This window comes from Mustela lutreola, chromosome 1 (assembly GCF_030435805.1).
Source record: "Mustela lutreola isolate mMusLut2 chromosome 1, mMusLut2.pri, whole genome shotgun sequence".
Taxonomy (NCBI): Eukaryota; Metazoa; Chordata; class Mammalia; order Carnivora; family Mustelidae; genus Mustela; species Mustela lutreola.
In genome coordinates this window covers 111,744,981-112,033,338 of record NC_081290.1, presented here as the reverse complement: position 1 = coordinate 112,033,338, position 288,358 = coordinate 111,744,981, and the positions used below count along the sequence as shown (strand labels likewise).

The 288,358-nt window shown below is 35.6% G+C and overlaps 1 protein-coding gene across 1 annotated transcript; it reads left to right on the top strand.

Annotated features, from left to right (window-relative positions):
- The first annotated feature begins 5,690 nt into the window (after nt 1–5,690).
- PDHA2 (pyruvate dehydrogenase E1 subunit alpha 2) lies at nt 5,691–7,112 on the top strand. The gene has a single exon (XM_059154902.1). The coding sequence runs from the start codon at nt 5,770–5,772 to the stop codon at nt 6,943–6,945; it is 1,176 nt and encodes a 391-aa protein (XP_059010885.1). The 5' UTR covers nt 5,691–5,769; the 3' UTR covers nt 6,946–7,112.
- Nucleotides 7,113–288,358: the final 281,246 nt, after the last annotated feature.

Below are 288,358 nucleotides of genomic sequence, written 5' to 3'. Positions count from 1 at the left end.
AGATTTACAGTGTTGGGTACTATGGAAATATCTTAGAATCTAGATGCACAGTGGGTCCGTGGGAACAGAAAGATTCTCACGCATAGAAAGCTCCATAAAACATCTACAGCATTGTCTTAGGTTGCTTGGAGAAACTGCATTCATATTCATAATGTATTGCATAATTATGAGATCCTGATTTTCATATTTCCCAGTGTGCCTTTTCAGCTCTGCTGTATTACCAAATTAAAGAAGACAACACAACTTTACAAAATTAGAGTGTTCTGTTTTGAATGTTGCAGTTTGACAGTACTCTATTTTTAATTTGTTCATCATTGATCCTAATAAAGACAAACTGTCATTGTAACCATTGCCTGGAATGCAATACATTAGTTTTATTGCCTCTTTAACAGCTGCTCATGTGTCGCTTCCTCTGTCATTCAATGATGATGTGTCCTTTTCTGTACCCAGTGCCAGAAAATCTGGGAAAGCTCACAGCACACTTTCATACGAACTGGGTTAAGTAGAGGGAAATCTAATTGTATGTCATTATTGTACTTCTACAACTTGCTACACAAAAGGAACATACATAAGGAAAGCACTTTATTATATGTGATGACTAAGTGAGGAATGAATATTACACTTTTTTTACTGGCTTTATAATTTTTCCCTTTCACTTAAACTCTCTGTGTCTCACTTTCTTCATACAGAAATTGAGAATGGTAGGTAGAAACTGTCTTTCTTTCTTGTCTCTATGAGGATCACATAAGCAAACTTTATATCCCCAGCAAAGATATGCAAGGCTATCACCTACCCATGTAATATTTACAACAGTGCCTTAAATCTCAAATTAATGCGTATGATAGCTTAAAATTTCACCTTTTTTTTTTTTTTAAATATTATTTTGCCAAGGAAATTTTGCTTGTTTATCTGTACCTATACATGGGGATCTCCTGAGAGAGAGCCATGGAATCTGTTGGGATCTAAGTTGGGGGCGTGATAGGCAGCACTGTGCCCAAGATTAGATAGGAACCCAACAAAGAAAACCAGTGATGTGGCCGACAAGAGGTTGTTAAAGTGGGGTGCGAGATTTGCCTTCTTCCTCAGAATGCTCTTTTTCCCACGATTCGCCTGTGATGGTTAAATGTGCTGCTTAAACTTCCTTCTAGGGGGCAGCAGTGCCCTGGAATTTTGCCAATATTCCTTTGTCTCTAAACTTAGTTCAGAGAGTCTTCAAAGGAGCAACGTGATAAGAAATAAATGTGCTAATTTTCTTTGCATACTGATATTAGAAAAAGGTAAAAGTGTATGCAACGTTGTTGGGAGGAAGGGTTCTCGGAGGTCATTTATAAAGAAAACATGAAAAACGGTACAGTAAGAGATAATAGATTACAAAAAACTATATAGAGGAGAGAATCACTCATTTCATTCTTGAACACAGAGTTTATTTTTTCTATCAAACTTAATATATACTTTAGTGCTATTAAAATTAAGGTTATTAGGGAAAATTTTTGTCTATTTAAATGTTAAAAAAATTTGGGACATAAGTTTTTAATCATGTGAGAATTAAAATCTTCTGGCTTTATAAACGTTTTCTGAACAAAACACTTCTCCAGAAAGTGCAAATAATACTTTTTGGGGGAAATTCAGATAGACCTAACTTTTAGGCCTTCTTGAATTAATTTGGTTTGTTAGAAGTATGTATTGAACCAATGATTTTTATTCTGAATGGGGACTATGATTTTTAAAACAACTCCAAGTACTGAGCAGAAGTGAGTTCACAACTTTGGGCACATTTTCTAATCCTTTACTGGTTAGACATTAAGCCATACTAAATCTTAACACCAGGTTGTACATGAATTTTTATTTCTTATCTCACCGGGCCATATTCAATTACACCTCTAATTATAGGAAGCTTGTTAAAAGTTTGAAAAGTTTTCTTTTATAGTTTTGTGTTGTGATCCCTTTTATAATTATCTTCTAGACTCTGATCCCAAATTTTTAGGATAGGGGGTTATGTACTGAGGGCATGACGATTCAGATGATTTTGCTCATCCAGCAGGAGAAAGACGGTGGCTTCATCAGCTATTAAAAATTAACCTACAATGTATTTCCTTTTTTAAAATCATTATTATCTGGATGGAATGAAGAGCTCTCTCACTTTACATCCTGTTTTAAATCAAATGTTCTCTTCATGATTTGTCCTGAATTTTTATTTAACAATACTTCAGAATTATCATGGGGGTGAGAAGAAAGAAAAAATACTGGTTGCCCAGGGCTCTATACTATCTGAAATAACTTCGCTTATTATAACATTAAATAAGAACTGCTTAATTGTCATTATTTTGCAGAATATATGGTACTGACATTTTCCCTTTTCTTCAAGGGAGATAAAGTAATAGTCCAAATGGGAAAAATTCTTCTCAGAGTTACATATAACACTTTTTTAACCAACTTCTTACTCATCACTCTTAATTGCCAAATCTTAGAGCTATGAAAAAAAATACATTGCCACTAATAATATCATGAAATCTGATATTATTTATCTAGAACATATTCACTTTTTAACAGTTTTCTTCACTTAACATTTGGCAAAAGAGAGCAATTATGCTGGAGAAATTTAAATATCCTTCAGATATACTGTCCTTTTTTTTACATTTCTTGTTACTTATTAAAAAATATTTTATATACTATTGATGCAATAGGGTGACACTTTTAAGATAAATTCAGAAATGCCCCTGGAGTATCAACCATTGGATATGAAATGTGAAATTCTATCACCCTGATATGAACGACTGCTACCATAATCACTGGCTGCTCTTTTATTAGGCTTTTTATTAATTAAATGTAAAGTCTACCATTGGCCTTATAAAAGTGCTCATCTGTTTTCCTTTAATTTCAAATAGATTAAAAGTAAGATTTGGTGTTAATTAAAACTTAGAATTTATGGGGATTTTAATTGCAAACAGCATTTCAGTGGTGAGCGTGTAGATGACTATTAGTTCTATTTGGTAATAAACATGGTATTGAACAATGACAGGATGGAAAATAAGTTATGGAAGAAAAGTACACCACCCTGGGTTCTGTTGTCCATGGGTAGCCTGAATCCCATCTAGGTGGGAGCAGATGACGTTCGGGAAACTCAGCAGCTCAGGATCTCCTTGGTGAGTTTTCCATTTTTATACTGCTATCTGCAAATACCACTTCTATTTTAAAAAAGTGGATGAGTTTAGGAACAACAACAACAAAATATCATCAGGATTAATCGGTTTAGCAGAAATACTTTGATATCATATTCTGTAAATATGATCACATCTGCCTATCTCTAAGTTGAAGCTAGGTTAATATTGGTTAACTATATATGATGTCCAAGAGGCCCTGGGAAGTTTTGCACTTTATTATTTATTATCCTAACCAGAGCCTGTTGCAAATAAATAAATGAATGGCTATCTTCCTGTGGCGACCTGTAGCAGAAGTATTTTCCAATTAACATCTTTGCATGTTCTCCTTTGGCATCACTTAGGTTTAGCTTTGTCACACTGGGCTTCTAAGGGGAGCTCTATCTTTGCAGCCCAGGCTACATATGACAAGATTAAACTGGCAAACTGTACGGTATAGCTCTTGTGTTCCTGGCAGTGCTAGCTGGGCGAATACCTCTGAGAGAAGACTCAGCTGTCACTCAGTGACCCATTAACACTACTGTTCCATCCTGCAGTGTCATTTTTCTCATTCTCATGGAGATAATGTTCCCTGGAGATGTCCCATACCTGCAGGAATGAAAGAGAACAGCAGAGAGAGGCTAACTATCAAAGAGTGAGCACATAACACAGCAAGACCATGAATTCCAACAGCAGAATTTTAAGCTGAACGGAAAGATGAGGCCCATTATAATGGCTGGGTTGGGAAGGTGGGAGGCGGGGATCAAGTTTTAAGGGAGATTGTAACTTTTTAACGAGCTATTTTCTACTTCCTGCCCGAATGTCAAAAGAAGTGTTCAAAATAACACTTGCAACCAGACATAGAGAAGCCAGCTGCTTTGAACATGTCATAGGGAAATTTGGGTAAGCTTTTATTTACCAACAGGGATTTTGTATTTTATTTGTATGTTTATTTATAAACAGGCAGTGAATATAAAACAGAGGATGCATTGAGGTAAATTGCCAGATCCCTGGATATGGGGGGCTTATTGGGATACAAAAATCACCTTCCCAGCAAAAGTAGGAAAGAGGAAAATGTTATGTGATCTTTGTAACCATAGCCTATGTAACCATAGGCCTTGGACTTCTTTTGTCCTATGACTGAACTGGTACCAGTGACTTAAGCAAATGCTATTGCTCTCTTTCAGGGCAAACTGTATTTTGTTTAGTGGATCACTTTATAAGAAGTTTCACTTTCCAATATTTACTATAATGAGGTATTATAAGAAAATGCTTCTCAATTTCCTGGACTAAAACTCACTCAATTTAGCAAAATGCAAAGCAAAATGCAAATCACCTGCATCTTGATGTTTTCTATGGAAACCTGTTGAGGACATTACAAGGAAAAGACAAAAGTAAATTAGAAGATAGGGGTAAAAAATGGGAAGGATTCAGGATTATAAAACAAGGAAAGGTGCCATATCAATTACTTATTGTTACCATCATCTGCATCTCAACCCTGCCGCCAATCTTACCATAATCAGCAAAACTTATTGGTTTGACTGTTATTCTCTGGCTGGGGTTTATGTATCATCACCTGCTTCTCCTCCTCCTACCCTCTGCAGGTGAAACAGGTGCTAGAAGCCATAGAATAAATGTGCCACATTATTTTGGAGCACCAGCTTTTCCATAAAAAGTGTGTATGTTTTTAAAAAATATGGGGTCGCCTGGGTGGTTCAGTGGGTTAAGCTTCTGTCTAGGTTCAGGTTATGATCTCAGGGTCCTGGTATTAAGTCCCAGCCCAGGCTGGGTGCTTAGCGGGAAGCCTGCTTGTCCCTCTCCCTCTGCCCCTCCTCATCACTTGTGCCTGTTCTCTCTCTCTCTCTCTCAAATAAATAAAATTTTAGAAAAAGTTAAATATGTAAATTACAAATAATTTGCATAAATTTATTTTTACATTAAAAATAAAGATGGTATATTATGGAATAGGATAAAATATTCATACATATTCTAAAAACTTTTTAAAAGACTTTTTAAAAATGATTTATTTGAAAGGGAGAGCAGAGTGAGAGAGAGAGAACATAAGTGGGGGTGGGGAGGGGGAGAAGAAGGAGAAGCAGACTCCCGGCAGAGCAGGAAGCCAGAGGCAGATTCCAACTGGATCCCAGGACCTTACAGACGCTTAACCAACTGAACCACGCAGGCATCCTATTTAAAAGACTTCAAATACTGTTAAGAATATCTTTTACCTAACCTGTCAGATCCTTTGTGTGCCTTAGGGACTGCCTTTGCTCCTCTGTTGAATTGTTAACAGGGTCAGGACCATTGCTATAGTGTTTAACGGGGAGAAGGGACCCCGGGTATTGTGTTTTAGCAATGAATATGGCACTACTTAGGATTGGGATGTTGTCCAACCAAGTCTTTCAGGAAACGAAGCGACCTTATTCTTAATTACAGTTGGAAGGCGCTGTAAAAATCATTCCGTCAGGGTTGGCCGCTCCGTGACTCGGCCTGGAGTGACGTGGCCTTTGTCACTGGCGCGGTCATTGTGTCGCGGAGAGCGTTCTGGCTTAGAAGGAGGCTCCGGAGGGGACGTGCGCAGCTTGGTGTCTGGGCAGCTGAGAGGCGCAGCCACCACCCTGGTCCACACTCCATGAAGAAGATGCTCACCGCCGCGGTCTCCCGCGTGTGGTCTGGGGTGGCCCAGAAGCCCGCTAGCAGAGTGCTCGTGGCATCCTGTAACTTTTCAAAAGATGCTACATTTGAAATTAAGAAATGTGACCTTTATCGATTAGAAGAGGGTCCCCCTGACACAACAGTGCTCACCCGGGAGGATGGGCTTAAATACTACAGGATGATGCAGACTATTCGCAGAATGGAATTGAAGGCTGATCAGCTGTATAAACAAAAGTTCATTCGTGGGTTCTGTCACTTGTGCGATGGTCAGGAAGCTTGCTGCGTGGGCCTGGAGGCTGGGATAAATCCCACGGATCATGTCATCACATCCTACAGGGCTCATGGCTTGTGCTATACTCGCGGACTTTCTGTCCGATCAATTCTCGCAGAGCTCACAGGACGGAAGGGAGGCTGTGCGAAAGGAAAGGGAGGGTCTATGCATATGTATGCAAAGAACTTCTATGGGGGCAACGGCATCGTTGGCGCCCAGGGACCCCTAGGAGCTGGTGTCGCCCTGGCCTGTAAATATAAGGGCAAAAATGAGGTCTGTTTGACTCTCTACGGGGATGGTGCTGCGAATCAGGGCCAGATAGCCGAAGCTTACAATATGGCCGCTTTGTGGAAATTACCTTGTGTTTTCATCTGTGAGAATAACCTTTATGGAATGGGCACCTCTGCCGAGAGAGCAGCAGCCAGCACTGATTACTACAAGAGAGGAAATTTTATCCCTGGACTAAGGGTGGATGGAATGGATGTTCTATGTGTTCGGGAGGCAACTAGGTTTGCAGCTGACTACTGCAGATCTGAAAAGGGGCCCATAGTGATGGAGCTGCTGACATACCGTTATCATGGACACAGCATGAGTGACCCTGGAGTGAGTTATCGTACACGACAAGAAATTCAGAATGTAAGAAGTAAGAGTGATCCTATTATGCTCCTCAAAAATAGAATGGTAGACAGTAAGCTTGCCACCATTGAAGAATTCAAGGAAATTGATGTGGAAGTGAGGAAAGAAATTGACGATGCAGTCCACTTTGCTACAACTGATCCTGAACCAGCTTTGGAGGAATTAGGTCATCACATCTACTGCGATAATCCACCTTTTGAAGTTCGTGGTACAAGTCAGTGGATCAAGTTTAAGTCTCTCCCTTAAAGGGAGACTTTATAAATTTATTTTTAGTCCTTCAAAGGAATGTTCATGGTCCACTCTGGGAAACTGCATGACTAATTTTGTTAAGCAGGAATAAAACCCATTAAATAAAAGTCCTGTAAACTTTTATTAAAATAGAGATCAGTAAGAGGTTATTAAAAGAGATTAAAAGAGAACATTGACAAATGTACATTCAATTACAAGGGATATTTCACTTGTACAGTATTGTGTTTAAAGAACTCAACAGTTAATCATTTACTGTTACTAAAAGGTAAACTGAGGCACATTAAAATTTTCAAGAGTTTGAGCATGCAGGGATTGGAATCAGGCAATGCCAAACCAAAGATGATTAGAAGTGCTCTGGCAACAGGAGCTAGGGAAGGCATTTTTATAGGGAAGCAAAGCCAGGAAATTATTTTGTTGGCTATAACTCTCAGCTGTTGCCAAGAAAACCTAACTACCTGTTTGTGATTGCTTTATTCTTATGTTTCATTTTCTCAATTTGAGTGCATTGACTCTTGCTTAGGTTTTGGTTTATTTACGCAAGATAACCTATAAGAGGCAGAAAGAGTTTCAAGCCACACCCAGCTATCAGGCTCCCTACTGCTATGCAATTTACTATAGTTTGCTTGAATTAGCCTACTATGGCCTACTATGATAGTGTGCCTGTACACACATATGCAAACATATTCAATATTGATACTGAAGCCAGCAAACACTATTTCCCAATGAAACATGATGTACAACAAGGTGAGGTGCAGGGTGGAGATTTCTTCATGTTGTACTTTAGTGCAATGTTTTTAGCATACCAATACAAAAGAAAAAAAAAAGAATCTAAGGGAAAACGCATTTTGCTTTACCCTTCAAGTTAAAGCTATTTATTTTTTAATCGTACTATCATGTGCTCCATATTTTAAAGAACTTGGTGAATTTCAGACTGGAAAATGAAGAGGTATGGTGATATCAAAAGGGATAAACCAAAGAAGTGATATGACTAAAAAGTTCAGTGCTTGCTTTGGTGGCACATATACTCAAATTAATAAAAAGTTGAAAGTAAAAGCTGCCTTGGCCAGAACTGAACATTCACAGATCATTTTTTCAAAGGAAAATCTAATCTGGATCATCCAGGTTTGCTTTTCTCTATAATCCAGTACCATGTCAATTAGCAAGATATGATTTTGTGAAAGCATTTTTACTTGGTTTGATTTGAGTAATGACCAAAAGTCCTATTGAATGTGATGTTCACTGTATCTTGTTTCTCTGAGATAGTCTTATTGAAATCAGATATCAGACTCTGCCTGTGATCTAAGAAATAGTTGGTAGAAAACATCAAAAGAATCAGCTATTCAAAGTTAAAACACATCAAAGAAAAAAAATAGCTATGCATCATGATAGGTGTTAAGTAGACTTATTGTGATGATCCTTTCATAATATATACATATATCCACTTTAGGGTACAGGTTGAAACGACACCTCCTCCTACTTCCCCGCCATCTTGTCTCTCCTATATACATATATCCAATCATTTATTGTATACCTGAAACTAATATCATCCTATATTTCAATTATATCTCAATTTGTAAAAAAGTTATTTTTTTTTTTTTACTGTACAACACCTACTTCTACAAATAAAAGCTAAATACTTTCTAAGAACTCTACAAGAAAATCAAAGCTTAGAGACCTTGAATGTATGAATATATGTACACATGTGTGCAGGCTTAATCTCCATGTTTAAACAAGACAACCTCAGAAAACCGAGAAGAGTGTTGGTTGGTTATAAATCAAGAATATTACCAACCAATATATTTTGTGTATGCTGCTTCAATTCAGAGGTACCTTGATTCGATCCTTTCCATTAAAAACAAGTATTTCATATTACCGTCAAAATAATCACATATTTTGTAAGACAAATCTTTCTTCTACTCTTTATTTACTTCAACATATTTGTTTCCATAAACTTATAAGTGGAAGATAAGTTCTTCAAAACATTCTCTCTATATACTATATAGAAATTTTAAAAGTTTGCTTATATTATGGATTATTTTAATACCAGTAAAAATTAAGCTGCAAATAATTGGTTAGAGATGCATCCATCACAAAACCAAGATACACAGGTAATTCATTTCAGGAAAAAAATCCAATCTTGCTATACTAAAATTATAAAGTACATTCGTCACAATATACATTATCAAATTCCATTAAAGCAGGGAATTTACAATGTTTTCTATATAAAAAAATCCCAAGCTTTTGTGTGTATATTTAGTAACTATAAGCTTATCACCGATTGTGCACAATCTTGGAATGATGTAAAAAAAAAAAAAATCCAAAATAACCCCCCAAAACCCAAGAATAAAAACAAAAATTCCTGTTGTTTTCAGTTAGGTCAAACAATAAATAATAGTAATTACTTATCAAGCTATAAATCAGAGAGGTGTAGAAATGCAGCAGCTAGATTTCATTTCCTATCTACAATATGACAAAACTTAGTCTATTTTTTTCACCCATTAGAAGGCCTAATAAGCCATGATGATCATAAGAAAAATTTTACTGTGGCAACAATACTAGAATACCTGGGAGAAGAAAGAATTCATAATATCTTCATCTTTATTATACTCTATAAAGGTAAAGGATTGTGTGAATATCTGTGGAGTAAAATGAGAAAGGAAGGAGGTTAAGAAAAACATATGAAGGGGTGTCTGGGTGGCTTAGTTGGTTAAGCATCTGGCTTCAGCTCAGGTCATAATACCAGGGTTCTGGAATCAAACCCTGAGTCAGGCTTCCTGGTCAGAGGACAGACTGCTTCTGCCTCTCCCACTGCCCTTCTCCCTGGTTGTGCTTTCTCTCGATCTGTCAAATAAATACATAAAAAATCTTAAAAGAAAAGAAAAGAAAATATATGAAGAGAATACTTTAGTACATAAGAACTGCATTTACTTAAGCATTTGATATTCCTGCCAATCTAGTGCACAAAAAAACAGAGAAGATATTAGTGAAACTCAGCCTGATAATTTATGTGTGGGAAAGAGGTAGCTTTTAAAAATTGAAATATAAGTTACATACCATCCATCTTTTAAAGGTATACAATCCAGTGATTTTAGAATGTTCACAAAATTATGTAACCATTATCACTACCTAATTCCAGAATATTTTCATCGTCCCAAGAAAAAACCCATACCCATTATCAGTTACTCCTCATTCCCTATCTCTTCATCCATTAGAAAGTAATAATCCACTTTTGGTGTCTGGACTTGGGTATTCTTCACGTTTTATATAAGTCATAAAATACATGCTCTTTTGTGTCTGCTTTCACTGAGCCTAAGGTTTTCCAATTGTTGCAATAGCATACATTGATACTCTTTTTTATGACTGAACAACATTCCATTTTATCGATCCATTCATCATTTGAAGGACATTTGGATTTTTTCCACTTTTCTGTTATGAATAATAAAAGCTCATGTTGATGAGAAAAAGTTCCGTCCTTTCCTTATAAAGACAAGTACAACAGAAATTTTAAACGCATTAGGCGAAGGCAACAGAATTCTTATGCTATAATCTCAATTAGAGAAAACAATTTGAAGACATATAACATTTTAAGCTTGAATATTTATCAACTTCTATAATCTATTCTTTTTTTTTTTGAGATTTTATTTATTTATTTGATAGACGGAGATCACAGAGAAGCAGGCAGAGAGAGAGGAGGAAGCAGGCTCCCTGCTGAGCAGAGAGCCCGATATGGGGCTCAATCCCAGGACCCTGGGATCATGACCTGTGCTGAAGGCAGAGGCTTTAACCCACTGAGCCACCCAGGTGCCCCTATAATCTATTCTAATTAGATATTGATTTAACAGACTTTAATTTTTAGAACAATTTTAGAGTTACAGAAAAATCGAGAACAATGTACCGATTTCCCATATGCCTTATACCTAGTTTCCCTTATTACTAGCATCTCCTAATACTATGTGGTAAAGAAAGGGTTATTTCAGTAGGCCTAAGTGTCTCAAAACCTTCTCTGGGATGTGCATACTCCTGAGAGATAACTTCTGAACCCCTGGAATATTCTGCCTGATAAGAATGTTTTTGTATGCTTAAGACCTTGGGCCATGCTGTACTAGTTTGTCCAGATAAGTTTATCTTAATAATATGTTCCCATGTTATTCCACTGAGACGAGATAACTGGAAGCTTATGCCTAGTTTCTCTTAGAATTTTCTCCATGTGTCTTTTACCTTTGGTGATTTAGATTTGTATCTTTTCACTGTCATAAACAATAGCCATAAGTATAACAAAAAAATCAAGTTTTTTTAATGATACATAATATAACCTTATATATAGAAGAGTAGTCTCAGAAATACTAGATTGCTAGTTCAGGATCACATAGCTATTGATCAGAGTTACTTTTTTTTTTTTTTGCTAGGCTGCTTTGGAGTGCAAGACAATATGCTTAGCGTTTTACGTATATTATCTCACTTAATGTTTGCAATATCCACACAATATAAGTATTTTAATCTTCACTTAGAGAAGAGGAAATTAAAACTCAAATTAAAATAAATTGCTCAATTTCACAATTTATATATGATGGAGACTGGATTCAAAACCAGGCAACAAAGTCCATATTTTGAAAAGTACATTTTTGTACTGCTTTTAAATCATTGCTTCTAATAATACTTAACCAAGCAATAGGTAAAAAACAACAAAACAAACAAACAAAAAACCCAACCAAACACATTAATAAGTGAATGAATGGAATTAAACTAAAACCAAGGGATTTTATCAATTACTTTAATATGAATTCAGATTTTTAGGCTTAGTATAGAAACACAAAAATAAAAATAGAGAGGGAAACAGATACAGAGAATAGAAATTAAGGCAGATTAAAGATAGTCACATAGGGCACCTGGGTGTCTCAGTCTGTTGAGTGTTGGACTAGGTTTTGGCTCAGGTCATGTTCTCAGGGTTGTGAGATCAAGCCCTACATTGGCCCCACACTTAGCATGAAGCCTGCTAAAGATTCTCTCTCTCCTTAAAAAAGAAAAGAAAAGAAAAAAGAGACCCATTCTCTCCCTCTCTCTCTGCCTCTCCCTCACTGCTTTCAGCGCTTTTTCTTTCTCTCTCAAAAAAAAAAAAAAAAAAAAAAAAAAAAAAAAGATTTTCACAAAGTCACAGATTCTGTGATATTCTTCTCATCCCATTGAGTAGGGGGTCTATTCCTTCCCCTTGGATATATCACTGCAGAGGTCCACAATTTAGAAGTAGCAAGAGGGGGAGAGATGTGTCTCCAATAGAAATAAGGCTAGAAACAAAATTGAAACTGTTCAGCATGTATTTTCCTACCATCTGTGGCTGGTTTTGAGATGAACTAAAGTAACTGCAATGTTGGATTTTGAAGAAGTCATAGTAAAACAACCACAGGTCAAGCAACACACTGAAGGGTATAGTTGTAATTTCACTGCCTGAGGCTTGTCTTGAATCCAGATGGAAGTTTTTCAGTTGATCAGTGAGTATCAGGCCTTGATGAGTCAAAACCAGCACTTGAAATGCCAAGGTAATGTGTGAACAAGTCGTTGGGAGTTCAAAGCTATTCATGTCTCCTCTATCCAAGTAGTAGAGAGAAATCCAAGCTGCTGGGGGCTCAGGATTATAGAACCTGAGATGCAAACCTGGAATGAGGTCAGGAACTGGGCCAAATCAGTAGATATAGAAATGGAGAGAGACAGAAGACTAAAGGGGAGGCCAGGGGATTGGGGTAGAAATATGTAACATATACAGACAAGGGAACTAGAAGCAATAAGTGTGCATATTGATGAACTCTGTATTATCATGGAAATTAACATCTATTGGATGAATTGAATCTGTAGCATCTCATGTACTGTTTAGAACCTAATGCATCTTATTTAGTATCACTGGGTCTTAAAGCAGCCCTGCCTTTATATGACATGGAAATAAATTATAGTGAGGACTTTTGTGTCATTGAAGTCTAGGTTCAAGTCATGGCCCAGCTGCTGATGAGAAATGGTACCTTGAGAAAGTGACTTAACTCTTTACCTCCACTTCCTCTGTAATACTACTGATCCATGTGACTTTTGTAAAGCTTAAATGAAGAACAGGAAATGAAGTAACATCTAACTAAGTTCCAGGTACACCTAAGATGATCAATAAATAAAATTTCTGAACCATAGGAAGAGAGAACTGTTCACTGAGAAAAAGGACAAAATTTTGAAGAGACTATCTCATCTGAAAGCAACAAAAAGTGTCATCAATTTTATCGAAGTAGCTAGGTGTAAAGATTGCAAAGCTAGTGACATGAGGATATATTTTCACAAATTCAGCCAGCCTTTGTTTTCTCGTAACCTTCTCTTAACTAGTAATCCTTGGGCAGCATTTGATACAAGAAGTAGTTTTGAAGTGCCAGCAAGGTTGGAAAGAAGATGATGATGTAGTAATGAAATTCCCCAGTTTGCTGCCAAATCGTGTTCAGGATCGGGGTCTTTGGGTATTCCAATTACACTAAAACATGTGGATATGGTGCAGATACTACTTTGTTAGACTTAGATCTGGGGAATTCAGACTTTTCCATTGTATTATAGATGACTATGGATATTCGCAGACTAGCAATTCCTTCAAAATTAGCCCCACTCTTTTTGTTGTAGATTCCTTTAAAGGAATGTTCCAAAATATTAATAATAACAATGATCTGATGAGGCCTGAAACAAAAATCCAGCCCAAACTCTCCATTCAATTAGTATTACAATTTTTTCTCATTGACTTCATTCATGTCTATTTGGTCCATGAGGCTGATTTATACAGCAAATAACAAAGAAGAGAGGTCTCCGTACTGGAATTTGAGAAAGAGAGATGGAAATTTTCTGCCAAGTTTATGCACAGAAAAGAACACAATCAAATTAGGAAATGCTGGAGAGCAACAGAGACAGTTCATACAATACTTTCCTTTTGACAGGCCAATAAATACTCAGGCTGAATAATTTACCAAAAGAAAAAGAGCCCACTCAAACCTCATGACCTTTTGAACAATGAGCAAGAGTTCAATTATCCACAAATGTTCTAGTAGAAGGCAGCTTTCCAGGCTGCAGTGTTATTTCAGCGGTCATACATTAGAATTAGTAGAAGGAGAATATTGCCTTTGTAGTTTCTGTGTCCTGCTATAGTTTCTGTTACCTTCTTCTACAAAACCTACGGCCACATGAAGTAACACTTTGCCAAAAAAATAACAAAAAAAAAGTAAGAGGAAGCAATTATTTTAATAATGTTTCTGGCGAGTGTGAGCTATTAGATTTCACTGGAACAGTTTATCTGCACATTACCAGAGTGATATTGTCACTTTAGAAAGTATATAATTTGCTTCCATTAGAGGCTGAGAGTCACTTGCCAACAGGGCCCAGAGAATTTCTCCACCACGGTCCATGTGGGCTGCCTGTTAAAGAGTGAGCAGCTCATCTCTTTCGTGGGATACACCAAGGTTCCTAGAATGGGAGAGCTTTTTCCATCACTGATATCTTATAAGATCCTACAGCTTCCCTTAGACAAAAGGCTGTAGAAGTCATATGGAATATCACATATTCTGCAACCAAAGCACTTAGAGCCTACTAGCAGTATGAAAGCGCATTATGAACTTAATTCTTGTGGAGGAGACATATTTATTGTGATTGAAATTTAAAGTCAAAAAGCCCTCCTCGGTTCTCTCATTTTTTTTTTTAATAATCTTGTTAACTCTTTATGTGTTTCCTGTATCTTTCTGAATTGTTATGATTAGAACCAAGATCCCTACAAAAATAAAACTGGCAGGTCTAATAATTGTAGATACACAGATTCTGTATTTTGACAGGGAGAGATTTCTTATTTACACACTAAATTGTGTTAACCAAGGAAAAAGAGCTGAATTCTTTTTTTTTTTTTTTTTTAAGATTTCATTTATTTATTGGACAGACAGAGATCACAAATCACAAGTATGCAGGGAGACAGGCAGAGAGAAAGGAGGAAGCAGGCTGTCCGCAGAACAGAGAGCCCAATGCGAGGCTCGATCCCAGGACCCTGGGATCACAACCCGAGCCGAAGGCAGAGGCTTCAACCCACTGATCCACCCAGGCACCCCAAGAGCCGAATTCTTATTAGAGCCGAATCAACTAGATTTTCAAACATTCCTGAGGTCTGATGCAACTGAAGTTGTGTTTTTGCTTGTTTTTGTTTTTCTGTCTGTGTGGTCTTGGAAGAGTTAAGTGCTTTCCAAATCATTTGTCACTAGTCTGTAAGAAGGGAAATATCAAATGTCACCATAAGGGTATAAAAAGTCGTAAGATTGACCTTCTGGTAGCACTGTGAGGATTCGAAATAGCACATAGGAAGTCCTTAGTGCTTGGCACACATGAGGTTCTCCAAACGGCAGTTATGTTTTCTCTTTCCCTTCCCTTCTCCTTCATCTCCTATTTTATATTACGTGCTGACTTTTCTTACATATCCTTACAGAGAAACACTCCTGTCTCTTCCCTTTCACAAATGTCATTTAGATTTTGAATCTATCATTCTAAAAGCTTCATCATGATTTTTTATTCAGTGATTCCAGAAACTCACCAAGCATTGGTCTTATTGAATTACACAGGTCATCAGTGGACAATTTAAATGTCACCTGGTCTATAAATTGAGTTTACTGCCTATGTAGTGTAGGCCATGAGTTGCTAGGAGTGTGGCTTGCCTACCTTCATTATCTAGACCATTTATCCACTTTGAGCTGTCCTAGTTTCTAAAAACCTTATCACATTCTCTCTTGTCAAATTTTAGTGCAAAGTGTAGCACTTGTCAGAAAGATGCTATTAGTATGTAACCTTCCAAATCTCTGTGAAATGCGATGAACCTTACATATATGAGCTAATTTAGAAAAAATTGTCATATGCACAATAAGCTTTACATGCACATCAATGTTTCCTTTGAGAATAAATTTGTTCTCCTTAAAAATTCCTTAATAAGGAATTTTTTAGTGCTAGTCAAACATATTAAGAAGCAGGTGGCAACATTCTGTCAAATTAAAGGAGCAGCAGTACAAACACTCTATTTATTAACATTATTCATAAAGTTTCTATTGTAAACAGCACTAAACTACTTACTAATCACCATAAGGGTATAAAAAGCGCATTGGAGCTTCAAAATCAATGACATGTTGCCCTCTGCCCAATGCTGCTCTTTGGCAAAGAGAGAAGAAGCTGTTTCTCAAACTCAGCATGCCATTTTTTAATTCACACTTAAATTTCCACTTGAGGAAGCAAGCCAAAACAAACCAGTCCTCCCTGAGATGCACCCTGGGAAGAAGTGCCCTCCCAACTTTAATAATTATCTGAGAAGAGTCTTTCTCCCACTCCCCTTTTCCATCTGAATAAGAGTTGCTTATTAGGACCTACTTGTTTTCTATTCTTCTATTTGCATAATGCACAGATGTCAATCTGCTGGCTCTATTCTTTCCCACAGAATTAGAGTCTTTGTTTGCTGAGTAAGTTGTTTTCTCTTTGCAGCTACAATTAGGGATACAATATATAAAAGTCGTAAGATTTAAACAACTATCAGCATTTATTGATTTTTTAAACAACTGTCAGCCCTTAGATTGAGAGATAGATATTATATTTCTGTTAATCAGATCTTGATTCAAGACTGCTTCTTCTTTTGTAAATTTACCTATGTGCATGACTGCAAAACACTATGCACATTTGGAAATCTCTATTTAAACATAGAATGACTTGAGGATATGTAAACAGCTGTTACTGTTGCCTGACTCATTACATGTCATCCTTTAAAGCATACTACTGTAAATAGAAATACGTCATTATTAGGTTACCAGAGCTGGGTAATAAAAATTAGAAACTATGGTTTTATAACTACTACAAATAACTTCTCAGTGATTATATGGATATTTAATTGGATTTATTTTCCCTTCTCCATCTGACATTCTGTATAATTCAACTTAATTCTTCAAATACCAAATCTATTTTGTATCATTAATTGTTTTGGCATTTCCTTTTCCTCAATTTCCAAGAAGGTATTTTTCAGAAGAGGATTGTACACAAGGCCGCAGCACTACAAGTGAAAGAGATACATGTTTGAATCACACAGAGTTCCAAAGACAACCAAATATAATTTTACTGCATGGATATAGTAGAATTGAGGAACAATACTTCTTATCAGGATATTCATCTAACAATAGTACTTTAGGAGGTAAAATATTTAGAAAACAAAATGTCCATAGCATGCAGTGAAAATTTATTCACAAGCATTTCTCTCAAATGGGATTTTTCTGGAGTTTTATTACATTTAAATTTTTCTCTGCTCTTTCAATTTGGGTTATATGTGGTGTAGATTCGTTCACCCAGCAGTTGATGATTAGTTTTTGAACAGTGAAGTGCATGCAAAATTTACTGCATTTGTTCATCTTTGTAACAATTTTGGACGAGGTTCTTGGAAATGTAAGTCAAAATTTACACCCATATGTCATAGCATGGTCTTGTAAATATAGTTAAATAATAGTGAACATAAATTCTTAAGTAAGGTGCATTTTTTTGGTCAAGATTTAGAACTTGTTTAATTCATTTTTAGAATAAATTTTATTTTAATGTCTAGAAAATATAACTTGAATTGTTACCTAAAGAAAAAAGAGGTCTCTGGTAGTAAACACATGCAATCACTTTTATGGTTTCCATTTTTCTGGAAGGTGGCAAATATATACAAGAAGCAAGCAAATAATAATGTTGCATCATCTTTCCACTTTTTATATATGTTAATCATTTATACACACAAATGATATAGAAATCTGGTTTGATAAGGCTCTATTATGATTAGGGAGTATTAGAACAGCTGTGTCTTACCAAGAAAATTCTCTTGATTTCTATCTTATGACTGATCAGTTATGATTTTCATGACCCTCCAAAGTCTTGAACTGAAAATTTCTAAGGCCTCTTGGAAGAGATGTAGTATTCAAACCAGTATAGGTAACATAACGGTAGTCACAGGATTAAAAAAAAAAAAAAAAAGTGGTAGGTTTGACTATATCCAATTTCTGCTTTCCTTTAACTATGAATAAACTAAAGTTAATTATAAGAAATATTATATAAGAACCAAGCAAAACAAGTGTATTTATTATCCTCAGCACAGAACACATGAGAGTAAATAAAGCAAATATATAGTTACAAGAGGAGGGAGAAAAATGGATTTGTAGATTAGAAAATGAAAAATTACTCTTAGGTAAAACCATCTTTCTCCACCTTACTTTCCCTAAAGAGTTCCATAGAGGAACTGAGAATAGATTTCTTTTTCTTCCTTTATTGATAAAGATACATATTGTTTAAAGATGAAAGAGAGAATCACAGAAAAGAATGCCTAAGGCTATTTTATTTTAACCATCATTAGTATGTAGTAGTACCAGAGGCAACTCAGCAAACCACATGCTAGAAAATCATGTATGGAAACTCATATTGTCTTTTTTGACATAAGGATTTTAAACTATTCTTCCTATTCAGTAATTATCATTGGTAGTAAATGTTATTGATTTAAATTAGACTTCCCTCCATACTGATATGAATAAATGTTTGAATAAGCAAAGAAATAAACAAACAATAAAGAATAGACACATCTTCCAAGCAGAAAAAGTATAAGTAATCTTCCGTAGGTGTCTACTTTCAAGTAGGTAGAGCAAAACTCCCAAATTCTTCAATACAGGTTATGCACAGTAACTTCTTTCAAAATAGTGGAGGGTGGAAATAAGGAAGTGTAGTAACTCAATAATGGAGAAACATGACAAATACCACCTAATTCAAGTGAACAAGGTCAACATCAACAATAATCAATCTTGTTGAGAGTATATGCCCCTGATATGCTGTGATGGAAATGGCTCTTCAACCTCATTGTCTTTTCCCCAAAACATGTAAGTCCAGTCTAATTATGAGAAAGGCATTAAATATCTATTGAGGGATGCTATACAAAATGTCTGATTAGTACTCCCCAAACCTATCAAAGTCATCCAAAACAAGGAATGTCAGAGAACCAACCAAGAGGAGATTACAGAAACAAGTTAATTAAAGCTTTACAGAAATTAATGCTTATTAATGCCAAAATCACTTGCTCATATCCCATCTTTTTTAGAAAGGAATTATGTTAATTTTGGATATAATGATAAATAATTCTAATACTTTGTATCAGTAGTTGATTCAAGCTAATTATGACTTACCATCCAACCTGATTTCACTTCTTTATTTGATTGGATGCAATAGTATGAATTTTGAATAAAGAAAAAATTAAACATTCAAAATATTTAATCTTTCATTTACTCTGCAAGACACATGTTACTCTTTCAGTCTAAGTATCAATATTGTAGGGAGTGCTCTCTTCTTAAATGCAAGTTTAATTATTTTAAATATTCTGGCCCAGTTAGCTCCTTAGTAGTCTGTGCTACTGCACTGATAAATACCACAAAGTGTGTAACTATCATTCCTGTGTGTTCAGATGATGGATTTGCTAAATTGAGTATTTTATTTTTATAAGAATTTTATATTGATAACATGTAGCATGGAATTTTTTAAAGTAAATTAACAGGATACATTTTAAGTGAAATGAGAATTTCATTCTCAGTGAAAACAGAGATGAAACTTATTTATGTTTTTAAAAGAAGCTGAGTAAATCATAGTCCAAAAAAGCAAATGGCATTAATATGACAGCCAATTTATTCATGTTCAGATCATGAACACAGAGGAGTATTGAACAAGGAACTATTAGAAAAATTTATATTTATATAAGTTTATATAAATATAAATATAATTACAGGTAATTAATCAAATATTCTGTAAAAACCATTTATCATATCTATCCAAAAAATAAAATTCTAGCTCCAGATCCTGGGCCAAAATTGATACCTGTGTTATTTATTTCTGTGTACCATCTCTTGATAAAGAAAAGAATCTGAGTAGCAGTATCTTATGTGCAATCCTGATCAGGGATGAGAAGAGAGGCCCTGACATTTGCAATACTTCAGTGGCAATTACAGCACAGTTAATATATCAATTTAATTAAATTTCTATAGTGATTCATGACATAAAATATCAAAATAAGTTAACTTGCACAGAAATAGACAAAAGATCAATGCAGTGGGCAGAGATACAATGAATTAAATTAAAGTATAATTGCCATCTACTGAAAAGATTGTGTGCATAAGTGAGTTTTTTTTTGTAAAGCAATCTCTTAGAAAGATATCATTTAGGGAGGTTAGATAAAATAGATCCCAGAAGGCTCTAAAGATTCCTGAAATCAGCTTTAAAACAATATCTAAATTATTTTTATCTTATTCTTAAAAGAGAAATCAAAGTACATTTGCACTAAAAATAAATTCTTATTTATTTCAACAAATTAAAAGTCTTACGTTTTACTATGTATAATACGAATTTTGCATTTTAAAATGTGGTTTTCCACGAAGTTTACAATGTTTTTAGATAAACTCATATTACTGAAACATCTTTATGACATAAAATAAATGCTATGTGGCAAAGGAAGAAAGTGTGTGTTAAAGAGAGAAGAGAGAACGTAACCTGGTTGGGGGAGTTTATCAAGTTCTCCATCTTCTCACTACCATTCTGAAGCAAGTATGATCACGGAGTTCTACAGCAATTTGGAAGAAAGGCTGAGGGCCTTCCTGCTAATAAAAGCAATAGGGTTTTCAGTAATTACATGAAGAAAGAAAGGAAATGCTATTCATTTATAGTATCCCAAGCTGATGAAGTGGGTATAACAAATGTGCTGCAAAATTAATAATACGCGCTTTTATATATCCCTGCTTTATAAATAATCAATTTAAAGTAAATTTTCCTTGTGGTGCTAAACACCTTTATCTATAAAGAAGAATGAATTGAATTGGATGCTCACTAAGACATCTTCTAATTCCAACACTTTATAGTTCAATGATGGGAAGATTTACCTAGCTCATTTCCTATGCTAGTAATCTTAATTTAGTTACTGATGGAGTAATTATAAATTTATAAACAAAAAGTATTTTGGCTTACTGAAACAAGTAAAACAAGGTTGTGTGTGTGTGTGTGTGCATGTGTGTGTACAAATTAGAGTGTGAGCTAGCCTTGTAATCTTCCAGCGAATAAAAAAAAAAAAAAATGTCAGTAGCTTTGTGTGGACATGTGCTATAGAAATAGGATTACTAAGGATATTTGGTAAGGAAACTTGATATGCCAACTTCAATAATGATCTACTATCTTGAAAAACTCCATTGGTAATGCTAAAGGAAAATCATTGACACTAGAAAAAGAGTAAGTATGTAGATAAAATAGAGTCCTATATGCCTAGCAGTTCTACTGAGTCAATTCTCAGTTAAAATTAGGTTCATTTATGAGTAACAGAAAATCTCAAATTGTGGTAGCTTTTTCAAGACAGAAATTTTTTCACTCTCACAAAGTTATTGGCAGACTATGACTAATACGATGGCTCTATTATTCATAGGGACCAAGCTCCTTCTGTGTTCTACCATCTGTAATGCGTGACTTCCCCTTGTTTTGCAAAATATCTCTTCCAGTTCTAGATATCACATCCACATTCTAGTCTTCGCAGTAGTTGTGTTAACCATCTTGATTACATTCCACTTGTCACATGTAGCTAAAGAAAAACATACCTTTGGCAGCTCATTTGCCCAGCTTAAATTCATGGGGTCTGTTACTGAGAAGAAGATGACAATAGATATTGGAAGACAAATGCTGACTTCTGCCACTAGTCTACCCTTTGGCACAATGTTCCTGCATGTGTAATATATTCACATCCCCTCTTAAGGTATCTTCTGATTGTAGTTTACCAACTAAAAGAGAAGATATCTTCTCTCAGTACGGAACTATGGAATTGGATTAGAATAGCCTCAGTTAAAAACTTCCACTGAGAAAAGGAAAGAATGTGAAATATCTTGAGGTTACTAGTTCATTCATAATTTTGTGTACTTACTCAAAGTGATTTTTTATTAGTAGATCTTCAAAGTCAGCAGTTTTCAAACATTTCTGGTATAAGGATCCCTTTACATTTTTAGAAGTTAGTGAGGGAAGAAATAAGTTTTTTAAAATATAGGTCATGTCAATCAATAGTTGCTGCTCTAAGAATTAGAACTGAGAAATTTTTAAAAAATACCCCAAAATTTTCAGAATATTTATTAGTTTATTTGAATTAATATCTAACAGATGCATGTTAACATATTTTTTATAAAAAATAAATATTTTCTGAAACAAAAAATAGTGAGAAGAGTGGCATCATTTAAGTATTTTTATATCTCTTTAATGTGTGACTTAATAGAAAGCAGCTGAACTCTGACATCTGCTTCAGCATTTGATGTAACCTTGGTGAAGTGGATAAAGAAAATTTTGCTTTGCATGCATGGGAAGTTAGAAAAGAGAGGACTATTTTAATAGCTTTTACAGAAAATTCTGGATATTCTTTTTTGATGCTACATGAAAACTTGACAAATGCAAGTTTCTTGAAGATTAGTTGCAATGTGTAATCCGAAACAAAGTTAATTTTTCATACTGTTACTTTAAAATCTATTTTCTGTTTTGCACTTTGAATGGAATTTTTAACCATGCATGGATCATTTTGAAAATATTGTTTCCCTAAGTTATTAAAAATTTTCAAGTGTTGACACATTTTGCTATATAATATGAAAAAGAAATCATGTTTGTTAGTATCACCATAAAAAACTCTTTAAGTTTTGGGAAGCTGTCAAATTCAGTGGTGCATATAATTTTTCAAAATTCTAATTTTTGCTTGAAAGCTCAGATTTTATCATTGGCAATGAGTAGTGCCAGGTCAGTTGCTTTCTCTGAAGTGACAGAATCACTTTGCTCATTTTAGAAAATGTATCTCTCAAATATTCAGGTCTGAATAACCATAGCTTGTCTGTCATTCATTTTTCTCTAGTGAAGATAATGTTCCATAGGATAAGATGCCAGTTCAACTAATACAAGAGCTTTTCCCTCAAGACAGCCATTGTACTTCAGTAGGCAACAGAGTGCTTAATGTGCACTTCATAGCTCATTATATAAAATATTGTAATAATCATAAGCTCAAGTAAAGTTTTAATAAAGTTATCAATTTTTAGTGCTTTATCAGGATATTATGGGTGAAACTATTATGTATGCATGATGGAGAGAAATAAAAACTGCTAATGTAGTTTGTTGCCACTGCCTTTATTCTGACAACAGTTTTGCCCATATTTGCTTTTAAATAACCAATGCAAATATTTACACAGTGAAATATTTATACAGGCAAATGATGTCTTAGTATAATGATGAAAAGCATCTTGGCCTCACAAATCCCCTGAAAGAAAATTGGGGACCTTGAACCACACATTGAGAATCACTGTGAGAGGTTAAATAATGTGCACATTTAAACTATGGGTGCCTCCTAGTTGTACAATTATTATTTCACCAAAGTTTTTGGTGTGGCCAGTTTGTCACTCTGACCAATATTAGTATTATTAAAAGTGTAAATCTAGGGGTGCCTGGGTGGCTCAGTGGGTTAAAGCCTCTGCTTTCAGCTCAGGTCATGATCCCAGGGTCCTGGGATCGAGCCCCACATCGGGCTCTCTGCTTAGCAGGGAGCCTGCTTCCTCCTCTCTCTCTTCCTGCTTCTCTGCCTACTTATAATCTCTGTCTGTCAAATAAATAAATAAAATCTTAAAAAAAAAAAGTAAGTCTATGTCTGATAAGCTTAGGAAAGCTCATTGTCACCTTAATTTCTTTTTACCATTAGTAAGGTTCAGAATAGTTTCATATATTTATTGGTCAATCTGATGTTGTTGCAAGCATAGATGGACTGTTCCATGGGACAGAAGAAAGAGTTTATAAAATGACCTAAATTCATTTGAGAATTCAATTTACAATCAAGGTTGTGTTTCCTTAACAGATAATCAGTTGGGAAAGAGTTAGAAACTTGAATAAGTGACACTGGGATTGGGATAATTGGCTAGCTGTTTGAGAAAATATTGATTTATAATTAATTTATATTTCATATAACAAATTCTGAATGGATAAAAGATCAAGATGTTTTTAAAAATTCAATTCACAAAGTGGAAGAAAAGATTGGATATCCTATTTTCATATTTTATTTTAAAACATCTGTTGGAATATAACACAGGAAAATTAGGCAAGTTAAAGAAAATAAATGATGTAGTGACTACATAAAATTATTTAAATTTCTAAATGGCAAAAGAGCACAAAATAGATAAGAGAAATAATGAAATAAGAAATAAATAGATTTAACATACTGCATAGAATAAATTCTACTTTTTAGTATATTAAGTGTTATTATAAACGTGTAAGGAAAAAAAAAACAGCCTCTTGGAAGAATAGGCAGAAGATATGAAGGTAAGATATTGAAGTAGATCACAGAAACAATTTTATAGCTATTGTATTCTAAGGAGTATTTGAAGTCAAATCTTCCAGCTCTCTCATTATAAATGAGAAAACTGAAGTCTAGGGAGCATAGATAAAAGTTAAATTTCTTTATTCTCTATTAGATCCTTTAACAACTATAACATACTTGTTCAGAAACAATCCCTTGTTTCTGCTAAGTTAGTAAATAACCCAAATTTGATTTGATTCAATTGCATATAAATTTAAATATATGTCACTCTGCAGCTACTCCATGAAAATGCAAATGGCATAGAATGACCTTTAGCTATTTGCAACTGATATATTTTTAAAAATAGATGAACATTAGTCTATTGAAATCAACACCATCTGCTCTTATTATATGGGACCAGATACAGTGGTTAAGAACTCAGGCTCTCAGAACTAACCACTCCTTGGGATCCTGGCTTTGTTAAATACTGCATAACCTAGACAATTTAATAAAACTCTATATACCTCAGTTCCTGATTTATATGTCATCCTGATTTCTAAGGTTATTATAAGATTAACTCATATTTATAAAGAGTTTATGATAATGCATGACATACAGTAAATGCCCAATAAGTGTTAGCTATTATTATTTTCATCATCATTTATAGGTGGGGAGGCACTTTGGGTGACCATTAACAGATTTCTCTTTGGCGTATTGTTGCACTGTGAATTAGAAGCATGTCTTATCTTGTTTTGTTATCACCACAAATGATGTGAATATAGAATTGATTTCTGTAAAAGTCTGTAACTCAGTTATTTTCATAATGTATTAGGTAACATGATGAATGAATACAGGTGTATATTGACAGTAAGAGGTTGGAAAAAAGGAGTTAGGGTCATTTAACGTAATGGAAATTGAGTGAACTTATTTGAATCTTTTGCACAAGGAATAATTTACAGAACCTAGTTCTAAAGCTGATTCAAGAGTGAGTAGAGGGAGTAAATAACAAGCAGGGGGATATAAATCAGCTGATTTCAAATTCAGATTATAACTACACATCCTTCTGTTTGTCCTGCTTATATTTCTCATTGTAAGGCTACTTTCAACTTGACCTTGCTGTTCACTGAAAACTCTTCTAGAAACATTACAAAAGCTGAAGGAATTTATCATAAAGCTAGATACGTAGTATTGTAATACAGCCTGGAAATCATCAATTGCATATAAATTGAGCTGGAAATCATCTATGCATATTATTAAGGCCAGTGCTTGTCCATTCTTAATGGATCACTGGTGGCTTTTCATAATGTGTTATAGATATAATACTGAACTTAGATAATGATTCTTAGGAGATAAAACGCTTTCATTTTTCAAGTTTTCTTCTCTTTGTCCTCTATGGTCCTGAACTCAATCAAATTGTCAGAGGCTACCTCCCATCACAAGGATGATGGAAATGGGAGTTTGGGTCTATTTATTTCTGAAAGCAAAGAGGCATGGGTATGAATACCTTACTACTCAGCATTTTATCAACATGGAATTCGCAAAAGCAATCAGAGTTTCCTTACATGAAATTCTTTTGTAAAATGCCATACACCAAATACCAAATGGACTTTCTTCTTAAGCCAAGTTGCTATTCGCATTTTGTCCTTCTTAGTGGCATATTTTCAGAATTTCTATATATACTCAATTGCAAATAATTTAAGTAACAAAATGTAATGAACTGGACTAACGGTGACCATATGAGTTTTCATGCTAAAAAATAGCTTGTGTTGTGCCACATTATTCATTATTCTTTAATTCAATTTATTTATTTTATTTTAATTGTATTTTATTTTATTTCTCTTTAGCGTTCCAGCATTCACTATTTATGCACCACACCCAGTTCTCCATGCAGTATGTGCCTTCCTTAATACCCACCACCAGGCTCACCCAACCCCCCATGCCCCTCCCCTCCAAAACCTTCAGTTTGTTTCTCAGAGTCCACAGTCTTTAATGGTTTGTCTCCCCACCATGATTTCCCCCAGCTCACTTCTCTCCATCTCCCAATGTCCTCCAGGTTATTCCTTATCTGCCACAAGTAAGTAAAACCATATGATAATTGACTCTCTCTGCTTGACTTATTTCACTCAGCACAATCTCTTCCAGTCCTGTCCATTTTGATACAAAAGTTGGGTATTCCTCCTTTCTGATGGAGGCATAATAGTCCATAGTATGTATGCATCTTCTTTATCCATTCATCTGTTGAAAGGCATCTTGGCTCTTACCACAGTTTGGCAACTGTGGCCATTGCTGCTATAAACATTGGGGTACAGATGGCCCTTCTTTTCACTACATCTTTATCTTTGGGGTAAATACTTAGTAGTGCAATTGCAGGGTCATAGAGTAGCTCTATTTTTATTTTTTTGAGGAATCTCCATACTGTTTTCCGAAGTGGCTGCACCAACTTGCATTCCCACCAACAGTGTAAGAGGGTTCCCCTTTCTGCACATTCTCTCTAACACATGTTGTTTACTGTCTTGTTAATTTTGGCCATTCTAACCTGTGTAAGGTGGTATCTCAATGTTTTGATTTGAATCTCTCTGATGACTAATGATGATGAACATTTTTTCATGTGTCTGTTAAGCCATTTGTATGTCTTCTTTGGAAAAGTGTCTGTTCATGTCTTCTAACCATTTTTTGACGTGATTATTTGTTTTGTGTGTGTTGAGTTTGAGGAGTTCTTTATAGATCTTGGATATTAGCCCTTTGTCTGTACTGTCATTTGTGAATATCTTCTCCCATTCTGTGGGTTGCCTCTTTGTTTTGTTGACTGTTTCCTTTGCTGTGCACAAGTTTTTGATCTTGATAAAGTCCCCAAAGTTCATTTTCACTTTTTGTTTCTTTTGCTTTTGGAGACATATCTTGAAAGAAGTTGCTGTGGCTGATGTTGAAGAGGTTACTTCCTATGTTCTCCTCTAGGATTTTGATAGATTTCCTTTCTCACATTTAGGTCTTCTATCCATTTCGAGGTTATCTTTCTGTATGGTGTAAGAGAATGTTTGAGTTTCATTATTCTACACATAGATGTCCAATTTTCCCAGCACCATTTATTGAAGATAAACAATTCAATTTTAAAAACAAATGCAGCATTTTAAAATTACTCCTCATTTTTTTTCTTTTTTGGGTTTTTTTTTTTTAAACAACATTATTGAGATATAACTCACCTAAAACCAAATTAAGCAATTTAAAGTGGCTAGTTCATTGATTTTTAGTGCATTCATAGACATAACAACCATCGGTACAATTTAATTTTAGGAAGTTTTCTTAATGTCTGCTCCCTCCAATTCTCCCTCCAAATCTCCATTTGCTTCCAGAAAACAAATTATCTATTCTCTACTTATAGATTTGACTATTCTGAACATTTTGTAAAAATGTAACCAGTATAATATATGCTCTCTTGTGATTGGATTCTTTCAATTAGGTTAATATTTTCAAGGCTTATCTATGTATACCATTCATCAGTAATTCATGCATTTTTATTTGTTGACTAATATTCCATTATGTGGATATACCACATATTGCTTATCCATTCCCCAATTGGTATTTATTTATTTTTTTCTTCCAGTTTCGGCTATCATGAGTAATGCTGATAGATAAAAAAAATCAACGCACTACTTTTTCTTTATTTTTTAAAAATTTTATTATTTTTATTAACAAATGATGTATTATTTGCCCCAGGGGTACAGGTCTGTGTTCATCAGGCTTACACATTTCACAGTACTCACCATAGCACATACCTTCCCCAATGTCCATAACCCAACCACCATCTCCCTACTGCTCCATCCCCCAGCAACCCTCAGATTGTTTCATGAGATTAAGCATCTCTTATTATTGGTCTCCCTCCTGATCCCATCTTGTTTCATTTTTTCCTTTCCTGCCCCCCAACCCTCCCTGAACTGCCTCTAAAATTCCTCAGATCAGAGAGATTTATCATAATTGTCTTTCTCTGATCGACTTTTTTCACTCAGCATAATATGCTCCAGTTCTACCCATGTTGTTGTAAATGGAAGATTTCATTTCTTTTGATGGATGGATCTATCTATCTATCTATCTAATCACATCTTCTTTATCCATTCATCTGTTGATGGACATCTAGGTCTTTTCCATAGTTTGGCTATTGGGCACATTGCTGCCATAAACATTTGGGTGGACGTGCCCCTTCCAATCACTACATTTGTCTCTTTAGGGTAAACACTCAGTAGTGCATTTGCTGGGTCATAGGGTAGATCTATTTTCAACTTTTTGAGGAAACTCCATGTTATTTTCCAGACTGGCTGAACCAGCTTGCATTCTCATCAATGGTGTAGGGGGGGTTCTCCTTTCTCCGCATCCCTGCTAAAAGCTATAATTTCCTAACTTGTTAATTTTAGCCATTCTGACTGATGTGAGATGGTATCTCTCTGTGGTTTTGATTTGTATTTCTCTGATGCCAAATGATGTGGAGCACTTTTCATGTGTCTGTTGGCCATCTGGATGTCTTCTTTGCAGACATATCTGTTCATGTCTTCTGCCCATTTCTTGATTAGATTATTTGTTCTTTGGGTGTTGAGTTTGCTAAGCTCTTTATAGATTTTGGATACTAGCCCTTTATCTGTTATGCCATTTCTGAGCATCTTCTCCCATTCTGTCAGTTGTCTTTTGGTTTTGTTAACTGTTCCTTTTGCTGTGCAAAAGCTTTTGATCTTGATGAAGTCCCAATAGTTCACTTTGTCCTTGTTTCCCTTGCCTTTAGGGATGTTTCTATGAAGAAGTTGCTGCAATTGAGGTCAAAGAGGTTGCTGCCTGTGTTCTCCTCAAGGATTTTGATGAATTCCTGTCTCACATTGATCCCTTTCATCCATTTTGAGTCTATTTTTGTGTGTGGTGTAAGGAAATCATCCAGTTTCATTCTTCTGCATGTGGCTGTCCAATTTCCCCAACACCATTTGTTGAAGAGACTCTCTTTTTTTCCATTGGATATTCTTTCCTGCTTCATCCAGGATTCGTTGACCATAGAGTTGAAGGTCTGTTTCTGGTCTCTCTATTCTGTTCCATTGATCTATGTGTCTGTTTTTGTCTCAGTATCATACTGTCTTGATGATGACAGCTTTGTAATAGAGCTTGGAGTCTAGAATTGTAATGCCACTAACTTTGGCTTTCTTTTTCAACATTCCTTTAGCTATTTGGGATCTTTTCTGGTTCCATATAAATTTTAGGATTATTTGTTCCATTTCTTTGAAAAAAATGGACAGTATTTTGATAGGGATCATGTTAAATGTGTAGATTGCTTTTGGTAGCATAGACATTTTTCACAATATTGTTCTTCCAGTCTATGAGCATGGAACATTTTCCATTTCTTTGTGTCTTCCTCAATTTCTTTCATGATTACTTTATGGATTTTCTGACTACTGATTCTTTGCCTCTTTGTTTAGGTTTATTCCAAGTATCTTACTGTTTTTGATGCAGGTGTAAGTGGGATTGACTCTTTAATATCTCTTCTGTGTTGCTGTTGGTATATAGAAATGCAACTAATATCTGTGCATTGTTTTTATATCCTGACACTTTACACTTTACTAAATTCCTCTATGAGTATTCGCAGTTTTGGAGTGATCTTTTGGGTTTTCCACATAAAGTATCATATCATCTGCAAAGAGTGAGAGTTTGACTTCTTCTTTGCCAGTTTGGATGCCTTTTATTTCTTTTTGTTCTCTGATTATTGAGGGTAGGACTTCTACTACTATGTTGAATAGCAGTGGTAATAGTGGACATCCCTGCCATGTTCCTGACTTTAGGGGAGAAGCTTTCAGTTTTCTGTGGGTTTTTCTTAGATGGCTTTGATGATATTGAGAAGTGTACCCTCTATCTCTACACTTTGAAGAGTTTTGATAAAAAAAAAAAAAAGGATGCTGTACTTTTTCAAATGCTTTTGAGCATCTATTGAAGGTATCATAGGGTTCTTGATTTTTTAAAATTTGTTTATACATTGTATCACATTGATTGATTTGCAGATGTTGAATGAACCTGTAGCCCAGGAATAAATCCCACTTAGTCATGGTGAATAATCCTTTTAATGCACTGTTAGATCCTATTGGCTAGTATTTTTCTGAGAATTTTGGCACTCTGTGTTCATCAAGGATATTGCTCTGTAATTCTCCTTTTTGGTGGGATCTTTGTCTGGTTTTGGGATTAAGGTAATGTTGGCTTCATAAAATGTGTTTGGAAGATTTCCTCCCATTTCTATTTTTTGGAACAGTTTCTGGAGAATAGGTATTAATTCTTTTTTAAAGGTATGGCCCTGGGCTCTTATTTTGGGATTTTTGATGACTGCTTCAATCTCCTTATGGGTTATGGGTCTGTTCAGGCTTTATATTTCTTCCTGCTTCAGTTTTGGTAGTTTATGTCTCTAGGAATGCATCCATTTCTTCCAGATTGTCAAGCTTGCTGGCATATAGTTGCTCATAATATATTCTTATAATTGTATTTCTTTGGTGTTAGTTGTGATCTCTCCTCTTTCACACATGATTTTATTTATTTAAGTCCTTTCTCTTTTCTTTTTGATAAGTCTGTCCATGGGTTTATCAATCTTGTTAATTCTTTCAAAGAACCAGCTCCTAGTTTCATTGATTTGTTCTACTGTTCTTTTGGTTTCTATGTCATTGATTTCTGCTCTAATCTTTATGATTTCTCTTCTCCTGCTGAGTTTAGACCTTTTTGCTTTTCTTTCTCCAGCTCCTTTAGGTGTAGGTTTAGTTTGTGTATTTGAGAACTTTCTTGTTTGTTGAGAAAGGCTTATACTGCTATATATTTTCCTTTCAGGAATGCCTTTGTGGTGTCCCAGATTTTGAAAAGTGGTGTTTTCTTTTTTTTTTTTTAATATTATTTATTTATTTATTTGACAGAGAGAGAGATCACAAGAAGGTAGAGAGGCAGGCAGAGAGAGAGGGGAAGCAGGCTCCCTGCGGAGCAGAGAGCCCGATGCGGGGCTCGATCCCAGGACCCTGAGATCATGACCCGAGCCGAAGGCAGCGGCTTAAGCCACTGAGCCACCCAGGTGCCCCGAAAAGTTGTGTTTTCATTTTCATTTGTTTCCATGAATTTTTTCAATTCTTCTTTAATTTCCTTGTTGACCCATTCATTCTTTGGTAGGATGCTCTTTAGATTCCATATATTTGAGTTCATTCCAACTTTTCTCTTGTGATTGAGTGCTAGCTTCAGAGCACTGTGGTCTGAAAATATGCAAATATCCCAATCTTTTGGTACCAGTGGAGACCTGATTTATGACTCAGGATGTAATCTATTCAGGAGAATGTTCCATGTGTGCTAGAGAATAATGTGTATTCTGCTTCTTTGGGAGGAATGTTCTGAATATATCCGTGATGTCCATGTGATCCATTGTGTTATTTAAAGCCTTTATATCCTTGTTGATCTTTTGCTTGGATGATGTGTCCATTTCAGTGAGAGGTTGTTAAAGTCCCCTACTATTATTGTATTATTGTCAATGTGTTTCTTTGATTTTGTTATTAATTGGTTTATATAATTGGATGCTCCCATGTTAAGGACATAGAGATTTAAAATTGTTACATCTTCTTGTTGGACAGACCCTTTGAGTATGATATAGTGTCCTTCCTCATCTCTTATTATAGTCTTTGACTTAATATCGAGTTTATCTGATATACAGATTGCCACCCCAGCCTTCTTTGATGTCCATTAGCATGGTAAATTGTTTTCCACCCCCTCACTTTAGATCTGGAGGTGACTTTGTGTCTAAAATGAGTTTCTTGTAGACTGCATATCGATGGGTCTTGTTTTTTTATCCATTCCGATACCCTGTGCCTTTTGATTGGGGCATTTAGCTCATTTACATCCAGGGTAACTACTGAAAGCTGCCTTCGTCTCAGGTCATTATTATCCCAGGTCCTGGGATCAAGTCCCACATTGGGCTCTCTGCTCAGCAGGGAGCCTGCTTCCTCTTCTCTCTCTGCCTGCCTCTCTGCCTACTTGTGATCTCTGTCTGTCAAATAAATAAATAAAATCTTAAAAAAAAAAGAAAAAAGAAAGATAAGAATTTGTTGTCATTGTATTGCCTGTAAGGTGACTGTTGCAGTATATTGTCTCTGTTCCTATCTGGTCTACTACTTTTAGGCCCTCTCTTTGTTTAGAAGACTCCTTTCAATATTTCCTGTAGGGTTGTTTTGGTGTTTGTAAATTCTATTACTTTTTGTTTGTACTGGGAGATTTTTATTGATCCTTTTATTTTTAATGACAGCCTAACTGGATATAGTATTCTAGGCTGCATATTTTTCTCGTTTAGTGCTCTGAATATATCATGCCAGTTCTTTCTGGCCTGGCAGGTCTCTGTGGATAAGTCTGCAGCCAATCTAATATTTTTACCATTGTATGTCAGAATCTTCTTGTCCTGAGCTGTTCTCAAGATTTTGTTGAGACTTGAAAGTTTTACTATTAGATGACAGGTTGTTGACTTTGTTACTTTGTTACTAAGTACTCTTAGTTACTAAGAGTAACTAAGACTTGAAAGTTTTACTATTAGATGACAGGGTGTTGATCTATTTTTATTGATTTTGAGGGGGGTTCTCTGTGCCTCCTGGATTTTGATGCTCGTTCCTTTGCTATTTTAGGGAAATTCTCTAATATAATTTGCTCCAATATACGTTATTCTCCTCTCTCTCTTCTTCTGGGATCACAGTTCCTCTAATCTTATTTCATCTTTTGGTATCACTTATCTCTTGAATTCTCCCCTCATGATCCAGTAGTCTGCATTTTGCTCAGCTTCTTTATTCTCCATCATTTGGTCTTTATATCACTAATTCTGTCTTCTGTCTTATTTATCCTAGCAGTAAGAATGTCCATTTTTGATTGCATCTCATTAATAGCTTTTTTAAAAAATTTCAACTTGGTTAAATTTTAGTTCTTTTATTTCTCCAGAAAGGAATTCTCTAATATTTTTATGCCTTTTTGAGCCCAGCTAACTCCTTGATAATCCTCATTCTGAACTCTAGATTTGACATATCACCAGTGTCTGTATTGATAAGGTCCCTAACTGTCAGTACTGCCTCTTGTTCTTTTGTTTTGGGGGGGGGGTTGAGTTTTTGTCTTGTCATTTCATCCAGATAAGAATATATGAAGGAGAGAATAAAATACTAATGGGCAGCAAAGACCCCAGAGAAATATATGTTAACCAAATCAGTAGGGATCTGCAACCAGGGGAAGAAGAAAGAGAGAAAAAAAAATATATAGATATAGATATAGATATACATATAGATATACATATACATATACATATATATTAGACTGGTGAATAGAATAGAGCTGCTCACTTGATTTTGGGTGTATTCTGGTCTCTTAGAGGAAACTACCTCCCAATATTTTAAGGAAAGAAAAAAAATATATATATATATACACACACACGCACACAGACACACGCACACACACACAAATAAGGGTAAACATGATGAAGGGATGAAATATGACTATAAAGATGAAAATTCAAAAGAAATTTTAACAGAGGAATTGATGTTGGTTGGAGGAAAAAAAAAGAGGAGAGAATGTGATCAGGTTGGAGACTAGAACAAAGCCATGTGCTAGATTTAGGGTAGATTTTGAACTATTAGAAGAAATTGTATTCCAAAAATTTAAGGAAAAAAAGAAACCTGTATGTATACAAAAACACCAAGGTTAAATATAATGAAGGGATAAAATATAACTCTAATAATGAAAATTTAAAACAATTTTTAAAAAATATTTTTATTTATTTACTTGACAGAGATCACAAGTAGGCAGAGAGGCAGGCAGAGAGAGAGAGGAAGGGAAGCAGTCCCCCCGCTGAGCAGTGAGCCTGATGCGGGGCTTGATCTCAGGACCCTGGGATCATGACCTGAGTTGAAGGCAGAGGCTTTAACCCACTGAGCCACCCAGGTGCCCCAAAACAATTTTTAAAAAGGTTTTGTTAAGATAAAATAGTTAAAAATCATTAAAAGAGGAAAGAGGAAAAGTTAAAAAATAGAACAAGAAACAAATAAAAATTAAAAAAAAATTAACTTTGCCAGCTAAAGGATCATGGGGGAAAAAGCCATGAACTCTACATGTTGCTTTCCCCTAGCTCTGGAGTTCTGCAGTTCCTGTTGATTGGTGAACTTGGTCTTGGCTGGATGTTCTTGCTGATCTTCTGGGTGCGGGCTTTGTTACCCTGATTCTCAAATGTCTTTGCCTGAGGTGGAATTGCACTGCCCTGTCAGGGACCAAGCTACGTAATCTGCTGTGGTTTGCCCTCAGTAGCTGTTGTTCCCTGAATGGTTTCTCTAGAGCTTTTGGGGTCAGGAATGAAAATGGCAGCCTCCCAGTCTTCATCCTGGAGGAGCTGAGAGCTTGGGGCCCCACTCTTCAGTGCACCTTCAGAGAAAAGCCTTCATCTCTCCTGTCTCCCTGTTATCCTAGTGCAATCTGTGCTCACCCTGCCTGTGACCAAGCATTTCTATCTCTGGAAAACAGCTCTGTCTGGAGTCTTCAAGCCCTAAACCCAGCAGATTCTTGCCAAGTGCTCCCACACCACTCCACCCAGAGGAGGAAGGTGAGTCTCTCCAGATCTGCTGCTTGTTGGGTCCCAGCCCAAAAAGCAGTGGCCTGTGCTTTGGATTATGGCTTAAGGTAATCTTAATTACCTTAATGAGAGCTCACTCCTTGGCTCCATCACTATAGCTGGCTTCCCTGCTCTGATACCTGTCAGCTCTGCCACACTCAGAAACCCCCAGTGTCCTGGACCACACTGTCCCTGTGAGGATTCCTCCCCTCCAGAGACTTCTGGAGCAATGTCCCTCAGTGGAGGAGACTTCTAAAAGTTTTGATTTTGTGCTCTGCTGCTCCACCACTTGCCAGGAGCCAGTCCCCCCATTGTGGTCTACCCATCACTTTGGATTCTCTTTTCTGCACAACCCACCTTCCAGAAAGTAGTTGATTTTCTGTTCCTAGAATTGCTGCTCTTCTTCTCTTTTATCTCCTTTTGAGTTTGTAGGTGTTTGGAATGGTTTGATAACCATCTAGCTTAACTCCTGGGACCTGATGATATTTCAGTCTGCTACTCCTCTGGCATCTTGCTTACTCATGTACTAGTTTTTATGTGTGTATATGTTTTCATTTCTCCTGGACATATGTCCAGGAGTGGAATTGCAAGCTTACATTATATCTTTGGTTAATCTTTTGAGTAACTGCCAGACTGTTTTCCAAGGCAGTCAGACCATTTTACTATCCAACAATAGTGTATAAGTGTTCCATTTTTCTAAATTCTCACCAACACTTATTCCCTGCCCATGTGATTGTAGCCATCCTACTGGGTGTGAAATTGTTTCATATTTGCAGGTTTAATTTGGATCTATAACTAATGACATTGAGGATCTTTTCATGGGCTTTTGACTATTTTTTTTAACCTTTCCTTGAGAAAAGTTTACTCAAATGTTTCTTATTTTTCGGTTGGACTGTCTGTGAGTTCTTTATATACTCTTAATACAAGTTCCTGGTCATATATATGATTTACAGGTATTTTCTCCCATTCTGTAAGTTGTTTTCTCACTTTCTTGATGATGGCCTTTGAAGCTCAACATTTTTAATTTTGATGAAGTTCAATTTATCTTTTTCATTTGTCACTTTTGATTTTGATGCCATATCTAAGAATGTTTTACCTAACTCAAGATCGTGAAGATTTATTCTCATGATTTTCTCCTAAGAGTTCTGTAGTTATAACTCTTACATTCAGCTCTTATATTTAGCTCTTTCATTTTTGGTATATGGTGTGAGGTAGGGGCCAAATTCATAATATTGCCATGTAGATATCCAATTTTCACAGAATTATTTGTTGAAAAAACAATTCTTAGCAACTAAATTGTCTTGGTAAACTTGCTGAAAATCAATTAACCAAAAATATGCGGTTTCACTTCTGAACTCTCAGTTCTGTTCCAATTATCCATATGCCTATCTTCATGACATTACAATACTGTCTTAATTACCATGGTTTGTAGTAAGTTTAAAAATTAAGAAGTATAAAGTTTCCAACTCTATTCTTCTTTTGAAAGATTATTTTGGTTATTCTGGGATTCTTACATTTACATATGGATTTTAGGAAAAGTCTGTCAATTCCTGAAAAAACAGACAAACAAAAAACAATTTAGGAGTTTAAAATGAATTGCACTGATTATGTAGATCAGTTCAGGGATTGTTGCTATGGAAACAATATTAAGTCTTCTAGTTCGTGAACATGTGATGTCTTTCCATTTAAATCATTCACTTTTAAAAATAGTATTTTGTTAGTGTACATACTGTATTTCTATTATTAAATATATAATTTTGTCATTTTGATACCTTATAAATGGAATGGATTCTTGATTTCATTTTTGAATTGCCTATTGCTACTATATAGGTATATAATTGAATCCTACGTATTGATCTCATACTCTGCCACATTACTGAACTTATTTTCCGTATATTTTTTAGTGAGTTCCTTAAGACTTTCCATATATAAAATCATGACATTTGTAAATATTCTTTAAGAATTCTTTAAGAAAAAAAATTTATTTTGATCTTAATCTTTTATTTTTCTTTCCTAATTATATTTGTTAAGTAATTCCAGTATGAAGCTGATTAGAAGTGGCAGGAGTAGACATTCTTGTCTTGTTCCTGATCTTAGGGGAAAATATTCGTTTTTATCCATTAGGAATAATATTACATGTAGGATTTTATGCATTCCCTCTGTCAAGTTGAAGAAGTTCCTTCACAGTATTTTTGTAGAGTAGGTCTTCTAGTAACAAATTTCCCCCACTTTTTATAAAATACATGGGTATGTGTTAATTTCCCATTCATTTTTTTTTAAAGATTTTATTTATTTATTTGACAGACAGAGATCACAAGTAGGCAGAGACAGAAGAGGAAGCAGGCTCCTTGATGAGAGAGCCCAATGTGGGACTTGATCCCAGGACCCTGGGATCAGGACCTGAGCCAAAGAGAGGCTTTAACCCACTGACTCACCCAGGCATTCATTTTTGAAGTAGTATTTAGCTAGATATATGATTCTTGATAGACTTTTACCACTTTGGAGATGTCATGTCACTGTCTTGTAAACTTCTATGATTTCTGATGAGAAGTCATTTATTATTCTTATTGAGGATCCCTTCTCTCTTCTAAATGATAGTTTTTTTACTCTTACTTTTTTCAAGATATTTTATGTCTTTGATTTTAATCAGTTTGATACTGACTGCCTATTTTTAGGTTTCTGAGTTTATTCTAATTGAAGTTTGTTATCTTCTTGGGCATGTAGGTGAATATTCAGTAAAATTTCAACTTTCCCGCCAATGTTTTTCAAATATTCTTTTTACCCCTTTCCCTCACTTCTTTCATTATGTTTGTCTTGGTGCACTTGATGATGCCTCAATATTCTCTGAGGTTCTATTTACTTTCTTTTTCCATTTTCCCATTCTGCTCCACAAACTGGATTTTATCTATTGAACTGTCTTCAAGGTTTTTGATCCTTTCTTCTGTCTACTTAAATCTCTTGGTGAGATTCTTGTGAAGTTTTCATTTCATTGATATTTTTCAAATCCATAATTAATACTTTAATAATTTTTATTTCTTTATTGATATATTTTTTTTTTATTTTGTGAGACATCACTGTGTTTACTTTCATTGAATGCTTTAGACATGTAGTCAGTTAGACATGTAGTCAGGTATCAGGCCCCTACTCCCAAGATTTGCTCTTACTGCATAGATTTTTGAGGTTATTATTGTTTTTCTTGCATCTTCTTGTTTGTTTCATGATCTTCTGGGACTAATTCTATAGTTTCTATATTTCTAGCAGTGTGTAACACTGAGAACATTGGAAAACAACAATAGCAACAACAACTTGCTTTTAAGTTTTGCTTCCTAGGGGTCACCTCTAGATCAGTATAATTTAAATACCAGCAATGATCCACCAGAGAATTTCCTAAAATGAAATTCCATTATGTGTTTCATCTTTTCCAAGGGAACCTATGTGTGTGAGAAGGCACATCCAAACATCAGGCAGTGTACAAGATATCCATGTTTTTAAATTTTTATTTATTTATTTATTTATTTGACAGACAGAGACTACAAGTAGGCAGAGAGGCAGGCAGAGAGAGAGAGGAGGAAGCAGGCTCTTCGAGGAGCAGAGACCCCAATGCAGGGCTGGATCCAAGGACCCTGAGATCATGACCTGAGCTGAAGGCAGAGGCTTTAACCCACTGAGCCACCCAGGTGCCCCAAGACATTCATGGCTTTTACTCTTTGCTTCTATAGAGTTTTAAAATCAGTCATATGTGAATGACTACACATTTGCCTTTCCTGTGTCTTTTCTGGGCTTGGGCATAGCATTTGAGGTCCTCATAAATATTTTGGAGCACTTTAACGTTCTCTGTTGTCATCTGGCTCTCTAGGATTTCTTTTGAAATATCCCCCTCTTCCAGGCTTCCTCTTTTTTTGCTACAATTGAACCTCAAATATTAGTTAGTCAACTGTGATGTTACCAACATATTGTTTTTGTTTGTTTGTTTGTTTGTTTTAACATATTGTTGTTTTGGTAATGCTGTGGGGCTCTGTCTTTTTCCACTGAGCTGAGCTCTGAGACAAATCAAATGTCTGCAATATCAAGGGGATAAAGATTTTTTCAGAAGGCTGCAATTTCAAATAAAACATTGACTAAGCCCTAGGGATGGTGTTTTTAAGGGTTCTCCAGAAGAGGTAAGACCTCTCCAGTATTTACAAAACCGCTGGCTTTTGGATACCACTTACTAATCTGGGGAGGGAAGGGGAATGGGACTAGCCCAAAATAAAACAAAAAACAAAAAACAAAAACCACAGACCATGCTGCCTTACAAGGGGTTAGTAACTTCTTTTCCATAGATGATATTGTTTGTTCTGTGGCTTTGGTTGATTTCCGAAGTTATGAAATGGTAGATTTTAGTTATTTTGCCCACATTTTCATTGTTTCAGTAGAAAAGCAAGGTCACAGAGGTCCTCATTCCATGATTTCAGAAGTCTATTTATAGCATATATTTTTAGAATTGGTACACTGTGATCTTATTTATTTTCTCATCTCTGTTAGCTATTCTGTTGGCTCCACTTGTTCATTACCTATCTTCTTAATATCTTCATTTTCAAATAAAATGTATATTTATTATGTTTTTTTTCCCATTAAGAAGTTTATCAGGATTCTTTCTCTTCCTGGTAAAGTATCTATTTGTGAAGGTGTAAGAGATATAAACATCATTGCATATTTTATTATTTTTATCCTTGACTCACATATTTCATAAGATTGTATTAATTACTTAGGGGACTTATATTTAATTAATTTGTTTTTTCAATGTTCTTGCCTTTCAAGTAGTATTTGCTAACATATTTGGTTTTATGGAAAAAAACTGGATTCCATGGAATGATTGTCTTGCTAGTCTTTTCAAGTATAAATTCCAAATGGAATAAGAACTGCATATATTAAACCATAAAAGTACACTTATATAAATTCCCTAATGTAAGATAATATGGTTCAATTTTACTATAGTAAATTTACTGCAATAAATTTATATTACATCCTTTATTTACATCATATTCTTTGCATAAAATCAGTGGGTGAATCATGGCTGGAGAATACTTCTTCAATTAGTTATGCAGCAATAAAGTCCTCAATATGTATTATCATTTACAATTGTAATTTGCTAGATGATACAGATGAGATGTAGCAATGAGAAACATAATTGCCTTTTTAATGCTCTGGTAGGTACACTATGGTCATTAATTATCAACTTGACTAATTATTATTGGTAACAATTAATCTTTGCTCTAATAATTATTGCTGATGAATATACATGTCTTGCCCTCCTTACCTTTTGCAATGACATGCAGCTGATGTATATGATTACTAAACTGTAGATTTCCTAAAACAGAGTTAAATAATTTGATATTGTAATTATGTCTCTGACATCAGATAAAATTTGATCAAGCTGTTGGAACTGTAAGAGGTATATGATACAGTGATTTTTTTCCAGATATTTGTTACCCTATCCTGTCCCCCACCAGATTTGTTTCTTTGTGTTTCATATACCATTGCAAAACTTCAGGTCACCTTAAATAGGAGAGTTGTTAAGACGTGTGCTTCTATAAATGGGTGAGTATAATCTTAGCATCAGACAAAAGGAATAAAAAGAAAGTCATGAAATGATGACTCTTAAGAACGCCTCAGAGCAAAATTACCCAGATTCACATTTACAAATCTCTCACCATGACCAATATAACATTTAAAAAAGGATGCATCTTATATTTCTTACATTTTCAGTGTAAAAATAGTGTGTGACATCCTGTGGATACTCAATCAGTATTTGTAGAATAGATAGTTGAATAGTGAAGTGAACTAAATGTCTGTTTAAAAAAAGAAGCTGGTGTGGATAATCAGCTTGCTTTCATGGGAGAACTCATTCAAAATGTCTTCACAGAAATAACTTGTACCCTAATATTTACCATTCAGAGACTCTCAGAGAGCTATGTTGACATCTGCTAAATCAGAAACAAAAAATTTGAAACTGATGATGTTGATTTTAAACAAGATTTGTTGGTTTTGTAAAAATAGAGACTTACACTTGCAATAAGACTTATCAGAAGGATTGTGTCATAAACACAAACTTCAATGAAGTATTATTCTTAAGATGTCTGAATCAGTCTAGCCAATGCAGAAGTATTTTGCCATAGCAATTATAGTAAGTGTTTGTTCTAAATGTTCTTCAAAAAGATACTTTTGTGTTAATTTAATCTCATTTATTTTGGGGGGACAATTTAAATATGTTTAATGGTTCAGAATGAGCTTCCAGTATTTATTATATAACGTGACTATGGGAAACAAGGATTATACTTGAGGTGGCTTGATTTATAACTATCATTCTAGAAATAACTAAATAGTATGTAGTGTGTGTGTTGAATAGTAAGTTCCTACAAATAATATAGGAGAAATACATGAGCATTGGTTTGTCTGAATAAAGCAGTGGCTCTAGTACAGCCTCTTAATTTTTCTTATAATCAGTATTTTCCTGGAAAATGTCACTGTTTAAACCATATACAGAATGAAGTGACAATGAAGTGAAGTACTGTGATTAGGAGCAGAAGTTCTAAGGTCATGCAAGCCTGGGTTGGAGTCTTACATCACTATGTACTGTGAGTCATACTGCAAGTTATTTAATCATTCTTAACATAGTTTCATTATCTTTGAAACACTGGCTATGAAAATAAAATTGTGTCATGGTATTATTATGGAGATTTCATGTAGGTAAATATTTAGTTATGATTATGATAATGGTACCTGTTTCATAAGGTTGTTTAGAGAATTAAATGTAGGAAAATTACCTTGTAACCCTAGCAAATAAATAAATATTACCTACTACTTTTATGTTATTATTACCAAGTAAATATAATTCAAATACTATAAAACATTTTAAAATCCTATGTGAAGACTAATATAAATATTAATACAATTTTTAGACAAACCTAATTTCAAAACCAAGAATAGCAGATTTATTGAATATTTTTTCTCAAATAAACCATTAGTAAACCTACAGAAGTACATTCCTTTATTTTCTGAGATACTCTCTGTCCTATATTGTGAGAAAGTATATGAACAGAAGAATGGTTCACAGCCAGTCATTTTATTCCTCCAGATCATTCTAGAGAGAATTCCAATATAGATTTCACATTGCAACATTGGTATGAGTGGTTTATTTGTCTGACTCATTCTAATGGATCATTATCAATAACTTATTCCAATTGTAATGTCCTTCAACACTTGACAAAGACTAACTTTCCAGATTGGGCTAACCTCTATAGTGGCTACAGCATTCAAATTTTTACATTCTAGTCCTGCCCCAAGACATCATATTCTTCTTTTAGCTACACTGAATACAACTCATGACTTGGCAAGTGTTAAAGATTTATCTATTTATTAACATTTTACTCACAAGGATAAAACTCTTGAAATATTACATCTCATTTTCAAGAATGTCCTTGAGATGGAAAGGAGATATATTCTTTGTCACATTACATTTTTAGACCATGTAGTTCACTGTCATAAAGTAGTCACCAGAAAAGTTAAGTGAAACTGAATTATGCAATAGAGTTTTTCATATTTTAGCTACATATACATTTATATAATATCTGATTATAAATTTTGATGGACGGGTTAAGAACTCTGTGGAGTAATTGCCCAATTCTCAAGAAGGTAAACAATTTGGGGGATGGACAGAACTATACTTTTTCCTGATATGTGGCAAAGTTTTCATGTCTACCTTTATGAGTTGTTCTTTTAGTTTATTATGGTTAATGATTAAATGAAAAATATAGTAGAGATTTTTGCCATTCCATTCTCTGTTAGACTCTTTGGCATGCATTAAGCATGAGATAGAATTAAGTTGGGGGCATGTCAGGATATTGGTTAGGGACTAGTATCAGTTTTTCAATCTGGTTGACTCCAGAATATTTGCTAGCTGTAACAGTTGTTATCGTGAGGAGTGTATTGGAGGCTGGTGTAGATTATATCATGGAGGTTAAGAGTTAGGACTTGCAATGGACCAAAGCTGGGTTTGTGTTCAAGTTCCACTACTTAATAGCCTTGTGCTTTAGTCTTTTTATCTGTTATTAGGTAGTTGTAAAGGGAAAAAAAAATCATGTTTACCACAAGATCTAGGACAAATGAGCACTTACAAAATGAAAACTATTATAATTATTTCCCTTTATGATTTTTAATTTTATGTGTCAGCCTCATTAGGCTAAGGGATGCTTCGGTAGTGGGTAAGACATTTTTAGTAGATGTCTCTCTGAGAGTGATTCTAGAAGAGATAAACATTTGAATCAGTAGACTGAGTAAAGAAAAGTCTCAGCAATCCATGTGAACATCACCCAAGCCATTGAAGGCCTGAATGGAATAAAAAAACAGAGGAGGGGGAATTTGCTCTGTTTGATCTAGGACATCCATCTCCTCCCGCTGTTGGCAATCTAAGATCCTGGCTTCTGGGCCTTTGGACTCAGACTGGGACTTACAACATTAGCTCCCCTGGTTCTCAGACTTTTGGACTTGGGGTGTGTTGCACCACTAGCTTTCCTGGTTCTCTAGCTTACAGACAGCAGATCATAAGGTTTCCTGGCTTCCATGATCACGTATAATCAATCTCCTCTTATTTCTCTCCCAAGTGAATCTGCTAATTTATCCCTCAAATGATACCATTTCTTCAATGAATTTTATGATTCTCTAAGAAACTAATTTAATTCTTTTCCTTTTTAAAAATTTATTCTTCAGGTTGGGCAACTTCTTATGTGGAAGGGTAGCCTGTATAAGCATACTCTGCATGATTATATCTATGCTTCTTTTTTTTGTTGTTATATTTCAGATTCTTTCCAGCTTTAGGTGAGTTGCTTTCCTTAGTTGTAAGGATTCATTCAGTCAGTCAAGTCCTATTGAACACACTATGTACTTGTTATTACAGTAGGTTTTGGAATTAAAAAAAAAAAGTACAAAATAAATAGAAGCCTTCATAAGGGTTACATTTTAGTGGAAGAGAGACTCCTGCAAATAGGCATATGGCCTTGTCATATGATAAATACCCTAATGGGAGGAGTACATGTTGCTATTGGAGCCTGTTGTTGGTATTAGAAAAGATGTGGTTTTAAATACAGACGTAATTGTTGAGTTGGAGTTAGGCAAGAAAAACATGAAGGAAATTATTCCACACAGAAGAAACAGAAAGTGCAAAAATCTATAATATAATATAATAAATATAATATGATATAATATAATATAATATAATATAATATAATATAATATAATGGTACGTTCAAGAAACCGAATGAGGTCTTTTGTTTTTGATACAAATGCAGAATGGAATTTCAAGGATAGCAATAAATGAGGCTGGAAAGGTAGGAAAGGCAAGATCAGGAGTGGCTTTTTATAAAATGTTGAGTAATTTTGACCTCATCTTAAGGGAAAAAGGGATGCCACTAAAAGATATCAACTAGAGTAAGGAATGATCATGACTTGTTTAAGAAGTGTAATTTGGAGGCAGAGGGAACTGAGAGAAAGAAGTTAAGACTATGGCAAGAGAACAATGCGGGAGGTTATTACAGTAATTCAGACAGGAAAAAATGGACATGTAGACCAAAATAATAGTAAAAGGAATAAGGAGAATCAAATGGACTTGCTAGATATCTACAAATTGTACTTATCAAATTTCACAGAAGTTTGGATTATATCTGTAATAATAACCATGATAGCTGATAGATGGAATATATATCCCTATACTATTCTAAGTGTTTTTGCTTATATTAAGCCATTTAATACTCACAGAAATATCTGAGTTAAGTATTATTAAAATCTTTATTTCAGGGGGTGCCTGGGTGGCTCAGTGGGTTAAGCCTCTGCCTTCTGCTCAGGTCATGATCTCAGGATCCTGGGATCGATCCCCGCATCGGGCTCTCTGCTCAGTGGGGAGCCTGCTTCCCCCTTCCCTCTGCCTGCCTCTGCCTACTTGTGATCTCTCTCTCTGTCAAATAAATAAATAAAATCTTAAAAAAAATTAAAATCTTTATTTCAGGTGATCAAACTGAGCAACAAAAAAGTTAAATAACTTGTCCAAATTCACATAAATAATGGGTAGAAAAGGCAGGAATTAAATTCAGGAATTCTGGTTCTGGAGTTTCAGTTAATCAGTTAATCTGTTGTTTCAGATGACAGTAACTGACACTGATTTTGTGCTCATAAAACTGGTATTATGTCAAGTGCATTATAGGCATTCTTTCATTTGATTGCTGCATTTGGTAAAAGCAAAAATATGTAAAGGAAGAGAAAAATTGGATTTTTTGTCTTTTCACAAAGACAGGGAAACCAATAGATAAGCACAAGTTGAAAATAATGAATTTAATTTTTGTCATTTTTGACCTGTGTTGGAGTCATACAGAGAGTCCAATAAGTAGTTGAATATCTATGACTAAAGCATGTGAGTTATTTGGGCTGGAGATAAAGATTTCTATATGCATCATTATATGGTTGTTAACAGAGACATATACATGTTCAGATAGAATTTTACAGGAAAACAAAAAAGCTTAGAGAAAAACACAAAAAAATATTAACTTTAAACTCTGGGCAGAGAGAGAGAGGTGCCTGAAAAGCAGAATAAGGAATGATCTGAGTGGGGGAAAAAGTGGAAAATCTGAAGTCAAAGAAGATAAGAGTACTTTTCAGAATGAAAAAGTAGTCAAATCAAAATAATAAAAAATAAGCCTAAGAATGCTAAAGCCTTAAAAATGCCTATTTGATATAGTAATGGAGAAGCCATTGGTGACCTTAGTATAGTAGGTTTCAGTGAAGCAGGAAAGGAAGAGCCAGATATCAGAGATATAAGAGGTGAGTGGAAAGAGAAGGTAGAGTGATAGGAAATATAGACAAAGGATTCAAAGATTTTAGCTATATTTTTTAAAGCAGGTGAGACAAATATGGTGGGTGGGTACATGTAAAAAATATGTTTATAGATAAGTGGAAGTGTATAGATAGTATAGAAATAAAAACACACTTGTGTAGTTAATTGATTACAAAAGGTAGTAATAAAATTCAATGGGAAAAATAGTGTTGAAAAAGAACAGGAAATGTGTGAAAAGGAATAGATCTTGATTCCAAACTTAAACCATATGCAAAAATTAATTGGAGAGCACAGATAAACCTAAAAAAAAGTTAAATGGTTAAAAACATAAGGTTTCTAGAAGAAATGTAATTTGACAAAGACAAATATTTATTTAATAAAACACTGAGATTAATAATTAGAAAACACAATATACAGGGGAACCTGGGTGGCTCAGTCAGTTAACCATCCTACTCCATTTTGGCTCAAGTCATGATCTCAGGGTTGTGAGATCAAGTCCCATGTGGAGATTTATGCTGAGTATGGAGTATGTTTAAGACTCTCTCTCTCTCTCTCTCTCTCCCTTTCCCTCCCCCCTGCTCACATTCACACATTATCTCTCTCTCTCTCTCTGTTACTTTGTTATAGCAGTTCAAATGAGTAATATGTGAGAAAGAGAGAAGGCAACCATCTGAACTTAAATGCTTAGATGCCTGGACCTGGGTTTCTAAACATCATTTCTCATCAAAAAGAACCTGAATTTTTTAGAAAATTTTGCTTCCAAACCTGGGGCAGAAATTCCTTTGGCTAAGCTTAAAGGAAGGTTTGCTAGTGATAAATTCTTTTAGTTTTTCTTTGTTTGAGAGTGTCTTTATTTCTGTTCTGAAGGATAATTTCACCATTTAAATTTGCAGTTAAAAAAAAAAATTTGTTTTGCCACCTCCTTTTGACTTCCAGATGTTCGTATGAGAAATCTGTCTTCAAATTGATATTCTTGTGTAGTTAAAGCCACTTGTCTCTCTAGTATCTTTCAGGAGGTTGTTTGTTTTTAAGATTTTATTTTTAAGAGGTCTTTACACCCAATATAGGGCTCAGACCCACAACCTTGAGATCAAGAGTCACATGCTACACCAGCTGAGCCAGACAAGTGCTCCACTTTCAGAAGTTTTATTTGTGTTTTTCAACAGTTTACTTACAATGTGTCTTGACATTTGAGCGTAATTCTGTTAGAATTTTCTCAGCTTTTTATATCTTATGTTTGCATCTTTTGCCAGATTTGGGAAGTTTTTAGTCTTTATTTTTCAGGTACTTTTAGATTCACTGTCTTTCTTTTTTCCTTCTTAGACTCTGACGATATGAATGCTAGATATTTTGTTGTTGTCCCACAAGTTCCTGAGGCTTTGCTCAACTTGTCTAGCCTATTTGTCCTCTGTTTTCCAGACCAGGTGAGTTCTATGATCTGTCCTCATTTCATCATTTCTAATCTCTTTCATTTCCACTCTACTACTGAGCCTGTCCATTGAGGTTTTTCTTTGTTTGTTTGTTTGTTTTAATATTTTCATTGTTTTAATTTCTATTTTTTCTTGGAGAGCAAGAAAAGATATAAGTTCTCTTTCTTGCTGAGATTTTCTATCTTGTTATTTTCAGGATAATTTACAACTGAACTTTTTTTAATTTAAATCCAGTTAGCCAACATATTGTACATCATTAGTTTTTGATATGATGTTCAGTGATTCATTAATTATGTATAACGTGCAGTGTTCATCACATCACGTGCCCTCCTTTATGGCCATCACCTCGTTACCCCATCTCCTCATGCTCCTCCCTATCTACAACCCTCAGTTTGTTTCCCAGAGTCAAAATTCTCTCATGGTTTGTCTCCCTGTCTGATTTCTTCCTGTTCAATTTCCCCCTCCGTTGGCACTGAATACTGATGCATAGTTAAATTGATAACTGGCTGAAAATCCTTATCAGATAATTTCAACATCTGATTCTTCTTCGTGTTTGCATCAGTGGAAGTGTCCATTCTCATTTAAGTTGTCATTGTCTTATTTCTTGGTGTAACAAGAGATTTTTTATTTATCTTGGAAATTTTGCTTATTATGTTAGAAAACTCTGGGTTTTCTTTTTTATTTTATTTTATTTTTTAAAACATGCAATCACCCTATTTAAGTTTTGTCCTACCCTTTTGAGTTGTATTTCCAACAACAATTTAAATTACAGAGCCCTCATGATGGTATGTTTTTCTGCTTGGCCTATGTGGTGATACACGGATTCTCACTGGTCTTAGCCCAGTTGCTGGGTGCCTCACAGTGGAGAAGGATAAAAATAGGATCCCCCTACTCTTGGCCTCTGGCTTTCTAGGTTCTCTCATAAGATCAGGAGATTCATAGGCTTGCAATGTAAGAGAGTGTTCCTAGGTCTGGAAGCTGATTTTTACTCGATCCATCTTGTTTTGCTGATTCTGCCCACCAGCCGCAGAGTTTCAGTACTGGGAAAGGTTTCCCCTGTCTCATTTATTATTGTGGATGGGTCCTTTGTCTTATTCAGTTCTGGCTACTATGGCAAAATATATACTTGGTGACTTAAACAACAATATTTTATTTTTTCAGTTCCAGAGGCTGAAAGTCTTATAATCAGTGCCAGCACAGTTGGGTTTTTGGTGAGGGCCCTCTTCCTCATTTATGAATGACTGCTTTCTTTTGGGATCATCTCAGGACACACAGAGAGAGCTCTTGTCCTCTCATCCCCTTATAAAGACACCAGTCCTGTAATGAGGGCCCTGCCCTCATGACCTCATTAAATCAATTACCTACCAAATAACCCATCTCCAAATATTACCCCACTGGGGATTAAGGATTTAATATACAAATTTTGGGTGGACACAAATGTTTAGTCTATAGTAATCTTTCATTATCTATTTTTTCTACCTGGCTTAATTCCCCCAGGTGGAGAGAACTAATCAGTAAAAGAGGCCTCCCTGGAAGGATTGCTTGTTATAACTTGGTCCCTCTTGCTGATTCTGCTGGTTTCTCTGGCTTACTAGGGGAAAAAGTGTAATGTCTCAGAATCAAGGAGGCTTCCTAGGATAGGCTACTTGTGGTAACTGAGACCCCACTGCTGGTTCTGCCCACTGTCCCCAGTGGCTCTTGGTGAAGGAGGGAATCTCAGTCTGGTGGAAAGTACTTTCTTCCCCTAGTTGCTTTTGGTTGGTGGGGTTACTTACTCCTTTCTGTGATTTCAGGCTTGCCTGATATTCTCAGAGACATTTCCGTTTGATCTTAGAAGAGAAATGAACCTAAACAGGCTGCATCTATTGCTGGATTGAAGTTGGTATATGCTGAGTTTGGATGGCCTTCTTCTGTTGGGTGGGAGGAGTATAAAAATTGTGCTACTGTGTTTATCCTCCAATCTTGGGGTCTGAAATTGGTTTATTTTCTTACTGCCTTTTAAAGTTCTCCTTTAGTTGTCACTTACATTATTTCCAGGTCTTAAAGCTATGTTTAGCAGTGAAGAGCTAGAAGTAGGTCTGTACATTCTGTGTGGACCAGAAATCCCAACTATTTAATGTTCATGGAGATTTACTTTTTAAAAAAATATATATTAGTTTTATTTATTCATTTGTTTTTATTAAGTTTTTAATTTTAATTCCAGAATCATTAATATACAGTGTTATGTTCATTTCAGGTATACAGTATAGTGATTCAACAATTGTACACATTAGTCAGTGCTCATCTTGATAAGTGTACTATTAATCTCCAGTTCCTATTTCATTGATCCCCTACCCACCTCCCCTCTGGTAACCATCAGTTTGTTCTCTACAGTTAAGTTTATTTTGTTTTAATAGCTCTTCAAGGACTATACTTAATGCCTAACATCTCCTTCAAATATTTGCAGTTTTCATCTATGTTTTTCTCTAATACTAAATTTTAAAGCAGTATTGCAGTCCTATGACAATATAAGATTATTCCTCTGTTAGCAATTTGTAAGATTTATTTTTAAGTTTTAAAATCCCTTGATGATGACTTGATCATTGCTTTCATAGCTTAAGAGTGAAGTTTTCTGATAGCTCAACCAACCAAAGCTTTGTAGCACTTATTGTACACTGGGGTCTTCTATTAAAATGAGATTGAACAGCATTGCATAAAATGAAGAGGTAGGAAAGGATAAAAAGAATATAAATTGGATTAGTTCTTATATTTAAAAACACATTTTCATGGAAAAGTATTATGTTTGACAGGAGCAGTGATGGAAGCCTGAAATTGTTGAAAATATTATGAAATGTCTACTTCAACAATTAGGTATAGATTGATCACAAAGAAAATACCAATTTCATTTGGAAAGATAAACTTTTAACAAAAAAATTTCCACCAAAGTTTTTCTAAGTTCTATGGGGACAAGTAGAATTATTGATTAAATGTTTAATGTCATTTATAAGGATGATAGTTTATAGTTTATGGTTACCCATACAATGTAGTTGAGTTGTATATTTTGGGATTACTATCCAAACTTTAAATTGGGAACCACTGTGCTCATTGTGCACATTGAACCTGTGCACATTGAACCTGTGCTCATTTTACAGTATTTGGTGGATAATTTCACTCTGTAAATTATTAAGGTTTTTATAAATCTAAAAAATTTGGTTTTGTGACATTGCTAGGCAAATATGTGATTTATTTGATGCCAAGACATTGGTTAGGACAGTGATACCTAATTGTAGTTTGTACATGGGAAAGCAATTTCATTTATATGGCCTGGTTTCTACTAGTAAACTCTGGAAAACAGTGGGAACTACTACTAATAAGTATTTCTGTACATAAACACATTTAAATAACTAAAAAATAAATTATTAAGTATCAACATTTGATCAAATTATATAACTCTGGAAAAATCACATATATTACTCACCAACTTTAAATTATCATAACCATTCACCCATTTGATTTGCTGGCTATAGGTATTTGATTCAAACTCTCTTCATCTTTGACTAATGTCTTTACTCCGTCAAACAGATTTAGTTAGTTTGTTTTTCCATGATATCTAGACCTAAGAGAATTTTAATTCCAACATTTATTCTGAGAAAATCAAATTCACTTTTCCAACTGTTCAGGATTAATCTATTGGCAGCTATGTAAGTCCTTAAGGAGCCGTGCAGAACAAATTAGTACTTCCCCAAATCCTACCAGTTAAGCCAACATAAAAAACTTAATATTTATATTAATCTCAATAGACAAGTTCCAATATCTCCAAAAGAGCTGACATTCAAGGACAATGCATTTTAGCTTGCTTAGTTACTTTTATATTATACTCCTAAGGTTTTTTTTTTTTTTTTTTTTTTTTTTTTTTTTTTACTAGATGTCACCTATTATTACTATTTCCAATATGATTACTACTTGTTATGACTACTTTACTATTATTGTTACTGCTACCACTACCACTGCTGTGTTTGCACACACACATACTCTCATATTTTCATACACCATACACATTTTTTTCATTCTACAAATTTTGGCATTTCATTTGACAATTGTATTGGGTAGGAGTCTAAAAAAACTGTATTCTATTTCTACTTTTTTTATAAATACCGTGTAAACATGGCAATTCATTTTGCTACTTTATGACACATTTTCCTCATTTGAAACATGAAAATGTTGGACCAGGTCATAAGTTGTCAAAGTAAGAGCTTTGGATGAGCCACCTGTTTTGGTAAATAAAGTTTTATTGAAACATGCACACATGCATTTATTCAACATGGTCTTAAACTATTCACACTACCTTATTTGAGTAGTTGTGAAAGAGATCACGTAGACTGCAGACACAAATATTTACTGTATATACCTTTAAGAAAATTCCATCAGTCTAGGACTAGATGATCAGTAAGGTCATTTCCAGTTATATGTATCTATCACTCAAAAAGTTTTTGGTAGAAAAAAAATTTTTCTTTTGTATTTTTTCATTTTATTTTATTTCTTTTCAATGTTCCAGAATTCATTGTTTATGCAATATGTGCCCTCCATAAAAACCACCACCAGGCTCACCCAACCCTCTTCCCCCCTCCCCTCCAAAACCTTCAGATTTGTTTCTCAGAGTCCATAGTCTCTCATAGTTTGTTTACTGAGTATGATGATATAATTTTAAAATCATTTCAATTTCTATTCTGAAATTCCTTCCATGAATCCAAAAGACAAGAATTAATCTGGTTCATTTAAATAGTGAAATTGTCTTTAGTGTTAGTCTGGTGAATAAAGGCAGAGTACTAAATACAAGGGTGGTTATATTTTTAGTAACTTGCCCATTTTTCTAATACTTTAATCTTGTCATCTTAATTACAAAAGAGGTAGACTTAATTTAAATCAATCTACATTTATTGGGAGATTTTTTTAAAAGATTTTATTTATTTATTTGACAGACAGAGATCACAAGTTGGCAGAAAGGCATACAGGGAGAGAGAGGGAAGACTCCCTGAGAGCAGAAAGCCCATGTGGGACTCGATCCCAGGACCCTGAGATCATGACCTGAGCCGAAGGCAGTGGCTTAACCCACTGAGCCACCCAGGTACCCCAAGAGATTTTTATTCAAAGTCCATTTTGATCCATTTTGGGGAGTTGGGAACATAGCCATACCTCTCAAATAATTGGAAATCAAATGAAAGAGAAACATAAAATGTAAATATAAATGACTGAAATTCATAAACTCATAGAAAACAAAGTAAAGATATATATAGGTGTGTGTGTGTGTCCGTATGTCTACACTAATTGGCAGAGGGCATGAACAGTAGAGGCTTGAGATTTATTATATATCAGGGAGGAGGGCTGACATTCATGTTGGATTGATGCTTCAATAATGCATTTTATTGTTCTGTGACTTTTAAAGCACTAAAATGACAATATGTTAATCAAGTGGCCACTGGGAGGTGATGAACTGTCAATTTTCACATTTGTGAAAGACCTTAAAATCTATGATCAGGAACTTAAATTTCACAAAGAGGCAAATTGGGAATTAAAGCAGCATTTTGAGGAAGAGAAAAAAAGCATCAATTTATTGAAAACTTTGAACTGAAAAATAAAAATGCATCAAAGAGAAAAACTTAATTCACACAAGAGAAACATAGGACAGTTGTTTAAACTAACAACTGGATGTCTCCTTTCTTTTACTTCTCATAAAATGTTTAATAACTGAAATATTGTAAGTGTTTATTTTAAATTTGTTTATATAGGAAATGTGGTAGATTTTTGGTGAGGAAAAAAAAAAGGAATAAGTATTCCCTTTCTGATATCTACATCTCTGGTAATGTGGTTTTGGGGGGTCCTTCCATTGTGATGTGGACTCTGTTACCCCACTATTTATATCTGGATTGGTATTATGAGCTGGTTTAACCAACCAAATTCAATGAAATGGATTGCATGCCAGCTTTGAAGAGATCTCAATGGGTCTTGCATGCTGCTTCTTTTGACTCTCTAAAGAGGGTCCCAATATTTTAAAGGCCCTTACATAGTTCCTCTCACATTGAGAGACTGACCTGCATGTTCAACAGAATACAGAGGAAGAGACAACATCTGACCCTCTAGATGTAAATGTAAGGGCCTGGTTGGCCAGAGGGAGCCATTTCATTGTGGGCTTGGGTTGTCCCTACCCCTCCCGGAGGAACTTGCTTGCAGGCCCCAGATAGGGGGCAGGTCAGCCGGATGGAGACATCCAATTAGTGGGGCACACATATATTTGCTATGTTAAATTGAAATTCAATTGGCCACCTGTATTGCTGACCGAGCGTGACTGTGCAGTTCTCCCTGTGTGTTGCAATCTCATTGGCCACCTATGTGTGGGCTGTGCTCAACCACCTCTACACCTCTATAAAGGTTGGTCTGTGAGGCAGGGGAGGAGTAGTGATAGCATTGGGAGCTTGGGGAGCATTGGGAGCAGCCTCGCCGGTAGCAGCACCATGAGGAGTGTCGTTGTCATTGGGTAGGGGGAATCGTCAGGTAGGGGAAATAGTCAGGGTCGGTGTCCTGGTCATCGTCGCCTCTTTGTAAGAGACGCCCCGACTGGTCAGTTTGATTTTTGATGCTTGGCGCGAAATAAAGCTTTGCTTGACTTTCGCTTTGTGTCAGTCTTATTCCTTTGATCATGGACCCAATAGTAAGGGCATTTTAACTTATGCTTTGGACTTTCGGAGTACTGATTGGGCAAGCCAGCTGCTGTAGGGACATCCAGTCTTGTGGATAGTTCTACATGGAGGGAAACCAACTTGCCAGCACCAACTTAACAGTCACATGGCTAAATTAACTTGAGAACAGATCCTCAGGACCCAGTTAGCCCTCAGAGGACTGCAGTTGCAGGAGACATCTGCAACCTCATGAGGAACCCCCAAGCTACAGCACCCAGCTGAGCTGTTCTTGAATTCCTGCCCCACAACAACTTGATTGTGACTCTTTTTAAACCATACCTTACTTTATGTTTATTATGCAACAAACTTTAATAATAACACTGGAACCAAGGAGGGTATATATGGCTTTAGCTGCACTAGGAACTATGGCTTATTCACAGTGACAGGGCAGTGGGTGCACTTAAATACATTTAAATCTATCCTGAAAAAGAATTCATTATTTAATTTATCTACCATGAGTAAATTTTGACTCTGTATTTTCCCAGTATTTTGGCCCTCTTCTCCCTCCCTTGACTCCCCAATTTTATTAGGTTACATATTAATTTTGCTTGTACTTTATTTTAGGTATTTGCTATTTTTATATTTTAATGATAATTATATGATTTATTATTTGATTTGTCAGATTTAAATACCTTTTGAAATCTGATTTATAAAAAAAAATTTGGCATACCTGTACTATTGCACAAATTCTTCTCAACTTTGAATTCTCAAACTTTCTGAATTATAAGACTGCTACATTGACAATGATTTTATTCACAGTATTACCACAGTACTTATATTTCTTTTAGTCCTAGAACTTTATAGTCTTTTTGTTATGTTTACTATCAATCTCTTATTTGGTTGAACTTTGTTACTTAATAGCTTTTTCAAGAAGACTCATTGGAATTGAGTTGTTTCATGGTCAAAACAGTTTTATGTTGTCTCTATACTTGAATGGCTGGCAGCAAAGTCATCAGGTCACAGTTCCTTTAAGGGTTTTTAAAGGGATAATAACTGTATAAGCATAAATAAGACCATGTTAATAACTGGGGAGTGTTGCAAAGAAGTTAAAATAGAGTTGTATTCTGGAAACTAACTTAGGAAATGTTGATTGCCTTCTACTTGTTGGTCAGGGACAGTGTCTCTAAAAGGGTAAAATTTAAGTTGAAACCTGGATATGAGAAGGACGGTGGCATAAAGAACATGAAGATTTAGGAATTATCAATGGATACAGAACAGAAGCCTCTCCTCCCACAAAAAAAGAAAAATCGATCAACAGAGGTAAGAGACCTGGATTGGGAATGTACATGGTTATGACTGATGGACAGCAAGGAAATCAAATTATATGCAACAGAGTAAATGAGGGCAAGATGGCATGGGTTTCCGGCAGAAAATAATTATTGCTGATTCAGTACAGAAAGTACTGAAATATATCTGGTGATACATTTACCTAAGTAAATAGGTAGGCTACCTTTTACAAGGTAAAATAGGTAGGCTAGGGCCTTTGTCAGCCATGTGACTTAAATACTGAATAAATATAATAGCAGAGCATTAATGGAATGCAAGATGGAGTCATGATCTGATTTATGCCTTACAAAATAGTGATAGCATTGGAAAGATGATTAGCACAGGATCAAGAGTGAGATTCAGGGGTACCTGGCTCAGTAGGTTGGGCGTCTGCCTTCAGCTCAGGTCCTGGGATTGAGTCCAGCATTGGGCTGTATGCTTAAAAGGGAGTCAGCTTTGCCCTCTCCCTCTGTCCCCATGCTACCAGATGGTGCTCTCTCACCATCTCCCTCTCTCAAATAAATAAGTAAATAAATTTTTTTTCTTTTTTTTTAAAGAGTGAGAGGCAACTGGGTGGTTCAGTTGGTTAGGCATCTGCTTTCAGCTCAGATCGTGATCCCAGGGTCCCAGGAACAAGCTCTGTGTCCAGCTCTCTGCTCAGCGGGGAGCCTGCTTTCCCTCTCCCTCTGCCTGCCACTTGGCCTGCTAGTGAGCTCTGTCTCTCTCTCTCAGTGTTACATAAAAAATCTTGGAAAAAAAAAAAAAAAAAAGGAGTGAGATCCAGAGGCCAGTTACAAGCTGATGAAGTAGACCAGATAAAACACAGTGTCTCTCAACAGTGTGGTCAGCCCTAGAACTTCCTCCGAGCATACATACTTCTGTGATTTTTCTTTCTTTTCCTTCCTTCCTCCATCCCTCCCTTCCTTCTTTCTTCTTCTTCTCTCTCTCTCTCCTCTAACAGACACATGAATTATGTCATGATGACTATATACAAGGATCTCAAAAATTCACATCCTTCTACATGAAGTCCCAGGGATAATTTGAAAAGTAACACTGATTGGCAGCAGTACTAACTATTGCAGGCAGTTGGTTTGAAAATAGAGCTTTATTGCATACTATTTATACTGCTTTAGGGTATATTTGGAGTTTCAAGTGGGAGGTGCCCTCTTTGCAATATATCACTTGCAATCCGTCACATGTACTGCAGCAGGAAGGAGCATCTGCATTTGTTGTGTGTTCAATGGCTCGTATAAAAAGCTGACCTAAGAGACAACCGCAATATTTGGAGAAATACTGGTTACGCTCTAAAGTGTTTTCAAATAACAGTTTTCAGGTTCAGGGTAGAATTGGAAATGTACTGAAATGTTTAGAAATCTCTCTGGACTACAGGGATTTTGCTGTTTGTATCTGGTAGGAAAAGTTGTTTAATAGGCACAAATTTGAGAGTGTTTGAAAGAAAACTCTAAAATCTGGTTTGCTGACATCTACTAAGGAAGCAGTCTGGATTATTAAACTAGGAAATTACACTGCGGATCTTAAAATGTGTTCTCCTATCCCACAGGAAAGAAGAGAAGGCTGACCCATTTTCAGGACTATGAAATCAGCCGTAGCTATATTTCTAAGTTAAACTTAGTGATGTGGTATGCACATCATTTCAGAGGATACACACTTGTTAGTTCATATCTGACCCCTCGCGGGCAGGGGGTCAGTGTGCCAATATGGCCAAAGGCTGAAACCATCTGGTGCAATATCACAGAGCTTCTATTTATGACACCACCAACTTATAGGTTAGTTTGTTTTTGTTAATCTCCCCCTGAGCTCTATTTCTTTTCTAGAGTAGAAAGAACTATTCTATGGATTAATTTATTGGATATTAGAAGTAGTTATGCTTATTAGCATAGTAGTATTCATGTTAAAGACAGTATATGAAAATAAAGTATATCCAATTAAGAAACTTATCGCATGAAAAGTGCCACTTACCTCCTGTTTTGAGAATAGAATGTGAATCAATTGCTCAGTGGTTACCAGGTAATCTAGAAGTAGGTAGGAAATACTTATGGCAGTTTTAACCTTGAATTACTGCTTCCAAAGTAATTTTTAAACATGTACTTGACCATTCTAAACTTTGTGTCTTGATTACTACAATGGCTATGCTAATAATAGTTCGGCTCTAGGCAGAAAACATTTATTGCTGATCCAGTACAGAAAGGAAGTTGAGTTTATGTGTCCTATAACAGCATTCTGTCTGACTTGGCATTTGCCACTCTCAAAGTGTCCCATTTTTGACCACAAATAACATGGTTTCAACAGTTTCAGAAGCCTTCTTACTGATTGTGTTCAGGTTCAGTCACTTCTGCAAGCAGCCCACGATACTCAGGGGAAGATGATTCTACTCCATCTCCAGACGTGAGCTCAGATCTCTTTAACCCAGTGACTGTCTTAAGGGCTCCTGTTACACTCTATCTTATTAGCGCATGGCATTCTTCTGGGAACACTTTAAACCCAATGCTGGGCACATAATCCAAGTTGTCTGACTTAAAATAAAATGAAAAATTTGTTTCATGGTTGGAGAATGATGAAGTTTCCTATCTCTTTTGGAAATAAAAAGATATAGATATTATCTGAATGGCTGATGGCATGTATCTTGCAGCCATGAGGGTGGGTAGCTTGAAGATAAAGTTGACCCGCAGAGAAGCAACTTCATAGCACACCTGACCACACTCTACCTTCTTAAGTTCTGCTCCTTCAGGTAATAAATGTCTTTATTATTTATGTCAGTTTAGGTAGCATTTTAAAAAATAAATTGCATCTAAAATAGCCTCATAAATGCACTCTCTTTTAAGGTTCTCTAAGGATTAAATAAGATTATTCTAAAGAAATGATTAGCATAATGTTGGGAATAGTAGACATTTATTTGCTTATTTTTCATATAACTGGGAGGATACTGTCACAGAGAATCTAAGTATAAGCAGCCAGATACATAGAATTTTGTAGTTTACATCTGTCACATCTTTTTTATTTGTTTATTTTGTTTTGAGAGTGAGAGGGAGAGAACAAGAAGGGGAGGGGCAGAGGGAGAAAGAGAATCCCAAGCAGTCTCCACTCCCAACATGGAGCCTGAGATGGGCTTGATTCCATGACTCCCAGTTCATGACCTGAGCCAAAATCAAGAGTCAAACGCTCTTGACTGAACCACCCAGGAGCTCCCATCACATTTTGTTAAAATCAAATATGGCTCACTATCTTTAGAGAAGATACTCTCATCAAATCATAGATTAGGTAACCAAAAATCCAGATAGAACCTAATAAGCACTTAAGTTTTCTTTCTCTTGATCCAGCTTCTCTTCAGCATATCACACAATCTCTAAGTTGACTGAAAAGAACATGAGGTTAAACGTCAATCGGCTCCTGTAACTAATTGTGGTAGACATTTGGGTGTGAGTACACATACATGTGTGTGTGGACTCTTCATATGCAGTCATCCCACTGCCAGTAATAACAATCAAAACATTGTGGGGAGATAGCCTATTCTTGTCCATTTTCCATTCTGTGGTCAAAGAGGACTCCGCCCCTGTTTCTCAGGTGGGACATGTGTTCAAAACCCAGCTGGAACCAGGACATAATTTTCTTTCTGGCCAGGAATGAACATGTAACTCCCACCATGTTGGTAAAGACCTACCTGCATTAGAATCACCAGATTTCTGCAGAAGTAATGAAGAATGCCCTTGAGTGTAAGAGCACGTGTGGCTAGAGTTGCTACCACCATGAGGAAGCTGATGCTTCATACCACTGATTTAGCTGTCTCAATCAAGTACTTCTGTAGCTGTTTCCCTCCTCCCTTCTTTGCTGTGTACCCATTGTCAGGTCTTCTCAACTCCCCGATATAATTATTTCATGAAAAAAGTAAGTGTTGAACAAATCCTATCTACTAGGTTCAGTGCTGGTATACACGGCTGAGCAAAGACCCTACCCTTGAGGACTCCTCACCATTTGCAAAAGCAATGAAAATACCGTGTACCCTGAATAGATATACTTCAAATTGCTCAAATATTCATTTAACCAACAATCCTTTCTACAATACATTCAAAGAGAGTTGCTTGCTTTTTTTTTTTTTTTTTTTTTTTTTTTGCTGTAGGAAAAGCTATGAATTTGGTAATTGAATTATAAAACCATTTTGAAAGCTAGTATTAGATTCATCACCTCTCCAACTTTTTCACATGGCACAGCTAGTTCAGAATTAACATGGAGCTTTAAGATTCCTAAGTCAGCAGGTAAGAATCAAGCTATCCAGTTGTTATTTGTGCCACTGCAGGAAGAACGTGTCCTCAGTAGGAATGAGGAGTCTTGAGTGCATTTTCTCAATGAAAATGCCCATGAAAACCAATACCTAGAAGGAAATTAGTAGACTTTGAACTTGTGAAGATGTTATCAATTTATCTGAAGACAGAATTGTTGGATGTATGCACCTTTTGAGACTTTTATTAAAATCAACAAAAGTGAAAAACCAAAAATAGCAAAAAAAAAAAAAAAGAAAAAAACAACCAAGCAAAAAAACCTCAAAACCAAAAAATCCCTAAATCTCTCTGTCTCTCACTTTACTTTCCTTTTATTAGGGTAGGAAAATCAGAGTCATCAGCAGAAGAGAGTCAGAATTAGTTCTGTGCCATCATGCCCGACAACTCAACAGGAGAAAGATAATAATATGTTAAGAGCTAAGTCAAGAAGCTTTGCCCACCAAGATCAAAACTTTAGAAATGTTAATTTTTATAAGAAGGATAGTAGAATTGTTTTATTTCCAGAAGGAGGGTGATGGGTAGTCTATTTTGATTTTAAGTATACAAGGTAGGGTGTCATGTGTCCCTGAACTCTCAATGAAAATGAGCTCTTGATTGGGCTGTGGCTGCCTTTCCTACAGTAGGGAAAACTGCTGAAAGATGAGAAAATGGCAGAAATTAATGCTGGAGACTTTGCCAGAGGGAAAGCAGAGAGAGAAAGAGATGATCTGATTATGCATTCAGGGATGACAGGTGAACCTCTAAAAGTTCAGAGGTTCAGTTCAGATATCCATCTCAACATTTAGTTGCTCATTTGAAGCCTTGTCAAGCACAAGGGAATATATTCTGTTTCAGAAAGTGTTGACAATCTCACAGTTCCAGTGGGCTAACCATTAGGCCTTTTGCTTCTTCTTGTATTTCTCTTCACTCCAACTCAAGAACAAAAAGGGTCACCAAGACCCAGCAAATTTTAGTTAAAGTTTCCTTTTACTGCATAATTTCCTATCACTGTGACTCTCAGGGGTTTCTAAAATAGAACACAATTTGATTACATAAGGAAGAGTGTTACTATTTAAGCTTCTCAGGACCCAGTCAGTGAAATCATGATAAGAAATTGTGGGTAAAAGTTAAAATATCAATTTCCTAATTTATGGAAGGTTTTACTGGCTTTATTTGTTCTTAAAAAATGTATGGTAATTAGCAAATAGTCAAATCATCTCCTTTTTGTTGTTTGGCTCTTCTGTCTATTATTGTTGAAAAAATAAAGTTTTTATTGTTGTTTGGCAGTACAAATTAATGTTACCTCACAGTCTACGTGATTCTTACCACTGCCAGGCATTCAGTTAAGAACTTTATAGTCACTATTTCATTTAATTGTCTAAGTTTGGCAGATTAAAAAAACAACAAATAGAGCAAAACAAAATTCCCACACAAAACGAATTCCAACAGAAACAGGTCTATTTCTGTCTGCTGTTAAAATTAATAATTATCTCTATATGCTTGCTATACAAATTGTGTTCTGTAGATCCACCTTATCAGAATCACTTGGAAGCTTGTTAGAAATACACAATCTCAGGAACCACCTCAAATATATTTTGTGAGAGTTTGTATTTTAGCAAGTTTCCAGGTGACTCCCATGCACATTAAATTTGAGAAGAAATATTCTATACTACTTTGTCATTTTTTTCTTGATAATGAAGTTTTGTTGGCACATCTTAAAGTTTTTAAGAGTTGAAACCTATTTCTTCTTTATTTAAATTAAAATATCTTTTTTTCTGATTATAAGAGTACTTAGGTCTATTAAAAATAAAAACAAAAACATCCATGCATTTATAATGAATATATAATATCGTATAATCTTTATAATGAATATATAATATCGTATAATCTTATCCCTTGAAAATGATCTGTTAAGTGTATAAAACAAATGATCACAAGAATAACTACTTTTACCACCAAACTAAAACAAAACATAGTTAAATCATTTATTTAATATGGTTATCTTTGGAGAAATCATAACCCATTCATAACAATCAGGATATTGTTTAATTTTAAACAAATATTATCGTGGCTGGGCCTTCTTCTAAATGAGATTTCAATAAGGAAGATTTTTAAAACACTAAGGGGGATAATGTCTAATCCTTTGAATTTCTGTTCTCACATATTTTGTATACACTTTATTCCACATACTGCTCTTTCTTTCCCATCTCATCTAATACATTCTCCTTGTCTACTTCTCCTCTACCTAAACCTACTGATACTCAGCACAGGCAGGAATCATCAAGTGACAGTTTGATGGAATTTGCTTCACAAAAATTGCAATATCAAAGCATAACTAGAGTATCAGATCTCAAAACTACACTGTTTATGAGAAATAAAATAATGCTATTTTATATGGTAATACAAATAAAGAAAAAGCATGGATTAAAATACATTAGCATATTTATTTTCAAAGATAAATGGTAAGCATGGCAGATCATATTTCTTCTTAAAAGAATCCAACAAATGCAGCACCATTTTTCATGTATTAGTTGGAGATTTAAAAGGATTAAAGAAATGGAAAAAGTATGAGGAAATGCCACTCTCTTATACTTATAATGAGTTGTAAATTGGTATATTTCTACAGTGTAATTGGGTGATATGTATCAAAACCCTTATAATAGGTACACCTATTAATGATAAACTCTATTTCTAAAAATTATGCTAAAATAATATTGGTTTGTGAAAATTTTATAAACATTTTTATTAAGGCAGCTCTTATAATAATATACAATTAAAAGACAATGTAGAAATCCAAAAATTTTGGATTTCTTAAACAGATTATAATAGACTCATAAACAAATGATGAAAAGTCATTGAAATTGTACTTTAAAAAGGTATTATTTTACAATAATACCCATGAGGTGGAGAAATGACACATTCCTTGAGTGAAGATGTAGTATTGTTTTGAACTTCCTTTTATTTTGTGAACTTCTAAGTTTGACATTTTTATAGCTAGTAAGTTTTTCTAGGTTCTACCCATTCTTTTTCCAATTGAAAAAGAGGTGATTTCACTAGGAGTGAGATGTCCACCAAGGGATAAGTTTTATTCATTTCATGTTATGGAGATTACAGTATAGTATCAAATATAGTATTTTATAAAAAATATTAGAGGGAAGTGGGGAGAGGAGTTCCACTTCATGATGATATTGAAGTTGTGTCCCTTCATAGCCCCATCAGCATCTGAGATCATGGCCTGGTATCAAGTCAACTGTCATCAATTCTTCAAACCCTGAGAAGACTGGATTATCAGTCAAAACCTCACAATCCACAAAATTTCATGCTATTACAGGGCAGGCTACAATCCTTACCTGTCCCTTCATTTACTATTAATCTTTCACTCTGTACAAATGAAATCACTAAAGGTATAGAGTAAACAATCTGTTTTCAATTATTTATCTATCTATCATCTATCATCGCTCTATCATCTATCTACCTATTTATCTATGTCATCTATCATCTATCTATCTGTCTGTCTATATAACTGATGGCTTTAATTTTGGAGGCTATCATTCATTACTTTCTTCATTGTCTCTGACTTAGGCCAGAAGCTGAGAAGATGGGGGATAGATGTGTGTCAGTTCTAAAGAGGGTCAGAATAGGTACAGTAAACACTGTCCATCCCTACCTCATAAAAGCAGATGCTATGGGCTTATTGGAGAGGAGAGCTCTTTAATAGGATTTTGGAAGAGTAGATTTCCATCCCCTTAATTGTTAAGACAATTTGGTGGAGTGGAAGGTAGGCATGGGGTGCAAGAGAATCTCTTGGAGGATGGGGAAAGGCACAAAAACAGAAGACAGCATCACTTAGGACAAGGCTAAATGCTTGCTGAGCTGCAGAAGATTTCAAATATACATTATGCTGTTAACAGAAAGTCATGTTTAAAAAGTTCTTTTTAAAAAGATTTTATTTATTTATTTGAGAGAGAGAGAGAGAGCACGCATAAACAGGGGGAGCAGCAGGCAGAGGGAGAAGCGGGCTTTCCACTAAGTAGGGAGCCTGATGTGGAACTGGATCCCAGGACCTGAGCTTTATTTAAAAAAAAAAAAAAAAAAAAAGGCGTTGGATGGAAAGGTTCCATTTGTACTTTCACCATTTGGTGGATGTCGAATGAAGGCTGATGAGCAAATAAATAAATAAATAAATAAATCTGAATAGTTGTGAGTCATATGAAAGCCTCCACATAAAAGGCCTGCTTGGCTGGATGAGGAGGACTGAGCAGAAAGAGGCAGCAGCTTTGGAAAAGTCTTGTGAACCAACCACATAGTACCCCCTGTAACAGGGAGCTCACTGTACAGTGAGCAGCACCTTCCCCACCTCCTGGGTCATAAAGAACCTGCTAGAGCATCTTCCTTGACAGAGGGTGTCTTATAGTCATGCAACACTCACCAGCTAAAGAACAAGCCTGTAACTTCTTCCCTCTAGTCTCCCCTCCCCTTTCTCTGACCCTAAGAAGAAAGAGGAAGCAGTGGAGAATGACATACAGACCCAAATTACCTTCTACATGGCTAGTTACTGAGCCACTGATCATTTTGGATGTGAAAGGGAGGCAAATTTTGTAATGTGGTTGTGAGCTTAAAATTTTTATTTAGATGACGCAGGACTTCTGAACACCCTGAAAATGAAATAGTTCAAAGACTCTTCCAAGAGGTGAAAATTACTAAAAGTATGTGGAATCAGCCCAAGTTGTGTCTTCAGCAAGAAAAGGAGGTCTAGTAAATCACGTTGAAGACATTTGTAAGAGAGGGAGAAAAAAAAAATACCTCTTCTTGACTGCGACCTAATGAGTTCAGCCAACTCAGCCAAACTGCTTACATACGTGTTAAATATATGGGGCCATTCCCTTGCAAATATGCTTTACACAAATTACTTTTTTTTTTTTTTTTTTTAAAGATTTTATTTATTTACTTGACAGACAGAGATCACAAGTAGGCAGAGAGGCAGAGAGAGAGGAGGAAGCAGGCTCCCTGCTGAGCAGAGAGCCCGATGTGGGGCTCGATCCCCGGACCCTGTGATCATGACCTGAGCAGAAAGCAGAGGCTTTAACCCACTGAGCCACCCAGGTGCCCCACTTTGTTTTAAAAGTACACCAAAATCTTCCAAATACATCTCATACAACAAAAGACAAAATAAGGTATTTCGTGTCAAACATAACTTTCAGGAACTTCAAACACATCAATCCATCAACAAATAGGCATCGCACCTTCATTCATCTAAATATATATTGAGTACCGCAAACAGGCACTAGGGCTTTAAATATGGGCCTAGCAAGTTCTACATTTTGTGTTTCATCATAAGTCTTAATGCCCTTAATACAAAAAAAAAAAAGAAATAAAATATTGAGAATTTTCCATTTTTAAACATTATGTTAGCTGTTTAGGCAGGTAAAGATGATTAAAGGGCCTTACTAACCTCACCATTAGAATAAAGGGATAAAGTGGACTGACAGCTATGTTAAAAAAAAGGAGTATGATAGATTTACAAAGATTACAAAGGAGTATGATTGATTTACAAAGTATGGATAAAATACTTTGAATTTCAAACAAAGGATCATGTGAAAAGAGGAAGCATTCCAGGCCTAGGGAATAAACAAAAGTGTGATGTTAGATTAATGTCTCAATATCGATCATGGAATTGGTATTTTACAGGCTAATTTGCCAGGCTCACCCCCAGCCTGTGTGTGCTATACTCTAGCAGTATTAGCAGTTCTGTGTGAGGTCCTCTGGAAGGCTCTGCAGGCGCCCCCACATCACCTAGCTTCATCAATGCCCTCATGCTGGGATCTTTTGTCCCTTCTAGAGAGAGGAGGAAATTAAGACCATTCCTTTTTCTCCTTTTTTTTTTTTTTTTTATTCTACAGAGGCTTTGATCACACATTCTCTCTCACCATTGCCTTTAGTCCTGAACATCCCTCACTCAATAATAGGTTCAAATGTCTTAATAGTGAGAAGGGCAGAAGGTCTAAAGCCAGAAATCCTATGTCCTGGGTCGGCTCCTTACTCATCATACTAGTTACTCATTTAACATTTCTGAGTCTCATTTTACTTTTCACTTCTTTACTTTTTTAACTTCTTTAACAGTTGTGAATATAAAATAAGGTTTAAAAAGTAGTTTATACACTATAATGTATGTGCATAAACATTCTAAATCATTCAGAATTACATTGGTCACTTCTCTATAACACATTATATCTTGGTGTTATTTTAGCATTTTTGCTATTATATATATTCTTCTCTTTTTCCCCCACTAGATAATGAATTCATAAAAGAAAGATCTGTTTTCATTCATCTTTGTAGGCCAAGCCCCGGCATGGCCCTCAGTGGATGTAAAATTCACTAAGGAATATTTGAAGGTAGGGGAATAAAGCTAAAATGAGTTCTATCACAGTCATATTAATTAGAAACTTAAAATAAATGTGAATACAACTTTTTACAATAATTTACAAGTTGTAGTGATGTAGGAGGAGTAACTTAGCCAGTTACAGGGATGTTTCAGATGCTTAGGAAAAATGAGGAGACATGGAACCATTATTGTAAGATATTTGATCTTTTAAATAAACTAGATTAAATGTCTGTGTGAAAAAAGAAAGCATGAATTTTTCTCCTCCTCATATACCAAGAGACTGGACTTCTAATACGGGATTGATGACCATAACAGTGTAATTTCTCTGTGAGGTTCTCTTCATCTTTGATCCATTTCATAGGATGTTAAAGATAAAAAGAAGTTATACATATGAAAAGCTTGGAGTTTTGTTTTTTGTTTTTGTTGTTGTTCTTTTTTTTTTTTTTTAAGGCCTTCTAATTTCCAATTCTATGCTCTTTTCACATCTGTGACATTTGAGTTATTGTTTTAATTTGTGCTTCCTTGAGGGCACTGGCCCATGGGTGATCCTGACAGAGGAAATTTGTTTTCTGCATGGTTTCTCTTTGGTTTTGGTGAAACTGCTGAGCTGCGTACCAGTCCCACACCGCTGAGCATCTGTCCCAGTGTTGGAAGACCTGTGCTTCTCCTGAAGTCGGAGTTTGCCAGCTGTCTTTTCGATGAAGAATAGCTTCCCCCTTTGAAACCCCTCCTCCAGATAATTTCCTTCCCACTCCCTCACACTGCCATTGTGGCTGCCATTGCTGGTGCCATGTATGACAGGTTCTCCCAGTGGTTCTTCCAGGCTAATGACCCCAGACAAGAGTTATTCACCTCACTGTAGCAGGTTTACCCTCCTGCTTCTCTGGGTTGACTGAGATCTTAGTCTTTACCTTTCTGGTCCTGTTGGGTGAAGGAACAGCAGGAATGCCCCCAAGAGGTCATTGCTGCTGCTATTCCTGCCTGCCTATATTCTGCATATTTCCATTGCTTGTTATCATTGCTTGAATCGTATTTAATCAATAATCAGGGGAATTTCAAAACGATTTTTACTGATACCCTTGACCCGGTTCTTGCTTATTATGTTCTGTTGATTTCCACCCCCTTGATCCTCCAAATTCAGTGGTGTTCCTGGGGTCTAGAATCATCCCCAGGACTTCCAGAGAGGTCTGGGTATTTAACTAAAAAGGTACTTTTTGACTCAGCCTGGGTGTCCTCCTATACTGGCCTGGGAGCCGGTGGAGAGCCCACAACCTCTCTGGCATGTCTCTGGCTCTTGGAACATATTCAAGTTTCCCTCTATTTTATTGTTTACAGGATTGGTGAGAAGTGCATAGCACACGATCAAGGGTTTGTCTTCAAGCCTCCCTCTCTTCCCCATAATCAAATCTTGACATTTAAAAAACTGAAAAGTCCTGCTGGAATTTCATTCCTTTTCAGTGTGTTGGGAAATGCTGCCCTTAATAGCATGCACTGCATTTGCCCACGAAGTACTTCAGAACCTGTCCAGATGCTCCACATGTCCAGTAATCAGCTAACTGAAACCTCTCGTGTTTGCCACACTGAAAACTCACCTGGACCCTTGCCATGCCCAGACTTAAACATAATCAACTTCTTTTGTTGCAGTTTGTTCTCCTATATACCAGCTTGAATAAGCCCTTCAAGACTGCATCAAATGTTCTTTAATTTACTCAATATAGCAAGGCTACTTTCTTTCATTTTTTTGTTACTTCAAAGAATACATAAGAAAGGACTTTTTTTTTTTTTCTTTTAAATGTTACAAATTCAAAGCAAGCTTCAAGAATAGCTGTGGTCACAAATACAGAGATTCTACATATGGGTGGAGGATTTTTTTTTTTTTTTAAGTAGAAATGAGTCTTTTCTAATTTCTCTTGGGCTTCTCCTCTGGCAGTGCTTTTAGAAGAATTAATGAGATATGGTCTGGAAATCACTTCGTGTTCCTTAGAGAGATGCTGTGCAAATTTAAGGTAAAGGCATGAGGAGTCATTATATTGAGGCAGGTCATTATTTGAAGGACTGGGAAACTTAATTCTAACTCATAGCAATTGAAATATATTTTTTTTAAATTTTGGAATGACTGATGTCCAGTTCTAAATGAAATCATCATTGTTGTCAATACCTTTGGAAAGCATCATCAAACAATAGTCCTTGCTCTGAGTTAAGTGTCTTACCAACCTAATCATAGCCATTTTCCCACAGGAGAAAATATAAAATAGTTTGCTTTAGGCACGAGTGAAACATTTCCATTGAAAGCTTTTTGTCTACTTTACAATTCACAGAGGTGTTTTAGTACAATGCCCAGTCCACAACTCGCTTAACTAGCTTTTCAGTGTTGTAAACCTAAGGTTATGTTGGGTTAATTTTCCTCTACGTCCACCTGATCTGCCAGTCCTTTTTTTTTTTTCCCCTTAAAACTGACAGCAAGATGACTGATTACAGCTAACTACAAGGTCCCTTTTCAAATGCATGACCTTTTCTAGAATCAAGTTAGAAATTCAGGGGACATGAAGAAATCACTGTAAATTAATAAAGGAAAATAGTTCAACACCCACTGACCAGTTGAGCAAATCATCATCATTTTCATTTGCTCCTAGAAATCATTTGCAATGGATATTCTTTCAATTACAGAGAAAATTAACTACCTCACAAGAACCAAATTAAGAAGTACAGTGCAATGAGCTGGGAAGGCCTTTATGAATGGTATGGCAACCTGATGAGTGACAATTTCACATTTAATTACAACGGTCTATAATTTATAAGTCTCCCTCTCTTTCACATTACGCCACCTGGGTAGGGTTTCCAGCTGAGGAAGTTAAATGCTGGGAGAAAGCTCTGCCTAAGGCAATTTTATCCTATCTCTCTGACAAAGATAAAGACAGAGGCACTATAACAAGTGGCAGTGGCTTTTACATTCCCCAGAGACATGTGTCTTAGAGCAGATTTTTCAACTAGAGCATCACGACTGTGGTTCTGATTACATAGCCTTCATCAGTATAGTCTTTAGTTCTGGCAAATAAGGCACAAAAGACTAAGTGGAGAGTATCTCTTACCTTCTCCTCCACTTACACTGGAATGATATCTTCCTTCAGGGTCAAATACATTATCCCTGGAACAAGTTTGAATTTTGGTGGAGTAGAGAAACCAGAAGACGCGGAGGGAGATTAGCTTCGAGAGGGTTGGTTTGCAGGACTAGACAGGATCTGTGAGATTCCCTGGAGGAAAGATAGGGCACTTGATAGGCACACAGTCTTTGTCTTGTGCTTTAGACTCTTCAAACCATCATGAGGAATCTTAGGGAATCAAATATGTCTCCTATCTTCTAGAAGAGTTTGAGTACTTCTTGGCATGTATTTTTAAAGTGTCCTTTAACAAAGAACAGTAACACTGGGAAAGGGACACATGCAGATGTTGTTAAAAGTGTCACAGCCTCTCTGCCTCCAACCCTCACACCACCTCGCTGTTTTTACTGTCCTCAACTCCATCAGAAGATTTTTTTATTTTTGAAATAGAAAAGCACATCTCACCATTCAAGAGGTCATGTAGCACAGTGGGAGCACTGTTTTAAAAATTAAACATGAATTTCTGTTTTAAAATATAATAACTTTTAATAAGCTGTAACTCTAAATGCATTTTAATTCAATTTTAAAAAACTGTGTTTTAAGACAAAGGCCAGCATAACATTTAATGTAACACTGGACACATTAAAAATCAGGACAAGTCAGGGTGCCTGGGTGGTTCAGTTGGTTAAGCAGCTGCCTTTGGCTCAGGTCATGATCCCAGGGTCCTAGGATTGAGCCCCCTGTCAGGCTCCTTATTCAGCAGGAAGCCTGCTTCTCCCTCTCCCTCTGCCTGCTACTCTGCCTGCTTGTGCTCTCTCTCTGTCAATACACACACACTCTTTCTCTCTGTCAAATAAATAAACAAATAATCAGGAAAAGTAGAAAATGCCCAATTACAATGTCATTATTTAGCGTCATATAGGAACTACTGGAACTGTAAGACATCGCAACTAGCAAAGGGAAAGAAGTAATATATAATATATAAGACAAGATAAGGAAAACGTCATTTTTGTACAAGTTACATAATTTCAAAGATTTTTTTCTTACAACAGAATCATCCTTCAAGAAGTTTAAGCCTTTCATTATCTATTCTGGGGGGTTTTATAGTGTCGACACTAAAAGGGTCAAGTACTATGAGTAACACAGGGTCTTGGGACATTGAGTTCACTTTAACTCACATACTTATTCAGGCAGATGCGTTGAAAATTCTTCCTTGAAGAGCAGGAAGATGGCTTCCTAGGAATGACATCACCATGGCAGTGTCCACCTAGCTCCCTGGTACTAAACCCTCAACATATTTTCTCTAATCTATGTCAGGCACTAGGCATTCTACCTCACTCACCTCTCTGGCCACACTCATCTTTTCTTTGTTCCCCAAACAGACCTGTCCCTTTCCTGCCTGAAGCCTTTATATACTTTTCTACTACGTGGTAATCTATCATTCTCCCCCACCTTCTTTTAATTAGAATTTCTCATCATTTACCATACAACCCTGACGTTACTTCCTCAGGGAACCCTAAATCCTTGAGACCAGAGGACGTGCTTCAGGTAAGACATTCATAGCATCATGCAGTTCTCCTAATAACAATTATTTGAATGGGAATTACAGTGTAATAGTTGTTCAATATCTGTCTCCCTTCCTCCTGACTTTCTCCATCTTCCTGAGTTCATGATTAGTACTGGCTGCCATCGAAAATCCTGAGCTCGCCTAGCACCCGTATTACCACAGGCATATTTGGTGAATGAATGATTTCCATTACTACTTCTCTTCTTTTTAGAAAGTTATTTTCTCCCCCCAAAAAACCCAAAAACTTCCTCTACATATTAACTCCTTTCTCTTCAGTAGAAAAGTAAACTTGGACTCGTTCAAAGAACTCTGCTTTCCCAGAACAAGCTTCTAAATTTTTGAGGTTTTCAAGCCCTCAGTATTTTCTCTTCATACTGAGCGTCATTCACTTATTCATGAGAAAAGGATTTATCGAACATCTGCTCAGACTGGGTGTGCATTCCAGGGCTTTTCCTCACTCTTCTATGGCAATATGATTTCCAGGCCCTCATCTCAATGCCACTGTGGAAAGGTCTTCAGAACACAGTGTTTCTACTCCTTATCCTCCAGGCGGTTTTTCATAACCCCTGTTTTTTTCTTTTCTTTATCCTGTACTTTATCTAGTTTCTGCAGTTAGAGAAACACACTCTTCAATGAGCTTCTTGATCTATGTCAGTGTTCCCCAAATATGAGTCTGTTTCCCCAGTGGATATCTGGTGTTTATTAGCAGGCAGATGGTGGTTCAATTGCAAGAATTATGTAAATTATGGATTTGAGATAGGCATAAAACAAATGTATTAATACTTAGAAATCTTTTCCCATAAGTTTTGTTCCCAAAGGAAATTAAAAACCATTGGAAATGCTAATATAATAAAATACTCAAGGTGTTTTCTTTCAAAATGAATATAATGAAGAAACTATCCTTTTTACCTAAAGAGAAAAAAAGGTAAGACCTAGAATAGGGAAGTCATTCTATGTATAACATGGACAAAATGATTAAGAAGCTTGAAAAGTCAGTAAGAAATGTGTAGAGCCAACAGAAAGAAAGTTTTCAATGGACTATAAAAGTAAAACAAACAAAAACAAAAACAAACAGACAACAAACATCCCAAACATAGTGAACAAAACATATGATAGCAAAATAAAAGTTAAAATGATAGTCTGGAAAAAGGCTCAAGTTGATTTCAAAATTTAAGAGTTGATTTTGGGCAAAACTGAGCTGAAACCTACCATTGATATATCAATAAGTATAGCAAATATCCTTTAGTAAGATTTAAAAATTAATACCTAATACTTTGTGGAATTTGTTCTCCTGCAAATAATGTGCACTTTTTGATCTTTGTGACCCTGTGCTCCAAGGGTTTCATCAAAACCATTGGTTTAAAAGTAAAGTCTTTACTAGAGCCAAGGTAATTTGGAGTATGATTGCAGACTAGACATCTGCTCTGAATAGCAGGGCTAAAAGGTAAAGTTTCTATCCTGCCCAGTCTTTTGTGGTTTTTTGTTTTGTTTTGTTTTTGTTTTTGTTTTGTTTTGTTTTATCTTGGGACATCTTAGGGAGATTCTTGGAGAACCAAACAACAGGAAGTGCTTATCTTAGGGGATGCTAAAGAGCTAGCTCACAATGTGGTGTGCTGCAGGATTTATGTCCACATTCTGACTTGAAGCACAGAGCATGCTAAGTGAGAGGTATTCATCAAGGTCAAATTTTTGAGGATCTCTGCATGAGTAATGAGGAGTCAGTATCCAGTATGATAATGGGGTGGGGGAGAGTGGTTGGAAGAAGAAAAAAAGAAAGGAACAATAAGAAGTCATGATGTTTTTAAGGGCCTACTTGGTTTTTTTGCCTCTTTTTTTCTTTTGATGATCTGAACACAATAGGATGTAAACTATTTTTTGGAATTCTCCTTTCGATTTCATTTTAAGTACATTGTTCATCCCCTTGTCCAGAATGGAATTTTAGATATGTTCCATAGCTTTCTGATCTATTGTACTTGAAGGCCTTTCTCAGTTCAGTAAATAAATTAAAATGTCAGTAATAAAATTTTCCCTCTTCATACTGTAATCCCCATTCTTTCTTAGACTAGAAATGAGAAATCACTGCTACTTATATTAACTGTCCCAACTGGATAATTTACCATTTACTTTTACAATGTGAGTGTCCTTAATTTCTGATTGATTGATGGATTGATTGATTTAGTCTTCCTTTTTTTTGAAAGAAGAATACAGAGGAATTTGTTATTTAAATATTGTTTTCACAGCCACTTCACTCAACGATGATGTGAACAGGTTCATGAGTTGGGCAAGGTATTAGAAGGTGGTCTTCGAATGTTTATAGCAGCAATGTCCACAATAGCCAAACTATGGAAGGCAGCTATGCTCACCACTATACCACCAACGCCACAATAGCCAAACTATGGAAAGAACCTAGATGTCCATCAACAGATGAATGGATCAAGAAGAGGTGGTATATATACACAATGGAATACTATGCAGCCATCAAAAGAAATGAAATCTTGCCATTTGCGACAACATGGATGGAACTAGAGCGTATCATGCTTAGCGAAATAAGTCAAGTGGAGAAAGACAACTTTCATATGATCTCCCTGATATGAGGAAGTGGTGATGCAACATGGGGGCTTAAGTGGGTACGAGAAGAATAAATGAAAGAAGATGGGATTGGGAGGGAGACAAACCATAAGTGACTCTTAATCTCACAAAACAAACTGAGGGTTGCTGGGGGGAGGGGGTTTGGGAGAAGGAGGTGGTATTATGGACATTGGGGAGGATATGTGTTTTGGTGAGTGCTGTGAAGTGTGTAAACCTGGTGATTCACAGACCTGTACCCCTGGGGATAAAAATATATGTTTATAAAAAATAAAAAATTATATAAAAAAAAAAAGAAGGTGGTCTTCCTGGAAAAAATTATGCAAATGGTGGTTAAGATTGACTCTTGGTTTAAAGGTAGTCAGTGCTACCACCAGTAAGAGTTTTCTGTGGGGGACTGGTGTTTGAAGGAGGACATGGTAAGACTATAGTCAGCCACAGCTCTGATAAGAGGACAGGAAGGAGGACTGAGTGAGCCCCAGTATCAGGGGTAAAAACAACAATGTAGAGAGGAAAAGAAGGTCAATTTCACAAGAGCTCAGAGCTGGAGAGTTCCTAAAGGCTCATGCTCAGCATCTTCTCTTTTCTATTGTCATCTTTGTTTTTATGAGTTTTGTTGTGTTGTGTTAGTTTGCTTTGAACTCATGTTGCAAAATTCCCAACTTTTTGCCTTTCAGCCAAAGATTTCTGCTGGGGAAGGGATGCCAGTACAGGCACTGGGTACTCCTTGGACTGGCCCACTCTCTTACCCAGAGGTAATATCCTGCAGAACAACCCAGAATCAGCAAGATCCAAGTGTGACCCACCTAAAATTCCCCGAAAACCCCTTACCCTTATACAGTGCTGGCTCCAGCTCCAGGGAGAGTATCCACCTTTCATTCTTTCCAGAAAGAACTCAAATATTAAATGAGTGTTTGTCAAACTTGTTTTGGCAGTAGAACCTTCTTTGGCTCTTACTCAGAAGACCCCAGTGTGTAATGAATTGGAGGTAAGAGTTTTGAGATAGCTCTGGAAGGCAGGTTCTGCTGTTTGACTAAACTGCTGAGCTCTTGTTTTGCTGAGGGGGAGATGCTTTCAGCTAGAGGTAAAGCTGAGCCACTCAGAACAATAGACAGGATTTTTATTTTAAGAGGCCTTTGGAGGGCAGAGAAGCAGGCAAGGGATAAGGCTTAGCAGGGGAGAGGAACCTGGGGGAAGTGAAGTCTTTGGGTCCTCAGCCCAAACAAGAACAGAGCATCATGACATATCTTCATTTGTAAATATAAACAATTAAAAGAAACTCACTACTTATTCAAGAAATATTAGCATTTGGAGCAAATGGCTCCCACTGAAACAATAAAAGTAGAAGGAAATTTTTTAAGGTCTCATTAGCATTTTCAATGAAACTGGAACATTAATAAAAAGAAGTCTATAATAAAAATGTGAAACTGAAGAGGAGATAGTTCCTGAATACTAAAAAAATGCCACAAAACCCTCAAAATATTACTTTTGAAAAGAACAAATCTCAAGAGAGAGTTTAAAAAGAAATAGTTAGGGGCGCCTGGGTGGCTCAGTGGGTTAAGCCGCTGCCTTCGGCTCAGGTCATGATCTCAGGGTCCTGGGATCGAGTCCCGCATCGGGCTCTCTGCTCAGCAGGGAGCCTGCTTCCTCCTCTCTCTCTCTCTGCCTGCCTCTCTGCCTACTTGTAATCTCTGTCAAATAAATAAATAAATCTTTAAAAAAAAAAAAAAAAAAAAAAAAAGAAATGGTTAGAGTTGAACACATGACATTTTAAATTAGATGAAGAAATAGGGAGTTTCTTCAAGAAGGCACTAGAAATTATAAAAGAAAAATAAATTATAAATGACATGAATATACATGAGATCTAATAATCTTCAAATAAAAGGTACAGATGGAAAAATGGTAGCAGAGTAGTTTTAAAAGAAATTGAGAAATAATAAAACTTTCCCATTCTAAAGAATGACTTGGGTTTCCATACCCCAAAGACTTCTTCCTTTCAAAGATAACTGTATGTGCATGTCCATTTATTCATTAATTCACTCATTCATATAATAATCGGTTTAACCAACCTTTACTGAAAAATAATGCTTAAGGTCATTAGGCTTATAAAATTTTATTTATTTATTTATAAAAGATTGTATTTATTTGTTTGACAGACAGAGATCACAAGTAGGCAGAGAGGCAGGCAGAAAGTGAGAGGGAAGAAGGCTCCCCGCTGAGCAGAGAGCCCGATGGGGGTGCTCTATCCCAGGACCCTGAGATCATGACCTGAGCCAAAGGCAGAGGCTTAACCTACTGAGCCATCCAGGTGCCCCTAGGCTTTTAACATTTTAATTTTTTTTTTAAATTTTAGATTTTTTTTTTTAAATTTTTCATTTGTCAGAGAGAGACAGAGAGAGAGCAGTGAGCACAGGCAGACAGTGCGGCAGGCAGAGGCAGAGGGAGAAGCAGGCTCCCTGCCAAGCAAGCAACCCGATGTGGGACTTGATCCCAGGACGCTGGGATCATGACCTGAGCAGAAGGCAGCCACTTAACCAATTGAGCCACCCAGGTGTCCCAGGTTTTTAACATTTTAATATGTAAATAAAATGTATAGCTCTTGGGTGCCTGGGTGGCTCAGTGGGTTGAAGCCTCTGCCTTCGGCTCATCAGGCCCAACATCAGCAGGGAGCCTGCTTCCTCCTCTCTCTCTCTCTGCCTGCCTCTCTGCCTACTTGTGATCTCTGTCAAATAAATAAATAAAATCTTAAAAAAAAATAAAATGTATAGCTCTTACCTCAAAGAAACTGATGATGTCATGAGGATACCACATAACTATATAGGTGAAATGTGAAGCTCAGAGGTAAATATCTACTCAATACACATTTATATATATATATATATATATATATATATATATATATATATATTTTTTTTTTTTTTTTGTTACCATACTTTATATGACCTTTTCTTTATATTGAAGATAGGAGAAGTATATTTTGTCCTTTGTGAATTTTGACAACTAGTTTTTATGTGATTAATGTTTATCTACAGTGTGTGGTAACATCATACCTTATTTCACAGTAAACAATTTTATACCATTTTCTTTCTTCAACATATGAGCGTGTTCCTATTTGAAATATATTTACAATGAAAAATAGTACCTTTAAAAAATTTTTTTAACTTTTTTAATAAACATATGCTGTATTATTAACCCCAGGGGTACAGGTCTGTGAATCACCAGGTTTACACTCTTCACAGCACTCACCACAGCATATACCCTCCCCAATGTCCATAACCCAGCCACCCTCTCTCTACCGCAGACCCCCAGCAACCCTCAGTTTGTTTTGTGAGATTAAGAGTCTCTTATGTTGGTCTCCCTCCTGATCTCATCTTCTTTCATTTTTTCTTTTCCTACCGCCTAAACTCCCCATGTTGCATCTCCACTTCCTCATATCAGGGAGATAATTTGATAGTTGTCATCCTCCAATTGACTTATTTTGCTAAGCATAATACCCTCTAGTTCCATCCACATCGTCCCAAATGGCAAGATTTCATTTCTTTTGATGGCTGCATAGTATTCCATTGTATATATATACCACATCTTCTTTATCCATTCATCTGTTGATGGACACCTAGGTTCTTCCCATAGTTTGGCTATTGTGGACATTGCTGGTGTAAACATTCAAGTGCACGTGCCCCTTTGGATCACTATGTTTGTATCTTTAGGGTAAATATCCAGTAGTACAATTGCTGGGTTGCAGGGTAGCTCTATTTTCAACTTTTTGAGGAACCTCCATGCTGTTTTCTAAAGTGGTTGCACGAGGTTGCATTCCCACCAACGGTGTAGGAGGGTTTCCATTTCTCCGCATCCTCACCAGCGTCTATCGTTTCCTGACTTATTAATTTTAGCCATTTTGACTGATGTCAGATTGTATCTCAATGTGGTTTTGATTTGTATTTTCCTGATGCTGAGTGAAGTGGAGCATTTTTTCCATGTGTCTGTTGGCCATCTCGATGTCTTCTTTGCAGAAATGTCTGTTCATGTCCTCTGCCCATTTCTTGATTGGATTATTTGTTCTTTGGGTGTTCAGTTTGCTAAGCTCTTTATAGATTTTGGATACTAGCCCTTATCTGATATGTTGTTTGCAAATATCTTCTCCCATTCTGTCAGTTGTCTTTTGGTTTTCTTGCTGTTTTGCTGTGCAAAAGCTTTTGATCTTGATGAAATCCCAATAGTTCATTTTTGCTCTTGCTTCCCTTGCCTTTGGCGATGTTCCTAGAAAGAAGTTGCTGTGGCTGAGGTCGAAGAGGTTGCTGCCTGTGTTCTCAAGGATTTTAATGGATCCCTGTCTCACATTGATGTCTTTCACCCATTTTGAGTCTATTTTTGTGTGTGGTGTAAGGAAATAGTTCAATTTCATTTTTCTGCGTGTGGCTGTCCAATTTTCCTAACACCATTTGTTGAAGAAGCTGTCTTTTTTCCATTGGACATTCTTTCCTGTTTGTCGAAGATTAGTTGACCATAGAGTTGAGGGTCTATTTCTGGTCTCTCTATTCTGTTCCATTGATCTATATGTCTGTTTTTGTTCCAGTACCATACTGTTTTGATTACGACAGCTTTGTAATAGATCTTGAAGTCCAGAATTGTGATGCCACCAACTTTGGCTTTTGTTTTCAATATTCCTTTGGCTATTCGAGGTCTTTTCTGGTTCCATATAAGTTTTAAGATTATTTGTTCCATTTCTTTGAAAAAAATGGATGGGATTTTGATAGGGATTGCATTAAATGTGTAGACCACTTTAGGTAGCATAGACATTTTCACAATATTTGTTCTTCCAATCCATGAGCATGGAACATTTTTCCATTTCTTTGTGGCTTCCTTAATTTCTTTCATGAGTACTTTATAGTTTTCTGAATATAGATTCTTTGCCTCTTTGGTTAGGTTTATTCCTAAATATCTTATGGTTTTGGGTGTGACACTTTACTGAATTCCTGTACAAGTTCTAGCAGATTTGGAGTGGAGTCTTTTGTTTTTTCCACATTAAGTATCATATCATCTGTAAAGAGTGATAGTTTGACTTCTTCTTTGGCCATTTGGATGCCTTTAATTTATTTTTTTTTTGTCTGATTGCTGAGGCTAGGACTTCTAGTACTATGTTGAATAGCAGTGGTGATAATGGACATCCCTGCTGTGTTCTTGACCTTAGCGGAAAAGCTCTTAGTTTTTCTCCATTGAGAATGATATTTGTGGTGGGTTTTTCATAGATGACTTTGATAATATTGAGGTATGTGCCCTCTATCCGTACACTTTAAAGAGTTTTGATTAGGAAGAGATGCTGTGCTTTGTCAATGCTTTTTCAGCATCTATTGAGAGTCTCATATGGTTCTTGTTTTTTCTTTTATTAATGTATTGTATCACATTGATTGATTTGCGGATGTTGAACCAAACTTGCAGCTGTGGAATGAATCCCATTTGGTCTTGGTGAATAATCCTTTTAATGTACTATTGGATCCTATTGGCTAGTTTTTTGGTGAGAATTTTCACATCTGTGTTCATCAAGGTTATTGGTCTATAATTCTCTTTATTGATGGGATCCTTGTCTGGTTTTGGGATCAAGGTTATGCTGGCCTCATAAAATGAGTTTGGAAGTTTTCCTTCCATTTCTATTTTTTGGAACAGTTTCAGGAGAATAAGAATTAGTTCTTCTTTAAATGTTTGGTAGAATTCCCCCGGGAAGCCATCTGGCCCTGGGCTTTTGTTTGTTTGGAGATTTTTGATGACTGTTTCAATCTCCTTACTGGTTATGGGTCTGTTCAGGCTTTCTATTTCTTCCTGGTTCAGTTGTGGTAATTTATTTGTCTCTAGGAATGCATCCATTTCTTCCCGATTGTCAAATTTATTGACATAGAGTACTCATAGTATGTTCTTATAATTGTTTGTATTTCTTTGGTGTTGGTTGTGATCTCTCCTCTTTCATTCATGATTTTATTTATTTGGGTCCTTTCTCTTTTCTTTTTAATAAGTCTGGCCAGGGGTTTATCAATCTTGTTAATTCTTTCTAAGGACCAGCTCCTAGTTTCATTGATTTTTTGTTTGTTTGTTTGTTTCTATTTAATTGATTTCTGCTCTGATCTTTATGATTTCTCTTCTCCTGCTGGGTTTAGGCTTCCTTTGTTGTTCTTTCCTCCAGCTCCTTTATGTGTAGGCTTAGGTTATGTATTTGAGATATGATTGCACCCTTTCCCAAGCTTAAAGGGATTGGAAAGGCTTGTATTGCTATATATTTTCCTCTCAGTACTGCCTTTGCTGTGTCCCACAGATTTTGAAAAGTTGTGTTTTCATTATCATTTGCTTCCATGAATTTTTTCAATCCTTCTTTCATTTCCTGTTTGACCCATTCATTCTTTATAAGGATGCTGTTTAGTTTCCATGTATCTGAGTTCTTTCCAACTTTCCTCTTGTGATTGAGTTCTAGCTTCAGAGCATTGCCATCAGAAAATACACAGGGAATCATCCTAATCTTCTGATACTGGTTGAGACCTGATTTATGACCCAGGATGTGATTTATTCTGGAGGCTTTCCATGTGTACTAGAGAAGAATGTGTATTCTGTTGCTTTGGGATGGAATGTTCTGACTATATCTATGATGTCCATCTGGTCCAGTGTGTCATTTAAGGCCTTTGTTTTCTTGTTGATCTTTTGCTTGGATGATCTGTCCATTTCAGAGAGGGAAGTGTTAAAGTCCCCTACTATTATTGCATTATTGTCAATGTGTTTCTTAGATTTTGTTATTAATTGGTTTATATAATTTGCTGCTCCCATGTTAGGGGCATAGATATTTAAAATTGTTATATCTTTTTGTTGAAAAGACCCTTTGAGTATGATATAGTGTCCTTCCTCATCTCTTATTATAGTCTTTGGCTTAAAATCTAATTTATCTGATATAAGGATCACCACCCCAGCTTTCTTTTGATGTTCATTAGCATGGTAAATTGTTTTCTACCCCCTCACTTTAAATCTGGAGGTGTCTTCAGGTCTAAAATGAGTTTCTTTTAGGAAGCATATTGATTTTTTTTTTTTTTTTTTATCCATTCTGATACCCTGTGCTTTTGATTGGGGCATTTATCCCATCTACATTCAGGGTAACTATTGAGAGAGATGAATTTAGTGCCATTGTATTGCCTGTAAGGTGACTGTTACTGTATATTGTCTCTGTTCCTTTCTGATCTACTACTTTTAGGCTCTCTCTTTGCTTAGAGGACTCCTTTCAATATTCCCTATAGAGCTGGTTTGGTGTTTGCAAATTCTTTCAGTTTTTGTTTGTCCTAGATGCTTTTTATCTCTTTTTCTATTTTCAATGATAGCCTAGCTGGATATAGTATCCTTGGCTGCAAGTTTTTCTCATTTAGTGCTCTGAATATATCGTGCCAGTTCTTTCTGGCCTGCCAGGTCTCTGTGGATAAGTCTGCTGCCAATTTAATATTTTTACCATTGTATGTTACAGACTTCTTGTCTCGGACTGCTTTCAGGATTTTCTCTTTGTTGCTAAGACTTGTAAATTTTACTATTAGATGATGGGGTGTGGACCTATTCTTATTGATTTTGAGGGGGGTTCTCTGTACCTCCTGGATTTTGATGCTTGTTCCCTTTGCCATATTAGGGAAATTCTCTACAATAATTCTCTCCAATACACCATCTACTCCCCTCTCTCTTTCTTCTTCTTCCAGAATCCTAAATATTCTAATGTTGTTTCATCTTATGGTATCACTTATCTCTCGAATTCTCCCCTCGTGGTCCAGTAGTGGCTTGTCTCTCTTTTGCTCAGCTTCTTTATTCTCTGTCATTTAGTCTTCTCTATCACTAATTCTGTTTTCTGTCTTATTTATCGTAGCAGTAAGAACCTCCATTTTTTATTGCACCTCGTTAATAGCTTTTTTGATTTCAACTTGGTTAGATTTTAGTTCTTTTATTTTTCCAGAAAGGGCTTTTATTTCTCCAGACAGCATTTCTCTAATATCTTCCATGTCTTTTTCGAGCCTGGCTAGCACCTTGAGGATTGTAATTCTGAACTCTAGATCTGACATATTACCAATGTCTATATTGATTTGGTCCCTGGCCTTTGGTACTGCCTCTTGTTCTTTTTTTTGTGGTGAGTTTTCCTGCCTTGTCATTTTATCCAGATACGAATATATGAAGGAGTGAATAAAATGCTAAAAGGGTGGCAACGACCCCAGAAAATGTGCTTTCATCAAATCGGAAAAAAACCCCATATCATGGGGGGAAGAAAGGGGGTAAAAAGAAGTTCAGAAAAAAAAGATTTAAAAAAAGAAAAATGTAAAAAAGAAAAAATATATATATGTTAGACTGGTGACTAGAACAGGGTCACCCACTTAATTTTGGGAGTATTTTGGTCTCTTAGAAGAAACTACCTCCCAAAATTTTAAAGATTGAAAAACATATATAAGGGTAAACATGATGAAGGGATGGAATATGACTATGAAGATGAAAAATTTTTAAAAAAAATTTCTAAACAAAGGAGTTGATAAGATAAGTCGGTTGGGAGAATAAAGAAAAAGAAAGTGGAGAAAATTTGCTTGGGATGGATAGAACAATCCCGGTGCTAGATTTAAGGTATATTTTGATCTATTGGAAGAAGTTGTACCCCAAATTATTTAGAAGAAAAAACCCTGTGTGTATACAAAAAATAAAGTTAGATACAATGAAGGATAAAATATGACTCTAATAAAGAAGTTCCAAAAAATATTTTTTTAAATGAAAGTTATTGTTAAGATAAACTAGTTTAAAAACATTAAAAGACGAAAGGGTAAAAGTTTAAAAAAAATTAGCAGAAGAAAAAATAAAATTAAAAAAAGTTAACTTTGCAAGACTAAAGTATCATGGGGAAAAAGCCATAAATTCCATGCTTTGCTTTCTCCTCCTCTAGAATTCCCCTGTTCTTCTTGGTAAGTAAACTTGGTCTTGGCTGGATTTCTTATTGATCTTCTGGGGGTGGGGCCTATTGTAGTGATTCTCAAGTGTCTTTACCCGAGGCAGAATTGCACCACCCTTATCAGAGGCCAGGCAAAGTAATCCACTCCCGTTCACTTTGGGGAGCTTTTGTTCCCTGAATGTTTTCCGTAGAGTTGCAGAGGACGAGAATGAAAATGGTGGCCTCCCAATCTCTGGCCTGGAGGTGCTGAGAGCTCAGGATCCCACTCCTCAGTGTGCCTTCAGAGAAAAGTGCGAAATCACTCCCATCTCCTTGGCCTCCGGCTGGGATCGGAGTTACCCAGCCTGTGACCAAGTGTCTCTGTCTCTGGCACAGAGCTCCACCTGGAGTCTCTAAACCCCACAGATCCCTTAGCTCTTCCAGGAGGTGTCTCCCCAGATCTTGTGGGGATCCCACTCAAAGAGTCATGGCCAGTGCCACGGATTATGGTTCAAGGTAACCCCAAGTTGAGAGCTCACTCCTTGGCTCTGTCTCTGTAGCTGGCTTCCCTGCTCTAATACCTGCAAGCTCTGTGACACTCAGACACCCCTGATTCTTCTGTGACCCCACAGGACCTGGAGCCATGTTGTCCCTGGGTGGGCTTCGCCCTGGTTTAGCCCCTGGAGCAATGTCCCTCAGTGGGGCAGCCTTTAAAAGTCCTGATTTTGTGCTCCAGTGTTCAGCCACTTGCCAGGAACCAGCCTCTCCCCCTGTAGTCTATCTTTCTGTCGCTTTGAATTCACTTTTTCGCAGGTCCTACCTTTCAGAAACTGTTCAATTTTCTGTTTCCAGAATTGTTGCTCTTCTCTTCAATCTCCTGTTGGATTTGTAGGTGTTCAGAATGGTTTGATAAGCTATCTAGCTGATCTCCTGCTACCTGATGTCATCTCAGCCTATTACTTCTCCATCATCTTGACTCCTCCTTAGTTCCTTCTTTTTTATTAATTAAAAATTAAATGTCTGTTTTTAATGATCATGATATTTTAATTCTAAGAATAGTGGCTCAGGTGTGTGTGTATATTACTTCATTTAGAGGTAATGCCCCATTAATTCTCCCTAAAATTACTTGATTCATGTACATCTGTCTGTTTTCTCATGATACCCTTTTCCTTAGTAAAGTTCCTAGTGCTTAGTAATTAATGTAGGCGGATCTCAACTATGAATGTTGATGGCCTGACTTGATGATATGTCTATGTGTCTGACCTATGCCAATTAACATTGTGCAGGGGACAATTCATTTAGAGGTAAACATTTTCATATGTCATTATCAATGCCCTTCAATAGTGAATTCTTTTCTGAAAATTTTCAGTTAAACCCTTTTCAATGTTTAGTTAGCCTTTCAGAAATTTGTACAAGATGTCAAAAATGAAGAGAAAACAAAAACCTGAGTCACTTCCACTTAAGCAATACCTCTACCTGCTACACATTTGTCCTGTAAAATCGATATTATATACATATAAACTGTTTAATATACATTTGAAAATTGATATTCCATGTATGAAGAACAATTTAAAAATATATTTATTTATTTATTTTTAAAGATTTTATTTATTTATCAGAGAGAGAGAGGAGGGAGAGAGCAAGCACAGGCAGACAGAATGGCAGGCAGAGGCAGAGGGAGAAGCAGGCTCCCTGCTGAGCAAGGAGCCTGATGTGGGATTCAATCTCAGGACGCTGGGATCATGACCTTAGCCAAAGGCAGCTGCTTAACCAACTGAGCCACCCAGGCGTCCAAAAACATCTTTATTTTTTAAAGATTTTGTTTATTCATTTGAGAGAGAGAGAGAGTACAAGCAGTGGGAGAGGGAGAATCAGACTCCATACTGAGCAGGGAGTCTGATATGGTGCTCCATCCCAGGACCTGGAGTTAATAACCTGAGCTGAAGACAGACGCTTAACTGACTGAGCCACCCAGGTGTTCCCAAACCTATATTTTAATTACCAAAAGTGTTGTTATTCCATTTTATGACTTTTTAAAAACCCAAGGATAGAAGTTTTTGCTTATGACAACATAGATTCTCTTGAGGAGGTGACTATCCAGATTGGGGGAGAATTATAAGCAATAAAATACACTTGGAAAATACTGCATATTTTAAGTAGTGTAACTGAAAGAAAAGTTGGGATTTTCCAGAATATGGTGACAGCTGTCAAATGGAACTAACATGTATCAGTGATGCATTCTGAGAAGAGGACTTGGTGATTAAAGCTGAAGGTGGGAGGAGGATGTATGTCAATAGGTGCAGAAATAGAGCTTCTTAGCTGATTTTGAACATTGAGTGTATAAGGTGGTGAAGTAAATTCTAATAATTTTAGCTCATACTGATAAATAGGTTAGTCATAATTATAATAACTTAGAGTTTGTCATATATTAATAGTCTTTTAGGAAAGGGATTGGAATGAATGACTGAATTTATAAGTGGGGAAAACATGACCATACCATTAATCTGTCAAAATAAAATTATGACAGAACTACTTATCAAAGAAGATAAAATAATGTCAAGCTTAAGTGTGTGAATTTTAAGGTAAAATGACTGGGTTTCAAATCCGACTTCCCCACACAGAATTGCAATCTTTGGAACATTACCTCTCTTTAACCTTTATTTTCTCACAGGTAAATTGAAATCTGAAAGGATCTATCCCAAATGTCTATAAGAATTTAAAAATAGTATTTTGAGGTTTTGAATGTGTACTGGGGACATATGTCTACATAAAATTCTGTTACAAGAAAAAAAATTCTATAAATAAATAATGTGGGGACATCCCCCTAAACTAAACTATCCTAGGAAGAGCATGATATGACATAAAGTCTAAAATGAACCATAACTTATATTATTAATTTCACAAAGTCAAGATGCTTAGGTAGACTATGGCAAATAGTGCTGAGTAGTGCTATCCTTGCAGCCAGACCAATTTGGGATTAAATTTAACCTCTCTTTCTTTAATATTTGTGAAACTATGGGAAAATTACATATTCATTTTAATCTTCCTCTTCTTCATCTGTAAAATATGTATGATATTTTTGTAAGGCTCTTGTATAAACAGATACTTTATGTAACATACTTTAGTGTTTAGTATATTCTCTTAAGCCCTCAATAATTATTGCTCTTGAGAAATCACTATTTAAGTTGTTTTGCATTCAATAATTGAAAAATCTGGACAGAATATGTTATTAAAAAGCTAGTTGAAGATATTGGGAAACTTCTAGTGTTAATGAAAAATTACTCTAATACTTGCTAAAAAAGATAAAACATTTTTAAGATACAGTAATAAGGGTTAAGACCATTGCAATAGGGAAGAGAGATTGAACTCAATTCTAAACACAAGACAATGGGAATTTATAGTCAACAGATCAGTTGGGGGGTTGGGGGGGTCAGTGGAAAAATAAATTAAGAGGAGACATTATGGGTAGGGAGATTCTTGCCAAATAGGCCAAACAGGATACTTGCTAAAGGCAAGCTAAGGACTTATACATTGAAGGTGGGGGTTGAAGAATTTAATCAGATATCAAAAGTGATAAGATATCAAGGGTAGGGGAGTGACTTAGGAGGATTCTTTGCTAAGACTGGCATAGGCAGGGGTGCCTGGGTGGCTCAGTGGATTGAAGCCTCTGCCTTCAGCTCAAGTCATGATCCCAGGGTCCTGGGATCGAGCCCCACATCTGGCTCTCTGCTCAGCAGGGACCCTGCTTCCCTTCCTCTCTCTCTGCCTGCCTCTCTGCCTACTTGTGATCTCTCTGTCAAATAAGTAAGTAAAATCTTAAAAAAAAGAAAAGAAAAGAAAAAAAGACTGTCAGGCAGGCTGAGAAAGGATGGCTTAGTTGAAAAGAGCATTCGTAGGAGCCTGTTTAAAGATTGGTGAAGGAGTGTGTCTTTGGGCAATAGGAATCTGTTTAGCAAAGATGCAGAAGAGGAAAAAAAAAAGCCAAGAGAAGTAAGCCTACCATTTAATGCTATGTTTCTTTTGAAGGCATTACCAATAAAATAAAAGTTGGAGTGACAAGGTGAAATGTTGAACATAGACTCCAGAAGACTCATGGGAATGGTTTGACAAGAACTGAAGTTTAATTAGATTGAAATCTAATTTCAATTTCAAGGATAAGGAATGTTGCAAATATTTCAGATTTTTGGGGGGACATCTTGCGAATGATCTATTTAGGATAAGTATAAACTGGAGTAGACCACCCTTTACCAGAATTAATGTTTAGTGTTTAAACACAACAATTTCTGATAGGATCTGGGTGTATGTCCCTAGTTTTTTAAACAGAAATAAGTTCTCTCTTTGAAAGGTAAAATCAAAGACTTCAGTTTCATATTGAACATGCAATGAGCTTATAGAGAAAACTGCCATACTAAAATCTGGAGAGACAAGAGAATATAAAGAGAATTAAAGACAAGATCTGCTCTGTAAGGTTTGGAGAAGTATCAGGATTTATACATTGGTGGGAATACTTAAGTGGTAACTTTGATATGTTGTGGGAGTGTAGGGTAGGTAAACACAAGAGTGGGAATCTACCAGAGAGAATCTTAGAGTTAGAGGTGCCCAGTATTTTCATAGATTTTATCTCCAGGAGCCCACAAAATTCAATTGGTGAGGAGCTAAACTGCAGGCTCTAGCAGGAGGATAGGAAATGTAACCATTTTTATTTAGAATGTTCTCTATAACAGAAGCCTAAGATCCAGGGGAAAAGACTTTTATCAGGCCTTATCTCACCTAAATGGGGGGGGGGTTGTGAGGGGGGCATTTTTCCCTTTCTATCCATTACTGGCTTTCTTGTATCATATAAATGAAGCATAAAACCCTTGTCAAGGCCAGGGGACACAGGACACTAAAAGATGGATATAATCTTAAAATTAGAAGATGCTTCCCCTCCCCCACACCTTATCACCACATTAACAGGATTATAGCTGAAAGAGCTGCTAAATGCGGGCTTCGTTCAAGGAATAAGGAAATAGACAAAACAGGGACGCTGGGACTTCTGAAAAATGTTAAATTTTTGCATGCCTTGAACTAAAATTGACATGAAAGAAACTCAACTCACATCTCACAATAAAAGACTTTTGCTTAAATTCCTAAGACTTGATATATCATAGCCAGATTTTAATAGAAAATTACAAGGAATTCTAAGAAATTAAAAAAAAAAAAACAGTCTGAAGAGGAAAGTACGCATCAGAACCAAACTCAGGGACATCTGGTGACTTAGTTGGTTAAGTGTCTGCCTTTGGCTCTGGTCATGATTCCAGGGTCTTGGGATCAATTCCTACATAAGGCTCTTTGCTCAGTGGAAAGCCTGCTTCTCCTTTTGCCCCTACCCCAGCTCCTGATCACCCTCTCTCTCTCTCCCTCTCTGTTTTTCTCTCTCTATGACAAATAAATAAATATAATCTTAAAAAAAAAAAAAAAAGAACCAAACTCAAATATTACACAGATGCTGGAATTTTTGGACAGGGAATTTAAAATAACATTAATATGTTGAAGACTACATTAATGTTAGTTAATTAATCTTAATAAATATGTTAAGTTTATTTATGTTAAGGAAAAGCAGATGACATGGATAAAGAGATGGATAATGTAAACAGACAGGTGGAAACTCTAAGAAATAATCACAATGAATGTTAGAAATTTAAAAAAAAAATAGTGATGCCTGTGATGGGTTCATCAGCAGCCTGAGCGCAGCAGGGGAAACAATCAATGAGCTTGGAAACCTGTCCATAGAAACTTCCCAAAATGAGATGCAAAGATAAATAAATATAATTATCTTTTAAAAAAGGAGAAGGCGGTTAGGACTTTACCAAATCTTTTCTGGGGGACACAATTCAACCTATAACACTGGATTATAATGTACTTACATTGCACATGAAGTGGTATAGTGACATTTAAAAATAGATCTAGACTAATTGTAAATGTTTACTGCAAATTCTAAGGCAACTACTAAAATCATTGTAAAAAGTATAATAGCCAAAAGAGGAAAGAAACTAATCCCATAAGATATTAATCTAAAACTAGGAAGTAAGGAAGAAAGAAGAGTATTAAAAAATGGGGAAAAAAGGGACACCTGGGTGGCTCAGTGGGTTAAAGCCTCTGCCTTCTGCTCAGGTCATGATCCCAGGGTCCTGGGATCGAACCTTGCATCGTGCTCTCTGCTCAGTGGGGAGCCTGCTTCCTCCTCTCTCTCTCTCTCTGCCTCTCTGCCTCCTTGTGATCTCTATCTGTCACATAGCTAAATTAAAAAAAAAAAGGGAAATAAAAGATTAAGAACAACAAATAAAAAGAAGTTGCAGACATAACAGATATCAATCCAACTATATCAATTATTGTGTTGTATGTAAATGATCTAAAAACACCAATTAAAAGATAGAGATTGTTAGAATCGGGGGAAAAAAAACCCCAGGACCTAATTATATGTTATCTACAAGAAAGTACTTTAAATATGAAAAATCAAATAAATGAAAACATATACCATGTTAACATTAATCAAAAGAAACCTGGAGTAGTTATATTAATTGCAGACAAAGCAGACTTTAAACAAGGAAAACTATCAGAGATAAGAAGGATTTTAGGTAATATAAAAAGGTCAATTTCCCAAGAAGATATAGAAATCTTTGACGTGCTTGTCCTTAACAATACAGTGACAAAAGGTGTGTGGCAAAAACTGATAGAATTACAAGGAGAAACAGACAAATCATATTACATTTAAGGACTTCAACACTTCTCTATCAGTAATTGATAGATCAAGCAGGCAGAAAATCAGTAAGGATACGGTTTACCTGAACAGCACTATCAATCAACTTGACCTAATTAACATTTATAGACTATTCCATCCAACAAAAGTAGAATACACATTCTTCTCAGAATCACATGGGGCATTCAACAAGAGAGACCACATTCTGGTCTATAAATATCATAGTAAATCAGAAAATATTGAGATCTTACATGTATGGTCTCAGAGCACAATGGAATTAAATTAGAAATTAATAACAGAAAGATAGCTGGAAAATCCCCAAATATTTAGAGACGAGCCCATTTATATGTAACACTTTGATCAAAGAAGTCTCCACAGAAATTAGAAAGTATTTTGGCTAAATGAAAATAAAAATACTATTTATCAAAATTTGTGGAATGCAGTAAATGATGCCTGGAGGTATATTTTTAACATTAAATGAATATATTGAAGAGAGGAAATATATATAATGAATATATATGAAGAGAGGAAAAATATAAATTCAATCACCTAAACGTCTATCTTTGGAAAACAAAGATCAGAGAGAAATGTAAATATAAAGCAAGTAGGAGAAAAGAAAAAAAAATTAATATTAGGACTGAAATCAATGCAATTAAAATCAGGAGCAATAGGGAATAAAAGCAACAAAACCATAAGCTGTTTCTTTGAAGAGACTGATAAAGTTGATAAACCTCTAGACACTAGCAAAGAAAGAAAGAAAATAGACACACATTACCAATTTCAGAAATGAAAGGGAGGGTCATATCCTATGGACATGACAAGGATAATAAAGGCATACTGTAAACAATTACATGTCAACATTTGTAGTAACTTAGACGAGAAGGGCCAAGTCTTTGAAGGACCCAAACATTCAGTTCTTACAAGAAGAAATAGCTGATCAGAATTGACTCCTATGTACTGAAGAAATTCAGTCAATAATTAAGAACCATCCAAAAATGAAAGCACCAGGCCCAGGTTTCCTTGGTAAATTCTACCACACATTTAAGGATGAAATAACAAGTCCATAAAATGCATTTCAAGCACTAGAAGCAGAAAGAACACTTCCTGACTCATTCAATGTGACCAGAATTATCCCCCTATCAAAACACAGAGGTGGCTTAAGTTAAGGAAAAGGGGACTTCGGTTCTTCAGTCACAGTGAATTCAATTCTGCCAACAAACTGATAGAGCCTGGGAGTGGATTCTTCTCCCAGTCTTCATATAAGAGCCAACTTGGCCAAGACCTTGATTTTGATCTTGTGAGATCCTAAACACAGAAACTAGCTGAAGTTCCTGGACTTTTGACCTACATAACTGTGAATTAGTTCTGAGAGATTTAATTTGGGGTATTTGTTATGTATTTATAGAAAACAGAACAAAACATACAGTCTGATAAACTGTGCTTCCCTCAAAGAAGCACACAAAAACCCTACAGCATATCTCAAAATTAAAGGTGAGTTTGGCTTTGACATTAGGACCCAGACAAAAAAAAAGTCCATTATTACCATTTCTTTTTTTTTTTTTTTTCGATTTTATTTATTTATTTGACAGAGATCACAAGTAGGCAGAGAGGCAGGCAGAGAGAGAAGAAGAGAAGCAGGCTCCCTGCCGAGCAGAGAGCCTGATGCAGGGCTTGATCCCAGGACTCTGGGATCATGACCTGAGCTGAAGGCAGAGGCTTTAACCCACTGAGCCACCCAGGCACCCCATTATTACCATTTCTAATTATTATTTTTGCCAGGAGTCCATGCCAGTATAGTAAGGCAAGATAAATAGGTAAATGAGTGGAGAAAGAATAAGGTGTCATTTTTCATAGATAATATGATTTTGAATGTAGAATCAACCATTAAAATTAATAGACGCACCTAGCATACTCACTGAATTCAAGGCCATTATACAAAAATTAACTGTATTCTACACAGACACAAACAACCACAAAATGAATAAAAATATAGCATTTACAATAGTTTCTCAATCATCAAAAATACACTTTACTTAATTGGAAATCTATTCATATAAACTGTTCCCTGAAAGACTGATATTTGGGATATTGTGGAATTTTTCCAGAGGTTAAAATTGTACAGTCTTGGTACTCTCAGTGATCTAGGTCTTAACTGAGGCATCTTTCTTGAATATTTAAAGCCGTTAAATTTCCATTTCACATTTGAGCTCTGTGTTTCTGGCATTTTTTTACCTGTGAACAATGACTGCCGTCAACACCTCTTGTGGATTTTTTAGCTTTTGTTTCTCAAGTCTGGCCTTGATATAGTATCACTCGGGGAACTGTGCAAATATACTCTACCCTCTGGCTTTGGGCCCAGGCATGGATACGTTTGAAAAGCTTTTCGTGGGTTTCTAAGGTACCACTAGGGTCGAGAATTGTTCGCTTAGGCCTATAAAACACTTATCAACTATCACTGTACATTAGAATCACCTGGAGAGTTTTTTAAAAATACTGGTGACTCAGTCCTACCCCAGATTAATTAAATTGCTATCTCTGGGGTATGTCTGCGATAGCACTGGTTTTAAATCTATCCCCGTAATTCCTATGTACTGTCAGGGTACAGACCTATTCATAAAATCTCTCTCTTTGGGAAGTATTTTCACTCAGCATCATATTTTTGTTAGTTGGAGAATCATCCTTTAATGTCCTCACCTGAGGCTGTTGATGTTCTTAGAAACTAGCAGAGACCCACACCATTTGCTATTTGTTCCTCAAGACACTGGCTTTCCAAAATTTTTGAACATACTATGTATTGGTTATATTTCTTTCTTATATTTCTTTTCCTCAAGTGGTGGGATATTGTTTTTCCGTTTAACAGTACTATTTTCTATATGATTTTCAAAAAGATAGAGTAGGTTCAAACATCTTAAACCTTCTAACACAGTTCTCTAAATTTTGCTTTGTATTCTTGTTTAGTGAGAAATGGGATGCCATGAAGTTTTGAGTCTGATAGAAGCATCTACGATTTAGTTAAATCTTGTGCTTCTTCTTTTGGAATTGGATAATTCCACACGGGAGATACACTGCCAGAAGAAACAAGGGCTAGAAGGAATCTGTCCTCTCCTTCCCTGGCTTTCCTGTCCTATCTCACCTTTCCTATACCATGCTTTAAGGTCTTAATTCCATAGATACTTAAGGTAAAATATATACCTGTATCCTCACTTTACTATGGTTGTATTACTTTGAAATACAAATAATAGCTTGGTGGTGGTGTTTTTCTTTCCCACTGATATTCCTGATCTTCCTATTTAAAATCTTTCCAGGTTTTCTGCAACCACTTTGTAGAGACAAATTTGTATGAAGTAGTCCCCCAACTGTTCTTATTCTAAATTATTTTTGTGTCTGAAGCTACCTATGAATACTTTCTTAGATCCTGGCAGACTCTGGAGGATTATTTCTGATTTAGATTCTCTTCTGTTGGATACTTCTTGTTCCCTATCAATTTTACTAATTTAAGAGCAGTGAAACACCCCTCCTCCTTTGGATATCTTATTTTAAGAGAAGCTACACTGAATGTATCTTTTTTTTTTCCATTTGCTCATCTTGGCCTTCGAGATATAAATTTCCTTTTCATAACTATCTAGTTTTTATCCTAGTAAGTAAACCTTTCTTCTAAGGAAATTTCCCTCTCTATCTTGAGCTGAATAACTCTGTCTTCCCTTATATAATTTCATCCCTCTACCACTTGGTTTGAAAGCAAAACTGAGCTGGACTTTACTAACTTTTAAAAAATTATATACTTTATTTTTTAGGCAAGTTCACAGAAACATTGAACATAAGGTACATAGACTTCCCATATGTCCCCTGTTCCCATACATAGATAGCCTCCCCATTATCAACACCCCCACCAGAGAAAGTACATTTGTTACAATCGATGGACCTACACTGACACATCATTTTCTTCTAGAGTCTATAATTTACATTAGGATTTTATCTTGCTCTTTTACATTCTGTGGGTTTGGACAATTTTATAAAGACATATATCCACACCATTATATTATACATGGTAGTTTCATGCCGTCATAATCCTCTGTGCTCTATTTATCCTGCCTTCCCCACTAACCTCTGACAACAGTTGATGTTTTTTATCATCTCTGTAGTCTGATAAATGTCTTCCAAAATGTCTTATAGCTTCAACCATACAGTATGTAGCTTTTCAGAATGGCTGCTTTCACTTAGTAATAAGCATTTAAGTTTCTCCATGTCTTCCCACAGCTTGATAGCTCCTTTCTTTTTAGTGGTGAATAATATTCCATTGTCTGAATGTAGCACAGTTTCAGTTTATTTATCCGTTTGCCTTCTGAAGGGCATCTTAGTTGTTTCCTGCTTTTAGTCATTATGAATAAAGCTATAAGCATCATGCGCAAGTTATTTTTTTGACATATGTTTTAGTTATCTTGGGTCAATACCAAGAAGTGTGATTGTTGGATCTCATTGTAAGGGCAGGTAAACTGGTTTTGTAGAAAACTTTCAAACTATCTTCCAAAGTGGCTACTCTGTTCTGTATTCCCACCAGCAACATGAGAGTGTCCCTGTTGCTCCACATCCTCACCAGCATTTGTTGACAGTATTTTGGATTCTGACCATTCTGATAGGTGTATAGTTATGTTTCATTGCATATTTTCAATATTATCTACTGTTTTTTTTATTACATGTATAAATTCAACTTCTCAGTGTTTCAAGAACAAGCTTTTGAATTGCCTTTTTTGTGTTTGTATCTGCAATAATTTAAATGAGTTGAATTTCTTCTCTAAGCAGAAAAGATGGGATTTTCTATTTCTAATATAGTCTCTTTCTACTTTCTGTTGATTTATACAATCTACTCTATTACTATGAGAGAATCAACTAGAATCTATAGTTACAGCATATCTAATTTAGTCATCCTGAGCCAAGTTTGGAACACATAGAGCAAACAATCTTAAAAGATCATAAAAAGTCACCTTTCTCAGGTGTCTCTATTGGAACTTAATACAGTTTGGAATGTAGAGAGAAGAATAATGCAATTGGGGGCAGCCAGTATCAGGCTGAAAACTCAGGAAAAAAACCCAGAAAATTTGTGTTTGGCCACCTAACTTCTAAGAGGTCTGTATGAGAAAGGACTTTTTTCCTTAATTCAATTTTTACCCCTAAGTGCTTAGAGAATGCTGAGCCACCATAGATCAAGGAGAAGCTACAGAAGCTCCTTATTAGAGCCTGCATAATCTGAAACTTGAGCTCTTGCAGACTGTGACTGGTCTGCCTTTATAAAATTACCTCCATATTCCTTACTGCCTGCTTCTTGTGGCAACAAACCTTCCGTTTTAGAATATAAGACCCAAAGGAAGAAAGAATGAATGCTGTCTGATGTCTAAGAGGAAGAGGACAAAGTGATTGAGCTAGATGGGCTATGTCCTTTCCCAAACTCCCTTCTTTCCCAAAGGAGGAGTGAGGAAGGAAAGAGTGATCAGGCATTTTACCATAATAATGGAACCCTCTTCCTGGAGAGGACAGGCAGGCCTAGGGAAGGAGCTTGCATTCACCCTCTGCCTTATGCTTCCCCTATCAAAAGAAAACAAAACAGTAAGGAGGTAAGGACAACATAGAAGTTTCCTAGGAATCTTGCTTCACATGCTTGCTGATTAAACTGGCAGATTGAAGTTTTCTGCTAAGAGATTTTGACCAATAAAAATAATAATAAAATAAAATAAATTGAACATAAGCAAATAAATAAATCTGAGGCTAGTTCATGTCTGCAAGAACCTGTTTCTCTGAAAATTATAGGCTAGTTTTTGTATTAAGTTGAAGGATGCTTCTCCTAGCATTAGAAAGCTAAGTTAATACCTAAGAGGACTGGGTGGGCCTAACAAGAGGGAATATGGTTTCCAGGCTAGGATAGCAGGGGTGGGGGTTCAGTAGAGAATTTACATTATTCTTTAAGTGTATGATAACCAGAGAACTTTGTCCACAGACAGGGTTTTTTTCAGGAACTGTGTATATGTGTGTGTGTGTGTCCTTTTGCTCAGTTGCCTCCATTTTCTCACTGATTCATCGACATTTGAGAAACCCTACTGCCTTTCCTGTGTGGGTGTTACAGAAATCATTCTTTCCATATTATCTGTTTACATTTATCTCTTGTACTCAATATCTACCTGAATTTTGTTGAGGTTTTATTGCTTTATATAGATATATATTTTAAAAAGATTTTATTTATTTACTTTAGAGAAAGAGAGATAGAGATGGGGGGGGGCATGATTAGGGATAGGAGCAGAGGGACAGGGGCTAGCAGACTGTGCTGAGTGTGGAGCCGGACATGGGGCTTGACCCCACAACCCTGAAATCATGACCTGAGCTGAAATCAAGAGCTGGTTGCTCAACCAACAGAGCCACCCAGGGCAACCCTACTGCTTTATATTTTATTCAGTTTAAATAGGAAAGAAAATTTTTGACTTGTCTAAGAGGACTCAGTAAGCTGAAAAGAGATGATTAGGTATGAATTGTTAGACTGTGGGTCTCCACTGGAGTAGAGCAAAGGGAAAAGAAGCTTGAATACAAAGGCATGAGAAAAGATATTAAAGGCAAATATAAACAAAATGTAAGTAAAAATGACACTACTAATATAAGACATAACAGAATTCAAGGGCATCATTAAATAGAGCAAAACCTTTTATTATAGGATGATAAAAGGTGCAAGGTGAGAATCTAGAATTATAAAACTGTATAAACCGATCAACATACCAGACAAGTCTATAAACTCCTAAGAATACAGAAGAGACTGTATAAAATTTTTAATATATAGTGGGTTATAGTAATATAATGTCTCTTTCAGAATCTGACAAATCAAATTGATAAAGAGGTTGGTTAATAAGATAATTAATAATTTTGTTTTAATAGATATACACAGATATTTATACTCTAGAAAGAGGATTTGCTTTTGTTTGGGGGATATTTAATAAAATTTTATCATATTTGCCAGAAACAAACTTGTAAACCAAAAGAGATTATTTTGTGAAATTCTATAGAGTACATTTGGAATAAAATGGATTTTTTTTCTTGATAAAATAAGCAGAAATTGAGACAAGAAAAGGAAGAAGCTATGAGAGAATAATAACCATGAAAAGGAAAAATAAAAGGAAACAAGACTTTAAATTCTATTTAAATCTTAAAAAAAATACTCCAGGGGCGCCTGGGTGGCTCAGTGGGTTAAGCCGCTGCCTTCAGCTCAGGTCATGATCTCAGGGTGCTGGGATCGAGTCCCGCATCGGGCACTCTGCTCAGCAGGGAGCCTGCTTCCTCCTCTCTCTCTGCCTGCCTCTCTGCCTACTTGTGATCTCTCTCTGTCAAATAAATAAATAAAATCTTAAAAAAAAAATACTCCATATGTTATTTAATTAATCCAGGTTATAGAAAAATATGGAAAACACCTTAATTCATGTTAAAATCCGTGAGGGATGCAGTGCAGGACTCTTAAGAGAGATAGAGAATAGGGCAAAGCAAATTGAGAAATGTATTGAGAAAATTAACATACAATGAGCAAGTGTGAAATTGCAAAGATGGTTCACCACTATGGAAAATATCAGAATAACTCATGACATCAATGTGTCAAAGAAGAAAGAATACATGATTGGATCAATTGATGTTCAGAAGACAATGATGAAATTCAACAGCCTTTTCTAATTAAAGCTCTGTATAAAGTAGGAAAAGAAGAAGACTACTTAAAATAAAGATTTTCTAACAAAATTCAAGAACAAATACAGTAAATTATAAAATGGTTAAACTTTTCTTAAAATTAGGAATGAGACAGAAACATCCTTATGACTAAGATTATTTAACATTATAGTGGAGGTCCTATTTAATAAGATAATATACAAATTAAATAAATTGGATAAATATTGGATATTATTTTGACTCTAAACTGTATAATTACCCAAAAGAGACTCTATTGAAATATTTTAGAATTAGAAAAACTATAATGTGTCCTTTATAAAAATGTATAACCAAAGAGATCTGTAGCTCTTTTCTATATAGCGTTAATCAACTGGAAATGGAAACATAAAAAATACCCATTCACAATAGTTTTTAAAGTTATTTGAATTAAGTTAACTAAAAAACATAGACATTATAAATTCTCCTAGCAGTAAATAAATAGAATTTCTACAATAGAACAATATAGCATATCACTAGAGAGGTGATGTCTTTAAGTTGTGAAACCTTTATAAATTGACATAGAGTTTATGCAGTTTGAGGCTGTGCCGCGGAGTGCTGACAATATGACTCCATCTTTGGCCCTCCATCTTGTTCATCTTTACCCAGTGACCTTTCTTGAAGCTGTGTTCTAGATCCCTTGGAGATTAATGTATGTACCTTAGAATTCCTGGCTAAGCTTTAGATCGGGGGGAGGTACGGTTTGGCCTCCTATGAATCTGTTAAAGATAAATTAGTTTTTCCCTTTCTGAAGCACAGGCAGTGCCACAAGATCAAATTAAAGGTTAGATCGAATTAAAGGGGGATGCAAGCCCTTTGAGGTGCATGCAAACATTTTGATATCACCAACAAAGCCCTTCTGTGGGTCCCTTACTCTATAAAACCTGTGGACTAAGGTCTTGATTTTGTGGAAAATAACTACACAGTTGCCGTGGATAGTCCCCTGCCTGATCCAACTATAAGTAAGTTACCCTGAAGAAAACTCTGTAAACTATATGGAGTGGCCTTCTTCATTTTCTGGTCTCAAAATGTCTTCTCAGTTGAAGAATACTTTACCATCTCTCCTCCACCTTCTATCAGTGTATCTAATCTACCACAATAAACAAGAATAGTTTGAAGTATAGTGAGGATTATTTACAAAATACTGTAATTTGCCATATAGCTGCTCTACCACACATGGTATATTGGAACAAGATAGCTTCCATTAGTAGATACAACACAGGAACTTAGGAATTCATTTTAATTTGGTGGGAATGAATGATTTCTAGTTATAATAGTGTCAAACTTTGTGTCTGCACCAAAGACAAAGAATGAATATATAAGCTGTAACTAGGGAAAATTTACAAGGCATGATTTCGCTTAAAACTTAACATAGGTTTTCTATGGACTCTGAAAAACAACCTGAGGATTATGAAGGGGGAGAGGGTGGGAGGTTGGGGGAGCCAGGTGGTGGGTATTATGGAGGGTACGCATTGCATGGAGCACTGGGTGTGGTGCAAAAACAATGAATTCTGTTACGCTAAAAAGAAATAAAAAAAACAAAACAAAACAAAACATAGGTTTTGCTCAAAACATATCTCTATCTATTAGAAATTGAAAACAAACAAGCAAACAAACAAACAAGTACATCTAGGTGGTTCAGTCAGCTAAGCATCTGCCTTTGGATTAGGTCATGGTCCCAGGGTTCTGGGGTCCTGCCCAGCATGGGGCTTTTTTTTTCAGAGGGGAGCCTGCTTCTCCCTCTCCCTCTGCTGACTCTCCCAGCTTGTGCGCTCTCTCCCTATCTCTCTCTCTCTCTGTCAAATAAATAAATAAAATCTTTTATAAAGACTTAATCTTTTTAATCTTTGAATCTTTATCTAAATATTTTATTTTAAAAAATATCTTTGGGGATGCCTGGTTGGCTCAGTCGGTTAAGCAACTGCCTTCAGCTCAGGTCATGATCCCCAGGTCCTGGGATCCAGTCCTGCATGGGGGTGGAGGAGCGGGGTGGGGTGGGGGGGATTCCGTGCTCAGCAGGGAACCTGCTTCTCTCTGCCTCTGCCTGCCACTCTGACTGCTTGTGCTCTCTCTTTCTAACAAATAAATAAATTTTAAAAAGTCTTTAAAAAAGATAAAATCTTAAAAAAAAGAAATTGAAAAACGTAATGGAGTAATAGGGATGAAACAAGATAGGACTTTGTTTCAGGATCAGAAATCAACAAACATGACCAGGGTTCTGTTGCAAAGGGCATGAAATAAAAATTCCCCACTGAGCAAGGGAACTAGAATTGGGCTTATTGCTTAAAACATACACTGAAAAAAACAAAACAAAACAAAACAAAAAAACAAAAAAAAAAACAACCATACACTGAAACACAGGCCCCAAAATTTGGATCTAATGTTGATGTGAATTTGCACATAGGTATAGGTGCTAGAGGTCACACACACTTCATGGTTGGAGGTAGAACATCTCAGGTGAAAATAATGAGTAGATCTGTGCTCTCTCTAATATCAAGACAGGAAGAAACTGATGGATTGGAGGTCCCAGGAGAGTTAGGAGAGGCAAATAGCTAAACCTTCTGGTATAAAGAGATATAAGACTGAAAATACATAGGCTGTAAGGAAATCATATATATATATAATTTAATGTGTGTGTATATAAATATATACACACACATTAAATAATGTCCTGTATTGAAAACTACATAGAGTAAAAAAATGCAAAGAAACTATTTCTAACATTTATGTACATATAGATTCTACAAACTGATAAGGAAAAAGCAAATAAAATAGAAGAGTGGGCAAAAATATGAACAGAAATAAGAAAGCCAGATGGGCAAAAGAACTATTTCTTGACTGGCAGTCAGGAAAATGCAAATTATAACTACAATGAGAACATTTTTTTCATATACCAGATTGGTGAGAATAAAAAATTTGATATCCAGTATTGGAGAGTGTGATGGGTAATATGTGATCTCAGAGATTGCTGGTGAAAACATGAGTGGTTATAACAGAAATAGAGCAGGAATATCCTCTAGTAATGTCTGTATAATTTGAAATACCTTTTAACCTAATGTATTTTTGCTAATCTATTATAAACATATTAGTTTATAAGGATTTAGCACTATCTGAGTGAAAACACATTGACACAATGTGTTTTGTGAATGTCCTCATAGAAGAGAATGTTATACCTCCTGCGGCCAGACAGGCTTTGAAAAAATATGGGAAGAACTATGATTACCAAGATAAACAGTGGCCAGGCGGGTTGGCCAGTTACAGCTAAGTCATGTTGATATTCTCTGTAAGGATAATGAAAGAATAAAAGCTGTTCACAAGAAGTTACTTGCTAAGTTTGGAATGGAGAAAGCCCAAGTAGTTTATAAACAGGCTATTATTATCTATAGTAGAATGGTAAACATAATTGAAAGGCAGCCTGCAAATCTAGTTGTAGGAGTTGTAGAATGCCAAGATAATTTAACTCAAACAAGCAGGTCTCTATGCCAAGGTCAGTCCTGGTAGGAAAAACCTAAAATCCTGAAAACAGGAGTGGAGACATCTGGAAGGATGCACCTGAGGATGTTGATTCTGTGGTCCCTGCAGATCCCCAGACCTGCAGAGGCAGCCTCCATTTCCCTAATAAGAGCTAGGATACCCATTGTGGTTGAGAGTGCTGCAGAAGACTCTCCCCCACAAAGCAGCAGATGTTCCCACCAGAATCTTCCCACCACCTCTCCTAGCTCCCATGTTGATAAATAGGATTAAATCCCAGCATAACTCAACTAGTGATATGCTAGCCCTAAGAAAGGAGAAAAGAGACTATATATACAAAGAATTATAATTACTAGTTGGCATACACTTACAGAAGACAGGAAACTATTTTGAAACTGGAAGTTGAGTGCTTGATCAAAGGATTCGAATGTTAGCTTAGCAAAAATTCATTGATCTGGAGATACCTTCTTTGACAAGATATTTAAGACCCTAGCAAGGACCCCAAGGGATGGGTTAAATTCACTGCTGGGTAGTTCTTAGAAACCTGGAGTAAACAATGGCCAAGTATTGATGAAATAGATGCTTAAGTTTCTCTAGCATAGCATAGACGAAAGTCTAAAAAGGCTGAAGGAAATAAGTGGCAATGCTTATTTATTAGGTAAAGTCAAATTTATTAGATAAAGTCAAAAAATCCCCCAGAGGAGTATGAACCATGAGAGGGTTTATCAGGAATATGGTGGTGAGAGGGTCATAAACATTACTAAGAAATTCAGTGGTGACTCTTCTGTGTAGGCCAGGCATGAGGGGAGATTGAGCTCATGAACATCTGTGGGAATAAAGGGCCCTCAAGCAGTCATAGAGGCCAAATGGTAGTACTTAATCACTGGAAACTAGGACCCACAATTATCAAAAGATAGACAAAGAAGGAGAAACCAAAAATACCTGACCTATAGGAAGTTGTAGAGATGGGTAGCAGAGCATAGTCCTTTGAGGTAAAAACAGATGGGAAACAAAGCTTAAATTTCCGCTTTAGATCTATACCAAAATAAATTAAAAATGTTCAAGGTGCCTGAGTGGCTCAGTTGGTTAAGTGTCTGCCTTCAGCTCAGGCCATATGAGAAGTTCTATAACTCCTCCACCTGAAAGATAGTAAATCAAAACCAATACCATATCCTTGGAGAGATACTGGAGATTAGTGGTATCATTAAAGGCATTCAGGATGTAGGATGGCATACAAATCAAAACCACAATGAGATACCACCTCACACCAATCAGAATGGCTAAAACTAACAAGTTAGGAAATGAAAGCTTTTAGCGAGGATGCAGAGAAAGGGGAACCCTCCTACACTGTTGGTGGGAATGCAAGCTGGTGCAGTCACTCTGCAAAACAGCATGGCGATTCCTCAAAAAGTTGAAAATAGAGCTACCCTATGACCCAACAATCACATTACTGGGGATTTACCCTAAAGATACAAATGTAGTGATCTGAAGGGACTTGTGCACCCAAATGTGTATAGCAGTAATGTCCACAATAGCCAAACTATGGAAAGAACCTAGATGTCCATTAACAGCTGATGAGTAAAGAAGATGTGGTGTGTGTATGTATGTGTGTGTGTGTGTGTGTGTGTGTGTGTGTATGGATATATATTATATGCAATGGAATATTATACAGCCATCAAAAGAAATGAAATCTTGCCATTTGTAGTGACCTGGATGGAACTGGATAGTATTATGCTGAGCGAAATAAGTCAATCAGGGAAAGACAATTATCATATGATCTTTCTAATATGAGGAATTTGAGAGACAGGGCAGGGCATTTGAGGGGTAGGGAAGGAAAAAATGAAACAAGGTGGGATCGGGAGGGAGACCAACCATAAGAGACTCTTAATCTCACAAAACAAACTGAGGGTTTCTGGGGGGTGGGGGGACAGGGAGAGGGTGGCTGGGTTATGGACATTGGGGAGGGTGTGTGTTATGGTGAGTGCTGTGAAATGTGAAATGATGATTCACAAACCTGTACCCCTGGGCCAAATAATATATTATATGTTAATAAAAATAATTTAAAAAAAAGAAGTAGGATGGTGGACTTTTTCATATCTGTTTATTTCTGATCTTTGTAGAACTCAGAGGGCCCTGGGAGAATAACTACAGACCACACTGCAGATATAACCAGGTAGCAGCCCCATCCCCACTGCTGTGTCAGACAGGGGATAATAAGATAATAATAATAAGATAATAAGATCTCAGGTATGTAATGCAGTATGCAGTAATTCTCTATCATCCCAATTTGCAAAGAAGATTAAAAACAGCTTGCATTCATGTTGGAAGACAGAAATATTCTTTAAAATTTTGCATCAGGGTTATGTTAACTTCCCTGACCTCTGCCATCATATAGTATAATGTGATCTGGAACACCTGGATATCCCATAGAAGGACAGTCTGGTCTACTACATTGACAACATCCTGCTGACTGGACAGGACAGTAAGAGGTGACTACTATACTGGAATCATTAGTAAGACACATGTGGGATTCATCTCCAGAGGGTTGGAGATAAGTCCTATAAAGATAGAGTGACTGGACAATTTAGTGAATTTTTTAGGGTCAAGTGATTAGAAGCATACTGGGAAATCCCCTCCAAGGTAGCAAATGGCTACATTTCCCATCCCCCACTACAAAGAAAGTAACTTTTTTTTTTTTTTTTTTTTTTTTGGGTAGGCCAAGTTGGCCTCCTGAGACACCAAATTCCACACCTATATACTTATATTGCAAGCGACATGGGGAGCTGCCAGCTTTGAGTTGGGCCTGGAGCAGGAAAGGGTAAAGCACTACAGCATTATTGCTATGGCATTATTTTCTATCTAATCTACTAGTCACTAGAGTTGGAGTTGTGAGTGGGAGGACTTGTTACAGTATGGAGTTTATGGCAAGCTCCAGTGATGATGCATTCCCCTGGGACTCACAAGAAAGGCCTTATACTTCCTTTGAGAAATGTCTTGTTATGCAATTCTGGTTAAGGTGAAATTTTTGACCACAAGATACCAAGTTATCACACATCTAGAGACACCCATTCTGGACTGGGTTCAGTCAGTGAAGCCAAGTCACAGTTTGGACAGGCCCTATTTCTTTCCACATAAGCATTTTCATAACAAAATTCTTGCTTTTTAAATCTTATCTTGGGATCTGTTTCTCAGAGGACCTGGACTAACACCTACTTTGTTCTCTTTTATCCAAACATTTATTAAGAAATTATCATATCTTAGAATGTAGTTCTCCAGAACAAAAGATTCATACAGGGACTTGTATCTGTTTATCTGCTTCTGGAACAATGCCTGGCTTCTATTGGCACCTAACAGATAGATGTTCAATGAATGAAGGTGTCCCATAGGGTAATAAAATAAATAGGATGAGGGTTTCAAGCTCACATATATTCTGACTGAGCAATAAATTATTAGCGTGTGGGAAAATAAGGAGCAGAAGGGGCTGAGTAGAAGTGGAAATACTCTACCTAAAAGTATTTAAGCTTTAATGTTTTAATAACACTTCACTGACAACTTAAAACAAGGCTCATATTTAAATCTTGTTAGTGGACTGCTGGTTTGTAACCTCTGAGTAGTGTAAAGTAAAAAGTGATTCTTCGTGGTAATGACCTGAAAGGTGATGAGGTTCCCAGAGTAAAAAACATGGGCAACCGAAAACATGTAGAACAGAATTAGTTAGCAATTACTGAAAATCTTATAGCCAGGGTCCAACAAAAAGCAGCATGTTTCCATTCCCCTCAAGAAATTTAGATTTAAAAGACAAAATGCATGCCTAAGAAATAACATGAGAATAATTGTAATGTTTTACACAGTTAAAGGAAAAATAAGACGACGTAGGGTCAAGTGTATGTACTAGATGTACCTGGTCCATATGGTGATTAGTAAGTTGTACCCCTTAGGTTTGGAACACAAAGCTCTGTTCTGTATGATTCACAAAAGCCTGAATCTAGGGGCTAAAAGAAGTAAAGTTCCAAGATATAAAATGTAATATTTTCTATTATGTTTTGGAGGGCACCAATCCAAATTAGGAATTTTAGAAGCATCTCATGTATTTAAAAAAAAAAAAAAAAGAATTCTTTTGGCACCTCCAAGAACCCTTTAGTATCACTGCAAGAAATTTAGTACAGCCGATTCTGCAGGCAAAGCCAGCAGTGGTTTGGAAACCAGTCTCTGAAGTGTAAACTTTCTTAAAAATGTTTATAAATGTCTTATAAAAGACTAGCTATACAGAAAGTTTGATTCTGACTTAAATTCTCCCTCCAAGTCAGAGATGACTCATTCTCATTGTCCAGTTGGTAACAAAAACATCTTTGTAAAAACAAAAAAGAACAACAACAACAACAAAAAAAAAACTTTTAAGATAAGGTGAAGAGGAAAATAGTTATTATTATTATTTTTTTTAAATCTACAAAGAAGTTAACCTGATTTAATGGTACTTAAGCATACTTATTTCTCAATAAGAAGAGAGTTTGGCCTTTCTTTGCCAGAGAATCAGGCAGAGAACAAAAGGAATGTAAAGTGGCCTGCAAGTTGTTTCATTAAAAGATGTGCGACTCTAAGGGAATTCAGTTAGTGCTACCAAGAAAGAAAATAATAGATCTAAAAAGTTCTTATGGATCCAGAACAGCAAGAAATGAAGATAGTTGTTTTCACAAATGCCTCCGAAAGAAGGCATGAAAAATGAAACTTCCTTTTGTACTTTAAAATGTATGACAAATGCTGATTAAATTCACCCTGAGAGCATGTCAATTTGAAAAGGGGATTATAAATGTACATGCCACCAGGTGCTCTCTTTTGCAAGGGGTTGGGGGTAGCATGTATCCATTTAAATACTGGGTTAGCACTGGCACATTTACAACAAGAGCGAAACTGGATGAAAATTGGAATAACATTGGCCTTCTAGAGGGTTAAGGAGGCTGTCCCTGCAGCAGGTTGGCAATTTGTCACATCAGCTCCTTCATGAACTATCAACCTCATTACCGTGGTTCACTGCACAGTTGGCCCTTGGGAGTCTAATACTAATAGCATGTAGAGGGTGATGAGGCTTGTGGTCTCAACTACTTCATTATCGATTCACTTAAAAACATACCACCTACATATTCGAATAAAATAGGTAATATATTAGAGAAGGAGAAACACCAAAACATCTAAAATCAATTGAAATATGGGGGCAAAGACAAGAAAGGGATGTTGGCAGTAATAGCACCATGAAAGCAAGTAGTCTTAGGAAGATAGAGGGTGAATAATTTTGTGTGACAGCTACCATTTGTTTATTCGGTTGTGTGAGGCCGTGTATCAGCTAGTAACAGCTATAACTGTACATTAAGTAGGACTACTGAACGAAATAAGTCTTGGGGATATTTTTAAGATACTGCAAAGACACACGGAGCTAGGGTGTTTGAAGGACATACATTTAAACAACAATAAAAAAAATCCTTAGACTTTTTTCAGTGACTTTAACCAGAAAAGAGCAAAATGGTTCATTTCCAAAGCTCCAAGCTGACAGGGAATGCATGGGAATATATTAATACATTAGTAAATATAAAATAGTTTCCTTTTGTGTTGATTCCCCAAATCATCAGCTTAATAGAAACTCATCTGTGGAGAAACAACTCGCATGTTAGAAATGACTATCCAGTCACTTAAGATCCTCTCTTTATCCAGCATCAGTGGATTTTTACTATATTGATTGCTTTAAGCTTTGAAAGAACAAATACACATATATACACACACGTATATATTAGAACGCTATTTCCTTTGTGTTTTATATTTATTGATTAATTGATGAGGCAAAAATTATACAAGCAAAACCCTTAATCTCAAAAAGGTTGATATACACCAAAAACATACTTCGACTACTTGCAGGCTTTATACTGTACTATCCATACAGAAGCCGCTAGCTTCATGAGGTTATTTAACTTTAATTTCAAATTAATTGAAATTAAATAAAATTTAAAATTTACTGTCTCAGCCACATAAGCCACATTTGAAATGGGGAGTACATATGACCCGTGGCAACTGTATTGGAGCGCACAGATACACAACATTTCTATTAAGTACCAAGTTCTACTGGATGACAATGCTCTTGAGAATAACTTCTATTTCCTTTCAATAAAGCCTCAAACAATATATCTGGAAAGAAATTCAAAGTAGATTAAAATACAGAGCACATTTGAATTTTCATAAAGTTACATGTTTTTTCTGGCATCAGTCACTCACTGTATTTTCGACACCATCATCTAAAAATATTTTGCATTTAACACATATATTTAAATTACTCTTGGTGAACATTTGTAAAATGACTAAAATATGGTTCTCAGATTTGATCATGCAAATGTTCTTTTTTACATGGAAATGTGGATTGAGGCAGCTAAATTTTTTTGGTCGAAGTAGGGAACCTTTTCTTGTAATTGCAATTATAAATAGTTTTATTACTAGTCATCACACTTACGATTTTAAATAAAGCAGGATGGAATTTCTAGTTGAAAAGTGCCAACTGCTCAAAAATCATTAGATTTTCAATACTTTAAGGTATACACAAAAAGGTCTGCAAGTGGTTTAAAGCAGAACCATTCTAAATTTAGAAAGTCAATTAAAATGTGTTTTAGCATGGAGCTTCATAACATGTCCTTATTTCTAAGGTCATTTTTATGGAAGAACAAACTAGTGAGATAAAGTGTGCATGAGGTCCCACACCAGGATATAAAGCTAATCTCTTCTGATATTCTTGAAGATTTCTGTAACATTTCTTTTCTATAGGCTTTTTGCCGCATGGAGTGTGTGTGCATGCATGCCAGCACGTGTGTTTTAAGATAAGGCAAACCCATATTTCAGGAATAAAAGGAATGGAAGTTTTGAAACAGTGTGAAAAATGGTTCAGCATAGCTGGAGGCTACCTGAAATCTTAGGAGGATTTGGATAAAAATATTTCTAGCTCAGTTTGACAGAATTCTGAAGATGGAAATTGCATTGGAACTTTTGAACCTGAGGCTTTGTTCCCTCTGACTGTCCCCTTTGGGGCTGCAATAGGCTTGTAGAAAAAGTATTCACCACATCCAAAGTAGCTTGTTTCTGTATATAGCACAATTTTTTCAACCGTAATTATTGCTGCTCATGATTTCATGGGGGGGGGTCTCTTTTCCTTAAATATTCCTTAAGTTGAAATATCTTCATTTCTCTTTTTATCATCACTGTTTAAAGAGATCTAGAAGACCTGCTGTATGGGGTTACTGCTTCATAGTGTTCCATTTCCGGTATTGTTCCTTACTACTTTCAAGCTGAAAAATACAGTCTTTAGGTTAGCATTCATGGTTTTCCCTAATCTTTGTACAAGTTCATGATTCTCCTTTATTCATCCTCTGCTTCAATCAGACTAGTCTAATCATATCTTCTCCCAAGTCCTGACCTTTTCACACCACTATCCCATTAGAGGGACTCAGTCTAGAATAGTCCCCATTCTCAAAATACCCCATCACCTTTAACAATTCCATAAAACCATCATGACCTATTATCATCTAATTGACACTCCTTTCTTAGTTCTGAGAGGAATATATAGCACAATGTTTTAGAAGATTCTAGGTCAGACTGCCCACACTCTTAACCAAGCTGGGCTAGACCTCGGCTTCAATATCTTTGGAGCCTCAGATTTATCATATATGTAATTCCAAACTCTATTTCAAAAAATGATTGGCACAGAGTGAGTCAACCCTCAATATATACTAACTATTATAATTGTTTGGTACATTTATACAAACTCCTTCATGACAGGTCTCACTACCTACCTAACCAACTAACAGAAGAACTGCTTCAAAGCAATGACCTGTTTTTTGGTATTAGTGGGTTCCTTTTTTCCCTTCACAACATCTAGTGCAATAATAAACATCATTTCCCTACTGATAGCTGAACTGTATTCAATGATTATATTTTAAAGTATATTATATACTTTGAAAATTCCTTTAATTATGGAGCTCTGAAAAAGTAAGTTAGATAAGAAAAATATAATCAACTTCCAAATTTTAAATGATTAAGGCTTGTACCCCTCATAACAAATCAGAGCCTGACAAATAATACAACAACTTTAAGAACTTTAAGAACTTTAAGAACATCTAAAAGTAAAAACATCTAAAAGTGTAGTCCAAGAGTCATTTTTAGAGTAAGGAAATGAATGGTGCTTGCTGAAGCTCTGTCTAATTAAATACAATATGAAATAGGTAGGAAAAGAATAAATGAAACAAGATGGGATCGGGAGGGAGACAAACTGTAAGAGACTCTTAATCTCACAAAACAAACTGAGGTTTGCGGGGGTGGGGGGAGGGAGGGTACGGAGAGGGTGGTGGGGTTATGGACATTGGGGAAGATTTGTGCTATGGTGAGTGGTATGAAGTGTATAAACCTGGCAATTGACAAACCTGTACCCCTAGGGCTAATAATACATTATATGTTACTAAAAAATTAAAAAATTATATAAAAAATGTGATGGATAGTACCATAGCACCTTCTTGACAGCTTTTTTATTCAAATACAAATTTCTGTCGCAACTCTAGAAAGTTCGAAGGAGAATTCAGAGATGAAATATCATAGCTGCAATAAGCCCAGTGTGAAGCTATTATGTTTTGAAAGGAAAAATAATTACAAATTGTACATCTTCTAGGCACATATCTGTATTAATAATGCATAGTAATAAATACACTAGAGTATACTAATGAAATGTTATTAAACATTAAAGTTTTGGAAACCATAGGGTTATGAATTTGTCAAGAAAGTGTCAATTCATATGTCTACTTTTAGATTTCTGTACCTTCTAAGCAAATAAATATTTTGGGGAGTTGTGGAAAAAAAACAATATGAAATAGAAGCATCAGTATAATTTTGTGAAAGGAGACAGAACTCTTGATTACTTATTGACAATATGATTTTTAATTGAAATCCTCAAAGAACTGAGTTACTAGAAATTACTAGAAGAGTTGAATAAAGTGGCTAGATATAAGATAAATATCTCTAAATATCTCTAGCCCACTGGTTTCCCATGTACAACCAATAACCAATTAGAAAATATAATAGGAGAGAAAAAGAGAATAAGGTATGTAGTATGAGTCAGAAGTTGTTTTAATCTATTGAAATTATGGGTTTCTATTTCTATAAAAATAGAAATTTATAAACAATATCATGAGCATATTTTATTTTATTCATATAAAATAATGGTGCTTTAAAAAAAAAAAGGGAAGTAGAGTAAACATTGATCATTGAGATTGGTAGTAAGAGTTGACTGTGTAACTTCAGCATTGTCTCTATGGTCCAAAGTATGATTCTCCAACAAGCTCAGAGTGATTCTATATATGATAGTAATAGTTAGTTTTATTTCAAATAATTGAAAACTCAAATTTTTATGCACTATTTCTCTGAACATATTATTAAATGCACACATTTTTGAATACCATCACTTCCTCACATGTATTCACTTTAATATATCTGTAGCATTAGTGGTGGAGTTTTTTCCCTCCCCAAAACAAAACAAACTTTTGAGCTGTTATTTATCTGTGTCCAACCCCACCTCTATACTCTTCCTGTGATGCTGGGGCTGGGTCACCACAAAGTCTTCTTCCTGGGCTCCCTTTTCAGTTTACTTCCAGTTGCAGGGGGAGAGGAGGATAGGCTGTAAATTACAGGTGGAAGGAAAGAGAGGTCAACTTCCTTCATATTCCAGCTTCTGTCAGTGACTCTTCGTCAACAAAGGACAGCTATGATTCAAACCTCCATAAGTTTTGGCACCCCTAGCCATGGCCACCTAGATAGACAAGAACCAGCTGGCTGTATCCACCCTGCTAATTTAAGCACAAGTTGCACATGACCTAATTTTTTAAACTTATGTCCCAGAAAAATTACAACCTACCTTAGTCCATTGACATTTGTGATCACTTGCGTAATCAAAATAAATCTGCTGAAATGATAAACATCTATTATATTCCAATAGAAGTTTGAATTATGAGAGTTATTTCCTTCCACTTTTGTGGCACTAATTTAATATATTAAGCTAATATTACTAATAGATGTTTATGTTGTCAGACAAAAGTAATCCAAATACTAATTTGTAATATATTCCTAGTAAGGATTTAAAATATAAATGCTTTTGAATTCCATGCAAAAAATATGAAACAGTAAATAATCACTTATGTATAATTATTTACATCTTTATAAGTAAAGAATAGACTTGTGAGGGGCATCTGGGTGGCTCAGTCAGTTAAGTGTCTGTCTTTGGCTCAGTCATGACCTTCAGGGTCCTGGCATCCAGTTGTGCATCAGACTCCCTATTCAGTGGGGAGTCTCATTCTCCCTTGCCCTCTGCTCCTCCTCCTAGTCATCCTATCTTTTTCTCTCTTATCTCAAATAAATAAATAAAATCTTAAATGAAAAAAGAGAGTAGACTTGTGAATCTCTGCAAATTCATCTCTACGTCCTATGTCAGCTTTGTTTTTTGAGACCTGAATTTATGTCTATTTTGTATTTTGCTTAAGACTAGAGACCTCACCAGTCTTTTTCACATTCATCTTATTCCTTCCTAATTTACCTCAAACACTTATATCCTCCCAATGTACCCTTTCTATCTTTATGGGATTTTGAAAATGATATATGATTCAAAATACCTTAAAGTATTTTATATATTGTACTTCCCTTGCTTATATACAAAAGATGGAAAGATGGAATTGTTATTCTACCCATGAAAATACTTTTACTAAAATAAAAATGTTTTATGATGTTTCTGCCTTTGATTAAGGTAGATAATAAAAATTTACATAATTCAAAATAGCAGATAATACCTCAAAGCCTGTACATTTTTATCTGTAGGTAAATTTTCTATTTGTATTAATATACAAATGTGTTTATTTTTCTGTTAATACATTCCCCTCCCAAAAAGAATAAAAATAACATTGTGGCAAACCAATTTAGAAGGAACTGGAAAGTTATTTTGCTTAACTCATTTTTATCTTCAATTTCACAATGCAGATGGAGAAATTATGTTGTATTTTTAACCTGAAGACTCACATTAGCATTTGCATTTTTCCTGCATTTCCTTGGGGAGTAGAGAATTTCTGGGGAGCAAGGCAAAAATGGGAGAAAAAGAAATAGAATCTCTTCAATTCCCTCCTTTTTGTGTCTTCTAAGATGGGGACCCTCACTTAGAATAAGGCTAACATGAATCTTTAAGGAAAAACAAAATTTTTTTTTTTTGTCTTTGCAAGTTTAAGGCTTTGCTTGGAATTCTACATTAAAAATGGATTGCCTATTTATGTATAATTTAAAAATAGCTGCAATTTCAATCTTCTTTCACTTCAGATTGATCAAAGCCATTTGGGGTAAATGTATAATAACAGAGAACAGTTTCAATAGTGATAAATAGATTGTCCTCACCACATTGAAATGTTAAAGCATAATATGATTTTTGGAGGTCTGTAATATTGGTTTTTATCTGTGTTTCAAGCTTATGGATGTTCCCAAATGAATAGCCTATTATTAACTACACAAAGGGGACCATTCCGTTTGACCCCTTAGGTGATCAGTCAGAGCCTCAAGTGGGAGAGTTCATTACCTGGAGGTTGGCATGAATAATGATGAATGCTATTAGTCATCATAAAATTTTTCAACAGCTTTCAAAATTCTAGCCATAGCATTTGATTCAGTGACCTCCTATGACAATTAACCCTACAGGCTAACTGTGTACCCTATAATGAAAAATTTTTTTTTCATCTATTTTATATTAATATCCATTAAATTCTTATGCACTAGAGGACAATATATACATAACACAAACTGTTAAAACTAATCAAATATTTTCTGGATATAAAATCTTGAAGGATATAAAAACAATATAATTGTCTCCCAAAACTTTGCATTTTTTTTTAAAGATTTTATTTATTATTTGACAGAAAGAGAGATACAGCGAGAGAGGGAACACAAGCAGGGGGGTGGGAGAGGGAGAAGCAGTCTCCCCACCCAGCAGGGAGCCTGATGCGGGCCTTGAACCCAAAACCCCGAGACCATGACCCAAGCCAAAGGCAGACACCCAACAACTGAGCCACCAAGGCACCCTCCCGAAACATCTTTTAGAGGAAAGATTATTTTATTACCTATGGGCTAGGACTAGATTTCCTTAGCTTTCAAAATAGATCTCACATTGACACATTATTTATATTACTCTAAGATTCCATTTCATGATTTATAGCCTGACATAAAATTGGAAGAGTTACCATGTTCACAATATATGAGCAAAATTTTTGCAAGCAAGACATGATAGTGTGGACTATATTTGGGAAAATTTCAGTCCCTTCGTCTTTCACTGTAGAGTGTACTTCACTGATCCTTGATGTTGGACTTCATCATGTGACTTGCTTTTCTAAAGAAAAGATAACTAGGAACTGGGCATTTTCAGTTTTAGCTGCTTACCTCAAGATAAATTTCAATCATTTTTTTTTTCTGGAAACAATAGGATAGAAAATGACATCATTGATGTATGAATTGTACTTTAAAATAGTTGACAGTTACGAGAAAGGAAATGAAATAGGTAGGAACAGCAAAATAAAGTATATCTACCTTCTATTAGATATTTTTTATAGTTTAAATTTTTTTCCAAGTTAATCATCTGTTGATTTTTTTAAAATTGGTTATGTGGTTAGAATATTTGTTATCTTCCAAATTCCTTGCAGTAAAAAACAGCAACAACAACATTGACTCTTCCTCCCCTTCAAATGACTGACTCATTTTCATCCTTCAGACCTCAGCTTAAATACTATATTATTTGGAGGAGTCTCCCACAAAATACTCCTTCTAAAGGGAAACCGCACACTAATATTTATTCTTTCTCTTCTTTTTCCTTAAGAGGATTCACCAGTACCATTTCCTTGTTTAAATCTCCTCTCTTCTTCTAGACCATGAACTCATTGCTGGGAATGAGCAAGTCAGAACTTAGGGCCTAGGATCATACCTGGCTTCTCTTAGGTATTTATTAAATATTTCTGATTATTAAACAGTAAATATTCTGAATAATAGTTCAGTATTTCTGAACCCATGTAGGAGGTGTGAGTGTGCTGTGGGAAGGAAGGAGGGGGTAGTGGGATCTGAAGGGGCTCTCATTCAGGAGTACAGATGACACTACAGTCACTCCTACAAAGAGACCCAATCTTGTTCTTTAATAGTCCACACAGGCCATGGCTATTCTCCTTTACACTTTGTAACACGCCTCCAAAAGCCCCAAATCCACTTTTCCATAGCAGATAGGGAGACAGACATTCCTCATATTTTACAGACTTCCTTTCACAAGACTGTAACTTCCTCCCAGCTTGGGGTCTGTTTTAAACAGAGGTATTCTAACAGAGTAGCTGGGGAACAAAAGGGACAAGGGCAGCCACTGTGCAGATGGTTAGCCATAGGAAGCCGTCCAACTGTAAGCCACTCCTTCATGTTGAATGGCAGGAGGTGCAGTCTGAACGCTTTGCCTTTCTGTTGAATTCACTATCACTTTATTATTAATAATGTTATACCACAGTGTATTACAGCAACTCATTTCTCAAAATCTTTGATCTAATCTAAAGGTATAATTTATTTCTTTTGTCTAGAGGCCACTACACCAGACCTTAGAAGTATACTATAAATTCTGCTTCACTCTAGTGAAGCTATTTTCACTGTTAAATAAGAAAATAACATTTGTCTACCGTATACAATTCATTCTCACATATGACCAATAACATGATTGCAAGTTACTTTTCAAGTGTTAAAAAAGATGGGAAACAGGTATGATAACAACAATAATTTCCCCAGAGACTGACAGTTTTATCACACAGGAGCTTAAAGAAACTTTAATTTTGTTTTTACTCTCCACTAGAACAACAACAAAGTGCCTACATTAATTAAATATATATGAAGTGTAATAATTAAGTGCCCAACTAAAGAAGTAGGAACAGAGCTTAGTAGATCTCACACTGACATCATCAGGTTTAAGTCCTTTTGATACAGATAGAAATTCATTTTTGTCAATATCTTACAGCTCATAACAAGGTAGTCTTGGTTCATTTTTTTTTTTTTTTTTAAGTCTCACTGTTGCTTTTTCCAGAGATATTTAATGGGATGATTCTATATCTTGCTTTTGAAGACAGTGCCATGGGTGGAGTTAATTATATGAATTATCATATTATTATCTTGTTTCTCTTTAGATGGGGCTTTAAGGGATATAAGAAAAAGAGGGACTTACTACTTTACTAATCAAAGCTTCCCAGGGAGAAGAAGGTGGGAATATAATAATGGCTACTTCTGGTTTCCATGGACATTTGCTCCAACTTTCTTGACCTTTCTCTTACACTGTTCGTTTGAAGTGGCCACTCTCTTGGTAATCCATTCCTCTGATCTTGTGTGAAATGACATTATTCTCAAGGAGCATTTTTGAGCCTCCACCCTATGACATTCTCTGCTTCCACTGAATGCCCTTGGACAGCCCTTAGTTTATTTCATCACTTTGCAGCAGACTGATAAAGCATTTGTTTTATGTTCCCAAATGAGATTGTCAGATCCTCTATATCCCTTATGTCATGTAATATGGTGCTTTGTATATAATATATATTCGATAAATGCTTTTAAATCAAACTGTGTGTTATCCACTGCTTCACATTTGTCACAAAATGAAGACTTTATAATGGTGATTATGATTCACTCAACCTTTATGATAAGAAAGAATTTGGAAGATTAAGACACGATCTCTTATTGACCTTCTTTCCTTTTCATTCTTACAGGCAAAAAATTTCTTTTATCTCCATCATTTTTTTCACATTGTGACTTATTCTTTTTTTTTTTTAATCATTTTATTTATCTATTTGAGTGAGAGAGAGCATGAGAGGGGAGAAAGTCAGAGAGAGAAGCAGACCCCCCGTGGAGCAAGGAGCCCGATGCGGGACTCAATCCTGGGACTCCAGGATCATGACCTGAGCTGAAGGCAGTTGCTTACCCAACTGAGCCACCCAGGTGTCCTACCATTGCACCTTCTTAATGTAGGTACAAAACTCTCTAGTATTCCTATACAGATTGATGTTTAAGTGAAATAAAGAAGTTCTTTTTACTTTTTAAAATTTTATTTATTTATTTTATTTGATAGAGATCACAAGTAAGCAGGGAGGCAAGCAGAGAGCGAGAAGGGGGAAGCAGGCTCTCCACCTAAGAGAACCCGATATGGGGCTCGATCCCAAGACCCTGGGATCGTGATCTGAGCTGAAGGCAGATGCCTTAACCCACTGAGCCACCCAGGTGCCCCAGAGAAGTTCTTTTTAAAGAAACAACTCTTGAGAGGATAGAGTATAGTCTTGGGTTGGGCAGCAGCATTGCTTTTTTTTTTTTTTGTACCAGCGTTAAATAGATGTCTGTAGTAAGTGAGGATTATTTATATATTCACGATGGACTAAAAATAACCTTTATTTTCTGTCTTTCATCTGTGTCAAAAGGGAGTCACACAGACTTTTGTGTGACTCAAAAATCAATTTTGAGAAAAGATTATTCTAATGTGCCATTTTTACAGCATATTTGTCCTAAATTTTTATCAAATAGGGATGAGAGGGATGATCCATCAGTGACCACAAATTCTGTGTTCCCCTAAAGGCTAATGCTGCTCTTTAAAGGAAAGGTTTGTACAGTGACTGGAAGGTGCAATTCTAAAAACAAGGCAGCACTTCCTAGCTTTGTAATCAGATTACAAAGCTTTCCCCACCCCTATCCCCAAATGTGGGATCACTTTGGAGCGTTTAATCTGTCTGTTCATAGTTGTTCTAGGTCAGGTTACCTTAGAAACAGACTACGAAAAGGAGATCAGCAAGCAGAATATTACTGAGGAGTTTTTTCAGGATTGGTGCCTGTCAGAGGAGTGGAGGAAGGTGATTTGGGCAGAGGGAGACATTGAACTGTGTGCAGTCACAACAAAGGTGTAAGAATGGTGAACCAAGCGGGGGAGCTTTGTAGCTGGGATTCCTCTGCAGAGGTATCCCAAATTGGGATCCCAAATTGTACCAAATTGGTACAAGGAGGTCAGGCCCTTATACGCCTGTGTTGATTAGTCACTGGTCTCTGGAAAGCAGGCACAGACCTGGACAAAATGGCTCTCTTCAGACCACGGCTGATAGCTGTTAGCTATTAATACTCCCAGTAGTTGGGGAAATGAGTGTTTCTGTCCTCAAGGTGGAGAGCTATGTAGTATACTGCAGACCTAGGACAATTGTCTAGAGAGGGAAAAATGATAAAATAAGAATATGTTAATAATATATAATGTAATAAATAATATATTTATGTAATTATGTATGTAAATATTTTCTTCCAATTATTCAAAAAGTTTGTTTTTAGAAAGGAACTCTAGGGACGCCTGGGTGGCTCAGTTGGTTAAGCAGCTGCCTTCGGCTCAGGTCATGATCCTGGTGTCCTGGGATCGAGTCCCACATCGGGCTCCTTGCTCCTGCTTCTCCCTCTGCCTCTGCCTGCCATTCTGTCCGCCTGTGCTCACTCTCTCTCCCTCTCTCTCTGATAAATAAATAAATTTAAAAAAAAAAAAAAAAGAAAGGAACTCTAAAAGTCTTAAGTGACAAATTATCTTTATTATTAAACCAAAAGTATCCAAATAGAGAATCATAGACATTGTTTTCTCCAAATGCATGAATTTAAAGTGACATAATCCATTAATAACAATAGGACCAATATATAATCTACTTTATATTTTCATCAGTGTTCTAAATGTTCATAGCATTGTTGACCTTGGATTTAGAACTAATCATCTCTTCAAATAATTTCCAGTAAATTTCCAGTAATTTATGGAGTGACACTATTTAGGAAAACTTGCCAGAAAGCTGTGTGTAAATTAGCTGAGTCCAAGATAATTTATATCCTTATAACTATCATTTAAAAAATGAAAATACAAACAGTTTTGTAAAAGGTCAAATACAGATGGATGTCCATTGCTGAAAACTACTGGGAGGATAGATGAGTGGGGTAGGATGTGAAGAGTTACTAAACTGAACATATATCTGTATATAAACAGATCCAGGTATTTTTATATGTATAAGAATGTGCATAAAATGGCTGGAATTTTGCTAAAACGTTCATTATAATAACAAAAAATCTCTGGCTAAAGGCATCTTAATAATTTTTATTTTCTACATTTCTTTTCTACAAGATTGTATATATATGTACATGTACTCTACCAATTATCTATCACCTATCAATCAATCAATCTATTTATCTATCATCTATCTCTACATCAAATAGATAATATCAAATGTGTTCCTTGGTTTACATAGGAGAGCTAGCAAAGAATCAAAATAGTTTTTTTTTTTTCTCTTAGCTTATATACACTATGGCATGAGGTAGAAGGAAATCTAAATTGTTCTGTCAACTGGACAGAAAGGGGAAATAAGGGGGAAAAGGGGGAAAAAATGAATTCTTCACAAAAGGTAATAAAGATCACAATGTTTTCTTTTTAATAGCCTTCACATTTTCTTTTGTAGAAGATGCTTAAATGACAAAGGTGGGTGACTGAGTGAGGTATTAAAATAACTCTCTCCTCTCTAATCCCAATGAATAATCATTTGATTTCAGGATTTTACTGGTATTGGCCTTACAAGGTAGCTTACAGGTTTTAATTTTTCCATGTGAAACAATACTATTCCTTATTTACATTCTTTGAAACTCAGTTCACATGTCTATTTTTATTTACTCAGTTATGTTTTGAATTATGAACTTTCATTTGACTTTATCTTTACTTATATAATCATCAAAACATTTATCCTAAGAAATGTGTTCAAGAAAAGAATCTCCAAATAGTTCAGAAGTAGCTGAACTTTCCATTTTCACTTTCCATGTATTTTGTTGCTTGTCACCTAAGGAGTTACTAAACGATGCTGTTGAATCTCCTGTTTTCCCCTCACTCAGCGTTCCTTTCTTCTTTCACTGATAACACTTTACAGATTGGCTTTTTAGATAGTGGGATATAGTCAACACTGATGCTCTTTCTGATCGATCAAACCAGCTTCCTTTGTTGCTCACTGGCGACAGGGTTACTGATTTTGCTCACATCACTGTCAGACACAGTATTATTGAAGTTTTTAAAAATGTATTTCCAACTATTTTTTAGACCAATTTAGAGACTGAGTGGAAGCTATAAATATGCAATCATTTTGCAAAACTTCCTGCTTTAAAGGGTTAGACATTGAGGTGAGGTTTTCTTTTCCATTGCTTCAGGAAGTTACTTGACCATTCTGATGAATTCTTTGCAACAAATTTTGGTGGTGGTAAAGCAGAAGGATGAATTTCTCTTGGTAAATAAAGAGGCTCATTGTGCGCTAAGACCCCAGACTTGAGATATAGCACCATCTGGGTGCTAGTCCTTGGTTTTTCAGGACTGAGAACTAACCTTGTCTGTTTCTTAAATTTGATTAGAGGCTGGAATCCTTAGATTTACAAAGTTCGCAGGAGGTTTACTCTATCTATTGTGAATGTATGGGTCTTGATTTACAGTGAAAATTTTGTCAAGTGGAAAAATGATTCATATCAGTTCAACATGAGGGCTTTCTCCCTGCAGCATGCCGAATGTCAGTGGATTACGGGGTGATCATAGAATCAGGACTCTGTAGGATACAAATTTAGAATTTTCAATGGTATCAGGTTAAGATAGCTTATCAGTTTATTTCCCAAGAGGCATATCCTTACCAATATAGTTCTAACTTCAGTGTTCTTGGTAAATATATCCTTTCTCTTGAATAGCTCTTGAAAGAATACTGTGCCTTTCTTCTATTACTATCCATTTTCTATTCTTCCATTAACCATCAGCTCTTTTTCCAGTAGATAGATACATGTTTTTGGTAGAGATATTAAAGGTTTCATTAATACACAATCACCTTTTGGCCCCAACACATTATGTGTTCATTTGTAGTTTAACTTTTAGAGGATAAGAGTCTGTATCAAATTCCAAGCATCACCTTATTTTATTTCCCCATGACCTGCTTAATAAAACCAATACTTTTTAACTTCCTAGTTTTAGCCTAGTTTGTCAACCCTTCATACACATGTGAATCACTGATGAAGAATTTTAAAATACAGATACCTAAGACTCTTGCCATTCCAACTAAATTTGAATCTCAAAGTGAAATGGGAAAGTACATTAAAAACATCTCGACAAGTTAGTATGATGAGCCAACATGGTTTAAAACCACGAGCGTATATATACACTTGATTCAACCACCAAGGTGCAGTGACTTTCTGCAAAGATGAGAGGAAATCTGTTACAGTTTCCAACCACCTGCTACATTTGAAGATTTCTCTCCTGACCTCAACTATTTCTACTCCTGTGAGTCCAGAGTAAAGTACCACCACTGTGTTCCTTCTCTATCATATGCTGAAACATTCCACCAACAGGGATGAGGGGTGCTGACCGTGGAGTTGGTTTGAAATGTTAGCAAAAGCTAACTTTTATTATGAGCCGACTGTGTGCCAGTTACCTGGTGATTCACCACCACAAACCTCTCCGTTCATTTTGTTTGTTTCATTTGGCAGTTGTGTTTTAATGAAGAGGTGTGTAACTTTACTCCATGAATTAAACACCTTACAAATAAATAATAGGATTAATTCAGAACTGAAAAATACTTTTAAAAAAGATTTTGTCAGAGAGAGAGAGTGAGAGAGTACAAGCAGGAGTAGTGGTTGGTGGAGCCGGCAAGGGAGAAACAGGCTCCAGGCTGAGCAAGGAGCGCAGTGCAGGACTCAATCCCAGGACCCCAGGATGACTGACTTGAGCCGAAGGCAGAAACTTAACGGACCAAGCTCCCCAGGCATCCCGAAGCAATTGAAAAATATATATATATTTAAAAGAAATAATAATAAGAAAAGCTTTGAAATAGAGTGTGCTGCCTACTAAGAATATGCATTTAAAGTATTCATCCCCCTTTACAACCCTAGGTGGCAAGTGTTATTTTCATCCCTATTTTATAGGAAAGCACATCAGAACACAGAGAGATCAAAAAATTCTCCAAAGTGCCAGAGCTTGTAAATGATGAGCAGATTCAAATCCTTTGTCAAACCCCACAGGCTTCCTTAAAAAAGAAAAGAAAACATCTTATTCTTTAATTCTTCCAAACAAAAGACAATACAACCCAACCACAATGTGTGTTACTGGAATAACACAACTGCAGTTATAATTCAAATATTATGGAAAATAATTATAGAATTTATAATCACACTTATTGCATTCTAAAAATCAAAATTAATTTACTACACAAAATAAACTAAATATTAACCCTTTTAGTTCAAACATATACAGAAGTTGGTGTAACAAGATTTTTAAAATAGCATTGGGTTTGTTGCAATAATAATAATGAAAATTTAAAACTTTTATTTTTTTATTTTTTAAAGATTTTATTTATTTATTTGACAGAAAGAGGGAGATCACAAGTAGGCAGAGAGGCAGGCAGAGGAGGAGGGGGAAACAGGCTCCCTGCTGAGCAGAGAGCCCGATGTGGGGCTCCATCCCAGGACCCTGAGATCATGATCTGAGAGGAAACCAGAGGCTTAACCCACTGAGCCACCCAGGTGCCCCAGAAAACTGGAAACTTTTAAAAAGTCATAACACTTGGAGGAGGGTTATTTTTCAGTACTGTGCATCTGTGGTGTGTGTGCATGACTAGATCTTCCAGAAAATGGTAAAATCAGTGGCTAGAAAGAACTAGGTCTTATGTTAGAACATTAATTATTGTTCTTTACTGCCTCCATTAACTCAAGAAGCACTCAAGTTAAAAGAGAGCAAAACAAGAATAAACATGAAATGAAACAGAAGACTTGGTTCCTTCTCTCCAGGAACATATTATGTATAGATGATAAGCCAATATATAAGGAAATTCGTGATTCTGCTAGAGATTTATATACACTTTTATAGGTAAGTACTGAAAAAGAGAGATGGCAAAGCTTCAAGGAAGAGAATATTCCTGAGGATCAATGACAGGAATAGAAATTTGGATTGGAGAAATAGAGCATTTCATTGTAGGAAGGTATGCATAACGATAGGTAGGCAACCATAGGCAATAGCAAATGATTGACAAAAGGAAGGAGCTAAGCCAGCTGGGTTTCTCTGGGGCCAGTTTAGCAGCTTCCTTTTGTCAATCATTTGGGGCTGGGTAGGGCATAAAAGATGGATTATTTCCTTCTTGGGACTGAGTTTATACAGGGATTGAAGGGACATTTATTTAGGCTAGTTACAGAGGGCTCTCTTTTGGCATGCTAACGCTAATGAGGATACCCATCCCAGGAGGGCCCTGGGATGGTGACTGGGAGTGGGACAGTAGTGCACAGGTTTAGTAGGTGTGTCCTTGGGATCAGTGCCTGGAAGCAGCCTGCTCAGGGAGACCTGAGTTGTAAAGCATATTCACTGCAGACCTTAGTCCATCTCATAGGAGGTCTGAAGCTGACATAACCCTTCACAGATGGCCCAGGTAGGATGAGGGGCTGGGCCTTTGTCCTCATGATGCAGCAAGCCACTGAGTTAAAAAGTCTGCTTCAGTTTAGGCACAATTCCTTCAGGGGCGGGGGGTAGCATTTTATGCCTTTTTGCCAGCAGCATTGAGAGCAGATGGGAGGAAATAGAGTCTTAATTTCTGAAGGGGGCCTCGGTGATGTTCTGCTGTGTTTAGAGATCACTTCCTAAAAGACTAGTGGTCTTAAGTATCAAAATGAACTCTATTAAAAAACAATTGTAAGTCCAATAAATCAGAATCTCAAGCTGAAGACCACATGAGTGAATTAAATATAAATCTCCACAAATATTTCTGTTGGTTATCCAGGTTTGCTAATTACTGGTCTAAAGGGCATAAATTACTCTCCCAGTGTTTTAGAAATAACTGCTTTTCTTGCTTGGCTATTCAGCGATCTCACACAGTATACACCACTCTTTAACGGCAGAACAGAAAGATGAATGCAGAAATCACTTTATGAATAGCTCTGGATTCAATGAAAGGGCACACAAGCATTTTAAGTGTATTCGGCATTATATAAGAACAAAAGGACTAAGAACAACAGGAAGCCCATTAAATTGCAATTGCATTTAGAAGAAATTAAATGTTACATTTAGTCTGTTATGGAGTAGACATAAAACTGCGTTTGTCTACAAAATCTTCAGAGAGATACACAATGAGCTACCTGAGCAAACAGGTAATATAAATAAAATCAATTTATGGTTTTGCAATACAGGAGCTCCTTTACTATGGAACTAGCATGCTATCTGTAAAATTTTAGTTCTAATACTTGGGGACAGACATTTAGCAGAAATTTACACATTAAAAACATGTATAACGGGATATTTTGTCTGGATTTGTGGCCTGCTGCTCCGAATCTATTACTAAGAGGGCTTGTTGGTACTCCCAGTCCCAAATATTTGTCAGTATTTGATATTTCCTCTTCTAGGTTTTGGGCATGGACCTGTCATCTCCAAATAATTATTTGCCTCCAGAAACTTATGTCTTCTCCCTCCTCATCCTCAAAACCTTCCCCACTGAGTTTCAGTGATGATGAGTTTGATGGACTAGAGTAGGTCTGGTTCAGACATGATTGCTGGATGGAACAGAGCTCCCCTCTTTTCAGAAATAATATGCAGCTTGTGGGTGATTTAACTGAAACCCGATTTGCTTGATAGGACAGCAGGGCCCTGTTTTTTTTAGACACAGCATGCAACTGGTAGGCATTCATCTTTGTCCTGAAATCAGTAAGGCTTGCAAATGGAAGTAACGTGTAAATGTTTGTCAATTTACAAAAGCTAAACAATTGCACAGTCAGAACATTTGGAGTCTTGTCTGTTTTTCTGTGGAAGACCCATGACCAAGCATTATAAGAGAAGGAAGTAATATTTCTTCCTCAACTTTGCGGAACATTTCTTATTTGGACCAGGAAGGAATTGGAGAGATTCCAGTAGCTGTAACAAAATTGGAACTGGGTTTCCAGCTCTTTTGGGTGGTAGGGATTTAGCCTGACTCACCCAATGACAGTTTAGTGTCATATTTTAATACAGCTAAAATGAGTAGGAGGTTTTGTGATAAACAGGAGTAGACCAAATCAAGGTAACTACTGAGTTCCTTCTGAGTTTGACCATGAGAGGCACCTCTCAGTTCTTACGAAAGAAACTGCAGGCCACGAAAAGGACAGATTCTTTGAGTAATACTGATTAGAGAGCTTTGGGGGGCATAAAGAGAAGACAACCTTTTGAAAAGACAGAATTTCTGTTGGCTAATCTTTTTTTTTAAGATTTTATTTATTTGACAGAGAGATTTTATTTATTTATTTGACAGAGATCACAAGTAGGCAGAGAGGCAGGCAGAGAGAGAGGAGGAAACAAGCTCCCTGCCGAGCAGAGAGCCCGATGCGGGGCTCGATCCGAGGACCCTGGGATCATGACCAGAGCTGAAGACAGAGGCTTTAACCCACTGAGCCACCCGGGTGCTCCTTAGTTTGCTAATTAACCATTGCCATGTAGGATATTGATTAAAGTGACCTCACTTTTAGTAGCAGAGTGATAAAGTCTGGCCGTCATATTTATATGAAGAATCTTTATGCTTAGAAAAGATGCTGAAATGTTCTTTAGAAAACACAATTGATGCAGGGATTGCATTATGGAATAAAGGATATGCAAATATTCTATTCCAGTTTGAAAACTCTCCCAAGAAATTATGTTGCCATGTTCCTAAGTGCCATAGTTTAGTGCTAAACATAATTAAGCAAACTATTTCAATGGCTAAGAACTTTTACTTAAATTGGTGACTTTAGGTCTCAGCAGGAAATATAAATATATAGTGAATGAATAACTACAGCAACTGTGTTCTTTCACTGAAACTAGTATTTTATTTTATTTTATTTTTTTAAGAAATAAAAAAAAATATATTTTCAAACAGAATAAAACACATAAATATTGTATTTTTAAAATTTTTTTTTATTTTTTATAAACATATATTTTTATCCCCTGGGGTACAGGTCTGTGAATCGCCAGGTTTACACACTTCACAGCACTCATCATAGCACATACCCTCCCCAATGTCCATAACCCCACCCCCCTCTCCCCACCCCCCTCTGAAACCAGTATTTTAAACTGGAAAATACACCAGTTGTTTTGGGCCTCACTGTCTGTAGCCGGGCATGGATGGGGCTTTCTATCGTCTTAAAGTATGACTTGCCAACTCTGTGGGTTCATCTGACACTTCAAAAAACAGAGTTCACACAGGAAGTTCTTCCCCTGAGACTTCTAGGATGATCAGAGCCTGAGGATAGACAGCTATTCATGCACAGAAACATAAACTTTTCCATTCTAGGAGAGGCACTTACCTACTGTCAGTTTTGAAGAGAATGCTGCACTCTCTGGGAGAATATGGTCCACGGGGTCTAATTCCCAAATGGCTGCAGCTTTGTAGGTCTCTCCTGCCTTGCAGTAACCAAAGAGCAAGGCTTTTTGCCAAAATCATATGCAGTTTAATTTCCAATCACTTCCTCTTCCTTGAATAGTATGAATCTTATATTTACTGGGATTCTTAAGGGACCATGGCAGACCAAAAGTATACACCTTCCCACAGAAGTGAGATAATTCAGCAGTTCTCACTGTGTGTGTGTGTGTGTGTGTGTGTGTGTGTGTGTCTGTGTGTGTGTGAGAGAGAGAGAGAGAGAGAGAGAGAATGTGTCCATGTTTTGAAAGTCCTTACTATTTTTTATTTGAGTAAAATCATTTGAATATGACCATTTTAGGTGTGATACACAGTAAAGGGCATTTGGCCACCCTTCCTGTCTTTGTACTCCATATGACCTATATCCTTTGACACCAGATAAGCTCAGGTGACCTCCTTGGTCTCCAAAAGTTTTACCTAAGATGCTGAGGGAAAGAGTTTTGTGAGGTTTTTTGTTTTATTTATGAGGGTTTGTTTTTGTTTTTTGTTTTTTACAGTGTAAGCCCCACATCTAGATGCTAGAGAATTTTCTGAAAATTTTTGGCTGTCATGATAATGAGATACTCTCCTAGCATCTCCATCACCCTGGGGTGTATTGTTATGCATTCTTTCACTGAACTCTTATTCATTAGCACTTACAAAGCCAAAGAAAATGTGAATTGATATTGAGGTCATATGATTTCAAAGAGCACCATGAGTCTTGTCCTGCTGAAGTATTGCCTTCACCGTATATGTTACCTTGCCTTTTGATTTAATGTGATGTTCCTGACTGAGTCAGTCCCTTAGAGTAGACAACAACTTCTAGGTTTTTGTGTTTAGAATATCATCATTACAATCCAAATATATTAACTGAGAATGAAGGAAGATCCTGAAGTTTTATTTCAGTTTTCCAGCAGGTAGTAGTACTTATATGTACATTCTTAGCTAGTTGCCATTTTAAAAGTCACAGGATGGCTGAGATACAGGACAGCTAAATCGCAGTAAGTGTAAGTAGTGCACATAATCGTATTAATCATTTATTGTAGCAGTCACTTAGTTTACGTAACACATAAACACAGGAGCAGCTGGTTGTCCAATGTTTAAACACAAACACTTAAAGGGGTAGAGAACACGAATATTCAAAGAAGTTCAAAGAATGTAATAGTTGCTGAAAGAGAAGTGATGAGAGATAGCCAAGAGATGAAAGTAGTAATTGCCTGAGTTTATGATGAATTTCTGGTTTCTAGTTCTGGTTCTTCCTACAGCCTTGTAGCTCTTCCTGCCCTTGGACACTCTGCAACAATGCTCTCTCTATCCTAGCAATTAATCTTTGTATTAGTTTGGAGCTGGTTTGAATTATTTCTTGTTACTTCAAACTAAAGAAAGTCTAGATAAGACAGCAAGAAGTATTAACTGGTAGATATCTGCAATTGTCAGGACTGTATTGTAACGAGTACAATGTCTTGTCTATTGAATATGCTGAATAAATACAGAAAGACAACCTGGCTAGGTGGTGGCAATGAGACAGGAAAAGACAGAATGGAAACTAGAGATTTGTGATAAAAGAAAACCCAGAGAATCTGGCAAGGGATAAGTTATAAAAGAGAGGACTGATGCCTGTGGTGAATATTCGGGTTAGGGAGGACTGACTCTAGAGGTAGAGGACCTGTCATTTTTTTTTCAAGATAATCCTATTCCAATATGTGTTTTGTGTGTGTGTGTGTTTAAAGCAAAATAATTAATGAAAGAATACAGACCAAAATAAACACTATTACAGTATGTAAAACATTTGTAATTTTAAAATATTTGTCTTGTTCTATGCATTTGAGGGAAGAGAGATCCCCTCCCCCCTTTTTAATCCTTTGCTTTGTGAGTACAGCATAATGTTTTTAGGGATTAGAATGGAAGCCAAACAGTGCTTTCTTTAGAAGATACTTTTTTAAAAAATTTTTTAATGCACATCAATTTAGCCATATACAATGCAGTTCAAAATGGGGTGTTTCTACTTCAGTGAAGGTGTTGGGAAGACAGTGAGTATAAGGGACGTAGCTATAAATAGCTCAGACACAGCAAGTCATAGCTGAAGGACAGTTTGTATGCATTTATGTAGGATAGAAAGGACCATTAGTCACATATCCATCTTTTCAGTCACCAAGAGAACAATCTCCATTAGTAACATCATGTTTGAATAATAAGAAAAATGTATGTATGTCCTTGGAAATTCAATAAATAGTGAACCTTACCCCTGAGAAATTTGCAGGCACCTGGGAAAGTTAATTAACTCTTTTATACCCCACAATTTTATAGAATGTCTTCCACATTGTTAGAGGAGTGTATTAAGATATATCTTGGTGATCATAAAAAGTAAGTACAGCCGCACAAGAAAAAGTTGAGGGAGAAAATGTGTGAAAATTATTTAACACAGAGTCTGCACAAATAAGTTGCTGATGATAAATTTACAAAGGAAGAAATGTTTTCCCAGCCCACTTCTGAGTTGCTGTGTATGGTGTAAGGTCCACCAGAGCCCACCACTGATTTGGATCACTGCTGTGGACCCATGCCTGCAGGAGCTTAGACTCACCAAGGGCTGACTGTGGTGCGTGTCAAGTTCATGTTGCTCATTTGTCTTTTTTGCACCCAGGAACTCCTTCAGTGCTCTCGCCTTTGAACCTGGGCTCAACCTCAGCTGAGAAATGTGGAAGAATTCACATCCCTAATGGGAGCTCTTATATGGGAGAGGGAGCCTGTGGAAAAGGGCTCCTGTCCTTCACATGAACAATGAACACAGATGTTCTACAAGCTTCCCCTGTTGGCTCTGACAGCATTCAACCCAGCTAATGCTTCCTCACTCTGGCTTCTCCTTCCTTATCTCACCTTCCTTGTTTCCTCATTTCAAGTAAAATAACTATGCCCAACATGTCACTGGCTCTGCTTTCATAGGATCCTTAATTAAGGCCATAGGCCATTGTAAATTAGAAGATTAAAAAAATAATTCTTGAATACTATAATGCACTTTATTTCTTTACCTATGGAAATGGGTATAAATCATTTTACATCCTATGTTTATGAAAAATTATACCTGAATTAAATTTTGCAGGAAAAATCAGTCATTAGGATTTTCTCAATATCTGAAAATCAGTTTCTTCTATCACTTTAAATTTATCTTATTCTAAATTGGTTAATAATTTATATCAACCAATGCATCCTTTATTAAATATCCCAAGTGGGAGAAACTTGATTTGTAAGTGAATAAATTGTTTTAAAACAGGAATAATTCCCTTCTCAATTAGCAAGTGCTAATTTTGATATAATAAATTATGTAATGTGGGAAGCCATGCTTATTCTGCAAATATTGTACAGAATGAAGACTTGAATTTTCATCTTGAAATAAATCCCTTTTAATTTCTTAAGGAATATGTGAACTTTAAAAGGACAAAATGGGATTGCTTTTCATGAATTAATTTCACTACTATTAAGATTCTGTTATTATAGAGCTTATAAAACTGCCTAGCATACATTTTATGAGTTTCAATTGGTAGCATAAAATAAAGTATTTTGAAGGGAAAAAATCTACTTAAATCAGACTTTGAAAACCTGACAATATTGGGAAAATATAAAAGGCATTTTAAAAATGTTATCTAATTGTTGAAAAAACTTTCTAAAATGAATGAGAAAATTAATTCAAAATGAAGGAGAATGCTAGTATAAGAGAGTACAAATAGTTCAGTTATTTACTCTTAGAAATATTCTGTTTGAATAGCATCTCTGGAAAATAATCACATTGAACATAAAAACTTTATGTGTAGAAATCTAGATTAAAGAAAAACTTGAGTTATTAAGAGACATAGGAATCTATTAATTGGGAAATATATTTAGCTTTGAAAGTTTTTTATAGAGTTCTGAAATTTTTACTTGGAATCATTATCATCAACAAATATATTTATAATGTGTCAATAAAGAAGAGAAAATTGCAATTGCTTGTTTATTTAGAAATAAATATTTATTATTATTAGCTAAAAACAAAATGATTGTAAATGGCAGGTAGAAGTAAGAAATTACTGATTTGGCCCTCCCAACTTAGGAGATATTTGTATTTTTAAGGCAGGTACTATGTATTCGTTATTCCTACTTTTAATTTACTCCAACTTTAAATCTTAGGTTTTACACTTAGTATTTGTCAGTCTGTGATAGGGTAAAAATATGCAGACTCCCTTTTGAGTAACAATTCATAAACAGATAATTTAATCATTTCTGTTACTTGGTCGGTTGTTCAACCACATATGATGCCTGGTAACCTGGTATAGTTTTTTTTTTGGTACTGATACTGATTCTATCGAGACACATTCACCTAAATTAAGTGTAAGGATTTTTCATCAAAAGTGGTCGTAAAAGGATATAGAAAAAGAAAGCCAACGTTGGTGGCATCACAATTCCGGACTTCAAGCTCTATTACAAAGCTGTCATCATCAAGACAGCATGGTACTGGCACAAAAACAGACACATAGATCAATGGAACAGAATAGAGAACCCAGAAATAGACCCTCAACTCTACGGTCAACTAATCTTCGACAAAGCAGGAAAGAATGTCCAATGGAAAAAAGACAGCATCTTCAATAAATGGTGCTGGGAAAACTGGACAGCCACATGCAGAAAAATGAAACTGGACCATTTCCTTACACCACACACGAAAATAGACTCAAAATGGATGAAGGACCTCAATGTGCGAAAGGAATCCATCAAAATCCTTGAGGAGAACACAGGCAGCAACCTCTTCGACCTCAGGCGCAGCAACATCTTCCTAGGAACATTGCCAAAGGCAAGGGAAGCAAGGGCAAAAATGAACTATTGGGATTTCATCAAGATCAAAAGCTTTTGCACAGCAAAGGAAACAGTTAACAAAATCAAAAGACAACTGACAGAATGGGAGAAGATATTTGCAAATGACATATCAGATAAAGGACTAGTGTCCAGAATCTATAAAGAACTTAGCAAACTCAACACCCAAAGAGCAAATAATCCCATCAAGAAATGGGCAGAGGACATGAACAGACATTTCTGCAAAGAAGACATCCAGATGGCCAACAGACACATGAAAAAATGCTCCATATCACTCGGCATCAGGGAAATACAAATCAAAACCACAATGCGATATCACCTCACACCAGTCAGAATGGCTAAAATCAACAAGTCAGGAAATGACAGATGCTGGCGAGGATGCGGAGAAAGGGGAACCCTCCTACACTGTTGGTGGGAATGCAAGCTGGTGCAGCCACTCTGGAAAACAGCATGGAGGTTCCTCAAAATGTTGAAAATAGAACTGCCCTATGACCCATCAATTGCACTATTGGGCATTTACCCTAAAGATACTAACGTAGTGATCCAAAGGGGCATGTGCACCCGAATATTTATAGCAGCAATGTCCACAATAGCCAAACTATGGAAAGAACCTAGATGTCCATCAACAGATGAATGGATCAAGAAGAGGTGGTATATATACACAATGGAATACTATGCAGCCATCAAAAGAAATGAAATCTTGCCATTTGCGACAACATGGATGGAACTAGAGTGTATCATGCTTAGCGAAATAAGTCAAGCAGAGAAAGACAACTATCATATGATCTCCCTGATATGAGGAAGTGGTGATGCAACATGGAGGCTTAAGTGGGTAGGAGAAGAATCAATGAAACAAGATGGGATTGGGAGGGAGACAAACCATAAGTGACTCTTAATCTCACAAAAGAAACTGAGGGTTGCTGGGGGGAGGGGGTTTGGGAGAAGGGGGTGGTATTATAGACATTGGGGAGGGTATGTGCTTTGGTGAGTGCTGTGAAGTGTGTAAACCTGGTGATTCACAGACCTGTACCCCTGGAGATAAAAATATATGTTTATAAAAAATAAAAAATTAAAAAAAAAAGTGGTCGTAAAAAATAAAAACACATCTATGTGATATACATAGGAAAAGATTAACTCAATCACTCACAAAGTCTTTTGATCATATGAGTTTTAAAAGAAATAATAACTTATTTACTATTTACTCTATAATGTGCAATAGAAAATGTGTGGTATATTTTTGTCTTCCTTTCTTACATATGATATAATATATTGAAATTATTATTCAGAGGATGTTGTATTAGTATAGACAGAGAGTGGATGTCAACTAAACTCTTTCTTTATGGAGATATGAGAGGGAATATATTATATTCACTATGTAATAAAAATCTCCAGAATTTCAGAAAGCAATGTTACTGTGGGACCAAATTTGGGGTAGGAAGATAGGAGAACGCTACCTCTGGTACATGTAGTAAGAGGATGCATTATTTAATAAGGAATACAAATAAAATCCTAAAAACTCATTAAACAAGCCTGCATTTTCTTTACACAATATGCCAGTGTTTTCAAATAACTTAAGAAACACAATACATTTGTCCATTCCGAAAAGGCTTTGTATTTCTCAATTCAAAACAATAGCAGAATTATTATTGATTATCTCTGTCTGCCTATCTCAAATTATGTACTTAAAATTGGCCAAATTAATATAGTGTTTATTCCTCGGGGGGAAAAAAGTGGTGGGACTTAAAAGCTGTCAGTAGTCCTGTCAAAGCTAGAGTGAGACTATAACAATTATTTGCCTACATGTACTTCTTTATGTATTCATTTTGTGAATTCAAGAGAATTTTCGGTCTTCCAAGGGCACAAGGGAAAAATTAAATTTTATAATATAAGATCCATAGTTAAGAAATGTTGTGGATACTATTTATTAAAATTTTTTAGATATATCTATGTACCAATAAAACAATAAAACTTTGCAAAAAAAGTAGTCACGAAACCAGGTAATAGACAATAAATATTATAGAACCATATTTTAAAGTTATGATAATATAAAGTTTTATTATTAACTAAAGTGTTATTATGAAACATCCATAGAAAAATAGTTTGCTAATCATAAATCCTTAGTAAAACACATGCTAAAGCATTTCCTTTAGTAACATGGAGGTCAGAATCAAAAGGAAAGGAGAAAAGTAAGCATGCTGGAAAGTCTAAATAATACTAAGTATTAAATTAATTAATTTCTGGAAGCAAAATATAGTGGACATATTAGACATTGAACAATAACATTGACGATAGGACGTCAAAAAGCAGAGTTACACATAATTAAAAAAAGGTAGAGTTACAATATTCTAAGGCTATGGATTATTATGAAATAGGTCAGTATTAAGTATCTTTACAAATTGTTAGTTTTACATGTTAAAAGATATATAAGTTAAACTATGTAACAATTACCAGGACTAGCAGAGAAATTAGATGTTTAAATTCCAAATGAGTAGAAGTCAAAATAAATGTGAGTATTAATAAAATTAATCAATATAGTAGTATCCTAAAAAAAGGGACATACATAAAAGGAAGAAATGAAGACAAATGTATTAATAACAATAATAAATATAAATGAAATAGACATATTTAAAAGACAGGGACTATCATACTAGATAAAACCACCACCAGCACACAAATCCGATTCTGTACTATTTGAAGACATGAAACAAAAAACATAGGAGAGTTTACAAACAAAACATGAACAAAAATACCAAGACCATACACACCCAAAGAAAGTTGGCTTAGATATATTATTATTAAATTCAATTCAGTGCAAAAGCATTAATACAGATAAAAGCCACTACAAAATGACAGTGAAAAAACACTGGCAGAGAAAATTCAAGTAATCACATTAGTAAATAAGAATATAGAAAGTAACAACTAGAGAGTTGAAAGGAAAACTTAAAGAATTAGTAATCATTTATGTTAATTTTAACATATTTTTTCAAGTTGAGTTATTTTTACTTTGTCATTTATTTTTTCAGAAGCTAATTTTTAAAAAAGATGCATATTTTCTCTTTGTTGGGTACACATTATATTACAAATGAACCATTCACAAATATTGGCTGACACAGGCATACTGGCCATCAGCACCACGTATCACAGAATCACCTCACATTGTTATGTACAATAGTTTCTCTGGCCAAAATGCACTGAAAGAGTAACTATAGTTTTACATATTATTGGGAAAAGCACTTTTAAATAATTTAGGAGTTACAAACCAAGTTAAGGGATATTTAAGATGATTTTGAATAAAATTAACATTTAAATTTTTTTAGTTTTTTAAATTAATTTTTAATTTTTTAAATAAACATATAATGTATTGTTATCCCCAGGGGTACAGGTCTGTGAATTGCCAGGTTTACACATTTTACAGCACTCACCATAGCACATGCCCTCCCAAATGTCCATGACCCCACCACCCTCTCCCAACGCCTCCCCAGCAACCCTCAGCCTGTTTTGTGAGATTGAGTCTTTTATGGTTTGTCTCCCTCCTGATCCCATCTACTTTCATTTTTTCTTTTCCTACCCCCCAAACCCCCATGTTGCAGCTCCACTTCCTCATATCAGGGAGATCATATGATAGTTGTCTTTCTCCAATTGAATTTTGCTAAGCATAATACCCTCTACTTCCATCCATGTCATTGCAATTGGCAAGATTTCATATCTTTTGATGGCTGCATAGTATTCCATTGTGTATATATATCTCCTTCTTTTTTATCCATTCATCTGCTGATGGACATCTAGGTTCTTTCCATAGTTTGGCTATTAGGGACATTGCTGCTATAAGTATTCGGGTGCACATGCCCCTTGGGAGAACCACATTTGTATCTTTAGGGTATATACACAGTAGTGCAATCATTGGATCATAGGGTAGCTCTATTTTCAGCTTTTTGAGGAAACTCCACACTGTTTTCCAGAGTGGTTGTACCAGCTTGCATTCCCACCAACAGTGTAGGAGGGTTCCCCTTTCTCCACATCCTCACCAGCATCTATCATTTCCTGACTTGTTAATTTTAGCCATTCTGACTGGTGTGAGGTGATATCTCATTGTGGTTTTGATTTGTATTTCCCTGATGTCAAGTGATGTGGAGCATTTTTTCATGTGTCTGTTGGCCATCTGGATGTCTTCTTTGCAGAAATGTCTGTTCATGTCCTCTGCCCATTTCTTAGATTGGATTATTTGCTCTTTGGGTGTTGAGTTTGCTAAGTTCTTTATAGATTTTGGATACTAGCCCTGTATCTGATATGTTGTTTGCAAATAACTTCTCCAATTCTGTGAGTTGTCTTTTGATTTTGTTAACTGTTTCCTTTGCTGTGCAAAAGCTTTTGATCTTGATGAAATCCCAATAGTTTATTTTTGCCCTTGCTTCCCTTGCCTTTGGCAATGTTCCTAGGAAGATGTTGCTGCGCCTGAGGTCGAAGAGGTTGCTGCCTGTGTTCTCCTCAAGGATTTTGATGGATTCCTTTCGCACATTGAGGTCCTTCATCCATTTTGAGTCTATTTTCGTGTGTGGTGTAAGGAAATGGTCCAGTTTCATTTTTCTGCATGTGGCTGTCCAGTTTTCCCAGCACCATTTATTGAAGAGACTGTCTTTTTTACATTGGACATTCTTTCCTGTTTTGTCGAAGATTAGTTGACCGTAGAGTTGAGGGTCTATTTCTGGGCTCTCTATTCTGTTCCATTGATCTATGTGTCTGTTTTTGTGCCAGTACCATACTGTCTTGGTGATCGCAGCTTTGTAATGGAGCTTGAAGTCCAGAATTGTTATGCCACCACCTATGGCTCTCTTTTTCAATATTCCTTTGGCTATTTGAGGTCTTTTCTGATTCCATATAAATTTTAGGATTATCAGTTCTATTTCTTTGAAAAAAGTGGATGGGATTTCGATAGGGACTGTATTAAATGTGTAGATCACTTTAGGCAGCATAGACATTTTCACAATATTTGTTCTTCCAATCCATGAGTATGAAACATTTTTCCATTTCTTTGTGTCTTCCACAATTTCTTTCATGAGTACTTTATAGTTTTCTGAGTATAGATTCTTTGCATCTTTGGTTAGGCTTATTCCTAGGTATCTTATGGTTTTGGGTGCAATTGTAAATGGGATTGAGTCCTTAATTTTTCTTTCTTCTGTCTTGTTGTTGGTGTAAAGAAATGCAACTGATTTCTGTGAACTTTACTGAATTTCTGTACAAGTTCTAGCAGTTCTGGAGTGGAGCCTTTTGGGTTTTCCTCATATAGTATCATATCATCTGAAAAGAGTGATAGTTTGACTTCTTCTTTGCTGATTTGGATGCCTTTAATTTCTTTTTGTTGTATGATTCCTGAGACTAAGACTTCTAGTCCTATGTTGAATAGCAGTGGTGATAACAAACATCCCTGCAGTGTTCCTGACCTTAGTGGAAAAGTTTTCAGTCTCCATTGAGAATGATATTTGCGGTGGGATTTTCAAAGATGGCTTTGATAATATTGAGGTATGTGTCCTCTATCCCTACACTTTGAAGAATTTTAATCAGGAAGGGATGCTGTACTTTGTCAAATGTTTTTTCAGCATCTATTGAGAGTATCATATGATACTTTTTCTTTCTTTTATTAATGTATTGTATCACATTGATTGATTTGAAGATGTTGAACCAACCTTGAAGCCCTGGAATAAATCCCACTTGGTCATGGTGAATAATCTTTTTAATGTACTATTGGATCCTATTGTCTAGTATTTTGGTGAGAATTTTCGCATCTGTGTTCATCACGGATATTGTTTTGTAATTCTCTTTTTTGATGGGATCCTTGTCTGGTTTCGGGATCAAGGTGATGTTGGCCTCATAAAATGAGTTTGGAGGTTTTCTTTCCATTTCTATTTTTTGGAACAGTTTCAGGAGAATAGGAATTCATTCTTCTTTAAATGTTTGGTAGAATTCCCCTGGGAAGCCATCTGGCTCTGGACTTTTGTTTGTTTGGAGATTTTTCTTGACTGTTTAAATCTCCTTACTGCTTATGGGTCTGTTCAGGTTTTCTATTTCTTCCTGGTTCAGTTGTGGTAGTTTATATGTCTCTAGGAATGTATCCATTTCTTCCAGATTGTCAAATTTGTTGGTGTAGAGTTGCTTATAATATGTTCTTATAATTGTTTGTATTTCTTTGATGTTGGTTGTGATCTCTCCTGTTTCATTCATGATTTTATTTATTTGGGTCTTTTCTCTTTTCTTTTTGATAAGTCGGGCCAGGGGTTTATCAATCTTATTTAATTCTTTCTAAGGACCAGCTCCTAGTTTCGTTGATTTGTTCTATTATTTTTTAGTTTCTATTTCATTGATTTCTGCTCTGATCTTTATGATTTCTCCTCTCCTGCTGGGTTTAGGCTTCCTTTGTTGTTCTTTCTCCAGCTCCTTTAGGTGTAGGGTTAGGTTGTGTATTTGAGACCTTTCTTGTTTCTTGGAAAGGCTTGTATCACTGTATATTTTCTTCTCAGGACTGCCTTTGCTGTGTCCCACAGATTTTGAACCATTGTGTTTTCATTATCATTTGTTTCCATGAATTTTTCCATCCTTTCATTTCCTATTTGAACCATTCATTCTTTAGAAGGATGCTATTTAGTCTCCATGTATTTCAGTTCTTTCCAAATTTCCTCTTGTGATTGAGTTCTAGCTTCAGAGCATTGTGGTCTGAAAATATGCAGGGAAACATCCCAATCTTTTAATACTGGTTGAGACCTGATTTTTGACCCAGGATGTGATTTATTCTGGAGGTTTTCCATGTGTACTAGAGAAGAATGTGTATTCTGCTGCTTTGGGATGGAATGTTCTGACTATATCTGTGATGTCCATCTGGTCCAGTGTGTCATTTAAGGCCTTTGTTTCCTTGTTGATCTTTTGCTTGGATGATCGGTCCATTTCAGTGATGGGAGTGTCCCCTACTATTATTGTATTATTGTCAAGGTGTTTCTTTGATTTTGTTATTAATTGGTTTATATACTCAGCTGCTCCCATGTTAGGGACATAGATATTTAAAAGTGTTAGGTCTTCTTGTTGGACAGACCCTTTGAGTATGATATAGTGTCCTTCCTCATCTCTTATTATAGTCTTTGGTTTAAAATCTAATTGATCTGATATAAGGATTGCCACCCCAGCTTTCTTTTGATGTCCATTACCATGGTAAATTGTTTTCCACCTCCTCACTTTAAACCTGGAGGTGTCTTTGGGTCTAAAATGAGTTTCCTGTAGGCAACATATAGATGGGTTTTGTTTTTTTATCCATTCTGATACCCTGTGTCTTTTGATTGGGGCATTTAGCCCATTAACATTCAGGGTAACTATTGAGAGATATGAATTTAGTGCCATTGTATTGCCTGTAAGGTGACTGTTATAGTTTATTGTCTCTGTTTCTTTCTGATCTACTACTTTTAGGCTCTCTCTATTTGCTTAGAGGATTTCTTTCAAAATTTCTGTAGACCTGGTTTGATGTTTGCAAATTCTTTCAGTTTTTGTTTGTCCTGGAAGCTTTTAATCTCTCCTATTTTCAGTGATAGTCTAGCTGGATATAGTATTCTTGGCTGCATGTTTTTCTCCTTTAGTGCTCTGAATATATCATACCGTTCTTTCTGTCCTGCCAGGTCTCCGTGGATAAGTCTGCTGCCAATCTTATGTTTTTACCCTTGTATGTTATAGACTTCTTTTCCCCAGCTGCTTTCAGGATTTTCTCTTTGTCACTAAGACTTGTAAATTTTACTATTAGGTGACGGGTTGTGGTCCTATTCTTATTGATTTTGAGGGGGGTTCTCTGCACCTCCTGGATTTTGATGCTTGTTCCTTTTGCTATATTAGGGAAATTCTCTCCAATAATTCCCTCCAATATACCTTTGGCTCCCCTCTCTCTTTCTTCTTCTTTTGGCATCCCAATTATCCTAATGTTGTTTCATCTTATGGTGTCACTTACCTCTTGAATTCTCCCCTTGTGATCCAGTAGCTGTTTGTCTCTCTTTTTCTCAGCTTCTTTATTCTCCATCGTTTGGTCTTCTATATCACTAATTCTGTCTTCTGCCTCATTTATCCTAGTAAGAGCTTCCATTTTTTATTGCACTTCATTAATTCCATTTTGATTGCACCTAATTAATGAGGTGCAATCTTCAAAATCTTCAAAATTTCAAACGAAGTTTTTGAATCTTCAAAAACTTCAAACGAAATTTTTGGTTTCAACTTCGTTAGATTTTAGTTCTTTTATTTTTCCAGAAAGGGCTTTTATCTCTCTGGAGAGGGTTTCTATAATATCTTCCATGTCTTTTTTGATCCAGTCTAGAACCTTGAGAATCGTCATTCTGAACTCTAGATCTGTCATATTACCAATGTCTATATTGATTAGGTCCCTAGACTTCAGTACTGCTTCTTGTTCTCTTTTTTATGGTGAGTTTTTCTGTTTATCATTTTGTCCAGATAAGAATTTATGAAGGAGCAAATAAAATACTAAAAGAGTGGCAAAGTCCCAAGGAAAATGTGCTTTAACCAAATCAGAAGAAACCCCAAATCATGGGAGGGAGAAAGAGGATAAAAAAGAAGTTCAGGAAAAAAAAGTTAAAAAAAAAAGATAAAATATTTAAAAAGAAAAAAATATATATATATTAGACTTGTGACTAGAACAGGGTCACTCACTTACTTTTGAGAGTATTTTGGTCTCTTAGAAGAAACTACCTCCCAAAATTTTAAAGGATGAAAAACATATATAAGTGTAGACACAATGAAGGGATTGAATGAGTCTATTAAGATGAGAATTTTTTAAATTTTTTATTTTTAAAAAATGAGTTGATAAAGCAAGTTGTTTGGGAGAATAAAGAAAAAGAAAGTGGAGAGAGTTCGCTTAGGCTGGAGACTAGAACAAGCCCGGAGCTAGATTTAGGGTATATTTTGATCTATTAGGAGAAGTTGTACCCCAAGTTTTTTAGAAGAAAAAACCCTATGTGTATACCAAAAATATAGTTAGATGTAATGGAGGATAAATATGACTTTAATAATGATGTTTCAAAAAAGATTATTATTTTTTTAAAGGTATTGTTAAGATAAACTAGTTTAAAAAAATGTTAAAGAGAAAAGGGTAAAAGTTAAAAATAAAATTTAGCAGAAGAAAAAAAAAATAACTGCAAGACTAAAAAATCATGGCGGAGAAAGCCAATAATTCATTGCTTTGCTTTCTCCTCCTCTGGAAATCTGCTGTTCTCCTTGGTAAGTGAACTTGGTCTTGGCTAGGTTACTTGATCTTCTGGGGGAGGGGCCTATTGTAATGATTCTCAAGTGTCTTTGCCAGAGGCAGAATTGCCCTGCCCTTATCAGGATCCTGGCTAAGTAATACTCTCAGGTTTGCTTTTGGGAGCTTTTGTTCCCTGAAGGCTTTCCGTAGAGTTCTGGCAGATGGGAATGATAATGGCGGCCTCCCAATCTCCGGCCTGGAGGAGCCGAGAGCTGGGGGCTGCTCCTCGGTGTCCCCTCAGAGAAAAGTGCTCAGTCTCTCTGGCTTCTCTGGCCTGTGGTCGTGCTTGGAGAAAAGTGCTCCCCGGCCTCCAGCCGTTCTTGGAGAAAAGTGCTCAATCACTCCTGTCTCCCTGGCCTCTGGCGTGCTCTGAGCTCACACAGCCTTTGACTTGTTCAAGGTAATCCTGGGTTGAGAGCTCACTCCTTGGCTTTGTCCCTGTAGCTGGCTTTCCCGCTCTAATACCTGCTGGTTCTGTGACACTGAGACACTCCCGGTCCTTCTGTGACCCCACAGGACTGGGGGTAATGCTGACCCTGCATGGGCTTCACCCCCTTGCTCCACTGCTTGCCAGGAGTTGGCCCCTTCCCCCGCAGTCTATCTTCCCCTCACTTTGGATTCATTTTTCTGTTGGCCCTACCTTTCAGAAAATGATCGATTTTCTGTTTCTAGACTCGTTGCTCTTCTTCTCTTCCATCTCCCGTTGGATTTGTAGGTGTTCACAATGGTTAGATAAGCTATCTAGCTGATCTCCTGGTACCTAATGTAGTCTCAGCCTGTTACTTGTCCACCATCTTGACTCCTCTATAATTTAAAATTTTTTATAAGTGTATGTGTTATGCAGATAAATTGTTACTTAGAGGAACGCTTATGGCTTTAGAAGATTCACTAATAAACAAGAAAAACAATAAACTGTGAAAACAATGAGGCAATTATTCAACTCATGAAGCTAGAATAATACAAATTAAAATAGTGATGACGATTTCACCCTTATTCAGTCTTCGTCCAGAAGTATTATACTAGAAATTTGGAAATTGTGGAGTTGTGGTCATAGTTTATTATAATACGCTATTGGCTTTTAGTGCCAATTGGCCAGGGATACAAATGTCCTGCAGTGTAGTGGACAGTTCCATGTAATAAAGGATTGTCTAGACCAAACTGACAAGAGCTTTTCCATGAACAAACACTATATAGTTATATTAGTTAGCTTTTCCTTAAGGAAACAAACATGACAAAAATTTTGTTAATTTTGTCTGATGCTTACATTGCTGTATGTTATTCTCTGTAACTTGATCTATTTTTTTTGAAACTTAATTTTTGTTAATAATCTCAAGTTCACTTAAGTGTTTAAATTTGCATGGATAATAAAGTGAACAATAGAATCCACACTGGAATAAACTCTTAATTATAGATCTCTATGTACTACACTATATGTTTTTTCTTTTTCTACTAATTCCTAAGTTTTTTTTCTCTTGCACTGAAGCTTTGCACATTATTAGTTCACATATTTGAAAAATTTTCTTAGTTTAACTTTTTCACCCACAGGTTAAATTAACCAAAATTTTTACTCCTAAATACCAAGGCATTTCCCCCCACTAAGCATTGATTATTTTTCTTCTCCTCTTTACCATCTTAAAGTTCTAAATTTTGTAAAATTGTAATAGAAGTCATATTGATTATCTAGTTTTCTCTATGTCTTACCATGTGACCCAGATATAAAAATATATTTTATGTGCAAGGCAGTTTGCCAAAGGTTTTTTTTGGGGGGGGGTGATGGGGAGTATATAGAAATACAGATTTTGTTTCTTAGGAACTTATTGTTTAATAGAATGGGAAGTGTGAAGGAGGGGTGAAATTACTATATTTAACTTTATCATAGAGTATTAAAATAGTATAAAAATCTCATAAATAAATTGTTCTAGGTAGAGTATGGGAGAAGGGAGTCTAGAAATGGGGGGATTTAAGTAAGGGGAATATAGTCTATTGGAAGAAATAGTATTATTTTAAAAAATAGAAAAGGGAAAAACATCCAGTTTCAATGTTTTGTCCAGCATATTGTTGGGAAAGTGTAACTGTGTTTACATTGTGGACAGCTCTGGTTTTCTTGGAAATGAATACTTAGTTCTGTAGGTAAGAGGAACAAATGAAAAACTTTAACCTGGTTATGTGGGTGGGAAGTGTAGATGACATGTTCAAACCTGCCATGTGGGGAGATTAATTTAAAAGTTATATGTAAAAGATTATCCTCGTCTCTGATTCATTGTGAATTCTCTGATGGCTGCACTAGCACATTACACACTATGTCTGTTTATTTCTGTATGCCACAGGTATTCAAAAGATGTTGAATGAAGAGACAAAGGCAGCCATTTATTTACCAATCATTTACTGAGTACCTACATGCAGCAGAAGATTCCCTGAGTTTTAGAAATACAGTCAAGTGGAGGTACCTATCCATCTTACCAACTTCCTCTCTCTGCTGTCAGTGCTTGAAGACAGGTGTGGACTTCAATTTGGTGCTAAATGAAAGACCCTTCTGAAGCCAAACCATTTCTGTGGCTGTTTTTTGGTTTTTGTTTTTGTTGTTGTTTGTTTGTTTGTTTTTAACCCGTTGCCTTATTATCACTTGTTGCTAGGTGGTCCTCCTTTAGCCTCTAACTAAAGAGCCTAGAGATTATCCTTCTTTGCTCAGGCCCAGCTTGTCCCCAAATGAGCCCTGCTACTTCACTAGGGAAGTACATCTTCTTTCCCAACTCCATCAATGGTGTGATAGGAACTCACTTATGCTTATAAAGTAAACATAAACACATTTATAATATTATCAAGTGCTTAAGATTTAGAAAATTCCCAAGGGAACCTCTTTTTGTTTTTTAAAGATTTTATTTATTTATTTGACAGACAGAGATCACAAGCAAGCAGAGAGGCAGGCAGAGAGAGAGGAGAAAGCAGGCTCCCCCCGGAGCAGAGAGCCTGATGCAGGGCTTGATCCCAGGACCCTGGGATCATCACCTGAACTGAAGGCAGAGGCTTTAACCCACTGAGCCACCCAGGAGCCCCAGGAAATCTCTTTTTTTAATCAAGATGTTCTACATAAATATTTATATGTATATTATATGTATATAATATACATGATATACAACATATAATGTATTTTTATGTATTACATATATATATATACATACAGAAAATAGTGAGAATGCAATATTTATCAAGCCTATCTAGCACCACTGAATAGAAAACCCATCTGCCTGACATCTGTTCACTTATAGTAGTTCTGATGTTGGTGACTTTGTGAACTGTTAATTGATTTTTAGTAGAATGATTTCTTTATAGAAAATAAAAGGTACAGATCTAAAGCATTGCCTTTCTTCTCATACTTTAGAAATTTTCAGCATTATTAGGTAGAAAGGTGACTTTGCTATTGCTTTTTGATTACTAGTGTGTTTTCTTCTTTATAGAAGCTTCTTGACAAATTAGACAAAGGACTAGAAACCAAGTTGTCCCTAGAGATATAAACCCAAAAGGAGCCCTGTGACATTTTTCAAAATAAGTGCAATGTGAATTTAAAAAAAAAAAAGAAAAGAAAAGAAAAAAGAAAAAAATAATATTAAAAAAAAAAAGTTAAAGCATTCTTTCCTGTCTGGCCCATTCCTCTGCTTGATTGGTCAGGAATGATGGTGTGATTCATCATCTTCAGTTGAGCTATTGGGATTAAAACTTTGAGAAATGCTGGTAGGGTCAGGAGAACTCTTCCCCTTTGTCTTCTCTTAAACTCTGTCATGGCTAATTTAGCTGTGGTGGAAGGAGTGAACGTGAAATTCTAAAGGAGCATTCTTTTATACAAATTGTACTTCTTTTTTTCTTTCAGATGCCAAAACTGATAAAGCAAACTATCATCAATTTACAATGATAAAATTATGAAGAAGCATTATACATGTAACAAAATCATGCTTGCCCCAAAATGGCTGACTCCCTCAGGAAGACTGCTTTTGATTAGAACAAAGAAAACACACAGGGACTTCATCATTTAGAAACAACTATCATATTTTTTTCCTTCCTTTTCTTCTTTTCCTCCTTTTTTTTTTTTTTAATTTCAAAGATGAGATGATTATATCATGTATGCAAGGCTGTTATGATCTAAAATATTAAATTCCCAATTTTTCTTTTAGTTTACTATTCCCTGAGCTTGAATTTATGTCTTTGATCAGTATGAAAATGCCTGCTGTCATCCCAGGCAACATCAGCTTTAGCCTGGAGGTTCTTGTATCAACTTTTCAAGGACATTTGAATTTTAAGCTCTCACTATCCAAAATGGGTGGAACACAGAGAAACCTACAGGTAAAAGATATAGCATATAAAGTATTACATAACTTTTCTGAGACATGTAAAAAGACTCAAATGATGAAGAGGGTAGTATGGTTCTTGGATAAGAAGGCAGAATATTATAAAGAAACTTGTTTTTCTAAAATGAAGTATAGAGTGAAATAAATTTTCTTTTATAATTTAACAAATTTAATAAAATCTGCTTTTATGCTCTCATTGAATAAGGACAAATTAAGAAAAAGATTGGAGAAAAACTTAAAAATAGAATAATAACAATCCAGGATAGTATCTATTAGACATTAAAATGTGATTTGGTGCAGTCCCACACCTGAACAAAACAAATAGTATGAAATGAGGCAAAAACATAAAACAAACTTAATAGTGTGATTTCTGAAACAATAAAAAATAAATTCAATAATCAACAGATTTTTAAGAAAAATCATTAGAATGATTGGTTTACTATTTTAAATAAATTAAGATCACATATCAAGTTAAGTTTCAGCTGGTTTGCAGTACTTAATGAATGCTATTAACTCAAAAAACTTAGAAAAAAATGTATATCCCCTTTCTGTCAGAGGAAAGGTTATCATTTGTCTGAAAATAGTGGTAGAAGACACAAAAGAGATATAGGTATATTAGAATAAATGATCCTGTAAGAAATTTTATTATGGCAAACTAAATAAAAAGGCTAATTTTAAATTAAGAAAGATTAATAATAAGTCAAATATATTAGAGATATATAGTTAATATTTTGTATCACAAGAAACTTTTAGTAATGTATCAATAATATATAAATGAAAAGGAAATGAAATAATTTAAAACTAGTGAAATACAAAAAGCTAGAAAAGTTAGCAAATCCTATATTTTTTATGTTAGAAATTACACATGAAAAGTTTAAATGGTGATACTTAGGGTTCTTTTATATTTCCAATTTATTGAAGTATAATTGAAAAACAAAAGTTGTATAAGGTTTTTACACACATATATATTGTGAAATAATTATCACAATCAAGCTATTAACCTATCTATTGCCTCACATAGTTGCCATTTTCTTTTTGTATATGTGTATGTGTGTGTGGTAAGAACACTTAAGATTTACTTTCCCAGCAAATTTCAAGAATGCAAAGTTGCAAGCTAAAGTCACATTGTTGTTAACAACAACCTTCCCACTCTCTGCTTCTATGTTTCACTGTTTAGATTCTACATATAAGTGAAATCATGCAGTATTTGACTTTTTGTGTTTGGCTTATTTTATATATTGTTACAAATGGTAAAATTTCCTTCTTTTCTAAGGCTGAATAATATTTGGTATGTGCGTGTTTGTGTGTGTGTGTCTCTGTGTGTGTGCCTGTGTGTATCGCATTTTCTTTATCCATTCATCTGTCAAAGGACATTTTAGATTGTTTGCATACCTTGGCTATTGTGAATACTGCTCCATGAACAGGGGAGTGCACATTACCTCTTCAAATCCTGATTGCATTTCCTTTAGATATGCACTCAGAGTGGGATGGTTAGATAATATGTTAGTTCTATTTTTTAAATTTTTTGAAGAACTTCCATACTGTTTCCCCAAATGGCGGTACCAATTTGAATTCCCAACAGCATTGCGTAAGAATTCCTTTTACTTTTGAAAAATGTCACTCAGGTCCATTCCCCATTTTTAAAATCAGGTTACTTTTTCAATGTATTTGTTTATTTTTGCTACTATAGTTGTAACAAGTATTTTATCTTGGAATGTAAATAAAAATTTATAATTTTCTGGTATAGGTTAGGAGGATTTTACAGTTCTCTACATAAGTAGTGTTTTTACAAATACCTGAATCCATCAAACTGCCTAACAAAGCACCTATGTAAACCGAACTTTAAAATATTAGCTCCTTTTTTCCTTTTCTTAGTGTGTGTCGGCCTAAAATAGTCCATTTTTATTTTATCTTTCAACATTCCTACTTACTAGTATATAGTAGATATTGCACACACACCCCAACTAAATAAATAGAATAAATTGAGCTTTAAATGGATATGCAAAAGGAAAATGTTCTTTGTAATCAATGACTTTTCACTAACCCTCTAATAGAATAACTCATAACAGACTGCCATGAATATACTTTATTCGTGGAAAAAAAATGGGCCTCAGATACTTGTACAGTTTAAGTGACAAGTACTGTGTACATCAACACAGATATGCTGTGATGTTTTGGATAAGTTACATTATATTTCTAGTGTATATACAGGTAATGTTAACACTTAATAAGCCTGAAGAAAAGTATGAGATGCTCAATTTGCTTTTAAATATAATCTACCAAGATATATTATAGCTTCTGTTACTATATAATTCTGTATAGATATAGATTTGTAATTAATGGCATTTATATGTCTCTATATAACAGTTTTACATATAGCAATTGAATTTATGGAAGTCATTTTCATATAAGTTGAACTGTTTATACTTAAATTAACCTTGTATATTTTAGCAATTAGAAATACACATTCAGCTCATAGTAATAATATCAGAACCTGACTGCTGTGCTCTTCATTAGTTCATCCATTAATACGTTGAAAAATCTTTTATATGAATTATGCATACTTTTTATCAATAATGGATTTTAATTTTTTGCTAAAATGTGCTTTACCCACATCTTTTTAAATGCTCATGATTTTTTCTTGGAATTTTTAATATGCTGAAATATAATGTTATTTTTAAAAATTAGTCTCACTTTGTTATTTTTCCTTTTTTATTCTTTTACCTTTTGATCTCCTTCATCCTTTTCTCCCACCCAGAAAAAAATACTGGTTTTTGTGTGAACATTGATGTAGTCTGTGGACAAATTTTATCATATCATTTTTAAAATCATATACTACTACATTCCGCTTACCGATATTTTATGTACTATTTTAGCATTTACATTCATAACTAAAATGGATGTCTACATTTACTCTCATGGACAGTTTCTGCTTAGTTATTGCAATGGACTGAATGTAACCCCCCAAAATTTATATGTTGAAAAATAATCCCCAGCACAATGTATTTGGAAGTGGGGCCTTTGTGAAGTGATTAGGTTATGAATGGGCTTAGTACCTTTATAAAAGGGTCCCCAAAGACATGCCTGAACCCTTCAACCATGTGTGGTCACAATGAAAACAAAGCAATCAGTGAGGACATATGCCCTCACTGGTCACTGCCTCTGCTGGCATTTTGACCTTAGACTTTCTAGATTATACAGGTGTGAAAAATAAGTTTCTGCTCTTTACAAACCACTCACCTATCATATTTTGTTATAGCAGCCTGAATGGACTAAGATACTTACAGTATTAAGGTAATAGTTATAAGGTTATAGTCTGTATATTCTATGCATTTTCTTATTTTTTCTCTAGAAGAATTTGTTAAAGATTGAATCACCTCTTCCCTGAGTGTTTGCTCTATTTTGTCTTGAAAACTGTCTGGGCCAAGATTGTTTTCTTTGTAGACAGATTTTAAGCTCATTTAATCAGTGCAGGACCATTTACTGTTCTAGTTTCTTCTTGAACCAGTTTTATTCTGGTTTATTTTTCTGTAAGTTTGTCCATTTCACTTACATTTTAAACAGTATTGGTATAAAGTTTTCCATAATATTCTCTTAGTTTTAAAACTTGCTCTATTTGTAGTCACATCCCATATTTTAATGCCAATATTTTCTCATTTTCTTTTTATTTCTTTTTAAAACTTTTATTTTACTAGAATTTCTGCTTTCTCCCTCAAATGTTTTTGGAAGTTATACATAATTTCTACAGTTTTTATGTTCATTGTTCATTTTTATTTTTTTACATCTTCAATGAGATCTTTAACATACTAATTTGTAGGCTGCTTCTTTTCTAATGTTAGCAAATCTAAGGATTTTTCAGTTGCATGTCACATATTTTGGCATGTGATATTCATTATCATTCTGTTTCAAGTTTTTTTTTTTTTTCTAATTTCTGCTATGTTGATTACATTAACACACAAGGTATAAGGTATATAGTGTTTTATACTGTTTGTGGGTTTTTAAATTATCAATGCCTCTTCTTATTGCATTTAATCAGACAATGTGGTTCATATAGAACTAATACTTTGAAATATGTTTATGTTCTTTCTATGACCAGTTGCATGGTCATTTAACTTAAATGTTCTATGTGAGCTTGATATAGACTGTCAGGTGCATGTTCTGTGCAAGCCCATTTCATTAACTCTATAATTTGTGTTGCTCAAGTATTTTATATCCTAACTTCCTTACAGTCATTTGTGTTTGTTTGGGTATATCAATTAAAGAAAGAGGCATATTTGACATCTTCTGTCATGAGCATGGATTTATCAACTTCTCCTTTTATTCTGTCAATATTTACAAGGTACTTGTCAATTGTATACAGCCTTCAGGGATGGCTTGTCTCTCTATCTAGAAAGTGAAGATATGATGGTTTTTAGAGTTTTGTATCCATGAATCACCCTATTAGACTCACCTAGATTTTAGCACTTGTCCTCTACCAAAACTGATTATTTCTGGACCTTTGCAAGCGTTTGTTTTAAAATGATTCCATGTCCCTTTCTCTCCTCATGTCACAGTACCCTCCTGAAATTGCTCTAGCTTATTTTATTTACTTGTACTACAGTGGTTCTAATCCCTGCTTGATTGCATGTCCCACAATATTGGCAAAATCCCTACAACACCTATGATCAGTTGTCTGCTCTAAGCAGAAGCTGTGAAGAAATATGAGAAAATCTGATGATCTCTTTCTCCAACCAAAAAGACTCTAGACAATAATCTAGGCAAAACTAACTTTTTCCAATTTGCAAATACACTGAATATTTTATGCCATAAATATCAATTCTCTCAGTGCACACTATACTCTAAAATTACACTTCTTATTTTAGTACTGGTACCAATATATTTCTTAAATCTTTTGTTAAATACTAAGAAATACAAAGGCTCATGTCTGAGAAATGTATGTACTAAATACCACGAATCTAACAGGAAGTCATGATGAATACATACCCTAATTTAGTACTGAGCTAATTATTTTGATCTAAAGTGCATTTCTAATTTGTACCTTTGGTGTAACTCAAATTTGGGTGTCTCTCAAGTGTGATGATGAAAAAATCATGGGTCTCCTTATGGCTCAATCTCTGCTCAAATGTCATGTTCAAAGACTACTGTTAAACTCCAGAAACCTATAGTATTTATTTTAAAATGTGCTTCACATTAAAAAAAAATTCTTTAAAGTTTTAATTTCTCCAGGAAAGTACCTTTTGTAAAGAACATCTCTGAAGTGTGTAAAATTGATTCTACGGGGAATAAGTTTTGAGTGTCAAACAATGGCTGATCAATACATTTTTGGATAAGAGATTTTTTCTTAATTTAGTACCATATGTCCCTCCTTTTTAAGTAAAATAAGACATGGTGCCTTTTCAAGGAGATTAAAGCCTACTGGAGGAAAGAAAACAAAAGCTAACAATAGCAGTACTGCTAAGTATATTGTGTTTATTTTGCACAGTGGTTTTCGAGAATTCAGGAAATAAATTTCTAAATGGGCTTGGGAATGTGGGTGGGGGGGATGTTTAAGCTAAGATTTAAAAGATAATAAAGAATAATCTAATGGAAAACAGAGGAATAGTCTTTCCAGGGAGCTAGAGCAGCCTCTGTAAAAACACAGTAGTTTGAAGCAGCATGGTGTTCTGAAAATTGCTAATAGTGTAGTATGATTGGAAGGAAGAGTATTTGTTTGCAAGGGAGTGTTTGCAAGGGAGTGCCAAGGGTGAGGTGGAATGGTGAACAGAGGGCATATTCCCAAGAACATCTATTTAACTGATAGACTTAAACTTTACTCTTGACTAAGCTAAACAATCTAAATTAAGAGAATGATGTAACATTTGCATTAAAAAAATAATTTCATCAGCATTATGAGTCCTAGATGCTGGGTATTGGAATGAGAACTGTTGGGGCCAGGATGTCACTTGTGAGATGAGCTATAATGAGAATTTGCATCATGATATTGGATATAGGTAAGGGGGATCTGATCTTCAAGAAAAAGGCAGGGAAGGAGTTCAGAATGATTCTAAAGCTTCTGTGCAAATATAAATATGACCCATTATCAACAGCTGGACAAATATGCATTCAGATTTGAGGGATACATACCTAAGATCATCACAGAAAATATTTCAAGCAATGTTTTTAATCTCAGTAACTGAGATATTTTGCAATAATTCACCTCCTAAACACAGAGCTACCTTTATTGCAAAAAGTCTCCTTCACTAGCAGTATCCTATCATTCACTGGATTAGAATCTCTATAGGATCACTGGCATACTGCATCCTGCATTAAGCTCTGGAGAAGCTGGTGGTTTCTGGACCTGAATACATCTTATACTCCACTCATGTTATTCTTCAGTGATTGGCTGTCCTGTCACCATGGGTCTAGGTTGGAAAGCACATGCTGTAACTTATCTGGGTTTGATTCATTTCAAATTATTTTTGCTACTTGGCTAGAAAAAACTTGAAAAGTATTTGAAAATATTACCTTAGAGAAAACCCCTTTTTGCTGTATCATATAAAAGCATTATTCTATGATGGTGTGTTCGTAGTTATAATAATAATTTTTATAAATGGAAGTAGGCTGTTTGAGAAATAGTTCAGCTTATGAATAATATACTAAAGATATTCTACACGTCAACTCTCCTGAACTTTAGAAATAGAGGGGTGAATTTCACCTAGCTCTAGCACAAACTGATTAGCTGGTCACCATTTTTTCTTTTCTTTTCTTTTCTTTTCTTTGTTTATTTAACAGAGGGAAAGATCACAAGTAGGCAGGCAGAGAGAGAGGGAGAAGCAGGCTCCCCGCTGAGCAGAGAGCCCGATGAGGGGCTTGATCCCAGGACCCTGAGATCATGACCTGAGCCAAAGGCAGAGGCTTAACCCACTGAGCCACCCAGGCACCCCATGGTCACCATTTTCTAATATCCCTGATATATACTCAGACTATATTTCCCCACTCCTTTGTAGTTGTATATGGTCATAAGACTGAGCGTTGACTTATAGAAGGTAAGCAAAAGTGATTTTCAGCAGTGCTATGTCTGGTCCCATAGAAATCTCCCTTGAGGACTCAACACCCTTGACTTTCATATCAACTAATTGCACTACAGTGCTCCAGAACATGCTAGAGACATTAGATAAAATCAGTCAAGATCAGGAATGACTACTTAGTCTCTCATAGGTTAGGGACATTCATTTAAAAATTAAATTTTCAAGAAATAAATTTCAGTTCTGTAAAATTCACAGAGATTTTGGAGGTTATGCATTTCAGCATTACAAACAGAATTGTTGCTCAAACCCAGGTAATGTAAATTACTAACTGCCCTGAGAGTTCCCTAAGCAAGAACATCAAGACATTGATATCCCTAAACAAAAGCTGTCTTTCTTCTCTAGAAATTTCTGTAATGTGCAGTAATTTGTCAAAAATTGTGAATGGTTTGAGATTTGTGCCTTACTTGTAAGCTAACAAAATAGTCTGCCATAATTTCATAGATACTGGCAGAAAACACATGACTCCTATGTCAGAAGAAGGGACATTTTTTACACAAGGTAGAGCAGATAGCTTCACATTGGATTCTCTAGTCCTCAAGTTCCATAGGAATGATGCAGGTATAGACCAAGATGAATCCAGAACATTAGTGAGTTTGTGCCAAAGCTGAGGAACCCTGACCTTAGGTCTTTATGTCTTCCAAATGGGGTTGCTAGCAAACTGCCCAATTTTGCCCCAGAGGGAGTCATCATCCTTACGATTCTGTACAGGAATAAAGTCCACTGTTTTCACCAGGAGGTGACACTATCAATCCTCCAAGGCTGTTTGCTATATAAACACCCTTAATATAGTTTAGGACAAAAGCTGATACCGAATGTGCAGAAATACCATGGAGAAGACTCTGTCAATATGTTTTAGATTCCAGGCTGGGTAACTGAAGAGCAAATCACAGAAAAATGCAATGAGAGAGCAATTAGGAGATTTTGGGAGCCACTGATTCTGTTCCTTTCCTTTTAGGAGTAGGGAGGAGATAGAAATTCAGAGGAAAACTGACTTGGTCAAAGCTACAGAAACAGTGAGAACCTGACTCTATTCTTTATATCTCGTTTTCAAAAGAATCATATCCAGATTACACACGCATATATATCACTGATGTTAATTCGTATACACACCAGGCTTACATTTTGAGGTCTAAAAGCAGTATTCTGGAAGCAGTGGTTAGAACTGTCTGTATTGAAAACCAGAAAATCTTTGCTCTCATCACAGTCCCGACAATAAGGGTTTAATGAAGCCATTTTGATTGGGCCACCTTCAGGGACAATTAACTACTCTCTTCTCTTCTTTCAGAGTACATCGTGCATATCTCTGTTATGTTAAATTGATGTATTTGATTATGAATTTTTAAGGGCAAGAATATTTTTAAAAAAAACTACCTGAATAAGTTGAAAAGCACATGTGAAAAAAAAATTAAAATGAGGATTGCTGCAGCGTGACTGCTGTATCCCAGCTGTTATATTCTCTTGCTTTCTAATATCTGGGCCGTGATTTATGCCATCTTTCAGTAATCATGTTTAGTTGCCTAGGCAAAAAACTGAATAAGATATCATTTCCATTTGTGTTCTGTTACTTTGAATTGTAGACTGAAGCTCGCAGAGATAATAACTAGTTGCTAGAAAATGTAACTTGTCTCTTCCACACCACATTAATGATACAATTGATATAACTAACCACAGCACTGCCATTATATTTCTGCAGTTGGTTTATGCTCCTTTGAGGAATAAGATTGCTAAATTAGAAAAACAGAATGAAAAAAAAGGCATTTTTTTTTTTTTTTTTTTTTTAGAAATCCTGTGAAAATTACTGGCTTGTGCAATATGGCTAAATAGTAAAGTTCATATTAGAGTTTGTCATTTTGGCAGGTCAAACATAGCACTCCACACTTCATCTCATACACATTCACATTCACCTAAAAATGAAGGTAGGCAGGGGAAGACAAAGGCATGAGTTTAAAGTTGGGGATGTGGTTGCAATAAGTGACTAGCTATGCTTTCTCCAGAGAATTACATTTTCAAAGACATCTACCTCCACTCTTTCACACACTTCAGTTTGTCCCCATGTTTGCTTGTTTTCTAGTCCTTCCATAATCACACCAGGAATGATATTTTAATGTGATATGAACATATATTTTGAATAAAAGTATATTTTCAAAATTATTAAAATGCTACCTAATTGGTAAGTTGGTGTTTGACTTAGTTATTTCTGTTTATGAAAAATTTCACCATGAATTCTATTTGTATAATCATTATAATAATGGGTTGTATTTAGAAAATAATCTAGGACACAAGGGTGGTATATAAAACACTTCATCATCATCCAAGAACATACATGCTCTGGTTTCTTAGAAGCTATTAGTAATATCAAATAGTATAACCTCTGTAGATTCCCTTCTTGAACAAACTCCAGTCATGCTCCTCTAAATCCTCTTCTTGACTAAGTCCTGACATTTTGGGCTTCTGTGTCCATTTGCAAGGCCCAATTTTAGAAAGAATCCTAAGTTGACATCTACTGGAGTTCCTCATCCTCCATCAGCCCCCAGGGAACATCTCATGATGCTGGCCTATTTTCATCAAAACTGCAGTTAGGAGTCTATCCTTCTTCCCTGGTGTTTCTTCTTAGCCATTTTTCATCCACTAACCCCCACCCTGTTCTTTATCTATTTTTTTCTTGTTGTATTCAGAGTTGAGCCCTATCTCTTTTCCCTATTACTAAAATCCCATTGTATTACCCCCCTTGAATAAAATATTCCTTACTTTCTTTAACAAGTATCACGAGAATAGTTTCTTTACCAGTAGGCTGATTAATGTCTCTTTATTTGTTTATTTATTTTTGGTCCCTTTTAAAAAATGCCCACATTCTAATTCTTGTAACCCACGGCTATGGTAGTTTACATGGCAAAAGGGAATTACATTCGCAGATGATATGAAGGATGCACGACAACTGACATTACAATAAAAACATTATCTTGGGATATCCAGGTAAGAGATCAGTGTTATTAAAAGGGTCCTTAAAAGTGGAGGAAGGGGCCAGTTAAGAGCCAAAGAGATGACAATAAGAAAAAGACTAAGCTTGAATTTGCTGGCTTTAAAGATAGGGGAAAGACCGGAACCAAGGAATGCAGAAGCCTGTAGGCGCTTGAAAAGGTGAGGAAACTGGGAGCTTTCAGAAGAAACACAGCTCTACCTTCACCTTAATTTTAGTCTGGTGAGACTGTGTCGATCTTCTGTTCTACAGAACTGTAACATAATCAACATGTCTTGTTGACAGGCCATCAGTTTGTCATAATTTTTCACAGCAGCAATAGGAAGCAGACACCATCTTCATGCAGTTTGCTTAGAAATCAAAGACCAGTTTAAGCCAGTTTAAAGGTCTCTGAAGAAAAGAAAGAACACATAAAAATTTGTTGGCTCCTAGGAAGATTGGGTACTTTTTCATTTCTTCCTATATTTAGTTCAGTTCTATCCCCTAAAAAAGCAGGGTCTATTTTATAAACCTTAAATTTGGAGTTGACCATGTGACTTGCTTTAAACTATAATGAAGCAGAAATGAGAAGATGCTCTTTTAGAACAGGCCGTAAGAAACCTTGAAGGTTTCCCTTGCACTCTTGTACTCTCACATCTCTATGAGAAAGGCACACCCAGCTGGCCTGCTGTCCCTGGAGGAGAACACATGTCACGTGGATAACAGGCAGACAGCCTAAACCAAGCTCTGCCTGGATCAGGCAATTCCCACTGACCTTCAAATATGTGAGAAAAACATACATGATTGCTGTTCTAAGCCACTGAATTTTGGAGTATTTTGCTATGCAGCGATAAAAAACACACATAGCTCCAATCTAATACTTGCTGCTCAGTTTTAGTTTTGAGTTATAAAGGAGCATAGCAACTTTTATGCTATAATGGCCAGCTTTTTACTTGGAGACCTAAATCTGGAAACTGCTAGCGCTCAGTTCTCCCCACCAGGAATCTTCCTCTGAACTGACAGTCCACAGGGCCTTCTCATTTTCCTACTTTAGAAAGGTCAGGTTTTTATTAAACACAACTGCCCTCCAACTTCCCCTGGGGATCTTAGATCTATATTTTCTGGGTTTTGGCAGAAAGCATGCTATTTTAGTCAGTATTTAAATGTCATATTTGTACCGTAATCCTTTCTACTGATACCCTGGATGTCTGCCGATGTTATATGTATATTCCTTCTGATAAGATTTCTGAAATGCAGTGGTGCGGGCCAAGGAGAAAGTGTTCTTGTTATCACTGAGGAAGCACTGGGGATTGAAGAATATTTTAAGTAACAGCGAAGTTTCTTTTTAGCAGTGGAGGAAAGAAAAGCCCTTTACCATCAGCTTTTTTTTTCTCTCCCATGTTTTGTTCAGCTCTCATTTCATTATACGATGTTTTACAGAGAGACTGCTAAGACACCACTTTGTCCGCAAGTTTTGTAGTGTCTTCAGAAGACTTCGTAAGAGGAATGAGGAGAATGAAGAGTGAATAAGTAGGTTGGAGAAAACTGAGTCAAAGTTCCTGCATTTTTCTACTCTGCTCACATACTCCATAGTTTTAAAGATTTAACATGCTCTCTAAGTGAACTTCTTAAATCCTAAACATATGTACATCAAAAGGAAAAAAAAAAAGATATAAAAAAAGATGTGGCCAGCTCAGATTAACTGTGAGACTATGAATTTTTGGGCTTCTCTTCTGAGAAACTTCAGGAAACAGGATCTGATCTATGTTGGTTGCTTGTTTTGCCCACAGTGAGTAACACAAGGCTTGAACCGAATATTAACGATCAATAAGTACTTGATGAATGAGAATCAATAAATGACTGAGTTGTCCTTTAGATATGCTAAGCCATTTATGTGTAGTACAAGACTATATCTATTTAAATGGAAGTTACTACTAACTATTTTTTGGGTAGAGTTCCCTCTTTTTACTTGAAAGAAAAATAATGTGGCTATACAAATAAAACAACAAAAGAGTATATAAGAGAAGGTTTGGAAAGAGATATGAACCCTGGGATGTATATAATCTACTTTCAACTTTTTTCCAAATTGTCCCTTTAAGAAGCCTTTTCACACTGAAAGTCACAGCTGCAAAGAGAGAGTTAGATATGTTGTTGATTTTATAATGAATGTTGAGCAGAGGTTTGCTATTCATGAGTTCAATGATAACAATTTTATAGAATGGTTTAAAAATGGCTCTTTCTTTTTTAATGTAAAACTTGAGACAAGTGCTCTGTATCACTTTAACTCTTAAGGTATAGATAGTAGAGTAATAAGGACAGAAAAATAGATAGTAGAGCAATAAGGGCAGAAAAATATTAAAAATATTTTTCCTTCTAGCACATAAAGAGGATCTCTGGATAGGTAAGGCCCAAGGAGAAATTAAAGCTTTCTCATTGTCTGTAAGGAAAGATGACATATCCTGAAAGACAGAGCCAGGATGTTGGCATTGTACTGGCTGACTGTGCATTAGATCAGACAGCAAATTAGATATTGATAGAACTATTTTGAGCAGTCGATAAGCTTTTTGATGATTGATATCTTTATGCAGCCTGGTAATATCAATGCCGACATTTAGGAACTAGAGAGAGAAACTGTAATATAATATTCTCTTTGTGGAATCCTTAAGTGTAACCCAAGTTCACAAGTCTCATTACTTAAATAGCAGAGTTTACAGAATTGACTTTCACAGGAACAAGGGAAAGAAAATTAAAACATCACCTTTCCCTTTGTGTACTAAACTGTCCTTCCAGCCACCCTTCAATTTGAATCAGAGGTTGAAGCAGTCAAGTTGTTTAAAGTTCTTCTGGTATGAGAAAAAGAAAAGTGGTTCACAGAATCAGTCAGAAAAAGTATATTTTAGAGAACAAAAATAAACTAAATATGGAGCAAATAGTTCATTTCATTATGTGACTGTTTCTGGTAGGACATTCAGCTTAAAACTAAGTGCCCAGGAAACCACAAAATATATCACTGTCCACTTCTAAATAATATTTTCTGAAATGTAATCAGGAAAGTGGAAGATGATGTAAAAAAAAAAAAAAAAGAGGCACTGTGATTTATATAACAACCACAGTTTTACTTTCTCCTATCTCGTCTTCTCTGTCATTTTGTCTTTCAGGAAGAAATTTTCTTCAAGATTAATTAATCAATGACTTACATAAATACTTATTTGTTCATTCTTCCATTTATTCATTCAGCCCATATTTAGAAAGTACCAATTTTGTACTGGTATTGTTATAAGCAAAATGGCAGTGGGCAAAACAGATATAAATATTTACCCTCACAAAAATTACCTTTTAGTGGAGGAAGACAGATTATTAGTCAATGGATAAAGGACATATGAGACATACTGGTGATTAGTGCCAAGTAGATAAGTAAAGTGGATAAAGAAGTTAGAAAATGTCATGAAGTGAAGTTTGCTATTAGGAATGCAAGATATAATAATAAAATATTAAATTTTATTTAAATTCAGATTTCAATTTTTAAGGAACTAAAGAATTATTTTAATATAAGTATATTTTCAAATATTACAAGGTGAACAAATGGGAAAGTGATGGACAATGAGACCATAATGGATTTGATGAGCAAATGATGTTATGGTCTTAAATAGATGTTGAAGAATTAGAGAAAATATCAAACAAGTTGTGAAATAAACCACAATTTGCAAAAAAATGCAAGTTGAATTATTAGAAGTGAAAATTAAAATGTCTGGGATGAAAAATATGGTAGGTGTGGCTAATTGCAGACCAGAATATCCTGAAGAAAAGATTATGAACCTGAAGACACAATAATAGAAAATATCTCACATAAAACACAAGTAGTAAAAAAAGAAAAAGTAGAGCATCGGTGAGCTGCAGGAGAAATTCAAGTGATCTAACATAAATATAATTGGGGTCCTCTAAGAAAAAGAGAACAATTAAAAAAAAAAAAGGAGAAGAAACAGTTGATGAATCCTCCCAAATTTGAAAAAACTTAAAAAAAAAAAAGATTTTATTTATTTATTTGACAAAGAAAGAGAGAGAGAGAGAGCAAGTAGAAAGAGTGGCAGGGAGAGGGAGAAGCAAGCTCTCCACTGAGCAGGGAGCCCAACGAGGGACTTGATCCAAGGACTCTGAATCACAATCTGTGCCAAAGGCAGCTGCTTAACTGTCTGAGCCATCCAGGTGCCCCCCAAATTGGTAAAAACTCTTAATCCACGGATACTAAGAATCTCAACAAAACCCAAACACTAGAATCATGTGGAAAATTACACCAAGGATATTATAATAGAAGTGCTTAAAACCAGTGATAGAATATTTTATTTTATTTTATTTGTTTAAAGATTTTATTTATTTATTTGACAGAGATCACAAATAGGCAGAGAGGCAGGCAAATAAGGGGGAAGCAGGCTCCCTGCTGAGCAGAGAGCCTGATGCCGGGCTCGATCCCAGGACCCTGAGACCACAACCTGAGCCAAAGGCAGAGGCTTTAACCCACTGAGACCCCCAGGTGCCCCATGATAGAATATTTTAAAAGCAACCTGAGAAGCATGGGAGATTATACACCTAGAGGTAAAGATAAGAATTACAGCAGATTCCTAATTAGAAATAGTGTATGTAAAAAAACACAAGGCATTGCATTGTTTTTGATTGGAAACCCATTGTGCTAAGAGAAAATAAGAAAGTAAATAAATAAAGCAAACTCTGACAATCTATAAATCTATATCTGGGGAAAATACTTTCAAAATATAAATGAGAAATGTATTTTCAGACATAGAAAAGCTTAACGAATTCATTGACAGTCATCAGCAGTACTGAAAATAATGAGTAAAGCCCTTCATTCAATGAAGGAGAAGGAAAACAATACCAGAGGGAAACCTGGATATACATAAGGAATGAAGAGTACTGGAAATGGTAGCTATGGACATAAATATAAAGACTAATTTTTAATTTAAACTTCTTGAAAAGTTAATTTATTGTTTAACATAAAAATAATAACCATGTAGATACAATGTGTACTGTATAATCTATGCAGAAATAAAGTGTATGGAAGAGATAACAAAGGTCAGGAGGGTAGACATAAAATATCCTGTTTGGAAATTCTTATATTACCTTGAAGTGGTATAGCATCACTTGTATATTGACTATGATAACCAGACAGCTTCCATAATAGCTCCAAAAGAATCTCTTATTTTTAGAAGCCACAGGGCAGATATTGCTGAAAATCAAACACAATTTTTAATCATGTTGTTGTATTAAAAGAACAGTTGATTCAGTCGCTTTTAGTTTCTCATATGACAAGGCCTTAATCAAGAAAGAATTAAATTCTGAAACTAGAAATGGGGACGTCTCATTGGATCCAGATGAAACTGACAATCTTGAATCTCCTGGTTATTCTGAGACTTCTTTAGAAGTAGAAGAAACTTTCCATTAAAGGACCAAGGAGGGGCACCTGGGTGGCTCAGTGGGTTAAAGCCTCTGCCTTCGGCTCAGGTCATGATCTTAGGGTCCTGGGATCGAGCCCCGCATCGGGCTCTCTGCTCAGCGGGGAGCCTGCTTCCTCCTCTCTCTCTCTGCTTGCCTCTCTGCATACTTGTGATCTCTGTCAAATAAATAAATTAAAAAAAAAAAAAGGACCAAGGAGATGAGACTTCCATATATTGAAAACTCTGATAACCACAAAACGAAACCCACAACAACCACCTGTTGCCACTAAACCCTAACTACAGTTAAATCTCAGCATACTCCAGTAAGACAGGCATTCATTTCCTCCACACTCCAGGAGGAAAAGGAGTTAACTTATCCATTGAAAGATTTTCAAGAAGTTGCCTATATATATATACATATATATATACACATATATATATATATATGTGTGTGTGTGTGTGTGTGTGTGTGTGTATCTGCAGAAATCTGAGAAACATATACAAATAGATGTTAAGAGCATTCAGCCAAAGAGGGCAGAATATAACACAACATTGGGCTGACTTCATTGAAATGGGTACACTTAGTAGAGATTCAAGGATTAACACATTGAAATTTGTGCAGCTGGATGCGGCTCTAAACACTTGCTTGCTTATTCGAGTGGCTCTAAACTTAATCATAGCATCCATTTAATGAAACAGATTTCTGAGCTTCTCTAATATGAAGTGAGGAGAGAATCCAAAGTCTCAGGGAGATGGAAATGTTGGACAAGAGCTGATATGTGTAAACTTCACACCCATCTCAGACTAGAATCCACAAAAAGACCTAGAAAAAACTCATCACTAAGGCACTGATAAATATATTAGTGACAGGGGAACCTCTGAAAGATTCTGTGGTCACTCTCCATCATAGGCCATCTACCCTTGCTAAATTGTTTTCTTTCCCTCAGACAAAGCATTTGGATTTTTAGAGAGTTCCTTATGATGTAGTAACTGAAGAAGACTAATCATTTTTTTAAAAGATTTTATTTATTTGACAGACAGAGATCACAAGTAGGCAGAGAGACAGGCAGCGGGGGAAGCAGGCTCCTTGCCGAGCAGAGAGCCTGATGTGGGGCTTGATCCCAGGATCCTGGGATCATGACCTGAGCCGAAGGCAGAGGCTTTAACCTGCTGAGCCACCCAGGCCTCCCTAAAGAAGAGCAATCTTGAGCCTGCTGTAAAAATGGATTACATGACAAGGCGCTACCACCTCAAAATGGAATATTGTAGCACTATCAACCCATTCAGCAATAGCCCTGAAGGTAAGTGGTAAAGAAATTCCCCATAAGCAGAGCTTTGAGCAGTAATTTTTGTTGTCCTCTATGTATTAGGTGAATATTAGGCAAAAGGATAGGTTTATAGGAAGTTAATAATGGTTTGAGCAGATATCCATGGACTTGGAAGGAACAAGATTGGAAAATCAGTGAAAAGTTATATATGAGAAAGAAGTGTATGCATAGACCTTTTAGAATAAACTCGTTTTGCAAAATTATCTTATGTGAGTGCTCCCTAAAGAGTATCCAATGCAGAGAAAACTGTTAATTACTGGAGTGGAAAAAATAATAATCAGTGGCCAAAATAACATGATCTTTAGGTCACAGTCAATTTCTTTGCTCAGTTACTCCATTTTTGGTGAAATGGGCTCATAGACAATGTGGTCACAATGGCATGGAGAGACACTGTGGTAGACTCAGCAAGATGGGTTTTTCCTGACCATGAATACTACCACTATGATTGACTAACTGGTCAATAGCAGAAACTAACCTTGAGTCCCTGATATGGCACAATTTTGTAAGGGTAAGGGGGAACAAGCCTACCATGTGGTGGTAGATTAATTATATTTTACTTCTTCCATCACGGAGAGGGCAAAGATTTGACCTCAATGGAGTAGACACTTTTTCTGGATAAGGATTTGCTCTCCCTTCTCATAATGCTTCTGCAAGCACCTTTACCTATTCAGTCACAGCATGCCTTATTTAACATCATGATATTCTATGTGGCATTGTGTCAAATCGAAGTCATTTCAAGTGAAGGAAGTGCTGTAACAAGCTCAGGTCCATGAATCAATCAGCGTATTTTATATCCTATCACTAGAAGTGACTGCTCTTATGGAATAGTAAAACGACTTATTAAAGACACACTTACAGCTGTATTTGAGGAACAATATCCTGAAGGTATGGAGTTCTATCTTATAGCATATATTTTACACTTTGAATCAAAGACCATTTTATGGTGTTATTTCCCCCATGGAGAGAATACATGGGTCTGGGAATCAAGCTTTGGAAGTAGGAGTGGCTACTTTATTATAACTAATTACTCATGCAGACTTTTACTTTTTACTCTGAGCTCTGCTGGCTTGAACATTTTATTGTCCAAGAGGGACATTCTTCATCTGGCCATTTTATTATATTTTATTTTTTCAAAGACTTATTTAATTACTTTAGAGAGAGAGAGTAAGCAGGGGGAGGGTCAGAGAGAGAGAGAGAGAGAGAGAGGAATAGGGAGAGAAGCCAACTCCCCATTGAGGCTGGAGCCCCATGCAGGGCTTGATCTCATGACCCTGAGATCATAACCTGAGCCAAAATCAAGGGTAGGTTTCTTAATTGAGTGATCCACAAAGGCACCCCTCATCTGACCATTTTAGACTCTTATGTCATTGAACAAAAAAGGGGGAAAAAAGGAGATAATCTACTCGTTGGAATGATTGATCCTAATAACCGAGAGGAAATCAAGGTTGCTGCTACATATGAAGGTAAAGAAGACTATATATGGGAGACCAATGGGATTCTCTAGAGTGTTCCTCAGCATGACAATAGTAAAAATTGATGGAGAACTATATCCAGAAAAGGTAGGATGACTCAGGATTTCAACCATTAGGAAAATGAATATACATTTGGGAGTGAATAAGGGATATTCACTGCTAATACACTCTGCCAAGGGAAGCAGAATAGTTGAGGTTCTGGCTGAAGGCAGAATAGTTAAAGAAGAAAGCTATATAGATCAACTATAATCTTTGGGTAAACTAGGGAAATGGTGCCTATAGTTGCTTTGTGTATTTTCCCTATGCTTGTTATATGCATGTATTTATTTGTGTCTATTAACCCCTGTATTCTTCTCTTCCTCCTTCCCATTTCTTTCTTTCTTTCTTTCTTTCTTTCTTTCTTTCTTTCTTGCTTGCTTGCTTTCTTGCTTGCTTGCTTCCTTGCTTCTTATTCCTGTATAAAATACTGGGGTTTAACTTTACAATTTAGTCTTTTGGGAACAGAATATTCAGTATGACCATGACTGAATTTGGGGAGTTATTAATGTTGTCTGCCTTAGAAACAAATCTGTTGGGACTGTGTCTTCTCATTTCCAGAAAGAATAAGAACTTCCTGCAAGAGGGATATGTGTATCTAGTTAGTGGGAATATCTTGTTAGGTTTTTGTTGTTGTTGTTGTAAGGGAATTAAAATGGATATGGAAGAGTACATATGGAAACTCAATAGACAAAGGGTTAGGGATGTCAGTTATCAATTTATTGCCTCTCAGTTCCCATTGGACACCTCAATATATGCTCTGTGATAAACAAGAGGAATTCTTTAACTATTTCTCCACTAAAATGGATTTTTATCTTCTGATTGGACCAGATTTCTACAACCATATTAATAGGATGAAAAAGAAAAACTGCACTATCATCTCAATAATTAGAGAAAAAGTATTAGAGAAAATATCCAACACCAACTCCTAAAAAAAAACTTTTGTCAAATATAAATAGACTGGAACTTCTTTAACCTATAAGACTTTCTACAAAAAATTGTACTTAATGTTGGAAAACTGAATGCTTTCATCCAAATATGAAAACAAGAAGTGGAACCTATGCTCCCAGTACTTTTTTTTTCTCTCACTACTTTTCTTCAATATGCATTGAAAATTCTAGTCAGTGCAATAAAGTAAAATAAGTACATAATAAATAAAATATATCCAGTTTGAAAAGAAAAAGTGAAATTCTCTTTATTTGAAGATGATATAGTAATCTATGTGGAAAATGCTATCAAAGCTATGAAAGTACTACTGGAACAAATCAGTGAGTTTAATAAAGTTGTAGAAGACACAATCATGATACAAAAATCAATTTTGTGTCTGTATACAAGCAATGGGTGTGTATAGAATGTATTTTTAAAAGATTTTATTTATGTATTTGAGATAGAATGAGAGTGAGAGAGAGAAAGAGAGTGCACAAGCATGGGGAGCAGCAGGCAGAGGGAGGCTCAATCCCAAACAGTGGGGCTCAATCCCAGGACTCTGGGATCATGACCTGAGCTGAAGGCAGACACTCAACCAACTGAGCCACTCAGGTGCCCTGAGAATGTATTTTTAAAGTAATATTATTTAATGGGGCACCCGGGTGGTTCAGTTTGTTGGGCATCCAACTCTTGATTTTGCCCCAGGTCATGATCTCAGGGTCATGGGTTTGAGCCCCACAATGCTCCATGCTCAGAATGGAATCTGCTTGTTCCTCTCCCTCTGCTTCTACCCCATTCATGCTCGTTCTTCTCTCTCAAATAAATAATAAAAAAAATATTTAAAATGACATTATTTAAAATAGTATCAAAATGTATGAAGTACCAGGGGTATACTTTTAATAAAAGTTTAAGAACTGTACACTAAAAACTATCAAATATTGTTGAGAGAAATTACAGAGTTGCAAATAAATGGGCTTATTATACATTCAGCAAAAGTTGCTGGAACAATTAGAAAACAAAATGTAAAATAGCAACACCTTAATCCACACCACTAACTATATAGAAAAAAATGACTCAAAGTAGATCATGGACCTAAATGTTAAATCTAATATTTTACAACTTCTAGAAGAAAATATAGGAGAAATCTTGTGACTTTGGGTCAAAGTTTTCTTAAAACAGAATCAAAATCATGATCCAGAAGACCAAGGATGATAAATTGGATTTTATCAAAATTAAGAACTTCCGCTTCTTGAAAGGTACTCCTTACAGAGAGAAAATACAAAATACTAGTTGGGAGAAAATAATTCCAAATCAAATATCTGATAAAGGACTTTTCCCATAAATATATAAATATATCTCACAACCCATTAAAAATAAAACAAACAAGCTCATATAAAATGGTTTATAAGTTTGAACAGGTACTTCAACAAGGATGATGTACAGATACATGCAAGTACAAAAGAGAGGTTTAATATCATTAATCATCGAGGAAATGCTAACTAAATCACATTAAAATGGTCCTACATAATTATTAAAAGATCCATAGTAAAAAATGTCTGACCATACCCACTGTTAACATGACTATGGAGCAAAGGAATGTGGATATACTCCTGGTAGAGTTTTAAACAGTATAACAACTTTGAGAAAAAGTTTGGCAACTTCTTTAAAAAGTGAAACATACAACTAACATATGACTCAGCCATTTCTATTCTCGGTATTTACCCAGGAGAAATGGAAGTATATATCCATATAGAGACTTGTACTAAAATATTCTTAGCAACTTTATCTGCAAGAAGCAAAGCCTGGGAACAACTCAAATGTCACTCCACCTGAGCAAAGTATAAACAAACTGTGGTACTTGAAGTACGAAAGAATGAATTATTGACCCATGCAACAATATGGGTGAATTTCAAAATAATCATGCGGTTTGAATGTAGCCAGATGACAAAGAGTACATACTGTATTATTCCATTTATATACAATTTTAGAAAAAGCAAACTTTGTATAGTGATTGCAGGTAGATTACTGGTTGCCTGAAAATGAGAGGGTGGCAAAGAGGGGCTGGAGAGGAGGATTACAAAGAGGCATCAGGACACTTTTAGGGTATTGGATTTGTGCATTGTCTGTATCCTAGAGGTGTGTTACTGGTACATACCTGTGTCACAACTGATTGAACAGTACACTTTGAATATTCAAAATGTATTATTGTAAATTATATCTTACAACAGCTGCTAAAAAGTACCCAGGGAAAAGCAAAGCCAACACAAGTGTTTTGGAGGGAATTATAGAAGATTAGAAAGAAAACTAAAAGCAGGTACTATCATAGTTGTTCATGAAAGAAACAATTTCAAGAGAGAAAAGAGTCATTAAACATGTTGAATATTGTTGAAAGAAAAGAAAGAGAAAGGATTAAAATGCTCATCCCATATAGGAACAAGTTCCTTAGAAAGAAGAGATTTTATGATCAGACAAGGCAGAAACCATGTTACACAGAGCTGAGTGATGATGGGAAGCAACAAAGCAAGACAGAGTGAAAGCAATGATTTCAAAAGTGGCTCTGTGGGGGTGCCTGGGTGGCTCAGTGGGTTAAAGCCTCTGCCTTCGGCTCAGGTCATGATCCTGGAGTCCTGGGTTTGAGCCCTGCATCAGGCTCTCTGCTCAGCGGGGAGCCTACTTCCTCCTCTCTCTCTCTGTCTGCCTCTCTGCCTACTTGTGATCTCTGTCTGTGAAATAAATAAATAAAATCTTAAAAAAAAAAAAGTGGCTCTGACTGGAAAAAGAACCAGATCTGGAGGGGAATTTGTAGTCCAAATATGTAATCTTCGGTGCTGGTAGAAAACTCAAATAAAGAGAGAGTTAGAAGACAGAAAGAGGGCCCAGTGAACAAAGACCCGGTATGAGTGGGAGAGGTTGAATGGCAGGGTCCCAGCATGGTGAAAAAGCAGAAGTTTGGGATCTGGGACCTGGAAGGGTGTTGAGTGCACTGGGTAAGGAAGCTGCTTCAGGGGATGCAGTGGGAGTTCCCATAGCAGGAAGGTGATCAAGATGAGGATAAGGAAGATTTGGAGTCAGAATGGAATGATGATATGTGAATCCCTGAAAGCCTGCTGTGGGGCTTTGCAACACCAGGCTGGGGTTGACAGAGAATAACTGTAACATGAAGACAGGCATGTGACCTTACTTTTGTAACTCCTAGTGTCCCAGTGTTCTTTAAAATTTAATCTGAAGCATTAGAAATTTCTTAACCAACTTCCTCCAGTATATGTATATTCTTCTCATATCTCAGTATTCCATCTGCAGTGCATCCTGCTTCCTTTTCCCAAACCACATAATATTCAGAAGATAGTAATGAACCTAATTAGGCAATCTCTGTTTTTATTTTAATTATTGTTTACCACATGATGTCTGGCTCTCCAAAGAACCAAGCTTGTCCCTTTTCAAGCTTGATTAAAACAAAACAAAACAAAAACAACAACAACAAAAAAACTTCACAAGCTTTTATAAAGGAGCCCTCCTTACATTTCTTGATCTTTCACCCCTTCGCCACAAACTTCCTTTATTATCATAGTAAACATAATAATCCATAGTCAATTAAAAAGTTAGCAATGAATAACAGACGAGATAGGAGTGGAGTCTTCTGAAGTTTGACTTTTCTAGGGATCTTTTTTCTTTGCCAAAGTTGATTGAGCTATCTTGATCCACTTTACTATTAAATATGTGCAGAATATATAGAATCTGTATAGAATCTGGTGCCTGGATACTATTTTAGTATAGACGTATCCTCTTAATACATAGCATTCTAAGGAATATACATTTTATATAGCACATGGGAACATTTCATCTCTGAAAGAAGAACAAAAAGGGTGATATTAAAAAATGCATAATATGGTTCAGAGACTCTTACAGTATTTAATCAAGGGAAAAAATGAATACCAATTATGTGATCAAGTTAAATATTCAGATAAAAGCAAAACAGTCATGGGAAAGATTATGACTAAATATGACCTAGGGAGAGAAAGAAAAAGAAATGGAAATCTTCTGCCCCAAGGAGATCAACTCTGTTAAACCAGTAAGCTTTCAAATGGCTCTTTTAGATGGCTGTGGTATGAAAGATTTGTCATTTAAAGAGAAAAGAGATCTGAATTGGGAATCTGAAGATTTGGGTTCATGTTTGGCTTTCACCATTCAGTTGCTGAGGGACTATGGACAGATCATTGAGCATCATTTTTAATTACCTATAATAGGACCACAATTAAACATGCACCATCTGCTTGCCAGAAATCAAAATGAGAAAATTTAGGGGGCTTAATAAACTGTTAAATGTATCATTCTGACATCTCTGAAGATAACTGGTGTTTTTGTTATTGTTTATATTATTATATATATTTTTTGCAGTTCCATTTCTGAGAATTTATTTTAAAGAAATAATGACATTTAATGCAAAGATAATCATGAGATAGAAATGTGCATAATTTCTAAAACAGCTTCATTTCTAATAGGACATCAGTAAAGCAAATTATGACCCATTCATAAGACAAGATACAAGGGAGCTGTTACACTGTCCTCAGGAGAAAATATTCACAATATATTATAAAGAGCAAAGCATGGGGCCAAAACATTTGTATCATAAAACCCTCTTCTTTGACAAAAAGGAACACATGTAACTAGGATTTGTGTATGAGTGTGGAATATGTGTAGATGTAGAAGGACACAAACAAAAGTTTTGACAGAGGAGCTCTCTCATGTCAGGTGATGTTTTTTTCCTATATTTTATTTTTCTCCCTTCTCAAATTTTGTTTTATACTTTAAACACATATATTTTTGGCAGCCAGATACAAATATTATTAGCTACTCATATCCCCTTGCTCTTCAAGCACTGCTTGGGAAGAAATATTAAACACTCTTTTGAACAGCTGATGTCCCTGCGCCTTGCAAGAAGAGTACCTCCCTGGGGTAGCTGGATGTCTCAGTTGGTTAAGCATCTGCCTTTGGCTCAGGTCATGACCTCAGGGTCCTGGGATTGAACCCCACATTGAGCTTCTTTTCTTTTTTTAAAATTTTTTATTTTTTCAACGTAACAGTATTCATTACTTTTGTACCACACCCAGTTCTCCATGCAATCCGTGCCCTCTCCAATACCCATCACCTGGATTCCCCAACCTCCCACCCACCCCCTTCAAAACCCTCAGATCGTTTTTCAGAGTCCATAGTCTCTCATGGTTCACCTCCCCTTCCAATTTCCCTTAACTCCCTTCTCCTCTCCATCTCCCCTTGTCCTCCATGCTATTTATTATGCTCCACAAATAAGTGAAACCATATGATAATTAACTTTCTCTGCTTGACTTATTTCACTCAGCATAATCTCTTTCAGTCCTGTCCATATTGCTACAAAAGTTGGGTATTCATCCTTTCTGATGGAGGCATTATTGTTTATATTATTGTTGATAATTGGTAACTACAAGAAAGACAAATAGATATCTTAAAAATAAGAAAGAAGGTCTAAGATATATATTTACTCTTTTGCATGCAAAAACATGCCATTTGCGTTTTTTAAGGGTGATCAGTGGATCCTCATTGAAAATAGAATACAATTAAATTTCAGAGCTGGAGAGATAGTTCTTTTCTAAATTGGGCATGCATGCTGGGCTACTTCAAATATTAATTGCAAGGCAGTTATCAAATAAACTGAAAACCATTGCAGTCTGAATTATGCTTTAAAAGAATAAGTTAGGGATCCTGGGTGACTCAGTCAGTTGAACATCTCCCTTTGGCTCAGGTCATGATCCCAGGGTCCTGGATTTGAGCCCCTCATTGGGCTCCTTGTTAAGTGGGGAGTCTGCTTCTCCCTCTGCTGCTCTATCTCTCTGTGTCAGATAAATAAATAAAATCTTTAAAAAATTTAAGAATAAGTTAAAATATCATAAAAAATGGTCTGATACACTTAAGTTTTGCCTTTTTTTAATCCCTTTACTGTAATAAATTTTATATATTATGACAAGTTACTCATTCATTCTTTAGCTTCCTTTGGGATGGTGATTCCTCCATCCCAAAGTCAATTGAGCATAAGTGTCACAGTGTGAAATGTAGAGCGCCACTGGATATATCAGAGTCTAGCAATTTCTTTGACTCATGGTGGCCATTGTATACTATAATGTGTTTGACAAGAAGCTTTCACTAAATATACTTTTCAGATAAAAGGACAGATTTTGAGACACTGTTAATATATTAACATTTCCAAGGTAATCAGTTTGGAGCATTGTTGGGAGAGCTGACACAGCCCTGTGTAGCCTGACAGAGAACTGAAATGGCTGTTTTATATTAGGATTTCACCATATTTTATATACATTCATTTCAATTTTGCTTGATAATATTTAAAAGAATTTTGGGAAGGCATATACCTTCACAACATAGACCAAATTACCAAATGTTATTTTTAGACATTTAGAGGCTCTTACCATAATTGTTATGTGTAAAGAAAATAATACAGTAGCTAGTACTGATACAATTAAAATGCTGTATTTAGCCTGCATGGAACTTTTCTTCTGGGAATTACAGAATGCTCTGTCCTATTTAACATAGCATATGGACATAGCATATACTATTACTGTAGTCTTCTTTTTCTATTAAAATGCTAATGAATAAGAAGGGATTTCATTTTTATTAAGGAGGGTAGAGGTACAAGTGTGGGAGAGTGAATTAAAAACAAACCTACTGGGAGAAGAGATAAGAATTCTAGACATCTGCATGATTCTTCCTCCCACATATCAAACCCATAATTGTACATCCACAAAGAAGAAGAATATTAAAATAAAAAAGAAAACTGAACCCAAACTTATAAAGAATAGCAGACTACATTGAAAGGGTTCAATAAAGCAAACAGATAAAACAACTCTGATATTCATAAAATCTAGAGGCACACACAGTGGGTAGTTTTATATTTTTTTATTTCTGTTATTTAAAAAATATCTGAGAAAGATCTAATAATACCAGTATTTTTTTATTATGGGCTTTTCTCATCATCTCCCTGTATTTTCTTGCTGACTTGTCTATTGCTAATTCAATATTCATTATTTCCCCCATCTGCCTGCAAAAATGTTTGTGAATTCTGGTCCTATCTTAACCTATATCCCAAATCCGTACTTCCCTTCCAGGTTTCATAGGCATTGAGGCATTTCCCTTATAGAACTATCCAGATGGATAAATTATGTATTCTGAAAAGTCATCAGATGACCTCACTGTCTATTATTTTTATCAGAAAATTAGGAACTAGTTTTCCTCCCTAAACTAAAAATGTTTTTGTGTTGATACTCAGCTGAATTATCAAGAGATTTTTGATTTTTTATGATGATCACTGACAAAGATAAATAACCTGAGAGAAACTGTGCTATTTGCAATGGTCTGGGAAGTGACAAGAAAAGAAAGATATTGTAAAGTTGGTAGTCCCAACTGGATTTGCACAAGGAGGTTTTTATTTAATAATCTTATACTTAAAATCATTAAAAAAAATATTCTGAAAAAATAAATAGAAACTTTCATATTTAAAATCCCTGCTTAGAAGTAACACTGCTTTCAAGACTTAAGGCTCTTAAGCTTTAATTATTCTTTACCCATGAAATTAAAGTTTTTCAAACTATAAATAAAAAATTCTTGCATATCCAAATGGATAGTCATATGGATGTCCCACAGATTAAAAATTTCCAAAATAAAGAAATGCCTTGTCTCTTCCAATATTTTCTTATCCCATATTAACTCTCTGGGCAGATGATATGTAGATTAATTCTAGCTCACAACAAGAGAACTTGGAACCATCTTATATAAATCCTTCTTACTCCATAGCTGACCCAGCAAATCTATTACCCACAGTTGCTTTCTGTTACTTCCTCTTCTCACCGCCATTTCCTTACTGAGAAATCATCCATAATTCATCCACTACCAAGAGACTCCTAAAACTGAAGACTAGTCTTTATCTCCCCAAAGCTGGAGAAGATACCAACTCCTGTCATCATGACAGCTGAAGATTTTTTATAATTTAACCTTTAGCTCCCAAACCATTTTCCCTAGACCTGATGTTTAAATGTCACTTTATACTCCAGGAATTCTGATTTTTTCCCCAAGTTTTCTATATGGAAAGTTTGCTTTATACTTTTGTATTTTTGTACTATTTTTTTTCCTTTCTCCAGAACATTTTCTAACCTTTCTACTTAAGGGAAAAAAAAAATACATTTAGCATCCAAGTGAGGCATTACATTGTTTAGGAAATCTTTGCAGACAATACCTCCCACATGTGTATTCACACATCCTCTATCTTAACTTTGTACATTGTATATGTGCTTGTTTTTGCATTTCTCACCCTGTACACACAAACATGGGCAGCAGCCTCTCCTACTATGGATTCCGGGAAGAACCACGTAGTGTATTATTCATATTTCTGTCTTCACAATAAAACAAGGTTTACAAATGTAAAAAATAATACAATTTATAAGAAAATGTGATTCACATGATAGGGATAGGCAAATGTTAGTGTATTGAAACTGTGAAGAATAGCAGAATGACAGTATCTTAGAAAAGAAGGAACAGTAGTTACTGAAGGCAAAGTAGATTATGATTTCAAAACATGGTGCTGCCCCCTTTGGGTTGTAACCACTCTGTGAGTTGTATGTATGAAGAAGCCCATCTACTTATTGCTGACTTGGCTAAGATAAGTGAATAGCTTTTTTCTTATATCCTAAGATACCTTCCAATAGTAATGAGGGTAGAAAGGCTCACAGTTAATGGACTATTCAAGATTTTCGACTTGGATAGATTTGACCATTGTATAAAGCCCTTGCTTAAGTGCTCTCTTAGGTTTCACCCTCAGTTTCAGCTCATTTGACATTTTGGTGCTCTTTCTCCTCTCTTGTGGGGGGAAAAAGTCTTGTTTTTCATTTTAGTTTTATTCAGTGTTGCATTCTTATGTTTCACAGGCATTTTTTTGTGGTTGTCTTAACAGACAGCTGCTATGTTTTAAGATTTAACCTATTTAGAAGTAGTTAGGAAACATAACACTATAGGTAAATATGAGATTAAATAGGAGAGCCACTCAAATGAGAATATTTACACATTTTCATCTATACTGGAATAATGGTACATGTTATAATAAGAAATTTTAAAAGTTCTAATGTAATTATTGATGCTTTCAGTGTGACAAACTGATTGTAAAAGATCCATACTTTACAGGAAGGTTATTTTTTTTATTGGTTTAAGTTTTGGAGTTAAATTTTTGAGAGACTTAGATTATAAATGTAATATGAACTTAATTAAAATGATAATTTACAACAAGGCCTGGCACATAGTAAGTCCTATATTTGTTATTATTGAATTGGCAAGTGAAGAATTAATTAATAATTAATAATTTTTATTATTTTTATGACTTCATCTATCTGAAAACAAACATTTCAAAATATTTCTGAATCTTGCATTGCAGTTAAAGATAGCAGAAAAACAATGAAGTCAGAAAAATGCCTTTTCACATCTAATTATTTTACCGTCTCAAGAAACTCAAATAATTACTATGCATTTTCTACGGAACTTTAATGCCCTACAAGGTTCTCATTCTTAAATATAGTTACTTTTACTGAAATTTGTTTTTAACCAAATTTCAGTAAAATTTGGACACACACAAATTTTGGACACACTAAAAAACTATTAACTAAGAGTCAAGTACTTGGCTGTAAGACTATATATTTTTAAACTTAATGCTTTGCTAAGGTCAAGTGTATATTCCATCTCTCTATCAATTGTCTATCAATCATTTATCCATCATCCACCCATCCACCTGTGCAATATACATACACTGAGTACCCACTCCTTGAAATTGGTGAGTCATTGCTCAAGATTGCATAATAAATCAACATAGTCTTTGTCCTAAAAAGCTTACATTCTGACGAATAAGATAAAATGCATATATAAACACAACAGCAGGTAACATTTGTTAAATAGTATAATAAATGTAAAGACTAGGTGCTCTAAAATTACTAGGAAGGGTAAATTTTCTAATGGAAAGATAAAGGAAATTTAATAGAAGTGATAGCACTTGAATTTGGCCTAAAAAAAAAAAAAAACAACTATGACTAAAAAAATAGAGATGATAGGAAAGGGAGATAGGAGAAACAGAGTATGGTGTGTGTGTGATATTCACATTGGCTGGTGGGTATTTATCCTTCAGTAAAAGTTCTCAAGGATAAGGGGAAAAGGAAGTTGGGACTTTCGTTTTAGGGATTATCTCTTTGGTAATTTTTCATCATACTAATTCTACAAATGCAGTCCTGCATTGTTATTTAAATCTGTCCCTTCTTTCCCTCACCTCAGTCAGATCTTTTTATTAAGGACATTTTTCAGAAGTTATTTCCCTCTTCAGTCTGTGCTTCATGCAGACAAAAGTGTGGTACAGTGAGAGGTGAGAGTGGGACACAGTAATTCCTTTTCCCCAACATTTTGAAGCAATTCATTTTAAACCAGGCAGCATTTTCTGGAAGATCTATTAAAGTTATTACTATCTATTTATTAAGAGTCTGAAGCAGTTGGAGAACAGAAAGGAGGCCCTATATTTAATGGGTTAGTGACTTTTAGAGCAGACAAAACTCACTTGGGAAGAATAAAAAATAAGTTTTTTAAAGATTTTATTTATTTATTTGTCAGAGAGAGCGAGTGAGAGCAAGCACAGGCAGACAGAGTGGCAGGCAGAGTCAGAGGGAGAAGCAGGCTCCCTGCGGAACAAGGAGCCCGATGTGGGACTCGATCCCATGACGCTGGGATGATGACCTGAGCTGAAGGCAGCTGCTTAACCAACTGAGCCACCCAGGCGTCCTGGAATAAAAAATAATTTTGACATAGAATGAGATTCAAGGAGATGCCTGGGTGGCTTAGTGATTAAGCAGTTACCTTCTGCTCAGGTTATGATCCCAGCATCCTGGGATCCAGTCCTGCATCAGGCTCCTTGCTCAGCAGGGAGCCTGCTTCTCCCTCTGCCTCTGCCTGCTACTCCCCCTGTTTGTGCTCTCTCTCTCTAGCAAATAAATAAATAAACTCTAAAAAAAAAAAAGAAGAAGAATGACATTGAGTTCTAGGATGTATGGTTTACCTAGAAGGAATTTTAAGGTCATTGTATTTTTGAATCAAACATGGAAAATAATTGATTCATTTATTCATTCGTTCACAAATATTTATGAAGTACATATGTGCTGACATCATTTCAGCCAGGGGAAACAGAAAAGTAAATAAAAATACCAAAAGGGTGCATCGAGTTGGCTCAGCCTGTTAAGTGTCTATCTTCACCTTAGGTCATGATCCCAGGATCATGGGATCCAGCCCCTGTTGGGATCCCTGCTCAACAGGGGAGTCTGCTTCTCCCTCTCCCTCTCCCTCTGCCACTGCTCCTGTTCTCTCTCTCACTCACTGTCTCACTCAAATAATTAATAAAAATTTTAAAGTGTCTGCACCAACTTGAATTCCCACCAACAGTGTCAGAGGTTTCCCCTTTCTCCACATCCTCTCCAATACTTGTTATTTACTGTCTCATTGATTTTGGCCATTTTAACTGGTGTAAGGTGGTATCTTAATGTAGTTTTGATTTGAATCTCCCTGATGGCTAATGATGATGAACATTTTTTCAAGAGTCTGTTAGCCATTTGTATGTCTTCTTTGGAGAAGAATCTCTTCAGGTCTTCTGCCCATTTTTGGAAGTAATTATCTGTTTTGTGTGTGTTGAGTTTGAGGACTTCTTTTTTTGATGTTTTAAAAAGATTTTTATTTATTTATTTATTTGTTTGTTTTTAGCTTCTGACTTTTTAAATTTAATTTTTAAATTAACATATAATGTATTATTAGCCCTAGGGGTACAGGTCTGTGAATCGCCAGATTTACACACTTCACAGTCCTCACCATATCACATACCTTCCTCAGTATCTATAACCCAACCACCCTCTCCATACGCCCGACAGCAACCCTCTCAAATTTTTCCTATCAGGAAAATCATATGATAACTCCTTTTCTCTAATTGACTTATTTTGCTCAGCATAATACCCTCTAGTTCCATCCAGGTCACTGCAAAAGGCAAAATTTTATTTCTTTTGATGGCTGCATAGTGCCTAATATATATATTAGACACTATGCATATATATATTATATATATATAATATATATATTAGACACTATGCATATATATATTACATATATATGAGATATATATATATATATTTTTTTTTTTTTTGCACATCTTCTTTGTCCAGTCACCTGTTGATGGACATCTAGGTTCCTTCCATAGTTTGGCTATTGTGGACACTGCTGCTACAAACATTCAGGTGCACATGCCCCTTTAGATCACTACATTTGTATCTTTATAGTAAATACCCAGTAGAGTGATTGCTGGGTTATAGGGTAGCTCTATTTTCAACTTTTGGAGGAATCACCATGCTGTTTTCCAGAGTGGCTGCACCAGCTTGCATTCCCACCAGCAGTGTAGGAGGGTTCCCCTTTATCCACATCCTCACCAACACCTGTCGTTTCCTGACTTGTTAATGTTAACCACTCAGACTGGTGTGAGGTAGTATCTCATTATGGTTTTGATTTGTATTTCCCTGATTCTGAGTGATGTTGAGCATTTTTTCATGTGTCTCTTGGCCATCTGGATGTCTTCTTTGCAGAAATGTCTGTTCATGTCCTGTGCCCATTTCTTTCTTTTTCTTTTCCTTTTTTTTTTTTTTTTTTAAGATTTTGTTTATTTATTTGACACAGAGAGAGATCACAGGTAGGCAGAGAAACAGGCAGAGAGAGAGGGGGATGCAGGCTCCTTGCCAAGCAGAGAGCCTGACATGGTGCTCGATCCCAGGACCCCAAGACCATGACCTGAGCCAAAGCTCTGCCCATTTCTTGATTGGATTATTTGTTCTTTGGCTGTTGAGTTTGATAAGTTCTTTATAGATTTTGGATACTAGCCCTTTATCATTTATGTCATTTGTGAGTATCTTCTCTCATTCTGTCAGTTGTCTTTTGGTTTTGTTGACTATTTCCTATGCTGTGCAAAAGCTTTTGATCTTGATGAAGTCCCAATAGTTCATTTTTGGCCTTGCTTCCCTTGCCTTTGGCAATGTTTCTAGGAAGAAGTTGCTGTGGCTGAAGTCCAAGAAGTTGCTGGGTGCAACCAAAATTCTTAAGGATTTTGATGGATTCCTGTCTCACATTGAGGTCTTTCATCCATTTTGAGTCTATTTGTGTGTGGTGTAAGGAAATCATCCAGTTTCATTCTTTTGCATGTGGCTGTCCAATTTTCCCAACACCATTTGTTGAAGAGACTGTTTTTTTTTCCCATTGGACATTCTTTCCTGCTTTGTCAAAGATTAGTTGACCGTAGAGTTGAGGTCCATACCTGTGCTCTCTATTCTGTTCCATTGATCTAAGTGTCTGTTTTTGTGCCAGTACCATACTGTCTTGGTGATCACAGTTTTGTAATAGAGCTTGAAGTCTGGAATGTGATGCCACTAACTTTGGCTTTCTTTTTCAACATGCCTCTGGCTATTTGGGGTCTTTTCTGGTTCCATATACATTTTAGGATTATTTGTTCCATTTCTTTGAAAAAAGTTGATATTTAATTGGTATTGCATGAAATGTGTGGATTGTTTTAGGTAGCATAGACATTTTCACAATATTTGTTCTTCCAATCCATGAGCATAGAACATTTTTTTTCCATATTTTTTTTTGTGTGTGTGTCTTCCTCAATTTATTCCATGAGTACTTTATAGTTTTCTGAGTACAGATTCTTTTCCTCTTTAGTTAGGTTTATTCCTAGATATCTAATGATTTGGGGCACAATTGTAAATGTGATCAACACCTTAATTTCTCTTTCTTCTGTGTCACTGTTGTATAGAAAAGTCACTGATTTCTGTGCATTGATTTTATATCCTGACACTTTACTAAATTCCTGTATGAGTTTAGCAGTTTTGGAGTGGAGTCTTTTAGGTTTTCCACATAAAGTATCAGCAAAGAGTGAGAGCTGGACTTGTTCTTTGACAATGTGGATGCCTTTTATTTCTCTTTGTTGTCTGATTGCTGAGGCTAGGACTTCTAGTACTACATTGAAGAGCAGTGGTGATAGTGGACATCCCTCATGTGTTCCTGACCTTAGGGGAGAAGCTCTAAGTTATTCCCCAATGAGAATGATATTCACTATGAGTTTTTTACAGATGGCTTTGATGATGTTGAGGTATGTACCCTCCATCCCTACACTTTGAAGAATTTTGATCAAGAAAGGATTCTGTATTTTGTCAAATGCTTTTTCAGTATCTATTGAGAGTATTATATGGCTCTTGTTCTTTCTTTTTTTTAAATATATTGTAGCACATTGATTGATTTGCAGATGTTGAACCAATCTTGCAGCCCAGGAATAAATCCCATTTGAACATGGTGAATAATCCTTTTCATGTACTGTTGAATCCTATTGGCTATTATTTTGGTGAGAATTTTCACATCTGTGTTCATCAAGGATGTTGATCTGTAATTCTCTTTTTTGATGGGATCTTTGTCTGATTTGGGGATCAAGGTAATGCTGGCTGCATAAAATGAGTTTGGAAGTTTTTCTTCCATTTCTATTTTTGGGAACAGTTTTAGAAGAATAGGTATTAATTCTTCTTTAAATGTTTGGTAGAATTCCTCTGGGAAGCTGGCTGGCCCTGGGCTCTTTTTTCTTGGGAGATTTTTGATGACTGTTTCAATCTCCTTACTGCTTATGGGTCTGTTCAGGTTTTCTATTTCTTCCTGGTTCAGTTTGGTAGCTTATATGTCTCTAGGAATGCACCCATTTCTTCCAGATTGTCAAATTTGCTGCCATCTTTTGCTCATAGTATATTCTTATAATAATTATTATTATTATTTTGTGTGTTGGTTGTAATCTCTCCTCTTTTATTCACAATTTTATTTATTTGAGTCCTTTCTCTTTTCTTTTTGATAAGTCTGGCCACGGGTTTATCAATCTTGTTAATTCTTTCAAAGAACCAGTTCCTAGTTTCATGTATTTTCTCTACCGTTCTTTCGGTTTTTATGTCATTGATTTCTGCTCTGATCTTTATTATTTCTCTTCGCTTGCTGTGTTTAGGTTTTCTTTGCTGGTCTTTCTCCAGCTCCTTTAGCTGTAGGTTTAGGCTGTGTACTTGAGACCTTTCTTATTTCTTGAGAAAGTCATGTATTGCTATATAATTTCCTCTCAGGATTGCCTTTGCTGTGTCCCACAGATTTTGAACAGTTGTGTTTTCATTTTCATTTGTTTCCATGAATTTTTTCAATTTTTTTTTAAATTCCTGATTGACCTATTCATTCTTTAGTAGGATGCTCTTTAGCCTCCAACTTTCCTCTTGTGATTAAGTTCTAGCTTCAGAGCATTGTGGTCTGAAAATATGCAGGGAATCATCCTAATCTTTTGGTACCAGTGGAGATCTGATTTGTGACCCAGGATGTGATTTATTCTGGAGGTTGTTCCATGTGTACTAGAGAAGAATGTGTATTCTGTTGCTTTGGGATGGAATGTTCTGGTGATCTTTTGCTTGGGTCATCTGTCCATTTCGGTGAGGAGGTACTAAAGTCCCCTACTATTATCGTATTATTATCAATTTGTTTCTTTGATTTTGTTATTAATTTGTTTATATAGTTGGCTGCTCCCCTGTTAGGAGCATATATATTTAAAATTGTTAGATCTTCTTGTTGGACAGACCCTTTAAGTATGATATAGTGTCCTTCCTCATATCTTATTATAGTCTTTGGCTTAAAATTTCATTTATCTGATATATGGATTATCGCCTCAGCTTTCTTGTGATGTCCATTAGCATGGTAAATTGTTTTCCACCCCTCACTTTAAATCTGGAGGTGTCTTTGAGTCTAAAATTAGTTTCTTGAAGACAGAATATCAATGGGTTTTGTTTTTTTATCCATTCTGATACCCTGTGTCTTTTGATTGTGGCATTTAGCCCACTTACATTAAGGGTAACTACTGAAAGATAAGAATTTAGTGCCATTGTATTGCCTATAAGGTGACTGTTACTGTATATTGTCTCTGTTCCTTTCTGGTCTACTACTTTCAGGCTATCTGTTGGCTTAGTGGACTGCTTTCATTATTTCCTGTAGTGCTGGTTTGGTGTTTGCAAATCTTTTAATTTTTGTTTGTCCTGGAAGCTTTTATCTATCCTTCTGTTTTCTGTGATAGTCTAGCTGGATATAGTATTCCTGGCTGCTTAGTTTTCTCATTTAGTGCTCTGAATATATCATGTCAGTTCTTTCTGGCCTGCCAGGTTTCATGAATAAGTCTGCTGCCAATCTAATGTTTTTACCCTTGTATGTTACAGATTTCTTGTCCTGAGCTGCTTTTAGGATTTTTTTTTTTTTTTTTTTTTTTGGTCACTAAGACTTGTAAATTTTACTATCAGGTGGCCAGATGTGGACCTATTTTTATTGATTTTGAGGGGGGTTCTCGCACCTCCTGGACTTTGATGCTTGTTCCCTTTGCCATATTAGGGAAATTCTCTACTATCATTTGCTCCAATATACCTTCTTCCTCTCTCTCTCTCTTTATTTTTCTTCTGGGATCCCAGTTATTCCAATATTGTTTCATCTTTCGGTATCACTTATCTCTTGAATTCTCTGCTTGTGGTTCAGTAGGTGTTTGCCTCTCTTTTGCTCAGCTTCTTTTCCTCCATCATTTGGTCTTCTACATCACTAATTCTCTCATCTGCCTTATTTATCCTGGCAGTAAGAGCCTCCATTTTTTATTGCACCTCATGTGGAAGTTCCTTAAGAAATTAAAAATATAGCTACCTTATGATCCTGAAATTGCACTACTGGGTATTTACCCCAAAGATATACAGATATAGTGAAAAGAAGGGCCATCTGTACCCCAGTGTTCATAGTTGCAATGGCCACAGTAGCCAAACTGTGGAAAGAATCAAGATGCCCTTCAATGATGAGTGGATAAAGAAGATATGGTCCATATATACAATGGAGTATTATGCCTCCATCAGAAAGGATAAATGCCCAACTTTTGTATCAACATGGACGGGACTGGAAGAGATTATGTTGAGTGAAATAAGTCAAGCAGAGAGAGTCAATTATCATATGGTTTCACTTACTTGTGGAGCATAAGGAATAAAATGGAGGACATTGGGAGATGGAGAGAAGTGAGTTGGGGAAAATCAGAGGGGTAGACAAACCATGAAAGACTTTGGACTCTGAGAAACAAACTGAGAGCTTTGGAGGGGAGGAGGGTGGGGGTTGAGTGAGCCTGGTGGTGGGTACTAAAAAGGACACATATGGCATGGAGCAGTGGGTGTGGTGCATAAACAATGAATTTGGAACACTAAAAAAAATTAAATTAAATTAAATTTAAAAAAAGAAAAAATAATATAAAATATGTTACATAACAAAACATACCAAAAATAAATATTAAAAAAACATTAACATAATTCTCCCAGCCTCATGAAGCTTTAATTGAAATGGGGATATTCAACCAATAAGCTACAGGGAAATAATCTTATCAGCTACTGGTAAATGCTATAGAGGAACATATTAAAAGGTAAAAGGAGTTGGGAATATAAAGTGTCAAAAATGAAAATTTCAAATAGAATGGTTGAGGAAGGTGTCTAATGTGCTGATATAAGCAACTGCTTGAAGATTATGAAAGAGTGAGCCCTAGTGAAAAAGTATTCCAGATACAGGTACTATGAAGTCCAAAAGCTTTTGGTGGGAGCAGTTGAACTCAGCTGTCCAGAGAAGAGCAAAGACGGAAATGAGTTTGAAACTAAGTGAGAAAGACAGAGAGAAAAAAAGACAGCATTAAGGGTCATGCCAAGGAGGTTACACAAGATCCTGAAGGGCTTATAGACCATGGCAAAGATTATAGCTTCTCCTCTGCATAAGATAGAGACAATGGAGGATCTTGAGAAGAGATGTGCCAGGATCTGACTTACATTTTGGGGTCACCTTGCGTGAGAATAGACTATGGTGAGCAGTGAAATAGAATAGGTAGTTGAGGGCAATTTCGAGAGAAAAAATTTGACAGCAAGATGAGTGGTCTACAGCAAGAGTTCACAATCAAGGGGTACAGGTCCCAGAGAAAGAGCATTCAACAATTCATATGCACACAAAGCACTGTCAGTTTAGTCTTAATTTAGCTCTAATAAAATATGCAGCATGAATAATGAATATGGATGCATGGATATTAATAAAATCTACATTCTTTAAATGCATACTGATTTTATAAAGAGTATTGTATCATTATGAATTGTCTTAATCAATGAATTCTAAAAGAACAACTACTACAATATGTGGGACCTAGAAGTCTTATTATTAAAGTTCTATTTCATTAAAAATTTGAAGCCACTGGGGCGCCTGGGTGGCTCAGTGGTTTGGGCTGCTGCCTTCGGCTCAGGTCATGATCTCAGGGTCCTGGGATCGAGCCCCACATTGGGCTCCCTGCTCCGCAGGAAGCCTGCTTCCCTCTCTCTCTCTCTCTCTCTCTGCCTGCCTCTCTGCCTACTTGTGATCTCTGTCTGTCAAATAAATAAATAAAATCTTTAAAAAAAAATTTTTTTTGAAGCCACTGTGCTAATAAGAGGACTTGACCTTTGGATGAAGTTTTTCTTCATTTTCAAAAGGAAAGCATGGGACGTGGCCACCTGTCTGGGGTAAGACTGTACATTGGCCAGTATTGGTATATTTCATGTTGTATCCTTTGTATCCCGTTGGAAGGATTGAAGGTGATTATTAAGGGGCAATGATGCCTGCAGAGATATTGGGAAAGTTGGCATAAGTGCCAGTGTCACTGCTGTTGGATCCCATTTTCTTAAGGCTCAAGATCTAATACCATGGGAGGTCTTTGGATTTTCCCAAAGCAATAAAATGTGTCCATTTAGATATAACCTATAGTTCCTTCTCCATACAGCGAGAACTATAATATAGTCATAGTCATAATTACACAACAGAACTATGAGGAAAGAATTTAAAATAAGCATATATACACATACACATTTTTACATATTCACTGAGCAATTTGATTATTGCTGGTTTTCCAAACTATGCTTTGTAGTTTACTGAGGACTTTAAGAATAAAATGTATTTTTAAATGGTGCAATTTTTATTGCTTTCCAGAATTGTCAGAAAATTGGGATGTTGATGATAAATAGCACTGGACAAGCATCATTAATTTTTCTTAGCTTGAGAAAAACTTGCTGGAAGATTGACAGAATTTATTAAATTAAGCAAAAATAATCAATCACTTAACTGTTTTTAATAAACATACAGACATAAACATGTGAACTTTTGTTAATATTTATCTTAAATCCTCAAGGTTTTGGTCAGAATGAAGAAGTTGCATTTGTTTATAGTTTCATTTTGCCTTATATCCAACCCCCACTTTTTGCCAGCATCCACTAAAATAAATCACACTATAACTACTATCAATACATTTTTGTTTCCTTGGAGAGCCCCCTTTACTAAGGCATGTCCTCTATTTCAAGGTCAGTGCATTAATGACAGACATTACTTTGGTGATTCAGTCCAACCCCTTAGCTTGCAAAATGTTGAAATTTTGCTAAAAGCAATTCTTGAATTAATTGTAACTCTTTGGCCAGTTCAGGCTCAAATGATCCCATCTGGATTTGCCAAATTGGACTGTGCAGAAAAAAAAAAAAAAAAAAAAAAAGAAGTCCCTTTTATAAACTAGGCTGTATTCCACTTTGCTCTAGGAATGGACACAGAGCACAGCTTTCTCTTCTGCCTCATGAATCACTTATGGCACAACACAGGGTTCTCCTCCCTATTACTGCTCGTGCTCCCTTTTTGTCACCTGACACGGGAAGCTTTTTTATTTATCTGATATTTCCACTCCATGATCAAATTAATTTATACCCACCCCTCAACTTGTCTTCTTTCAGAACTCCACTTTAATTAGAAACAAATCTTTGTATTAGATAAGCAACAAAGACAGCAATGTAGAGGAAAAGGTTGTTGGGAATCTGTCCACATTATTTACCAAATGGTTTGCTATTTCCAAGCAGCTGATGACAGAGCAGTCATCAATCCAAATGCATTTCCAGTGAGACACATAAAAACTTTACTGCTTAACAGAGCTCAAAATATCCACCTGTCTCTCTGACTAAAGTGCACGCAGAGACTATTCTGCTGATGCTGGGGATCTTCTCTAATCTTTTACACCGGGTATTGCCATCTGATATTAATTATGTTGTTGATATTTCTAATTCTTGTGTAGATTGGATTTTTTTTTTTTAACTTCAGGTTTGGGTAATTGAGATGTTGGGGCAAATAAGCCAAGTCATGGAAAATATGTGTGACTATATATGTGTGTACACCTGTCTGTGTTCGTGGAGAACTCTGTGGACTCTGCAAGTTCAAACCGAAAATTCACTAGCACCTATTCTGCATTTCTACTTATTTGCTTGATCCCTTTTATTCCTCACTAATGAGAAATTTATTAATCTCTTTTTGAGAAATTCCTTTCCCTATACAGAAAGCACAGTTGAACAAAGGATTAATCTGGGCTTCGATAACCAAATGCTGAGAAAACTGGAATCTGATTATTGTGTCACCATTGTAGCCTCTTGCTCCTATACAGTGTTTGGCATAGGCTCCCTGAGTACAATCACCTCTCACAAGGCAGTATTTTTCCGAAGGAGACCTACATGAATATAGTTAGTTGATCTTTGACAAAGATGCAAAAGCAATGTGATGAAGCAAAGATGGTCCTTTCAACAAAGGATGTTTTAACAACCAGACATCTACATATGAAAAAAAAAACAAAAAAACAAAAAAAACAGATCTAGACAAAGACACTGCAACTTCAAAAACTTAACTCAAAATGGATCACAGACCTAAACGTAAATGCAAAACTGTAAAACTCCTAGAGAATGATACAAGAGAAAACATTTGTAAGATGTAGCTGATAAAGGACTGTTAGTCAAAATTAACAAAGAACTTTTAGGACACAATAATAAAACAAACAACTTGATAAAAAAAAAATAATCCAAAGACACCTTTTGGCCAACAGGCACCCCACCAAAGAAGATATACAGAAGTTAAATAAGCATATGAGAAGGTGCTCCATCATATCTCTTCAGGGAAATGTGCAGTAAAACAACAATCAGATACACTACTCACCTATTGGAAAGGTCAAAATCCAAAAGACGGGCAGCAACAAATGCTGGTAATGATGGGGATCAGTAGGAGCTCTCATTCTTTGCTGGTGAGAATGTGGAATGGAATAGCCACTATGGAAAATGGTTTGGCATTTTTCTAGAAAACTAAACATACCATAACAATCATATTTATTGGTATTTACCCAAAGGAGTTGAAGTCTTATGTCCACACAAAACCCCACACACAAGATGTCTTAGAGGCTTTATTCATACTTGCAAAAACTTGGAAGCAACTAAGTTGCCCTTCAGTGAATGAATAAATTATGAATGAACTTTGGTACTCCAAGACAATGGGATACCGTTGAGGGAAAAAAACCACCACCACCACCAACAACAACAAAACTATCGAGCCCTGAAAGATTATGGAGGAAACTTAAATGCCTATTATTAAATGAAGGAAGCCAATTGAGAAGGTGACATACTATATGACTCTAACTATATAAAATTCTGGAAAAGACAAAGCTATGGAGATGGTGAAAAGATCAGTGGTTGCCAGGAGTTGCGGGTGGGAAAGGAGGGATAAATAGGCTTTGCACAGAGGATTTTCATGGCAGTGAAATTTTTCCCTATGTTACTCTAATGGTGGGTACATGTCATTATGAATTTGTCCAAACTCAAGGAATGTACAACACCAAGAATGAAACTTAAGGTAAACTATACACTTTGGCTTACAATGATATATCAAAATAGGTCTGTAATAATGTACTAGTCTGTATCTGTAGGTCTGTAATTATATACAGTCTGAGGTATCAGTGTAGGTCTATAATATATGTACCAGTCTGGTGGGGGATGTTGACAATGGAGGAGGTCATGCTTTTGTGGAGACAGGAGGTACGTGGGAAATCTCTGTACTTTATGCTCAAAATTGTTGTGTGCCTAGAACTTTTCTAAAATAGTAAACTTTATTTTTAAAAAAGCAGCCTTTTTTTTTTCCCCTGTTCACGATTACATGCACAATATATGATAATGTCGGGTCATCATGACCCTGAAGTGGCAAGAAGAAAACAGGGGCTGGCTTAGGTGTCTCCTTGTCTCCATGGGATTTCAACCTAGAACAGTTTGGGTGATATATTTTTCTAAAGAACACTCTTAAAAATGAATGAATGGGGGTGCCTGGGTGGCTCAATGGATTAAAGCCTCTGCCTTCGGCTCAGGTCATGATCCCAGGGTCCTGGAATCGAGCCCTGCATTAGGCTTTCTGCTCAGTGGGGACCCTGCTTCCTCCTCTCTCTCTGCCTGCCTCTCTGCCTACTTGTGATCTCTTTCTGTCAAATAAATAAATTAAAAAATCTTTTAAAAAAATGAATGAATGAATACATAAAAATAAAGAACACTCTTAAAATGAGTATAAGGTGATTTTCTCATACCTCTAGCGTGTTAAAGCTGTGTGTATGTATTTATGTGTGCTATTGATTCATATCTAAAAACATATGCTTACATATCATATATGAGCTCATACACTAAATAATTGGATCCATCATGCCACTGATATTTTTGTTAATGAAATAATAACACTATAGTATGCAAAGTACCACAAGAGTTGATCTTTTCCCCTGATCTTACATCAGAGGAAACAAATGATTATTATACTACTCAAATACATATTTCAAACTCTTGAAGAGCCATCATATACCACATACAACTCTGGGTAGCAGTCTTATATATATACATTTTTAATGCAGTGACCTATTTTAAACTATTTGTAACTATTAGATGAGAAGGAAAATGTTCAGCAAAATTGGATACTGTCTAAAATTCTAATAATGATTTTACAAAAAAAAAATTATGCTATGACACATTAGGCTTTTATACAAAGTGAAATCACCATGCTGGAGCCATAGACATTTAATAAAAATAAAGGAAAACCTGTTAAAGGCAAATATCTTAGTATATAGTAATATCCTTTCACCTTTCCTTGTAATTTCTCCACTTGGCACAAAGAATCCTGATGCTTTTAAGTGTTTTTATGTAGCAGGCAGAATGGATTTTTCAATATATCTTGATTCCCAGAGGCTTTACAGGTTTTGCAAACCTATGGGAAATCATAATTTGTATAAGCATTATTTTCTTATATGAATGTCATTATTCCATAGAGATGAGCTGGCTGTGTGGACAGAGTATCACATTTTCTTCTCTGTGGTATATTCAGAATCCAGTTCTAAAGATGAAAAACTTGAATAAATGAAAAACAGTATGAAAATTAACAGAGCAGAGAAAGTCCTAACTGAGAGAAAAATAAATGGTTTCATAAATTGCGTATCAGTGCCATGTAAGAGGTCACAAACAGGCCTAAAGGCACTGCTAAAAGTTTTTTCTTGTATCTCAAAATTTGATATTCTGGTATCAGAGAGTTCTCATGTCATTATTTGTGGTACGGAATACTGTAATTAGTGCATAGTTGGCCTAAGTAATGGTTTGAAACAAATTTAGTAAACCCCCTCACTTTCATTTCTGCACTACTGTGCTGGTTGCTATTATGAGCTGAATCCTGTCTTCCAAAAATTCATATGTTAAAGCCCTGAACCTCAGGATATAATGTTATCTGGAGATAGGGTCTTTACAGAGGTGACCAAGTAAAATGAGTGATTTTCAAATATGATTGGTGTCCTTATAAAGACAGGAAATTTGGAGGCAGAGATGCATACACGAAAGATCTCATGTAAACATGAAGACAGCCTTTCCCACACCAAGAAGGAAAGCCTGAAATGGATCCTTCCCTTATAGCCCTCAGAAGCTACCAAATCTTACAACGTTTTGATTTCAGAATCCCAGTCTCCAGAATTGTGGCACAATAAATTTCTCTTCCTTAAGCCAGTCAGCTGGTGGTGTTTTGTTAAGGCAGTCTTAGTAAAATGCAACAGACACCTACTATGTGACAGAAAATTTTCTAGGTGTTAAAAAGACAGAAATAATGAATGTAATTCATACCCTGAAGGACTTTTCCAGTAAAGAGAAGAAATACAAGCACACGAACAAATGCAATCATTGTGACATTTGCTACTCAGAGGGATGCCCAAGGCATTATAGGCACAACAGAGAAGGAGACTCTAACTCAACAAGGATAACCAGGAAGCCTAAATCTCAGAGCTCAGTCTTAAAAACCAAAGTAGATGGATGAAGATAGGAAACAAAAGACAGTCTATAATGTAAAGATGATGAATTTTAAGTGCACAGCCCATGTGGTATAGGACACTGTAGATTCTTTTGGAAGATCTAAGCAGGTTCAGCTTGTACATATTATAGGAACAGTCATTGTAGAGATAAGAAGCTGCCATGGTAGAACAAGATTTTGTTGTTAAAGCTTAGTATTTCATGCTAAAGCTTTGAAACGAAAGATGTAAAGTGGGAATTATAAGACACAAAAATAAAGTTAAGCTGGGAAAAGGGTGACCAATTTGGTTGCTATTCTTATAATTAAATAATGAGGATATTGACAAATCAGGTGTTATATGTATGGAAAAGGAGTCTACAAGTGGGGAAATGAGTTTAAAATGGCTTAGCCATTTGTTCAAGATTGCATAATTGATCAATGGCAAAACTGAAATTTCAAGTCATATCTGACTCCAGGATCTGCTCTTAGACTACTCTACTGCATTCTGCAAAATGTCTGATACAGGAAACAGTGGGACCATGAGACATCAGAGAGGCAGAACAGAGAAGTGTTGAGCAGAAGACAATATGGGCATGCATACCCAGAGAAGCTTCCATTCTGGTTTGTGGCCAATACGATTAGAAAGGGGACCACAGTTTGATCAACCAGCTTCAGGATTGAGAATTAGATTCCAGCATGAAGAGACACTGCTCCTGAAAAAAGCCTTAAACTAGCATGGTGAAGGCTGCAAATTCGAATCTTTATGTGCGAGAAATCTGCAACCCATTTGGCTATTTTGAATATGTTTTTTAGATACTACCTAACCATGTAACACGTGTGAAATGTTATTGTATGTTTCCAGATTTGAGGCAAGTTCATAGTAAGAGAGAAATTTAGAAATTGCATGAGCAATATACACTTTGATTTTCTATATATTTTTATCAATTATAATTTTTCCTGAAACTATCATCTTATATCTTTAAATATTAACTTAAGAGGAGACCTTTATTTACTGAAGTGATAGAGTCAGAATTTCAGATTCTGAATAGTACCTGACTGAGAATAGAATATCGGATTTTAAAAGATGTATTCATCAATTTATTTGATGGAAAATTAGAATCTCAGGGCTCAGGTTCAGGCTTGTATCAGTCAGGATGGGCTACCTTCTGAAACAAATATCTACAATCGGATACACTAGTTTTTCCTGAAGCAACAGGCAACCCACAAATCTCATAGGTTTAAAGGGATATTGATTTATCTCTCTGGAGACCATCGCACCAGCAGCTATGTACCCACAACATTTCTACTCTCATGTCATTGGTCAAAGCAATTCACATGGCCATAATTAACTTCAAGGAGGAAAAAAGCATTTTCCCCATGCATCCAGAAAAAGAAGAATAAAAATATTTGTGAGTGGCAGTAGGGTCAGGTACAGAAAAAACTCAAATATTTAAGTGACTTAAATAAGGAAAAAATGTATTTCTTCTGTCATAATATAAGATTATTTGGGTGGCTAGGGGGGCAGTGCTGGTTGTGTGTGTGTGTGTGTGTGTGTGTGTGTGTGCATGCATGTGTTCATTCAAGTCATCTGAGTACATTGTGAGCCACAGGCCTCTTGTGTATTTTGACTTCACTCTGCCCGAGTCTTTATTGGGAGGAATAGTGAGGACCACACATAGAAATATTCTGTGGCCCAGGGCTGGTGTAGGTGCATCTGTTCTGTTTATATTCCGTTGGCCCCAAATGCAGTCTTTCAGCTACACCTCCCTGCAAGAATAGTCGGGAAAGTCTTCTAGCTAATCCCAGGAAGAAAAGTTGAACAGATTTTTGGTAGCCATTTACTAACTGGATGGATTCCAGGTCTCCAAGCCAAACAGCTGACTACCACTTGGTTCTGATTTCATAGAAAGTAGGTCCTTTAATAGAGCCAAGAGGTCATTGGTCATTTATTTCAGAAAAAAATCAACAAAACCTCTTAACACTGTCTGTTTAAGACCTCAAAATGAACTAGAAAAAGACGAGTTATCAGCTTACTGCTTTTGGTTTGAGAGAAATCTTCTTCTTCTCTCTCTCAACTATAATCCTTCCTGATAACCTGAGTATGTAAAGAAAAACCCTTCTATTTATTAAAGTAATTCCATTTTTATTTTAAGGAAAACCTATTGTCTGCTACAAAGGGCCTTTTAACTCAGGAAGAGAATACTAATTTGAGGGCTAAATTAATATATGTTCCCTTTGTGCAGAGGGTCAGAAACCAGATGAATGGGAAGACCATTTTGTTAAATAGTTTTCTAGACTATTATAATCTTAGCAAAGCAGGAGCAGAGATTTGTTCATTTCTTTTGAATGAACATGAGAATGTGGGCCTATTGTATATAATAAATGTTATTTGAGTAATTCCATATGGCAAATTTTGTCTGGTCTCAAAGGCAGTGGGAGGACCATTTTCCTGTAGGAAATGTGATAAGAAAATGAACATTCTCTAGTATTTGCTATCTTTTGATTATAATAGACTTTGCCTCAGAATGGACAGGGCTTCGATTTTCACTGAGTATACTAAAATATATCTTGAGGTTACTATTAACAATCAGGAATGCTTGTTAAGAAAATGTGAGGGTATATCTCTGTGAATTGCTCTGCACCCAGGGTCCATATTAATTTTAGATATTGTACATAGCCCCATTCAGGAAACTCACCTTACGCATATCTGCCCTAGACTACAATGACTATGGGAAACAGTTCATTTTATAATTTTAATATAGCTCCAGACTACTATAATTAGGAGCACTAGCAATAGCGTTTTGATTGTATAATCAGATGAAATAAAATTCCACTTAGAGCTTACATAGAGATTACATCCAAGATGTTCAAAGTGTTTGCTAATATTAATCAATTGCTTAATAGTTGATTCTGCAGGGAACAAATATAGAGACTCCCTCATGAATCTGGACATTGTTTTCATTCTATATCCTTGAATATTGTCTTTTTGAGCAGATAGATCTTCTGTTATGTGGCTTTACTTTCTATTCAAGCTAGTATATTTCTAATTCTAAGTTAAAATGTCATTACAATGAATATTTGCAAACACCATGTTTTGAGAATCTACTCTTAGCTGGGCATCATTTCAAAAATTAGGCAAAAATACTTCTAGGGATGAAGAACTATACATTCACCTTTAAATCCAAGAGAAATGATGAACTAAAAATTACTTGCCAAACTCCATACAAGTATTAACTTAAGCAGGGATTTAACCCCAGGACTGAATGACCACCATTCTCTTATAAATGCGCGCGTGCACACACACACACACATACACAATTATGACCACAATTTTAACATATGACAGGCAGCAGAGGAAGCTGAAACTAAACAAATATTTGTTTTATCTTCTCAGTGTTGGAAATTAGACTCTTTAAAGATAACGACCCAGCAGCTTGCAGTAACTCTTGGGATCCTTAGCCATTTGTTAACTCTATCAAGGTTTCCCATGCAATGCCTTCACTGGCATATTTTCTTACCTGGAAAACCTTTATTCCACTTCTCTGTCTGATAAACTCCCACTCTTCTCTTCCGTTCAGTCTCTTTTAATCCTTTGAATAATTTATTGCTCCTATTGTGTTCTCTTTGCAGTTTGTATTTATTAGAAAACTGTCACATTAAAAAAAAAAAGAAAATTCTCATGTTATCATTTGTTATTTAAATTTTCATATTCCCACCTGGGTTGTGAGTTCCTTGAGCTCCTCAGTGCCCTTCACAATTGTTGCTCCTAGTTGGTGGGTTAGTAAAAGTGTGATAAATAGCTCTCATTGATACAGATTAAAGGGATAGTCTGTTGTTGGGGAGAAAACACTATAATTGTGTGTCACTTAATTGGACCTCTATTTTCTCTTCTGTAAATTGAGAATGTTGAGCTAAGAAGCTTCCATCGTTATTTCTAAACTAACTGTTGTCTGATGAGCCCAAGTGCTATGTTTTCACTGCCCATAAAAAGTATACATAGAAATCAACTGAGAGATATGACCTTTTGCTGTATTTATTTTTTATGTTGCTTCTATGTCAAGCAATAATAGACCTCAAACTTTCTCTATCGTGATAAAAGTCAAATATCTATAGATATAGGTAGGTAGAGAAGAATAATTTCTGTATGTAATTCTGACATCCTTTTGCTGTGATAATTAAGAAGCCATCAGTTGAAAATAAACTTTCTATTCTATGTACACACACACACACACACATACACAGACACACACACACACACACACATATATAAAATTGATGCATGAAAATTAGTCCCTATATTGATATGTGTCTTATCATTTAAAATAAGCTGGATCAGAAACTCTGTAACTGTGGTCAGAATCTTATGAGTTCCATCTTTGCCATCCTTTTGCCCAGTGAACTTGAGCAAATCATTTAAAACTTAGAATCTGCATTCTACTATGTGTAAGTAAAAATGTCAAATGAGCCAAATTTTCTATAAGATTACTTCCAGGTTGGAAGTCCTTTGGTGGTTTCAAAATTATTCAGATAAATATGTTAAATGATTCCAATTTATTATTTTAGGGATTTCCTTTAAAATCATATTACAATTGTTTGCTTTGAAAATAAAAATAGTAGGGGCACCTCGGTGGCTCAGTGGGTTAAAGCCTCTCCCTTTGGCTCGAGTCATAATCCCAGAGTCCTGGGTTTAAGCCCCACATTGGCTCTCTGCCCAGCAGGGAGCCTGCTTTTTCCTATCTCTCTCTGTGCCTGCCTCTCTGTCTACTTGTGATCTCTATCTGTCAAATAAATAAATAAAATCCTAAAAAAAAAAGAAAATGAACAGAGTAAAATCACATTTCCATTCATTTTGTCAATAAGAATATGGATATATTGCAGATGACTTGACACACATACAGCAGAAAATAGAGTTTCACCTAAATGACCCAAAGTAAATAAACCATAATCACTTGCCATGTACTCAACTAAAATACTTGATTTCGAGAGCTCCAGGGCAGTGGGTGAAGGGTGCAATAAAGTACTTGTTGTTTGGCCAGAGTAATGTATTAAACACATTAAAATAATTATTTTCCCCATAAGAACAAACCTCATACAATTTCTGGCTCTCAAGGTCCTTTTCTTATCCCATAATGGCAGATCTTCAACACTCTCAAAGAAAGACCATAAATTTGCAAGCATAAATATGATAATGCTTCCACAAACACGCTTGGAGCTTATCAGATAAAAGATCTGTCCTTGGTACCTTTTAGCAAAAGGCTCATTTGACCCTGAATGTATTGCCGACGAAGTTCCAGCTGTTGATTCTCCATCGAATGAACTGGACATGCAGACTTTGGTAGAGTGCAAAGTATACCAAGGGATGAACACCATGGACACTTAGTATGTAGTTTTTATTACTTACCCACTGGAGTGTTGAGAGTTGGCAATGATATCTAAATGATAATACAAATACCCTTTTAAAATTAGCATAAATAAAGTTGAGAAGGTTAGACAGAAAGGAGTGGGGAACCAAGGGCCAAAAATATTTTCTTCACTAGGTTCATCCCAACTTGCTAAAGTGGCTCTCGTAAGAGGCATTTATAGCAAGGTATAAACCGTATTAGTGACTTGAGTGTTAAATGCAAACACTTTGGTTAATATGACTGTCTGCATTCAAAGCAGAGTTCAGTGCCTAAAAGCTGGTCAATAAACATTTTAGTACTGCTCTCTTCCAGTGATCTGAATTCAATAATGTTACCTTTCCAGAAGCTGCCAAATGGAAAGTGAAAGAATGATTTATGAAGCTTAGCTATGCATGGCCAGCTAAGAAAGCTTTAACTGATGCTTGCAGGATTCTCTTTAATGAAGTACAAGTTGCCAAGATAAGTTTAGGTAAATGAAGCCTCTGTCACATTATGTTATAGTGAAAGAAATGACAGACATAGCTCAGCAGATGGAGGTTAGTGCAGAATGGTGGTGTCAAACAACGTAGTCTAGGTAACTGCACAAAGATGGAGCAGATGCATTAGCGTTATTACTATAAACAAGTTCATAATACCGCAACACGTTCGTGGAATCTGTTCAAATTAAGCCTAGCAGCTTTCTTTGTTTAAGTTGTCACTTAGCCCGCCGCAGGTCATAATTCTGAGCCATCAATTCCTTTCAAGTAAAAGCTCCCATATTCAGCACCAACTCCTATTTAGGTAGTACTGTTAACCTTAAAACCCCTAGTGTTTTGCCTTTTCAATAATTTCTTAAGGCGATGTCTGAATACTTTGTTGAAAATGTTACTCTCAGGGCTATGATTTAAATGAATGAATTGTCACCCCTTCATATCTCTGGTTTTCTCAGTCTGAATGCAAACTGGAATCTTGAATACAATGGATTGGGAGAACTCAGCTGTGTCCCCTACGAAAAACAATAGGGACCTGGCTGGAAATTTAAGATGTATTTGTGATTTCACTTCAGAGAGGTCTGGGGATTGACTTGGCTTGAAAGGAATAATTGCCTTGCATCCATCTTGGCATCTCTCTATGGGAAATGCTGGATGCCTTACCTTCACACCCCGGAAGTGTCAAGGATGGCAAGACGGAGTAACTTGTTCCGCGACATTTAACATTAAGGGATGAATGAATGAATCTATATATGTATAGATGAATGAGTAAAATGTTCTCTCTCTATATATATTCACAACCTGTTTTCTCAACTTTTTTTAAGCTTAATTTAGACTTTCTTTATAAATTTGAAAATGTCTATTAACCTGCACCCTTTAATACAATGAGTGTTAGTGAATTTTAAAAAATGTTTATTAGGTAAGTGAAAAATGTGTTATTTCTCCATATTTTTTGATCATTAATGATGTCAGTATTTTTCATGTTTGTAATAGCAATAATTTATTTATCTGTTTATATCCTTAATATGTTTGAAATTTTAATTATTTCAGTCATTGACTTTTAAAATCTGTATTTGTTAAGAATATTAATCATTTATTATTAGTTTCTTGCAAAAATTTCATCAAAAATATCAGGTTGTCATATTCACTTCATTGTCATTTAAAAATACTTTATGTTTTAGAGTAGCTTTAGGTTTACAGAAAAAAATGATCAGAAAGTTCAGAGAATTCATTTGCACCCCTTTATCCCTATACTCAGTTTCTCCTGTTATTAACATCCTACAGTAATATGGTACATTTGTTATAATTGACAAGCTGATATTGATACATTATTATTAACTGGTCTATAGATAACTATTAGGGTTCTAGAAATTTTACCAAATGGAGGATGATGTACATCCACTATCATAGTATCTGATAGTTTCACTCACCTAATAATCTCCCATGCTCCACTTATGGGTCCACCCCTCCCCCCACATTCTTCTGTAGTTGAGCTGGCTGGTAGATTTGGAGGATCTGGACTGGACATCTGTCATTTTCAGTGTTATTTTGTTCGTACTATTAGGTCGAAAATGGAAGTTTCAATATTTTATATGGTGAAATCTATCACATGAGAATTCCCTTCCATACATCTAATCAGTAAGTTTAAGAAGATATTCCAATAGAAATGAAATTGTTTTCATATCCTATTCACTATATTTCCTAATTAGAAAATAAGCAGCTTGGGAGCTAGAACTGACCATAATACACAAAAAAATGCCCAAGCAGAGACCTTTTTTTTTGTACACGGCATAGACCCTAGAATTGTAATCAAACATATTTGTTTGGAAAAACACCATTAAAAGAGCACTTCAGACATCTGAAGAGAGTGCATTGCTAATTTCCTTGAGATCATCTTTTCTCTCTCTGAGAACCTAAAAGGACTAAATAGCTCAAAAGATTCTTTAACTCTTCTTTCTGAGATGAAACACCTAAACTAAATCCTAAGGAGCTCTTCCTCATAGAAGTAATAGTGACTGTATTGATACTGAGGTTTAAAGGCTTCTGAGTCTCTCCTGACAGGAATGGGTTTTAAATAATAACTGGTCTTCCTATCTGCGGCTTGACTTTTGATTTCTCTGTGACTTTGGTGACCTTTCTTTTGAATGCTTGACAACCACTCATTAGCCTTTTCCATTGTGGTTGTGCTCCCACCCAGTTCTGAAATCATTTCATGCATGTGTCTGTCTTCATTGCTAGCATAAGAGCTCCTTGAGTGCTGAGGTTCTGGTTAGTTCAAACTTGCTTCTTCTTTGCTTCATAGCACTGAATTTAACATAGAGCAAATCTCTTATAACTTGGGCTCTCCATGTGCAACAACAAATATAATAAAACTATGAAAGAAATACTTAAATACATTAAGCAGGGAATAAATTTCATTTTTAGTCATTGGCATTCCTTCAAAATATTCATGTACCATCTTCTTTTGCATTTTTTTCAACCTCCTCAGAAAAATAAAGATGTAAAAACAGAGGCAATTATGTTAAAACAAAACAAGAGGGTTCTGGAGGAGAGGGTTCTAAATTCATTATTTAAGGAATTATGCTTCCACAACCTTATTTCTATCTAGCAGTTCTGCTTCTTTCAAACTCACTAATTTGTTAGCTGCAGCTTCACTAGGCAGCATGAAAAGATCCTTACACATTCCTGGACAGTATGATTATCATGATATAAGAACATCATGGTTCTACACATCACTGTTTATATTAAACTTGTTATAACTCATAAACCCAGAGATTTTTCTTTATTTCTCCAGAGGAAAAGCATACCAGAATACATTGCATTTAAAAGGTGTTTTATTTTTATTGGTGTTTCTTCCTTTAACAAATCACTGTTTTCCTATGTGTGCATGTGTTTCTATGCACATATAATAAAATAGTCATTCTCTGTTGAATGCTTATGGATCAAATGCCTCTTTTGTATTATTTTATGAAATCCCCACAACAAATCTATTAGGTAAGATTGCCATTCTTTTCACTTTACAAATAAGAAAATCAAAGCCCAGTGAGGCTAAGTTGCCCAATGTTGTATGGACAACACATACTAAAATAAGGATTCCAAATGGAGTATGTCTAATCCGAATGCCTTTGGAAAAATGACTCTCTATTTGACTAAAAAGTAATATTGACTGATTGTCCAGCACAAACTTTAACTTAAAAGAGGCAATGATAAATTGAATACCGGTTAGTACACCAACTTTATAGTACATGGAGTGAGGATTTATCTTTTGGTTGTATGGGACAAATGTCCTGATTTAGTGGTCAGTGAAGTTGTAACTCTATGTATTTATTTCCTTATCTATTCCACATATGAAAATTGTCTCATTCAATCATCTCCATTCAGACTTTTGTAGGATTTCAATGTAATGGTTACTAGTTGTGAGCATGGAACATTGAGCAAGATTTCCTGGCTTGAATGTCAATTTTGCTACTTAGTAGTTCTTGACTTTAGGCAAGTTCCTTTTTCCTTTGTGCCTCAATCTCTACATTCCTGTAAAAGAATAATAGGAGCTCCTATTCTGTAGTGTTGTTTTGTGGTTAGTTTTTATGCTTAAAGTGTTTAGAATAGTGCCGGGACATCGGAAAAGAATCTGCAAATCAAAGCTGTTTTTCTTATTAAAAAGAAAAAACAAAATCCTCTTTTTGACTATACAGTAGGTATAGAAGCAGGAAAAGATGGAGAATGGAAAGCAAAGGAAGGAACACAAAGTAGACAGACAGCTTCAGTAGGACAATAGTTCAACAAGACCACAAACACATAGATTGATTTATTATAACTGCATTTATTTCAAAGTGTCCTTGTCTCCCATCAGTGGCTCTGCCAGGAGTCAAGTCTTAATCATCAGTTTCTAGCTGTGGCCCAGTTGGCAAGGGTGCCTCAGTGAAAAGCCACTGTAGACTTTAGGTAACAACTCTTCAATTCGTGAGGGCTTTCTCTTCCCTTTGGCATTTGGTTGCCCTGACAGACCTTTAGATCCCAAGCCCTTCAGAATATTCTTTTCTGCTTTTCTGAGGGTTGGCTTAGCTCTAATTTTCTGCTCTATGCATCTTCAGTATTTATCAAAGGTCTTGGAGAGGAATGCAGCTATATATTTCAGTACCCTCAGTTTTCTAGTTTTGTCCTTTTTGGCACTACCAATAGCTCTGTTGTTTGCTAGGTCCCTTTTAGTGTGCCTAGAGCCCAGACCCTTATCCTGCAGCCCAAACTACAATAAGAAAATATCCCCCTAGTCTTTGTTTCCTTATCTTTAATATCTAAATTTATCAGACTTTTCTAATTGCTCTCAGTCAGAGCATTTATGTACCATGACTTAGTCTAACCAACTCATTAGATTTTAGTTTTTTAAATCACCAGATATATATTTTAGGCAAATACTTTCCAGTTCTATAACTTTCTTTATGCCTCAGTTTCATATCTATAAAATGGGGCTAATTAGAAAAGCTATCTGTTGTGATGACTGAACATGTTGATGTATGCAAAATGTTTACAGTGGTACTTGACACATAACAGAATGAACAAATATGTGATAGCTATTATTATTGAAGAGAATTTCAGAAGTCAGGAAATCAGGTTCTTCTCTGTCAATCAAGATGATCTTTTATTTCATATACTTTTGAAAGAGCTTTGGCTTTTAATAAATTAAGTTATTCTAGTAGTTCCTAGTCCTATTAGACTAACTATCCTCTCATTTTTAAAAACAATTTCTAATGATCCATTTACTAAAAATGAAATACACACATAACATAATCTACATCTAAACGTAATTATGGAAAAAAGTTACAGTGCCTAAATTAAATATAAAATAAAAGGGAAGTAATTTATAATAAATTAATATGAATTTTAATATAAACATAATCAGACATGAGTATACTAGAAGATAAAAATGTAGTCAGATGTTTTTATCCATTTATAATGAGTAAATTTAGATTTAAAAGAAGATCGGGACCCTTTTCATTAAAAAATACAGAGAAAGAAAAGCAGAAGATAGTGTAATAAAACTAGCAATGTAAGTAGTAACATACTACATTTACAAAAGAAAGAGGAATATACTTCAATAAAAGTAGAATTTGTATATCAATTACTTTTGAAGTGGAAAAAAAATAAGGTACCAAATTCATAAAATTATCCTAGATGGTATTTCTATGTGCAGTGGTCGCAGTAATAAAAATATATCATAGGGAATCCAAGATGAGGATATATCTGGTTTCTACCTGTCTGACAGGATATTTGAAAGTCATTTCCTGTTGTTAAATTTTTTGTTATTGTTGTTCAATGGGTGAATATTCAAATTCTTTGTCATTCTATCCAATCAGAATTGAAGCCAGTCATTGCTAGAGCTAGATACAGGAGACCTTTATTAGGCCAGATATTACCAATTAAATAACTAGATTTTTAAATGCTGACAGGCCTGCAGTGGCTAATAGGGCCATGCACTTAAGAGACAGAGAAACTTATATCCAAATGTAAGGGGTAATTTCAGTGGAGCAAATACAGCTACACTAAGGTGAACCACCTGAATACTAGCCTTCACTGTATGGGCCTGTCTTGAGCACTACAGTTGTCCAGGGGCCTCATCCCCTGCCCTGTGCATGTCAGCAGAGTCTTTCCACCTATAGTGACGGAACGAACCTGACCCCAGAAATTTTCGAAGTAAGCCTGGTGGGAAAAGGGAAGCATAACACATATTTCCAGTTATAACAAAACAAAACCTGTATAATACCCATTTTGAACAAAAAGCAATATAAACAGTTGATAGAGAAAGTACTATCCTGTTAATAGAGAACCCATTGTTAGTGAGAAAAGTGTTTATGAGAGAGAGACCTTTGTATTTCTTCTCATAAGAAATATTCATGTACTCAAGTTCTATATATACTGATGTGTGTGGTCTGGTGAATACAGCCTAAACACACACACACACACACACACACACACACACACACACGTGACAATAGATTCAGTCTTCTTAGGTTTTCTGAGCAAAAAATAATATTAGGTATTGTCTTGCTGTTGATGCTTGAAACACTGTAACCATAAGTTTCTTCTTTACAAAATGATTGAAAGACTGGGAAACAATTACTAGTGTGTCTTTGAATGCTAGATGCATTCCTCAGTTTAGAAGCCCACAGATAAAATTATCAAATAATTTTCAATACTTTTTAACACAACTCTATTTAAAATTTACACATGGAATATAAAATACATTGTTTCAAATTAAATTGTAAATGAAACTTTAATATTTAAATGATTTGCTTAATTTGACTTTCAGGAAAAAGTAAAGATTTCTCTTTTTTTTTAATCCTTTATTTACCTGTAATATTCATTATGTGAACTTTTAAGATAATTCTGAGAAATATAGATTACTTTCCTAATCTGTTCATGATTTGTACACATCAGCTTTATCTGTTTTCAAGCAGGAGGGAACTTGTCTATAATAAAGTTCAATATCGTAACCACAAATATAGAATAGGACATACCTTTTAAAAAAGATTTATTTATGATTTATTATTAACATATAATGTATTATTTGTTTCAGGGGTACAGGTCTGTGAACCATCAGTCTTACATAATTCACCACACTCACCATAGCACATACCCTCCCCAATGCCCATAACCCAGCTGCCCTGTCCCTTCCTCCCACAGGAACCCTCATTTTGCTTCCTGAGATGAAGAGTCTCTTAGGGTTTGTTTTGTCTCCCTCCCCAGTCACATCTTGTTTCATTTTTCACTCCCTTCCCCACAAGACCCCCTGCCCTGCTTCTCAAATTCCTCATATCAGAGAGATCATCTGATAATGGTCATTCTTGGATTGACCTATTTTGCATAGCATAATACCCTCTAATTCTGTCCACATTGTTGCAAATGGCAAGATTTTGTTCTTTGATGGCTGCATAGTATTCCATTGTATATATATACCACATCTTCTTTATCCATTAATCTGTTGATGGACATCTAGCTTCTTTCCATAGTTTGGCTATTATGGACATTATTGCTATAAACATTGGGGTGCACATGCCCCTTCAGGTCACTACATTTGTATCTTTAGGGTAAATATTTAGTAGTGTCATTACTGGGTCATAAGGTAGTTCTATTTTCAACTTTTTGAGGATCCTCTGTACAGTTTTCCGGAGTGGCTGCACCAGCTTGCATTCCCACCAATGGTGTAGGAGGGTTCCCCCTTCTCTGCATCCTCGCCAACACCTGTTGTTCCCTGACTTGTTAATTTTAGCCATTTTGACTGGTGTGAGGTGGTATCGTATTGTGGTTTTGATTTGTATTTCTCTGATGCTGAGTGATGTGGAGCACTTCTTTATGTGTCTGTTGGCTATTTGGATGTCTTCTGTCCATTTCTTGATTGGATTATTTGTTTTTTGGGTGTTAAGTTTGTTAAGTTCTTTATAAATTTTGGATACTAGCCCTTTATCTGATATGTCATTTGTGAGTATCTATTCCCATTCTGTCAGTTGTCTTCTGGTTTTGTTGACTATTTCCTTTGCTGCACAAAAGTTTTTGATCTTGATGAAGTCCCAATAGTTCATTTTGCCCTTGCTTCCATCACCTTTGGCAATGTTTTTAGGAGGAAGTTACTGCAACAGAGTTCAAAGAGGTTGCTGCCTATATTTTCTTTGAGGATTTTGATGCATTCTTGGCTCACATTGAGGTCTTTCATCCATTTTGAGTCTATTTTTGTGTGATGTGGTGTAAGGAAATGGTCCAATTTCATTCTTTTGCATGTGGCTGTCTAGTTTTCCCAACAAAATTTGTTGAAGAGATTGTTGTTGTTGTTGTTGTTTTTCCCTCACTTGACATCCTTTCTTGCTTTGTCAAAGATTAGTTGATCATAGAGTTGAGGGTCCATATCTGGGCTCTTTATTCTGTTCCATTGATCTTTGTGTCTATTTTTGTGTCAGTACTGTACTGACTTGATGATTACAGCTTTGTTATAGAGCTTGAAGTCTGAAATTGTGAAGCTGCTAACTTCGGTTTTCTTTTTCAACATTCCTCTGGCAATTTGGAGTCCTTTCTGGTTCCATATAAATTTTAGAATTATTTGTTCCATTTCTTTGAAAAAAGTTGATGGTATTTTGGTAGGGATTGCATTAAATGTAGATTACTCTGGGTAGCATAAACATTTTCACAATATTTGTTCTTTCAATCCATGAGCATGGAACGTTTTCCCATTTTTTTGTATCTTCCTCAATTTCTTTCATGAGTATTTTATAGTAAAGATTCTTTGCCTCTTCAGGTAGGTTTATTCCTAGATATCTTGTGTTTTTGGGTGCACTTAGTCACTTTCAATAGGTGCTGAAAAAGCATTTGACAGAGTACAGCATTTTTTTCGATTTTAATCAAAATTCTTCACAGTGTAGGAATAGAGGGTACATACTCAATATCATCAATGCCATCTTTGAAAAACCCACAGTAAATATCATTCTCAATGGGGAAAAACTGATAGCCTTCCCCCTAAGTTCAGAAACACTGCAGGGCTATCATCCACTATCACCACTGCTATTCAACATAGTACTAGAAGTCCTAGCTTCAGCAATCAGACAACAAAAAAGAAATAAGAGACATCTGGATTGGCAAAGAAGAAGTCAAACTCTCACTCTTCATGGATGATATGATATTTTATGTGGAAAACACAAAAGACTCCACTCCAAAGCTGCTAGAACTCATATAGGGATTCAATAAAGTGCCAAGATATAAAATCAATGCACAGAAATCAGTTGCATTTCTATACTTCAACAAAAGGACAGAAGAAAGAGAAATTAAAGAGTTGATCCCATTTATTTATTTTAGATGGAGAGGGAGAGAGAGATAGAGTACACAAGTGGGAGGGGAGGGTCAGAGAGAGAGAGAGTGTGGGGAAGCAGACTCCCTGCAGAGCCTGGAGCCTAGTGGAGGGCTTGATCTCAGGAAAACTATGAGCATGACCAGGGTGGAAACCAAGAGTTAGGTGCTTAACCAACTGAGCAACCCAGGCGCCTGTGCCTAGTTTTTAGAAAAGAAAAGTAATTCCAAATTTTCTAAATAGAACTAACACTTAAAATTTTTTATTTATTTATTTATTTTTAAGATTTATTTATTTATTTTAGAAAAAGTGGATGCATGTGTTTGGGAGGGGCACAGGAAGATAGAGAATCTCAAGCTGACTTCCTGCTGAGGACAGAGCCCTAGTCCAGATCCATCCCATAATACATGAGCCATGACCTGAGCCAAAAATATTTTAAATGAGTAATTATATATAGTTAATAATGACATTTTAGGGCATCTGGGTGGCTCAGTTGGTGAATAACTGGGGCTCAGTCATGATCCTTGGGCTCAGGTCATGATCCTGGAGTCCCTGGATTGAGTCCTGCATCAGGCTCCCTGCTTAGCAGGGAGTCTGCTTCTCCTGCTGACCTCTCTCCTCTCGTGCTCTCTCTCTCTCATTCTCCGTCTCTCTCTCAAATAAATAAATAAAATCTTAAAAAATTGACAATTTAAGAGATCTTTATTCGGTGTGTTTTAGGTTTATTATTATCTTGTTCTGACTACTGTTAAAATTTGCATAATTTTGCATTTGGATTATACAAAAACTTATTTTATTGCAGAATTTTGGGAACTATTTCAGTGAACTTAGATCAAAATTAAAATTAAACAACAAAATAATTCTTGTGTGGTTTTAGAATAATAATTTAAAATCAGTATTAAAAATTTCAAACTGCACAGAAAATTTCTCTCCTATTTCTGAACCCTAACCCCTCATTGAACTCCCCAAAGGCAGCTATCATTTTGGTTATTCTTAAAGTATTAACTTCAGAAATATATTATGAATATAGAGGATATTAATAAACACATTAACAAAAGATAATGATCCAGTTTTACCTGAGCTAAGCTACTTCCTTTTTTCTGACTCATGGAAATTTGGTAAATAATTTCATCAATAGCACCTCTCCCTTTCAAAATAAAGATCATTACATGAAGTCACTTCTTTGTTTTTCTACAAGGCATCTTCTCCCTCCCCTCATTTATATAAAAAATTATAACAAGCATTTGCCTGATTTCCAAAATATGAATGAATCCATTAGAATGGAGTCATAACAGGAGGAAGTGAACAAAAAGGATATAAATTTAAAAAAAAAACAAGCTATATACTCTTGTTTTTTTAATTTATGAAGCTGCTTTAAAGAATAATTGAAGCTTCAAATGCTCAATAAATATTATTGTATGACGAATGAATGAATGAGTTGTTCTGAACTCCATGAGAGGCTACTGAAACATTCTTCTTTCTGTCAACATCAGGTTCAATCCATTTATAACTCAAACATACTCAAAAGTAAAATATTTCTCTGTGGATAAAGGGTAGGAAATCGACAAGATTAAAGCCTTAACCAGGCAAATAGAAAGTCAGAGATTTGTAACGGTCATAAAAGACTTGATATTCAGGTTAAAAGCTGCTATCACAAAATGTGTGAGAGCCACAAAATACTATTACTAGGTCTACGTTTTAATTTACAGAATTTTTCTAAAATTTATGGCTATCTTCAGGACAAGCATTTTCAGTGATGATTCTCAATCTGCCCTCTTCTAAGATAAAGATTTTACATTTAATATCAAAGCACCATAAGCTCAAATTTTTCCCCATTGAAATGATATTTGCTAGTGAATTTATTGTACTTGACAAGGAGCATATTTATAGTCCTGGTACCTGAAATATTTTGTTATACCTAGAGATAATACTTGTTTAACAGTAACTCTTACCTTTTGTTGATAGCATAACACTATTTTCTGGAGGTACCCTATATAATACTGTATTTTCTCCTAAATCTGTCAATAAATTGCTTTCTACACCATCATTCTTTTTTTTTTTAAAGATTTTATTTATTTGACAGAGAGATATCACAAGTGTAGAGAGAGAGAGAGAGAGGAGGAAGCAGGCTCCCTGCCTAGCAGAGAGCCTTCTGTGGGACTCGATCCCAGGACCCTGAGATCATGACCTAAGCTGAAGGCAGAGGCTTAACCCACTGAGCCACCCAGGCAGCCCCTACACCATCATTCTTATACACATGTGTCCACCTAAGAATAAAATTGGCCACCCAATAACCCCATTTAGTATTTTCACTTATGCTTAAAAAAAAAATCACTTTTTAAAATTTTGTGACCTTGGGACACCTGGGTGGCTCAGTTGGTTAAGCATCTGCCTTGAGCTCAGGTCATTATCTCGGCGTCTTGAGATTTTCCTCCCCTCTGCTCAGTAGAGAGTCTGCTTCTCCCTCTCGCTCTGCCCTTCCCTCTTCCCTTTCCTGCTTGTGCTCTCACACCCTCTCTCGTGCTCTCTCTCTCTCAAATCTCTAATACACACACACACACACACACACACACATAATTTTGTGACCTTCTTCATAATATTTGGGGCAGGGTAAGATAATATTTTATAGTCTCAAACCCTAACCCAATTGGACTTTTGGTTTTTTTCACTAAGACATGGGTGGAAGAAAGGGATAGGTTATTTCTTTTCCATTTGATTCTAGCTTGAGATGTAACCAAGATAACTAGTAGAGTCTTATCTCCTGAATCAGGAAGATTTAAATTCTGTTCCAAACTCTATCACATATTAACAAATATTTAACAACTATGCTTCTGTTTCACTATCTGTAAAATGAACATGATAACACCTAATTCACATATGTTTTTGTAAACATTAGATTAGATAAAAAAAAGTGAAGTGATTAGGAGAAGACTTGACATAAAATAAAGACAATAAAACAAATATTATGGTGTAGATGATTATGATGACTTCAGGTATGGGAGTTAATCTTATTTTATAACATATAAGCTAACATTGGATTTTTTTGTTCCTCATTGGTTGTGAAATATATTTATTACAACCTTTAATTAAAATGATGATAATAATAGCCTTTATTAAGTACTTATTTATTTATTTATTTATTTATTTATTTATTTATTTGTCAGGGAGAGAGAGAGAGCAAGAGCAAGCACAGGCAGAGTGGCAGGCAGAGTCAGAGGGAGAAGCAGGCTCCCTGTGGAGCAAGGAGCCCGATGTGGGACTTGATCCCAGGACGCTGGGATCATGACCTGAGCCGAAGGCAGCTGCTTAACCAACTGAGCCACCCAGGCGTCCCAGTACTTAATTTTTTTTACATACTTTATATTAAAGTTCTAGACTACTCAAATTTTTGATCAAATGTTCAGGTTTAGTTCTGTATTGTGGAAGATCCCCCAAGGTTGCTGGCTGTCCATGTAGGGGAGGATCTAGATAGCATCAGATTAGCAGGAATCATAATACTTTAGTATTTTTTAAAAGAGTTTATTTATTCATTTGAGAGAAAGAGACAGAGACAGAGAGTACAGAAGCAAGGGGAGGTGCAGAGGGAGAGGGAGAAGCAGGCTCCCCACTAAACCAGGAGCCTGAGATGGGGCTTGATCCCAGGACCTGGAGATCATGACCTGAGCCCAAGGCAGATGCTTAACCATCTGAGCCACACAGGCACGACCATTTGAGTTTTTTTTTTTTTTTTTTAAAGATTTTATTTATTTACCTGACAGAGAGAGATCACAGGTAGGCAGAGAGGCAGGCAGAGAGAGAAAGGGGAGGGGGAAGCAGGCTCCCTGCTGAGCAGAGAGCTCGAAGTGGGTCTCGATCCCAGGACCCCGGGACCATGACCCGAGCCTAAGGCAGAGGCCCAACCGCTGAGCCACCCAGGTGCTCCCATTTGAGTATTTTTAAGAATAAAATTTAAGTGTTTCAATATTTTAACAATGCATATCAATTGAATGTCTGTCCTTTTTGTTTTGGATAGCAAGATTAGGATTGGTATTTGGGAACTGAAATAAATTGAGGAAATATCCAATCAATGATAGTTCAATAGAGGAAATATTTTTCAATCACTTTTGCCCATCTCTGTCGGGAAAAGAACAAATTTCTTGTGCATTATGGACTGATTGTTAGTGTTTCTCCAAATCTCATATTTTGAAACTCTAATCTCTGATGTGGTGGTATTTGGAGATGGGGCTCTAGAGGGTAATTCTGTTTAGATGAGGTCATATAGGTGGCGACCCTATGTTGGGATTATACCTTATGATAAGAGGAAAAGACACCAGAGCTCTTTCTCCATCTACCATGTAAGACATAGCAATAAAGGCAGACATCTTCAAGCCAAGAAGAGAGCCCTAACTGGGAAACAAATGGGCTGTGCCACCTTGATCTTGATCTTCCAGTCTCCAGAACTGTGAGAAATAAATGTGTTTAAGCCACCCAGTCTGTTGTGGGTGGTTTTTTGTTTTTCTTTTGTTTTGTTTTGTTTAGTTTTGTTTTTAGTGGCAGCCTGAGCTGACTAGGGCACAATGGTTCATTTGAATGAGGTGATCTTTTTTCCATTTGTGTCTCTGTCAAATTGCTCAACTTTTTTCAAGGACAGGTCAGTTTCCTAATACCTGGCTGTTTAACACATGGCCCATACTTGACTGTAGGTGAGCATCAATCTTAAACTCACTGTGGCAGAAGTTATGAAGGGGTACCTGAAAGATGTGCCTTGTTTAATCAGCTGTTTTAACATTTATTCCATAGAAAGCCACTTCAAAGAGTGAATGCTTCTGGCCTCACTATGGAATTGCTCTTAAACAGCTAAAGTTTAGGAGTATGGTATCAGGAGATGTTGAAACCTCACATGAAAAATGGGCCTTTAATAATTACTCCTGGGGCTCTGGAGTCGCTCAATGGGTTAAAGCCTCTGCCTTTGGCTCAGGTCATGATCCCAGGGTCCTGGGATGGAGCCCCACATTGGGCTCTCTGCTCAGTGGAGAGCCTGCTTCCTCCTTTCTGTCTGCCTGCCTCTCTGCCTACTTGTGATCTCTGTCAAATAAATAAATAAAATATTTTTTAAAAAGTTATTCCTGCACTTGTCATTGAGATTGTATAATTATGACTATAATTAACAATTCACTCATTTATCCATTTTTTCATTTCAAATATGTGTTTGAACATTTACTAAGGACCAGGCCATAGGACTGACCCTATATACTGGAAACTCCTCTTCAGTATCAGTTTAAACAATAATAGCATTGTCCTGAAGAATAATGTGTGCTTTATATTTTATAATTGATTGGTCTTTCCTGTGTTGGCAGCTAGAAGCTCATATTTAAATACAAGGCTCACCACAGAGTAGGATTTTTGGTCTAAAATCATTCTGGCTCTATTACTCTTCCCTTATTTTATTTTCCTTTTATCTCATTTTAAAATATTTTAATTATTCTTGCTAATTTATTTACATATGCAAATTCATCTACGGACAAAGCCAGGGATAAAATAAATATAAATCACTCATAAGTAAAAATAGAGAAAATGAATGACAGGGCATTAATTAACAATGTATGAATTCAACTGATGGATTATTTTCTGGTGTTTCCTATCAAAACATTGCTACTTTATCATCTTTTGACAGTAAAAGTTAAACAGATATAATTAAATAATAAATATTGGTCAAAGCTAATGGTATGGGAAAACTACAACTTGCTTAATAAACTGGGACTGATTTGTAATCATCATGGAAAAAATTAAGTAGGTCAAGATATTAAAAAGTAGTACTGATATCATTTTATGGGTAAAAACTTGAAATTCCACATAGGAAAAGATGCAGTTCATGAAAGACATTTTGAAATTATATTAGCTACAAGATAAAAGTAAAGGAATGTTCTTCACATCAAAAAAAGTATTGCTAAAATTTAGTATTTTCTATATCTATTTACAGAAAAAGTCAATTGTTATCTGGAAATGATGATTGACAGCCCAGAATTTGTGAGGGCAAAAGAAATAAAAAAGTGTAAATAAGTGAAAAGTGTTTTAGGATTGTTTAATTCAGCTATAAAAATCTAAAGGGATAGGATATATGGGACGCCTGGGTGGCTCAGTTGGTTAAGCAGCTGCCTTCGGCTCAGGTCATGATCCCAGCGTCCTGGGATCGAGTCCCGCATCGGGCTCCTTGCTCGGCAGGGAGCCTGCTTCTCCCTCTGCCTCTGCCTGCCTCTCTGTCTGCCTGTGCTTGCTCTCTCCCCTTCTCTCTCTGATAAATAAATAAAAATCTTAAAAAAAAAATCTAAAGGGATAGGATATAAAAATAATGTTTGATATAATTTTAGTCTTTAACTTCTTTCTTTGAGAGCTCTTGGAGACAATTCTTAAAAAGTCAAAAGGCCTGACTCTTGAAATTACAACTGTAACAAGATTTAAAAAAAAAAAAAAGTCTAAAATTCCATTTTCAAATACCTAACCTAGAATGATGTACTGGGAAACACACAGGCTTTATAAAGAACAACTTCTGTCATAGTAGTAGTGGATATCTTTCTATTGACAGAATAATGGGATAGTAAATCCGGGAGAAGCATTACATGCAATTTATCTTGACTTTAGAAAGAGTTTGATTCAGTCTTGTATGAAGTATTAATCAGGAAAAGGGGAAAAGTGTGCTGAAGGCCTGTTGCTGTTAAGTAGATCAGCATCTGGTCCATTTAGTCAATCTGAGGCACTTAGAATATTGCTATTAATAGCTCAAATATATCTAGAGGTATAGACTACATGGAATCATATGTGATTAATACCATTATATAAATATGGCATGAACAAAATAGAAAATAAATGGGAATCCATATCTGCCTTACCAATATTAAATAGCAACATTAACATAAATAACCTGTGGATATTTGACTTTGGTGCCATACATTACCTATTCAAGAGGTCTTTATATTATGCCATTTAAAAAATTGGAACAATTTATCAAGTTTATTGGATAGCACAACACTGGATGGAAATAATTGGTATGTTCAAAAAAGGCCACAGGATATTTTGGCATGGTAAGAGTGATCAACAACAAAAGAAGAAAATAATTTATATCCATTTGTGAATTTAGCAGAGAATAACAGTGATAATCTTACCTAGCATTTATTGACTGCTAAATATCTGCCACATATTTTATATACAGTATCTCTCTGACTGCAAACAACAAGCCTATGAGTAAATGTTATGATCAAGTATTTCCTAGTCTCACAGATATCCAGATGAATGCAAATATAAACAGAGAACTCAGAATTCAGAAAGGAATTTAATGATTATCTATTCCAGCTTCTTTCAAGATGAAGTCACTCCTATAAAATCCCTTACATAAACAGATTTTTGAGACTGCACGACAGGGGATAGGAGACTGAGAAAAGAATTAATCAAGAAAAACATGTAATAAAAGTTTTGTTTTTGTGGCTGTGTGACAGAAGTCACTGTCTGTATAAAATAGAGAACAAAAGGAAAGTAGGATGTCATTTAAAAATGTTATTAGATTTGGCAGGTGACCAGATGTCCTTGAATGGTTCCAGTTTTGTGGATGAGAGCAGAAGACATTTTACAGAGGTGAAGAGGGTGTGTGTGTGTGTGTGTGTGTGTGAGAAAGAGAGAGAGAGAATAGGTCAAGGGGCATATACTATTTGAAAAGTGTGGTCACAGAAAAAAATAAAGTAACAAAAACAGTCAAAGTACAAAATCAGTGTTTTTCTAAGAGATATAAAAAACTTAAAAGACCAGAGAGGGCTTGAATGATAAAGAAGGCATAAGAAATGTTCCATAGTAGGAATCAAAGTGAGTATCAGTGCAGGATCCTATTAAAATAAGAAAGCAATAAGCTCTAGGGGCAGGTGCGCTTTTCCTTAAACATGACAGGACAGATGAGACACATGCATAGAGAAGAATGTTGACAATAAGGAGATGATTGGGAATAAAAGTGGCATGGATGTGGATTTAACAACATACTGTAGTAAGAAGTTGTAGAATTGATGAGGGGTATAGACTAGGACTGGAAAACTTTATTTTAGCATACATATGCAGTTTAATAAATGCTGCTCCATACTTCTATGTCTTTATATCATTATAAGTAATGACAAATGAGGGGAAAAGACAAAGTCATTTTGCAAAATAGAATATACAGGACATTTTGAAAAAGCAATTTCCTCACTTACTATTCCTTTAAAAAAAATGCATTCTTCCTTATGGAGTAATTTTCTTCCTCTTGATTCACATTCTGCATAAATTCTTTTAGTGAGGCTGTGTGTGTGGTGAAGAAAGAGAAGGAAAAATGGAATGGAGTTAAAAGACAGAACTATATCATCTTTGGCTTAGCACTGAAGATATTACTACCCTCACTGTTTTTTCTTAGAAATTTAATTATTTTTTGTATGCATTTTGGCTACTTGTAATACATTGCATTCACTTCTGACTTTCTATAATTTCAATACATAACGCTAGATAGAGGTTATATGTTTATTATATATTTGAGCTATTATGTGTGTTCTCCTTAAACTAAAACTTCCTCTCTTTCTTCAATTAGAAGCTATACTGCCTTCAAACAGTATCTTCACTCACTCTGGCTTTTTCTATTGGGACATACACCTACGACAGCAAGAATACCTAATTAATCAAAAGCATTTTAAGATATCAATATCAGTGAATAATTATTTTATCCTCTGAAACTATAACAAATAAAATATTTCATACAAATGCAAATAAAGATTATTCATTTAGAAATGAAAATAACTTCTTTAGATTTAAATTTTAGAGCTAAAATTTTTATTTGCCTCATGTAAAAGTATCTGAATTGCTGGACTTTTATCCACCTAAGTAATCACTGATTCAACAGAAGTCAGTGACCAAAAACATTATAAATATTTTGAAAATCCTTTGTGCACAAATATCTGATGTTCTATGAAAAAAAAAAAACCAACAAAATAAGTATGTTTGGAATGTAGATGGGATATTTGTATTGTTTATTATTTTATAATACTTTTGTAGCTTCTAATACATGCAAGGGTGGAGGGGAAAAAAGAGAGAAAGAGCTGATCCTCACCACATTAATGAAGTTTAAGGAGATGGGAAAAACCTTTATGTGTGTGTGTGTGTGTGTGTGATATAAAACCTTGTTCTTTTTTACTCTGTATGTTTATTCTTTCTATGATTCCCTATGAGGATCTTTGTACAATGTTGCCCTACATTTTCACAGCTAAAGAAGACTCTTTGCCCCTCACAGCATGATTTCTAATACAAAGCTCAGAATCATGAGCTATATTCTGGTTTGACCCAGAAAGCTTTGACATTCAAAGTCAGAGTGGTCTGAACGGCTCAGTCAAGACGCAAGTCTAAATTAATTGGGAAATTTGATTATAATGACACTTGAGGGAAGGGATAATATATTGGACTTTTTTATTAAAATTGTATCTATGTAATTTAAATGAATAATTGTTAATAAAATTGCTAAAACTGAAATGTGTTCAGGTTAAATAAATGAAGTAACCTCTTCAGCCGTTCTAGTGATTCAGAAATAGAGCCAATTGCTTTTGGAGTGAATTGGGCTTAAAATGACTGACAGAAAACAATTTATGAATGTGTAATCACAATTCTTAGTACAGTGCTGAGATGAGTGCATATAAGCTTTCAGTTTTATATAAATTGAAATAATTCAGATACAGAAGTAAAATCAACATGTATGGTAATGTTTAGCACACATGATTGCATTGAATTACATAGGTATCTTTTATTTCCTTCTTGGGATATTGCTAAGTATGCTGTTAAGAGTCCAACTTTGCTTCTTGTTCCTATAAAGCACATCTAGGTCAAAAGATTTAAAGAATTAAAAAAAGGAAGGATTGTAGCTCTTTGCAATAGTCATCTGGATTATAATTCAGCATCACAATAAGCTACTTGATAATTTTTTGAAGGCAAATGTTTAAAGGGTAAAAAATCATGTGAAGCTTGCAAACTCCTCAAATTATATGTCTGTTTTTATGTAAGAGCACTATTCATTTATCTAATTATGCAACACACATATTCTAAATTAGTCACTGGATTAAGAGCAGACAATAAGACAGACATTCACCCACTTTCCTTCACAAAACTCACTTTAGTGATAGAATAAATTAACCTTCATTATGCAATTAAGAATTTGATTTGAGTTCTAGTAAATGTTATATGTATGAAAACATTGCCAATAAAGTATATAATGGGGAGCTGATCTTGAGGAAATGACAATTTAACTGAACTTTTGAGGAAGAATAAAAATTGAGTCCAGAGAGACAGGAGTGGTTGAAAATCTGGAAGTTATAGGGAACTGACCATAAAGGAGTTCTGAGGTAGTTAGGAATATAGCCTGATGAAGAAGATCAATCAATGGTCATGAGGCTAGTAAGGACATAAGAGGTGAGGTGCATATGAGGTGGTGAGATTAGCTGGTCCAGGTCATGTGGAAGCTTGCAGGTTAATTTAAGAGTCTACTCATCATTTAAATAACAATGGAGAACTAATAATGATTTTTAAGCAGGAGCGTGACATACACTTTTCTTTGAAAAATGTCACTTCCCTGTGGAAAATGGATCAAAAAAGAGCAAGAATAGATCTGAAAGGACTGATTAGAAGGGTCTGCACTGGTCCAGGTGAGCCTTGATGATAGTTTGAACTAAGGTAAACATCATGTTGAAAGAGAAAAGTGAATTCAATAGGCAGTTAAGAAATGGGATGTGCAGGGTTCTGGGATGAATAACACTTGGATGATGAAGGAGAGGGGACAACCAATGATTATTCCTAGTTTTCTAGCTTAAAATAAAAAAAAAACAATATCATGTGATGGATATTAACTAGACTTTCTGGTTATCATTTTGCAATATATACAAATATTGAATCATTATATTATTCACCTGAAATTAATACATGTCAATTAAACCTCAATAAAAATAATCAACATGTTTTCAAATATATCAACATTAAAACAAAACAAAACAAAACAAAATACCTAATACTGTTCACTGAGATATGGAGCCCAGGAGGAGAACCAGATTTAAGGGCTGGGGAAGATGATAAGTTTAGATTCAGCGATGTCAAATTTGAGGGGCCTTTTCATATCCGCTAAGATGATCAGAATAAAAAATCAGATTGTAAAAGTAGTGGTGAAGATGTGGAGAAACATGAACTTTCATACACTACTAGTGGGAATGTAAAATGGTGCAGCCAATTTCAAAAATAATCTGACAGTTCAAATAATTGCACATAGAGTATATATGACATAGTAATTCTACTGTGAGGTATATGGCTAAGAGAAATGAAAACCTACATCAACATAAAAACTTGTACATTAAAATTTATAGCAACATGATTCATAAAAGCCAAAAGATCAAGATAAACAAATTGTCTAAGTAACAAATGCTAAACAAATGTGGTGTATACATACAGTAAGATATTATTCATCCATAAAAATGATGAAGCTTTGATACATGTTATTACATGGAAGAACTGTAAAATATTATGTTGAGTAAGGCTCAATACGATGACTCCTTCATCTGACATATCCAGAATGGCAACATCTATAGAAACAGAGAGTAAATTAGTGGTTCTGTAGGGCTTAAAGAGTGGTATGTGATGGCTAAAGAGTATATGGGATTTGTTTTGAAATAAAGAGTATATGGAATTTGTTTTTGTGATAAAGATTTATCTTTTTTGGGGATATATTGTAGTACTGGTTGTTCATATCTGAATATACTAAAATCTATTGAATTGTGAACTATAAATGAGCAAATTGCATGGTATGTGAATTGTATCTCAATAAAGCTCTTTAAAAAAATTGAGACGCCTGTGAGAATGTCAGCTATTTGAACTTAGGGAAGAGCTCTTGACAGAAGAAATATATTTGGAATTTGTGAATAGAGTGTAACTGAGACTGTGGGTAGGGATAAGAAAATATGGATTTAGGATTAAATACAGCTAACAGGCAAACTTGCCAAAGTTCTAACATACATATTTTGGGTCAATGCTGATGGGTCAATAGAACAGACTACAATGAAGCAGTAAGACATAAAGTGTAGAAATAAAAGTTGTGGGACTATTGTTTTGAGGGCGCCAATAGAGTGTGTTAAGAGTATTGTGAATACTCTGGAATGAAATTAAGAGTTAGGTAGGATGTGGTATGTATACATCTATGTAAGTAGATGTAGAATGAAAAATATGCACCAGATTGAGTGACTCAAAGTCACCACTACCTCTCTTAGGTCCACTTTGTGCAGTGGCAATGGAAAAGGCTGCAGAAAATAACAACAACATTATTGTAATTCACAGAGCAATGTGTGTAGGGAAGAATGTGGTGATAATAAAGGAAGTCTCTTTGCTGAAGAAGAGTGTGATTTTAATTAGAGGGTAAGTCAGAATGAACAGTATTTTTGTCTTTAAGTTGGAAAACTACAAGCATGGTTAAATGTGGATTGGAAAAATCCCATAGAGATAAATATGAAGAAAATCCAGGATCTATAAAAGAATAATCATTATTGGAAGATTGCTAAAGAGATACTTGATGTGCTTTAGATCACACATTAGGTACTGTTCTCAAGTGATAATGCTTACATACTGGAAAAAAAAGACCTTGACACACTGGTCATTGGTGAAATAGGGTTAGACTGAGCACTCACTATTTGGACAATGGTTTGATTAAAGAGCATTGCCATGGGCGCCTGGGTGGCTCAGTTGGTTAAGCATCCGCCTGCAGCTCAGGTCATGATCCCAGGATCCTGAATCAAGTCCCACATGGGGCTCTCTGCTCAGCAGGGAGCCTGCTTCTGCCTCTGCCTCCCTCTCCCTCTCTCTATCTTTCTGTCTATCATGAATAAATAAAGAAAATCTTAAAAAAAAATAAAGAGCGTTGACACAAAATATCTGTCAGTATTGGTACCTATTAGTTTTTAGAACTCCATCTCTTTCAAAAATACATAGATATATAAATACAATTAAAAATAAAAATAAACCTCAACTTTGTGAGGGTCATAATGAAGGAAAAAAAGGGTGGAATACTTTCCAAAGAGGAGAGACATGGTTACCCTTATAGGGCACTGTACTATATATATATGTATACACACAATATATATATGGTCTATATACTATATATAGTATACTCTTCATACTGTATAAATATCTTTTTGTTATGAAATTAATTATTTCTTATACATATGGATTGAATGAGTCATTTATTAGACAGTATTTTCTATTTTCCTAAGAAACTAGTCAGCAAAAGTCTTTAATAATGAAGAAAACTAATACACTATCACAGTAATTCACATCATAATAAATGGAATTGACTCAGACACTCAGTGTTCAATTCCCCTTATTCAACTCTCAAGCTTTGATTGCCAGAACTTTTTAAAAAAGATTTATATATTTGAGAGAGAGAGAAAGAGAATGCATAGAGAGGCAGAGGGAGAGGGAGAGAGAGAATCTCGAGCAGATTCCCTGCTGAGTGTGGAGCCCAACACGGGGCTCAATCTCATAACCCTTAACCTGAGCCCACAAAAGAGTTAGATGGTCAACTGACAGTCACCCGGGTGCCGCTGATTGTCAAAGCTTTTAAATAAATAATGAAAAGATTTGCAGATTATTTATTTTTGTATGAGGAACTGAAAAGCCTTCTCAACTCAGTGAACAAAACGTCAAAACCATATAATCAAAGTTGTCATCTATAATAAAACCTACTGGACATCTATATTAGTTTCCAATGGCCAATGGCCACTGAAACAAATTTGGACAAATCTTGAAGCTTAAAACAATAGGAATTTATTCTTTCAGAGTTCTGGGGTTTAAAAAATCTAACATCAGATTCAGCGAGGTGAAATTATGTTGTGCTTAAGGGCTGTGCTTTTTCCAGAAGCTCTCGGGACGGTCTGTTCGTTGCCTCTTCCAGGTTCTGATGTCTACCAGGCATGCCTTATCTTGTGGCCACATCACTCTAATCACTGTCTGCATGGTCACACTTACTCCTTTTCTCTGTGTACCAGACCCCTCTGCCTCTACTGCATCACAACACTTTTGATGGCATTTTGATCTACAAAAATCCAAAATAATCTGAAAAACTACCTTTAAGGTAACCACCACAGGTCCAAAATATTAGGACCTGATAATCTGTAGGGGCACAATTTATCCCAGTAAACCATCTCTGACCTGCACTTATAATACCTTAATTGTTCTTCATGTTTTCAACCTCTTTCATATTCTGTCTTTGCCATGCTGATTTCAAAATTGTATTCAAATGCAGCATCCTCATTGCTCTGAGAGGTTTCGGGCTTTTAATTCAAATATAACCATTACACTGCTCTGTTAAGACATTTCTTTAGCAGCAGAATAGAGTTTCCATGCATTCCTATTACATCTTAAGCCTCTTTGGATTTGTGGTGTAGCGCCTGTTGATTTAGGTACACTACCTTCTTTCATCGCGTTTTTCTTGCTTATTATTACAGGGAAAGCAAAATCTCAATGGCTTTTTATTCTTGTCCATGAGTTCTTCCGTCTGTTCAGAATGTTTTCCACAAGTGATCCTTGGAGTACCTCTCTTGCATCTCTCTAATGGCTCGCCGATTTCCCTTCAAACTATATACTTATTTAGATGCATCACAAAAGTCCATCTTCCAACCACTTATAAAAGCTTGACTAAATTTGTTCCTTTAAAAAAAAAAAGGTAGTAACTCTTATTATTTTAAGGGTTTGATTGAAAGGTGATTCTAACATTAGTTAAGAACATTTTATTTTAGAATAAAATTCAATATAAGTCATATTAATAGTGATGGCAACATAATAAACCAAAAACCAATGTTAAGATTTTTTGTTTGTTTAATTACTTATCATTTGTAAAGTTATATGCAATATATTATACTTTTTACCTCATCTAATCTTCCTTCCTTCATATGACCTTTCCATTCTATTGCTGAACAAACTTAAAAACTTCCCCAGGTAATTAATAGAAGAGGTGTTATTTCAACCCAGATAATCTGGCTCTAGAGCTTTCTCTCAAGTACTTTAGAATGAATGTAAGAACAATTGTATTTATGCAGGCTTGCATTTTGGACCATCAGGGCACTGCTGGTTATTCTCAATATTGTAATTGAAACAAATTCAATAAAAAGCCCCAAGAAAATTAATTCAATTATAATTAAATATGATATCACTCTAATAATGAGGATTTTATTTAATGTAATTAAATATAATTTTAATTAAATCTATATATTAATAGCCAATATTTATATAGTTTCTCATAGCTTATAAATTACTTTTATAAGATATCATATGATTATCATTACAAATATGTGACAGAAAGAAATCTTCTTGTTTACCAATCTACAAATAAATGCAGTAGACTCATTCAAAGAGTGTAAGAACTTGATCCACAGTGTTTGGACACCAGAATCCTTCTGTTGCACAGTTTACTGTTTGACAGCTTTAGGAGCTGTAGCTACTCAACTTATTTAGAAATTCAGCAATTTCAGAAAAGAAGTGAAGGAGAAATCACAACAATTCTTTTTACCATAATTCAACTTCTTTTTTAGCTTCTGTTCAGATTCAGCTTTGGCTATGAGAAAGAAAAAGGAGAGTATGGGGGATGGTTCTGCATTGTGAGGATAAAGGACAAGAACAGTCCCCAAGGAGCAGTGATCACATTTGGCTCAAGGGCTGCCCAGACTGGTGCCTACCTGTCTCTTATGTCAGTTTCTTTCAGATTTTCATGTGAGAGATTCACATAATACACAAGTCCATGTATTAGTTTGGGTGAACCCTTCCATTTGTGATCTGCTAGCTAAACCAGTTATTGCATTTCATGTCTGAAAACTACAGGGAATCAAACGTTTAAGTGTTTCTCTTTGGAATTAACTCATATTACAGACTCTCCTGAAAAAGATTATTGCCGATGGCACTACCAATTCTCTAGAATGAGAATTTCCAAGTTATCTGTTTTATTAATGTGCGTATTAACATCTAACTCTGACTTAGAATTCTCATAATGATATACCTAGCAAATGGAGAAAAGCATCTCTTTATTGACCTATCTTTTTAGCAGTTTAGAAACACCTCTACCTTTCAAACACAGCTTGACCTTGAACTAAATTTAAATATTATTTAAATGACATATTTGTTCTTAGATATAAATGGAAATTAAAAACAATAGTTTACAGAATGCTGCAACACAGTGCCATGGAGTGGGTAGTTGAAAAGACACACTGTTGTCTCACAGCTCTAGATCTGGAAGTCTAAAATCAGGCTATGGGTAGGGTTGATTTTTTCTGAGAGCTGTAAGGTTAGGAACTGTCCTAGCCCTCTCTCCTAGCTCCTGGATCTTCATCTTCATGTTCACATGTGTTCTACCTGTATGCAAATCTGTCTGCAAATTTCTTCATTTTATAGTGACCTAATTTTAAGTTGATTCCTTCTGCAAAGACCAAATCTTCCAAGTTCACATTCTGAGGACAAAACATTAGGACTGTAATATAGTAATTTTGAATGGACACCATTCAACCCACATTATTATTTTTACAATATTTTTCTATCTTGGCTTTCTTGTCACATTTTGTAATTCCTTACTTATTAACAAACTTTGTTTTGTGGTTAGAGAAGTGGTATATACTATCTAATACATAAATGTTGATAGGAATTATAAGAAAAATTCTTATTAATGCAATGCATTGAAGAATCAGAATCTATTAAAAACAGAACATATATTATGTGAATAAATGACTAAAAGTATACCAAAATCAAAACCCACAGGAAATCAATATATCTTATTACAACTAGAGGATATATGATAATAGTAAAGAAAGATAAAAGGTTGAAACTTCTCCATGGATGTTGGGAATTTAGCTAAACATCAAATAAGCAAACTTTTTCTAACTTTTTCGAACTGTTTTCTAACTGTTTTAATGGTCCTCTCTCTTAGGTGATTAGATTTATTAGCATGTTTCTATATCTATGTTTATACTTTACTATAAAAATATATTTAAACCTACATGTTTCTGAGTCTTCTTAACTTTGCTGAAAGTTCTGTTTTTAATGATATTCTGATGGCTTTAGAAGTTTTAATGACTTTCCTTGGATGGTTATATATAACACATTGTATTAAAAGTGATTTTTTTTCCTTCACTATAGTCCATACTCAATTTCAAATTTTATCTGACATTTCTTTCATTTATTCCAGAAATGTTTATTGAGCACCTATCTTGCACCCGATATTTTTCCAGACACTGGAGATATAGTGATAAACAAAGTAGAGAAAAATACTTGTCTGTGTAGAGTTCAGGTTAGTATGGGGGTAGACCAAACATGCACAAATAGCTAGTGAATTAATTATTGAAAACTTTCTTTTTTTTTTTAAAGCCTTTATTTATTTATTTGACAGAGAAAGACAAAGGGAGAGAGGGAACACAAGCCGTGGGAGTGGGAGAGGGAGAAGCAGGCTTTCTGCGGAGCAGGGAGCCAATGTAGGGCTCAATCCTGGGACCTCAGGATCATGACCTAATGACTGAGCCACCCAGGTGTACCATATTGAAAGTTTTTATGTACTATGAATAAAAATAAAGCCAGGGAAGTGGATAAGAAGTGCTGGTTTGTGGAAGAGAAGTTTATAATTTAAAATGGATTCTCAGGGAAATGCTCATGGAGGCATTTGAACAAATACTTAAAAGAACTGAAAGAGCAAGCCATATGAAGATCTGGGGGAGTAAAAGAGAAAACTGAGTAGAGGTTAAAGGGTCCAACTAGTGCAAAGGCCCTGAGGCAAGAGAGCAGCACGGAGGCCATGGTAATTAGAGTTGAGTAGACAAAAGAAGGGAAGGAAATGATGAATGATGAGACCAGAGAGTTAATGGACAAAACACAGAGTGGTATAGACAGTTTTAGACTTCTGCATAGTAGGAAGTTTCTAAGTTATCTAATTCAAGGAGATAAGCATCGTTCTTCAAATATAAAAATAGACTTCAACAGTCTTTATCTCCTACTTCTATTGCCACCATGCCCTGTGAAGCTAAAACTTCAGAAATGCCATTCCCAGGTAACAAAATCACAGAAAATATTACATAAAATATATAGGTAAGTTAATTTCCTTAAGTTTTGTCATCGTGCTAATTACATGACTGTAAAGCATTATACACTTACCACTACCATTGTAATTGGTTAGCAAAGAAAGAAGATTGTACACCTGAGTTCTGAAGTTTGAACAACCAAGGCAAAAACAAAACTGAAGCTTTCCAGCTTTTAGATGAGTTCTGGAACATCAATGAGACTAGAGGACATTTAAGACAATTAACATAAGGCAAAATAAAAAAAATGAGAAACTTTATTAAGAATTGTCATAACATAATAAAAAATTTATAAAAAAAGGATTGTCATATACAGATAAGACTTTCCTTTTTTTCCTTAGTGAGTTGTATTTAGTTGTTAATATCAAGACAATGTTATCGTTATATATTGATATTATTTTTAATTTGTATGTATATGTTTAGGTTAATTAGTACCCCACATGCAGTTTATTTCATAGATTTATTTTTCTTTCAGTTTTAAATATGTAATTCGTGGGTCTAATTTGAAATCACAGAATGAAGAGAAATCTTTCATACATTATTAAAAAGTACCTGCACAGTTTTAACTAATAACTGTAATTAGAGTAGTGTCTGGAATAACTTCTGTGGAAAGGTTTTCAGTTAAGAATTCTTCAGTCCATGTATGCCTGCTAGTGGTTACAAAGACAAAATAAACTGCTCAATTTAACAAACAAAATATTATTTGTCAGATTTGCATCTTGAAAACTTTTGTAGATGAAAATGCAATCTCTGGAGATAACGGTGTTTTTTCTATTGTGTGCAACAATTTTCAGAGGAGTTATTAATTTTCAAAGAGCTTGAATTCTACAAAGATACTTTCTGTTCCTTCCTCCAAATTGGTGAAGCAATAAAAGAGACTCAGGACAATTTTATTGGGTGGGTATTATGCTAGTAATGAGAACAGAATTACTTTTCCCAAATTGAGAAATCAGTCTATTTTGAGTGCTTGAACCAATTAAGCCAGATAGGAAAGACCATGCATAATGCCTCATTATATTACATATGTACTACTTGCTAAATTCAGCCTCTTTTAATCTTGTTAGTAGAAAATATCCTTCCCATTAGACAATTTATTTGTTATATCTAGTCAACATTTTTATTGAAACACAAGTTAAATGCAAAGAAAATGCCTTTTCAGCAAGATTTTAATGTACTTCTTGCTATGAAAGACTGAAAACCACACACTTTACCTGCTACTGAATACAATTAAAGTATAATTAGAATCTAATGGATTTGCTAAAGCATTTAATGATGAATAACATTTAATTCTGCATACAGTTAAAGGTATCTAATTGATATACTCAATTTTACTAGTCAAATGAATACACTAATATGAGGTATCATTTAAGGTTTGTCATGAAAACCACCTAATGATATGAGAGTTTCAAGACTGAATATGTATGCCTGCATAATCTTCTTACTTATACCTCTATAATTTAGGATGGAAACTATGATTCCTAGAGTATAAAGTAATATTATCTACCATAGGATACCTCTGGTTTTATAGCAAAAACATTACAAATACTAGGATGAAGTGTTTATTAAAATCATTTAACATCTTCATAGGGAACTTGAAGTTATTTGTAATATTTGTTTGATTAAATTGTGTATTATAAATTGTAAAAATCATTTAATCACTAGGAGTAAATGAAATATATATATCTATATATATAGATATATATATACACACACACATAAACAAGGTACTGCAGGTTTTCAATTCTGTAATGTGAGACTGTAAACATGCAAAACTACTCAGAAATATGTTTCATTTGGTGATAAAGTGAAAGAGTTGATGTTTCATGCGAATGAACATAGAATGATGGCATCAAAAAGAACGAAGTGTTTGGAAACATTTCCCTTCAATTGTATTTATTAATATTACTTTAGTGATATTTTTGTTATCAGGACACGAGCCATAGATTTGGTACATGTTCCAGGTATAAGGTGACCTGTGTGGAAATTGTTGCTATCCCTGATGCTCAGCTAAAATGAAATGCACATATGGTCTCTGCATGAAACCCTTCTCATGGATTAAACCATTCAATTTTCTAACAAATTCCTGACCTTTTCATCTTCTGACCTTCTGAGTAATGTTTGTGCACAATCTGAACTACCCAGGATTGGGCTTCTTGTCATCACTCTCTTGTGTTACAGATTTTGGATCCATGATCATATTTCTGATTTTACAATCCCATGAGCAAAGACCGCATTCTACTTGGTTATTGCCAGGATGTCTTGTCTTGATCAAACCCTTCTGAGATAAATGTATCTAGCACTTGTTATTGCAAACTGAGCAATAAGTGGATCAACTAAGTTAACCAAGGCATATCAGTGACGAATGGCCAATAGTTAGAATCCATTATTAGATGGGAAAACAAGCAAACCAACCAACCAATGGACTAGAGTTCTCTTTTTTTCTTAGCCACAATACCAATTTTTTTTTAATTTTTTATTTTTTATAAACATATATTTTTATCCCCAGGGCCACAATACCAATTTTAACACAATAAAAACTTATCATTTAGAATAACTTTCAAGAAGTATTTGTGATCTGACATCAATAAATTGTAGTTTGCTTTCTTCATGCATATATTCTGGGTGTATATTACAAAGAAGGTGCTGTGGTTGTTTTCAAATGGTGTGTCATACTTCTGAGCTAGACAATATGACCTAGATATGATTTCCCCTGTTCTTCCCCATAAAGTAGAAATTATAATCCCTGGAAACAAGGTAAGAGGCAAATAAGCAAGATTTTGAATTGCATAAAGAGGAAGATAAAGAATGGCTAGATACCACAGACTGGAAGAGGAATGGGGCAGCAGGATGACTTCCAACTAGAATAAGATAATGTAGGCATGACTTTCTTGACTTCCAATTTAGTAAGAGAAGGCAACCCAGATAGGCTTGTTTCTTCCCTGGATCTCTTGGAATAACTGTCAACAACAAGAAGGAAAAAAAAAAAAAATCTCAGCAGGAGGCACCACTTGCTGATAATGTAGCAGAAATACAAATACATCCAATAGACAATCCTTTTTCTCATGGGTGTTTTTTTTTGTAGTTGTTGTTGTTGTTGATAATTCCAACAAAAATATAGCAATTCCTGATATTTAGACAATGATATTTAAAATTAGGGAAAGCAAAGGGATAAAATTGCAGGCAAGATGTCTATAATTTATTTGAAGTGGTAAAATATTATACCAGTATAGTATGACAAGCAATATATGTATATTGTAATAAACAGAGAAACCATTAAGAAACATATACAATGGGGTCCCGGGTGGCTCAGTCATTAAGCTTCTGCCTTCGGCTCAAGGCATGATCCCAGGGTTCTGAGATCAAGCCCTGCATTGGGCTCCCTGCTCCATGGGAAGCCTGCTTCTCCCTCTCCCACTCCCCTGCTTGTGTTCCCTCTCTTGCTGTGTCTCTCTCTGTCAAATAAGTTTAAAAAAAAAAAAAAAGGAGAAACATACACAAAATCAATGCATCAGTTACATTTCTAAATGCACTAACAATGAAATAGAGGAAATTAAGGAATCGATCCCATTTGCCATTGCACCAAAATCCATAAGATACCTAAGAATAAACCTAACCAAAGAGGTATAGGATCTGTATTCTAAAAGCTACAGAACACTCATGAAAGAAATTGAGGAAGACACAAAGAAATGGAAATGTTCCATCATCATGGATTGGAAGAGCAAATATTGTTAAAAATGTCTATGCTACTCAGAGCAATCTATATATTCAATACAATTCCTATCAAAATACCATTGACATTTTTCACAGAGCTAGAACAAATGATCCTAAAATTTGTATGGAACCAGGAAAAAACTAATGGAATGTTGAAAAAAGAAAACCAAAACTGGCGACATCCTAATCCCCGACTTTAAGCTCTATCACAAAGCTGCAATCATTGACACAGTATGGTACTGGCACAAAAGCAGTCACATAGATCAGTGGAACAAAACAGAGAATGCAGAAATGGACCTTCATTATTAACTAATATTTGACAAAGCAGAACAGAATATCCAATGGGAAAAGGACACTCTTTTCAACAAATGGTACTGAGAAAATTGGACAGCACATGCAGAAGAATGAAACTGGATCATTTTTTTTATACCATACACAGAAATAGACTCAAAATAGATAAAAGACCTAAATGTGAGAAAGGAATCCATCAAAATCCTGGAGGAAAACACAGGCAGCAACCTCTGTGACCTTGGCTGCAGTAACTTCTTGCTAGACACATCTCCAAAGGCAAGGGACACAAAGGCAAAAATGAACTATTGGGACTTTATCAAGATTAAAAAGAAAGCTTTTGCACAGAAAAGAAAAGTCAACAAAACCAAAAACAACCAACAGAATGGGAGACAATATTTGTAAATGACATAACAGATAAGGGGCTAGTATCCAAAATATATAAAAAACTTATTAAAGTCAACAGCCAAACTCAACACCCAAAGAACAAATAATCCAATCAAGAAATAGATGACAAGAACAGACTTTTCTTAAAATAAATAAATAAATAAATAAATAAATAAATAAAAAGGCATCCGAATGGACAACAGACACATGAAAAAATGCTCAGCATCACTTGACATCAGGGAAATACAAGTCAAAACCACAATGAGATACCACCTCATGCCAGTCAGAATGGCTAAAACTAACAAGTCAGAAGCTACAGAACTTGGTGAGGATGAAGAGAAAGGGGAACCCTCCTACACTGTTGGTGGGAAAGCAAACTGGTATAGCCCCTTTGGAAAACAGTATAGAGTTTCCTTAAGAAGGTAAATATAGAGCTACCCTATGACTCAGCAATTGTACCCCTAGGTATGTACCCCAAAAATATGAATGTTATGATCCAAAGGGATACCTGTGCCATAATGTTTATAACAGCAATGTCCACAATGGTCAAACCATGGAAAGAGCCCAGATGTTCACCAACAGAGGAATGCATAAAGAAGATGTGGTATATATAGATAATGGGATATTACTCAGCCATTTTAGAAAGAATGAGATCTTACCATTTACTATAACATGGATGGAACTGAAGAGTATTATGCTAAGCAAAAGAAGTCAAACAGAGAAAGACCATTATCATATGGTTTCTCTCATGAATGGTATATAAGAAACAATGCAGAGGATCATAGGGGAAGGGAGGGAAAACTGAATGGGAAGAAATCAGAGATGGAGATAAACCATGAGAGACTCTTCTACTATAGGAAACAAACTGAGGGTTGCTGGAGGGAAGATGAGTGGGAGGGTGGGGTAGTTGGGTGATGGGCATTAAGGAGGGCACAAGCCATGATGAACACTGAGTGTTATATGCATCTGATGAATTATTATGCCCTCCATCTGAAACTAATGATGTACTATATGTTCGATAAATGAATTTAAATAAAAAATGTTGTTTGATTCTAGGACTTCTGAATCAAACATGATATATTTTGTTCTTATACTGTCATTTAGAAGGACTTTGTGATCTACAAAAAAATTAATTTTAAACATGATAATTTGAATTTTAATATATGTAAATAAAATGTTTCATAAATATGATAAAAACATATACAAAGAAATATACTCAAAAAACACTATAAATAAATCAATATGGAATTCCAAAAAATGTTTAAGTAATTTATAACAAGGTAACAAAAGTGAAACAAATCAGTATTTTATTTCCTTTGGGTAAACACCTAGCAGTGCTGTTGGTGTCTTTCTGTCACTGATGTCTAGATTGATTTATTTAACATAGCTTGCATAAAATCAATTCATTTAAGTTTTTCAGGTTTTTTATTGTTCAAGATATGATCTTTCTTAATGAAAGTTCCATGTATACTTGAGAAAAATATGTATATTTCATTCTTGTTGAATGGTATTTCTACATATGTCAATTAGATCCTTTTGATGGATTACCCTGTTTAGATCTATGTCATTGCTAACTTTCTGTTCAATAGTTCTATAGTTTGTTAAGAGTTAAGATGTTGAACAGACACATGAAAAAAATGTTCAATATCACTTGGAATTAAGGAAATACAAATCAAATCCACAGTGAGATACCACCTCACATCTATCAGAATGGCTAAAAATAAGAACAGAGGGAAGAAGAGGTGTTTGCAAGGATGTGGAGGGGTAAAGCTTTGCACTATCCGTGGGAATGCAAACTGGTGCATCTGCTCTGGAAAACAGTACAGAGGTTCCTCGAAAAGTTAAAAACAAAATTATCCTATGACCCAGCAATAGCACTATGTATTTACCTATTTACCTAAGGAAAAAAAATACTGACTCATTTAACTTCACAGACAAAAATAAAAAGAGAGGAGACACAAATCACCATCATCATGAATTAAAACTGAAAATTTAACTAGAGATATTGAAGTCTATAACAGAATATTAAGTCAATAGTAGGGATAATTTTATGCCACTAGATTCAGAAATGTATAAAAAAAGGACCAATATTTCATGAACTACTAATACTCAAGCAAGATGAAAAAGACAATCTAAAAGTTTTTTACAATCATTAAAGAAAATGAATTTGTAATAGTGAATAGAAATACTGAAAAAAATCAACCTCCAAACCCAGATTACATTATTGTATAATTCTACCGAACATTTATAACAGAATTAGCACTGACTCTATATAATTCTTTCCATAAAATAGAAGAGGAGAGAATATATCTGGACACATTACATGAGTTCCTCATTATCCTGATAGAAAAGTCAGACAAAGGCTATACAAAATAAAGGAAAAGTAAGAAAGTTTGAGAGAGAGAGAGAGAGGAGGAGAAAAGGAAGGAAGGTTGGAATGAAGAAAGGATGGGGAGAGGGATGGAGACAGAGGAAACAACAATCTAATATCCCTTATAAACTTAGCCACAAAAATCTTAAACAAAATAAAAACAAACCTAACAATGTATAGAAAGACCTATGCACCTTGACCAAGTAAAATTTATTCCAGGGATGCCAGTAGGACTGGCTCAACATTTGAAAGTCAATGTAATTCACCATGTAGCAAGCTAAATGAGAAAAACTTACATGATCATAGAAGTTGATAAAGAAAAAACATTCATGAAATCCAAAACCCTTTCATGATAAAAAAAAAAAAATACTGCCAGTTAGGGATAAAAAAGAACTGCTTGAACTTGATAAAGGATATTTACAAAGAACCCTCATCCTTAGTGGTAATAGATTGAATATTTTTCCCTAAGATCAAAAATAAAGCATCAGAGAAAGAAATATACCATATGAATTCATTTATATGCAGAATTTAAGAAACAAAACGGATGAACATAGGGGAAGGGAAGGAAAAATAAAATAGAATAAAAACAGAGGAGAAAGATCATAAGAGATTCTTAACTCTACAGAACAAGCTGAGGGTTGCTAGAGGAAAGGTGAGTGGAGGATGAGGTAGTTGGGTGATGGGCATGAAGGAGGGCTCTTGATGTAATGAACACAGGGTTATATAAAACTGATGAATCACTAACCTACCCTGAAATTAATTATACACTTCATGCTAGCTAACTTGAATTTAAATAAAACAAAACAAAAAAACAAAGCAAAATGCCTATTCTTATTCTTATTTGACATTTGCCTAAAAGTCCTTGACTGCAACAAGTCAAGAAAGAAAAAAGACAAATAGATTAGAGATGAAAAACAAAAACAAAAAAAACCTCTACCTGCAGATGCCATGATTGTCTCCATTGAAAATCCAAGGAATTTATAGAAACTCCTAGAACTAATACATGAGTAAAACAGGTTTCAGGATATAAATCAATATATAATTACCAGGTTCACTTCTATATAATAACTAATACTGTGGAAATCAATACTGAAAGCACAACACCACTTAAAATTGTTCCCTAAAATGAAATGTTTATTTATAAACTTAAAGCATATCCAGGGTCTGTATGCTTCTGCATGAAATATAAGTATATATTTTAGAATATAAATCATAAAAAATGATGAAAATAATCACAAGAAACATAAACAAATGGAAAGCTATACTAAGTCCATAGTGCAAAAAGCTCAACAAAGATGTCAATTGTCCCCAAATTTATCTGCAGATTTAATGTAATTGCTATCAAAATCCACACAAAATTTTTTGTAATCATAGGCAAGCTTATACAAAGTTTATATGGAAAAACATAAGGTCTAGCACATCTCAATCAATGTTGAAAAAGGAGAATCACTCTGCTCAATATCAAAACTAAGTATTAAATATAGCAATCCAAATTATATACAATATTGTTGGAATAGTAGATACATACATCAATGAAACAAAGAACCCAGAAACAAACCCACAGCAACATGCCCAACTAACTTTGGCAAAGGTGCAAAAGCAATTAGTTGGAGGAAGGATGGACTTTTAAATGAACCTTGATGAAGCAATCGGGCAATAAGGCATCCATAAATTAAAAAATAAACCTGAACTTAAACTTCATATATTATGTCAAAAATTTACTCAAACGGATCTTAAATTTAAATGTGAAGCATAAAACTATAAAACTTAAAAATTCACAAAGGAGAATATCTTCAGAATGTAGGTATGGGCCATGAGTTTTTAGACTTGATACCAAAGGTATGACTAATAAGAGAAAAATTTGATAAAATGAACCTAATCAAAATAAATTCTTTGAATCATACATTTGTGATGGGAATATAAAATGGTATAGCCATTCTGGAAAAGAGTTTTGCAGTTCCTTAAATAAGTACACATGCAATTTCCATATGATTCAGCAACTGTTCCCTTGGGTACTTTTTCCTGAGAAATGAGTATTTGTAATCATACAAATGATTACATTTGTATGTACATGAATGTTCATAGCAACTTTATTCATGATTGCCCAAAACTGAACAACACAGATGTCCTTTAATGGGTGAAACGTGTGTTAGTTACATCCATACCATGAAATACCAACCAGCAGTAAAAAGACTCCACTACTTACATACTTAGTAATTTGGACTAATCTCCAGGGAACTATGCTAAATGGAAAAGCCCATCACAAAAGGCTATACTACCCTAAAATTCAACTTTAATGACTAAAAAGGCAAAGGGAGAGTAAAGTATTGCCTAATCTGAGAAGGCACTTTGAGACCAGAAAAGGAATCAGGACACTCCCTGCAGTTTATAAAGAGTTTTATTCAGGGTAACTACTGACACAGTGTGATCTGGTGGAGGATTGCTATTCTTTACAAAGTCCAGACCTTAGTCTCAGATTTTATAGAGCGAGGGGCATTGTAGTGAAATCAAAGTGTTCACGTGCACTTCAAAATATTTGCCTGTACTTCATTGGAAGCTAAACTTTAATTAGATCTTGTGGCACTACCTGTGCGTTAGGAAGGGGAAAGACTTAATTATCTCTAACAGATTCATGGGAGATGAAAACAAACTTCCCCACATCCCAACCTTGTCAAGCATTTCTAGGATATGGGTATTAATACCCAAGGCCTGGACACATAGACCCAAGCGAGGTCACTGAGCAAACATGAACAAGATGGAGGGCCAGAGATGGAGTCAGTATTGTCAGCACTCCAGGGATGATGCATAGAGAGAGGAGGTGGAAAGGAAGGTAAGGAAAGTTGGGTGTTAATGGGCCACATAAGGAATTCTTGTGGCAATGCAAAGCTTCTCTATCTTTATTATAGTGTAAATAAATGACAGCACATTTCATAGAATTTACAGAACTAGATATATACATGCACACACATACAGGTAAATACAACAAAAACGGGGCCATCTGAGTAAGATCAGTATATTATATCAATGTCAAAATTCTTATTATTTTGTACTAAAGTTTCATAAAGTGTTATAATTCGTAAAACTCTATAAAGAATAAATGAGATCACAAAACTTCATGTATAACTATAATTTCTCTGAAAATAAAAAAAATAATTAAAATATATGCCAACCCTTGAGAAGCTTATGGTCTAGAGAGAAGTACAAAAAAATGGATAATGCTACTATATACATAAATAAAGGAGAATGTATTACAAAAGTGTTGTATAGAAAGACGTCTCTTTCATCTATGTCAATCAGGTGATGATTTTTGAATGTCAGGAGAATTTTGCTATCTGGAAATTACAGATGGGTTAGAAATACAGATAGAGGGTGCCTTCGGCTCAGGTCATGATCCCGGAATCCTGGGATGGAGTCCCACATCGGGCTCTCTGCTCAGCAGGGAGCCTGCTTCCTCCTCTCTCTCTGCCTGCTTCTCACCTACTTGTGATCTCTGTCTGTCAAATAAATAAATAAAATCTTAAAAAAAAAAAAAAGAAATACAGATAGAGAAAATTCTGAGAAAAATTGCATTGGGGGTATAGTGACATGTTTTATTTAGTCTGAGGTGAGTATCACAGATGAAGTAGTGGTTGAAATTAGGACTAAAGAGGGGAGAGGATATTCAAAGTCAAGTTTTATCTTTCGTGACTGAGACAATGCTTAAATATTAAATAATCATGAGTGGATGAGTGAGATAATCTGTGTGGTATTCTAGGATGATTGCCTAGGTGTAAATATGAAGGAAGAAAGAAGGAAGGATTGTGGGCAGGGATGGAGGAAAGAAGTACGAATTTGAGCAGTGAGGGGGTGCAAATAAGAAGTACCAGCAATCAGAAAAGTTATGTCATAGTCCATGGGTGTTCAGTAATTCTCTAACAGGGAGAATGGAAGATGTATATGGGAGCTGTTGTGGCGGTTGAATCTGATCTGACAGGGTTTTTATTGAGAGAAACAGATGGGTAGGTCTTGTAATTAACTCTGTGGTTTTAAATCTTAATGAATGAGGAGAGTACTGTCAAAAACAGTTTGGGTAAGAATGTAAGTTTGCTTTTAGTTGTATGATATAAATGCCTACAGTACATTTAGCTAGAATTGTGTATGGCAAGGTTTTTCAGACTTGGCATTATTGATATTGAAGCCAGATTATTCTTTGCTGGTGGGGTCTGTCATGTACATTGCAGGATGGTTAAGAGAACCCATGGCCTCATGAGTCACTGAGAGCCACTGGTCTAAGTTGGAAGATATTGGCAATTTATGGTTCAGTCTTTTTTTTTTTTTTTTTTTGAAAGATTTTATTTATTTATTTGACAGATAGAGATCACAAGTAGGCAGAGAGGCAGGCAGAGAGAGAGGAGGAAGCAGGCTCCCCACCGAGCAGAGAGCCTGATGTAGGGCTTGATCCCAGGCCCCTGGGATCATGACCTGAGCCTAAGGCAGAGACTTTAACCCACTGAGCCACCCAGGCGCCCCTATGATTCAGTCTTAGCAGTGAGATCAAGCTCTACTATACAAGAGTAGTTGACTGCTTAGCACTTACTAATGATGTGTAAAACTTTTACTAATACTTACTTTCCAGAGTTGAACCCTTGAGATATTTGAGGTCTGTAATTCAAAATTTGGACCATTCAGTATTTTCCCCTGTAGATACATGTTCATATGAAAAATGTATTTTTTTTTAAATAAATAGGATGAAACTGAATAACTTATAAATTCTAACAATAAGGTGATTAACTTCATGAAATCATTCCAGATCAGGAAAGAGAAGAAATATATTTGCCAACTTAAACTAAAAATTGAAAAATTTCCCCATAATGCAAATGCTTTGGACATTTCTATGACATACCTTTAGGTTGCATTACACAGAAGTATGTTCTCAATGTCAACAGAATATTTACTATTTTGACAGCCCTTAAGGCAAAGTAATAATAATGCCACATTATAGACACTATTTAATCCAAGATTATTTTAAATTTTACTTTGCCCATACTTTCTTTTGCTTTCTATTAGTTTTTATGAGGGAAAAATTTAGTGTTTCTTCCCAAATGATAATTAATGTTTCCTAAATTCATATTAATTAGGCTTTCAAGGATTTGAAGTATCTATAAGTTTAGAGTTATGTAGCCTGGAAATAAATTTGAAAAGACAAAAAGCTTCAATAAACACTCACCATTTTTAAGCTTTCAAAATTAAGGCATAAGACTATTATAAATTTTTAATAAATGGACTAAATTTTATGAAGTGTTTTAAGATGAATATTGGCCCATTCCGTTTCTCTGGTCTGTGGAACAATAGCCTCAACAGTTCTACAAACAAACAAACAAATAAATATTTTTTTTTTTTAAGAGGGAAGAGTGGGAACTATTTCACACTAAATTCAGAGGTACATGGTGTAAATTAGTATATTAGCTGTTCTGAGCAGTTTTACAGCAAAGGAATTTGTTTACATTTGTTCAAATCACTGTGTTGAATTCTTTAAATATAAAGAATATAAATATTCTTTAAATTCTTTAAATATGATGCCCTAATACATACATATATATATGTGTGTGTGTGTGTGTATACATACAGACACATATGTGTTTATATATACATACACATATATTTATATATATACCAAGTATATATACATACCTAGTCCCTAGTTTTAGTTATTTCTTTTGTATCTCTCTTTTTTTTTTTTTTTTAAATTTAAGCTTTTAGTTAATCATCTGAGAGAAAGAGAGAAGAAGAGGCAGAGGCAGAGGGAGAAGCAGACTCCCTGCCCAGCCATCTAGGAGCCTGATATGCGGCTCCATCCCAGGACCTGGAGATCATGACCTGAGTAGACACCCAACCCTCTGAGCCACCCAGGTGCCCCTCTTAAATCTCTTTACATAGAAAGGGGAGCCCTTTATGGTGCTCAATGTTACTAATGGTTCTTCATGGTAACTGAAATTAATTACCAAATGTGTTTGTCATTTTTTAATGTATTTGTTTATATTTCCTAAGTAGACAGTGAAATTGTAAAGAGAAAGAGTCATCACTTATTCATCTTTTTTTATACCATCTTACCATAAAAATGCATGTGATAGAGTATTATTCAGACATAAATATGTCTGCAGCTTCCATGTGATATCCAAAAAGCACCTCCACCTCACCAATGAAAGAACATTTCAAGGTCCTTTCATTTTTTCATTAGATTAGAAGATAGGTAGATTGAAGCATACAGTTTTCTATACAAGTAGAAGGCTAATAGCACTCAAAAGTACTACATTAGTAAATGGTTGTGAAGACAGCACAAAATTGTGTGTGTGTGTGTGTGTGTGTGTGTGTGGATGTATGTAGTTTGTGTTTTCTTGTTATTACCTAACACATTGCTCAGTAATCTTGGCTGAAATTATCTTCATTATTGTATTTATCTATGTTCTTACTATGTTTCTTAGTGTTTCTATACAGGAGTATAAAACTCTCTTCTACTACTAAAACATCCTAGTGGAAACTGAAGCTATCTGGGACGCCTGGGTGGCTCAGTGGGTTAAGCCGCTGCCTTCGGCTCAGGTCATGATCCCAGGGTCCTGGGATCAAGTCCTGCATTGGGCTTCTTGCTCGGCAGGGAGCCTGCCTCTCTCTCTGCCTCTGCCTGCTTCTGCCTGCCTCTCTGCCTGCTTGTGTGCTTTCTCTCGCTCTCTTTCTCACAAACAAACAAACAAATAAATAAATAAATAAAATCTTAAAAAAAAATTGAAACTATCTAGTATGTTAGATTTGTAGGTCTAACCTCTCAAAACTAAAGAAAACGAGGATTTCAACTTTACCAGAGTTATTTAGAATTTCAATCCTTAAAAAAAAAAAAACAAAAACAGAAAAAAGAATATGACCATTCAGATAATCTTCAATCCAAAAGAGAAAGTCTCCTTTAAACCACTTAGATGTACAAATAAGATATTATTTTATTGACTTCCATTTTTTTAAAATTTTTTATTTTTTTTTTATTTTTTTTTTTAAATTTTTTATTTTTTATAAACATATATTTTTATCCCCAGGGGTACATTTTTAATGAAATTTTCACTCAAAGAACAATATAAAATGTTCATCTAAGAAAGACAAGTATTATAGTCACTGGCAAGGGTTTTAAAAATTAATGAACTTATTACAGTAGTGGTCTACCCATGAACGTGTATGTATTTTCAGGGAGGTTATAAACTCTAACAACCAAAGCTGGTGTTAACAGAGTAATTAATTGTTTCTAGAACACAGACTTTTGTATTTGTCAGTATCATGTTTTTGCATTTGCAGTTTTCATATTACTTTAGTTGCAGTTTCATATTTATTTCTATAAACACATATTTCAAGTAGTGGGTGGAAATTAAGGCAGCCAGATGGCTCAGTGAACTAAATGAAAGAATGGAGATTCAGAGATACAATTTCCCGGCTTTGTTTCTCTGCCATATAACCTCAGATAGAGGACAATGATCTCAGTTTTATGGATTCTTATTAGGTAAATGTTCTAAGTTCAGGATTTTTCTGTGACATCATTGGAGTTACTTAATAAATATCACAGGTAAAAATTATGTCCAGTCTATATTTTGATTCAGAGAGTAAGCACGAATCATAGTTCTATATGTAGATGGCCCAGCACTATCTCCAACACCATTTAAACATCTCCGTCTATGTGATTTTAATTCTTCCACTCAGGTTAGAAAAAAATTATGAGAACCACACAGGTGCAGAAGCAGTTGGTAGCAGCAGGCTGGCAAATTAGTAGGCCATGAGGCCAGGAACAATAAAGTGTAATACATGGGTTTCTTAAAAGCAGTTTCCATCCAGGAACAATGAGAACAGACACAGATGCAGGCAGTTTCCATGGCAGATTCCATATAAAGCTATAAAAAACTGTCATTACTCTTGAGACACATGGAACATTTTTAAAGTTCAAAGTTAGGGCTGTCATCCTACTTCAGTGCATTACTATAGGCAAATCTCTTACATTTTTCTGGGCTTCTGTTTCTTCCTCTCTTAAAAAGTTAAAAGAAAACACGATTCAGAGGATTGGTGTGAGATTTTAATGAGATAACACACTTGATGCAGCTGGAACATAAATTCACAGACTATTAACTCAGTGGGTATATTTATGCACTAGACACTGTGCAAGATGATGGGACACAGTGTTGAATATCTGTGTCCCCTTGATTTTTAGTAAAATAATTCCTGGGTTCCAGCTGGGCTTAGAGCCTCTCACTTTTCTTTGCCTCGTGTTCCGTCTGCTAACTGGAATGTTGATGATAGCTGGAGCTCAAGTACCCATACTAGACCATTAAGTGTATTTCAAGTACTGAGAATGGCCAAGAAACAAGATCAAAAGAGCCTTGGTTCCCACAACCATTGTGTATGTGCTGCCGAAGCGAGCACTCCCACAACCATTGTGAAGCCACTGTAGCAGTCACAGACTAATAGAGCATGGCAGTATACTATAACATGGAAGTAAAATACACTATCATTTTTAAGTATTCAGGGTTTTCTCTACTTGGTAAAGCCCACCTTGCCTGATGTTGTGAACCAGATACTCTCTGTCTCTGTGGAGCACATCTGGTGAAGAAAAGAAGAAACAGAATACTTCATCTAACCTATTTCTAGAGCCCTGGAGATCTGTATTAGATTTTTGTGTAGATGGCTAAAAACAAAACAAAACAGACAACAACAACAAGAAAACATTTTTCAGGACTAGATATAAGACCCTTGGAATCCAAACATTTTAGAACGGGACCTCTGAGAATGTAGGTTTCCCAAGAGGCCAGTGTTAGGCACACACAATGTGACTCTCTGCTGCCTCGCCTGGCTGTCTGAGTGAATTGGCATTTGCAGTTCATCCTGCAAAATGCAATGGAGGCTGTCAGACCATTCAGTGTGAGGAGGGTTTAACATAGGTAAGGACTGGTGGTACTTGAAGCCATGAGAAGTAGTTGTGACTCAAACTGCAAAGTGCTGTGTATTCTTTTATGAAGCATAAAGAGTGAGTAGACACAAATAAGCTGATTAGGTTATGGTCAGTGTGGTTTATTGACTGAGCACAGATACTGTGAAATGGGAAGGGGCATATTTAGTTAAAGGAAGCCGATAAAGAGGAGTTCTAGTGTCTCCTCAGGGCCACTTTTGATGGTCTCTTTCCCTTGGTATTGTAAGGGTCGGCCCCCAAACTGACTTCTAGAGGGAAACAATTGTATGAGAAGCAATAACGGACTTAACAGAAGGTAATTACAGTTACTTCTCAGAAGGGAAACAGTACCTAGTAAATCCTGAACAGGATGTTCTGGACAACATAAGTACATACAATCAAGCAAACGCACACTAGTAATCTTTCAGTATGGAAAGAGTAATGATAGAAGTAATTCAAACACTAGACACCAGAACTGGAGAAAGCAATCTCCAAATAAACATCCATCTCAGAGCTGATATAGAAAGTCTTAAAAGTGAGCCAGGCTTTGTAGGACATGGGCTAGGTACCAGTTTGCTCAGGTTTTAGGCACTCAGCTTGATGATACAGATGGTAGATTCCTGAGCTCAGCCGACAAAGGAACTCATGTTTTCATTCAGAAAAACAATAAAGTCCTCCCAAAGTCCTCCTGAAACTTGATTTTGTACTCTAAGGTCCTGGAAGGAGAAAGGATATTAATTTATAAAATGATGGCAGAGGTAGGTACACAGATATTAAAAACAGTAGTAACAAACAAATGTTGAATTTAAGGTTTCCCAATGTGTTTCCTTCTCCAACCTGATTTTGTGATCCATTCCCCCTCACTAACTCTTTTTCATCCTGACCTTCTTTCAGTTCTTTCAAATATTCAAAATCTTTCTTCAATGTAGAACTTTCCATGGCTGTTCACTTCTTTGCCCAGAATGGTTTTCTCTGATTCTTCCTTTGATACCCAAACTACTCATTGAAGTGTTAGCTTACCTCCTAAGCATTAGCTTACCTCTGTATCTCTTATTTTCCTTTATTGGACCTGTCTTTTTTTTTTTTTTTTTCACTCCTTATAGAACACAATACTCTGCTATCTATTTCACTTTCTATTGTTCCTGGCAGTCCATACTCAGGACTGAACACAGTATCAACAAAGAGTAGTCTTCTAGTGTTATTGGTTGAAAAAATAAATGAGCAGAAAATATTGCATTTCTGTATTTCTTAGCTTTCCTGAAAAGAACAAACTATAAAACTATAAAACCATTTAGGATATAAATTGTTAAAAAGCATCTCTTACAGGACAAAATATTAATATATTGTCATTAGGATGATCCTAAGGTGTATATGGAAGGGAAATATTGTTTTCAGGAAACTGATAATAATAATAAAAAAAAGAAGATGGTTTTTTTGTTTGTTTGTTTGTTTTCCTTAAAGCAATGCAAATTTGTAAGATTTGTTTCTGGAAAGAAAGTATTCTCTTTAATGAATTCTTACTGTTTGCAGCTGGATACTAGCATGGTATACTTCTAAGTTATTGAAGTAAATAATTTCTTCTCTTCTTTGACTTCACATAAACCTGAGACAAATGACTGAAATAATGTCTTGAAAATAATTTTCTATTAAAACGTGTTTGGTATGTGTTTGGTAGATTTTCATGTAAGTTAAAGAAATATTTCTAGCATTTGAGCAAATAATGTCAAATTCGAGGAAAATGTAAGTAGTTGATAAATGTTACTAGAGAAATTAAAATGAGCATATAACAATATTTTTTCTGTGATGTTCACACCTAGAAATTAACAGATGATTATATCAATAATTTCAAGGCTCTTAGGGACTGATGTTTAATAAAGTTAATTGCATGTAATGGGTGTGACTTAGACAATGGTTTAGGTGTTGAAGGGGCCATGGACAGGCTGGCCCAAGGTGGGTCACTTAGGCATGAAATCACTTTTGTGTTAAAAGCAATCAAAACCCAACTCTTTACCTACCCTCAAACAGCCTAACAGAATTTAGGTAGAGGACTCCAGGAGGAGAGCTACCACCATAGATAACTACATATAGATATAACTACATATTGATACACTACAAATTAGGTATAGTAGATAGGGAGAAACCTTCCAATGTCCTCTCTTCCCATCGTTCCAGAGTGGCCCAGAAAACATTTGTATACCAAACACACACTTTTTTTCAGCTTCAGTTCAGAGGGAACAGAATCCCTGGCTTTGAAATCCAAGACCCTTCTCCCCTTCTCCTTAGTTCAAGAATGACATATGTACCTCATTTTGCCTGACTGTCTTTAGAATTTCCATGTCTGTGTGGATTCCCCATATGTATGAAATTAAATTTGGTTTTCTCCTGTTAATATGTCTCAAGTCGATTTGATTCTTAGGCCAGCTAGAAGGACCTTGAGGGGCAAAGGAAACTCTTGCTCCTTGACAGTGTCATATTAACTTCTAGTCATTCTATAATATGGCTTTTAAAGTTATTAAAAATAAGACAGATTTTGTGAGTCAGGTAACCCTGAAATACACATTCAATGTTTAATTCACAGTAAACTATTTCATAAACCTTAAATAGAAAGCCGCAGTGGCAAATGAGTTCTTTAACTAGGCTATAGCCTGTACTAAGTATACTATAAATAAAGATGATAAATCCCCATACTATAGTATTAGTGGCTATGTGTTTGGCAAGTAGAAAATTATTCATAAAACAATCAGAAAAAAATATATATTGTTTTTCTCAAAATAGCTGCCTAAAATGGCTACCTTGGAAGGCCTTAGTATTGTGCTCTAAAACCTCAGGTAACTGATATCAGCCTTCCGTGATCCTTTCAAGTGACCTCAAGGAGATAGCAAAAACAGGGAGGACCCGGTAAACCAGTTAAGTGGACGCATGCAAGCAATATTTTTGAATAATCAGATATGATACAAACATAATGTATTGAGAAGACCTAAGATTCCTTCATGTGTATATGTCAGTAAACCTTAATTTTTATAACTGATGGAATTATACCTGTGACACATATTTGGAGAACTGCTTGGCAGCATGTATATCCATATATAATATGGGTGTATAATCCTATGTAAACTAACAAGTTTTGGAGCTGTTCTTCTACTGTCTCTTTGTCATAGTCCTTGATAAGACAATGAATAAAGTATTTACTAACCAATTTTTGAGATTGGCCTTTTATTCAGTTGACAGTATTAGAAACAACAGTATTTACTTTATGAAGAATGAACAGTTTGAAACATTTAACATTTACTACATTCGGGAAAGTCTTTTTTTTATTTTTTTTAAAGATTTTATTTATTTATTTGACAGAGAGAGAGATCACAAGTATGCAGAGAGGCAGGCAGAGAGAGAGAGGGGGAATTAGGTTCCCTGCTCAGCAGAGAGCTCGATGTGGGGCTCGATTCCAGGACCCTGGGATCATGACCTGAGCCGAAGGCAGAGGCTTAACCCACTGAGCCACCCAGGCCCCCCTTCAGGAAAGTCTTTATAAACCCAAATTGCATCATCAAAATCTACAGTTTCATTCTAAATTAAAAATTGATATAGAGGAGAATTTATTTTACAAACGAAATACATGATGGTTAAGTGTAACATAAATAGGGTAGAAAAGTATTCTAAGACATATTTCTTGGGGAGGTCCTTTATAATTTTGTCATCTGACATTCCACAAGATTCTTTGAATCAGGATAATGGAATCAACTAGAGAATTAGTTATTTCAAGAAATAACTATATTACCAGAAATGTTTGAGTAAACCCCTTTCATGTTTCTTTCTCTTCAGAGATGGTGATTCATGCTAACTGCATGAAAGAGGGACATTTTGTACCACAAAGTCTCTGGAATGCAAGTAGTCCTCTGACATACTTAACAACATGCTTTGTTTTGAAGATAATGAGGACATTACAAGCTGTTTGGGTCGTTTGTCTAATTCCCAACAGAGGATGCTGTAAGCCACTGTGGTTTTTAGGGCCTGATTCCTACAGAGCGCAGGTCTAGATTTGCTGCTGCGTCAGCTTTTACTCATGCCACTCAGGGCATACTCACTTTAGTCCTCTCCACTGGGGGCAAAAATCTGACCAGCTTTTCAAACTAAGATTCTTTCCGCAATCCTAAGCAAGGTGACAATGTTCACTTGCCTTGCTCTGACCTGAGCAGAAGTGAAAGAGAGCTAATAACTGGCATATGGTAATGGTATGAAAGACCACATTACACGAATAGCATGAAATATGACACTTTTTAAAGTTTCAGAAGGCCCATAACGTTCCATCAGGAAAATTATAGTTGAGTGTTTTGATTGAGGTGACAAAGTTTAGTCTTTTATAATGAACCATAATGGACAACTGGCTTGAACAAGGAATTCCTTTTTCTAAAAACATGTCATTGCCCTGCAATTAGAACAGGATGATATATCAAGGGGAAGACATTTCAGTGACATTGCCTTACCTGGTGTAAATGTGTCCAGTAGAGTTTATGACTTGATAAGCACAGATAAGAGCCAACAGAAGTTATTGAAGAACTGCTGGAGAACATAGAAGAAAATGATCTGAATTCTGAACCTAAAATCTTGAAAATAATCAGAAAAAACACAATTTTTACAAAAATAGAAATAACCTGGTATAGATATAAGAATAGAATGGCCAATTTTATATGAGATAGGGTTTTCAAAGCTGACAGGAAAGTATTTTTCCATGTATATATGTAGGCACAAAAGCTTAGCTAAAGTAAAAGACTATAAGAATACTACAGAATATAGTATTATTATTATTACCACTATAGTAAGAATATTATAATATTATAGTATTCTTATAATAAGAATATAGACTATAAAAACTGAATATCATCTAAGAGGCTCAACTAATTAAAATATAAGGAATTAGGATATGGGACCATATTGGCAACATAGATTTAAATTTTTTGTAATACAAAAATTAGTACATATACAGAAGTGAGCAAATAGTTTAAAGAACTTTTTTTATACCAGCATCTAAGTTCAAAAATTATTTACACTTCGCGAATATTGTTATCTATACCACTTCCCACATAGGCACAACTGTCTCTGTATGCTTTATGACAATTTTATCAGGATATTACAACTCTGAAGACTACATTTGGTGCTTTATTTTAATACACAGGAGAAGTTAGATACAGATATATATATATATATATATATATATATATATATAATTCTATATATATGCACACACACGCTATATACTATATATACACATACATTATATACTATACACATGTACACACCTCTCTCTGTGTGTATATGTATGTGTATATATATATATGTACACACACACATATATATATATACACATATCACTATACACATACATTATTTACTCAATGCTACCAGAAAAAGACTTGATATTAGAAAAACTTCTGCATTTAAAAAAGCTGTTTAAATTATTTTAAGTAAAGAGTAATAAATAATAACATTATTATGTTCTTGACATAGCTTAAAATACTTCTTCTTTATGAAATTTGTGAACTCTACAGGGCTCCTGGGTGACTCAGTGGGTTAAAGCCTCTGCCTTTGGCTCTGGTCATGATCTCGGGCTCTGGGATCAGGCCCCACATCTGGCTCTCTGCTCAGCAGGGAGCCTGCTTCCCTTCCTCTCTTTCTGCCTGCCTTTCTGCCTACTTGTGATCTCTGTCTGTCAAATAAATAAATAAATAAAATCTTTTAAAAAAATGAAATTTTGAACTCTTCTATTCTAATTTGAGCTTAAATGTTAGATAGTCCTGACTCTTAAAAAGCTTTCTGAAAAACGTATGGGGTTATTCAGGTATATATTAAGTCCAGGGACAAGGAAAGACCCAATTTCAAATTCTAGTTCAATTTGCACAAAAGATTTCCAATATTTCTAGCATTTCATAAGGCAAACAAAAGATAAAAAGGATTCTAAATGTCAGGAATAAGGCTAAATACAAAAACATCCGTTAACTGATTGATTTAAATAAGTGAATAAAATCATTATGCTATTCCAATTGCATTATTCCTTGTGATCTACACATGAATGGAACATATATTGCTGAAGACTGTGGATGGGTCAGAAATGATTAAAAAAAAAAAAAAGTGAGGCCATTAGCCAGTCACTTGGCTTGGTTTATTAACATGAGAATTGTTTCTGATCAGGAAATAAAAATGAAGTTCTTGGTTTATTTGAGAGAGTAAGTGGTTGTCTGAGAATCTCTAGAGACATCTAGAGAAATTATTCTCTTTCTATTCTTATTGAGGTAATTTTATAGAGGGAAGGGATTATTATGATTGGAGAAGAGAAAATATTGGCTTGAAATTTATAGTGAATGTTAAACATGTTTTACTTATATAGTTAGGAAGGTACAAATTTACTTGCAAAAACACAAACCCTCAGTATGATAAATTTTTCAGTGAAGTAAATGAAAGACACATTCATGTGACCTTATTCAATGAAAAGGGAAATTTTTAAATATGTTACTATTATTCTTAACTTGCCGTATAAAGCATTATAACCACCTTGCTGTTTTATAAGGAACCTTACAAATATAGAACAATCCCTTATTTTGTAATTAATACGAAAAATGACAGTTGCTTTGCCTTTAATGCCTTAAAGAGAAAATGTTACTACTGTTTATAGTGGTTTTGAAACCCAGGCATTATTTATTTAAGAAGAGGGGAAGAGCTTTGGGAGAGACAACTGCCTCAGATGAAGGTCACCCAAAGAGAACAAGCACTTGAATTGGGCTTCAGGGAGAGATTGCCAATGGGATTTTCCCAGAAGGTATTAGAAGCGGAACATCTCTGAAGGCCCTGGGGAAGCATGGGTTTCCCTTTACTGCAGATGGCATCCTCGTCAGTCTTGGGATTTTGAAGAAAAAAAAAATTCTCTAGTTTAATTTCAACAGATTAAGGACAGATTAGTAGAGCAGAAGAAAGAAAATTAGGAGGAGATGAGGCAGCAAAAAAGGAAGAGAAAGAAGTGGGAGAGTATAAAGAAGGATATAGGGAAAGGAGCTGGTAGAAGACACTTCTGACTTTGGCACTAACAATCTACGTGATGTTGGAGGCATGATTTCTTTCATGTGCACAAAATATCTTTGTTTCCCAAAACAGTCAAACAGCTGCCTCCTGGGAGGTCTATTCTTAAATTAGAGCATTTGTGTAAAGTACCTGTACAAAGTAGTTACTCATCAAATAGTAACTGATCACTATATGCATGCATATTCCAGTGTTAAAAAACACTTTAGCATTTTTATTTTTTTAATTTTTTAAAATTTTAAGTTTAAAAAATTAATTTTTAAATTTTAATTAATTAATTAATTGATAAAATCAATTGATAAAATTAATAAAATTATTTTTTTAATTTTTAAAAAAGATTTTATTTATTTATCTGACAGACAGAGATCACAAGTAGGCAGAGAGGCAGGCAGAGAGAGAGGGGGAAGCAGGCTCCCCGCTGAGCAGAGAGCCTGATGCAGGGCTCCATCCCAGGACCCTGGGATCATGACCTGAGCAGAAGGCAGCAGCTTAACCCACTGAGCCACGCAGGTACCCCACTTTTGCATTTTTAAACACTGTCTTTTTTCTTTTAAGATTTATTTGTTTATTCATTTTGTAAAGACAATGAACACGAACGAGGGCAGGAGCAAAGGGAAAGGGACAGAGAGAATCCCAAGCCCACTCCACACTCGGAAAGAGCCCCACATGGGGCTTAATCTCATGATCCTGACATCATGACTTGAGCCGAAATCAAGTCAGCCATTTAACCCACTTAATCCAGGTGCCCAATAATATCTTTGAGTTAACTAACGAGCCATAAGAGAAATAAGTCCTGCTAATTTTAATAACAATTCATGACTATGAATTGTGTTTTTATGACACAGAGTAATACACATGGTTTCATGTCATGATTATATTAGTGGAACTCCAAAATCATTTGACATCTGATTATTTAGATAATTACTCTCTATGGCAATTTGAGAATTTGTATATGCTCCTTGGACAGAATTCCTTAAGTAAGGAATGGCCAGGAATATAAGTTGTAAGGCTTTAGTGTGTTACTAGAAAATTACATAAAATATATCCATTTTTCATAAGTTGATGCCGAATCTCATAATCAATATAGTTGCTTAACAATTACTGTTTTAATCTTATATAATCCTGGGGCGCCTGGGTGGCTCAGTGGGTTAAAGCCTCTGCTTTCGGCTCAGGTCATGATCCCAGGGTCCTGGGATAGAGCCCCGCATCGGGCTTCCTGCTCCACAGAGGAGCCTGCTTTCCTTCCTCTCTCTCTCTGCCTGCCTCTCTGCCTACTTGTGATCTTTGTCTGTCAAATAAATTAAAAAAAAAAAAAAAATTAAAAAAATAAAATAAATAAATAAATAAATAAATAAAATCTTATATAATCCTGAAATATAGATGAGGGAGATGTTCTCTTCTCCACATAGTCTGCCTTCAGAGAATACAACTGGAGTGCTCAGTTGTTATGGTGAGTCCCACTCTAGAAGTACCTTCACAGGACGTACATTATGAGACCACCCAGCCTCTGATCAGAAACATGAAAATTTCTCAGGACCAGCAAATACAATACTGACCAGGCAATAAGAAAAACACCTCTAATAATCCTATATCTTTAGGATGTTGCTCTGGGAGTCTCTGAATTCACTGCAGTTTCAGGCTCTCCAGGAGGGACGGGTCATTTTTAGACTGATTCTAGGCTTTGTTTTAGAGCTGTGAGTGTTTTGTTTTCTTATTTTCTTTCTGTGCTTTGGACATTTATTTGAGCAAACACCACAGTACCTGGAGAGGAACAGTCTTTGAGCTAGCTTAATTTTAATCGTTTTGCTCTTTCAAGTGCTTAAGTTATTCTGACTGGCTCTTATGAGTTCTTGGCAATAAAGTAGTTTGCTCTTTGAGTCTTCAGCACCAACCTTCTCTGCTAACTGGCTGCATGGCTGATTTTGGTTACACTGGTCTGGCGTCATTGCCCTGTGAGGGGAAGAAAAGGTGTTTATATGGCCTAAAGTGGCCTGCTCAGCCTGCATTTCTTTTAACACTGATTTGAAACAAAAACCTACCAGGATATTCAAGTGCATGTGAATGGGAGTGGGGGGATGGGTATGGGTAGGGTGTGTGTATGCCTATATGGGAAACATAAGAGGTATAGTCACTATGTTACCTCCAAAAATAAGGATCACTTTTTAACCTTAAACCGGAAGCTATGCCATGATATGTTTATTAGAAAGTTGATGCTGAGGCATATTTTTGCTCTGAAGATCATAAAAGAACTCTCCTGAGAATTGCAAAGCAGATTATATGAGGATTTCAGAAGGTTATTCAGTAAAATCTGGGAAAGTGTCCTAATCGTTGTCCTAATGACTCTCCATATTCAGCCTCTCCCTTCCTTTCTCATTGCTGCTAATGCTCATTTTATGTAAAAATCTCAACTGGAACTAACTAGGACATCTTTAGGGTAATGTTAGTTTCTAGGCAATAGTAATTTTCAATTAAAATTGCACAGTGTACCAATGAATTGAAAGTCAGACACAGGACTCTATATTATGGAGTTTTTGGTTTTTCTAATCGCCCTACACCCCTTGCTTTTCTCAGAATTGGCAACAAGTTTCTTGTTCTTGGGTTTATGCCACAGTGTTTGTAGAGAGGAGACAAAATCTCCCCAGAACTCAGGCTCAGGTCTCTTCAGGCTATAGAGAGGCCTGCACAGTTCAAGATAAGAGAAGAAAGCACTTCAAACAGCTAGGAATTAATCAGTTGGTCTGGCTTCAAGCTCAGTGTTGTTATAACTGAGCAATTCTGTTTCAGAAGCTCACTTACATTAACTGAAATTAAACGAGACAGGCTCATTTAATTCTTGTGTGTAAAAGGCTCTTGAAGCACAGTTTAAACCAGTTACTTTGTGATGTCATAAAGCAAAGGGGCTAATTGAGCTCATTGGAAAGGGAAGGGCCCCTGGGTTAGTATCAAAGAGGGATTGGACTAGCCTTTAAAACAATTTCCTTATGTCTTATTCATACCTTTATAGTGTTACACTTTGTGCCATCCATTATCATATAACCAGAATGTTCAACCTCTCCTCTTGTGTCAGTGCTATTTGTAAGGGAGGAAGTTCTTTATGGAATACATCTGATAGTTTAATTGTTCTGTGAACCAGGGTAACTTAAGCCTTACTCCTTGTACCTCAGAAAGACATTTCTAGGGCGCCTGGGTGGCTCAGTGGGTTAAGCCGCTGCCTTCGGCTCAGGTCATGATCTCAGGGTCCTGGGATCGAGTCCCACATCGGGCTCTCTGCTCAGCAGGGAGCCTGCTTCCTTCTCTCTCTCTCTGCCTGCCTCTCAGTGTACTTGTAATTTCTCTCTGTCAAATAAATAAATAAAATCTTTAAAAAAAAAAAAGAAAAAAGACATTTCTACATTTGAGCAATAGAATTAATTATCATGTTAAATAATTCTAGAAAACAGACTTTTGGGTTTTGATGAAGTACTCAAAATCAAAGTAAACACAATAAATCAAAGTATTTCTTTCAAAGTCTTCTAATCCAATTTCTAACTTTATTTTCACTAATAACACAATTATGTGTGCATATTTTCCCTTCATATGTTTCTATTGGAATTATTTAATAACTTTCATGTAAAAGCAATGCTAAATCTAATTTTCAGATTTCAAGGACATATTTGCACAAAATAGGTCTACTCATTCTCAAAATTTGAGAACTTTTTTGAATAAGTTTATTAACAAATGTCATCTATTTCCTAATTATCTGACTAGCCAATCAGAGTAATCAATGTATACTAATGATAAGGCCAAAAGTAAAGTCCCAAATGGGTTTAAATCTATGACTCTAAACTCAGAATCATCTGTTGTAATGATTAAACCATTTGCTCTCTATATATCAGATACTAGCCCATTAGCTTAGTCAAAGATATCGAAAGCTTTTTCTTCTACAGGCTGTTAGTAAAGCAAATAAAACATTTCTCTATATTATTGACAAGCTCTTAATGGATTTATTCATTAGACACAGTGACCCTTCAACTAAGCTTTAACCATGCAGAGACAAACATTAAGAGCATTTGAATATCTCTTGTGTTGATTAATATATGATCCTGCATGAAGGTTAAAGTTATTCAATACATTCAAAATATATTTTTGTGTCTGGCTAACTCAATAATAACAATTTAATTGTGACTTCTTTAGTCATCTTCAATGTAAATAAAACTGGATTTAATAAAAAGCAAAGTTGAAAATCTATAACGCTTTGCTATGTGGTAGAGGCATTTTTCTTAAATATGGATTTAAATGGAGAAAGGTTTCTAAATAGATGGTCAATACAGAAGGATTTAAATATGAAAGAAAAATGTGATTCAGTAACTTACTAGCATCCCATATTGAGAGGGCATTGATAGATAATGCTGACCACTACATCGACATTCTGTCTAGATATTGACCTTAAATGAACTGATATCACTGTAATACCAAAATTTAGGAATAGCCCAAACATTTATCAACAGGAGAATGGGTTTTTGTGATCATGTGATCATACAGTATTATGTAATATGGCAGTGACAAAAGAAAAACTATAATATAACATATTAGTTTGGGAGAATCTAAAAAATTTTTTGTTGAAAGATAAAAACAATATACATATTAACATACATAGTATGATCCCATATCTATAAATGTTAAAACTATTTGAATTCAAGGAATATATTTTATAGAGATTCATATGAAAATGAAAATGTTAAACTAAGTAGAAAAACAAGGGGTGGCTCAATGGGTTAAAGCCTCTGCCTTCGGCTCAGGTCATGATCCCAGGGTCCTGGGATCGAGCCCCTCCTCTCTCTCTGCCTGCCTCTCTGCCTACTTGTGATCTCTGTCTGTCAAATAAATAAATAAAATCTTTAAAATATATATATATATATATATATATATATATATATATATATATATATTGCCCTTAAGTATGTGCCAGATGTTAAAAAAATACAATATATATTTTTACTATTATGATTCCCAATTACAGATGGAAAATGACATACATAGAGAAAATGACATACAGATATATTTCTACTCAAACTTCCAACTGATTGGATAAGGTCCACCCATATTAGGCAAGACAATCAATTTTACTCAGGTTCCCAATTCAAATATTAATATCGTGTAGAAACATCGTCACAGACACACCTAGAATAGTGTTTGACCACTTCTCTGGGCAATTTATAGCACAGCAAAGTTGACACAAAATTAGCCATCATCCCATTAGTTCCAACCCCATTGTTGAAAAAATTTTCCCATTAGATACTGTGAAATCTTTGCTGAAAATTAGATGACTATGTATGAATTGATCTGTTTCTGGGTGAGAGAAATAATTCTTATATTTGTGGATATATTGAAATCAAGGTGCTGACTCTTGCTTCATTTAAAAAGCTTTTAGTCTAACGAGGATTGCAGGTGTGATAGCAGAATGTCAATTTTCAAGATTCACAAAATTCACGGATCTTACCCAGGGACCAAACCTGACTAAAAATTTAAATAAGAGGTTAGCAAATTTTTTTAAAAGATTTTATTTATTTATTTGACAGAGATCATAAGTAGGCAGAGGCAGGCAGAGAGAGAAGAGGAAGCAGGTTCTCTGCTGAGCAGAGACCCCCCCTCCACCCAATGCAGGGCTTGATCCCAGGACCCTGGGATCATGACCTGAGCCAAAGGCAGAGGCTTTAACCCGCTGAGTGACCCAGGTGCCCTGCAATTTTTTTTTTTTTATATAAATGACCAGAGAGTAAATATTTTAGACTATGCAGGCCACACATGGTCTCTGTCACATATTTTTCTTCTTTTTTTTTTTTTTTTTCAAATAACTCTTTAGCATATGGGCTATTGTTTTCTGATTCCTGATTTAAAGGAAACAAGTAATCATATGTCATTAAAAAAAGAAATGAACTCTGTGGGGCACCTGGATGGCTCAGTGGGTTAAAGCCCTTGCCTTCGGTTCAGGTCATGATCCCAGAGTTCTGGGATCAGGCCGGCATCAGGTTCTCTCCTCAGCAGGGAACCTGCTTACTCCTCTCTCTCTCCTGCCTCTCTGCCTACTTGTGATCTCTGTCTGTCAAATAAATAAATAAAGTCTTTAAAAAAAAAAAAAACTCTGAAAACTTTTCATACAGCACTTTAGGTCTGTTTATATATAAAATATACAATTTATGTAATATAAAATTTTATATTATATAAAATATAAATATAAAGGAGTGTTCTTGCATGGATAAAATGTCACAATGGTATATTCATACTGGATAACCTTAATTAGAAAATAACAGTGGAATCTGAGAATCTGCTACAAATGAAGAAGGAAGAATCAATATGGGACTTGAGAGAAGTAGAAAAGTTTGGAAAAACCACTCTAAGGGGTGTGGTAAGCCAACAAGAAGTTAAAAAAAATAAGAATTGTAGTTATTTTATACTAGTAATAATGCAATGAATAATTATCACCCATTGTGATTGAATCACCTATTGTCATTAATGTTTGAGAGTGATAGGTAAGATAACTTAAAAGCATTGTTTAGAATAAAACAAAACTGTCTATTTCACAAGTGTTTGGTTTAAAGTTAGCAGGTAAGGTATTTCTTATATCCAAATATATTGTCTGAGAATTTCCAAGTAAGGACAGATCAACTATATCTCCTGAAATCCAATATAACCATATTTTCCCTTAGCACTAAAATAGATTGTTATTTGTGTTTAAAACTGGAGTCTCACATTTTGGAAATATGTTGCATGAAAATGATCTTTGACCAAGGTCCCTCATTTCATCTTTGTTTACTCCACGGCAGTGACTTGGTAGAATGGCTGATGGGATCACCCATTTCATTAACATTATTCTTCCTTTCTCAAGCAAAAGTATTTCATTTTGAGTGTGTTAAATACCTAGATAATATGACTCTATGATTCACACAAAGACTCTGAAACTGATAATATCATTCTGATATTACAGATGAGGAAATTCAGGCTCAGATAAAGTCAGTAGCTTAAAGAAGGCCAAATTATTAATAAATAGCAGAGCTGGGATTTGAGCCCAAGTTTCTCTGAATCTAAAGTGTGCTTTTAATGTTATTTTGTTTTAGTTTTTAAATATTTCTGACTAATATTCTGAAGCTTTTGAGTAAAGGAAAAAAAATAGAGATGACTTTGACTAGTGAATGAGAAAGAGAACTTAAAATGACATTGGTTTTAGAGTGTTCAATATACTGATGAAAGACCTTATCTTAGGAAAAAAGGGAAGACGAAAGTGAACTCATACTAGAACGACTGGGAAGATCCAGAAACTAAGGTTCAGTAGAGCTCAATACATATAAATTGAACTCATACTATGTTTCCACAGGAAGTTGACAAGACAAATATATGAAGTTGAACTAGAGAATACCATATAAGTGAAGGTCATTTGTAGTCAGAAGGAGTTGAGTGAATGAAGTTTAGAGTAGTTATAGTTGTACTTTTTTTTTTTTTTTAACCAGGTTTACACACTTCACAGCACTCACCAAAGCACATACCCTCCTTTTAAAAGCTAGATTCCTCCATGAAGGCAATTAGAATTATATGTATTTGAGGCTGTGGAAATGAGTCATCATGTGGTGGCAAAGGACAGAAACACTCTAAAACAAGTTTATGTAAACTAGAGTTTTAGTGAAAGACTTATGAGGAACATAAAACCCTCCACCACAGAAATTATAGCAAGAGCTCATGGATACTAGAACTTCTGAAATGTTTGTTTATAGTTTCACTACATAAATATTTACGTATTTTGTGTGTGTGTATATAGATGTGTATATGTATACATATATATACACACATATATATATACATACTTTTGACAATGCTGTTGACAATGTTGTTAAGCGAATAATATTTAATACTTCAAAAGTCATCTCTCTGAGATAGAATGAGATTTCTGGTTGGTGGGATTTTACAAGTTGGTTCAAGTAAAAGACTGTGAAACAACTTCAACTTGGCATCCACAAAAAAAGATTATGAGACATCTTCAAAGTGTTCTTTACTGACAGCTCTGTGGTAAACGGGTGTAATACTGAAATAATTAGCAATAGTTACAAATTGAAGAAAATTAGAGGGGATTAGTGCTGTCTCTTCAGAATGTGTGGAAGACCAAAATACACTGTGGATTTAGCATAGTTTTCAGAAACACTCAGGGCTACTAAATTGAGAAAGAGATAAGAAAGGAAACTTAAATGCATCTTTTTAATATTACTAATCTGCCAGAGTACTTTATTTCAAGCAAGCTGTGTAAATAAATGAGAGAACAGAGGGATGGACAAGTGGGATTTTTTAGTGCATCTCCTGCCTCAAAACTATTCTAAAAGAAACGGAAAATACATTTCTAGTCACAGCTGAGTGTATTTTCAGGAGTGATTTTCAAAACTTGAAAGAAACTTCAAAGAGATGTAAATACCATGCTCTGTGCTCTCCCAGTCCCCCTAAGGTCAGTTTCTTGGCAGTGTTCTCTTCAGTCAAGACAGTTGTCTTTGCCAGTACCAGTCTACTGGGAGACAATTGTGTGTTGGGCAGCTGCCTTTTCAGTGAGAGATGTGCCTCTTCTGCAAATCTTTTTCTTGCATCTTCTCTGGAATGAGAAACCAGTCATCCAGTTGTCACTCCATATGCTGTTCCATATGCTAATATGACATGAAGCTCCATTGCAGGCAAGGTTGCTTCTCCAGGACTTCCTTCCAGGACTGGACAGGACAATAAGGCCATGCAGACACAGATCAATTTCATACCCATGAACTGGGGCCCACTGGCTATTTATATTGTCATTAGAAGGGGTAAGATGATTGGAGGCTGGTCAACCAGAGTCTTGTCTCTGGCCTAATCCCTGAAAGCAATCAATATGCTTAGATGCAATGCTCACTTTCATAAAAATTCTTTGTTAGAATTCTGATTTCAAAGGAAAGGCTCCCCGGATAAGAGTGGAGAAGCCATTTTACAGGTTTTTTTTTTTTTTTTTTTTTTTTGATATGCATGATTTACATGCTAACTTTTTTTTTTTTTATAAACATATATTTTTATCCCCAGGGGTACAGGTCTGTGAATCACCAGGTTTACACACTTCACAGCACTCACCCAAGCACATACCCTCCCCAATGTCCATAATCCCACCCCCTTCTCCCAAACCCCCTCCCCCCAGCAACCCTTAGTTTGTTTTGTGAGATTAAGAGTCACTTATGGTTTGTCTCCCTCCCAATCCCATCTTGTTTCATTGATTCTTCTCGTACCCACTTAAGCCCCCATGTTGCATCATCACTTCCTCATATCAGGGAGATCATATGATAGTTGTCTTTCTCTGCTTGACTTATTTTGCTAAGCATGATACGCTCTAGTTCCATCCATGTTGTCGCAAATGGCAAGATTTCATTTCTTTTGATGGCTGCATAGTATTCCATTGTGTATATATACCACATCTTCTTGATCCATTCATCTGTTGATGGACATCTAGGTTCTTTCCATAGTTTGGCTATTGTGGACATTGCTGCTATAAACATTTGGGTGCACGTGCCCCTTTGGATCACTACGTTTGTATCTTTAGGGTAAATACCCAATAGTGCAATTGCTGGGTCATAGGGCAGTTCTATTTTCAACATTTTGAGGAACCTCCATGCTGTTTTCCAGAGTGGCTGCACCAGCTTGCATTCCCACCAACAGTGTAGGAGGGTTCCCCTTTCTCCGCATCCTCGCCAGCATCTGTCATTTCCTGACTTGTTGATTTTAGCCATTCTGACTGGTGTGAGGTGATATCGCATTGTGGTTTTGATTTGTATTTCCCTGATGCCGAGTGATATGGAGCACTTTTTCATGTGTCTGTTCGCCATCTGGATGTCTTCTTTGCAGAAATGTCTGTTCATGTCCTCTGCCCATTTCTTGATTGGATTATTTGTTCTTTGGGTGTTGAGTTTGCTAAGTTCTTTATAGATTCTGGACACTAGTCCTTTATCTGATATGTTGTTTGCAAATATCTTCTCCCATTCTGTCAGTTGTCTTTTGATTTTGTTAACTGTTTCCTTTGCTGTGCAAAAGCTTTTGATCTTGATGAAATCCCAATAGTTTATTTTTGCCCTTGCTTCCCTTGCCTTTGGCGTTGTTCCTAGGAAGATGTTGCTGCAGCTGAGGTCGAAGAGGTTGCTGCCTGTGTTCTTCTCAAGGATTTTGATGGATTCCTTTCGCACATTGAGGTCCTTCATCCATTTTGAGTCTATTTGTGTGTGGTGTAAGGAAATGGTCCATTTTTATGCATGTGGCTGTCCAATTTTCCCAGCACCATTTGTTGAAGAGGCTGTCTTTTTTCCATTGGACATTCTTTCCTGCTTTGTCGAAGATTAGTTGACCATAGAGTTGAGGGTCTATTTCTGGGCTCTCTATTCTGTTCCATTGATCTATGTGTCTGTTTTTGTGCCAGTACCATGCTGTCTTGATGATGGCAGCTTTGTAATAGAGCTTGAAGTCCGGAATTGTGATGCCACCAACTTTGGCTTTCTTTTTCAATATCCCTTTGGCTATTGGAGGTCTTTTCTGGTTCCAGGTTTTTTTTTTTTTTTTTTTTTTTTTTTTTTTGTTTGTTTGTTTGTTTTACGAATGGATGTAATTTGGTAATGACTTAATCCAAAGGTCTACTTATCAGACAAACTCGAGATATCATTGTGGAGTTGTGCATTTTTGCAGTGAATGGAAAATAAGATCTTTTTAAAATTAAAAACAAACAGTAATGCATTTTAGAAGTGTTTTGACAAACTATCCTGTTTTATCATTATCAAAGAACTATTGGTGATGCATCCAACCTTGGTTGGGATAATAATGGATGATATTAAAGGAAATACAGAGAAGCAAAGCAGGGGAGAAGTCAAATTAATATTTTTCCTCCTTTAATGCCCAAGAAAGTCATTAAAACAACTGGAAGCAGAATGAAATTTCAGGAACAAGGACTCATGGTGAGCTCCAAAGAAAAGTGATTGAGTCTAGGAAAACAAAACAGACTTCATTATTTTAATCCCTGGGGAGAGGTTGAGAAAAATTGACCAAAAATGATAAAACCAAAAAACCATCCAAAGATTTTGCCTTTCACTGTTAGGAATGTGAGAGAGTGACTGTATTTAATTTCATGGCATAGTAATAGAAAGGTGAAAATTGTGACTATCCCTCTATAACCCAACATAATTCTCGTCATAGAATTTAATGTTTGTCCTTGAGCAACCAGCCTCAGACACATGTGTACTTGCTCCTGTGTCAACCAGGCATTTTGTCACAGGAGCTTGGCATTGAAAGTCATATGTATAGTACACATATGAGAGATAGTGGTGTTCAATTAAAGCAGGATGATGAGGATAATGATGATGGTGTGTGTGATTTCCTTAAGTTGGGGGAGGGGAGTCGACTGGGAAGGAGACTGCTGGTTTTAATGTACGCGTTTCTACTTCAGGGGCTACTCAGTCTTATAGATTCTGAAATTCAATTGTTCTGAGTTCTACTAGGGCGTATAGGCTTTATGGATTCAATGCTGACTAAACTCTCAAGGGACCAGTGATAAACGGCAATGTCAGTTTATTTACAGTGGAATATCTATCTGGCCTCCCATGGTTTCTCCAGTTTATCCAGTGGGAATATTAGCAATCCTCACTGGGAATATGTTTACCAGAATTAAACTAGACTGATCAATAATTTGGCCACCTAAGGGGAGGAATTGCAGTCTCAGAGTACTTTTAACCCATTCAAGTAAGTCAATGTCACAAGTGCCATACTTGAAACCTTTTAAATAAAATGCTGGGAAACAGAGGCATTTGGTTTCAGAGGCTCTCCCACCTTTCTTACCATCATTAGTCTTTTTCATTTCTTATTTGATCCATTTCTTCCTGTACCATTGGGTAATGCCTAGTTCAAAATGCCTCTTCCTTAACCAACCCTATGGCCTGTACCCCTTGGCACTACAAGACTTAACTCCCCTCACAAGATTTCTCAGGGCTGTATCTAAGTGTCAGGGCAGAGATAGAGCAATGGCCACGTGGGTTCTGAGGTATGCAGTACCAGCAACATCTCAGTCTATTTCAGGTTATCTTTAAAGAGATGGACTCAAATCAGAGGATGAAATTTAAGGTCTTTCATGTGTAAACAACTCTTTCTATTTAGAGAATGGGAGAGTCTGATCAGCAACATCAGATAGTAATGCTATAGATATATAATTCCTGGGGGGAAAAGAAAGGAATTGATCGTTCTCCTCTACTCTGTATGGGGCAAACTATTATTTGAGTATTTTGCTCATTATTAGCAGTCTCACCCATTCATTCATTTATTCACTCAAGCATCAAGCATATTGTGTATTCCAGTCAAAGCATTAGTTTTAGGTGATAAAAAAAATAAAAAAAAAATAGTTATGCTCACAAATTATGAGGGGAAAGACAAAAATTATATTAAAAAACAACCATAAGGCACCTGGGTAGCTCAGTTGGTTAAGCATCTGACTTTAGTTCAGGTCATGATCCTGGAGTTCTGGTATGGAGTCCTGCATCAGGCTCCCTGGTCAGCGGGAAGTCTACTTCTCCCTCTGCTTCTCACCCACACTCTCATGCTCTCTCTCAAATAAATAAAAAATCTCTAAAAAAAAAAAATACAGCTGTTGCGAAATCAGTCTTTTATTAAAAAAAAAACTGTAATCATCATAATAATATCTACTCCTTATTTATTAGTATCTACCTAGTCTCATGATCTGTTTCCATTCTTTTTATAACTCATTTAACCCTCATAACACCATATACATCAATATCACATAACATGAAGTATCATTATTCCTATTTTACAGATGAATCACAGAAGCTGGGTGAATTGCCCAAGGTCACACAGCTTTTAGTTGACAAGATTTGGGTGTTATTTCTTGCCTATCTAACGCTGAAGCTCATACTCTTATTCATGACATTAGACTTGCAAAAAGAAATAGAATACAGTGCTATGTAAAAGATATGGAAAAAGATGCTTTGCAAAAAAAAAGAAAGAAGTCATAAGTGTTCTGTTCAGGGAATTTTCCAATCAGGAGGCATGACAGGAATTAAAGCTTTGAAGTGTTTTGGGTCAGAAGATAAGACAGGGCAAAGAACAGGGGAGACAGAGTCTAACCTTTTAAGAGAACCCCAAATAGTTCTGTATTACTGAACTTTAAGGAAAAGTAAAATAAAAAACCGGGGAGTTAGGCAAAAGCCAGATTCTAGACGTCTTGCATGTTTCCATAAGAGGCTTAAGCTTTGTCCTGTTAGCAGTAAGGAGACATTAAAGAATTTTAAAGCAGAGAGACATACACTATGTGTCTGAATTTATGCCAACACTTAAAATAAAATTATCCCCTACTTTCACAGTGGGAAAATATTAATATATAGATGCAAAAATATTTTAAATGTTTTTCCTACTCTTGGTGAAGTATTTTTATTAATTTTAATAATTTAGATACACATTTATACAGTATAATATTATGTTTGAGGAATGAACTTAGAATCATAGCTTTATTCCACTCTATCATTTCTCAGCTCTCTATTCAGTATCTGTGACATTAATAGCAACCAGATCACTTGAGATGCTTTTGAATTGGCTAACATAATTTCCAGAGCACATCACTTCTATAAAAGTTGTTTGAGATATAACACATTGTGAATTCATATTTTAAGATGTCATTGGAAATTATTTTCCAGCTACAAGAACCCAAATTCTTAAAAGGAAACATCTCATAGGCTAAGACCGGAAATATGGTTCAGTGTATATCTAGAATTTACACAGTTATTTATTGTATTGTTTTTAGAATGATCATGAACTGACATGTGTACAATGACATAGAACCTTGTAAATGTTATATCAAAACCTCAGGAAATATTATTAAGTCTATTCAGTACCTATCGTATGCTCCATTTTAAGGATTCCTCTATACACATTATCTCATTATTAATGCCAAAGTCATTCTAGATTTAGGTGACGTCTACTGTAGACTCTGTTGTATAGAATGTACTGTTGTATAGAATGTACTCAAAGGATCTTTTATGATTCTCACAGATAAATTTCTATTGAGAGCTATTTTCTCAACTATTTATGTGTATTTAATTCCAGATTTTTTACTTACTCGCCATTCTATAATATCATGATCTAGCAGGAAGCAGTGTGTAGGACTCGAATGTTTGACAGCTCTGGAAAACTTTGGTTTTGTTAAATTTCTGTCAGATTTTAGAATCTGGATCATTTAATGAGTGTGAAATGGTATTTTTATATTGCTTTAATACCTTAGTCCCTGCTTCCAATAATACTGGGCATATTTTTCTGTGTTAACAATTTGGATTTTCATTTGTGTAAATATTTTACAATCATTTTTTGTTTAGATATTTTCTTCTTTCATCACTTATTTGTAGTAATATTTCACATATTTAGGATTTAGATTTTTTTCAAGTTATGTATTTGAAATATCTCATCAGAGGCTGGGCTTTCTTTCTTTGTTCACCATGTCTTGTGTTGAAGAGGTGTTTCAACTTCAATACAGCCAAAGATGCAGAATGTTTTCCTTTGTAGATCCATCAACATTTCAGTTAACTGGTCAATTACTAGAATCTTATCATTTGGATACATATGGGTAGACAGAGTGAAAAAAGTATTACAGATTGAGGGATGAATTTCATATAAAGATGACTAAAAGGAGATGATACACATTAGTGGAGAAATCATGGGATGATTTAAATAGTTTTAAAGAAACAAACCATGTAAGTGCAAGGTATTGTTAAGCAGAAGGATAAAAATGCAATACACAGTTCAGAGTGCACACATTAGTTACCCTTTTCGTTTTATATATTGAGTACCGGGGTTCTTGGTTGTTTAAATGTCAGATATTTTCTTTGATGTTCTTTGACATTTTCTATAAACCTAGAATCCATTTTTTTTTTTAACAGAACAAGCTTAGATTGTGAAATGTCACTTGCTATTACTTTCTTGAAATACATGACTGAATATAGAGTGTTTCACTGTGATGGTATATGTAATATTGCAATGGGCACTTGCAAAACATCTTGCATGAAAAGCTAATTAAATTTCTTGGTACCTAGATAAAACTCATGGCCTTTATTAAAATTCATTTCTTATACTGGGAAAAAATCGAAGAACAAATAGTCTGTACTGCTAACTGGTAAAAACAAATCTGACAAAGATAAGAGTATAATTACTGTAGTTATGCAAAATGAAGATGATTTTTCTCATCTAACCCCCCCTCCAAGAACAACTTTTATCTATCTCACAGAATTCATAATACCTTAATGTGATTTAACTCTTCAGATTCTAATAGCTTTGTGTGATTGGTTGCATGATAACCACTATCCCCATTATAGAGATAGGGAAACTGAGGTTCAAAAGCTGAGTGACTTGGTCATAGGTGCAGTTAGCTTTTAGCTGGGCACATCTAGAATTAGTACCCAGCTCTTTAGAATTCTTGTTCAGGTTTGGTGTTTTGTTTGTTTTTGTTTTACTTTGTTTTGTTTCCCCCTTAATCTTACCATATCCTTAATCTGTATATTGGGTTCTTGATGCTCTCAGTGAGCTTTTCCTTATATTCAACACACAAGCCTTGTGTAATTGCTAACACCAATTGGTGGAAAAATGCTTAATGATTTTAGAAAATGTGGGCAAATTCATTGCCACTATTTCTATCATATTGTGAAGTCTAATTCCCCTCTACTTAAATATGGATGAGCCGAGGTAATCACTTCTGACTAGTAAAATGTGTCAGAGGTCATGCTGCATGACTTTCAGGCTAGATCATCAAAGGTCATATTGCTTCTTCTTATCTCTCTCTTCTTATCTCTCTCCAAGATGACCATTGTGCTTGGAACCCATTGACCATGCTGTGAAGGAGATAAGAAGCCACAGAAAATCTACCAGTGGATGAGTTCTGGCCACAGCCTTAGAAGAGGTCCAAGCCAACAGTCAAGCATCATAAGGGAATCATAAAATGATTTCAGCCTCTGAACATCTGAGTCACTCAGGTTGATGCTGATTGTAGCACAGTTAAGCTTGGTCCCCACCAAGCCCAGCCCAGATCACAGCTTTGTGAAGAAAATAAAAGTTGTCATTGTTTCAAGCTATTTAGGTTTTGAGGTGACTTGGATAAAGTGACTATAACAAACAAGTAGATCCATTCTACATTTAGCACATTCCCTGTGCACTGACACTGTGCATGGTGCTAGGGATGAAGGAGGAAGCAAAGAAGAAAGAAACCAACATTTGCAGTTTGTACACTATTATCTAGGAACTGTTACTGTGAAACTTACATATGTCATCCCCAATAATTTTCAGAATAACCAACAAAGAAAGTATAATAATTATATTCATTCTGCAGAAGAGAAACTGAGGAAGAGCAAGGTATGGGATTTGCTTTGGATTATATAATTGGTAAATTGTAGAACTAAGGTACAAGCCTATGTTTTAGAACTCCAAATTGTCTGTCACAAGATAATTAGGATGTGTTTGGTGAATCTGAGTATTCTAAATTTAAGATAAGTTTATAGCTGATCATTAAACAATATAAGAAATGCCATTACAGAGGTATATATGCACAGTGCTTCTGGGGCACAGATGGTAGAATGATTCTTTATTCTAACCTCTTTTCCATAATGGATGAAGATTTCTTCATGCATTTGCATTTAAGTAATAGGATTTGGGAGGGGAAGGATTCCACAGAGCACTCAAATCAGAGGGAAAAATATGACAAAGTCACAGAGATGCAAAGGACCTCGGGACAAGGAGGGAAAGACAGAAGTTTGGGCTCCTGGGAACACAGGGAACAACAGGGGAGGGGTGGGAGGAGCATAGGCAAAGCTTCATGAGACAAAGGAGCCAGGGAAAGAGTTGAGAAATATCTTATTTCTCAAACCAAGGAATTTTCATCGTATTCTAGCATTTAATAGGGAGCTGCGGATGTTTAAAACAGGGAAGCACTTGATAGGATCATTAGTCTAAAAAGACAGCTTGGTTTGCTGTGTGAAGATGTCATTTTGATGGTTAAAACCAGCCGGGAAGGTGATGTAATAATCGGTGATCTAAATAAAGCGGAAGTAGTTGGAATGAAGAGGAAAGAAGTGATTCTACAGAGATACAAAATAATGATTCTGAATTATTTTGGGTATGATCTGGATGATTGGTTATTGACCCTGGATTGGATGGATAGTCCTTGATTCTAAACAGAAAGTACAATAAGGTATTTATGTGTAAGTGAGAGATTGAGATCATGTTTCGAAATGTTGAATGAGGGAAATAAAAAAAAAAAAAGTCAATATAAAGCTAAGAGTTTAAATCTATAGCTCAGCCAAAAGGTCAATTCTGAAAGGTGGATATTTGTGAGTCAGTGGAAGGAAAAGACAGGGAAAGAATGAAAATGAATAAATTATCTAGTGAATACTAAGGGGTGAAGGCAGAGAATATTAACGTGGGACATGGGAGGTCAGATTACTACTTCAGGGGCTCATATTAGAAATGAGCCACTGGAATAGATATTAGAGAGGAACGCAAGAATCAAATGAATGACATTCTGGAATCCAAGTAAAATGGAGCTTAAAGCAGGATATGACACGGAAAAATTAGGCAGCATACATGTCAAAAAATAGCCATTGCCTTTAGCATGTAAGATATGAATGTAGAAGTTAAGTTGTAGAAGAGTGGGAATTTGATGAGGCTGCACAAAGTGGCCTCGATACTGTAAAAGGCAAAGAGTAAAGAAAAATATCAAGAGCAGGAATTTGCTTTTGTTAGGGTCATGCAACTTAGCACATCTAAAATGTAACCTATTTCCTCTCTCTCACATTGTTAATCCTATTGTTTGAGATTGAAAGAAGTAAGGAGGAAACATGAGCAGACAGTATCAAAAAGTCAGATGAAAATGAGGCTAAGGGAAAATGGGAAATAAAGGAATCCTGAAAATATATACAAATATTTCTTAAGGAGTTTGCTGAAGAGAGGAAGAAAAATAGGGCAGTAGCTCATAAAAGATGCGATCAAGAGCCTTGTAAAATCAAAATGTATTTATGCTAACGTAGGCGATAACACGTCATTTTTAATGTAAGTGTATAAGTGTATGTATACATGTATATATATACATATACACATATGTAAGTATATTTTACACAAACACATGTAAGTATATGTAAATGTCTTATATAAACACATATGTATATTAATATGTGTTAATAAACTACATATAAATGTATGTACATATCTACATATAAATATAGTATATACATATTGGTATAGACAGAATGTTTGTGCCCTACCCTCCTTCAAATTCATATGCTGAAACCTAATTTCCAAAGTCATGGTACTTATAGATGGAGTCTTTGGAGGCAATTAGGTCATGAGGGCAATTAGTCCCCTTATATAAGAGACTCCAGAGAGCTCTCTGGTCCCTTTTACTATGTGAGGAAACAGCAAGAAGATTGCTATCTATGAACCAGGAAACCAGATCTCATTAGATAATCATATCTTCCAACAGCTTGAACTTTGAGTTCCCAACCTCCAGAACTGTGAGAAATAAGAATTTGTCATAAAAAAATTGTCATTTAAACCACCCAGTCTATATTTTTGTTACAGTAGCCTAAGAAGTTTAAGAAACAGATATATATTTATATTTATATATATGTAAATGTACATACATATACCCATTTGTGTATGTGTATATATATGCATATGTGCACATATATATGTGTATACATGTTTAAGATTAGAGCTAATGGGTGGAAATGATATAACAGGGTGGAGGAATTGATGTGAGAGAGAGGGTAGATTTGCAAGAGTGAGGGTCTTGAGTAGTTGATAGAGGATGAAATAGGTTATCATTTATAAGTGGAGAATTGGAGAATTAGAGTAAAAACAGTTCTTCAGGTCATCAGGAGGAAAAGAAGGACAGACATAGGGGCACCTGGGCGGCTCAGTCCTTTAAGTGTCTGTCTTTGGCTTAGGTCATGATCTCAGAGTCCAGGGATTGAGCCCCACATCGGGCTCTCTGCTCAGAAGGGAGCCTGCTTCCCCCTCCCTCTCTGCCTGCCTCTCTGCCTACTTGTGATCTCTGTCTGTCAAATAAATAAATAAAAAATCTTAAAAAAAAAAAAAGAGTTTGGATAGAAGATGTAGAGATCCTTATGGAATGAGAATCCTAGTGATAAGTGATCTAGGAATGCGAGGTACCTAATAGTATAATATGGACGAAACTCTGTGTCTCCTAAAATCCATATGCTTAAGCCCCAGCCCATTAGGTGACTATGTCTGGACATGTGGACATTACAGAAGTAATTAAGGTTAAATGAGGTCATAGCGCTGAAGCTTCGATCCACCAGAATTAGTATTGTTATAGCAAGAAACACCAGAGTTTTCGCTCTCTCTTATTCTTACCCCACCAAGTGATGACATACGATGAAGGCAGCCACCTACAAGCAAGGAAGAGAGACTTCACCATTTACTGAATTGGCTGGCACATTGATCATGGACTTCCCAGTCTTTAAAACTGTGAAAAATCAATTTCTGTTGTTTCAGCAACCCATGCTGTGGTATTTTGTTGCAGCAGCTCCAGCAGACTGAGGCATGATCTCTGAAGTGAACAGGGATGAAGAATGGAATGAGTTTCAGACTCCATGCAGACTGTTCTTGTTTCGTTTTATTTGTCTATAAGAAGTTCACTTAAAAAAAAAAAAAAAGATTTTATTTATTTGAGGGAGACAGAGAGGTGTGTGTGTGTGTGTGTGTGTAAGTTGGGGGAGGGCCTGAGCGAGAAGCAGACTTCCCCACTGAGCAGGAAGCCCAAGCAGGGGGCTCCATCCCAGGAACCTGAGATCGACTGTGACCTGAACCGAAGTCAATGCTTAACTAACCACCTACGTATGCCTGTAAGAGATTCGTTTTATTTTTATTTTTTTATTGAAGGACAGTTGAGATATAGTATATTAGCTTCAGGTGTACAACATAGTGATTGGACAATAGTGTACATTATAAAATGCTTATCCCAGTAAGTGTAGTTACTGTCACCACACAAAGTTATTATAATATTATTGAATATATTCCCCACACTGTACTTCTCATCCTCATGGCTTATTTATTTTATTTATTTTGAAGTTTGAAGTTTATTCCTCTTAAAACCCTTCACCTATTTCTCTTTTTCTCTTATCACCCCACTTCCCACCCCTCTGGCAACTGCTACTGAGTTCTCTATATTTATGGGTATGTTTCTCCTTTCAGTTGTTGCTGTTCATTTTTTGTTAATTTGTTTTGTTTTTTAAATTCTACATAAAAGTGCAGACTATTCTGTGAAGCTACTAGTACTGAGGGCAAGAGAAGGTAGGGCTTTTTTTTTTTTTTTATAAGATTTTATTTATTCATGTATGAGAGAGCTGAGAGAGAGAGAGCCCCTGCAGGAACAGAGGGAGCAGGAGAGGGAGAAGCAGACTCCCCACTGAGCAGGGATCCTGATCCTGGACTCCATCCCTGGACTCTAGGATCCTGACCTAAACAGAAGGCAGGCACTTAACCCAGGGAGCCACCCAGGTGCCCCAAGGCAGGGTTTTTTGAGAAGCAATGAGTCTTGTTTTCTCAGCTTATTTCTACTCACCCTGATGTGAAGGCAGAGGAGAAAGCCAGATGTTATAGGTGCTTCTTTTATATCTCTCTTACACTTAACTGTTGCTGTGTGTGCTGACCCAATATATTTCTATAGCAAATGCCTGGCGAGTCTCTGCTTGTCAGGTTTCTCTGAGCCCTGGAAAGCACCCGGCCCTGTAGCAGGATTTCACAGGGACCGGGATGTCCATGTTCCTGGGAGCATCTCTTAATCACTAAGTGATAGGAGTTGGTGAATAAATCCTCCAACTTTTGTCCCTGTGTGAGGCAACTCTGAAGACTTTTCTATGCAGTCTCCCAGAAATTCTCCGTGGGACTGAGCCAGAGTTGCACAAAATGATAACCTGTTCATTAACACTTCTGTACTGGCTTCCTCTCCTTTCCTGGTGCTGCGTGAGATCACTACCCAGGCAAGCTACTTCTAGAGAAGCACAGTCTAAGACACCATTTTATATTAATGTGTAAGTCATGGAAACTGTTTATCAATCATCAGTGAAAAGCTATACAAGTTATTTCCTTTTTAATCTAGCTTCACCCTGTTGCACACATTAGAATTGCAGGCACAGAATACTTTATAATCTCCTTCTTTGGTTAATATACTATGAGTTTCTCATTATAGATTATAAAATATGTAAGGAAATGAAAAAAAAAGACAGTTATAAGTCTAGTAAGAAGAAGGAGAAAAAAAGAAAATAAATATAATTTAGCATGCTACTTGTCATGGAAGTAACTAATACCTAGTTACCACAATAGAAAATTTGATATCCATCTACAAAAAGCTGAGTTATAACCATAGGAGAAGGATGGGAAATCCTGGAGAGCTTATGTAAGAGCTCCTGTAAGACAGCCAAATTTCCATGACCATAGTGAAAGTCAATAGATGCTGCCTGAATTGTTCAGCCAAGAATGTTTCTTTGATTGTCATTTAAAGTCATAGAGAGGTACTAGAAAAAAATAAAAAGAATTTAAAATGACTATTTTGGGGGGCACCTGGATGTTTAGTCAGTAGAGCATGTGATTCTTGATCTTGAGGTTGTGAGTTGGTTACAGATATTATTTTAAAAATAAAATTTAAAAAGATAAATGACTGCCTCTAATCCAAGGCTGGGAGCTAGACAATGAGCAAAAAGGATACAATACTTATTTTTTTCTATTAACTCATTAGCACTCTGATTTCTAGAAACTAGGTGTCTATATATACTCATGAAACAGCTGTAGTATGTAATAAAGTTTCCACTGCCATATATGTTTGTACATTTTTATACCACTTTCACATTTGTATCATGCTATCACAGAGAAAGTAAAGTTCTTTCGTAAAAATGTAGACTGGAAGAGGAAATAGGGGAGAGAGAGAAAGAGAAGGGAATCCAGAGGGAAAAGAAGGGGCATGAAACAAGAATGCTTTGTTCTCTTGGAGCTTTTTCATAGCTGGCACTTTTTCAGTTTTTGTGTTTCCCAAAACTATTAAATTTTGTAGTTGTTGAAGACTATTACTTCTTAGGTATCCAATTAGTTGGTAGGTTTTTTCAGTCAAAGGCAATGTTATTGTTGCCTACGTAGAGAAATCATCAGTATATCTTAGATCATTGACCTCTCTGACTATTACACCTTTCTCCAATCTTCTTTTTTTTTGCAAAGCAGTTCTAGGACTAAGAGAAGAACTCTGACATTTTTCTAGATTGTGTTGAAGCATGTGCATCTTTACTTTTTAGGTTATCCTTGATGTAGCTATTTCAAACTGTTCTTTTTCTCCTATAAGCAATTAAGCCCGGCAATTTTTTTCTTTCTTTTTAAAATTTTTGAGCCACTTAATATCTCCCAGGTTTTCATGTCTCTTCTTCCTGTAAGCCTTCTTCCCGATTATTGTCAGGTGATGATAAGTATAGGAAATATAATCTTTATAATCAAGAGAGATTACTGAAGTGCATAGTCCTCTTACACTAATTAATGTGCTTTGCTTAAGAAATACAAAACTATACACTCCATACTTAAGAAATGCTTCAAACATTGTCTACACAGCAGAATTATTTAATAAAAATTTTAGCAGATCTTCAAGGAGAACATTCCCAACACCAGTGAACACCAGCGAAGGGTCAAGAAGGGCAGGAGAGATTTATCTATTTTCCTTTCTCTTTCTTTTTTTTTTTTTTTTGTGTTTTTTTTTTCTTCTTTTTTTGTTATGATTCAGCATTCAGGGCTAAGATAAACATCAGCACATCTAAATAGTATCAAGAAAGCTAATGTGTATTACGAATACACTTCTGTAATACATAAATGCAAAGGCAGTGAAAGAAACCATTTTCATACCTAATTTCTATTTCCTTAAATTTAAAACAGGCATTACTAAAGGAGATCAAAAAGTTGCTTTGTGAAAAATGGACGTTTTTCAAAATTTCACCTTGCATAAACCTTACTTTTCTTGGGGTACCTGGGTGGCTCAGTGGGTTAAGCCTCTGCCTTCGGCTCAGGTCATGATCTCAGGGTCCTGGGACTGAGCCCAGCATCAGGATCGCTGCTCAGCAGGGAGCCTTCTACCCCCCTCTCTCTCTGCCTGTCTCTCTGCTTACTTGTGATCTGTCTGTCAAATAAATAAATAAAACTTAAAAAAAGAAAAAGAAAAATGTTTACTCTGTTAAGCAATGTTAAGTGACATGTATGGTGATGCTTGAATCATATCCACTATTGCACAAGGACATTGCATTTTTAAATAATCTGTGAATGGTCATTTCCCTAAACAGAATAAGTTAGCTATGTATTTACCAGAAGCCAGACACATGTGATAAGGATTTTCAGAACCAGAATTTCTTTACATGGAAAGATTTTATTTTTCCTGAGTCCTATCTGGACTTAATATTTATAAGACAGCTGTAGCTAGGGACTCCTTGGTGGCTCAGTCAGTTAAGCTGCTGCTTTTGGCTCAGGTCATGATTCCAGGGACCTGGGATTGAGTCCAGCATTAGGCTCCTTGCTCAGCGGGAAGTCTGCTTCTCCCTCTGCCTACCACTCCCCCTGTTTGTGTGTATGTACACACTCTCTCTCTTTCTTTTTCTCTCAGACAAATAAATCAATAGTATATTAAAAAAAAAAAGATTACTGTAACTTCTTTGAACTTTATTAACTGAGAATGGTGTTATGCTAATAAGCTATATGATTGACTATTTCAAGGCAGCTAATGACAAGTGAAACCACTGAGAATGATTCATATGCCTAAATATGTTTAATATTCTATATTCATTTCATTATTTTTCTCTGAGTGGAAAAACAAAATCCTAATTTCTTTTTCAAAAAATTTTATTTATTCATTTGACTGAGAGAGTGAGAGAGAAGGTGCACAAGCAGGGTGAGTGGCAGGCAGAGAGAGAGGTTGAAGAAGACTACCATCTGGGCAGGGAGACTTATGTGGGGCTGGGATCATGACCTGAGCCAAAAGCACAAACTTAACCAACTGTGCCACCTAGGTTCTAATTTCTTTCTATCAGAGATCAGAAATTATAATCAATGTAAATACATGATAAAGGAGAATTGGAAAAATATTTGCATGTGAACCTGAGTATTAGAATTAATTACTCATTGATGCAAATATCATATGTGTACATTTATGTATATATATACATTGTTTATGTAAATATATAATTAGTAATGCACATTTATATAAACAAATATATTAATAATATCTACATGGGAAGCTTTTGTAAATCTGAGAATTTTGTATTTGATATCTAGGCTATATGGTTTCTGTAACTTGTATTTAGTCATTTTTTAGAATCAGTGTTATAATGGATGTTACTTTAAGCATGGAAATTGGAGTCATAGGTAACATCTAACATGTTGGTTGTATAATACTTTACAATTTATAGTAAATATATTTTATGAATGTTATATAATTTATAGTGTAGCCTTATCCATGTCGATTGAAGTAGACACTTTGAATATGAATTCCATTAATTGAAAATAAAACACAATTGATTTCAATTTAATTCTTTTGGTTTTGCATTTTGAAAACCGCAAAACACCTCTTGATTTTTACAGTTCAACACATTAGCATCTATTGTGGTTGAATGAGCACATTTTCAATAAGAAACAATGAATTATGGAGCCCTTTCAATGGTGACTTACAATAAGCAGTAATTCATGAAATTTATATTCTTTACAATCTGTTTCCCTCCTGTGAAATGTGGGTTGGTTGACATCTCCTACAGCCTGCTTAATCTTCTGTAAATATTTGCAAGTCTGAATTATTGGTATGGATTTTGATGCTATTCAAGAAGAAGAAAAAGACCTCAAATGACAAGGCGAAAAATATGTAAAAATTAATAGGAAAATAGGTCATTTTGCCTTTGCAGTGTATTTAATGTTTTTATTTGAAAAGATATCTCTTGAATATAGATAGATAAGGGTTTTGTTTTTGTTTCCAATTTTTTTTACTTTCACAAGTCTTTTAGAACAAAATGAACTTTTAAAGAGAAAAAAAATAAAACCACTACCTCTAGTAATTTCCAAGTTATACAATCTGTAATGCCATATAAGTTTCTGATGCTCAGCCCTCCAGTGAATATAGTAGCATATTTTCATTTCATATTTGAGAAACTTGATGTACCATTTGACAAAAGTCAAATTTATTTGCATATTGAAAATGTAATTTTCTAAAGAGGAGGAATTTTACTTTTCCTTTCGTGAGGAATTCAAACACACTGATCCACCATCCAATCACAATTAATCATTCCTTCCTCTTGCCAGTATCTGATTTAAGTATCTTCATTAGCTATTACACATAACAATCTATTAACAAATACACATTCATGGGCCTAAGTTTTCTATTAAGAACGCCTTAAGAGGGGCGCCTGCGTGGTTCGGTGGGTTAAAGCCTCTGCCTTCGGCTCAGGTCATGATCCCAAGGTCTTGGAATCGAGCCCCGCAACGGGCTCTCTGCTTGGCAGTGAGCCTGCTTCCCTTCCTCTCTCTCTGCCTGCCTCTCTGCCTACTTGTGATCTCTGTCTGTCAATAAATAAAAATTAAAAAAAATTTAAATGAATAAAATCTTAAATAAATAAATAAATAAATAAAATCTTTAAAAATAATAATAAAAAAAGAACGCCTTAAGAGCATCGACTGTGTGTGCTCACTACTTCACACAGTGCCTATTTTCTTCAGCCTGAAGTATTGCACACTTTCTTAATCAAGTTCCTGGCTCCCACCCTTGCCCCTTTATCAATTGGTTAAAAAGAAAGTCGGACCACGTTACTCCTGCTCAAACTCCTTGCAATGGCTCCTCCTTAAGACTAAAGGCCGCATTCCTAATCTCATCTTTAAAAACCCTTTTTAATGTCGCCCCCCCATGTTGCTGTGCTGTCATCTCCTATATTCTGCTCCTCACTCACTCTGTTCCAGCCATATTCTCTTCCAACTATTTCTTGAATAACTCCAGCATATGCTCACCTCGTGGACCTCTTAGCCAAAAGCAATTACCCCAGGCACTCCTGTGGCTAACTCATTACTTGAAAACTTTGCTCAGATGTCACATTTTCAAGGAAGCTTCTCTCAACCACCTCATGGACTTTGTGATTCCATCCCTCCCCTCCTCCCCACACCCTCCCCGCCCACCTCTCCTGGATGGTACTTTGATTCCTCAGCAACACTTTTCATCTTTTAACAGTCATATGATGGATTTATGCTTGCCTTTTAATCTATTTCCCTTACTGGGACCAGCACAGGAATTTTTTCTTCTTTTTGGTCTGTTTTGTTTTCTGACATAACACCAGCCCTCATACATGCTGGGTTTTCCATATATTTTTTTTTTTTTTACTGTCTGGCCAACAGAAGAAGTGACCGGAAGATGTCAAATAATGGTCTAAAATAAATGAATTAACTAAAAGGGCTGAGAGTCAGAAACGCCAAGAAAGGCTTATATCCTTTATAAATATATAAGCAGTAGAATGAAAAGTCTAATTTTACATGTTAATCACCTTAATATTTAATAATCTTGCATAATGTCTCTTCTTCCTAATTTGTAATTTTTACTCCAATGAGTTAAAAATATTCTGTCATATGTGGTGTTTCTTCTCAAGGACAACACAGCCTCTCAGAGGATAACTCAGGCCCCCGATGTAATACTGTTTTGCCACATCAGAAAATTGTGGGGAAATAAATAACTCCAGTTTCATCATTATGATAGCTAATGGCTTGAGGGATGACCTGAAAGCAGACAATATGGTCCAAACGTCATCTCCATCTGTGTCTCTCCTGTCAAGGGAAATCGGTGTACATCATTTCTTATTTCTTTCTTGGTCCAAATGACAAGGAGCTCACGCAGTGTCCAGACCTGAACTTCAATGACTGGTAGAAGATGATGGACTGTGGATTGATACGTGAATCTAACTTTCTTTCAGAGCCACCAAACTTGCAGAGATGCCCTGCCTCCGTCAATTGTGTTCTGTGTGTTTGAGTTTCTACGCACAGAAAACATGTGTGTGATCTCCCCTAGAGACCTGTCAGAATAACTTGAAATGTTGTTTTCATCACGATTCAGAAACGATTTGGAAAACAGGAAGACAGTACGTAGGCAGAAATGACGGATTAATGGGCTGTCATAAAGGTACTCTATCATGAAAAGACCTTAAAGATTTTTCATAGAACAGATGATTGCCACAGGAAAATTGTAGACAAAGCCAAACCTCATATCATTGGTATTTCATCATTTGCTTCAGTGTAAAATTTCAGAGGATTTTCATGCTCCAATTCTGCAGTTAGATATGTGGCCTGAGCTATCTTTAAATAAAAATCATCATTATTACTAGTATCAGCAGCAGTGAAATAAGTCCTCAGTTCTGCATGGTCCTGCAGAGTGGTGTGGCTCTGCAAACTTAAAAAGCTACAATAATGCAAATGGATAAAATTGTACCTGTGCATAATACAGAAAGTAATAGTGCAGGGACACTGGCTGGCTCAGTTAGTCAACTATTTCCCTTCAGCTCAGGTCAGGGTCCTGGCGTCCAGGCTCAGCAAAGGAGTTTGCTTCTCCCTCTCCTTCTGCTCCTCCCCAACTCCTGCACTCACTACTCCCCCCATCTCAAATAAATAAAATCTTAAAAAAAAAAAAAGAAAAGAATTGTGCAAGTCCTTACTTATAGCTGGGTTGGAAGGCACGTTAAGATTAATTTTTAGAGTATCTTTAATTTGTGTAATGATATATTTGCATGGGGCTGATGATAACTGAAATCATAATAAAGTCAAAGTAGTTAGTAATGTCAAAATATCTAATAATGTTCAACATGCCTAACAATATCCGATCACTCATGCTGTTTTGCTGATACATGATTTAAACTTAACTGCAATAGGCAAACAAGACCCATGATCCAAAGAGAAGAAGGGAGATAAGAGATTCTATTATAAGAAATTGTATTTATAGACTTAATAGTGTACATGTAGAAAAATATGAAGTAACAAATATTTTTATAAAGCTGAGTAGTTTGAAGGAATTTGAAGTTCTGCACCAGGGAATTACAATCATACACAGCGATCTTTGTTAAATAATTTGACATGGCTTTTATTCATATAAATTGCCAGATTAGTAGCTAAGTTGAGAAAGAGCAAAGGTTTTATACAATTCATCCAGATAACTCAGTTCCATATTTTGAATTATATTAGCAACAAAATATGATGTTAATTAAATTTTACTCTTAGAAATAGATCTCTGAAGTGATCTTTACCAGGAGTTCCTATCCTATGGGATTTTGATGCCACAGTGGTCTTAAGCCTTGGCAATGAAGCTGAGAAGCCATATTATAACCAACATTGTTTGTAGACTGAGTAGGCATATTATGACTGCTTTGATATGAGATCCATGACATGTTCTAATAATTCCTCATTTAAATATAGGAAATATAGACATAAATATTTAAATGATGTATCCCTGGTCGGACTTTCAGTCAGTGACTAAGTACTTTTCAAATATTGATTAGATCAAGTATCCTCAGATGAGCACACACATAACTGGGTCTCTTGGCTAAAGACAAAGGGACTTTCAAATATCGGTGTTACCCATTTCTTGGTCAGTTCAGGCTTTCTTAACAATATATGATACACTGGATGGCTTAAACAACAGAAATATATTCTCTCAGAATTCTGAAGGCTGGAAATCTGAGATCAGGAGACAGGCATAGCTGTGTTCTAGGGAGAGCTCTCCTTCTGGCTTAAAAAGGGGTTTTTTGTCTGTGTCCTAACATGGATAGGAGGAGGTCTCTTCCTCTACTTGGACAACTACAACAGTCCTTTTGGATTAGGGTCTCTTCCTTATGACCCCACTTAACCTTAAGCATCTCCGAAAGACTCTATACCTGACATAGGGCATTGCGAACAAATCTTTAACATAGGAATTTGTGGGGGCGGGGCACAATTCACTCCGTAGTACCCTTTAACTTTTAGAACTTCGATTACACTACACTTCATAGGAATTTAGATAAAACTCTGTCTCACCAAGTTTAGACAGTCACTTCGGTTAAACTTACATTTTCTTTCAGACCTAAAACTCAGATTTGCTATAAACTATATTGTTGTAGACTGAAGGTCTCAGGTGGCTTTTCATTTTTTTGTTTTGTTTTGTGTTTTCCAAGGGTACTCATGGTTCTTACTTATAGCAGTTTTTAAAACTGTGGAAAACTGTAATTCTTGAATTTGCTTGATAGCAGAAAAAATATACATATTTGGCTATGTATTATATATATATTATATATATAATTTAAGAATATAATTTTTTTAAGTATCTTTACTTGGTGTATTGTTATATTTATATAGGGTTGATGATAACTAAAATTATAATAAAGTCAAAGTATCTAATAATGCAAAGTATCTAGTAATGTCTGACATGCTTAAAGATAGCTATTCATTCATATGGTTTGGCTGGTAGGTAATTTAAATTTGACTTCAACAGAGAAAATAAAAACCATGATTAGAATATATATATATTCCCATATAGTTTTGCATAAAGTCTTTGGCTTAGGCTTTATTTTTAGAGATAGTAGATTTCTACAGATGTGGTGGTAGTACATTGTGATTTCTCTAGGCTAGCTATGAACACAAATCACAAAATATTAATATTGAGATAGGAGATGCAATTACTTTCCCATCCTGAATTAATACTGCTAGCATACATGAATCATGTCCCTGAAACTATTTTGTAATATTCTTTCTGCTGAATAAAAATTTAGAGTAAATTTGGTACTCTTACTCTATAGAAATGGCAAGAATTCTAATATATGGATTTCATTAGATGTGCATTCAGAATTCCTTTTATGCTGCAAACAATTGCTAGAAGACAATGCATTATGCTGTTTGCCAAATGTAACTGAAAACCTATGGAGGAATTATAAGAGCACGGGAGTTTGACCCATTTAACATGGCGATATGAAGGCTTATGGATATAACATGATTGTACTTGGGGCATTGTTTTGGTTATAGAAAAATTGAAATTTAATAGGATAAGGAAATTTGCATTCTTATTCTTAATAAAAACAATATTTATTGTAGTGCTAATAAATGGAGAGTAAGATTCAGAACATAACGAGTAAGCTATATAAGGCTGTTTAAAGCTTCTATTAATGTTCATTCCAATATAAATCAAAATCCAGCAATGAGAGATAAAATAGCTAGGTTAGCTATGATAAACAAGGAACAATAGACATTGTTTTTCATTCAGCTGGGTTTGGCTTGTGATCAAAGGCAGCTTTGAAAGAAACAAGTAAAGTGCAAGGAGTTTCCAAACATATTTCAAAGATTATGTTTGTCTATCAAGGAAGAGAATGGTTATGTCAGAGGTTTGTCAAAACAAATACAGAAATACCATACCATCACTCTTCTGTCTTCCTGGTGCATTTCAACTGCTCATCAGTGAAAATAATCTTCCTATTTCCAGATACTTAGTGCTTCTGGTATGCCTTCTTTACAGGTGTTGTCTGGCATAGAGTATGTTCATAGAAATAGACTTGATACTGCTTATTATTCTCTAAAAATGGAAATTTTTCTGAAAGCTTGTTTTTTTCATTATTTCTGAGATTCTCTTTGAATTTTCAATTAAAAAACTAGAAAACATTAAAAAAATTGCTATGTGGACACTTTATTTCTTTTTATTTATTTGACAAACAGAGATCACAAGTAGGCAGACAGGCAGGCAGAGAGGAGGAAGCAGGCTCTCTGTTCAGCAGAGAGCCCGATGCGGGGCTCGATCTCAGGACCCTGGGATCATGACCTGAGCCAAAGGCAGAGGCTTAACCCACTGAGCCACCCAGGTGCCCCTATATGTGGACACTTTTAAAAATGAGAGATATATATTATCAAATTCATCATTTATTTTAGGTGAAATATATTAAAAGATTTATTTGTTTATTTTTAACAGGAAAAGGTAAATTTAATTCTAATAATTATTTTTAACACAAAGTTAAAGAAATTATAATTTCTACCTGGAAACATATATTAAGAGATTGAAACAAACACAAAGAAATCAACTAGAAATGTAAAAAAAAAAAAATTCTAATAAATTACCAATTAATCCATTTGCAGTTTTTTAAAGTGAATTCTGAATACATATTTTTAAAAGACTAAACATTTTCTGCATATATTTAAGTTGGGTTGCATATATGCAATTTTTTTTCTTTCTTATTTCTTTCTTTTCTTTTTTGGTGCCTAAAATGTTTGAATCAACCAAACTCAACAAAGTTCATTTAACTTCTTTATAGCAACATAAGGAGTATCCCACAAGCTTTTTATTCTTAAGTAAATCCAATATCATTTTTAGCTCCTCAATAATCTCTCCCCCAGAAAGAAAGAAAGAAAAAAAAAAACTCATCTTAGTCTTGCATTTAGTTGATTGAGTGTTCAAGTAAATTTTCTTCTTTCTCTGAAAAATTTTGTTCTTCTCAAATTTGAGTCAATTCAGGTATGAACATAACTGCTTCATTGGTTATATGAACACAGCTATATTCCCAAAAAAGGAATGGACCATCCATTTTAAGAGAAACAGCACATAGTACTGGGTATATACCTTTTGTATTAGTCTAATAGATCTTAAGTAATTTTGAGAAGTATCATAAGTTCAAGATTTTCTGCAGGAATGGTTCACATTGAAGTATATTTCACTTATAATGATAATTTCAAGAAAACATCTCTTTCAATGAGATTTTTATTCTTATTTATTATTTTTCTATTTTTCTTTATTGCAAAATTTGTTTTTAAAAAAGTCTAACTTCCATTTCTGGCCCAGATGGAGTAACAGGGATCAGACCCATCCTCTTACCTGAAACATTCAAAAGACAGAATAAGTGAAACATAGGCTTAAAAAAAAAAAAAGAAAAGAAAGAAAGAAAAGAAACAAAGGCTTGCAATTAAATTCCATTGGGCAATGAAGTACAAAGATCTAAGAGAGCTAAGAAACAAACCAGGTGAGCGATATGATTGCCCCAATTTACTATCTTGAAAGAGTTTTCAGGAAAGAGAGTTCAGGAAAGAGTTCAGGAAAGAGTTCAGGAAAGAGAAAACCTGGCAGAGGCTAGAAGAGCTATGGATTGAGGGCAGAGCTTAGTGTTTGGGAAGGACCAAGGCAATTGAAGTTCTCCACATAGAGTACCAAAGAAGAGAGAGATGCACAAAAAGAGAATCCTAGAGATCTGCAGAGGGTCTTTCTTTATTATTCAGCTGGTTATTGTCAAAGGCATGGTTATGAGGAATCGACTTTGGGAAGCTAATAATCAGCTAAAAGGATAAGACGTAACATGCCCAGCAATAGTAAATAGTGCGTATTCCCACCAGCCAGATTAAAAACTTCACAATTCATAGGGAATTGTAGAGTCTTCGGAATAATCAATATAGACCAAATGCTCTTCTGCCCCACCTAAAAAAAACAAAAGCAAGATCTAACGTATCAAACTCTTCACAAATAAATTAACTGCATCTCTGGGTTGGGGAGGGGGAAAGCTCAAATATATTTATATAAGTACAAAAATATCCAGTCAAAAAGTAAAATTTACAATGTTTAACATCTAATAACATGGGAAGAAGCAGGGCTATAATACCCATAATGAGAAAAATCAAAATAGACCAGAACTGACAAATATGTTAGAATTAGCTGAATTTTGTCAGTGACAATTCGCTGACAAAAACATTGTAACAGCTATTTTAATGATTCCCCACATATTTAGAAAGTTAAGTGGGGACACAGAAATCATAACATGATGCAAATCAAACTTCTCAAAGTGCAAACTATTATGTCTTACATGAAATATACATATGGGATTAAAAGTAGGTTATATACTGCAGAATCAATGATTAGTGAGCTTGAAGACATATCAGTAAGAACTTTAAAAATCCAAACACAGAGAGAAGTGACAATTAATAAATAAAAAGAGCATCAGTGAATTGTGGGTAAATTTAAGTGTTTCAGTATTCATAGCTGGAGTCCCTGATGGGGGTTGGAGGTGGGGGAGCAGACACCACATTTAAAGAAACATTGGTTGAACATTTTCCAAATTTGATGACAACTCTAAACCTAGAGATCCAAGAAGCTCAACAAAACTTGTAATAAGACAGTAATAAGACAGTCTATCATCCTCATAAGGGTAGACAAATAGATAAATTGAACAAAATAGAGAGGAGCAGACTACAAAAAGTGATGATGACACTTTTGGAAATAATGGTACATTTATTATCTGTATTTGTTTCATGACTACTGATAAAATTTCATGGGTATATGCATTTGTCAAAATGTATCACAATTTATGCTTTTAGCATGTGCAAGTTATTTTATGTCAATTAGATCTTGCTAAAGTTGCTAAAAAATAAGATATCTCCTCAAGTACAAAACACTCTTAATATAAGGTTCAAATGACTTCAGAAATAAGAAAAATACTCTCACTGCTTTATGATTTAGTTCTCAATAAGTTAAAATCCCTTTAAAAATATTTTCACATTTAAATTATGCCCGGTTTCATACATGGCAAATGACCTATTCTTGCTTTTTGAACAATGTGCCATCAGTAAAGAAGTATTTATTGGTATCTGTGTTTTACATTACAATGTGCAAAGGCAAAGACAATTGAAGTAGGCAAAAACATGAGATGTGCTTGCTGCCCTTAGGTATCTAACAACTTAATTGTGACCCCTTTATTATGTGCAACTATTATTATTTTGTATCCCTTTGTCTATATACATATGTTCTTTATTCAATCAAATACCAGAAAGATGACATGTTCTATTTAACTTGGTCTCTCAGAATAACATCTTTCCCTAGTCATTGAAATATTTTTATTAAAACCTACTTCTACCAAAAAAACCCACCAAGTTAGTTATTAAATGAGCTAATATCATATCCTTTCAAGGTTGGTAAAATCTGTAGGTTGAAAATCATTCTTATTTTATTCATGTGACCCCTATAGTCCTGAGTCCTTCCTCATTTCTACAATAATCTGTTAGTACTTTGACATTCCATCACTGCAGGAATTTGATTTACACATTTTCATTTTCTGCTTTTGAAGAAAAATTGAAAAATACTATGCATATTAATAGTAAACTGAACAAACAAGGTTTATATTTAATTCAAAACCCAAATATGCAAAAATAATCATGTTCAGAAGGAGAAAAACACTAAATAGAGAGCTCTCACTTTTCTCCAAGTTCTCCACTCTTCTATAATAAATGATCCCCAAACTTATAAATATTTCTAACTCCTATGGGCACCTATTATGAATATATTTCTTTATAAGTATTAAGTATTTAACCCACAGCATGCTATTTGGTTCATTTATTTCACTGAGAATCGGCTCATTCTATGGTTAAAATTATTTTACAACTTAAATGTTACCTTTTCCAAAAGATATTTATCATCTCCAAAAAGGATAACATTTAATAATGAAGGGATAATAAAAGAAAATGTGATTTTTTGAAAGTTAATGACAGAAACTCCAGTTAGTGGGAAATTAAGATAAAAAGGAAAAACAGAGATAGTAGCCCTTATTTGTAGAGTACTTTGCAATTTACCAAGCACTTTCACATGTATTATCTCATTTAGTCTTCATAGGACAGCTAAATTTTAAATCTGATTTGTGCAAGAGCAAGCTGTTTTTCAGAGAGTGAAGGAAGTTTATTCTTTTTTTTTTTTTTTTAATAATTGATGCCATTTCTGTTTCACAAGTGATTTAGAGTGACAAGGAAATGGTTTGCTGAAACCTGACTAAAAAGTGGCAAAACTGGGATTTCAAGCCATGTTTTCTGACTCCAGTTCATTGTTTGAGGTTGACAAAGCATATTGAAATGCTTGCTTTGAATAATGTATCATCTCCCAATGGTGAACTATGGCAGCTTGGGCTTTTGGGACATTTAACTGCAGGAGAAAGTTGATGATCAGTGGCACTACAAATCACCCAAAGAGCAAGTATAGCCTGATATGGCTAATTTGGACCCCTGGGAGGTAAGGATGTTCGTATAACTGGGAAGAGGGTAAAATCCCAGATGGGTGAACAACTCCATTTCACTTAGCATAGGCTGAGTCCCCGAAGCTTCAGAAGTACCAAGTTATATTTTTATATGTTGGTGAAATTTATTAAGTGTACCAAGTGCTAGTTTCTTTCTTCTTCAAAATACGACTAGCAATCCTACCTATTCCCACCTTAATATTTGTCAAACCTATCTAATCACTGCAAATATTTACCATAGTCTCTCCTGTAGAGGAGTTGGTGGTCAAGTCACCAAGGCTTGAAAAAGAACAAACATTACTTAAAATGAGAGTAAATGGTCTGTTAGAGAAATGAAACATTGCCATAAAAGTTTGTCCCCAGATACTGTGTGCCTCTTCTCAGTTAAATTGCCCTAACTTTCCCCAAGAAATAGGCAGCATCCTGAATTTCAATTGATCATTTCTTTACTTAATTATATTTTATGACTTTTTTCTTTGTTGGTAAGTAATGTTTCTCTGTGAATACCTCCTTTAAAAAACAAATTTTCCAGAAAGAATATGAAACGCGATGCATTGACTATTTTATTGAATCATACATTTTAAAAAAATTAAGGAAAGGGGTGCCTGGGTGGCTCAGTGGGTTAAGCCTCTGCCTTCGGCTCAGGTCATGATCCCAGGGTCCTGGGAGGGAGCCTCACATCAGGTTCTTTGCTCAGCAGTGAGCCTGCTTCTCCCTCTCTTTCTCTCTGTCTGCCTCTCTGCCTACTTGTGATCTTTCTCTTTCAAATAAATAAATAAAATCTTAAAAAAAATTTAAGGGAAATCTTAAGTGAAAAGAAAGTAGCATTACTTCAACTGGGAAGTCACAGTATAAGTTTATTCTTTTAATTTTTAATGTTAAAAATGCAGCTATTCACAAATTAATTATTTCCCTTTGGGGATACCATTTTAAAATGCACAACTTTACTGAAACAAGAATAATTGAATGTTACACTTGTCGCAGATTTCATCAAATGTGCTGTTCTGCCCAAAGTTTTGGCAAAGCTCAAATCTTGACCTCTTCTAATGAAAGCTCATTACTTTATACAAGTTAACTTAATGATAAGCTTAGATGAATCCAGAAAATACTCTTCAATTGACCATTTATGAAAGAATACTGTAGAAAAATCATTGCCTATACAAAATATCACTGTTTTATTAAAATATTCTTGACTTTTGAAAGTGCTTACTCCTAAACAAATTCATAGGGTGCTTTTAAAAAGTAAATCATAATGGTATATTCCATTTTCTTCAGTTGTTAGCATATAAATGCAATCATAAAAATGTTTCTATATAGCTTTCATACTTTATACCTAAATGCAAAGCATTGATACTAATTGCACTTCAATCAAAAATGGTTTATTCTCACCTAACAATAATAATAGTAATTACACTGGGAAAAGACAAGGTAAAGACGCCCTCTGGATAGCCTAAATAAAACCAAGATACAGAGACTCATCCTGATAGAAAAGTTAGTACTTTATGGACGCCTCGGTGGCACAGGTCTTGATCCCAGCATTGGGCTCCCTGCTCAGTGGGGAACCTGTTTCTCCCTCTCTCTCTCTGCCCATGGCCCACCCTTCCTTGTGCTTTGTCTCTCTGTCTCTCTTTTTCAAATAAGTAAATAAAATCTTAAAAAGAAAAGAAAGGGAAAAGAGAAAAGAGGAGAGGTGAAGAGAGGAAAGGGGAGGAGAGGAGAGGAGAGGAGATGAAGGAAGGGTCTAGAATGTATTTTTCCAGCCAGGATTATGCAGAGCCATCAATGGCATGCAAAGAAAGCACAAAATGTTATTTTTTGGATCTGAGAGTGTAATGGTAAATAGGATATAATAACTAGTTGTCCTATATTTGTTCTTATGTATTGCAATCATACAGAATTACACTGAGTTCCTAAAAAAAACAAGGCCAAGGTGTTTCAATAACATCACTTTCCATCCTATACTTCTGTACAGAGTTCTTTTTGTAAAAAAGATGGAGGTGGCATAAGACTCTGGTGTGAAGCCAATAATCCTTTATTGATTTTAACAAAATTTTAAATTAACTTTTAAGGGAGACAGAAGGACCTTGAATTATCGGGTTCAGATAATTTATTACAAAATTAGAAAGTTCAAAAAACAATCCAAGCTTCTATCTATAGGTTTTATTTGTTCTTTATTTTTAGCCAATCTGAAAATCTTATTGATCATTTCCTACACCCTGATGTAAATCATTGCTAAGGAGCTTAAAAAAATGGAGCAGCAAAACCTTGACAAATGGAGCAAGGTGTGGTATGAGGATTGAGGGAGGCCTGTGAGCATGAGCCCCACTGTTGCAGACCTTCTCAGCAGACAAAAGGGCTTCTGAGAACTGTTATGAACTAGAAGGTGTTATGCAGGATGTTATAGCCGACCGCAGATAGACCACCAGGACATGGGGTACATGCTACAAGCAACATCAACAGTAGCAGACGCGCAGCCTCGCACGTACAGCAGACCGCAGATTAACCGCAAGCGCCCTTGATGCAGTGACTGAACTGGCATATAAGCAACACTGGCCCTCTGCTTGTCAGAGTGTGCTCTTGGGACACTCTCGCTCAGATCATCCTCCCGGTCGATGCGCCCAAAAGGTGTGCTCCAGGGAGGGGATCGGTCACCTTCTCGGTCGATGCACCCAAAGGGTGTACTCCAGAGAAGGGGATTGGGCGGGAGTACCCTGGGTCCTCTCCCTAGCCCATACGGCTAGAGTTGTCTGTCTTGTATTAGCTATTGTGTGGTATGCGCTAATAAACAGCTTTCGCTTTCAGTTATTGTGTGTGACCCGTTTGCTTCCACCATCCGACCGGCTCACTCCCCTGGGAGCTCCGTGAGCGGCAGAGAGCTCCCAAGGATGGTGCTTGAGATAAGCACAGAGAAAAGGAATTTTGAGAAACAGAAGAAGCATTCAGCAGGTAATAAACCAAGTGGAATATTGTGCCTCCTCTAATCTTCTAACTCCATCATGTGGGTAAGGTCTGTATAATGGATGGAGCCGGGCTTTCCTTAATCACCATGGAATGGGGAGCAGGAGCAGGAGCACCATAGGATTTTGCTTACAAAGGATACCTCTTTCTTTTTATACATGATTTTCCCTCAGCTGCCAGGATGCACAACCTCCTGGCTCTCCTCTAACTCACCAGGTAGCTCAGCTACTACTGTTCTTCCTCTCCTTTCAGACCATCCCTCCATGCAGCAATGTCCCAAGTTTCACTCCTGGCCCCTCCCCTTTCTCTATTTACATTCAGCTTATCATCCATGAGTTCATCTACTTCCATATCTTTCATGTGTATTTGTTGATGACACTCAATTTGTCTTCTTATTTGTTGCCTCTCAACTCTCTCCCTCTACTATAGACTCATAGACTCATGTATCCACCAATTTCTGCTTTTATTACTCCTATCCTAATTCAAAGTGCAGCATCATTCTTCTGAATTATGTAGCAGCTTTCTAACAGCTATCCTTGATTTGACTCCCATAACCTACCTCCAGGGCTCAACTCTTTATTCAACCCAAGAAACCAGGGTGATCTTTTAAATGCATTAGTCAGATGATGCATTTTCTGCCTTTGAAACCTATGGAGGTTCCCCCATCTCATTCACTGCAGAAGCTAAATTCCTCATGATGGCCTACAAAATCCAGTTCACCATAGCTTTTTCTGACTGGATCCTACTCCTTCTCTTCTTTCACTTCATTCTAGAAGGATAGCTTGCATAGCGTTCTAGGGTTATGTCAGGTAAACTTTTGCTACTGGGCCTCTCCACCAGTGCTTAACCTGGAATTTTCTTCTGTCAGATATCTTCTTGAGTTTGGGCTGAATCTTTATTTTTATTTTCTTTCTTTTTCTTAAAGATTTTTTATTTTTATTTTATTTTTATTTATTGAGAGAGAGAGTGAGTGGTGGGGGTGTGGGAGACAGAAGGAGAGGAAGAGAGAGAATCTTAAGCAGACTCTCCACTGAGTGCAGAGCCCAACACAGGGCTCAATCCCACAACTCTGAGATCATGACCTGAGCCAAAATCAAGAGTTGGTTGCCAAGGTTTACCTTCCCTCAAAACTTGACTTTAAATCATATTCAGTATTACAACTGTCCCATTAATCTACTTGTTATGATTATGTTTCCTAGAAATTTATCTCCTTATACACAGTACAATTTACCTCCTAATGATGTTTATGGTTTAATATCTGTCACCCACCACTAGAATGTAAGCCAACCAAAAATAAATTTTGCTTTTTTTTTCAGTGATGTCCCAGAACTGGAATAGTACCTTACGCATAGTAAATATCCATCAATATCTGTTAAATGAACAAAACTGAGAAAGAGGAGAGGTGGAACATCGGTATGTGTATAAAAGCTTTCCTACATCAGCAAAGAAAACAAAGGGAATATTGCAGAAGATTCTCATACAGAAGGAATATCGCAACTTCAGCATTTATGCAGTTGCAGTTCTAGAAACAAAAATAGCGATACTAATTTTAATACAGTCGATAAAGGCTGTGTGATTTGGAGAAAAGGTTAAATTTTCAAAGAATATATTTCAGGCAATTATAGAGATCAAGAATTTGCATCTTAGCCACAGGATCTAAGTGGGACACAGAAGTGGAAATGTGTGGAGTACAGAATGAGATAAAAACAGAAAGAAGCAGATAGAACATCACACTTCTGATGAAAAAGAAGAACATATGTCCTAGAACTGTAACAGAGATGGCTCTAGCCAATCTCCAATAAAGGAGCTACTACTCATTTCCTTGAGAGGCAGTGTATACCGAGCCATAATTTATGGAACCAGTCTGCCTGGCCCAGATGCTTATGAGCTCTGTGATCTCAGTAAGTCACTTCACCTTTCTGTGTTTTAGAGTTCTCATCTCTAACATGAAGATAATAATAAAACATGAGCCTTCCAGAGATTACTAGGCTGAGAAGAGTCCCTATGTGTGGAAGAGTTAGGATAGTGTCTGGCACATGGTAAAAGTCATGTAACATTAATGATTAGCAGTAGTAACAGTAACTATTGCCCACTGTCTTGATGCCTAATATAATAACATCCAAAACTGCAGCTCCTGGCATCTCTGCACATCATTCTAGACAGACTCACATATTCAGTGGTAATCAAAAGTGATTCCCAAATGTCCCAGTGAGAGACACTGTCAAAGCAAGCACTGTGAACGAACAAATAAGCTTGAGAAACACTACATACCAATACACAGAGTTTTGAAAATTCTTTTTTACAAAGACCTGCTTTGACCCGTACTAAAAATCCAACTAACTCTGCTTCAACAATTTTCCGCAAGTATTTGCTGGTGGAACCTTTAGTTATAAGACATCTACTAACACTCTATATTTATGTTTAATAGGGAGCTGTCACATTTATATTTGTAACATATTGGTACCCTTACCACTGACATTCTTATATCTAATTCATACTCTTGTGGTATGACCTTGCTAACTGGCGACTTTCCGATTTTGTCAGTGTTGTAAACTTAGTCATATAGAAGTGCTTGATTCTTTATTTATTTAATATATATTTATTATATAATAATTATGTATGATCATATATTATAATTATATATAAACATATATTTATTTATATTAATCTTTATCATTAAAATTTTATTAACTTTTATTGATTATTTATTTAATTATTTATTAATATCTTCAGTGTGCTTTCACTATAAAAACAAATGTTAATCAAAATGTATTTATGCAACAGTAATTATAAAAATCTGTGTTACAATGATAAAAAGACATTCCAAATGACACTGAATCATGCAGATAAAGCACTGGGTTGCCCAAATGGTTAATTTTAACCTCAGATGCTAATTCAAATAAATGTAGTCTGATCTGATTAAATATGAAAAAAGAAAAACAAAATATTAACACAATTCAGGGCATGCGACCATTAAAACGTATAATGAGGTTCTGAGATGTAAAGAAAAGCTCTCTTGAGTGTTCTGAGAAAACAGTACTTTTATAGGACAGATTTTCATCATATTTAAAAGGAAAATTATAGCTCCCATAATTTCGCCATCTGACCACACTTTCCGTTACTCTTCTCTTACTTTGCTGCATTCACCCTAGCCTGCTCCCTATGCCTTGAACGCACTGGACTTCCTCCAACCTTGAAGCCTTAGAACATATTGTGTCCTGTGTCTTCTCTTCCTTATCCCCACAGGTCACTCCCTACCCTCTTATGTCTCTGCTCAAGTGACCCCTGTTTTGTGGGGCCTTTTCTTGGACCCCTGCACTTTCATTTCTCCATTTTTTGCACATCTTTCAATGTTTGACACATAATATTTATTAAAATTGAATATATGAAGAACATTTTGTTCAAATGAGACCAATTTCATCGCATCATATTTGATAAATGCTCTCTTTTTATAAATGCTATATAAACTACAGTATCTTTACTGTTCCTTAGATACGATTTTTGTATCTATAAAAGGTCATGCTTTCTCCAATGCTAAGCTTTTCGAAAATAGTAAGAACTTTGAAATACATTTTACAAAAAACAGCATTTTTCTTTCAGATCAGTGGGGAGCATGGGGAAGTGGAATAACTGAATAGTGTTCATAATTAAATACCTTAATTTTCCTTGTACATTTGACTTAAGTTCATTAATACTATAAAAGCGTTTCTGGTTTAAGTTTCATTTAATTGTATTATATATTTAAGGTTTTCAATGCATGCATCACAACCCCCCCCCCCAAAAAAAATATAGCCATAGTTAGTCATAGGGCCTCAGAGTCTGTTCTTTTAATGTCCTAGTCATGATTTCAAGGAAATTCAGTTCTCTCTCTCTTTTTTTTTTTTTTTTTTTTTTTGGTTTTTTTGGTTTTTTTGCACTGTTATGAGACCACAGGGAACTACAGTTGCACAAAGAAAAGGATCAATTAAGAGACAGATGATTCTTTCTGATATTTTGGGAACATGGTCTCAACACGATTTTTAATTCTGTTTTTTAATCAGTCTTCAGAGAACATTCCATTTAGATTTATTTTTGTGGCAGCCATGAAAATGTGCCACTCAGATCTCCTGCTGTGAACAGTATAATGGACTGACTGTTGGTCCCAGCTGCTGCCTGTCTGGATCCACCATTTCATTTCTTGCCAAGTTCTGCTTCCCATGGCCTGGTTCCAACCAGTGACTAAATATGCATGGATACTAATGCAGGCTTATCAAGTGAGATGCAGGACTCTAGCGAATGACTGGCTGGAAACCTCCCTATAGGCTTGACCAAAGCTTACTCACAACTATGCTGGCGTCTGAGACTCTTCCTACCCAATCCTCCTTCCTTCCCTCTCTCATTTCGTAGGCATCAGACCTGCACTGCAGCAGGAAGTCTTCCTGAGTTTTCTCTTATTTAGTTCCCAGTAAATATTTTGTATGCTTAATCTCCTCTTGGCATTTGATTCTTGGCAGACCCAAACTGATGCACATCTCCAGTAAAGTTGATGATACTTGTCACAGAAAGACTGCTAAATAAAAGTAGAGTGAAAATATGGTAAGATCAGAAGATTGGTATAATGCTTTGCCAAGGTGATTCAACACTTTCATATTATTGAATCATTCATTCATTCATTCATTCATTCAAATTTTCTTGAATGGGAAATCTTCAAGAGACTTAGGATCAAAATAAAAGTCCTACACTTTTTCTTTACTGTCTTTTCCTTCCTAGTGTTAATATAATTCTTCCCTATTCTTACAGTATGATTCATCAATATTGAGCTATCTCCCTGACAAGTTTGTTCCTCTGCTTGGAAGATCTTTTTCTACTCTCTGCTGCCCACTTAAATGTGTTATCATTCTCCGCCTTCAGCTGCTTAACAAATACCTTCCTATTCTGTTTCTAGGTCTCTGCTCAAATTCTGTCCGCCTTGTGAAGATTTCCATGATGCTTTAAATATAGATTCAAATGCTCCTGGGATTGCCAAGTATCTAGTATTTAAAACAGCAATCCAGGAAAAAGTAACCATTAAACACTAAAAAAATCATAAATTAAAATACGGTTGTTTTCAATATTTCACATCATTTCTTTGTTGTTGTTCTATAATTCTTGTTATAAAAAATGTTTAAGCAAATTCGTGCAACTATGGATACTCGGTTCCCCACACTCCCAGTGAACTTTAGTGAACAAAGATCCCATTTAATGAAGGAGATATATACATGCACAGATAGTTTTAATGCATTTAGACAAATTCTTCGCTGGAATAAAATAAATAAATAATAAATAATATTTACTTATAAATATTATTATATTTAATAATAAATAATAAAATAAAGTGTTTATTGTCCACAATAGTAAGCAACAAAATCTCAATAAAAGAAATTGCAGGGTTTTAGCAGTCTAAATCTCTCCTAGAGATCAAAGGGGTTCAAATTAAGTATCTCTTCTCTCCTTCAATATCTCTTATTATTTCAGTGATCTCTGATTTATCTTATGAATTGGGTGAATTAAATTAGAAGTATTTGTAGGGCACCTGTGTCATTCAGTCATCTAAGCGTTCACCTCGATTTTGGATCAGGTCATGATCTCAGAGTCGTGAGATCAGCCCTATCTATGTTGGGCTCAGTGCTGGGTGTGGAGTCCGCTTAAGATTCTTTCTCTCCCTCTCTCTCTCCTTCTCCTCCTCCCTCTCCCTCCACTCACCTGCACCCCGTCTCAAAATAAAATAAATTAGAAGTATTTGTGAAAATAAAGGACATTTTTCTTTAAAATTTGCATATTCATTTTATTTGTGCACATTCATTTTCTAATCATTTCTCATAATGATAAGGCAGAGTTGTTTATTTTCTTCCTAATGGAGAGGGAATCCTACACTTCATGACTATATTTGAGATGGAAAGTCACAACTTTTATATTTAAAAAAAATTTATACACCAAGACTATTTTTTCCCCATACAATGAAACTTGTTAAAGATTCAACAAATATTATGTTCCAACAAATATTGTATCTATGATGTGCCACTTTTCCAATTTCTAGGGTATATTTTATAAGATTTCTGAAAGGAAGCATCAATATAAACTTAAAATGTTTTTTTTCTCTTTTAGGATAGATTTTTTTTTTTAGTTATTTGATGTTAACTTATTTTCTAGACACCAAAACTAAACATAATTAATTACTATATATGTTGGAGTTATATATAAATACTGTTAAATATATAACTTGTAAGGCCTTCTTACTATGTACGTGACATCATTGTTTTAATATTACTTTTTTTATTGAAAAGAATGGGTGAATCACTTAAATAACATTTTCCTGACCCACTTCAGGGAATAATGGCTGCTCATTATTTTCCTAATTATTGAGTAGAATTATAAAACTAGAGAAGACCAAAAAGGACACAGAAGAGCTGTAACATATGTTGTTCTTTCCATATCAGTCCCCTAGTTTATTTATTTTAAAATATTTTATTTATTTATTTGAGAGAAAGAGAGAGAGAGAGCGAGAGAGAGAGCGCGAGCATTCATGAGCAGAGGAAGAGAGAGAAGCAGACTTCCCAATGAGTAGGGAGCTCCACCTGGGGCTTGATCCCCCACCCGAGATCATGACCTGAGTTGAAGGCAGAGCTTAACTGACAGAGTCTCCCAGACAACCCCTTAGTTCTCCTGTTAAGATAAATAAAATTGCTGTGATGATGTGGAAGCTACTTCTAGGGAAGATCCTTCCTCCCAGGCCTGAGCCACTGAAATGACTGCAGGGTTGCTAGAAGTGAGGCTTCTGGAAAAGTGCAGTTGAAACTTCCCTATCCACGCTCAGAGACGCCAGATTCAGATCCCCGCTGATAACCCTACTAGTATTTAGGCCTGTGACAAATCTGATTTATTTGGGTTTTCTTCCTTTGCTTGCATAAAGGAATTGCTGGTGTGGTGACATATTAGTCATTGCGCCTCTAGAGCCGTTTCTTCTGCTGGTAGTGGAACCTCTGTTCAGCAGGACTATAAATTTATTTCAGAACCAGTGTCATGTTTCTGTTCTGTGTGAAGACTCTGTTAGGTTCTCTGTCAAGCAAATCCCCCGACATCCATTTTCTCAAAGTCAAGATGTCTGGCTAAACAACAATTTAGTTAATTAAGGAGAACGCTTCGCAGAACGCTGATGGGGTGAGGGAGGAGGGGGTCTGGGCTGTGTGAGGAAACAGTGGGGCTTGCAACTTTATAATTTCAGTGAAATTAGAATTGAAATGTATCATTAAGTATGATGGTCCCTAATAACATCTAAAGCAGTGTTCTCTGTTCTTTTCTCTCTTAAAATAGAATTACTGTACTGCCAGCACTGCCTTCTTTGTAGTAACTTTTAAGAAACAACTTTATTTGTAGAGGTGTTTTCTCTCACAGACAGAACCCAGGAGCTGCCTTTGTATGACTGGGAGTTAAGTGATCAGTGACTAGATTTTTTTTTTTTTTCTTTGAGTCTCATGATTTTTTTTTTTTTTCCCTGACATTAACTGAACTGTAGCTTGCAACAAATTCCTATTATCCTTGCTGGTGTCAGTTCTATAGAACTGTCTTTCCCTTTTGTTCCCCCCACCTCATAGACTAATGGAAATTTTATTCTTAATCTTTCTTGATAACATTGTAAACTAAAATATTAAAGAAAAATAGTATTAACACTAAAATAAACACTTTGCTTATTTTTGTTTTGCAGCTGGTAAACTCTAGTACACCAAATTATGATTACTGTTAAATTAACACATTTTAGTAACGTTTGGCAATGCTTTCTTTGTTCTCCTCATACTCACTATTTATTCTTATTTTAATGGGATTTTTAAATTTAAAATTGAGCAAGTTGTCTCGGTGGTGTGACGTTTAGAGTATTCTCTTCTCTCTCTTTTTTTCTTCCACAGAAAATATGTCTAAATTTCTCTACAATGGGAAAGTTTTACACACGTTATAATAATCATATTGCCTTCATCTTTGAAAATATCCATTAAGAATGACACTGAAGGAAGTCATCATGTGCCACTTTTTATAATTAATTGAATCAGAGGAATTTCTTTTTGGCTAATAATTATCAATATCATTTTATTCATATTATTAAAATATTAATTTAAATATTTAAATTTTATTAGAAGTTTTAAAAAGAAAATGAAATGATATCTTATTTTAGGGTATTTCATCTGAATATTAGTAATTTGTTGTCATGCATAAATAGGCTTGCAAAGAATGTATTATGGTATTTGACCTATAATAAATATGAAATATATTATAGGAGTTATTAAAATCATTTTATAA

What these genes read in the sequence shown, in the direction of transcription:
- PDHA2 (XM_059154902.1), top strand. Translation starts at nt 5,770, where the DNA reads ATGAAGAAGATGCTCACCGCCGCGGTCTCCCGCGTGTGGTCTGGGGTG.